General features: G+C 38.8%; 3 protein-coding genes and 1 pseudogene across 12 annotated transcripts; all 4 read left to right on the top strand.

The window, feature by feature from the left end:
* Positions 1-4,381: 4,381 nt before the first annotated feature.
* LOC109451748 (protocadherin alpha-1) lies at positions 4,382-8,274 on the top strand (annotated as a pseudogene).
* A 27,604-nt stretch (positions 8,275-35,878) lies between these two features.
* Positions 35,879-170,004, top strand: LOC109451776 (protocadherin alpha-C2). 10 transcript variants are annotated; one of them, XM_019740256.2, is made up of 5 exons: positions 128,046-131,016; positions 139,412-139,470; positions 142,434-142,522; positions 167,275-167,376; positions 167,805-170,004. In XM_019740256.2, exons 1-5 carry the CDS (start codon positions 128,449-128,451, stop codon positions 167,873-167,875), a joined length of 2,889 nt encoding a protein of 962 aa, XP_019595815.2. In that variant the 5' UTR covers positions 128,046-128,448; the 3' UTR covers positions 167,876-170,004. The 10 variants fall into 10 exon arrangements, with proteins under 10 accessions (XP_074169760.1, XP_074169757.1, XP_019595816.2 ...); XM_074313659.1 differs by lacking the exon at positions 128,046-131,016 and adding an exon at positions 35,879-38,350 and having other exon boundaries at positions 167,275-170,004; XM_074313656.1 differs by lacking the exon at positions 128,046-131,016 and adding an exon at positions 42,042-44,585 and having other exon boundaries at positions 167,275-170,004.
* A 33,142-nt stretch (positions 170,005-203,146) lies between these two features.
* Positions 203,147-207,049, top strand: PCDHB1 (protocadherin beta 1). The gene has a single exon (XM_019740213.2). It carries the CDS (start codon positions 203,306-203,308, stop codon positions 205,751-205,753), a length of 2,448 nt encoding a protein of 815 aa, XP_019595772.2. The 5' UTR covers positions 203,147-203,305; the 3' UTR covers positions 205,754-207,049.
* Positions 207,050-236,600: 29,551 nt separating this feature from the next.
* On the top strand, positions 236,601-241,248 carry PCDHB2 (protocadherin beta 2). The gene has a single exon (XM_074313664.1). It carries the CDS (start codon positions 236,857-236,859, stop codon positions 239,251-239,253), a length of 2,397 nt encoding a protein of 798 aa, XP_074169765.1. The 5' UTR covers positions 236,601-236,856; the 3' UTR covers positions 239,254-241,248.
* The last annotated feature ends 1,622 nt before the right edge of the window (positions 241,249-242,870 follow it).

Here is a 242,870-nt window from a genome sequence, read left to right on the forward strand (position 1 = left end):
GTATTCCCACAGTCCTTGGATATTCTGATCTGATTTTTCAGTTTTTACTCTCCTTATTTTTTGGTTTTTGAGGAGTTGATTGATATATCCTCTAGCTCAGGGATTCTTCCCTTATCCACACCCAGTCTACTACTAATGAGCCCATCAAAGGCACCCTTCATCTCTGTTTACATTGCCCATCTGTTCTTGCATTCTGTTTACTCTATCCATTAGTGCCCCTAGCATATTAGTTATAGTTGTTTTAAATTCTTGTCTGATAATTCCAACATTTTTGTCATGTCTTATTCTGGTGTATGTTCTGTCTTTTCAAATTGTTGGGTTTTGTTTTGCTTTTTGGGATGACTCATAATTTTTTCTTGATCATTGGATCATTGGACATGATGTACATGGTACAAGGAACTTCTGTAACTAGGCCTGTAATAATGTGGTGGTGAGGTGGGAGGAAGGGAAAGCATTCTATAGTCCTATGATTGATTAAGTCTCAGTCTTTTAGTGAGCCTATGCTTTTGGACTGTGAATTTCACAGGTGTTTCTCAGTTTTTTTCTCCTCCACTAGGGGGACAGGATGTCTAGAATGCACTGGAGCTGGGTTTTTATTTTTTATTTTTTTCCCATCACGGGAGGCCAGAGCCTGCTGCTGGAGTTTGATATTTCTTTTCCTTCAAGTCAGTTAGGCTCTGATAATAACCCAACCTGTTTCTCATTAATTAGTTTCTTCTAAGGGAAAGCCTTGTCAAGAACAGAGAGTTTTGAGTATTTCAAAATGGTTTCTTTTCCCCTCCCACTGCCAGAAGCATGAAGTGATTTTTCTCTGGCATTTACTGTGGGAATCTAGTCAAGCTCCTAGAGTTAAATCTCAGTATATTGTGCCCCTCCTCCCCATAACTGCTTCTTCCTGAAGTCTTCAAGTTTCAGACTTATCCATACGGAGCCTCAAGAATTTGTCAACTACAGTTCAGATTTTATTACTCCAGCACTGGTTCCACAGTGCTTTCTGCTCTTGAATCTCTGCATTGGCAACCTGTGACTTTCTGTATTTTCCTGGCTGCCTCTTTAATATTGGGTGGAGTCTTTGCCTTGTGTCCTTTCCTCTCTTACACATCCAAGAAGAATTGTTGATTCTTCAGTCTGTTCAGCTTTACTTTTGTTAAGATGAAGTAGTTATTTCCATACTCCTTACATTTGGAAGTGAAACTGGAAATTCTTGATAGTTTCTTTTGATGGAAAAAAATTTCAATTTTTATGAAGTCTAATTTGTCTATTTTTTTTCTTTTGTTGCCAGTGCCTTTGGTATCATATTCAGAGAATCATTGCCAAACCCACATCATGAATGTTTTCTTCTAAGAATTTTATAGTTTTAGGTCTTACATATAGGCAATGGATCCATTTTGAGTTAATTTTTATATGTGGCATTAGGTAAGGGTATGACTTATTTTTTTTGCGTGTGGACATCCTGTTTTCCCAACACCATTTGTTGAAAAGACTATATTTCCCCCCATTAAATGGTCTTGGCACACTTGTTGAAAATTATTTGACTATATATGTGAAGATTTATTTCTGGAGCCTCTATTCAATTCCATTGGCCTATCTGCCTGTCTTTGTGCCAGTACCATACTGTTTGGATTACTGTAGCTTTGTAGTAAGTTTTGAAATTATGAAGTGTGAGTCCTCCAACTTTGTTCTTCTTTTTCAGGATTGTGTCAGCTATTTAGGTTCCCTTGAGGTTCCATTTGGATTTTATAATGGATTCTTCTATTTCTACAAAAAAACTATTGTGGTAGGGATTACATTGAATCAGTAGATCAATTCGGGTATTATTGACATCATAACAATAATAAGTCTTCTAATCCATGAACATGAGATGTATTTCCACTTATTTATGTGTTCTTTAATTTCTTTCAGAAATGTTTTTGTATTTTTCTCAGTTAATTAATTCCCAAGTATTTTAATGATATTGTATATAGAATTATTTTCTTAATTTCCTGTTCAGATTGTTTATGCTTAGTGTATAGTAATGCAACTGATTTTTATGTGCTGACTTTGTTTCCTGATATTTTGTTGAATTCATTTATTAATTTTTAAATGTAATCTTTAGGGTTTTCTACATATAGGATCATGTCATCTGTGAACAGAGATCATTTTACTTCTTTCTTCTCAGTTCAGGTGCCTTTTATTTATTTTTCTTGTCTAATTGCTCCAGCTACAACTTTAATTATTATGATGAATAGAAGAGGTGAAAGCAGGCATCCTTGCCTTGTTCCTGATCTTAGAGGAAAAGCTTTCAGTTTTTCACCATTGAATATGATGTTTGCTCTGGGTTTTTCATATATGGCATTTTATGATGTTGAGGTAATTTCCTTCTATTCCTAGGATTTTTAGTGTTTTTTTTTAATCACAAAGGAGTATTGAATATTGTCAAATGCTTTCTGAGCATCTATTAATATGATCATATGGGTTTCTGTTCATTCATTCTGTTAATGTAGTGTATTACATTGATTGAATTATTTGTGTTGAAACATTCTTGCATTCCAGGAATAACTCTCACTGGCTCATGGTACATAAGCCTTTAAACATGCTGCTGAACCCTGTTTTCTAATATTTGGGGGGGATTTTTAGCATCAATGCTCATAAGGGATATTGATCTGTAGTTTTATTTTCTTGTAGTGTCTTTGTCTGGCTTTGGTATCAGGGAATGCTGGCCTCACAGATTGAGTTAGAAAGTGTCCCTTCCTTTACAGTTTTTTGAAAATGTTTAAGAAGAATTGGTATTATTTGTTCTTTAAATGTTTGATAGAATTCACTAGTGAAGCCATTGGGTCAAGGACTTTGTCAGATTTATAAAATTGCTGATTTAATTTTCTTAATGGTTATAAGTGTATTTAGAGTCCATAGTTAATTTCTTTGTGGTTACCATGGAGATTACATTTAATATCTTAAGTTACAACACTCTATAATTTGGGTTTATACCAGCTTAAGTTCAATAACATACAAACATTCCTAGGATTTTATAATACTTCTTTTTCAGTATTTGATAATACTTCTTTTTCAAGGCATTATACTCTCATTTGTTTTTTTCCTTGAGGATAGTATTGTGTAGCTTTTTATCTTCATGATCACTACCATGTTAATGAAGTCCATGGTTAACTATTGTTTTGTTTCAATTAAGAGTTATCTGATCATTGTAATGAAATTTTTCTAATACTGAAAATATCTTGAAATTGAGCAATTTTCATCAAAAGAAAGACAGATGATGAAACATTATACTATGGTTTATGGTTGAATTATATTTAAAGATCATTGTAGTTCTCAATATTAATACATGATAATTATATAATTTTCAGTTAAATATAGATATGTTTTAAAGGTAAAGTAAGCTTTTAACTGTAGAAAATAAAGTATATTTCATCCAGCAGTTTTATGTTTGAAATATTTGAATGCCAGTGGATTCTGGTTAGCATTTAGTCTATATTTTCTTCATAGTAATAAAATGTATCCCAAGGAAATTTATAACATATTAAGGTACCTTGAACATTCAAATATTGACAGTATTGTTAAATCTACTGACATTTAGAAAAGTTCCAAGTTCTGAATTAGCTTCATTTTGAGAATAAGAGAATATTGATGTATCTTATATTGCTGTACCTTTTGTAATAAAGTAACTACATAAGGGGAAGGTGAGAGGTTTTGGGAACGTACAGAGGGATAGTGGATGGGGGAAGGGGGGTTCACACAGTGTGAGGGATATAAATGATAAACGTCTAATTTTTGCTTTGTCTTGTGCACCTGAAACTAATTAAAAAACAAAAAAAAATTAAAAAAAATAATAAAAAAAAGAACTGTATTATACGGCCAACCAAGATTATACATATTAAAATACTTCTTTTTCCTGGCAAAACAAAAAACAAAAAACACACACAAATAAAACACTCATAGACGGTTATCAGAGGGTAAGGGGGGTAGAGGGTGGAAGATGAGGGTAAGGGGGATCAAATGTATGGTGATGGAAGGAGAACTGACTCTGGGTGGTGAACACACAATGGGATTTATAGACGATGTAATACAGAATTGTACACCTGAAATCTATGTAATTTTACTAACAATTGTCACCCCAATAAATTTAGAAAACAACAACAACAAACTCATAGACACAAACAATTGTTTAGTGGTTACCAGAGGGTAAGAGGGGTGGGGGTGGTGGTAGATGAGGGTAAACAGGGTCAAATATATGGTGATGGAAGGAGAACTGACTCTGGGTGGTGAACACAATGTGATATATAGATGATGTATTATAGAATTGTACACCTGAAACGTATGTAACTTTACTAATCATTGTCACCCCAATAAACTTTAAAAAATAAAAAATAAAATAAAAAAAGAAGAATGCACTGATATTAAAAAAAAAATAAAGTAACTACAACACTGAACTATTTAAATTATAATCTGGTTTTTGAAAAATAAAATAGCATTATATTTCCCCCATATATTAGTTATCAATTTAAACAATGATTTAGGCTTTATGATTAGGATGACATAATAGATTAATCCTTATTAATATTAATAGGAGCCAACCCAGGGGCTCAGGTGGTTGGAGCTCCGGGCTCCTAACTCCGAAGGTTGCCAGTTCGATTCCCACATGGGCCAGTGGGCTCTCAACCACAAGGTTGCCAGTGCAACTCCTCGAGTCCTACAGGGGATGCTGGGCTGCACCCCCTGCAACTAGCAACGGCAACTGGACCTGGAGCTGAGCTGTGCCCTCCACAACTTACTAATATTAATATTCTTAATATCCATAGTACTTAAAAAAGAAATGTTAAAGACATTCCTTTACAAATTAACTAGTGATAATTTATTAAGACCACATAGTCAAATTTTGATGTAGCTATGGGTTTCTGATTATGAATTGGACTAAAGTTGAAGAAGTTTATTAATATGTTATTCCCAAATAGTTTCTTCTGAAAACCTAATCACATTAAATTTATATTTAAAATGTTGACTATGGATTATTATCAAATTTTCAGACATGTGTACTTGATATTGATACAGTATTCCTATTATTTTAAATGCAGCATGGTTTGTCTTAATAAGAAAAAATGATATAGCTGGAAAAATAAAGATCCAATGGATACTAAATTCAGTTTGGAATAATGACTGTTGAAGGTCAAAAGTCATAAGGTCATCACTTAGATGTTATATAACAAGGAACAAAGGGAAACGTCCCAAATATCACTATTCTAAGAGTTAAAGTATCAGAAAATGATGTCGTTGTTCATACAACATTGAAGGAATCTTAAATATATTTCATGAACATTTCATGTGTAAGTAACCGATGACATATCATTTAAAAAACAAACACTCAAACTATCCTAGAATAAGGTAATTTTAGTGGTCAAAGTGCCTTATTTTAAAACTCCAGTATTCAGTTACAAGTATTTAGTAATAAAAATATATGAGCTGATAGATTGTTTGAAATAAAAAGATGTAAGGTTATTTCTGCATATCTTGATTTCCCCAAAATCCAATTGTAATATCTTTGTGAAAACATGTAAAGGAAAATACTGAATTACATACTCTCAAGTGATATTTGAATTGTCTGAGTCGTTAACAGGACCTAAAATTGAAAATGATTGCATTGAGTAAAATTGCAAATGAATATAGAGACTTTTGGAAATCAATGAATGGATCTTACACCATCAGCCACATGATGTCGCTGTACACCACAAAGTCTTGTGAATGGAAATGTACTGATCACCAAAACTAAAGGAGGGAGCTTCATTTTGTCACCGCCCCAGAGAAGACAAAAACGCTAAGGAGATAAATGATTGGAAATAGAGTTAAAAAGTATGATTTTGAAGTAAGGTGAGAGAGGTAGGATAGGTGTAGTGCTCTTGCGATGCTGTTTCCCAGGCGAGGAGGCAAGGGATCCCGGCGCCTGCTACTCCCGCTTCTGCTCTTCGCAGCCTGGGAGGCTGGGAGCGGCCAGGTCCACTACTCGGTCCCTGAAGAGGCCAAACACGGCACCTTCGTGGGCCGCATCGCCCAGGACCTGGGACTGGAGCTGGCGGAGCTGGTACCGCGCCTGTTCCGGGTGTCATCCAAAGGCCGCGGGGACCTTCTGGAGGTAAATTTGCAGAATGGCATTTTGTTTGTGAATTCTCGGATCGACCGCGAGGAGCTGTGCGGGCGGAGCCTGGAGTGCAGCATCCACCTGGAGGTGATCGTGGAGAGGCCGCCCCAGGTTTTCCATGTGGAGGTGGAGGTGAAGGACATTAACGATAATCCACCAGTCTTCAGAGAGAGAGAACAAAGGTTATTTATTCCTGAATCTAGACTGCTGGATTCGCATTTTCCGGTAGAGGGCGCTGCTGATGCGGACATCGGTACCAACGCTCTTCTAACATACACCCTTAACCCCAGTGATTATTTCTCTTTGGATGTACAGGCAAGTGATGAATTGAGTAAGTCACTTTCGCTTGAATTGAGGAAATCTTTGGATAGAGAAGAAACACCAGAACATCGTTTATTACTGACAGCCACTGATGGGGGCAAACCAGAGCTGGAAGGTACAGTTCAACTTCTGATTACGGTGCTCGACGTTAATGATAACGCCCCATTGTTTGCCCAGGCTGTGTATAGAGTCCACTTATTAGAAACTATGGCTAATGGAACATTAGTGGTCACAGTAAATGCCTCTGACGCTGATGAAGGTGTAAATGGAGAAATTATCTTTTTCTTTGGCAGTGATGTTCCTCTTAACATTAAAAAGAACTTCAAAATTGACTCCAACTCAGGAGAAATTAGGCTAATTGGTAGACTGGATTATGAAGAAACAAAATCCTACGAGATTCAGGTAAAAGCAGTTGATAAAGGAAGTCCTCCAATGTCAAATCACTGCAAGGTCTTAGTGAAAATTCTGGATGTAAATGATAACGCTCCGGAACTGGCGGTCACGTCACTGTCATTGCCGGTGAGAGAGGACGCGCCACTCAGCACCGTCATCGCCTTCATTTCCGTGTCCGACCGCGACTCGGGTGTCAACGGGCAGGTGACCTGCTCACTAACACCTCATGTCCCATTCAAGCTCGTGTCCACCTTCAAGAATTACTATTCGCTGGTGCTGGACAGCGCCCTGGACCGCGAGAGCGTGTCGGACTACGCTGTAGTAGTGACCGCGCGGGACGGGGCTCGCCGCTGTCGGCCACCGCCAGCGTGTCCGTGGAGGTGGCCGACGTGAACGACAACGCGCCGGCGTTCGCGCAGCCCGAGTACACGGTGTTCGTGAAGGAGAACAACCCGCCCGGCTGCCACATCTTCACGGTGTCTGCGCGGGATGCGGACGCGCAGGAGAACGCGCTGGTGTCCTACTCGCTGGTGGAGCGGCGGGTGGGCGAGCGTGCGCTGTCGAGCTACGTGTCTGTGCACGCGGAAAGCGGCCAGGTGTACGCGCTGCAGCCGCTGGACCACGAGGAGCTGGAGCTGCTGCAGTTCCAGGTGAGCGCGCGCGACGCGGGCGTGCCGCCTCTGGGCAGCAACGTGACGCTGCAGGTGTTCGTGCTGGACGAGAACGACAACGCGCCGGCGCTGCTGCCGCCTGGGGCGAGCGGCGTGAGCGGCGCCATGAGCCAGCTGGTGTCGCGGTCCGTGGGTGCGGGCCACGTGGTGGCGAAGGTGCGCGCGGTGGACGCGGACTCGGGCTACAACGCGTGGCTGTCTTATGAGCTGCAGCCGTCGGTGGGGAGCGCGCGCAGCCTGTTCCGCGTGGGGCTGTACACGGGCGAGATCAGCACGACTCGTGCCCTGGACGAGGCAGACGCGCCGCACCAGCGCCTGCTGGTGCTGGTGAAGGACCACGGTGAACCTGTGTTGGTGGCCACGGCCACCGTGCTGCTGTCGCTGGTGGACAGCGGCCAGGCGCCGAAGACCCCCTTGCGGATGTCTCCGGGGACCACAAGCGTGGACACGGCTCTAGTGGACGTGAACGTGTACCTGATCATCGCCATCTGCGCGGTGTCCAGCCTGTTGGTGCTCACGCTGCTGCTGTACACAGCGCTGCGGTGCTCGGCGCCGCCCACCCAGGGCGTGTGCGGGCCCGGGAAGCCCACGCTGGTGTGCTCCAGCGCTGTGGGGAGCTGGTCGTACTCGCAGCAGAGGCGGCAGAGGGTGTGCTCTGGGGAGGGCCCGCCCAAGGCCGACCTCATGGCCTTCAGTCCTAGTGTTCCTTCCGGTCCCAACATGTCAGAAGGAAACGAACATCCAGAAACAAAGTCGGACCTTTCCGGTAATGTAAGTTCAACTTTCAAGCTTTGGCTTTAATTTTTTTAAAATTTAACTTGCATAACCATCTTTTCAAATATGACTTTTAAAAACGTATTCAAAGTGTTGACTAAAATTGCAACAAATCTTACCATTTCATGTTAGTATTTATTATTTGCAGCTGCATCTTGAATAGAACATGGAAACAAACAAAAAACAAATGTGGGGACTAATTGTCGTATTCCTTGATTGAAAAAGTAGAATATTTTTTAAAAATATTGAAACACTGAGTAGTCTTAATTATATTTAACCCAGGATCTCAACGTAGTCAAATACAGTGACATTTTCAGTTTATTTATTACCTTAATCTTGTAGTGAAATGTCAAGCCCTTGACAAAAAATTACAGGCAAAGTTACAGAAACCATCTGCCTTTTTTTTTTTTAAGGTTTTAAGTTTCAAAGTGGCCAATAAAAATCATTTTAAGCAAATGTAATTTAAAACATATTTATTGGGTTATATTTTAATTCTTATGTTTAAAACATACAACCATTACTTCATTGTCATTATGGACAATATCCTGATGCCAATGGTCTAGAGTTCTCTTGGGTCTGGAGGGCTTAATGTAGAATGAATTTGTTAGAGAATCTGGTTAGGAAATATTTAGTGAGCTCTTTTCATTTACTTACTAATGTTCTAAAACTATATTGTTTCATCTCAACCTTTTCAATAACTTTGTGAAGTGAATACTTTAGTCTCACTTTCTTGATGAAGGTGCTGAGGCTCAGAAAAACTAAGTTCAGTACTTTTACTAAGTTTTCTCCAAATTTCCCAAGGATATCCAAAGCTTACTTGTTCTAATGCACTTTATTGCCTTTCATAAAAACATTTAAAATAGTTTACCATGGAAGAAATTTATTTGCAAGAGCAAATTTTTAAAAATCTGTTTAAAAGCCAAAGTAAAAGATCAACAGAAGGGTGGGAATAATTTATACAAAAGTAAAGCATAGGTTCAGTGCTAATCCTAATAAATACCTTCCTGAAATGAATGCAGAAATTTGAAAAATAACAATAAAAGGAAATTCTCTAAACTAATTATTCAGGAAAGAAAAAAATTCTCTTCCTGCTGTAAATTCAAGGACGATTTGATTACTGATTATTCTGTAAGGGTTTAGCAATACACTGAACAGTATATTCGATAGCAGTTTTGTAAAACCAACTGAAGCATATTTAATACAGGTATTATTGTATTTGTTAGTCATTCAGTCAAGAGCATAATGTTAAACTTTATTGCTTATGTTTAATCCTGAAGTTACATAAATATTAAAGGAATGTTTGTAAACATTCAAATAAATATACAGAAAAAGTCCCATGAAAGTCCCCTTGTGAAGACATTCCATAAAAAAGTAGTATACTTTGGTAGTTTTTTCCAGAGATTTGAATTGACACAGAGCTGTTGCTTAGTGCATTATAAGAAATAAACTGTAAGCTATTCTGTAACTTTTCAAATATTAATGATCATACCTAAACTTTTGGCAACAACCAGCAGAAAAATAATTTTAAAGTCGGGTTGCCAAGGAAACTTCCTGGTTTCTTTAATATGAGATAAACTTTTTCAGGATTATAAAATTGGGAAAGATAGATTAGGGAGTCACAAAATAATTTTTCTTGCCCAAGTCACATTACTATGTACTCACAGTTACATTTGCTAATTATATTAATGTCCAGGCTTAGGATTTCCTCTAGAGACATTCAATATTTACTTATGGATCCACTCTACAAGTACATATGGAGAGCTTTCTATATACTAAGGCCTTCTATATACCTAGGGACACAGCAACAAAATAGGCAACGTCCCTGGCTTCAAGGGGACCACCTTTTAACCTATTTAAAATAACAATGGGTTATGAAAAGTCATAACCCAATTGGATTTGGTATAACATTGCTTTTTCCATTTTCGTTGTCTAATCAGGGTATCTAGAAAGGAAGATCTTATTCTATTCATGATTTTTTAAAAAGAGGCAATAAAATGCTGACTGTGACTAGCAAGTTTTCTAGAAACAAAGCAGATGAAGGTTTTCACTCTATATGGTACTCAGAAAACTACCATGTTCCCCCAAATAAGACCTAGCAGGACCATCAGCTCTAATGTGTCTTTTGGACTAAAAATTAATACAAGACCAAGTCTTATATTATATAACACCCGGTCCTATGTTACATTAAAATAAGACTGGTCTTATATTATTAATTTTTGCTCCAAAAGACGCATTAGAGCTGATGGTCCGACTAGGTCTTATTTTCAGGGAAACACGGTATGTGCATTTCTCGTTTCCTCAGCTAAAGAAAATATAATCAACCAGAGGGAAATGCCCTGCAAAGGGGAATTAAAATGAACAAACAATTGGGATGGGGAGAGAAAACTATATTTTGAGGCCAAATTAAAAATAATAAATAGCATGGGAAAGGTAAATATATGTTTTCTTCTATCAAGCCAAACAAACTTGAATTAGAGGCTGCCAATTGAAGTTAAAATGATACAACTTGTTTCTTCAAGAATTATATAGATTGAAAAAGCAATTATTGGAGTGGCCATTAGCTCAGTTGGTTAGAGTGTCGTGCTGATAACACCAAGGTTGCCTGTTTGATCCATACATGCACTGTGAGCTGTGCCCTCCTTAAAATAAAAATAAATAAATAAATAAATAAACAAACAAACAAATAAATAGCAATTATCTAACAGTACTTTACTGAGAAGTTAACAATAAGATTATCAATACAATCGAGCATCATTTGATGAATGCCAATAGCCTCTTAAATTTGGCGTGAAGACATTCAAGCATCCCTTCGCACTACATTGGTATCACTGTCAAAACAGAGTTTTAGATTGATGCATTATGCATCTAAGAACAACCAAACAATTCTTTCTGTATTATGATTATTGTTGTAAAGGTGAAAAATTTTCTGGGTTAGTTGAAAGTATTAACTTGGAGGTGAATCTCAAATATTAGTTAATGATCACTAAACCAAAAGAAGTGGGCTTAGGACTACAAAGTTTGAAAATAGATTTTTTATGAAAAGGTAATTCTGGAGTGGATGAAAAGATTATTGTGGAGGGTATTGTTACTTAGTATTTATTTTAATATAAATATGAATGGATTTCCCATTGGTAGTTAATATTTTTGTCTCATTCAGAATCTTCGTATAGTCAACACAACTTTCAATAGTTTTGTTTTCCTTTATAAGATTTCTTCCAGGAAATGTATTGTATTACTTCCTCTCTTTATAAAGATGAACCAGTTGTTTTATTATCCTACTTTTCCACCTGTTCTTTCCTATGGTTAATATGTTATTTATTGAATATTTTAGTATTAACAAAAGCATAGAATAATATAGATTTATGGCAAAATTTATTCATTAGTATTTATTTCATGGTATGTTTATAATTCAAATTAGTCATTCACTTAGGAAATTCATTGATTAAAAAGTGGTCATATCCTCACAAAAGGAAGATATATATGCTGAGATCTTTTAACAGATTATAATTATTATTATGCAGTTGGATTAATTTTGGTTAATATTTATTATCCATTAATGTTAGTAGCTTCACGTCTTTGTTGTCTATCTGAAAATGCTAGGCAAAGATCATCATGCTGTGCATACTGAGAATAACAGAGTTATTCTCATTTTTCTACAGAAGCTCCAATTTTCTAGCACCCCAGTGGAAACAAAAACTGTCTCTGCTTTCGGTAAAATCTTGGTAAAACATATATTATTTTTCGATTATTCAATTTCAGTTAATAGTTTCCATTTCATGACTATGATTTTAGGAATTGTAATTTTATTTTCAAGTTAACTTGGTATGATACCAATGTAGTTTAATTTGCAGGGAAATAGTATTTTTATACCCCATAAAATACAAGACAGAACACTTGGGAATACTATTTCTTGATATGTTCCTTCTCTTTCAAAAGACTTCCTTTCTAAGATTAGAATTGTAATTCTATTTTCTGGTATTAAAATAAGTAACTAGAAAAGTAAGCCATCCCTTGAGGCACCTTTGAGACTTATGGTCAGTCAAGAATACAAATAGATAAGCATTAGAAATAGTTGTTTATTTTGGTAACAATATCTCTTTTCTCCTCCTGAGACTACTGGAAGATATCACTTCCCTGTTAACTTGAGGTGTGATTTTCTTTGACCAACATAATGTGAATGATGTGTGTCACTTCCAAGCAGAAGTATATAATTTCCAGTGCTGCTTTTGCTGACTTCTGCTGTCTTTTGCTATTGCAGCAATTATGAAAGCACAGGTTGATGTTGAGGTGCTATAATATCAAAGCAGTCTGGGATGCTGAGCCAACATGTGGAGAAAAACTGACCTAGGCAGTCTCGCATAACCATAGAAGACTTTGAAGGAGCCAGAAATAAAACTGTTTATTTTAGAAGGAAAATTTAAATAGTCAATGTACAGCAACATATTCATTGGGATTCCACTGCCAAGTCACATTGGGATTCAATGTGAACAGAATGAATTTTAAGAGGAGAGTATTACAAGAGATAATATAACTGATAGAACATTATTATTGACCTTTTCACTAAGGCATCTGACCATTAAGCAGATTAATAACTTGGATCTCATGGGAAAATATATTGTGTTGTGATTTCTTTTTCTTACATATAAAAAGTAGGAGAAGAAAAACAGTAAACTGAATTAAAATGTTTTAGGCACCTCTTCTCTTTTTGTCTTGCCTAGTATTCATTCCCCCTGCTTTTTTTTTCTCCCCTTCTAGGACATTGTTGTAGTTTTGTGAAGGACTGGGATGAAGACTTTGCAAGAATAAATGCTCAGACACATAAACTTTAGGGAATTAACAGTTTGCTTTGATAAGTACGAAGGGTATAATTTCAGCAATGCATACTATATTAGTTTCATAGGGCTGCTGTAACATATTATCACAAACTTGCTGGCTTAAAACAACAGAAATTTATTCTCTCACAGTTCTAGAGGCCAGACATCCAATATCAAGGTGTTGTCGGGGCCACATTCCCTCTGAAGACTCGAGGAAAGAATTCTTCCTTGCCTCTTCCAGTTTCTGGTGATTCCTGGCAATTCTTGGCTTACGGCAACATAACTCCAATTTCTGCCTCAGTCATCACATTTCTTTGCTGTGTCTCTGTGTACCTTCTCTTTTTCTGTCTCTTCTAAGGACATCTGTCATTGGATTTATGGCCAAGCCTAATCTAGGATGACGTTAGGGTTAAGGTTACCTTAACTATATCTGTAAAGATCTTTATTCCAAATAAACTCACATTCTGGGGTTCTGGGTGGATATATCTTTTCAACCCACTACAGATACCCACTACAGATACTATTCATCTCACTACAGATACCAGGAGATGTCGAATTTGGTGGTATCTGTTGAGCATGGCTTCTCAGTTTCCTTTCCCCATTGGGGAAATGTGCTTGGATTTCTGGCAGTGGCACTCTCTCTCTCTGAGGGAAGGAGTGAGATATTCTTGGTCCTCAGAAACCCTGAATCACAGCAGAATATGCCTCGTACCCTCAGACATGTCCTTCTGAAAATCCAGCAAAATTACCTCATAGGATTGCAAAAATTGCCTTAGGCAAGCTATGTTTCCTAGAGCCAATACCTGAATTCTAGGTATTGCCAGTTGCCAACATGTTAGCTACTAATTAGTATATCAAAATTACTGGGTATTGTAAATGTGCAGTTTCATTGCAACTACGTCATGATGTAATGCCCAGTCTGTAGCTATGTGATGAATCAGTTTAAGCTTCCGGAGAAGTTGGTCACATGAGGCCTTATACTGGCCTTCACTTCACAAGAACCAACCTCCTCATTTTCAGTCTACATAATTTAGTTATGGCTGATTTCATGTCCTGGCTTCAACAATAAATAAGCGACCTGTATCAGGCCAAGTAAGAACCATCACAACTATTGACTAAAGGAAAGATATGTCATCTAAACTGGGTCAAAAGAAGTGATATTCTAGGATTTTTGCTGGGGCTGTTAGAAAAGGGCATTTTCTTTCTGTTGAGAGTTTCTAAATGTAGCCTAAAAATATGTAGCCTAAAAGCTACTTTGGCCATTTTGCCATGACATGGGGAAAGCCCACCTGAGAAGAAGGTAAGCAGAGGAAAATAAACCATAAATGTGGAAATATTTTCCTTATGGTATTATTGAAGTGTGTATACACATCTCTGCCTGAAACCAGTAAATACTTATCCATTTCAATGTATAAGACAATAAATGATGCTCTGCTTTCTTGATTAAGTCAGTTCACTAGGAGTTCATTGTTAGAGTATGATTAATATAAATATACATTTCCATAAGTGGTGTGAATAAGTATTGTAAGATATTGGACTCAAGGGAGAAATTAGTATTGGTTTTCAGTACTAGGAAAAGCTAGTTTTTCTTTAGCAAGAATTTTTCTTTTCTTTCTTGGAGACTGTAAATTTTGCAATTAATTTTGTTTTCCTCTTTGCTAACAAAAAGATTTGTGACCTCTTTAGAGTAACTGAAAATTACTATTATGTATTTTGAACACTGACCCATTCCTCAGTTCATTTTATTTCATCCATATGTTTATCTTATTTTCATATTGTTTGTGTGTTGAAAGGGCCAGCTAAGAACTACTAAAAGAAGATATCTCAAATAATTAACACTAAAAAAAGAGATAACTTGTACTATTCAACTATCCAAATGTAGTAGAAAACAGAATATTCCTAAATTAAGAACATATTATCCAAGTGAGAAACAAATTATTAACTTTCAAACATTGGCAAACAGTTCAGAAAACAAAATTAAATGAAAAACCCAACAATGGAATAAATAAATGTATTTCCAATTAACTAAAATAACCTTTGAGTCCTATTTGTTTCATTTGAAGAAATGGTAAAAAAAAAAAGAGGTGATGAAGCCAAAATAATTGAAAGCAGGATCTCACAGAGATATTTTCATAGTAACATTGTTCACCTATGTTCATAGTAACATTGTTCACAATAGCCAAGAGGTGGAAACAATCCAAATGTCCATAGACAGATGGATGAATAGATACATAAAATGTGGTATATACATATGTTAGAATATAATTCAGCCTTAAAAAGGAAGGAAAGCCAGTCACATGCTACAACATGGGTGAAACTTGAGGACGTTATACTCAGTGAAATAAGCCAATCACAGACAAAATAGTATATGATTCCATTTATATGAGGTATCTAACGTGGTTAAATTTATAGAAACAGAAGGCATAATGGTGGTTGGGGGTTGTGGTGTGGTGGTAGAAAAGCAGGAGTTGTCTAATGAGTATAGAGTTTCAAATTCACAAGATGAAAATTCTGGGTATCTGTTTCACAACAATGTGAATATACTTCACACTTCTTAACTGTATATTTAAAAATGGTTGCGATGGTAAATTTTATTATGTGTTTTTTTTTAACACAACAAGAAGGGGAAAATGATATATTTTAGAGTTTAAAAATAGGTATTTTTCCAAGATGAAAGTTATGAGTAAACTCAGGCCAGACAAATCTAGTTTTAAATCTACAGGATAAAGAGTAGAGCCTACAATTTGGCCACATGATGTCGCTGTCTACCACAGAGTGTTCTCTAAGAAGAAAACCACCCAGAGCCCCATTGTCACGCTAGAGAAGCAGAACAAATAAGAGAAGCAGCAGGACTTGAGCAGAGACAAAAGAAGAGTATTTTAAATTTTGCAAAACATGATTTTCTAATTGGATCAACTCACTGAGGATTGGTAATGGTGTCTTCTATGAGAAGGGACGGGGAGGTTGGGCGCCTGCTTCTCTCCTTTCTGTTCCTGGTAGCCTGGGAGGCCGGGAGCGGCCAGGTCCATTACACGGTCCCCGAGGAGGCCAAACACGGCACCTTCGTGGGCCGCATCGCCCAGGACCTGGGGCTGGAGCTGGCGGAATTGGTGCCGCGCCTGTTCCGGGTGGCGTCCAAAGGCCGCAGGGACCTTCTGGAGGTAAATCTGCAGAATGGCATTTTGTTTGTGAATTCTCGGATCGACCGCGAGGAGCTGTGCGGGCGGAGCCTGGAGTGCAGCATCCACCTGGAGGTGATCGTGGAGAGGCCGCTGCAGGTTTTCCATGTGGATGTGGAGGTGAAGGACATTAACGACAACCCTCCCTTATTTCCAATGGCTGTAAAGTATATCCGGTTTCACGAATCGAGGCTGCTTGATTCGCGGTTTCCTCTAGAGGGAGCATCTGATGCAGATATCGGAGTAAACGCCCTTCTCTCCTACAAGCTCAGCTCCAGTGAGTTTTTCTTTCTAGATACACAGACAAGTGACGAACTAAGCCAGTCTTTGTCTCTTGTGCTTAGGAAATCTCTGGATAGAGAGGAAACTGCTGAGGTTAATTTGTTACTGGTGGCTACTGATGGGGGCAAACCTGAGCTCACCGGCACTGTTCAATTGCTTATTAAGGTATTAGATGTGAATGACAATGAACCTACCTTTGACCAAGCAGTGTACAAAGTACAATTGTTAGAGAACACCGCAAATGGAACATTAGTGGTTAAACTAAACTCTTCTGATGCAGATGAAGGATCAAACAGCGAGATTGTGTATTCATTTAGTAGTGATGTGCCCTCCACTACAAAAACCAAATTCAAAATAAATCCCAGCACAGGGGAAATCAGAACTAATGGACAATTAGATTATGAAGAAACAAAATCCTACGAGATTCAAGTCACTGCATATGACAATGGAAGTCCGTCAATGTCTGGGCACTGTAAAATTTCAGTAAAACTTGTAGACGTCAATGATAACATACCAGAAGTCTCAATAACATCTCTCTCACTTCCGATCCGAGAGGACGCTCCGTTGGGCACAGTACTCGCCCTCATCATGGTGTCTGACCGCGACTCCGGTGCCAACGGGCGGGTGATCTGCTCACTAACACCTCATGTCCCCTTCAAACTGGTGTCCACTTTCAAGAATTACTATTCGCTGGTGCTGGACAGCGCCCTGGACCGCGAGAGCGTGTCGGACTACGCTGTAGTAGTGACCGCGCGGGACGGGGGTTCGCCTTCGCTGTCGGCCACCGCCAGCGTGTCCGTGGAGGTGGCCGACGTGAACGACAACGCGCCGGCTTTCGCGCAGCCCGAGTACACGGTGTTCGTGAAGGAGAACAACCCGCCCGGCTGCCACATCTTCACGGTGTCTGCGCGGGATGCGGACGCGCAGGAGAACGCGCTGGTGTCCTACTCGCTGGTGGAGCGGCGGGTGGGCGAGCGTGCGCTGTCGAGCTACGTGTCGGTGCACGCGGAGAGCGGCAAGGTGTACGCGCTGCAGCCGCTGGACCACGAGGAGCTGGAGCTGCTGCAGTTCCAGGTGAGCGCGCGCGACGCGGGCGTGCCGCCTCTGGGCAGCAACGTGACTCTGCAGGTGTTCGTGCTGGACGAGAACGACAACGCGCCGGCGCTGCTGCCGCCTGGGGCGGGCGGCGTGGGCGGCGCGATGAGCCAGCTGGTGTCGCGGTCCGTGGGTGCGGGCCACGTGGTGGCGAAGGTGCGCGCGGTGGACGCGGACTCGGGCTACAACGCGTGGCTGTCTTATGAGCTGCAGCCGTCGGTGGGGAGCGCGCGCAGCCTGTTCCGCGTGGGGCTGTACACGGGCGAGATCAGCACGACGCGCACCCTGGACGAGGCGGACGCGCCGCGCCAGCGCCTGCTGGTGCTGGTGAAGGACCACGGCGAGCCGGCGCTGGTGTCTACAGCCACCGTGCTGCTGTCGCTGGTGGACAGCGGCCAGGCGCCGAAGACCCCCTTGCGGATGTCGGTTGGCGCCGCGAGCGTGGACACGGCTCTAGTGGACGTGAACGTGTACCTGATCATCGCCATCTGCGCGGTGTCCAGCCTGTTGGTGCTCACGCTGCTGCTGTACACGGCGCTGCGGTGCTCGGCGCCGCCCACCCAGGGCGTGTGCGAGCCCGGGAAGCCCACGCTGGTGTGCTCCAGCGCCGTGGGGAGCTGGTCGTACTCGCAGCAGAGGCGGCAGAGGGTGTGCTCTGGGGAGGGCCCGCCCAAGGCCGACCTCATGGCCTTCAGCCCCAGTCTTCCTCAAGGTCCAGGGTTATCAGAAGAACGACAACCCTCAGAATCAGAACACTTAGGAAAGGTGAGTCTTTTAATTTTTTTCCTGTCAATTTTAGAATTGTTCTATTTCCTTTACTTACGATTCTATTAGTTATTTTGATTCAAATCTCTGCCGTTATTTTATATCATTATCCTATTGTGCAATGTTTCAGGAATGGGTTGCAGAGCAATTCCTTGAATTGAGAACAATTTCCTTAAACGATTAAAAAATTTTTTTACATTTTGGCTTTTCCATAATTAAATCTTTCCATGAATAATAGGACCTTTAAGGATTGAAAAACACTCAAGCAAAATTTGAAAACTAAGTATTACCTACAAATGTTTCTTCTCAAAATTAAAAAAAATTACAAATGCTAAAATTTATAGAGTATGATTATATAATACTTATTTTCCATTTACACCATCCTTACATTCTGTCAGAGTATTTGAAATAAGACTATATTATGTATCTGAACATGTCCTAAATTATTCTTTCATTCAAGAATTCATTATCTGTTTATACAACAGTTAAAAAGTTCATTTTCCTTTTCTTTGTGTTTGAAAGCAGCCTTAATGGATCTTTTAATGAATGCCAGGACCTCTAAAATTATCTATCACTGTGTTTCCCTGAAAATAAGACCTAGCCAGACCATCAGCTCTAATGCATTTTTTTGGAGGAAAAAATAATATAAGACCGGGTCTTATATAATATGATGTTATATAAGACCCGGTCATATATTAAAAATTGCTCCAAAAGACGCATTAGAGCTGATGGTCTGGCTAGGTCTTATTTTCGGGGAAACACAGCATATAGGTCATTACCACACATGACATCACTTTGGAATAATTGCTCATTTTAGATATGACTTTCAGTAGTAAAATAACTTATTTTAGATAGAGATTTCACACTTGCAAAATCCTAGGAATTTTAAGGCATAGTAGAGAGTTAATTGAGAAAAGAGCCCTCTCTATGTTTTGTTTAATTAAAGCATCTTAACATTTAAAAAAATCACATAGTGGGGTGGCCAGATGGTGGGACTTTTTCTTCATATAAGTGAGAGTACTATAACCCAGTGTTTATGTTAGCTGGTTGCTGAGTCATCCTTCCAGTATCAGTATTACTGGGCTAATGTATGCAGGCCTTCCACTGTGCAGAGATTGACAGCCTTCCTCTGGCACCACACTCTATACCTAGATAACCTTTTCCGTGATGTGACTGTGAGCTCACTCAATTTCACCTGGCAACACCCATATTCCTAATGAAGTTGAGTTTTTTCAAAAGTTAAGGACTGGTATTGGATGACTACATTTTCATTGGAAATTCCCGTGTTAGATAAGTAAAACACTAAACTTGGCAAGTAAATGTTATACTTGGAAAGAAAATTAAAAAAAAAAAAATTCAACCAAAAGAAGATGTCGTGGGGTGAAATAACTGTCTAAAACTGTCTTCTACTATTTGGTTCTTAGTTACTTGCTTTTTTCTGCTAAATGTATTTGGATATCGAGGAATCATAGAAATAGTTTCTACTAAGTGATCCTAGCCATGGCCATTTCACAGATAGGCTAGAATATCAACTTCATCTGGGATCTTCTTTTACAGGAATTGAGTTTGGTTGGGAAATCTTGAGTCCATTTAAGGGTAGTCTGTTCCTATGGGAAACTTACTAGCTCCTTAGCATTGATAAGCCTCAAAATTCAGAGTATGTATTTCCTGGGAATCAGAAAAGTTCATCTGAGGCCTTATATCTTTATAGAGAAAGACAAATAGCTTGAACAAATGCGGAATAAGCTTTTTCTTTGGAGGAGTCGTCCCAAAGAAATCATAGAGTATCATAGCTATTCACCACCTTCTTGAGACTTGTGTGCAGAATGATGAGTGGTCAGGTGAAATCCTTCACACTCGAAGTCTGGCCATTGTGTTTTTGCTGTGGTAAATGGTAAGCTTTTAAAACTATATACCCGTGTGCCTAAGTATCTTCAGGAATCACAATCTATTGCTATATAAGTTCCTAGGTTTTCTTATTCCTTATTTACATTTTTCTTATGTTGCCTTAGTACACTCTTAAATGTCATAAAATGTATAGTATTACAGTAAGTTGTCAAAGGTATGTCATTAATATGAAGTCCATGCTGTTTTAAAAATCTGTTTGTCTCTCATTTTAATACTAGCTATTACCTTTCAAGATGCATCAAAGCACTAACTAGCATATTGATCTCTATAATTATTTTCTAGATCCATGCTTTTCTAAAATAATTCAAAAGTGTTTACTTACTACTTCATGAACTAGTACAATAAAATCCGTTTGAAATTATGTAAATTTGATATTAACAAATATCATGAATATAACTTACCTGTTTACTTATTACTTGAGAAAATTTATTTAAAATATTTATTCATTAAAAATTGATAATTCATTCTATTCTAAATATAAATGATAAAATATGAGTAAGTTGCAATCCCAGCTTTCATTCAATGCATACACAGAAAAAGAAACTGGCATGAAAACTTTTCTCCTAATACTTAAATCATGTATTTGATTTCATTTAAAAGAGGTCTGACTATAAGTAAAAATGTGAACATTCTCTTACCTCTTCAAATTCAACCTCTTCCCATGGATTTTCTCTGGTTAACTTCCAAATGCTCAGAGAACTCATGCCTCACTGAATTCACTGAGATCTTTAGAATATTTTACTGCCTCGTCTTACATATGTTGAATAGTGAAGAATGTGCTAAAGATACTTTTTCCCTCTACTGATTGATTAAATAACCAATTCTTTCAAGTAACAACTTTTTAAGAAACCAGAATCCAGAAATTCATCCAGAGAGGAGATGATTAAATACACAGTTATTTCATGTTGTGAACATTTTAGGATACACAGATAAATTAAAATGTATAAATGGCATGGATATGTTAAAAACAAATATACTCTTACTTGGTGTGATGTATGTAACAAAAATCCAAACCATATAGTATTGTCATGCAGCAAATAACAAATTTACAAAAGAACTGCACTTGCACTGTAAAAGACTGACTTTGGTATCCTTATATAAATAACAGTTAAGACAGCTAACAGGGATATAGTCGTTGGATAAAGGACATAAGACATACTACAAATAAATAAATAATAAAGTGAACATATTTTACAAATTAACAATTGCCAAAATAATATAGAATATATGGATATATATTCATACGTATTTTCAATGTTTCGATGTATTGATGGCCACAAATATCAAAGGCATGCTTTTTCTATAAAATGTAGATTTCGAGGCCAAGTGGTTCAAGTTTTGGCTCTTGAATCGGATTGAGATCCCATCTAACCACCGCCAGTTAATATAGTTTTTAAGTTATTTAACCTGTATATGCTTCTACTTCCTTGTTTGCAAAAAGCGAAACATTAATACTCACCTCAGAGAGTTGTGAGAATTTAATGAGGTAACCCTATTAAAACAAATAGAACTATGCTTGTCTCATGGGAAATATATCCAATAGATATCCACTGCTGTTATAACAGTAATCACTATTTTACTATATTTTACTGCATGTCATGGATTGGCAGAATTGAAAGTGATGAATTAGTATAAAAGTTTTAAAGATACATTTTGATAAAATATAAAGACTTTGAGGCGTGCTTGAAGGAAATTACAATGAAAATAGAAATTTGGGAAAGTTCAAAGTATAAGGAAAAGAAGATAATACATTTAGTACTTACACATTTAGCCACATGATGTCGCTGTCCTCCACAAGGTCTTTCACCACAAAAGAAATACAGCGTGCATTACGTACTCAGATGCTGCTTTTCCTCACCATCTCTGAATGTGGGGAAGGTAAGGTTATTTAAGAAATGAAGAATAAGGAATTTAGATTATTTTTAAAATTTTGGACCAATGCAAGAGCGACCCAATATTTGGAAAAGGTTTGCAATGGTGTTTTCCTGGAGAGAAGGTCTAGGAGCCGGGCGTCTGCTGCTCTTGCTTCTTCTGCTCCTCACAATCTGGGAAGCTGGGAGCGGCCACGTCCGCTACTCGGTCCCTGAGGAGGCCAAACACGGCACCTTCGTGGGCCGCATCGCCCAGGATCTAGGGCTGGAGCTGGCGGAGCTGGTGCCGCGCCTGTTCCGGGTGGCGTCCAAAGGCCGCAGGGATCTTCTGGAGGTAAACCTGCAGAATGGCATTTTGTTTGTGAATTCTCGGATCGACCGCGAGGAGCTGTGCGGGCGGAGCCTGGAGTGCAGCATCCACCTGGAGGTGATCGTGGAGAGGCCGCTGCAGGTTTTCCATGTGGATGTGGAGGTGAAGGACATTAACGACAACCCGCCGGTTTTTCCAATGGCAGTGAAAAAATTGTTTATTTACGAATCCCGGCCGCCTGGTTCTCGGTTTCCGCTAGAGGGCGCATCAGATGCAGATATAGGAACCAATTCGCAGTTGACTTACACTCTTAATTCCCATGAATATTTTACCTTGGATGTTAAAAGAAATGATGAGGAAATTAAATCTCTTGGACTCGTGTTGAAAAAACTTTTAAATAGAGAGGACACTCCTGAATATCACTTACTAATAATGGCAGTTGATGGTGGGAAACCAGAGCTCACTGGCACTACTCAACTGAAGATCACCATTTTGGATGTAAACGACAACCCCCCAGAGTTTGAGAGGACGGTCTACAAAGTGAGATTATTCGAAAATGCAGCAAATGGTACCCTAGTAGTGATTGTTAACGCCTCTGATTTGGATGAAGGAGTAAATAAGGACATTGTATATTCTTTCAATACAGACACCTCAGCAGATACTCTGTCAAAATTCCACTTAGACCCGGTTAATGGATACATCAGTGTAAAGGGTGACATAGATTTCGAAGAAACTAAGTTGTATGAAATCCAGGTAGAAGCGACAGATAAAGGAACTCCTCCAATGGCAGGTCACTGCACTGTTTTAATAGAAATTTTGGACACCAATGATAATGTACCTGAGTTGGTAATCAAATCACTATCGTTACCTGTATTAGAAGACGCTCCACTTGGCACGGTCATCGCCCTGATTAGCGTGTCCGACCTCGACTCCGGTGCCAACGGGCAGGTGACCTGCACCCTGACGCCCAATGCCCCATTCAAGCTGTTATCCACTTTCAGAAATTACTATTCACTGGTGCTGGACAGCGCCTTGGACCGCGAGAGCGTGTCGGACTACGCTGTAGTAGTGACCGCGCGGGACGGGGGCTCGCCTTCACTATTGGCCACCGCCAGCGTGTCCGTGGAGGTGGCCGACGTGAACGACAACGCGCCGGCGTTCGCGCAGCCCGAGTACACCGTGTTTGTGAAGGAGAACAACCCACCCGGCTGCCACATCTTCACGGTGTCTGCGCGGGATGCAGACGCGCAGGAGAACGCGCTGGTGTCCTACTCGCTGGTGGAGCGGCGGGTGGGCGAGCGTGCGCTGTCGAGCTACGTGTCTGTGCACGCGGAGAGCGGCAAGGTGTACGCGCTGCAGCCGCTGGACCACGAGGAGCTGGAGCTGCTGCAGTTCCAGGTGAGCGCGCGCGACGCGGGCGTGCCGCCTCTGGGCAGCAACGTGACGCTGCAGGTGTTCGTGCTGGACGAGAACGACAACGCGCCAGCGCTGCTGCCGCCTGGGGTGGGCGGCGTGGGCGGCGCGATGAGCCAGCTGGTGTCGCGGTCGGTGGGCGCGGGCCACGTGGTGGCGAAGGTGCGCGCGGTGGACGCGGACTCGGGCTACAACGCGTGGCTGTCTTACGAGTTGCAGCTGGCGGCGGGGGGTGACCGCAGCCCGTTCCGCGTGGGGCTGTACACGGGCGAGATCAGCACGACGCGCACCCTGGACGAGGCGGACGCGCCGCGCCAGCGCCTGCTGGTGCTGGTGAAGGACCACGGCGAGCCAGCGCTGGTGTCAACCGCCACCGTGCTGCTGTCGCTGGTGGACAGCGGCCAGGCGCCGAAGACCCCCTTGCGGATGTCGGTCGGCGCCGCGAGCGTGGACACGGCTTTGGTGGATGTGAACGTGTACCTGATCATCGCCATCTGCGCGGTGTCCAGCCTGTTGGTGCTCACGCTGCTGCTGTACACGGCGCTGCGGTGCTCGGCGCCGCCCACCCAGGGCGTGTGCGGGCCCGGGAAGCCCACGCTGGTGTGCTCCAGCGCCGTGGGGAGCTGGTCGTACTCGCAGCAGAGGCGGCAGAGGGTGTGCTCTGGGGAGGGCCCGCCCAAGGCCGACCTCATGGCCTTCAGCCCCAGCCTTCCACCTGGTCCGTTTAGCCGGGATAGAGAAGAGCAACTGGATGTGGATGTTGATCTTTCTGCCAAAGTAAGTAATTTTTAAAATCTTTTCAGTGTCTTTGTTTTTTATCCCTCCATATTTCTACTGCTTTGGAAACATTTTAACAGTTAATTACTCTGTTTTTGGTAATTAGAATTTTCCAGGTCCTGGTTTTATGGTTAAAATGTTTGAAAATCTTGTGACTAATGTTTTTAAACCGAATCAGCAATAAGTAGTGTCAACCAAACTTACTGTTGTTGTTGTTGTTCTTAGATGGAGTAATAGAATTATTTTATCGCTAAGGTCTGGATAGGAACGAAACATATTTTCCTGGATGAATCCACTGTTTAGAATATTGACTCCAACTGTGGTGTACTAATCCCTGCACAATGTTTTAATAGCTTTTGCCACTTTTCATTTAGTGTTCTTACTGGATTTTAGTGCAAATGTCACTGGCCCATTTTATGAATTCACCCTAGATGAATTCTTTTTTTTTTTTTGCTATTATATCTTCAATTTCAAATATTAGTTTTTCAAACCTGTTATCTATAATGTAGTCTGTATTACTCACTGATTCATTTATCTGGAGTCTCAGTTTTTCTCTCTACTTACACATGATTTGTTTCAGTCCTTGTGCTCACATTTGGCAATATGTGTATTGCTGATAATTTCCCAACTGGGTAAAAAATATAAACAGAAAAATTTTATTGCTTTTAGAATTGTATCTTTGTCCATCTTCAGTTTCTCAGTATTTCTATTAGTAAGCATTAAAAAAATCAATAGGAAGTGAAATTTTAATACTCTCTTTATACCATGATTTAGAAAATACTCCTTTTGAAAGAATATTATTAATCTTAACGATTATTATTTTCCATCTGAACAATTTGTTGAAAGTAATACTTATACCTAATTTAAAAATTATTCTATCAAAACTTATTAATCATTAATGTCTTTTGCATACAGTATTAAGGATGCTAATGTCCAAAAAGTTCAATAAGTCAAGGTCATTACTGCTAGTCTTCCTCTGAATACCAAGCTGTTTATTAATGTGCCATGTAGTAAGTACAAAGATCTAAATAGCTTCCCCAAATAAAATTGAAGTGAGATTGTTTTTTTCAGTCAATTGCCTATTTGGTATTTGATCATTTCTCCTAGCAAGTAGTTGGGCTCCCATTCAAGTTTCCTTGCCACTGGAAACCAAAGCTTGGGCATATTAAAGACTGCAGAACAGTCAAGTATTTCTAAACCATAAGAGAAAATGAAAATATCAGCCTTGCTCACGGGAGGTATATGGGTCCCAGTTTACGTAATTAAATGGAATGCTTTTCCACACAAGTTATAAACTATAACTTTCTACTTCCTTGTTCAAGCTTCCTTACTCAAACATGGTTAATACTCAATGACATTGTGGGGAGGCTAACATAAAAAATAGCAAGATAGTCTCCCTTTTTCCCATTTTCCTTTCCTTTTTCTGGCACCATCCTTTGCTGCTTCCTGTCTAGACAGTATTAGCCACAGCATTTCCAACCTCAGTTTACTATTTATTTTATTAGACCTCATTTTCATCCTATTGTAAATAATAGGGTCATGCAAAGTTCTTGTCTCCAAGATAAGGGACTTCAGTCTAAAAATTCCAATTTTCCTCTTCAAATTCTTGACTGAGATGATTCTGAGCTGATTCTGATATGAAATTTTAAAGACTTTTGAGTTTTTCTCTTGGAGGTGTATTGCTGCTATACCAGATGAGTGCTGAATAGTTCCCAAATATATATCCTTTTTATTCTTTGCATTCCTCATCTGTGTTTTTAATTATTTTACAGAACAAAGTAAATGGATAGAGTCCTTTTCACTTTCTTCCAGTGTGTTTGACACCTATGATCACTTTGTACAAATCTACAGTTTGGGTCCTCAAACAGTGAAGCTGCTCTGATTTATGTTTTAATTCAGAAAAAAGCACCTGATTGTGGTTCTTCATAGAATGGAACCCTAAAGCTATTTTCACTACACTGATTTCTTTTTTGTCCTAGACAACCATGGGGGAAAGAGGTTTATGGACATAATAGGCAAAGAAAATCTGAAAATGGCTACCATCATGTCCTTCTATATTAAGTTTCTTTATGTCAGAAAAATATATCATGCTCTATTTTTTGGGACTTATTCATTACCTATTAAAACTCAGATGTCTCAAAGATCATGACTGACAAGAACTGGAATGAAAACTAAGCTAAAAATCCAGGTTTTCAAGATGGAAATTGAAATACATATTAATTAGGGCAATATCTAAGGATAATGTTTTTGTATCTCTGGAAAATTATAGAGGCTGCTGAGATATCATATTTTCCTGACTAGTTATGTGATCACCTTAATTTAATGTGTTTTATTAGTCAGTTGGAGGGAACCAAACTATTCTATTAGGTACCTATTCAGCGAATACTAGTTAAGTGTTCTGAGCTATTAAACTATTAACACAAACTATTCTTTTTAAAGTTATACATACATACCAAAATACCTACAAAAGAGACATTAATATAATAAATGGCCTAAGTGATTCATCTGGATTCATAGTATATAAAAGAAAGTAAAGATACCTGCCTAATTGGTTTAATCATGAAAGTCATCATTAGTCAAGGAAGTTTAAATGGTTATGAAATGGGGGAAATTGCTTTGTGAAGCATTTGGAAATTATGGATATTTTTCAGGTAGGGGACAAAATGAGTATGTTTGTTTAGTGATAGTTTTTGTTTGATACAGCAAATTGTCCACTTTGACTAAAATATATGAGCAACATAGGAGAAAATAAAGTTTAGGCATATTAGACACGAGAATGGGCAAGTATTCATAAATCACAAGAGACAAAATGAGAATATCAATGTTGATGAAATGAAATGAATATGTTCCAGTGAATAAAATTATTTGGAATAATTTTCCACACAAATTAAATACCACAACATCCTACTTCCCCGTTAAAGCTTCCTTGCACCTTCTGCCCATAGATGATCTAAGGAAGACTTTCAACTAAATGCTGATGGTCTGTGTTTCCTTTTTCGAACATTTTCAAAATTCCCTTTCAATGGCTTATTCTTGGAATCAGAGGTTCCCAAGAGATGGGTTCTCTGAAGTCTTCAACACCTGGAATATGAAATCCAAAGAGGAACAGTGTCTCCCCATTAATAACAACCTTCCCACATTCTTGGGAATACATGAATTTTCCTAACCATCACTTTAAAATTGTAGGTTTACAAAGTGTATATTAACTACAATTGGGTCTCTGTAAATACTTAAAAACCTGTATGAAAAAAAGGATTTCCACTGGAGTAAAAACTGCCCTTGTGGTGAAACTAAGGATCACATTCAATCAGTAGTACAAAATGTGTACCCCAGTAGTACAAAATGTGATTCTATTCTCCCAACGGCATTAAAGTATGTGGAATGGCTGAAAGAATAAATGAGAGGTAGCAGTTAAGAGCATGGATTTCCAGAATCGATTACTTACTGTTTGGAGCCACATGATGTCGCTCTGTACCATAGAATGATCTGACAGAGAAAAGAAGAAAAAAACTTTTCTGTTCTTACTGTAAAGAAGCGGCATCCACCATTCAGATGCAGAAAAATGGAGGATGCAGAGGCACTGAACTGAATTGTCACAAGATATCTCTTGATTTTGAAATAAGATTCCTTAATGAGAATAAAGCACTGCAGGCTTGCAATGGTGTTTTCCTGGAGAGAAGGTCTAGGAGCCCAGCAACTACTGCTTTCACTTCTGTTCCTCATAATCTGGGAGGCTGGGAGCGGCCACGTCCACTACACGGTCCCCGAGGAGGCCAAACACGGCACCTTCGTGGGCCGCATCTCCCAGGACCTGGGACTGGAGCTTGCGGAGCTGGTCCCGCGCCTGTTCCGGGTGTCATCCAAAGGCCACGGGGACCTTCTGGAGGTAAATCTGCAGAATGGCATTTTGTTTGTGAATTCTCGGATCGACCGCGAAGAGCTGTGCGGGCGGAGCCTGGAGTGCAGCATCCACCTGGAGGTGATCGTGGAGAGACCGCTGCAGGTTTTCCATGTGGATGTGGAGGTGAAGGACATTAACGACAATCCGCCTGTGTTTCCTGGAACACAAAAGAATCTGTTTATGGCGGAATCCAGGCCGCTTGACTCTCGGTTTCCACTAGAGGGCGCATCCGATGCAGATATAGGGGCCAACGCTATCTTGTCTTACAGACTGAGCCCTAGTGAATATTTCTCGCTGGAAAAACCATCTGATGATGAGCGGGTAAAACGTCTTGGGCTAATATTAAGGAAACCTTTAGACAGGGAACAAGCTCCGGAGATTTTTTTAGTGCTCACGGCCACTGATGGAGGCAAACCTGAGCTGACTGGCACCGTTCAGTTACTCATCACAGTGCTGGACGCCAATGACAATGCCCCAACTTTCGATAGAACACTCTATGAGGTGAAATTACCGGAAAATGTTCCTAATGGAACGTTGGTAATTAAACTTAATGCCTCAGATTTAGATGAAGGTTCGAATGGGGACATTATTTATTCATTTTCCACTGATATTTTACCAAATGTGAAATCCAAGTTCCACATAGATCCGGTTACTGGAGAAATTACGTTAAAGGGATATATTGATTTTGAAGAAAGCAAATCCTATGAAATTCTTGTAGAGGGTATTGATAAGGGACAGCTTCCACTCTCTGGCCATTGTACAGTTATGGTGGAAGTTGAAGACACCAACGATAATGTTCCAATAATGCAATTCAAGTCCATGTCTCTCCCAATCAGAGAAGACGCTCCACTGGGCACCGTCATCGCCCTGATAAGCGTGTCCGATCTCGACTCTGGTGTCAACGGGCAGGTGACTTGCACCTTGTCACCCCATGTTCCCTTCAAGCTGGTGTCCACATTCAAGAACTATTATTCGCTGGTGCTGGACAGCGCCTTAGACCGCGAGAGCGTGTCGGACTATGCTGTAGTAGTGACCGCGCGGGATGGGGGCTCGCCTTCGCTGTCGGCCACCGCCTGCGTGTCCGTGGAAGTGGCCGACGTGAACGACAACTCGCCAGCGTTTGCGCAGCACGAGTACACGGTGTTTGTGAAGGAGAACAACCCGCCCGGCTGCCACATCTTCACGGTGTCTGCGCGGGACGCCGACGCGCAGGAGAACGCGCTGGTGTCCTACTCGCTGGTGGAGCGGCGGGTGGGCGAGCGTGCGCTGTCGAGCTACGTGTCTGTGCACGCGGAGAGCGGCAAGGTGTACGCGCTGCAGCCGCTGGACCACGAGGAGCTGGAGCTGCTGCAGTTCCAGGTGAGCGCGCGCGACGCGGGCGTGCCGCCTCTGGGCAGCAACGTGACGCTGCAGGTGTTCGTGCTGGACGAGAACGACAACGCGCCCGCGCTGCTGCCGCCTGGGGCGGGCGGCGTGGGCGGCGCGATGAGCCAGCCGGTGTCGCGGTCCGTGGGTGCGGGCCACGTGGTGGCGAAGGTGCGCGCGGTGGACGCGGATTCGGGCTACAACGCGTGGCTGTCTTATGAGCTGCAGCCGTCGGTGGGGAGCGCGCGCAGCCTTTTCCGCGTGGGATTGTACACGGGCGAGATCAGCACAACGCGTGCCCTGGACGAGGCGGACACGCCGCGCCAGCGCCTGCTGGTGCTGGTGAAGGACCACGGTGAGCCTGCGCTGGTGGCCACGGCCACCGTGCTGCTGTCGCTGGTGGACAGCGGCCAGGCGCCGAAGACCTCCTTGCGGATGTCGTCGGGGGCCACGGGCCCAGAAGTGGCGCTGGTGGACGTGAACGTGTACCTGATCATCGCCATCTGCGCTGTGTCCAGCCTGTTGGTGCTCACGCTGCTGCTTTACACGGCGCTGCGGTGCTCGGCGCCGCCCACCCAAGGCGTGTGCGAGCCCGGGAAGCCCACGCTGGTGTGCTCCAGCGCCGTGGGGAGCTGGTCGTACTCGCAGCAGAGGCGGCAGAAAGTGTGCTCTGGGGAGGGCCCGCCCAAGACCGACCTCATGGCTTTTAGTCCCAGTCTACCTGACTCTGGGGACAGACAGGATCAGCAGCCAGCAACTAGGGATTCTCTTTCAAAGGTTAGTTTACGTACATGCCTTATTTAATCTGAACATTTAATCTGAAGTTTTATTTTCTTTTATTCTCTTAATGTCTTCTTATTTTAAAAGATTTCTCAGAGTGAAATTTTCTGACATATTCATTTACTCTTCTTAGCCATTTTAAGTAAAATATTTTAGAATTACCGCACACCCAGGTAGTATATGTTTTGTTTTAAATCTTCATTATTAAATGCATACTTATAAGTATAATTATAAATTTTGAGTCTACTATATTCACCTATTTATTATCAATTGTAATAAACTTTTTAGAGAGCATTTGCTTGTTATTTGCCTATAATTGAAAAGTGCACAGACAGAATAATATAGATCAATCAATTATTTGAAAGTAAAAACCTCCATACCAGAAGCCACTTAAAGGAACCTGTCAAAACACTTTCCTTTTTTTCTCCTCCAAATATAGCTACAGTTTTAGCTTTATAACTATGGTAAATTTTGACCTTTTTCTTGAACTTTATATAAATGGAATTTCAAGAAATGTGTTATGTGTGTGCATGTGTTTTGTATTCCTCTTATTTATCATTCATCATTCTATAGTATCATCCATAGTGCCATGTTAGAATTCACTTATTTTATCTCTAATAGTTTATTTTATGAATAGAGCATGAGTTATTTATTCCACTGTTGAGGACTTCTCATTGTTTCTCCTTATGCCTATTTTAAATAATGCTACCATAAATATGTTTGTAGAATTTTCAGTGCCGTGTGCACACTTTGCTCTATTATTTAACTAGGAATGAGATTAGTGGAACATAGAATATGGACATGTCTTCATTGTTAGTAGATATTGCCAAACAGTTCTCACAAATGCATTTACCTGTTTATATAATACTTGTGCTGGAGTGTATGAGATTTCCTATTGCTCTACATATCTCCAAATTATTTACATGGTTGCCATTTAGCTAGGTGTCTTTAGTATTCCCATTTTATGTTTCCTGATTTATAAATGAGGTTGAGCCCGTTTCTGTATTATTATTGACCATTTTTATATCCTATCTGTGCAATAGTTACGCAAGCCTCCTTCCTATTTTTCCATTCTGTTGTATTTTTTCTATTACTTTTTACAATTTTCTTATGTTTTGTACATAAACCTTTTCTACTTTGTGGCTTGGGATCAAGATTGATTTTCCACCAAGGACATTCAGTTGAACCAAGACCATTCCTTAAAAATGAATTCCACATATTTTTACAAAACAACTATCCATTATGTAGGCATGGTGTTTTTATATTCTAATCTATGAGTATTTAACTTATTTTTTGTTTGTTTTTGCATTGATGCCATGTTGCTTCTTTCATTTTCACCTAAATTTGTATATAAACTTCATAAAGACAAGTTGGTGAGGTTTTTATTTGGATTGCATTGAATGTAGGATTGAGGAATGTGAACCTAGTTGATATCTTTACAATAATGAGTCATTCAACTTTGGAGCATGTGCTTTTTATCTAAATAATCTTCAATGTTTCTTAATATTTTAGAATTTTCTGTGTAGAGGTTCTACACATCTTTCTTTAGATTTAGTCTTATGTATTTGCCATTTGTAATTATAAATATCAACTTTAAGTTAAAATTCATTTCTGTTTAATCATGACAATATGAATATATGTTGTATTTTTGTATTGACATGTTAGTAATTCTAGTAATTTATCTATACGTGCTTTGTATTTTTCCATATAAGCAATCATCCGATCAGCAAATAATGTGGTTGTATTTTTTTTCTTTCAAATTCTTAATACCTTTTATATCCTTTGTGTCTTATGGCATTGGGTAGAACCACTAGTACTATGTTAAATAGAATATTAATGATATTAATATTTCTGGTGGTAAAGAATTCTGTTTGTATGTCAGAAATATACTTATTTCAACATCACTTTTGAAAAATAGTTTTGCTGAGTATTAAATTCTGGTTGGAAGTTATTTTTTCCCCAGCACTTTCAAGATGACATTGCTTAGCCTTCTTTTGAGAAGATGGCTGTCAAGTTTATTGTTCAGATATTGTGCGTTTTTTTCATCCGGCTGCTTTTTATAATGGTTTTTGATTTTCAATAGCTTTATTATATGCTTAGTTTAATTTTCTTTGGCTTTTATCTTGCAGTTTTTAAAGTTTCTTGAATATGTCAATTGATGTCTTTCATCAGTGTAGGAAAAGTTTCAGCGGTCTGCCTTGAAATATTGCTTCTGCCTCATGTTTTTCCTATTCTGTAACTCAAGGGATATGTGTATTAAATTTTTTCACCATGCCTCTTATATCTTCTGTGCCCTGTCTTTTATTTTAAATCACTTTTGATCCTTTTATTACATGCTGGATTTTTATTCTGACCAATCTTCTGCTTAACCAATTTTCTCTTCTTCTTAGTTCAATCTACTATTAAAATCATCAATTGAAGTTAAACTTCAATCATAACACTTTTTAGCTTTAGAATTATAATTTCCTTTTGAAATAGATTACAGTTTTCTGGTGAAATTCTTTATTATGTATTTATTTCTATACATTAATCACTATTTATTTGTGATCTGCTGGATTACTGTAATAATTGGATTATCTGCATGTCTTTTTTATTTTTCATTTTTTCTCTTGCTTGGTAAACCTGATAATGTGTTGAATTCTCGATATTATGCATGGGAAGTTGCAGTTGTTCTGTATGTAGTTATATTCCACTAGAGACGGATAAGGAACTTTTAAATATCTGACATATATAGATTTAGGGCATTTATGGAAAGACATGAATTGAGATAAATTTGTTTATCTTTTCATTTTTTTAACTAGTACAATGATGTCTGACATTAAAAAATCTTCTGAACTTTTTCAATCTCTTCTCAGCCCCCCCCAGTTCTATTTTGTAGTCTCACATAAAGTTAGTACAATACAGATTTTTAACTTACTTTAAAACCTTCTTCTTCCCCACCACTGAATGATAAGAACCAAGATTTTTGAAGTTGATTGCTGTCTAATTACCCTTTTTTCTTTTTTCCCCTGGATACTGGCTAATACTATGAGAATCCTATATACCTCACCAAGTTTCCACTCACCTGATCTCGGATTTTAAAACTGATAAAATACCTACAAGATTGTCATTTCTCTCAATTTAATGATAAGTAAACTGTGCCTCAGAGACATAAAAAACTTGCCTATGGTCACATGGATATTAATGTGAATACAAAGAATAAACCCAAAGGTTCTGGATTTAGAACTTGTCCCTTTCTACCATTAAGTGAGCTCATTTGGCACTAATGAAGGCAATGGGATTCCGAATACAAACTAAACTTAATTTACTCTCAGGTACTTTAAAATTTCTCTTAGATTTTCTCTCGAGAATGCAGTATAATATGAATATTTTAGCTCAATATTTTACAGGTAAGTTGAACGTTTATAAAAGTAATGTAAATATGTGTACCATATGCACACAGTGTACTTTCATAGGATAAAGTATTTTCCATACATAATCAAATTTTTTGGTCAAATTTGGTGCAACTGCATACATTGTTTATAAATCTTTAAAACATTGCTTCAAGTTCATCTGTTATTTCTCAGCAGTGGGGTAGACCTATGTAATTTTCTGCAGATAGAGGAGAAATATAACTTATTAAAATTTTAGTCTAGTTTTGTAGGAAATAAAGTACATCTAGACTCTAAGGCAAAATTAAATTTTCTAGTGTAAATCTTCCAGAGTGCTTCCCAATAAATTAATAAAGACACCTCAAAACACTGTCTGGTTTCCTTAACCTAAATACATTGTCAAGAAGAGAGTTTTATTTCTGCAATGGGAGTTAAATTTATAACTGAAATTTCCAGGGAAACTAGCTAATAAAAAGATCAATCGATAAGGTAATCTGTAATATTTGATTGAAAGAATGGTTTAGAAAAAGGTTTAAAGAATTTTCTCTACCTATGGAGTCATCTATGGAATTAAGACTAGAGAGTCTATAGTTGTTGAGAAGGTAACCTCCAAAAGAAGAGTTCAGCATTGAAATACAAGTGCAGGTGGTAATTTAAAAACTTAATATAATCTAACAGATATGAAGATGGGTCAAATGTCAAGAGTCTTGTTTTTTCCAAAATACCTTTATATTTACATGATGTGTCTCTATATTTACAAGTGCTATACAGCAAATCAACTGGAGTATTGAAAGAGATAAAATTCACATAGAATTAGCCTGGTTAATAATGTGATTTATTTTCAATGTTTTAATTTTTACTGGAACCCAAGCATTTTATGGAGTAGTATAGTATATCTACAGACAGCATTAGGATTTTGATTTGCTGCATAAAAGCAAAGATATGTACTTTCACAATTTATATCAACCCTGACTTATCAATAATAACAACTTGAAGAAATGCTGTCTAGATCCATCTAATTTGCAAATAGTGCCAAGATGCTCACCAAAATTGATTGACTATGATTTTGGCTTTTAGGAAATTTAAATCTCCACATTATGATTTTTCAGTCAATACTAAAGTAGGTAGGTGATATAGAGAGAAATGAAATGGATTTTCAGCAATTTGAAAATCAGACTTCCAAAATGGAACTCAGTCAAGAATGTTTTTCAAATAGTTTTACTTTGAAAATAACATCAACAAAAGCTAATATTAAATGCTGCAAATAGGAATATAAATTTGTTTTATGAGTAATGTAAAAGTACTATACAAACATACCATCAAAATAATAGAGAAAAACTCAAGAATCTTAATGATACATATTTAAATATGGAAAGAAATGAAAAACGAAAACTTTTAAAGTCAGTAGGGAATATATAAAGCCTCTCCCTAAATGGAATAGACCAATACAAATCACTCTAGTAAAGATTGGTGTGGCATGATTTCAGTACTATTGATTTTGTAGTATTTAATGAAAATTGATACCTTTTATTAAAATTTTAATGGTATTTTTGATTAGAGATAAGGGAAATGAAGAATACATGAGTCACTGAAATAGGGAAATATTTAAGGAATGTAAGGTAAATAAAGCATAACAAAGTAAAATACTTACCCTTTCAGCCACATGATGGCGCTGGAAACCGCGTTTGTATTTTTTATTTAACAACAAAGGAATACAGTGAGTTTGTATTTCTTTGAAAAGAAAAAGGCCACTCCATTCTTTACTCTGATGCTGAAGCTTGAAAGGTCAGGATATTAAAAATTATAGCAAATTGGGAATTAAATTCCCCAAAGCTGTTGTGAGGTAGTGCAAAGCCATTTGCAAATTGCACCAAATTTGCGATGGTATATTCCCAGAGAAGTCTGGCAGCCCGGCGTCTGCTGCTCTCGCATCTGCTCCTCGCAATTTGGGAGGCTGGAAGCGGCCAAGTTCACTACTCAGTCCCCGAGGAGGCCAAACACGGCACCTTCGTGGGCCGCATCGCGCAGGACCTGGGACTGGAGCTGGCGGAGCTGGTCCCGCGCCTGTTCCGGGTGGCGTCCAAAGGCCGCAGGGACCTTCTGGAGGTAAATCTGCAGAATGGCATTTTGTTTGTGAATTCTCGGATCGACCGCGAAGAGCTGTGCGGGCGGAGCCTGGAGTGCAGCATCCACCTGGAGGTGATCGTGGAGGGACCGCTGCAGGTTTTCCATGTGGATGTGGAGGTGAAGGACATTAACGACAATCCGCCAAGGTTCTTCCGACAAGAACAAAAATTATTTATTTTAGAGTCAAGAATAGTTGATTCCCGATTTCCGCTAGAGGGCGCATCTGATATGGATATTGGAGCAAATGCAGAATTGAGATACAAGTTAAATTCTAATGGATATTTTGATTTGGATGTTAAAAGAAATGAAGAAGAAACAAACTTTTTAGAGCTAGTATTGAAGAAGCCAGTAGATAGAGAAGAAACCCAAGAACATCATTTATTATTGATTGCAATTGATGGAGGAAAACCTGAACTAACAGGTACAGTTCAGTTATTGATCAATGTATTGGATGCAAATGATAATGCCCCGGAATTTGATAAATCAATTTACAATGTTAGATTACTGGAAAATACACCGAACGGGACGTTAGTTATTAAATTGAACGCTTCAGATGCAGATGAAGGCATTAATAAGGAAATAGTGTACCTCTTTAGTAATCTTGTTCTTGACAACGTAAAATCCAAATTTATAATCGATTCTAACAGTGGGGAAATAACAGTTAAGGGAGAACTGGATTACGAAGACTGTAATTTATATGAAATTAATGTTGATGCTGTAGATAAAAGTACATTCCCATTAACTGGACACTGCAAAGTAATAGTGAAACTCTTGGATGAGAACGATAATACTCCGGAGATGGTCATAACCTCTCTATCTCTGCCTGTCCAAGAGGATGCTCAAGTGGGCACTGTCATTGCCCTGATCAGTCTGTCCGACCGCGACTCCGGTGCCAACGGGCAGGTGACATGCACTCTGTCAGCGTCGCACATTCCCTTCAAGCTGGTGTCCACCTTCAAGAATTACTATTCGCTGGTGCTGGACAGCGCCCTGGACCGCGAGAGCGTGTCGGACTACGCTGTAGTAGTGACCGTGCGGGACGGGGGCTCGCCTTCGCTGTCCGCCACTGCCAGCGTGTCCGTGGAGGTGGCCGACGTGAACGACAACGCGCCGGCGTTCGCGCAGCCCGAGTACACGGTGTTCGTGAAGGAGAACAACCCGCCCGGCTGCCACATCTTCACGGTGTCTGCGCGGGATGCGGACGCGCAGGAGAACGCGCTGGTGTCCTACTCGCTGGTGGAGCGGCGGGTGGGCGAGCGTGCGCTGTCGAGCTACGTGTCTGTGCACGCGGAGAGCGGCAAGGTGTACGCGCTGCAGCCGCTGGACCACGAGGAGCTGGAGCTGCTGCAGTTCCAGGTGAGCGCGCGCGACGCGGGCGTGCCGCCTCTGGGCAGCAACGTGACGCTGCAGGTGTTCGTGCTGGACGAGAACGACAACGCGCCCGCGCTGCTGCCGCCTGGGGCGGGCGGCGTGGGCGGCGCGATGAGCCAGCCGGTGTCGCGGTCCGTGGGTGCGGGCCACGTGGTGGCGAAGGTGCGCGCGGTGGACGCGGACTCGGGCTACAACGCGTGGTTGTCTTATGAGCTGCAGCCGTCGGTGGGGAGCGCGCGCAGCCCGTTCCGCGTGGGATTGTACACGGGCGAGATCAGCACAACGCGTGCCCTGGACGAGGCGGACGCGCCGCGCCAGCGCCTGCTGGTGCTGGTGAAGGACCACGGCGAGCCGTCGCTGGTGTCTACCGCCACCGTGCTGCTGTCGCTGGTGGACAGCGGCCAGGCGCCGAAGACCCCCTTGCGGATGTCTCCGGGGACCACAAGCGTGGACACGGCTCTAGTGGACGTGAACGTGTACCTGATCATCGCCATCTGCGCGGTGTCCAGCCTGTTGGTGCTCACGCTGCTGCTGTACACGGCGCTGCGGTGCTCGGCGCCGCCCACCCAGGGCGTGTGCGAGCCCGGGAAGCCCACGCTGGTGTGCTCCAGCGCTGTGGGGAGCTGGTCGTACTCGCAGCAGAGGCGGCAGAGGGTGTGCTCTGGGGAGGGCCCTCCCAAGGCCGACCTCATGGCCTTCAGCCCCAGTCTTCCTCAGGCTCCCAGCTCATCAGACAATGTGAGTTTCAAAAATTTTATTCATAGCAATTTTTCATCATAAGTCTTTAATATTACATACTTAATATTTCCTTCCATCTCTCTTTTTACTTTGAATTCTGGCTTTATACTTAATAACTGCAGCATTCTTTTAGATGTAAATTTTCTGTTGGTAGTAATTCATTGACTTAAAATTATGCTTGAAATTCATTAGTTTGTTAGAGACAATTGCTTTACACTATAGAGTTTATTTCAGTAACATTCCCCCTTTTTATAAGGTTTTTAATATGGAATTAATGGATTTGTGCTTTCCACGATAGAAAGTGTTTTCAAAATTAAATTTTAATAAGTATTTTAATTTTCAATCTTGAGGAAATGTAGGAAGGTACTTGTAAGACATATATTTAAAGTTATTAGTTATTCTCAAAGTCTCATATTATGGTACATCAAAATGTTTTTATATTATTGAATCAGTTTGCCTTTTGTTCTTTATTGAATATAAAATATTTTAGTGTTGTTTTACACCAGTTTATTTCTTCAGTAATATTTGTGCACTGAATGATTATTTTCAAGTTAGTCTAAATTGTTAGTCTTTGCATACTTGTGATGAATTTAACATGAGTAGTTAAAATTTTTAGCTTGAAAGCCTTCATTTTATTCATTTTTGAATAGGAAACACATTTACATGGTTTAAAATGTTTCCCTTCTACCTCCAATAACAAGCCACTTAGTACACCTTCTTGGTTATTTCAAACGTTACAGTATCTTGGTTATCTTTCTGAAGATATTTTCTTCATCTAAAAATCAACTGCCCTTTCCTATTTTAATGCATAATATTTGTATTTCCTTTCCTCTTGTTTTCCTTGGTCAATATATCATAACATCATTACCTAAGATTTCTCATTGTTTTCTCCAGATCTATGGTGTCCCATTTTGCAGATATATTATGATCCCACCCCTTAATGTCAACATTTAGTGGAAGAATGATTAGGTTTTGTATAATTTGCATTTTTCAATTTTCAAATTATTATGTTGGTGAGAAAAATTGTGAACTCCTACATTTTAGAAAATCCTAACATTTTCAAATTAGAAAATTTTGGATTTATTGTTGCTTTTTGGTTTTCAGAATAAAAAAATAAGTATCATGATACAAACTCCACTCTTGAGTTTGTTGTTTACCAATACAATTGTGTGTAAGAAAGCTATACAATTGAATCTACCATAGGCAAGGGTACTCTCCATCTCAAATATTACAAAGAATTGTTTTTCTGTACTTCTTGAAAAAACAGTGGTGGGTTCAGCAGGTAATAAATATTTCACATTTCATATGATAAAATATCAATTCTCCCTTTTATTGCTTTGCCTTATTTTATTGCTTTATTTTCTTGCATTCTCATATACATTTAATTTCATAAGTACACTTATATCATACTATTCAAATATTTCTAATACCCCATTACTTTGGGAGAAGTCCTAGACATTGAGAAAGGAGTTCTCACCATTGTGAAAATTATAGTTAACTGTTGTCAGATTTTAAAAATCAAGTTAATTTAGTTTTAAAATATAAACTCTTTGATTTATATTATAACTGAAATCTTTCCATGCTGGGGAAGTTGTTCATAGACTGACTAAACCTTTTTTCTCTACATATATTCTCCCTTGACCAGAATGAATTGTTTTTTGCAAATAAATGAACAAAAGTATAAGCTGTTTCTCATGAGAAGACTAATATTTTCCTTTTCCATGTTAATTTATTTTACATGAAGTATTTCAGTAACATTGTATAATTTTCTACTGGAGCCAATAAACAGAATTATTACAACTTTCCAATAAATTGGATTATTATATTACAAACCTTCTGGAAATTTCTAGGAACTGCAATGGAGTGATAGATTTGATACTTAACTTTAATTAACTAATTTGAAAGTTGAAAATTGAAGACTCTTCACTTAGGGCAAATTTTTTGAAAAACCTTAACCACTACCAGAAAATCTTCAACAATAAGACTGCAGGTCAATACATCTTTTTTCAAGGCTAATCTTCCCTCAAGCAAAGGAACCTGTTTGTTTTAGGGATTATTATTGGTTAGCAAAAGAACTCTTTGCTTACGAAAAAAACAAACCTGCAATGATAAGGACTACTACATCCTCATAGATCTAGGTTAATTAGTTTAAGCTGGAACTTTTGGGGGAAGCTTTGTATTACAGTTGTCTGTGAGGATTTTACAAGTATATCCGAATTTTGAAAGAAGGTGGTGTTGACATGTGTCCATTTGAAAGTCTTTTGTGTGATTCTTATTTTCCCCTTTTGAGAAAGAGTTTAATCACCTCCAGGTGATGATGTTAAGGATGAGTTCATAGTGAAATTGACATTTTGGCTTTACTTTAATATGAGGGTAACATTTTTACAGGTAAAGATGGAGGTAATTTTATAAAACAGCTTGACCAAAAATTGTATTGAGGAAGAAGACAAGCAAGTGATGTATATTATCTGCAAAACATAATTCACACTGGAGAGTAGTTGAAAATAACACTCGAATTGTTGGCTTGTGATCACATATCAGGTCACATAGAAGTGATACTAATGTCTTAGAATTTCTGTGTTTAGTGAAATTCAGTGAAAACTAGCCATGAAGATAAATACGGTGGTGTGTGAAAAGACACATGGACTGTAGGCACACTTTGAATAGGACAGGTGAGGAAAAGGGGTATTAAAAATTCATATTGGTGACATGTAGAATGTTCATGCCATTAAAAGAAAATGAGAATTTCAAGGGTTTGAATTTGGGGGTTATTAATGATTTCTCTTCATAATCTTAAAATTGTAATTAAATTATTTTCTAGGAATCACCAACATGTATGGGTGAAAATGACAGTTATAACCATAGAAAGAAGGGAGAAGCTATAAGTTTGGGAATACTTTCAATAAAACTTATTTGAAATGTTGGAAGTGATGAGAACACTTAAAGGAAAGCATGTAAAAGGTTGAGATTAAGAGAAAAGGATGAGGTCATTCAGGAACAGCTGAAAGATCAGAGCAACAAAGAACAATGGGTAGAAACTCCACTAGAATTTGCAATGATGGAGAGGTATGTGAAGGGAAATGTTTTGAGGGGGAGGCCTAATATAAACTGCAGGGAAATTAAATGTAAAGAATATACACTAAAATTTTTATTTTCCATTATTAAATAGAAGAAACATCTGTAGGAGTATTTGATATTCATTGAACAAGAAAGAGTGGACTTCAATAATCTATAAGGTTTTTAAATTTTGGATAAAATTTGTTAATTTAAAATTACATTCTTTCCCCAGAGCAAAATATAACAGCATGTCCTGTGACAGAAATATATGTGCATGTTTTTTCTCTACATAAAGTGTGTAGGGTAGTTTGTATTTCTAATTCCCACACCTACTTCCAATCACACTTAAATTCTTTAAACTGCTCGATAACTGTTTAAATTATTGAGAGGAAAGTTGTTTCATTATGAATAATTTGATCTCTTATCCTACTCTAATAAAAGACGTCAAAAGATATTAAACTGACTCTGCAAATTACAAACATGAGTAGATTTACTATTAAAATACGGCAAAAGAATTTTTTTTTACTTTGAAGAACTACATAGCACAGCACGGTTTTGAGAATCATTTCTTGCTTACCCTTTGAAGCCGCATGATGTCGCTGTTTACCATGAAGTTACATCTAGCTGTTATCCAAACACATTCCTCCCATTACTTACTGCATCCTTCCACGAGTGCTGAATGATGGCGGGCGCAGAAGAATTGGATTAACAGACTCGGATCATACAGTATGTCATCTTAATGCCGAGAGAAGGTATTCTTATGGAAATAAAACAAGTATTTGACATGGTTATTAACCCGGAAGGCCGACTGGGATCACGGTGTTTGCTGCTCTCGCTTCTGCTCCTTGAAGTCTGGGAGGCTGGGAGCGGCCACGTCCACTACTCGGTCCCCGAGGAAGCCAAACACGGCACCTTCGTTGGCCGCATCGTCCAGGACCTGGGGCTGGAGCTGGCGGAGCTGGTGCCGCGCCTGTTCCGGGTGGCGTCCAAAGGCCACGGGGACCTTCTGGAGATAAATCTGCAGAATGGCATTTTGTTTGTGAATTCTCGGATCGACCGTGAGGACTTGTGCGGGCGGAGCCTGGAGTGCAGCATCCACCTGGAGGTGATCGTGGAGAGGCCGCTGCAGATTTTCCATGTGGAGGTAGAAGTGAAAGATATTAATGACAATCCACCTGTGTTCCTGGTGAAGGAACAAAGAGTGCTGATTTACGAATCAAGGCTGCCAGATTCTCTGTTTCCACTAGAGGGCGCGACGGATGAGGATGTTGGCTCAAATTCCATTTTAACCTATGAATTGAGTTCCAGTGAATACTTCGTACTAGATGTGAAAACAAACAGTGATGACAGTACACAAATTGGACTCGTGTTAAGGAAGTCTTTGGACCGAGAGGAAACTCCTGAACATAATTTAGTCTTGACGGCTATTGACGGAGGCAAACCTGAGCTCACTGGCACAGTTCAGCTGCTGGTCACTGTGCTGGACGTAAATGACAATGCTCCCAGTTTCGAACAGCCTGAATACGAAGTAAGAATATTCGAAAACTCAGACAACGGAACAATAGTTATCAGATTGAATGCTTCTGATCCCGACGAAGGAGATAATCAGAAGATTTCTTACTCTTTTAATAGACTTGTTCCACCAATGGTTATTGACCAGTTTAGCATAGATACAAATAGTGGAGAAATAACAATTCGAAAGAATCTGGATTTTGAAAAAGTGAATTCCTATAAAATCCGTATTGACGCCACGGACAGAGGCCACCCACCGATGGCAGGTCATTGTACAATTTTGGTAAAAGTGTTAGATATTAATGATAATGTCCCTCAGATTTCCTTGACTTCGTTGTCCCTTCCAGTCAAGGAGGACGCTCCACTCGGTACCGTGATTGCCTTAATCAGCGTGTCCGACCAAGATGCTGGTGTCAACGGGCAGGTGACCTGCTACCTGATGCCCCACGGCCCCTTCAGGCTGGTGTCCACCTTCAAGAATTACTATTCGCTGGTGCTGGACAGCGCCCTGGACCGCGAGAGCGTGTCGGACTACGCTGTAGTAGTGACCGCAAGGGACGGGGGCTCGCCTTCGCTGTCGGCCACCGCCAGCGTGTCCGTGGAGGTGGCCGACGTGAACGACAACGCGCCGGCGTTCGCGCAGCACGAGTACACGGTGTTCGTGAAGGAGAACAACCCGCCCGGCTGCCACATCTTCACGGTGTCTGCGCGGGATGCAGACGCGCAGGAGAACGCGCTGGTGTCCTACTCGCTGGTGGAGCGGCGGGTGGGCGAGCGTGCGCTGTCGAGCTACGTGTCTGTGCACGCGGAGAGCGGCAAGGTGTACGCGCTGCAGCCGCTGGACCACGAGGAGCTGGAGCTGCTGCAGTTCCAGGTGAGCGCGCGCGACGCGGGCGTGCCGCCTCTGGGCAGCAACGTGACGCTGCAGGTGTTCGTGCTGGACGAGAACGACAACGCGCCGGCGCTGCTGCCGCCTGGGGCGGGCGGCGTGGGCGGCGCCGTGAGCCAGCTGGTGTCGCGGTCGGTGGGCGCGGGCCACGTGGTGGCGAAGGTGCGCGCGGTGGACGCGGACTCGGGCTACAACGCGTGGCTGTCTTATGAGCTGCAGCCGTTAGCGGGGGGCGCGCGCAGCCCGTTCCGCGTGGGGCTGTACACGGGCGAGATCAGCACGACGCGCACCCTGGACGAGGCGGACACGCCGCGCCAGCGCCTGCTGGTGCTGGTGAAGGACCACGGCGAACCTGCGCTGGTGTCTACCGCCACCGTGCTGCTGTCGCTGGTGGACAGCGGCCAGGCGCCGAAGATCCCCTCGCGAATGTCGGTCGGCGTCGCGAGCGTGGACACGGCTCTAGTGGATGTGAACGTGTACCTCATCATCGCCATCTGCGCGGTGTCCAGCCTGTTGGTGCTCACGCTGCTGCTGTACACGGCGCTGCGGTGCTCGGCGCCGCCCACCCAGGGCGTGTGCGGGCCCGGGAAGCCCACGCTGGTGTGCTCCAGCGCCGTGGGGAGCTGGTCGTACTCGCAGCAGAGGCGGCAGAGGGTGTGCTCTGGGGAGGGCCCGCCCAAGGTCGACCTCATGGCCTTCAGCCCCAGTCTACCTCCCTGTCCAGTAGTGGCGGATTTGGGCGAACATCATGATTTAAATGACGATCATTATGCCAAAGTAAGTCTGAATTTTCATAATTAACAGTTATTAGTTATTTTGAAATATTATAGTTGTTTTCCAGTGTTTCTCTTTACAGTTTCCTTCTTAAATATTTGAATATTTCCACATTATATACATCTTTTTCTTTTAATTATCTTTTTGTTATTAATCTTTTTTTAAAAATTATTATTTATATTAATTTCCGGTTGGTTTGTTATCTGTCTTAGTTTATAGTAGAATTAGACATTATTAACATCATTCTACACCTTAAGATTTTTTGTCTTCAAACTCAAAATACTTGAATATATCTATTTCTTGTCTATTTTTTAATTGGCATAAATAGTATTTTTTCCAATTAATTCTGTAGAATTACAGCTTTCCATCTGAACTTCAGGAGAGTTGTCTCTCATTTTGTCATTTAAAAATAATATATTGACATTTTAACACTTTTACTTATTCTTTTACCCTTTCTATTTTTCTTTTCTTCTTTTTGGCTGGTAAATTTTACTTAGCCAACACTTCAAGTTATCCATTTTGTGTAAGGACTCTGTCCATCTTATTTTATTCTCTAGATTCCCCTTTGGACCCGGTGATTCCAAAGGCTGTAGTGGTCATTTATTGTTGGGCCTTTAAACCATTTGGGAAAAAATGACAGACATTAGTTATCAGACTGAGTACTTTTGATCTGGATGAAGGTGTGAAAGGGGAGATTTAATACTCTTAGTTACCATGTGACACCCATGTTATTGCTCAGTTTGTCAGGCATCCAAACATGGGAGAAATAGTAATTTAAGGGAATTTGGACTTTGATCAAATAAATCCACATAAAATCTGTGTTCCTGAGACACTGCAAATTTGTTGTTTGTGTTTGAGTTTTATTTGGATTTCTTTTTACGGAGAGCTATATCTTCTAACTTAATACTTTCACTTGTTCTTTCCATATTATGATTTTAACTAGTCACTATTTCTCTACACAAAAGCAGCAGATCCTAGTGTTAAGTGTCATGAGTTTTGAAGCCATCCTTCCTTGCCTAAATTCCATCCCTACCAATTTGTTTTGTGCAGCATGGATAATTGTTTAACCTCTCAGTTGGAATTGTTTAATTCCAACTTTTCTACCTGTAAAGTTGGAATGATTGACAGTAGTATCTATCACAAAGAATTGTAAGTATTTAGTAAATTGATACTTATAAGGTACCATAATAGTATTAGCTAAATAGTAAATGCTGAGTAAAATTACGTATTATTTTCTGAAGAGGTATAGTAAAATCTAAAATGTCAAAGTTGTCAGTGTGGCTTCCTATTATTTTAATTTTATGTAAACATTACATGTTTTGTTATTCATAGGGAGATCATAATTACCAAATTAATCCAAGATGACTCTAACGTTTTGAATGCCGAGTACTACACTGAAAAAATAATTTAAAATCGGTTTTTTAAAGTTGAAAATTGAATTAAGACTTTGGCAATGGAAAAGATGCTTGGATTCAAAAAAGACTATGTTTAATTGGAATGGTGTAGTTTCCCGCATTTAAAAGTTGCCCAAGGTCCGACATCTGAGGACTTACTTGGGGTTTATGCTCCCCAATGTGCTCATTTTCCATTCTTGAAATTGCAAAAACCATTAACAATATTTTCTGTTTTTTAAAAATATGTAAGCATACAATAATTTTAAAACACATACTTAAAAGTGACAAAATAGGCTATGGTTATCAATAAAGAGTGTCATTTGTATAGCTAGTTAGATATAACAACCTTAAAAACCAAATGCTGTTTTAGGAAATAGCAAAGAACCATAACCATCACTCTTGAGTAACCATTTTTAAAAGGTTCTAGGTGGGTCTCTAAGAGCATGATAATGAGCCAAGTCTCATTGAATTAACAAGACCCATTGCCTGGCTTCAAGAAGTTTGTCAAAAATTAAAGATACACATCACACATAAATATGACCATTTTAGAAGGCAGAATATTACAAGAGGTGCAAGAAATGTGAATCACTGGATTGGAAATGAAAAGAAAGATATACCTATTTCCTTTGTTGAAGGAGCCTTTCAAAAGTTATGATGTTTTTAGTGGTATTAAAATGGAGAAGTTTCCCCTGGGAGAGTATTGAGTGTCATAAGTATTCTTGAGAACAATGGAATTAAGTGAATGAGTACACAGAAAATACCACATGTGCCTGGAAACAGAGAATAGTTTGCTTTCGTCAAAACATGGTTATCATAGGAAAGAGTATGAGATAAGGCAGGAAAAAACAATATGAGAAAAATATCTTGGGTAACGTTGAGTACTACCGTAAGAAAGTTTAATTCATCTCTAATGCCCATTGAAAACTTGTATCAAAAAGTGTTAAGCAATAGGAATAAAAGGTGTTTTTCAGGAAGATGACTGTCAGGATTAAGTGAAGAATAAATGAGGTTGTGACAAGATGACACAGTTAGAAGCAATTTCAATAATCCAAGATAGCAGCAATATTTAAAACTCCTTTAGTCAGGTGTCAAACTTGGAAAGCATTTGAATGCAGATGTAATTATTTTACTTACAGTTAGGAACATGAGAGTGAAACATTTTTTTAAAAAACTTGCTCTGTTAAGTACTAGAACTAAAAAGGATAAAACACCCCAGTCTTGATTAAATACTGCTCTGAGTATGACAGATGAGTACCAACATTTATCTAATGAAATAAAGTTATATTGTAAAATAAATAATCTAAATGGTATTGGAGATTGTAAAAACCGTGATTATTCATAAAAACATGAGGCTTAGAAAGGATGGAAAGAATAAAGAGATATAAGGACCATAAACTCCTGAAAAAGAATACATAAATTCTGATGAAAAGAGACTCAGAATACTTTCTGATTCTCTGAATAGTCTCTGATGAAAAGAGACTCAGAAACTCAGAATACTTTCTTCTCACAAAATTCAGTTAATATAAATTACACCTCTACAAATATCCCCAAGCCTATCATTGTGTTTTCTTAAGAAAAATAAATGAATGAATTGCTTATATTCCTTGCTTCCTAAAAACAAACAACCTTTTAAAGTTTTTCTTCCATTAGTAGATTTTTGAATCCTGGATCCCAAGAGAGACCATGAGTTTTCTTAACAGAAATCTAAGAAAATACAGTTTCCTGAATCTGAACACAGGATTTTAAAACTTAGTGTTACTAACACAATTTGCTTTATTGTCACTTAAATTTTAATCTTTATTTTAAAACTTTGTGGAAAAACATAATCAAGGCATAAGGAAACCACAATTATGGTCACACTAAACATTCAGAAGTTTCCTATGAATGCCTTCAGCAAGAATGAGAATGTTCCCTTTAACAAAAATAAAGGAAAAAATTCAGAGGTTGAAATAAAACTTTGTATCTTAATATAAAGTTGATTTTTGTACTTCGTACTTACTATTTGGGCCACATGATGTCGCTCTTTACCGCGAAATTCTCTCATCTTCAAGACAAAACTAAGTCATCCCTTTCACATTGGAACAACTCTCCACGCTGTTACACTATCCGGAAGTTTAACAATGGAGAGCAAATCAGGATGGTAAAGAAGGGATAAGAAGATTCCTATAAATTTTGAGAGAAACCATTCTGCTTAGAGTTAAAAAAAACACAAAAATTTGAAATGGTGGACTCCAATCGAGGTGACCAGGGGGACCGGCATCTACTGCTGCTGTTTACTATAATTCTCACAGCCTGGGAGGCTGGGAGCGGCCAGGTCCACTACTCGGTCCCGGAGGAAGCCAAACACGGCACCTTCGTGGGCCACATCGCCCAGGACCTGGGGCTGGAGTTGGCGGAGCTGGTGCCGCGCCTGTTCCGGGTGGCGTCCAAAGGTCGCGGGGACCTCCTGGAGGTAAATCTGAAGAATGGCATGTTGTTTGTGAATTCTCGGATCGACCGCGAGGAGCTGTGCGGGCGGAGCACGGTGTGTAGCATCCACCTGGAGGTGATCGTGGAGAGACCGCTGCAGGTTTTCCATGTGGATGTGGAAGTGAAGGACATTAACGACAATCCGCCTATGTTCCCGGGAACGCAAAAGAATCTGTTCATTGCGGAATCCAGGCCGCTTGACTCTCGGTTTCCACTAGAGGGCGCATCCGATGCAGATATCGGGGAGAATGCTTTGCTGACTTACAGACTGAGCTCCAATGAGCATTTCTCTTTGGACGTTCCGACTACCGACGAACAGGTAAAACCTCTTGGACTTGTATTACGGAAACATTTAGATAGGGAAGAAGCTCCGGAGATTTTTTTACTGCTCATAGCCACTGACAGAGGCAAACCTGAGCTGACTGGCACCGTTCAGTTGCTCGTCACTGTGCTAGATGCCAATGACAACGCCCCTGCTTTCGATAGAACATTCTATGCGGTGAAATTACCAGAAAATGTTCCTAATGGAACGTTGGTAATTAAACTTAATGCCTCGGATTTAGATGAAGACTTGAATGGGGACATTATTTACTCATTTTCCAGTGATGTTTCCCCAGGTGTAAAGTCTAAGTTCTACATAGACCCCTTAAGTGGAGAAATTCTAGCAATTGGACATATCGATTTTGAAGAAAACGATGCCTACAAAATTCGAGTAGAGGCGATTGATAAAGGCTTCCCACCCTTGGCTGGTCACTGTACAGTTCTTGTGGAAGTTGTGGACGCTAATGACAATGCCCCACAGTTGACTGTCTCTTCCCTGTCTCTAGCTATATCAGAGGATGCTCAGCCGGGCACAGTCATAACCTTGATTAACGTGTCTGACAGAGATTCTGGAGCGAACGGACAGGTGACCTGCTCACTAATACCCCATGTTCCCTTCAAACTGGTATCCACCTTCAAGAATTACTATTCGCTGGTGCTGGACAGCGCCCTGGACCGCGAGAGCGTGTCGGTCTATGAACTGGTGGTGACCGCGCGGGACGGGGGCTCGCCTTCGCTGTTGGCCACCGCCAGCGTGTCCGTGGAGGTGGCCGACGTGAACGACAACGCGCCGGCGTTCGCGCAAACCGAGTACACCGTGTTCGTGAAGGAGAACAACCCGCCCGGCTGCCACATCTTCACGGTGTCTGCGCGGGATGCGGACGCGCAGGAGAACGCGCTGGTGTCCTACTCGCTGGTGGAGCGGCGGGTGGGCGAGCGTGCGCTGTCGAGCTACGTGTCTGTGCACGCGGAGAGCGGCCAGGTGTACGCGCTGCAGCCGCTGGACCACGAGGAGCTGGAGCTGCTGCAGTTCCAGGTGAGCGCGCGCGACGCGGGCGTGCCGCCTCTGGGCAGCAACGTGACGCTGCAGGTGTTCGTGCTGGACGAGAACGACAACGCGCCGGCGCTGCTGCCGCCTGGGGCGGGCGGCGTGGGCGGCGCGATGAGCCAGCTGGTGTCGCGGTCCGTGGGTGCGGGCCACGTGGTGGCGAAGGTGCGCGCGGTGGACGCGGACTCGGGCTACAACGCGTGGCTGTCTTACGAGCTGCAGCGGTTAGCGGGGGGCGCGCTCAGTCCGTTCCGCGTGGGGCTGTACACGGGCGAGATCAGCACGACACGCGCCCTGGATGAGGCGGACGCGCCGCGCCAGCGCCTGCTGGTGCTGGTGAAGGACCACGGTGAGCCTGCGCTGGTGTCTACAGCCACCGTGCTGCTGTCGCTGGTGGACAGCGGCCAGGCGCCGAAGACCCCCTCGCGGATGTCAGTTGGCGCTGCGAGCGTGGACACGGCTCTGGTGGATGTGAACGTGTACCTGATCATCGCTATCTGCGCGGTGTCCAGCCTGTTGGTGCTCACGCTGCTGCTGTACACGGCGCTGCGGTGCTCGGCGCCGCCCACCCAGGGCGTGTGCGGGCCCGGGAAGCCCACGCTGGTGTGCTCCAGCGCCGTGGGGAGCTGGTCGTACTCGCAGCAGAGGCGGCAGAGGGTGTGCTCTGGGGAGGGCCCGCCCAAGGCCGACCTCATGGCCTTCAGCCCCAGCCTTCCTCCCTGTCCTGGATCTATAGATGGAACGGGAGATCCACATGCTTCTTTGGAATCCTCTGGGAAGGTGGGTTGTTCCTATAGTTTATTTATTATTATACTTATTTATTTAGTCTTGAAAATATTCTTATTACCCATATGGGTATATATTAAATTATATACCCATAGGAGTTTAATTAAAATAGTTTTTATTTTAGAGATATGCCAGAATTTAAAATTGTATTACCAGAAAGTGAATCTTAAGTTTATAGCTAATTTTGTGTTTCCACTTCCAAATGAGAATCATGATAAACCATACGTTGAATGGGTATTTGTTGGGTACTGAATCAACTTATTTAAAACCTGTTATGGGAGTCATGTTGAATTACTAAAGCAATGCTTTCACTGTACCTGAGAACTATTTGGTGAAAATAAATTTAGTTGTTACACATTAAGTAAACCTCAACACCATTTTATTATTTATTCATTTCTAAAGTGTGCATACTATTTTAGTCTAATTCCACTGTTTATAAGAAACCTCATAGCAGAAATAAGTCGTAACTGTTACCTTGTCAACTCTGTAGTTTTCTACTTTTCTCTGGATGGAGATGGTCTAGAGATATGGTTGGCCAGCACTACTCAGTGTCTATAACTTCAGTGACTAACTTCCAGTATACCCCAGAATACACGTGCTTTAACTTTAGGAATCTAGTTCTGACAATAAATATTACAAATATAACTCTCATTCAAACTTGTGTAAAATATGTTTTTATATGTCTGACAATGTAGATCTTAAGAAAATGTTGATTTAGAATCTTTTTACACTTAGAAAATGTCTTGAAATTAATATTTCAGGAAATATATTGGAAAAATATATTTTGGAAAAAATACTGATATTGGAAAAAATACTTGCTGACCTGTACTTTCTTTCCTCAAGAAGACTTTTTTCTTTTCATTGAAATTTTCTGTTAGTGACATAATGCTTGGGCATTAAAGATCTGCCTACATTCTACCCGTTGAATTCTCTTGAAATTCATCCTCTGGAACTTAAAAAAATTACCTCTACCAGTTTAGATGAGGATGTTAAACTTATTATTTCCTGAATTGTGATTTGGGACTTTCAAGTTGCTGGTTCTCCACACTCTTATAATTAGTTCATGCTTTTATTTTATTTTCTAATTTATATTTTATAAGCTTCCTTAGTCCTTATGTTGAGTTTTTGTGATATGATTTGTATTTCTATTCATGTGTTTTATTTTTTATTGTGTTAGGTATTTTACAAGGTCAGAGTGGCATTGAGAATAAAGCCACAATATAAGCATAAAATGTAAGCAAAATTCACTTAAAATATTTCAGTAATTTTTTATTTCACCCTATAGGACACATGTTTGGTATATGCTACAAAACAATATCTTTTTTCATTTTATTTCTTTCAAAACTTGAATATTTTCTGAACTTCTGTGGTCAAACCTGTCTATGTCTGTCAGCACAACTCACCTTAAATCAATGACTAAATCCAGACATACTTTCAAATATCTCTGTCCTTGCACTTTGGTCAGATTCCATATGCCAGGTAAACTCGGGCCAAGGTATTTAGTTATGTTATATTGATGAAGGACTGCTAGAAATGTCATTTCCCCCCTAAACCCCACCTCTAATCTCTTAGAGTTAGTATTATTTAAGTACTTACTATGTCTTCTATAATTATAAATTGTATTCTTTATTATTGATGGCTATATTGATATAATTGGTTATTTAGTCTTTTATATTAATCTTTATTATCTCCCAGATATGGGCTGTCATCATAGGCAAATTTTCAAAAGATCAGTGTACATCTTAGTAATGAATTTATTTTTGGGGTCATCAGGAAGTATGAGCACACTGGGATTCAGGGAGGTTAGGACTGAAAAAGCTGGGAAGTTCAAAATGAAGTGGTGAAAGTATGGAAGACACTTAATTACTGTGCCTAATAGCTGTCCCTCTGTGCTTCAGTAGGTAACAGTCTTCAATTCAAGCCAGAATAATGAAACCAATAATGAAGCCCCTCTATGAGTATGCCAGTCTCTAAATTGTAGTTTCTAAATAGGGCTAGCTATCTAAGTTATAAGCCAATCTCAGACACATTTGCAAGTAAAACAGGCACTATAAATAAGTATACAAGACTACAGCATTAATAGAGCATATCTCAGGCAAATTGGGGTCAGCCTGTTCTTAGATCTGATAATGCCAACTGCATTAGCAATACCTCAAGTCCTGGTTCCCTGACTCCATCTCAGAATTTCTAAAATAAGTGGGACTGGCAAATTTACATATTTACAACACTCCAGGTGATTCTTATCCAACTGAAGTTTTAGTTCCAATAGCCCTATGGAGATGCTTGGCAAAGCAAATGCCTACTATACGACGGGATGTAGTTTAGCTACATCCTATTTTTTATTCAGTATTGGAGATTTACATGGGGACAGTATTCATCCGTATTTTTTATTCAGTATTGGAGATTTACATGGGGACATTTATGTTATTACCTGGTATAAAATGCACATTAACAGGAATGAAGTTTCATTTATATCATTATCTTGTGTTGAGATGATAAATCATTGATAAACTTATTTTAAGATTCCAGATAGTAGCTCAAAATGAACATTGGTATTGTGGGTAGATAGATAGCTCATTACATTTTAGTTTATGCTTATTAGAAAAGTAACCGTTAAAATCAACATTTGAATGGACTTTGACCCCAATCATTCTAAAGGAGTAGAGATGTATAAAAACAAAATTTAGTAGCACACATAAGTTAATGAACCCAGTGACCCTCATTTCTGTAAATTTTCTTCTTCATAAATGTTGCTCTAGTTTCAGCTCAAATAACAACTAAAAGAGTTCAAAAATTTCCATCTCTTAAAACTAGCTCTTTTATAAATCACAATATCATTAAAGTAAAGAAATTAACCTTTGGATAAGACCAAAGGTCCTATTAAGTTTTCCTGTTTTGGAAAAAGAGAAATTTCATGTTATTCAGTAGTATACATATATTCATGGCAAGTTTCAGTTATTGAATATTTTATTCCATGTTTTGAGAGCAAGAGAAAATATTTTTATGGGAGGTGGTGATGAAAAACTTTATTGACACTGATAAAACTATTAGATGATTCCAAAACTGCATTGGTATATTTGAAAAGCTTAAATATAACAAAGATGAAGGCAGTTGTTTCTGAAAGTGGAAATCGTGCGTTTTTGAATTAATTTATTTAGAATCATAATTAAGGTTTTTTTTGCCCATGTAAGATGTATATAAAAAAGTAAACTTCTCCCTGTATAACTGATTTTTCAATAAAAGCACCTTTCTGTTTTCTTGAAGACAGGAACCACCACTGAGCCTAAGCAGTAGCAGTAATGAAGGCATTGTAAAGTGACAATATTCTATTGGTAGTAATTTTGCTAAAGGAACCAATTTTGGTCTTGAGCATTGTGAAAATGAATGTGGCTTCATTGAGTCTTGAGAATAATTGCCATTTATGAAGCATTCACTTTCCTTAAGATGCTATCCTAAGCACTTGATTCACACAACCACCATATTATTATTATTATTATTATTATTATTATATGAAAGTTATGAAAGTGGAAACTGAGACTGAGAGAGGTTAAATTATATCCCCTAAGTCACACAACTTGTAAGTTGGAGAATAGGAATATGAATGGAGAAATTTCTGATGTTTAAGCTAGAGATCTCTTTTAGAAGTTGCAAACACCTCACAGAGAATTGATGCTTGAGATTTGTGTCTAAATAATGTTTATTTAATCTCAAAATAATGACAAAGAGGAGTTAATTAATTGTGAGAACTTGAAGATACCTAAATTTGTTACCAATGAAATACAAGTACACTCAGTATTATATAAATATTAAGGGTATTTTCAAATTTAGCTAATTAAATGATAACATAGTTAGGGGAAGAATTACTCCTCTGAGATTCTGCATTCACTAGGGATCTGCTTTAGGGATCAACTGTGATTGTTATTATTTACAAAAGAGACACGATGTGAGGCTTTGAGAGTCCATAGAGATACAAACACATAAAAATAGAATTAAAAGATATGAATAAAAGGAAAGTTGTTAAACTCATGGAATTGTACTTACACATTTAAGCCACGGGATGTCGCGGTCTTCCACAAAATAGCTTTTAGAACAAAGGCATAATCCTGGGTTTCTCAAGGAGTAGAAAGGAGCTACATTCTGAGATCTCAGGCATTTCGATAAAACTGGATGTAAGAAATCGAATAGGAAAATTCGGAGCGTGTGTGTCTTCTAGACCGCTGATTCATAGATTTGTAAAACAGGAGAAAGGTATGTATGATGTTGGTCTACAGACCCAGCGGCCTGAAAGCTGGGCACCTGCTGCTTTCTCTTCTGCTCCTCCTAACCTGGGAGACCGGGACCTGCCAGGTCCACTACTCGGTCCCCGAGGAGGCCAAACACGGCACCTTCGTGGGCCGCATCGCCCAGGACCTGGGGCTGGAGTTGGCGGAGCTGGTACCGCGCCTGTTCCGGGTGGCGTCCAAAGGCCGCGGGACCTTCTGGAGGTAAATCTGCAGAATGGCATTTTGTTTGTGAATTCTCGGATCGACCGCGAGGAGCTGTGCGGGCGGAGCGCGGACTGTAGCATCCACCTGGAGGTGATCGTGGAGAGGCCGCTGCAGGTTTTCCACGTGGAGGTGGAGGTGAAGGACATTAACGACAATCCGCCGGTGTTCTCTGTCTCAGAACAAAAGCTCTCAATACCCGAATCTCGACTGCTTGATTCTAGATTTCCGCTAGAAGGCGCATCGGATGTGGATGTTGGAGAGAATGCAGTGCTTACTTACAGACTCACTCCAAATGAGTTTTTCATTCTTGATATTACAAACAAAAAAGACAAAGGCAAATTCCCAGTGCTTGTTCTACGAAAACTGCTGGATCGTGAAGAAACTCCTCAATTTCAGTTGTTATTAACGGCAACTGATGGAGGGAAACCCGAACTTACCGGATCTGTTTCTCTGCTGATCTTGGTGTTGGATGCCAATGATAATGCCCCTGTATTTGACCGACCCATTTATGAAGTTAAGATGTATGAAAATTCAGCGAACCAAACGTTAGTAATATGGCTAAATGCTTCTGATGCAGATGAAGAGATAAACAAAGAAATGATATATTCATTTAGCTCTTTGGTTTCACCTAGCATAAGAAGGAAATTTCAGATAAATGAAAGGACGGGAGAAATAAGAATAAATGATGCTATTGACTTTGAGGATAGTAACACTTACGAAATTCATGTAGATGTTACAGATAAAGGAAACCCACCTATGGTTGGTCACTGCACTGTCCTAGTGGAAATCATGGATGAAAATGATAATTCACCGGAGGTGGTTGTCACTTCGCTGTCTCTCCCTGTGCGTGAGGATGCTCAGGTGGGCAGTGTCATCGCCTTGGTCAGCGTGTCCGACCGTGACTCTGGCGCGAACGGACAGGTGACCTGCTCACTAACACCTCATGTCCCATTCAAGCTCGTGTCCACCTTCAAGAATTACTATTCGCTGGTGCTGGACAGCGCCCTGGACCGCGAGAGCGTGTCGGACTACGCTGTAGTAGTGACCGCGCGGGACGGGGGTTCGCCTTCGCTGTCGGCCACCGCCAGCGTGTCCGTGGAGGTGGCCGACGTGAACGACAACGCGCCGGCGTTCGCGCAGCACGAGTACACGGTGTTCGTGAAGGAGAACAACCCGCCCGGCTGCCACATCTTCACGGTGTCTGCGCGGGATGCGGACGCGCAGGAGAACGCGCTGGTGTCCTACTCGCTGGTGGAGCGGCGGGTGGGCGAGCGTGCGCTGTCGAGCTACGTGTCTGTGCACGCGGAGAGCGGCCAGGTGTACGCGCTGCAGCCGCTGGACCACGAGGAGCTGGAGCTGCTGCAGTTCCAGGTGAGCGCGCGCGACGCGGGCGTGCCGCCTCTGGGCAGCAACGTGACTCTGCAGGTGTTCGTGCTGGACGAGAACGACAACGCGCCAGCGCTGCTGCCGCCTGGGGCGGGCGGCGTGGGCGGGGCGATGAGCCAGCCGGTGTCGCGGTCGATGGGCGCGGGCCACGTGGTGGCGAAGGTGCGCGCGGTGGACGCGGACTCGGGCTACAACGCGTGGCTGTCTTATGAGCTGCAGCCGGCGGCGGGGAGCACGCTCAGCCTGTTCCGCGTGGGGCTGTACACGGGCGAGATCAGCACGACACGCGCCCTGGACGAGGCGGACGCGCCGCTTCAGCCCCTGTTGGTGCTGGTGAAGGACCACGGCGAGCCGGCGCTGGTGTCTACAGCCACCGTGCTGCTGTCGCTGGTGGACAGCGGCCAGGCGCCAAAGACCCCCTTGCGGATGTCGTCGGGGGCCACGGGCCCAGAGGTGGCGCTGGTGGATGTGAACGTGTACCTGATCATCGCCATCTGCGCGGTGTCCAGCCTGTTGGTGCTCACGCTGCTGCTGTACACGGCGCTGCGGTGCTCGGCGCCGCCTACCCAGGGCGTGTGCGGGCCCGGGAAGCCCACGCTGGTGTGCTCCAGCGCCGTGGGGAGCTGGTCGTACTCGCAGCAGAGGCGGCAGAGGGTATGCTCTGGGGAGGGCCCGCCCAAGGCCGACCTCATGGCCTTCAGTCCTAGTGTTCCTCCTTGCTCGAGTTGTGGAGATAATGGAAAACAACAGGAGATTTGCGAGAATGTAAGTACAGCACTCTGGGATGTATTGCATGCCTTTAATGTCAATCGCATAGTAATTCACCAACATATTGGTTTTTGCCTTTTTTTTTTTTTTTTTTTTTTTTGCGATAGCTTATTTTAAAGCATACTGGAAGCACACTATTACTTTTCACACAGTCTTTATGAATACACCAGGAATATTATTTAGTTGGTAGAAATAATAATTGTAGTAATAGCAGTAATGAAATAGATGGCTAAAGCCTCCTGTAGATGTGGACGGTTAAGTGAGACCGGAAGGAGGCAAGGATCACTGATGAGAAATGGAGGGTGTGGGCAGGGCTTAATTCTTCTACTTCTCAATTTTTACCGCAAGTTCATTCTTCTTATTCATTTTCTTACTCTAAGTGGTATCCTCCATTTATTATATTTACATATTCAAAGTTATAATAATGCATAACTTCATAATTTAGTTAATTTGAGTTCAAACATGTTTAAGTTCTTAATTTCCTATAATCTGTAAATTTACCTGTTACTAATGGGCATGGGCGGTTGAGGTGGCCTCATTTTATAAATCACTTTGTTTATAATCGGTGGCATGTCTTTGAAATAGCGGGTGAAGTTTTACCCTATTTTTAGGGATAGCTTCACTGTCTTTTGTCTTTAATTCTCATAATTTCAAGCTCATTTTCTTCATAGTCTTCAGCTACTTCAGATAGACTTTTTTCCTTTATTCCCCAATATAAAGGAAAGTTTTGCTAATTGCCTGTTGAACCCATTGCTGCTCTCCAGATTAATTTGTTGAACTCTATTTTATTTGGAAGATTTATTTGAGCATTGATCATACTTATATTTCTTTCATTCACCGCACCTGTCATGAGGCTGTATGGAAATGATTTAGGGCAGGAAAATTCATACTTTTTTTGTGCTTTGAGTTTAAGAGAGTCTTCCCATGTATGAGGAAGTGTGATAACTGCTGCCAGTGTTCACCGAGTTGCTTGGACTTCAAAATAACATTTCTTCAAATAACTTAAGCATAACAACCACAGAGCTTCCACTTGACACTTCCACTTAGCATTAGCATTTGACAATGGTGTTGTTTATTGCATTTCAGAATTTAACCTTGTATACTTTAGATACATTTGATGCAAACAATTTTTTTGTCACAAAGTTATATTTGTGTGAATTGTTTAAAAAGGTCACAGAGAACTTGTATTTAGGGCTGTAAGGGTGTGACTCAAGTAACATGGAAGTTAATTTTTTTCTTTTTGGCTCCAGTATAAAATTAAAGACCACTTTAATTGGATTGTGTGGAGAAATAAATTATATATGATAATTTACATGTGGGAGGAGAACCATGTTATAATAGATAGGGGGAAGTTAATAGGAATGCTGAGAAGGCATTAGCAGTTATTTTCTTTAAGAATGATTTCCATGAAGATGAACATTAGGAAATCTTCAGTAAAGGAAAAGCCATACCCTAGTTATTGTACTGGAATTCTCTTCATCCTTAGCTATGGAATAACAAGAACAAACATTGGTTACTAACTGTAATAAACCACCATGATACGAGCTATTTCTATTTGTTAGACATGGTGTTAGAGGGCTTAAAATACATAATTTCATTTAATTCTTATAACAACTTGTAAATTACATGTGACTATTCAAATTTTAAAGATGAGATAAGAGACAGTACGATGTCTGTCTTGTCCACTGCCATCCAGCTAGCACATAATAGAGATGATATTCAAATGCATATCGTTTAGATTCCAGACCCATTCTTTTTATTCACTGTAGAGCTTTCTATAGTAAATCTTTTCTCTGATCAGGCATAGTTCTGGCTAGGAAAACCAAGTACAAGCTGTATATAGGTGAATCCTCCTTTCTGATTTGCTTGGAATAAAAACCTTCATGATTATCTTCATTATTAATTTTGTACAATGCCATAACTGAGATAGGAATTAAGATTTTTGTTGCTAAGTGATTTTTTTCATGAAGAGTTCATGATCATCATTATCATTTGTGTTAATGCCACATTGGAATAGATATTTGTATTATTCAGTTGGTAAATATTTAAGAGTTGTCTTATAAGGACTGTGGATCAGTTGTTTGAAAGTGATATAAATAAGAATCATTTAATATATGAGAAAATTTAGAAGACTGGGGTTTGTAATGTTCTTGCAGAACACCAAAGTCAAATGACACATACAAAAATGACCCTGTCCTTTTAATACTGTGAATAAGGATAATGTTTTGGACAAACATAAGTGGTAATATGATTATTTCTGGGATCCTGAACATCAACAAAGGATTCAATATGTGTTTGCAAAATTGCATACTTCAATACAGCTTTAATAGTATATTTTTCCCATGAAAATTTTTGCATGTGTTTAGGTCTTTTAAGATTCAGTCTTCTTCAGTCTTATTGTTGTCTGAGAGATGTGTGCCAACTGAACAAATGATCTGTGATCAAATAACTGTGTACTTGAATAAGTCATGATAGAGCAGAGTGAACATCACTGAGTATATCCTATAATTTTGTTAATGCAGTGTTGAATAATACTTCTAATCTACTGATTTTGGAGAACCTCCTGGGTTTCCAAGAATGATTTCAAGATTTATTTCTCTGTTTTATGTTTTCAATAAGTAATAGTACCAGACCTATTATGGAATATTCGTGGATGATGAGGACTAGTAGAACATTAAACCATGCACTATAATACATGACTAGCAGGACATACAGTTGGAACTTAAGAATAACCAAATTGGTTTAGTAAAGATCAGGCACAAAGTTGCTCAGTCTTTTTAATTGAGTTTACAAAATCAATGTTAACAATGATATTGATGTGACTTCTTGGCATTCGCGTATTGCCAGCTCTCAGGTCCATCACCAAAGATGAGTTCAAAAATAGCATAATCTCTTCTAAAGGGGCTAGCTGAGATGGTGAAATCTGAAACATCACAGCCAAAATGCAAAAGATGAGTCATTGTTTCATACAATATATAAAACTCTTTTAAGATTTGGTGTTTGTCCAGTGTCACTCCATTTACTCACAAAATAACCACATTACTGAAAAATAATTCTTAAATTAACATCTGATTTTAATTCAGACATGTAATATGATCATCTCTCTTGGGTAAACGCTCATGTCCATCTCTCTATCTACCTTTGAAAATTCCACATTGCATGTCACACCTCAATCCTAATTTCCATAATGAAGTGGTTGGAGGTCTGTTGCTTCCCTTTTCTCCAAAATAAATATGACAGGCTTCAAATATGTTAAATCTACTGTTATCTAGTGTAATGTTATATTTTGATTAGAGGCCCATATGACTGATTGTTTTATGTGTAACAGAATTCAGTGTCATAAAAGGTGATGAGTCTGCTTTACAAGTTTTTAAAGAAAGAATCTTGCATTTATTTTAAGAATTCTAGAAGAACAATAATATCAGTAAAAGAATAAGTTTGAAAAAAGTGGACAAGATATGAAATGAGCAATAGAATATATACATATAAGTATGTGTATATTCAAGATAAAGAAAATATTAACATAAATATACTAGTATTTTTTGCGTATGTCATTACAGTATTTTATATTGGAGATGAACCATCAAAACTATACAACAAAATACTCAAGCTAGAGTGCTATTTATTCTGAATCACTTTCTGCTCCAGTATTTCCAGTGCATTCTCTTCCCCCTCCCCCTTAAATCCCAAGGCCATATGAAAATACAAAGGACATGCAACCAAATTACAACTTCAGGCAATAAAAACTCAACAATTTCCACTTTCTACTTAGTATTTTATGAGATTGAACTTCCACAAACACTAAGGTCATTTGCCATTTGATTATTTGATTATTTTCTATGTGTTTTTTAGTGCATTATTAGGCAGAGGAGATATAATTAGAAATCATTTCCCTTGTTTTGGATAAATTATGATCTTAAACCCAAAAATTCTTTCAAAAAGAAACAGTTCAGCTATATCTTGACTAGATAAACAAAAAGCAGTGTTTGTGACTTGGAAATACCAATATGGTACAGACATTTTCATGGTGATTTTTATTTATTTCATAGTGATAATAAATTCATTTTATAATTTAAAGATAGTTATCTTTGATAGTTTAAAGATAGATATCTTTCATATCATTGACCCCATTACGTAAAGTATCATTTTAATACCTCATGCTATACTTTTAGCAATGCAACTTACATGAGAATATGAAATTTACATAAAGTAAAAATTTCCTCTACATCAGTGGATTTTTCCCTTGTGATTTCTATGTTCTAAACTACTAAATTCAAAAATATATTTTTGTTTTTCTTATTGTTTTTCAATGGATATAAAGTTGTTTGCAACAAGAACACAACTAAATGTAAATAACAATAAGGAATCAGAACTAAGGGAAATAGGAGTAGAAGGAGAGCACAAACAGATAAGAACACAATATGCAGGACTTTAAAACTAAATAGTTATTAAGACTTCAAATTTATCTTTGAGTTTCCTAGCAGCCAAAGTAACAAGAGAGACTAGAATAAAACAATTCAAATTTGGTAATATTTTATCTGAGGAACAATATCTTTAATATATGTATGTAGATAAGATAAAAATTGTATAACTAAATTGAACATAGGAACAAAAATTTAAATTTGATGCTAGTCAAGAATAAAATGACATTTCCCAAGTACCATCAGTTCTAATATGGCTTAAAATCTGAATATTCCATAAATAAGCACTTTTGAAATAATATCTTGGGGTTAAAATAGCATGAAACACGGGAAATTATTTTTTTCTCTTTAAAATTCTATGGTATTGGATGTAGTGTACAGTACTCACAATTTCAGGCACAAGGTGTCGCTCTTTGCTCGGTGGAAATAGTTTATTCAAGGGTTGGTCTGAACATCCAGGAAATCACCACAGAACGATTCCATCATGCCGGACGCTACTGTTAACGGATCCTTTGAAACTTATAAAATATTCAGCGAGATTTTAAACCCGAAACAGGAGTCTGTGGTACAGTAAGTGTAAAGACCCTTATTTTGCAAGTCAATGTCGTATGCGATGTTCCGGTCTCTAAAAGGAGGATTGAGCACTAAGCGACTGCTGCTGTCGCTTCTGCTCTTAGCATTCTGGGAAGCTGGGAGCGGCCAGGTCCACTACTCGGTCCCCGAGGAGGTCAAACACGGCACCTTCGTGGGCCGCATTGCCCAGGACCTGGGGCTAGAGCTGGCGGAGCTGGTACCGCGCCTGTTCCGGGTGTCATCCAAAGGCCACGGGGACCTTCTGGAGGTAAATCTGCAGAATGGCATTTTGTTTGTGAATTCTCGGATCGACCGCGAGGAGCTGTGCGGGCGGAGCGCGGAGTGTAGCATCCACCTGGAGGTGATCGTGGAGAGACCGCTGCAGGTTTTCCATGTGGAGGTGGAAGTAAAGGATATTAATGACAATCCACCGGTGTTCTCTCTCAGAGAACAAAAGCTGCTGATTTCTGAATCTAAGCAACCTGACTCACATTTTCCTCTAGAGGGCGCTTCTGATGCGGATATAGGAGAGAATGCTCTATTGACCTACAGACTAAGTAAGAATGAGTATTTTTCTTTAGAATTACCAGCAAATAGTAAGCCGACTAACAGACTGTCACTTGCATTAAAGAAGCCTCTGGATAGAGAGAAAACTCCGGAAGTTAGTTTGCTACTGACAGCTGTAGACAGGGGGAAACCGGAGCTCACCGGCACGGTTCAGCTTTTCATCCGCGTCTTGGATATTAACGACAATGATCCAGAATTTGAGCAATCAGAATACAAGGTGAGATTAATGGAAAATGCAGCTAAAGAAACTTTTGTGATAAAGTTAAACGCTACAGATCGCGATGAAGGAGTCAATGGGGAGGTAACATACTCCTTGATGTCGATTAAGCCCAATGGAAAATCCTTATTTACAATAGATGAAAATAATGGAGAGGTGAGAGTCAATGGAACTTTAGATTATGAAGAAAACAAGTTTTATGAAATTGAAGTACGGGCCACAGATAAGGGAAATCCCCTGATGGCAGGTCATTGTACAGTCTGGGTAGAAATCTTAGATGCCAATGATAACGCTCCTGAGATCACGGTGACTTCCCTGTCTCTCACAGTAAGAGAAGACACTCAGACTAGCACGGTCATTGCGTTGATTAGTGTATCCGACCGCGACTCCGGTGCCAATGGACAGGTGACCTGTTCTCTAACGCCCAGTGTTCCCTTCAAGATCACGTCCACATTCAAGAACTATTATTCGCTGGTGCTGGACAGCGCCCTGGACCGCGAGAGCGTGTCCGTCTATGAATTGGTGGTGACCGCGCGGGACGGGGGCTCGCCTTCGCTGTCGGCCACCGCCAGCGTGTCCGTGGAGGTGGCCGACGTGAACGACAACGCGCCCGCGTTTGCACAACCCGAGTACACGGTGTTCGTGAAGGAGAACAACCCGCCCGGCTGCCACATCTTCACGGTGTCTGCGCGGGATGCGGACGCGCAGGAGAACGCGCTGGTGTCCTACTCGCTGGTGGAGCGGCGGGTGGGCGAGCGTGCGCTGTCGAGCTACGTGTCTGTGCACGCGGAGAGCGGCAAGGTGTACGCGCTGCAGCCGCTGGACCACGAGGAGCTGGAGCTGCTGCAGTTCCAGGTGAGCGCGCGCGACGCGGGCGTGCCGCCTCTGGGCAGCAACGTGACGCTGCAGGTGTTCGTGCTGGACGAAAACGACAACGCGCCAGCGCTGCTGCCGCCTGGGGCGGGCGGCGTGGGCGGCGCGATGAGCCAGCTGGTGTCGCGGTCCGTGGGCGCGGGCCACGTGGTGGCGAAGGTGCGCGCGGTGGACGCGGACTCGGGCTACAACGCGTGGCTGTCTTATGAGCTGCAGCCGTCGGTGGGGAGCGCGCGCTGCCCGTTCCGCGTGGGATTGTACACGGGCGAGATCAGCACGACACGCGCCCTGGACGAGGCGGATCCGCCGCGCCAGCGCCTGCTGGTGCTGGTGAAAGACCACGGCGAGCCGGCGCTGCTGTCAACCGCCACCGTGCTGCTGTCGCTGATGGACAACGGCCAGGCGCCGAAGACCCCCTTGCGGATGTCGTCGGGGGCCACGGGCCCAGAGGTGGCGCTGGTGGACGTGAACGTGTACCTGATCATCGCCATCTGCGCTGTGTCCAGCCTGTTGGTGCTCACGCTGCTGCTGTACATGGCGCTGCGGTGCTCGGCGCCGCCCACCCAGGGCGTGTGCGGGCCCGGGAAGCCCACGCTGGTGTGCTCCAGCGCCGTGGGGAGCTGGTCGTACTCGCATCAGAGGCGGCAGAGGGTGTGCTCTGGGGAGGGCCCGCCCAAGGCCGACCTCATGGCCTTCAGCCCCAGTCTTCCTCCGGGCCTTGATAGAGAAGATGGTGGGGAAAGGCAGGAGGCAGGATCAAATCACCCTGGGCAGGTGAGTTCTATGGATTCCCTCTCTTTTGAAGTGTAAGTTTAAAATTTTTAAATCCAGTTTATTTTACTGAAAAATCTATTGAATACTATGTATTTTGAGTATTCTTTTAAAGAACAATGTCTCTTAGTGAAATGCCATATGATGCACATATCCAGTTTGGATCATATGAAGAATCAGTTATTTTTTTTTTAGCCAATAAATGTCTTATTTCTCCTAATGTTTTTTAAGAAAATGTTAAAAGAAGATGCAAGATTGACTTTCCTGTTATCACTTAATTAGAAATAACTTCTAATCATCACTGATATACTTAAGTCAGTCACTTCATTTCATCTCTAATCCTCAGGAATATTATCACTATGGATTATCTCATCCTCTTTGTCTTTTAACAGCCGTTTGCCTTGATGTTTTCATGTTATTAGATCACTTGACTTTTCTCACTTCAGACTTTTATCAAAGATAGAACACTGTCTTCATTAGGTTTGAAAGGATTTACCTTTTTTTTTCTTGTGGTGTTAAACATTCATCATACATTTATTGTCCATTAGGTAATCTTTAGTTTTGCCTCCACTGATAAGATAAAACCTGCTTTCATATTATTTGCAGTAAAAATGGAGTTTTGCATTCTAGTATGCTGCTTACATTGAAATCATATAACTAAAAGTTCTGTTTATTTTTATTTTGTTCCATGAAGTGGGTAGAGATTTATTCGTATATACTCCATAGTCAAACTGAACTCCCATATTTATGCTTCCAAAGTAAACTAGGCAAATAAAGTTATTTATATTAATCAAGTAATTCAAACTTGCTAAAGGCATGGGTATAGGCTTATATGCTATTATCTGCAACATATGCTATTTGGCATTTTTCTTAAGTGTTTTGGATTCATCTAGAAATGAAAATGATAACTACATGAAAGTGAAGCCTATTAACAAGGATCAGTTCACCCATCTCACCTTTTAAATTTCTTAAATGCTTTATCTCTAATGTTTGTGAAATTTTCTTTTCATGCTTTTAAATTACATCTGAAGATTCTAGCAAAGGTCATTTACATCCAGGTCAGTCAGTTTTCTAATGCAGTGACTCTTAACTACAGGTAGGGTGGTGGAATCACTGACTTCTTTGAGAGTCTGAGAAAAGTCATATGTAGCCATTCTCCCCTTAAACTTACACAGAATGCCTTTTGGCATATTCCAGGACCTCATTTTTGACCTCTGGTCATGAAATTATGTATCTCAATATTAATTGGCTAAAAACATTCTGTATTTCAAAGTAAGCAATCAGATTAAAATAAATATTTCAGACTCAAAAGTGATTAAACCATCACTCATATCATTTATGAAACTGTAAACACAATAAATGTAATGTTAGGTAGGGCACGCATTATTACCTCTCTCCAAATGAAGTTCTTGGAATGTCATTTAAATTTAGTAAACAAAGATATTGGAATGTTTTAAGAAGTTTAAAATTTTGCAAATCATATTTACAGTACATATGTAATCAATGCACACTTTCAATAATTTTAAACTACATGGATTAATTTCTACAAATTTAGTGTCTTTTATACTTATTGTATTTCAGGATTATAGTCTATGTTGTAAAATTATAATTTCAATCTATTTTCTAGTTTGATTGTTTAGGTGTTAAGCTAAATTTAGATGTTCCTGTGTTTAATAATTTAATTCTGCTTAACAGTGTATGAGGACTACATAACACACTACTTTTTCAGTAAAGTTCCTTAGCAATTATGGTACATTGACTAATTTTGAAAATGGAAGATAGAAAATGAAGCGTGGTCTGATTGCATCGAATTCAAAATTAATCAATGTTTTTGATTAATTAAGAGTCAGTTTTATATTTAAGTTATCTTATATTTGTAGAATCATTCTTGGTTATTATTTTCTGGTTCTGTAAATATTTTATATCTCAGTCCCCTTTATGATTATATGTGGAAGGAATGGTGACAAAGTATTGGTTTAAAGATTTTTGACTTGAATTTTAGTGAGTTTATAAAATCTGTATTTACTTGTTCACAACTAGCTATGGGATGTTATTTGTGTTTAATTTTTCCTTAAAGCTGATCTTGAATTAATGAATAAAATTATGAAAAGTTCTTTGATTTTTCCTTGCATCATAGTCACCATTCTAATTTTCTGAAGAGAGGAATTTTCTGAGTAACTATGAACTGCCCTGAAGGGAAAAATTTAGAGGGAAACCTAAAGGCCATGATGAAATTCATATTATTTTGACTTTACTCAGTGAGTTGGGGTCCGAAACATTTTATGAGATCTTTCTCATATTAGTGCTTTAGTGCTACTAGAATATTGTGAAATTTGGAGGCTTTGACTTAATATTTACATGAAAATTCTACACTTTCTAGAATAAAACTTTTCAGAACCCAAGCCTTATTTTATCTTAATATGTTATGGAAATGAGAGCAGTTGTATAAAAAGTCATCACATTTGAGCATCAAAGAACCAAAAACAATGGCATCTTCCATATTTATGATGAATTCTAATATTCATCCGGTTTTATGAATAAAATAATTTATATGAATGAACTATTTACTTTCTTTTCCTTTACTAAACGATGAAATTCTTTACTTTCTCCTAAAGTTCTGCACTGAAGTGCTTCTGTAGGATAAAAGTCATTATACGTGTGAATTGTAAGCAATATAGAGGCAGCAGTGATGTATATTATTTATTTTATTATTCATGATAGCTAAACAATAGCTTCTGACATACTGTATTTCATTATTATTTTATGATAGACTTTGAAGCAGAATGTTTTTACAAGCTGCAGTATAATAGAAGTATGTGTCCTTTGTCACTAATATATATTTAAAAATAGGCATTTACAAATAACCCATGAAAGTATTCAAAAGTCGAAACAGTTTAAAGTGACCTGGGAAGTGGTTAAACAAAAAAGAACCTCAGGATCTTTCTTGTACATACACAGTCAGTCACATGATGTCGCTGTACGCTCAAAAGGTGAAAAAGGAATCCGCGCCCAGATTCTAACAATTCACAGAATAGGGTTGACTCCATATCAACTGGAATTCTGGGTAAAATTTACTAAACATACTTACAGTAAAGGGAGACTGCTCATAAATGTTCACAGGCAACCGATCCCTTAAAACTGACAATCCCATCTCAGAGATCTCCTTATCTGCAATGGTGTTTTCCTTGCAAGGAAAACCAGGAGCACGGCGCCTGCTGCTCTCGCTTCTGCTTTTCTCAGCCTGGGAAGCTGAGAGCGGCCAGGTCCACTACTCGGTCCCAGAGGAGGCCAAACACGGCACCTTCGTGGGCCGCATCGCGCAGGACCTGGGGCTGGAGCTGGCGGAGCTGGTGCCGCGCCTGTTCCGGGTGTCATCCAAAGGCCGCGCGGACCTTCTGGAGGTAAATCTGCAGAATGGCATTTTGTTTGTGAATTCTCGGATCGACCGCGAGGAGCTGTGCGGGCGGAGCCTGGAGTGCAGCATCCACCTGGAGGTGATCGTGGAGGGACCGCTGCAGGTTTTCCATGTGGATGTGGAGGTGAAGGACATAAACGACAACTGGCCGGTATTCAGAAAAGAACAAAAGGTACCTATTTCTGAATCTGCACCTCTGGACTCTCAGTTTCCTCTAGAGGGCGCTTCTGATGCGGATATCGGCGTAAACTCTCAGCTGACTTACAGATTAAGTCTAAATGAGTATTTCACTCTTAAAATAATAACGAAAAACGATAAAAGTATATTGCCTGAACTGGTTCTTCAAAAGTCCTTGGATAGAGAGGAAACGCCAGAACTTAATGTATTGCTAACCGCCCTCGATGGTGGTAAACCCCAGCTAACAGCCTCTGTTCAGATTCAAATAACCATCCTGGATGTGAATGATAATGCTCCAGAGTTCGATAAACCTGTCTATAAAGTCGTGCTGTTTGAAAATGTCCCAAACGACACGAGAGTGATTCAACTGAACGCTTCTGATCCAGACGAAGGACTGAATAAAGAAATTTCCTATGGAATCAGAATGGTTTTGCCAGCGAGTGAGAAATGCATGTTTTCAATAAATCCAGAAACCGGTGAAATCAGAATTTATGGGAAACTGGATTTTGAAGAGAATAATGAGTATGAAATTCATGTCAACGCCATTGATAAAGGGACTCCTTCCATGGCAGGTCACTGCATGGTCCTGGTGGAAGTTCTAGACGTGAATGACAATACACCCAAGGTAATGGTCACTTCGCTGTCCCTCCCGGTGCTAGAGGATGCTCAAGTGGGCACTGTCATTGCCGTGATCAGCGTGTCCGACCTCGACTCTGGTGTCAACGGGCAGGTGACTTGCACCTTGTCACCCGACGTTCCCTTCAAACTGGTGTCCACCTTCAAGAACTATTATTCGCTGGTGCTGGACAGCGCCCTGGACCGCGAGAGCGTGTCGGACTACGCTGTAGTAGTGACTGCGCGGGACGGGGGCTCGCCTTCGCTGTCGGCCACCGCCAGCCTGTCCGTGGAGGTGGCCGACGTGAACGACAACGCGCCGGCGTTCGCGCAGCCCGAGTACACGGTGTTCGTGAAGGAGAACAACCCGCCCGGCTGCCACATCTTCACGGTGTCTGCGCGGGATGCGGACGCGCAGGAGAACGCGCTGGTGTCCTACTCGCTGGTGGAGCGGCGGGTGGGCGAGCGTGCGCTGTCGAGCTACGTGTCTGTGCACGCGGAGAGCGGCAAGGTGTACGCGCTGCAGCCGCTGGACCACGAGGAGCTGGAGCTGCTGCAGTTCCAGGTGAGCGCGCGCGACGCGGGCGTGCCGCCTCTGGGCAGCAACGTGACGCTGCAGGTGTTCGTGCTGGACGAGAACGACAACGCGCCGGCGCTGCTGCCGCCTGGGGCGGGCGGCGTGGGCGGCGCGATGAGCCAGCTGGTGTCGCGGTCCGTGGGCGCGGGCCACGTGGTGGCGAAGGTGCGCGCGGTGGACGCGGACTCGGGCTACAACGCGTGGCTGTCTTATGAGCTGCAGCCGTCGGTGGGAAGCGCGCGCAGCCCGTTCCGCGTGGGGCTGTACACGGGCGAGATCAGCACGACACGCGCCCTGGACGAGGCGGACGCATCGCGCCAGCGCCTGCTGGTGCTGGTGAAGGACCACGGTGAGCCTGCGCTGGTGGCCACGGCTACCGCGCTGCTGTCGCTGGTGGACAGCGGCCAGGCGCCGAAGACCCCCTTGCGGATGTCTCCAGGGGCCACGAGCGTGGACACGGCTCTAGTGGATGTGAACGTGTACCTGATCATTGCCATCTGCGCGGTGTCCAGCCTGTTGGTGCTCACGCTGCTGCTGTACATGGCGCTGCGGTGCTCGGCGCCGCCCACTCAGGGCGTGTGCGGGCCCGGGAAGCCCACGCTGGTGTGCTCCAGCGCCGTGGGGAGCTGGTCGTACTCGCAGCAGAGGCAGCAGAGGGTGTGCTCTGGGGAGGGCCCGCCCAAGGCCGACCTCATGGCCTTCAGCCCCAGCCTTCCTCAGTCACGAGAAGATTGTTTAAATACATCCAGTGAAGTAAGTCATGCATATCTATTTGTTCCCTTTAAGAACTTTCTGTTAAGGTATAAATACATCCTCTTTTTTTTTTTTCCTTCACATTATCCTTTAAACCGTCCATATGTCCTCCTCTGTGGTAGACTCAATCATTCTTAGTCATTTTGACTTTTCATGTATTTGCCCCATTTTTCATGTATTAGCAAATGAGATTACACACACACACACACACATATATGAACTGCAGGCCATTGATCACCATGCTTTAAAGTTTTATAGTTCTATCATTTTCCCTATTATCTATGAATGATTAGCCTTGAAAAATATTAGTACTCCACAGTAAAATTGTATAGGTCTTTGGTAACTCTTAAATTTATTTTTAATTTCAACTTAATTTTATGATTACGGATATTTGCAAGATTAATACAAAGAGTTTCCAAATACCATTATCTGGATTCCTTTACTATTGTTTATGTGCATAGGCTTGTAAAATAGCCTCCGTGATCCCTGGTGTAATTTTAATACACTCTTCTTCCAGATATTATAACAAAATAATTGTATGTTATTAATTCTAAGATGAAATATTTTGTTGTTCATAGGCAGTGCCTTCTTTCTTTGAAGTGGGATTGACTACCACCCTTATTTACATAATATATAACAAAGTCATTTCATATTTAAAATGTTTTAATAACCACCCAAATTAGGATGCATCTTATAATTGATGGTTTGCAATAATTTACCTAGCTGTTTTCTTTCTTGGTAGCACATAAGTAATGGTGCACCTTACAATTAATAAGTTTTTTATTCAATAAAATATAAGAATAACTATTGATCCCCTATTAATTTCTAGGACCTGTGCTAAGATATTTATTATCTCATTTAATTATCAAGTCAGCCCTATATACAGGTACAATATTTATGATTGTCATTTTACTTATGAGAAACCTGAAGCTTAAGCCACATAGACAGTGAGAAGTAGCTTAAAGTCAGGTTTGGAGGATCTCAAACTCTTTATGGTGTATTAACTGCTCTGAGACTATTATCAGGTGAATGTTCTAAAGTGCATTTTACATGTTGTAATTTTCTTCCAAATATTCAGAGGCTTCTCTTTGACTGGAGTGTAAAGCCTTAAATTCCTCAGCCTGGGAGTGAAGGCATTACACTTTCCTGCCCTTTACCTACTACAGTCTCACATAGCTTTAGTTTAGGACATGGAATATAGCATATGTTCAATCAATAATTTTGAAATAAATATATTCTATTGAAATAAACTGACTGGGTGAGTCCCTCCATTGTAGAAGTTGGAGTGGGCTCCAGAGGTTAAGCAGTGTTTTAGTGAAGAGAGCTTGAAGGATAGAGAACATTTCAACAGGAAAGTATTACAGATGGACAGATAAGTGTGAATAAATGAGCACTTTGTTCTAGTGAATGTGTACTTGAAGGACTGGAGCAGGGGAGACTCTGAAGGTAGGAAAAGCTGGTAAAGATTCTTTGATAATACTTTAGGTATTAAGTAGAAGAATTAAATTATGACAGTCGAAATGGATTGAGAGAAACATATGCAAGCGGCATTGGCAAAGGGAAAGCAGCCAGATAATGACAGACTCAATATAATGACAAGAGAAATAAAAAGTGTAAGATGACACTAACTTTCTTAGTTCAGTTACCTGGGAGGATGAGATTGCCATTAATGAAGATGCAGAATAGAGTTGGAGAAACAGTTTGTGTGTGCTTGTGCAGCTAGGAGATGGAGAGGAACATATAAGAAAGTATTACTCTTAAGATTCTAGGAGAATACCATTGTGATTGGAATTGTGGATCTGGAACTCAGGGGAGATTACACATGTAGCTTTGTAATTCCCTTAGGGAAAAAAATAAATCCGTAAAAGTACAAAATTACCAAAGAGAGATTGAAAAATGAAAAGCAATGTGTCCAAATAAAGAATTTAGGTGGGTCAGTGTGTTAGTTCCTGGGGTTGCTGTAACAAATTATCAATAACTGGATGGCTTAAGACAACAAAAATTTATTCTCCCACAGTTCTGGAGACCAGAAGTCCAAAATTAAAGTGTTGGCAAGGCTGTACCCGCTCTGGAGATCCAAGGGAGAATCTCTTTTCTCTTCCACCTCTTGATGGCTGTCAGAGTTCCTTGGCTTGTGGCCGTACCACTCCAATCTCTGCCTCCATGGTCACATTGCCTCCTCTTGTGCTCCATATGTTTGTTTTATAAGGATACATGTGATTATACTTTAGGGCCCACGTGCATAACCCAGGATAATTGCCTCTTCTCAAGATCCTTAACTTAATCATATATTTCACCACAGAAAGTAATATTCACAGGTTTCAGGGATTAAGATGTGGGCATATCTTTATTTGGGGGCACCATTCAACCTACTATAGTACTTAAAATCGTAAGATAGTTAGACAACATACTGCTGAAATAAAACTTAAAGTGCAATGTATTGAGTAAATGTTAGATGTGAAGAGGAAGAGATAAAAGACTTTTTTTCAGAAGTAGTAAGTTTATATATTAATAGTTAAAGACACTTGACTGTTTTTGTAGTATGAGGGAAAGAAGCAAGTGAAGAAGAAGATATTGAAGATGAGACAAGCAGAGAAAGAATGAAAATGAAGATGAAAAGTATGAAGAATAAAACAGATAAAAATTTTTAAAGAGTGTAGGGTTGGCCTTAAATGTGGGGACCATTTTTCCTTAGTGGGGAATGAAAATAGAGACTAGAAAGAAAAAAGTTGATATAAGAAGAGAGTCATTATGTTCATATTGATGACTTATCTCTCTGGGTAAATCATCTGAGAACCAGGTGATTGGAATGAGGTTGGGAATTTGAGAAGAGAGGGGGAAAGAATATAGAAGACCCTCTGTAGGCATGAAGGAAAAGTTAATTATGAATTCATTTGAGGGCCCAATCAAGGTAAAGTTGAGAGTAAACTGTAGAGAATATAGTCATCAGGGTTAAGTGACTTTCTTATACTGAAGCTCAATAGGAGAAAAGAACAAAATGGATATTAGGCTGTGTGTTGGAAGCTAAAGTGTTAGAGGAGTAATATAAGGTGAGTGCTTCTAGGGTGTGTGGAAGGACATGTTTTAAATGATTGACTATGTAGTCTAGATTAGGTGGAGAGGTAAGTGAGACAAAGTAGAGCCTGATAAACAAGAACAATTAGAAAGAATCAAGGGACTATTTCCCTTATAAGAGTAAAACTATGTTAATAAAAGTAATGGAGCAGGACAGGAGGATGAGGGTAAGAATACCAAACACTCTACTCAAGTTTCAGAGCAGAGCAAAGATACATAAATGAACCCAAGTATTATTTACTGCAGAGTTGTGCACAGAACAGGCAAGCGAATTATTGGAACTATGCTATATGTTTCATGGCACTATTTGGCCTTGAACTTTGGGGCCTGATAAAGACAGTTATTGCAATAGATAAAAAAGTAAGATTCCCTTCCTCTCTTCCTTGTTAAAGATGTGTTAACATCTGTGTCAACATGATGTTGGTTGGAAAATCTGTCAATTTAAGTGATAGTAAGATTTTCTCCAGCGATGGTGTAAGATGGGGAAGGGAAGAGGGAAGTTTAACCTATTGTTTGTTGTTTAAATTCAAATACATAGGATGCTAATTCTTGGCATGTTTTATACAAAGAGAACCCAGAACTTTAAAGCATTGTTATATCTAAATGGTCTAAATTATTGTGTGTTTTTGAAAATTGTGTTTAGCACGCACACACTCAACACATAAATTCATACACACATTGACTGGACACTTACCTCAAATACAAATATTTGATCCTATTTTATCCACACTTCCCAATCATATTTGGGGGTATTTATAAACATGGTGTATTTATTTGAAAGCGGGTATATCACTTACCAATATTTTCCATGTTCATCATATTATGTAATTGGTTATGTTTCCATTTGGAATCAATGGCTGTTGTGTGAACAGGTCTCAAAAAATACCACAGGAAAAGGACATTCCCACCAAAACCAACAAAGCTTTGCAGAACTAGAGGCTGATTTCCAAAAGTGAACATAGAGTATTCCCCCTCTTGAAATTCTGCACGGAAGTTTTACACATGCAGACGTGTATTTGTGGAAAAATAGGACTCATCAACCAATTTTCAACTAGCATCCAATGCTGAGAAGAATACAGTGATTTACTGTTACTGGAAAGAAAAACATTTAATTTTCAATTACGTATTTGCAGTGAAAAACGTCACGAAAAGCAAGAAAATAAACCTACATCAACAGAAAATATGAAGACGGAATCATTTTTACACTTACACATTCATGCGCATGGTGTCGCTCTTGACTGAGAACGTTTCCCCAAAGAAAGCCTCCGCTTCTTCCTTCCTGCAGAAGATTTGGCATATAGTGGAAAACCTCTAGCGAATCCTCCCGCAATAGAAGGCCGTAAACTTGGACCTTGAGAGTCAGTTTGAGGTAAGGTATTCTATATAGTACGTTAGATATCTCTGAAATTTTTTGAGTGTACCATGCTGTTTTCCTGGAGAGGAGGACCAGGAGCCCGGCGTCTGCTGCTCTCGCTTCTGCTCTTCTCAGCCTGGGAGACTGTGAGCGGCCAGGTCACCTATTCGGTCCCCGAAGAGGCCAAACACGGCACCTTCGTGGGCCGCATCGCGCAGGACCTGGGGCTGGAGCTGGCGGAGCTGGTACCGCGCCTGTTCCGGGTGGCGTCCAAAGGCCGCCAGGACCTCCTGGAGGTAAATCTGCAGAATGGCATTTTGTTTGTGAATTCTCGGATCGACCGCGAGGAGCTGTGTGAGCGGAGTCTGGAGTGCAGCATCCACTTGGAGGTGATCGTGGAGAGACCGTTGCAGGTTTTCCATGTGGAGGTGGAGGTGAAAGATATTAACGACAACCCACCTGTGTTCCCAGAGAGTAAGAAAAGAATAATCATTGCAGAAACTAGACCTCCGGAAACTCGGTTTCCACTAGATGGCGCATCCGATGCAGATATTGGAGTAAACTCGGCCTTGACTTACCGAATCGATCCCAACGATTATTTCGCTTTGGACGCACAAAACAACCGTGAACAAACGTCTTCATTAGCACTTGTATTGAGGAAATCATTGGACAGAGAGGAAATTCAGGAACATAGTTTATTATTGACAGCCAATGATGGAGGTAAACCCCAGCTGACTGGCACAGTTCAACTGCTGATCACAATTCTGGATGTGAATGACAATGCCCCAGAATTTGACCAATCCATTTACAAGGTGAGCGTTATAGAGAACCCATTTAATGGAACATTAGTGATCAAGCTAAATGCCACAGATCCTGATGATGGTATAAATGGAGACATAATCTATTCATTCAGAAGGCCTGTATCTCCTGTAGTGTTAAATGCATTTATTATAAATCCCAATAGTGGAGAAATTAGGACAAAAGGTAACCTGGATTTCGAACAAAAGAAATTGTATGAAATATCCGTGGAGGCAATTGACAAGGGAAATATTCCAATGGCCGGTCATTGTACCATTTTGGTGAAAGTACTAGATATAAATGATAACGCCCCAGAAGTTACTATCACTTCTCTGTCTCTCCCTGTGCGTGAGGATGCTCAGGTGGGCACTGTCATCGCCTTGGTCAGCGTGTCCGACCGTGACTCTGGCGCGAACGGGCAGGTGACCTGCTCACTAACACCTCATGTCCCCTTCAAGCTCGTGTCCACCTTCAAAAATTACTATTCGCTGGTGCTGGACAGCGCCCTGGACCGCGAGAGTGTGTCGGCTTACGCTGTAGTAGTGACCGCGCGGGACGGGGGCTCGCCTTCGCTGTCCGCCACCGCCAGCCTGTCCGTGGAGGTGGCCGACGTGAACGACAACGCGCCGGCGTTCGCGCAGCCCGAGTACACGGTGTTCGTGAAGGAGAACAACCCGCCCGGCTGCCACATCTTCACGGTGTCTGCGCGGGATGCGGACGCGCAGGAGAACGCGCTGGTGTCCTACTCGCTGGTGGAGCGGCGGGTGGGCGAGCGTGCGCTGTCGAGCTACGTGTCTGTGCACGCGGAGAGCGGCAAGGTGTACGCGCTGCAGCCGCTGGACCACGAGGAGCTGGAGCTGCTGCAGTTCCAGGTGAGCGCGCGCGACGCGGGCGTGCCGCCTCTGGGCAGCAACGTGACGCTGCAGGTGTTCGTCCTGGACGAGAACGACAACGCGCCGGCGCTGCTGCCGCCTGGGGCGGGCGGCGTGGGCGGCGCGATGAGCCAGCTGGTGTCGCGGTCGGTGGGTGCGGGCCACGTGGTGGCGAAGGTGCGCGCGGTGGACGCGGATTCGGGCTACAACGCGTGGCTGTCTTATGAGCTGCAGCCGTCGGTGGGAAGCGCGCGCAGCCCGTTCCGCGTGGGGCTGTACACGGGCGAGATCAGCACGACACGCGCCCTGGACGAGGCGGATCCGCCGCGCCAGCGCCTGCTGGTGCTGGTGAAGGACCACGGCGAACCTGCGCTGGTGGCCACGGCTACCGCGCTGCTGTCGCTGGTGGACAGCGGCCAGGCGCCGAAGACCCCCTTGCGGATGTCTCCGGGGACCACAAGCGTGGACACGGCTCTAGTGGACGTGAACGTGTACCTGATCATCGCCATCTGCGCGGTGTCCAGCCTGTTGGTGCTGACGCTGCTGCTGTACACGGCGCTGCGGTGCTCGGCGCCGCCCTCCCAGGGCGTGTGCGGGCCCGGGAAGCCCACGCTGGTGTGCTCCAGCGCCGTGGGGAGCTGGTCGTACTCGCAGCAGAGGCGGCAGAGGGTGTGCTCTGGGGAGGGCCCTCCCAAGGCCGACCTCATGGCCTTCAGCCCCAGTCTTCCTCCATGTCTTAGTTCTGCAGAGGGAACAAGTGAAAGAGAAGCAAATTCAGAACTTTTGAAACAGGTGAGATCGCCTTTAAAGTTGTGTTTCTATTTTAATTTGTCTTTCTAATTTTGCTTGTAGTCGTTATGACATTTAATGAGTGTTCTGATATGAGTTTATTTTTCAGATTGAAATCTTAAGTAAAAAGTCAGTATAAATTGTCAATAACACTAATCCTTTGTTACTGTTGTATTTTTTTTTTTTTTTTTTAAGATTTTATTGGGGAAGGGGAACAGGACTTTATTGGGGAACAGTGTGTACTTCCAGGACTTTTTTTTCCAAGTCAAGTTGTTGTCCTTTCAGTGTTAGTTGTGGAGGGCGCAGCTCAGCTCCAGGTCCAGTTGCCGTTATTAGTTGCAGGGGGCGGAGCCCATGGTCATCCCTTGCAGGACTGGAGGAATTGAACTGGCAACCTTGTGGTTGAGAGCCCACTGGCCCATGTGGGAATCCAACCGGCATCCTTAGGTGTTAGGAGCATGGAGCTCTAACCGCCTGAGCCCTGTTAATAGTTTATAAGTATTTATTATGTATGTAAGAGTTTACAAGAAACCACACATTGTGAGTAGTTAAGCATTTAGAAAACGTTTGTTTCAATGAAGTTAACCATGATTTAAAAACTTTAAATCTTTTTATTTAAAAAAATTATAATATACCCACATACATGTTTTATTTTAATGAGCATCAAAGCTTTTAATATAAATGTCTATTTAAAGGTGCAATTTTCTTTATTAAAAAAAAAAGGTTGGTGCCTTCTGGTTTTTGTCAAGGTACATCAGCATTCCCCCTCTGGTATCAGATAGGAAAACCTCTTGTGATTTTCCTTTCACATTTTTTTTTTATTGGGGAATATTGGGGAACAGTGTGTTTCTCCAGGTGCTCATCAATCTTGTTGTGGAGGGCGCAGCTCAACTCAAAGTTCAGTCACTGTTTTCAGTCTTAGCCGCAAAGGGCTCAGCCCACCATCTCATGCGGGGAATCGAGCTGGCAACCTTGTTGTTGAGAGCTCACCCTCTAACCAACTGAGCCATCCGGCTGCCCCTTCTTTCACATTTTTATTTGCAGTCACATATACATGTATATACCTAGTGAGTTTTTGTTATTCTTTCTTTTTGAAAATTTATTAGCCTAGATAATGCATTTTACTTTCTTTTTAAATGGATTTCTGGGGGCAATTTTTTAAATTAAATTTATTGGAGTGACATTGGTTAGTAAAATTATATAGGTTTCAAATGTACAATTCTATAATACATCATTTATATATTGCAGTGTATTTATTGCAGTGTATTTACCAGCCAAAGTCAATTCTCCTTGAATCAGCATGTATGTGACCCCCTTTACCCTCTTCTACCACTTCCCCTCCTCCCTTACCCTCAGGTAACCACTAAACTGTTGTTTGTGTCTGTGAGTTTTTGTTTGTTTGTTTATCTTGTTTGTTTGTTGCTTTCAGTTTTATATCCCACAGGCTTTCTACCCAAAAAATATTGTGGAAATTCCTACAAATCTGTTACTTTTAATGGCCGTACAGTACTTTATAGTGTGGATGTATCATTTATATATTCAGTTATTAACCTGTTGGTGAGCACTTTTTCCAAGTGTTATTTTGCCCTGACAAACCATGCCGTGTTATAATTTACATATTCCTAAAATATTGGTGCTCTTATTTCTACAGAAATTATTTTCAGATGTGGAATTGATGCATCAAAGAGTAATAATTTAATTTTAAAATGTGTTGTTAGATTACTTTCCAAGTATTTTGTAGTACTTTTAATTTGCAGCAACAAGTTGTGAGCACTCTCCCTTTTATCTCCAAAAGAAATGGTGGTCTTGCATTCTGCCACTTTGATCTCTATAAAATGATATTTCATTATAACTTTAACTTTCACTCCTATCTACCATCAGTGAGTTTGCACATATTGTCATTTGTATTTGCTTTTCTTTGATTTATTAATTAAATTACCCATTTTTTAATTGAAAAAAGTTTTAGTTTTTCAATTTGGGAAAGTTTTCTGTAAAATGCAGGTATTAACTTTCACCTCCCACCTATATCACAATATATTTTGCCCCTATATAATTTATATTGATTTGTTTATAGTATATTTTGCCATTTAAAAGTATATTTAAATTTCTATATTAAAATATGTCTATTTTTGTCTTATGGATTTTAAGGTCTCCAGGTTTAGGGGAGATCTTCCCAACTCTTATATTGAACATTCATTAATGAAATTCATTTAATAAACATTTATTTTTAAAATTTAATTTAATTTTTAGATTGAGGTATAATTGATATATACCATTACTAGTTTCAGGTGTACAATGTAATGATTTGATATTTGTATATCTTCTGAAGTGATCTGTACATTAGTCTAGTTAACATCTATCACCATACATAGTTAACAATTTTTTTTCTTGTTGTGAGAACTTTTAACATCTACTCTTTTAGCAACTTTCAAATATACAGTATAATAATGTTAACTGTAACTATGATTGCCATGCTGTACATTACATCCCCATGACTTATTTATCTTAATAAGTGGAAAATTTTACCTTTTGAGCACCTTCACCCATCCCCCATCTCCTGCATCTGGCAACCACAAATCTGTTCCCTGTATCTATGAGATTTTTTGTTTGCTTGTTTTAGATTCCATGTAAGTGAGACCATTTTTCTTGTAGACATTTATCATTATAAACTTCCCTCTTAGAGTGGCTTTTGTTGAATTGCATAAGTTTCAGTATGTTGTGTTTCCATTTTCACTTGTTTCAAGTTTTTTTTTTAATTTCTCTTTGATTTCATCTTTGATTCATTGGTTTTTGGGAGTGTGTTGTTTAACTTACACATATTTGTAAAATTTCCAGTTTTTCTCCTGTTATTGATTTCTAGTTTTGTAGTCAGAAAAGATACTTCATATGATTTCAGTCTTGAAATTTACAAAGACTTGTTTTGTGACCTACATATGATCTATCCTGGAGGATGTGTATTCTGCTGCCTTTGGATGGAATATTCTGTATATATGTCTGTTAGGTCCATTTGGTCTAAAGTATAGTTCAAGTTCAGTGTTTCCTTACTGATTTTCTGTCTGGATGATCTACCCATTAATGAAAGTGGGGTTGAAGTCCCCCACTATTGTGCTAGTGTTGCTATTACTTCCATCAGATCTGTTAGTATTTGATTTTTATATTTATGTGCTCTGATGTTGGGTGCATATATATTTACAACTGTTATGTCCTCTTGATGAATTGATGAGTTGACCCCTTTTTCATGATAATGACCTTATTTTTCTCTTATTAAAGTTTTTTACTTAAAGTCCATTTTGTCTGATATAAGTGTAACTACCCTTGCTCTCTCTTTTGGTTTCCACTTGCATGAAATATGTATTTCTATCTCTTCACTTTGAGCCTATGTATGTTCTTGAAGCTGACATGAATGTCTCAGAGGCAGCATGTAGTTGGGTCTTTTTTTTTTTTAAATCTATTCAGTCACTCTATGCCTTTTGAATGAGAATTTAGTCCATTTACATTTAAAGTAATTACTGATTGGTAAGGACTTATTATTGCCATCTTGTTAATTATTTTCTGGCTCTTTTATAGATCCTTTGTTTCTTTCCTCCCTTCTTGCTATCTTCCTTTGTGAATTGATGATTTTCCCTAGTGGTGTACTTTGCTTCCCGTTTCTTTGTCTTGTGTGTCTCTACTATAGTTTTTGTTTGTTTGTTTGTTTGTTTGTTTTGTGGTTACCCTGTGGCTTACTTGAAACATCTTATAGATATAACAGTCTATTTTAAGCTGGTAACAGCTTGACTTTGATCACATACAAAATCTCTACTCTTTTATTCCCCCTCATTTTATACTTTTGTTGTCACAATTTACATCTTTTAATATTGTTATATTCATTAATAAATTATTGTAGCTATAGCTATTTTTAATATTTTTGTCCTTTAACTATAATAGAGTTAAGTGGTTATCACACCACCATATTACATTGTTAGTATACACCTTTACCAGTGTATTGTTTATTTTCATATGTTTTCATGTTACTAGTTAACATCCTTTCATTTCAACTTGAAGAACTGCTTTCAGCATTTCTTGTACTGCAGATCTAATGGTGATGAACTGCTTCAGCTTTTATTTGTTTGGTAAAGTCTGTATCTCACCTTCATTTCTGAAGGACAACTTTGCAGGATAAAGTATTCTTGTTTGGCAGTTATTTTCTTTCACTTCTTTGAATATATCACCCCACTCTCTCCTGGCCTGCAATGTTCCTACTGGGAGATTCACTGTTAGCTTTATAAGGGTGCTCTTGTATGAGATATTTTTTTCTCTTGTTGCTTTTAAAATTCTCTTTGTCTTTAATTTTTTACAGTTTTATTATAATTTGTCTTGGAGAAAATTGTTTTGCATTGAAATTTGTGGTGACCTCTTAGGTTCATGAACTTGGATGTCCAAATCTCTTCCCAGGTTTGGGAAGTTCTCAGTCATTATTTCTTTAAATAAGTTTTCTACCCTTTCCTGCCTGCTCTCTTCTCCTTCTGAAATTCCAATGATTGTTTCTTTTAATGATGTTCCATAAGTCCCATAGGCTTTCTTCATTCCTTTTCACTACTATTTTTTTTCTTTTGTTCCTCTTGACTGGATAATTTAAAATGATCTGTCTTGCTCCCTCTAGTGTCTGTCTGCAGCATTTTAATTTTCTGGTTCTATAGAGGCAACCTGCTCTCCCTTGTTCTCAGTGGCCACTAGGCATCCAAAGTATGCTGGTTCCCTGTCAGCATACCAAGTTATAAGTCAGCTGAGACAGATACCAGTCCCTTGAACAGCCCTCATGTAACCTGAAAGGCTGGATGCATACTCATTCCTCTTTCTCCTTTCTGAGGAAACAGGCTGCCCCCTGCTCTTCTTTTTTCGTCATGGCTTCCAGTCATCCATCAGTTCTCTGAATGAGAAGCTGAAACGTTGGACACATGCTCTACTCTCCTCTTTCTCCTTGAAGGTGAAGTAGCAAGCCAGGGTGTTTTTTCCTGCTGCTGAGCTGTGTCAGCTTGAAGGAGGGGCTGGTGTGAGTAAATTAAAATTACCCTTCTTATTTGTTTCAAAGTAGCTGTTTCCACTTTGTGCTTACCTGGGGTACTTCAACTTCTCAACTGGATTCTGAAATTCTCATAAAGGTATTTTGTCTATATGTCATCAATTGGTACATTTATGGGGGAATGAGGTCTGGGACTTCCTATTCTGAAATCTTGTTGGTGTCATTTTGATCCATTTTGATTTAATTTTGTATATGGTATGTGGTAGCCATCTAACTTCATTCTTTTGCAAGTGGATATCCAGATGCCCTGGCATCATTTATTGTAAAGAACTATTTTCTCCCCATTGAAATGTTTGGGAACCATTGTTGAAAATCAATTGACCAATAAATGTGGGAGTTTATTTCTGGATTCTAAATTCTATTCCATTGATCTATGTGTCTATCTTTATCCCAGCACCACATTCTTTTACTTATTGTAGCTTTGTGGTAAGATTTTAAATCAGGAAGTATCGTTACTTCAACTTTGTTCTTTTTTTCAAGATTGTTTTGGCTTTTCTGAGTGCCTTGCATTTCCACAGGAATTTTAGGATCAGTTTATTGATTTCTGCAAGGAAGCCAGCTTACTTTTGATAGTTTATTGAAGCTGTAGATCAGTTTGGGGGGTATTGACATCTTAACATTATAAAGTCATCTGATTCATGAACATGGGACTTTTCCCCCATTTATTTAGATCTTTAATTTCTTTCACAAATGTTTTGTAGCTTTCAGAGCATACATTTTATATTTATTTTGTTAAATTTATTCCTTAATATTTTTATCTTTTTGATGCTATTGTAAATGGAATTATTTTGTTGTTTCATTTTTTTGTCGGTTAATTTTACATTGGTTTGTGTATAAAATATAATTGATTTTTGTATATTAATCATTTATTCTATACCCATGCTGATGTCATTTATTAGTTTTGTAGTTTTTAGTGGATTCTTTAGGATTTTCAACATACAAGGTCATGTCATCTGTAAATAGAGATAGTTTTAATTTTCCTTTCCAATCAGAATGTCTTTGGTTTCATATTCTTGCCTAATTGCCCTGGCTAGAACCTCCAGTACAATGTTGAATAGAAGTGGTGAGAACATCCTTGACTTGTTTCTGATCTTAGAGCAAAAGCATACACTTTTTCACCTACAATGTTACGTGTCAGTAGGTCAGTAGTAATGTTCCCTCTTTCATTTCTGTTTTTAGTAATTTTAGCCTTGTGCCTTTTTCTCTTGGTCAGTCTAGCTAAAGGCTTGTCAGTTTTGTTGGTCTTTTCAAAGAATCCATTTTTGAATTCACTGTCTTTCTCTGCTGTTTTGCTTTCTTTATTTCATGAGTGCCCCTATCAGAATGAGGAAATTTCCTTCTGTTCCTACTTTGTTGGTTGATTTTATTATGAAATGGTGTTGGATCTTGTGAAATGATTTTTCTGCATCTATTGAGATAATCATGTGGTTTTTTGTATTTTAATCAATTGATATGTTATTATGGAGTGAATTATGCCCCCTCCCCCAATTTATATGTTGACACCCCCAGTACTTCAGTATAACCCCCAGTACTTCAGAATGTAATTATATTTGCAGATAAAATTCCCGAGTGCAATATTTTTGGTGTTCTTATAAGAAAAGGAAATTAGGACATCAACATACACAGAGGAAAGACCATGTGAAGACACAGGGAGAAGATGGCCATTTACAACCCAAGGAGAGAAGCCTCAGAAGAAACTAACTTTTTAGACACATTGATCATAGAATTCTAGCTTTCAGAATTATAAGAAAATAAATTCTGTTTTTCAAGTCACTTAGTCTGTGGTACTGTGTTATGGCAGTTCAGGCAAACTAATACATATGATGTATTACATTTATTGATTTTCTTATGTTATACCAACCTTGTATTTCTGGGATAACACCCTCTTGGTCATGGTGTATAATCCCTTTTAGATATTGCTGAATTTGGTTTTCTAGTGTTTTGTTGCATTATTTCTCTGTTTATATTCATAAGAGATATTCGTCTGCAGTTTCCTTTTCTTGTAATATCTTTGGCTTTGGTATCAAGGTAATATTGCCCTTAGAATGAGTTAGGAAGTGTTCACTCCTCTTCTGTTCTTTGGAAGAATTTGTAAAGAACTGATATTAATATTTATTTAAATGTCTGGTAGAATTCATTCATGATGCTTTTTGGTCTTGCTTTTTGTTGTTGTTGTTTTATATAGTTGTATTGTTACTAATTCAATCTCTTTACTTTTTATAGATCCATTCAGATTTTCTGTATCTTTTTGAATCAGTTTAGGTATTTGTGTATTCTAGGAATTTTATCATTTAATCTAAGCTACATTGGCATACAATTGTTTATAGTATTCTCTTATAATCCTTTTTATTTCTGTAAGGTCAGTAGTAGTGGCTCCTCTTTCATTTCTGGTTTTAGTAATTTTAGTCTTCTGGCTTTTTCTTTGGTCAATCTAGCTAAAGATTTGTCAGTTTTGTTGATCTTTTCAAAGAACCAATTTGTGGCTTAATTGTCTTTCTCTACTGTTTTTCCATTCTTTATTTCATTTACTTCTGCTCTAATCCTAATTATTTCCATCCTTCTGCTTATTTCCTTTTGGTTTGCTTTTATTTTTCCAGTGTTTTAAAGTGGAAGTTTAGGTTATTGATTTGAGATATTTCTTCTTTTTCAGTGTTAACATTTATGGCTATACATTTTCCTCTAAGCACTACTTTAGTGTATATGTTTAAGTTTTCATATGTTGTGTCTTCATTTTCTTTCATCGCTGAGTATTTTCTAATTTCCATTGTTGTTTCTTCTTTGACCCATTAGTTATTTCAGCATTATGTTATTTAATTTCCACATATTTGTGAATCCCCCAAATTTCTTTTTGTTATTGATTTCTAATTTCCTTTCATTGAGGTAAGAAAGCATACTTTGTTACCCTTGGTATTTCACTGGCTGAAGACAAACTAGACTTACATTGCTGAAAGCTGAAATCCGAAGTTTATTTGTATCTGAAAATTTTTTCTTGAGTGTCTGGATTTTTTTTGTTTTTGTTTTTTGTGTGTTTTTTTTTTAAGGATATCTATTAGGAGTATGCTAGATCTCCTTTTTCTGTGTTCCAAAGCTATATTTTCCCTTTTAATTATTTTAAATTACTTGTTTTTTCCATTTGTTTTTCTCAACCTTCTTAAATGTTTCCTCTTGTTCTGGACTGTGTACCAGGCAGAGCTTGTTCACCTTTTTTACTCTTTCCAATGTGGCTTTAATTTCTGTGATGATTTTACATTTCTCTTCCATTTATTTCATGAATTGTGCCAGTTCAGTTTTCATGGTCTTCTGTGGCCTTTTCATTTTCTCCTTGAAATTCTGTTTTTGGTTCTTAATTCTCTGAGACCCTTTGAAATTGTTTGTGAATCTTTTGACTAGAGCTCTCGTAAAAAATGTTATTTGCTTGGTAGTAAACATTTTCAGGTGTGCATTCCTATCTGTAGTTTTCATATTTATTTTCTTATTCTTTCTTATAATATTTATGTAGAGCCTATGTTGGCTCTTTTTAAAAACTTACTATTTATATATTTGAGAGGAATTCTTTCATGACCAGCTGTCTGCAAGTGGAGAATGTAAATGGATGGGTCAGTAGTGCTCTGGACTAATGTGAACATTTTCTTATTTTCCTTATTTAATGTGTACTTTAGCTTTTAAATATCTCCAACTGATGAGAACTGGCTGCTGCAGAGCAATTTGTCATCCAGTTGTCTCTTTAGCTTACCACATCCTTAGGTTGACTCTTGAAATGATAGTGCATCTGCTCACTATCACATTCAGTCCAGCTTTCTCTTTAGTTTTGTGCTGAGAAATAGGATTGTGGGGGAATCCTGCCTGGTTCAGCCTATGTACGTAGATCTTTTTGTTTCAAATCAGGAGTCATTGGTTTTGCATCTCAGTGTGAACCACTACTTTGGAAAACTTCAATCTACCAGCTCTTCCCAAGGTCTCCAGTGGCAGGAATCCTCTCTTAGCATTCTCTTTCATCTTGGTCCAATTTTCATGGTACTTGGGAACTTTTCTTCATATATGTTGTGGTGAAGTTCAGATGTTTTATGGAGTTTCATCAAAGATGTAATTTTATTTTATGTTGGCTGTACTTTTTGTTGTTTTGGGTAGGTTTTGTGGAGGAGAAGAGACATTAAAATGCCCATTTTCACTAATCTATAATTGGTTGAAATCCCACTTTTCGTCTAGTTATTGCAAGTATGTAGGAAAGCTGTGTTCTTTTTTTATTTTTAAGCTAATCATCTCACTGAACTCTTTTTAGTTCTAATTATTTTTTCTGTAATTCTCTGGGATTTCTTGAGTGGAAAATTATATTACTTATAAATTTTTCAGGTAGCATTTTATCCTCTTTTCTAGCACACACACATACACGCACACACACATACCTTTATCTTATCTAGAATATACAACTCAGTATTGAATAATAACTATGATGTGAAGTGTCCTGTGATGCTCATGATTTTTCATTGGAATAATTCTGGTGTTTTACTGTTTAAAATGAAGATGGCCATTGTTTTGTGATAGCTGCCAAATTTTTATCAAATTTCCTTTTAAGCAGCTATCACAATGATGATCTGGTAAGATTTAGTTTAGCATTTTTGGAAACTATAATATAATGTGAGATTTATGTAGTCTTTTTTGGAGACTGTTGATAGTACCTTTGTCAGATTTTTATTTCAGGTTAGACACTATCTGATGTCAGGTAGGGTGTTTGGTAGTAATTATAGGCCTTCCTTTTCAGCCCTACTCCATGAAAATTTTCATCTGTAGCTCAGAGGATCTAGTGTGACTGCTTACCAAATATGTAGGAATGTGCAATTTGAATGTAGGTAAAGTATTATGTGACTGAACCAGATAGATTAGCTCTTAACACAATGACATGCAGCAAATTTAAGTAAGCAAAAAAATGTAAGTATAAAAGTCTAGGCCTTTTTGATCTGTGGCTTAATAGCATCTAGGAAAAAATGGATGTGAATTTTAGTTTTCAATTCATCGTGAAAAAAGTATGTGATGTAGCTGTTAAAGAACCATATGTAATTTTAAACTCTTACTTGATATGTAGTATTAGAATCAAAGGACCAGATCTCCATTCCTTGGACCTGATTTGACCAACCTGGAATATGACTTTAAGTTCTGAGGGCTACACTTTGAAGATGAAATAGAAAGATATTTTTATAAAAGGTAATTTTTGAAAAATTGGCACACAATTATAAAAAGTAGTAAATAAATACAGCATAGAGTTAGAGTGAAGATTCATAAAAAAGAGGTCCAAAAAACTTTATATGGTATTATGTGATAGAGAAAACCTAGTTCCTTGGTACTAGATACTTGAAAAAGAAATTCTGTAGTAATGTGTTATTGGTAAAGGGTTCAAGTGAAAAATAAAAAGAGAATGACACAGTGATACAGATTTCTACTTGCAAAAAACTCCCACTCTGTTAGACTTGATTTGGATACTTTATTAAGCTACTTTACAGGATGAAAATTTGCTTAATGTAATTGTGATGTCCTGTCTTTTAATTTAGTTTCCTTAAGTACATAATATACTCTCAGGGAATAATCTTAAGCACTAAGAAAATCTTGTTTAAAGAACAATATTCTTTTGCTGACAAATTCTTTGGTGCGTATCAGATTTACTATTTTCCTGTTTGGCTTCAAGATCTCTAATAGGAGTTTATGCATTATGGCTAGAAATCTTTTGAATTTACAGCTTATGGCCAAGTTTGGTGAGAGAGCTTTGTAATACTCATGGCAATAGAACCCAGGCAGAAATCAAGACTATATTTTTGCATAGAGTCCACTTAAAGTTGCACTTGTACCTAATTAAAAGCCTGAAAATGCATGAATTAGGAGAAATTATGGAAAATGCCATAAAATGACAAAATGAAATATTAGAAAGGAATGGTTCTGCCAAATAAAAGTTTTAATTGATGATTTTAATGTGTACACAGTCATCTTATACAAAAGGAAAAGTTCTTGAGATTTTTCTCATCTTTGGGATAGCCAAATATCTCCTAAATATTGCCTTCCCACAAATCACAGTTATGTCTAAACATGTGGAGGCAGATGGTGAGCTAAAAGTCAGGGCATTCCAAAAGTTGAGTAAATTTCTCCAAGTGTATTTCATCTGCTGCTAATGGGAAAGTGAAAAGTATAACCTTTCACCCCCAAGCAGTTAGCTTGGTTAGCAGTATTAAAAAGAAATGCAAATTCTATTCTCTGGCACTAAAGTAGATACTTAGTTTTGGTTCTGAAATTTAGTGAAGAATAAATTTCATTTTTATGGGTCATTTCAATCCTAATGAAAATCCCCAAAGATGGCTATACTACCGATATGACTCTACTAACACTTTAGTTGGCTGATATGTTTCCTGCTTTACCTTTGTCCAAGACTTAGGGTCAGTGATTATTTTGTTCTTTAATTCAGAGAGACAAAATTAGGAACATTTACTACTTACATTGCCTTATGTTGCAGCCTGACCTACTTCCATGGAAGAGATATGGGAAGGGTTTGTGACATTCCTTGGAAGTGATTGGAGGTGATTGGTTCTTAGTGGCACACTGAAGTTACCAACCCCACTTTTAGTCTTAAAACCAGAATGCTGGAGCTGCCTGCTCCCCACTCCGTTTTAGTCAACAATTTAAAAAGTTACTATAGAAATATTCAAACATACACTAACTTTGAGAGAAGTGTGCAATTAACCCCCATGTATCCTACACTCAGCTTCCATAATTAACAATACTTTTAAGCAGAAAATAGAGTGCCCTGAAAGTTTCAATTCTTGATCTCTGGTCAGCTTTCATCTTTCAAATTTTGGGTTTTGGGGCTTTGAATACTGCAATTGTATTAAAAGAAGGATTTGAGTGTGAGGAATTTAGTGTTTAACAGTCATTTAAGCCCCTCTCTTTTTCAGCTCGCCTCCCTCAGGGAAAGCCACTGGTTGTAGGGTGGTAGGCGGAATTTGGAGGTATTTCTTGTAGCTCTGAGATGTTTTTCATAGAACTGATCACTGTCCAGATTTCCGTGCTGAATACAGGCTTAAAAACGACGTTGGAGAAGGTATGGGTATCTAGCCTGTTCTTACCCTGTCTCATTACTATTTTCTAAATATTTACAGAAAGTAAATTTGCAGGGTAGTTTCCTGGTCACACTCTGGAGAGTAGCTCAGTACTTTCTCTCCCCTCCACTTCGTACATCCTGTGGGGATGATGAGTTGTCAATCTTTTTGAGTTTCTGGTGCTTGGTATTGCTTGGTTCCTAACCTCCTACCTCACCCAGAGCGTTAAGGGCAGCTTGCAAAGCACACTTCCAGTAGGGCCTCCTGGGGAAAGAGAAACTGCTGACTTGCAAAAGGCGGAACGTAGGACCTTAAGTCTTGCTCTCGCTCACTTTATTACCTCGCAAAGCAAGAGTCCGGGGGAAACTTGAGAAGAATATTTCCCTCGCTAGCTGCCTCTACTGAAACCTTGGAGGCTCCTGGGATATAAGAAAGTGAAGGAGAGACTTTAAGCCGCAGCGGAGAGACTGGGAATCCAGCACCGAATGCACTACAGCACTAGGTGTGGGGGCAGCTGTTTCCTTAAGTCGCGAAGGCGTGGTCGTTCACGGTCACGGATCCGCCTCTCACAGCCTCCGCCCCGCGGTTCCTCTCGGAGTTCCGCCGCTCCGGCGGGCACTGTAGGAGGTCATTGGGTCCAAGCGCCCGAGATTCGACGCTCCGCTGTCCAACAGTTGACGAGAGAAGCCCAGTTAAACTCAGCCCCAGTTACAAGCCGTCTTCAGGCAGAGGTTGTGGAGGTTAAGATCGGGGCGGTCTCGGGGCGTTGTCCTAGGAAACGCCATTTAAGGGAAGATGCATTAGTTTCTCGGAGCGTGTTCTCTGCCCCGCTCCGCGTCCGCTGCCAGGGCTTGGGGCTAGATCCCAGCCGGCAAGGAACTGGGAGACCGCGCTTCCTGAACCCGGCCGTTTACCTAGTCTCTGCACCCCTAGGCGGCGCTGCGCTCCTCCGCACCCGGCCTCTCCGCTTTCCCAGACGGCTGCCAAGCCTCCAGTCTAGCAAGGTTGGTCCCCGCGGGCCAGCCCCGGGCAAACCCGGTATTCAGGAAGCGGAACGTCGGCGGTCTCTGCACCTCTAGCCGGCAGCGGCGGCTGGCCGACCCTTGCTTTTTTTTACCACGGCTCGTGCTCTCCGGGAATCCGGAGCATGGTCCCGGGACGCCGCTTGGTGGAGCGAGGATGCTGGCAGGGAGGATGGTTGGCTGGTGGGTGGCGGTTCTATGTTTGTGGGTCTCCTGCGGTTCTGCCGCCGGACAGCTCGAATACTCAGTGTTGGAGGAGACCCAGCGGGGTGTAGCCATAGGCAATGTTACCGCGGACTTGCAGCTGTCAATAGCAGCTCTGTCTTTGCGGAACTTTCGCTTACTTTCCAGCCACAACAAGCCTTACTTCGGGGTGGATCTGGCCAGCGGTAGCTTGATAGTCAGAGAGCCGGCAGACCGCGAATGGCTGTGTGGGGCCAAAGCTGCCTGCGTCTTGACCTATGAGCTGGTGCTGGAGGACCCTCTGGAGCTGCACAAGATGCTCGTTCACGTTCTGGATGCCAACGACAACTCACCTCTCTTCCCTGCCGGCGACGTGCAGCTGCACATCCCTGAGTTCCTGATGCCTGGGGCCCGCTTTACTCTCCCTAATGCCCAAGATGCCGACGAGGGAAGCAACGGGATGCTAAGCTACAGCTTGAACCCCAGTCAGCACTTTCGCCTGGACATGGGCTCGAGGGTCGACGGCAGCCAATACCCGGAGTTGGTATTGGAGAAAGCACTGGATCGGGAGGAGCGCGCCACCCACCGGCTGGTGCTCACTGCTCGGGACGGCGGGCAGCCTGCGCGCTCTGGAGACGCACAAGTCGCCATCATCGTAGTGGACACAAACGACAATGCTCCTGTATTTGAGCGCACAGTGTACCGTACCAAGGTGCCAGAGACGGCACCCAACGGGACTGTGTTATTCCGAGTTCAGGCCTCGGACCCCGATGAAGGCTCCAATGGGGAAATCCGGTACTCCTTAAGCAATAGCACACAAGCAAAGCTGCGACACCACTTTCACGTGCACCCTAGAAATGGGGAGGTGCGGGTAGCTGCTTCACTAGGTCCGCCTGAAACGCTGTTGGAGGCATATATCGAAGCGAGGGATGAAGGCACTTTCGCTCTAGCTAGCACCACCAAACTGCTGGTGGAAGTGACAGACGTGAATGACCATGCCCCCGAGGTGAACCTTCTGACTCTCTCCAGCCCAGTTTCTGAGGATGTCGCCCCTGGCACAGTGATTGCTCTCTTTAGTGTAAGGGATGAGGACCTCGGTCCCAATGGTAAGGTCATTTGTAGCATGTCCAGTAGAGGCCCTTTTAAGCTGAAGGCTTCCTTTGACAATTACTACAGTTTGCTGACTGATGGGCCCCTGGACCGGGAGCAGGTCAGCGAATACCAGATCCTGATCACCGCCTCAGATGGTGGCTCGCCCCCACTTAGCACCCGCAGGACACTGACTGTGTCAGTTGCTGATGTGAACGACAATGCACCAAGCTTTCCTCAACCACAACAGGAACTTGTTGTGGCTGAAAACAATGGCCCTGGAGCCTCCCTAGGCCGTGTGTTTGCCCAGGACCCTGACCTGGGGAAGAATGGCCTTGTCTGCTATGAACTGTTGGATATTATCGCTGAAGGGCAGACAGTATCTAGTTTGGTGGCTGTAGAAACATCAAGTGGGGCTATCACTGCCAAAATTTCCTTTGACTTTGAGCAGCTCAAGGGGTTTAGCTTTCAAGTGGAAGCCAGAGATGGTGGCATTCCTTCCAGAAGTGCAGCAGTGACTGTGAACTTGTTTGTGGTAGATAGGAACGACAATGCTCCAGTCATCTTGTTTCCCTTACCCAGAAATGGCTCTGTCCCAGTGGAAATTGTGCCCCGCTCTGCCAGAACTGGACACTTGATCACAAAAGTGGTAGCTGAGGATGCAGACAGTGGCTCCAATGCCTGGCTTTCCTACCACATCTCTCAGGCCTCTGACTCTAGCCTATTCAGAATCTCAGCCAATATGGGAGAGATCCGTACTGCTCGCTTAGTTCTTCCCACTGATGCCGTTAAACAAAGGGTGGTGGTAGTGGTTCGGGACCATGGAGACCCATCACTTTCCTCCTCTGTCACACTGTGTATGCTGTTGAGCAACTCTGTCCCTCAGGTCCTTCCAGACTTTGAAGATGCCTGGGAAATAGGGCACCTTTCCACCCAGAACCTGTATTTAGTAATTGCATTGGCTTGCATTTCCTTTTTATTTCTGGGGTGCCTACTTTTCTTTGTGTGTATCAAGTTGAGCCAGAGCCCAGGTTGTTGCTCTCAGAGCTGCTGTCGCTCTCCAGAGGAGCTGAGGTATGGAAGGAAAACAGCTTCGAATCCTTGCATGACATCAGCCACAATAGATGTCACTACGGTTGAGAGACTTTCTCAGACCTATTTCTATCGGGTCTCTCTGGGACTTGGTTCTGATAATAACAGTTTGCTGTTGTGTGGGGAATACAGTGCTGCTGACCTGAGAAATGTGACCACTGGGGTAGGAATGAATTTGCCAATATCCTGTATTCAGATTCGGAATAGGAAAGGAGATCACGCAAATGTCAATGTCATGGTAAGCAAATTTTTTGGGATTTGATTCCCTTGACCAGGAAATGGCCACCTGCTATGTTCTTTTCTTTTTCTTTTTCGATAAACAGTAGTATTTGTTATTATCAGTAAATAAAACAATGGGAAAGGGTATGGAAGTCTTCAGAAGCCTTGAGAGTAATGCTGAAAAAGTGGGGGGAAGAACGGGTTGGAATAAGAGACTTAGAAAATGGGTAGATCAGGCTAGGACACTAACCCAGAGTTTCCTCCAATTTGACTGCTCATGTGATTCAAATGCTTGTTAAAAATACAGATACTAGGCACCGATCCAATTCTTGAGTCAGAATCTCCAGGGGCAGGCCTGGGCAACTGCATTTTAAGAAGCCCCTCCAATAATCCTTTTCAAAAAGTTTTTATTTTTAATTACCATTGACATACAATATTACATTAGTTTCAGATGTACAATATAGTGACTAGACATTTATATACCTTATGAAGTCATCCCCAAAAGTCTAGTACCCAACTGGCACCATACATAGTTATTACAATATTATTGACTATACGCGTATTCACTGTGCTGTACTTTGCTTCCCTGTGTGACTGTTTTTAGAACTGGCAATTTGTACTTCTTAATTGCTTTTTTTAAAAAGGATTTTTATTAAAACATAGCTAACATACAATTAGTTTCAGGTGTACTTTATAGTTATTCAACAGTACCCACCAAGCACTATAAAGTATGTTCTAAAATGTTTCTTAGATGAGCCTTTGGCAACATTTAATCCTTTGAGTTGAACACTCATGCTTTTTATACCCCCTGTGCTAAGAATTCTGGGAGTATAGAAGTATTAAAAGACTGTTCTTGGCCTTAAGGAGATTATAGTTTATTTTTGAGAAACAAGGGTAAGAAATTCAAATGTATTAAAGAACAATAAATGTAATATAGCATAAATGTCTAAAATTAAAAATAATAAAGCACCAACGTTTCTGGCATGGATAATAAATGACCAGAAATGTCTTTAAATAATTCTTTTTAGGAATTCCTTTAAGGGATTTAAAGCAAATATCCCTTCATTCAAAAAAATAGTTTTGAGCAATGGATGTGTGTAAGGCATTCTGATACCTAGTGGGAATGAAAAATACATGAGTTTTGCATAATATATGCTTAATATCATGGAAGATGAGACATTTACTCAAACTTTACAACACATGATTTGAAATGATGATAACCTAAAACATGTAAAAATAAATTGGAATGGATATTTAAAGAAGGAAGAGAGAGGATATGTGGGCTTGGAGGAGGGAATCAGGGAAAGCTTTGTGGTAGAGATGGCATTTGAATTGGATCTTGAATGATAGACAATTTAATAAAATGCAGCATATTTTCTAGTCTATACTTTACATGAAAACCACTTGGCAAAAAAAGTCTGTTTTGAGACTAACACTTCACAACATAGCTAATAGCTCCATGCAGTGTTTGTAAGTACATCAAAACTATATGCATGTCTGAGAATACCTATTTGTACTCATAGACAATAACACTATTGTGTATAGGACTTGACAACCTTTAGTGTGTTTGAATTGTTTCACAAAGAAGAAAGATGACTAATTGTTATGTCAGAAACATGGGTGTGTGCGAAAGTGCACTTACTATTCAAAGTCCATTCAACTTGGATTTAATATTTTTATTATTTTAGAAGCCAATATACTTAGACATAATAAATACCATATTTGAGAGAAATGTGTCTAATAAAAGTTAAATTATTCAAATACTTCAGTTTAACCATAGTGGCTGTTGGCATTTCAAAACTTTTTTAATAGAATGGGAGCAACTGGGACAGCAATTTTACAATGTTACTTTTGGACTTTTCATAGCAATTGTGGATAGAAGGGAAGTAGATGTACAGAAATTAAGGAAGGCAATGGAAGATTCCCTGTTTTAGTATTCCAAGTAATAAGGGGACAAAGGGGTTATGTTATTTTTTCCAAATAATGATGTTAAAGAAGATTTACATCCATGATAATTTTGCATATTTAATATTCACACATGATGTAATAGAAACCAGTATATATGATATGATTAGTAAGTACTTGCTGAATGAATGAAATACATTTGTGCATATATGAATTGGAGGGTAACACTGTTCAACATAGAGGGAAAAACATTAACTTTTCTGTTTTTCATTTGTATATAAAGTTAACAGTTTAAGGGTCATTCTCTAATGCATTATTTCAGTGGTTATTTTCTTCTTCATGCTGTATAATAATGTAAACAACGTAACAGGGATTTTCTGGGCCTAGAGCTAGCATGAAAAACCTCAATGCTGTTCTGGGGCTAAAGATGAGTCTAGTTCCTGTGATAAAGTGATTAGTAGGGATGTACGCATATATCATTACATTGTGAAATTTGCAGTGAATACAAATTAAAATGCAGTTATTTTTCTAAGGGAGAAAATTGGTACACAAAATGTTAATATTTCAGGTATCAAAACAATGCATAAATTCTCTTCCTATCAAGAAAATTCACCATTTCTTCTATTTCATTGCTTTCAGTAACAAGGAGCAATGAGAATATGAATAACATCTATGAAGTTTGGGAGTCAGGAGTTGTTTGAGAAACACATTTTGACTAGGCTAGAAAGGAAATATAAGTAAGTGATAGGAAGAACAATGGATCTGGGAGTTGGAAGGAAAACTAGCTATTTAAAAGGAAAAATATAGCTAATAACAGAGAAAAATGTCCCCTGTGACCAAATTTCTAAAATTTATATGAGGGATAAATAAAGTAATGGAGCGATAAATAAAGTAACAGAGATACTCTGTTCATACATGCAGGAATATCGTACCCTCCCATTCCTCCAGTTGAGCGATCTTTTTCCATCATTGTTGATATTTCACTTTTTAGGTAGTTCATTGTCTGCTAATAATTTTTATGGGCTGCATATTTTCTTATAAAGAAAGTATGATGTATAAAAATGGGGTAAAGTAATTTTTATAAAGCTGGAATATTTGTAATTCACACAGGCATTTATTATTTATTTTTTCTATCCAATTGCACATTGATCCAATCTTGATTCTTTAGAAAAGAATGCTTGTCATAGTGCTCATTGAATGTCTTAATAACAACGATAGAATTCTAGAAATGAAATATTTATTACTTGAATTTTACAAAAGAAAAATCCTTTGAAAAGAATACAATTTTGTAATATTTTAACTGTATGCCTTGAATGATGCATAATCATCTTGATACATGTATTTATATTTTGTTCAAATTTTAAGCTCTTCTCTCTTAGTTTACAATGTATTTTACCATAATTTATAATACTAAAATCTGTCAGTTTAAGAATTCAGGAAAACATTCATATCTGTATCTCTCCTTTGATAATATTTAACAGATATAAACAAAATTGGCCCACTGTGCAACAAGCAGAAAACATGTGTCTCATGTGAATTTTTTGTTAGGATTCTTGATGGGCAATTTAATTTTTTTAGATTCATATCTAAGATGGTACCTCTGAGATATAAATTTCTACTTTGAATTGAAAATGAATTGCATTGGCAATTTTTCAGATAATAAATATTAATGTGGCAAAAATGCACAACAGCATACAACTGACTTTATTAAATATTCCACATGAAAATTATAGGTTGAACATACCAATGTTATATTAGTGTATTGTTCTTCTGGAATTAAAACAGTTTCTTTTGCCGGGATATATAGGGTATAAGATAGTTCCTCTTTGCAATGTCATTTATTAACAGAGTGGTGGAATGTTTTTGGCATTCTGAAGTAGATTTTTTTATCAGTTTCAGGTGTACAAAACAATGTGATAGTTAGACATTTACACCCCTCACAAAGTGATAAACCTCCCTTCCCCAATCTACTACCCCTCTGACATAATATATACCTGTTACAATTCTAGGTGTTTTTATTTGTTAACATATATTCCATAAGTAGACTTTTCTATAGCCTAATTAGAGGTTTCCTTATATCTATTTTGGCTTTGAAGCTGATAACCATGCTTTGAAAAACTTTAGAGTGCTGTAACTAAGGAAGTTTTCATGGCCAGTGAAATATATTCAGATTAAAAAAAACCATGTAGACAATACAATAGTATTTGATGTATAATATAATAGAGAAACCTCAAACTATTAAAAAGGAAGGAAAAGAACATCATAACTTGAGTGGACAGAAAGGAAAATGTATTTGTGGGAAAGATTTTTAACAACATGTCTGATAATGTTAATGGCCTATTGATTTTTGTTGCCTTCAGTATTTGCAGTTAGAGGAAACAATAATATTCCAGAGACTAAATACACTTAACTCTGTTGGGGTGAAGGTGGACTAAATTGCTAAAAAGGTTTTTACATTGCTCAAATGCATATGATATGAATATCAGAAATAACATTTGGCAGAACATCAAATGAATATAGATCCCAGTCTAGGATTCTGACTAAAGTATTATGGGAAACAAGGAATTAGTTGGTAAGGGTTATTCTTAAAAACCAAAACTAATAGCCATGGGGAAATGAAATACAGTTTGGGGAATATAATCAATAATGTTGTAAAGATTATGTAGGGTGCCAGATGGGCACTGGACTTAGTAGGGAAACCACTTCATAGACTGTGTAGATGCCTGACCACTGTACTATACACCTAAAGCTTAAGTTGAATAATATGGGATGTCAACTATAATTAAATATATGTATGTATATATATATACACATATATATATTTATATACATACATACATACATACATACATACATACTGGGGATACCCAAAAAAAGTATACTCGTGTGTGTGTATACATATAATAGATATATATGTGTATATATATCTATATATCTATATATCTGTATATAGATGTGTGTGTGTGTGTGTGTGTGTGTGTGTATACATATATATATATATATAGTCATGGGATGTGGAGTACAGCATAGGGAATATAGTCAATGGAATTGTAACAGATATATATATATATATATATAATATCAGAGAGGTAGTAGATTGGCGGGATTATCACAGTGTGGGGTGTAAATGTATAACTATTACATTGTTTTGTACACCTGAAACTAATTTAAAAACCCCAAAACTAAATGATAAAGATGGTTACTCATTTTGTTCCCAATTTTAATTTATGATACAAGAATGGTTCAAGATAGAAATAAATTACGTCTCTTTTTTAGTGCATTTATGAAAAAGAATTAGGATAATAATTTCTTCCTCAAGCTATAAACACGGAAGGTCATTATATACTCATCTGGAACTTGTCCTGGAATCTAGGAATGAATATGCAATCACATATTCTCCTGAGCTGCAGACAAAGAGAAACACCTTTGTGTACCATCCCAAATTCTTGGCTGTTCTTAGAACCATCTGGTTGCCATGTACATATATACTGTTTTAATAGCAGAATTCTAATGACATACCCTCAAAAATGTGCTCTCTGAATTCAGGCACATCATACTTATTCTTTTGAATCTTTGAACAAATATTACACCTGTTTTGTTTAGAGTCAAAATGATGTTCATACAAAATAAAACCAACCAATGAAGACCTCTTAATAGTGGGTTTTTGCATCTATATTAGTCACTTGAGATTAGCTTGTAATTTTCCTTTCTTATAAGGATTTGGTATCAAGGTTAGGCTGGCCCTATTAAACAAGTTAGAAGTTTTTTTCTCTCTTTTTTTCCTCTTCTCTAGAGGACATGTTTGCTAAGATTGATGATATTTCTTTCTTAAATATTTATTAGTATTCACAGTGATGCTCTCTGTTCCTTAAGTTTTCTTTGTGGAAAAGTTGTACATGATATCAAATTTCTTTGTTAGAAATAAAATTATTTATGTTTTTATTCTTGTTTCATTTCAGTAAATTGTGTTTTTTCCAGAAATGTGTTGATTTCCTCTAAATTTTCAAGTATTTTGGCATAAACTTATTTATACTGTCTGTCCTCTTGTGATCTTTTTAACATCTGCAGGATCTGTAGTGATATGCCCCTTTTCAATCCTGATGTTAATTATTATCACCTCTCATTTTTCCTGAATGGATTTGGAAGTAGTAGTTTACTAATTATATGACCCTTTCCAAGGACTAACTTTTGGTTTTTAGGGTTCTCTTTCTTGTATATTTGTTTTCTATTTTATTGATTTCTGCTCTTAACTTTATTTCCTTCCTCACTTTTTTTGGTTGTTTTTGTTTTCAATGTGCTATTTTTTTCTAGCTGTTTAGTTTAGTTTACTGATTTTCGGATTTTATTGTTTGTAATGCATGGATTTAAAACTGAAAGTTTTCCACTAAGTGTGATATTAGCTGCTTCACAAAATTTTTACTTTTTAAAACTTTAATTGAAGTATAACATACATAAAAGTTCATATATCATAAGTGTATGGTTTGATGAATAATTCAAAGCCAACACAATCATGTAACTACCACAGAGGTAAAGAAGTAGAGCGTTACCAGCACCTCCAAACTCCCCTCAACCTTCCCCTTTCATTACTCCCTTCTGAAATATAACCATTATCAGGAGTTCCAACACCATAAAAATAGTCATATGGTATGATTATGTTTTTCTATCTGGCTTCTTTCACTCAGTATTATACATTCATATAGGCTTCTGTGCATAGCAATAATTCATCCATTAAATTGCTGTATATTGCATATGTGAGAGCTGATATTTAGAGAGAAAATCTGGACAATAGTTGTGCTTATTGCTACAGGGTTTCTAGGTATTTTCAGTTTAGGAAATACTGGCTCACAGATTTGTAGGTATTTTCAGTTTGGGAAAATACCTAGTCTCTAGGTATTTTCAGTTTGGGAAATACTGGCTATACAGATCTTCCAAATGGAGACACATTTTATTATACAATAACAAAAAAATCACATTTGTCAATACCAACACTAATCTCATGAGACATTCTTTTAATGTTGGAAAGCAACAAGCTCACAGTGGTAGACACAAGTTTTCCCAAATTATAATTCTCATTCAAAATCTTAAATTTTATCATTTGCAGTAAATACTGTCAGTTGTTTCCCTTGCAGTGACAAACTCATTTAATTCATTTTTAAGAGAATGTCTGCTTTTTGGTATTACAAGTATCCAGGTTCATCTTCTAAATTTCCTGTCTCAGACCTGGAGTCAACTAACTATTCTCCAAGGATTCTTCAATTCTTTTTTGTGAGAGCTGATATTTAGAGATAAAATCTGGACAATAGTTGTGCTTATTGCTACAGGGTTTCTAGGTATTTTCAGTTACTGCGCATTTTAAAAAAGATAAAGTACATCACAAGTTCATCACTAATCTTTCCAAGTTCAACACTAGGTTTTTACTTAATTTCCTCAGTCTTACATTTGTATCTCCTTTCTTCTACAACAAAGATCCCAGTTTTTATTTACATCAACATAATTACTCATTTGTTACCTGACACTACTCAAAAAACAGACTTAGAAAACAATACCAGTACCACACCAACAATATGATTACAGTAACAGCTTAATATTGTTGGCATTCTTTTCATTTGTACGCCGTATCTCACTAAGCATGTATGGTAGAAATTATTGTATTTTGAAGTATCTTGGAATAGTTCGTCTTTGTGTAATTACATGCAAATTTGCATCAATTACATGCAAAGTTAGGTTCATTTGTTTCAAGTTCCTTTCAAATTTTGGGCTTGCTTTTTAAAATTTAATTTCCTTTTAGTTATATAAAATATTTACATAATTCCAAAATAAGTTTATCAAACAAAGTATATTTAGAGAAGTCTAGTATCTACTGTCCCTGTTCCCCCATTCTAGTCCTATTCTCCTCTTACAGGTAATAATATTTTATGGTTTATCCTTTCACTATTTTTCAGTGTTAGTATATATGAAATGTAAACAAATATGTGTGTCCACTGCTTTTTAAGATAAATTATAGCATACAATACACGTTCTTCTCTACTTTGATTTTTTTCACTTAAAAATATAAACTTGTCATCACTTCATAGTAGTACATTTTCTACATATACAGTGCCATTTAATAAAAAAGATCATCCTTCACTATTCTGCAGAGCTACCTGTGTCATAAACCAAGTGACTAAATTTGTGTCTATTTCTGGATTCTCTATTTTGTTTTATTGGTCTATTTATTTTGTGCCAATACCATTCTGTGTTAAACACAGTAGCTTTTAATACATATTAACATACAATTGTGTAAGTTTTTTCTCACTTTGTTCTTCTGCCTCAAGATTAATTTAGCTAGTATTTTTGGCCCTTTGCACTTCTATTTATATTGTAGAATCAGTTTTTCAATTTCTATATAAAAAGAACTGCTCTGATTTTAATGGTATTACATTAAATCTGTAGAAAATATGGGGCATTTGACATATTTTATTTGGATTTTTACTGACTCCATAAAAATATGGGTTTATCAACATAATGACAATGTATCCATAAACTTCTCTTCCATGAACATGGTTATATTCTTCTATTTATTTTCTTTCAGTGTTTATGTGTGTTTGCATGAGTGTGTGTATAAAGATATTGCACAAATTTCATTAGATATTTGTTATTTTGATGCTATTTTAAAATTTTGATTTTATAATTTGTTTTTGTTGTAGGAAATTGATATTTTTAAATTAAATGTATTGGGGTGACATTGATTAGTAAAATTATATAGGTGTCAAGTGTACAATTCTATACCATCTATATATTGCATTGTGTGTTGACCACCCAAAGTCAATTCTCCTTCCATTACCATGTTTACCCTTTACCCCCTTTAACCTCTTCTACCACCCCTCCCCCCTTACATATTAACTTTATATCCAATGTCCTTGCTAAATTTATTTTAAAATTGAACATTTTTATATTATTTTATATTTTCTGCATATGATGTCATTCCATCTCCACATAATGTTAGTTTTATTTATTCATTTTTAACTTTCTTTTTTTTAAAAGATTTTATTGGGGAAGGGGAACAGGACTTTATTGGGGAACAGTGTGTACTTCCAGGATTTTTATTTTCCAAGTCAAGTTGTTGTCCTTTCAGTCTTAGTTGTGGAGGGTGCTGTTCAGCTTCAAATTGTTGTCCTTTCAGTCTTAGTTGTGGAGGGCGCAGCTCAGCTCCAGGTCCAGTTGCTATTGCTAGTTGCAGGGGGTGCAGCCCACCATCCCATGAGGGAGTTGAACCGGCAACCTTGTGGTTGAGGGGACGTGCTCCAACCAACTGAGCCATCCGGGAGCTCAGCGGCAGCTCAGCTCAAAGTGCTGTGTTCAATCTTAGTTGCAGGGGGCACTGCCCACCATCCCTTGTGGGACTCGAGGAGTTGAACTGGCAACCTTGTGGTTGAGAGCCCACTGGCCCATGTGGGAATTGAACCGGCACCCTTCGGAGTTGGGAGCATGGAGCTCCAACCGCCTGAGCCACCGGGCTGGCCCCTGCTTAGACTTTTAAAAATGAGTTTATGATAGAAATTGCCTTGTAATTTTCCATTTTTGTAATGTTTTTGTCAAAGTTATGCTGGCCTTAATAGTAAGTTGAGAAGTATTACCTCTTTTTCAATTATTTTGAAAGTGTGTAAATTAGTGGTTTTTCTCCCATAAACATGTAGAAGAATTAAAAATGAAGTCTTATAGGACTAGAGTTATCTTCATGAAAATGTTTTTAATTATAAATTCAATATCCATAATAGTTATAGAAATATACAGATCTCTGTTTCTGGTCATATCAGTTTGGTTATTTGTGTTTTCCAATAAATTTGTGCATTTAATCTAAATTTTTTCATGTATGGGCTTATAATGTATGGGGTTTTTTTCCTCTTTTTTGGGATGTTTTGCCAGAGATTTGTAGATTTTTATTAGTTTTTCAATGAACTAACTGTCTTTTTACCACCAGAAAATAAAGGATATATTAGCTTTAAATTAGCAATGGTAAGGACTGACAACTAAGCTTTCAGTTAAAAAAAAAGGGAAACCAGAAAACAATGAAATGAGATCTTCAAAGGCTTCAAGAAAACATCTGCAAACCTAGAATTTTATACCCAGCAAAAATATCCTTCAAAAGGAGATAAATTAAAAAAAAAAAAAAAGGAAAGTAAAGAAAAATATTTTTAAATGAACCAAAACTAATGAAATGCATCCCAAGCAGATCTGCACTGAGGGAAATAGTAAGAGATTTCTTTAGGTATTTGGAAAATATTCCCGGGTAAAAGCATAGAAATAGAAAGGAAGGAAGGAAAGAAGGAAGAAAGGGAAGGGAGGAAGGAAGGCGGGGAGGGAAAGAGACAAAGAGGGAGGGGAGGAAAGAAAACAATGGTAAAAAGAAGGAAGCAGAGGAGGTAATATATTCACTGAATAAAACAACAATAATGCATAGTAGAATTTAAAATATAAAAAGAACTGAAATATATGAGAACAATAACAAAAAATATGGAGAGAGGTAAATAGAATTAAAAGATTTTAAAGCCATTGCATTGTTCTGAAAGTGATAAAAGTCAAAATTTATATTAGATTTTAATAGGTCAAGAATACATATTTTATCTTCTAGGGTAATCCATTTAAATATTAAAATAATGTGTAAACGATAAGTTAATAATGGGGAGACAATATCGTAAAAATATACTTAATCTAAAAGAAGGGAAAAAAGGCAAGTTAGAACAGACAGGATTAAAAAAATAGTTAGATGACAGATTTAAATCCAAGTATATCAGTAGTTACATTAATTATAAACAGACTAAACACTCCAATTAATAAAGATAGTCAGACTTGTTAGAAATTAAACAACCATATGTCATTTATTAGAGACATATCTTTATTAAAAGGATAAAGAAAGGTTGAAAGTAAAAGGATAGAAAGAGATACCATGCAAACACTTATCAAAAGAAAACTGTATAGGGGTAGCTGGTTAGCTCAGTTAGTTAGAGCATGGTGCTCTTAACAACAAGGTTGCTGGTTCGATCCCCCATGGGCCACTGTGAGCAGCGCCCTCCACAACTAGATTGAAACAGCTACTTGACTTGGAGCTGATGGGTCCTGGAAAAACACACTTAAAATAAATAAAAGGTTGTTGTTTTTTTTTTTTTTTAAAGAAACTGTATAGTTAGCTATACAAATATCATTAATAGTAGACCTTATGATAAGAAACCTTATGTATGTAAATAGGACATTACATAATGATAAAAGGGTCAATCCACCAGGAATATAAAACAATCGTAAATTTCAGTGCAATAATATTATGTTTAATTACATTAAGCAAAAATGACTGAACTCCAAGGAGAAATAGAGAAATTCATAACCAGAATGGGAAATTTTAACATATTTTGTTCAGAAAGAGAACAAGGAGACAAAAGAAAATCAACAAGGATATAGAACTTTTGAATAATAGGAATAACAACTGTGTGTGCGTGTATTAAAAAAAAATCACCCAACAACTGCAGAATACAACTCTTTAAAAATGCCTATAATACATTAACCAAAATTAAACATAGTCTGAGCCATAAAGAAAATCTCAATAATTCCATCACAAATTTTCATATGTAATATTTTCTTTATCGAGCATTCAATATATTTTCTAATTTCTTTTGTGATATCTTTGACCCATTGGTTATTCAGATTTTTTTTTTCAGTATCCAAGCATAGAGATACTCTACACATAGAGATAATCTACAATCTTTTAGTTATAGATTTCCATTAGGTTGGTGCAAAAGTAATTGCAGTTTGTGTAACTTTTTAACCTTTAAAACCGCAATTACTTTTGCACCAACCTAATAGTTACATCCCACTGTCATCAAATCATGTCCAGTGTTTTCAATTTTTTGATATTGTTGAAATTCTCTTTGCAGCCCATCATATAGTCATTTTTTTTGAAAAACTTGTTGTTTGTTCAAGTATTATATATATATATATATATATATATATATATATATATATATATATATAAAAGCTCACACATCATAAATGTACAGGTGGGCAAATGTTCACCAATTGAACATACCTATATAACTAGTAGACAGATGTAGACACAGACATTGTCAGCACTCCAGAAGCTCCAGTCATAATCCTCCAAGGGTAATCACTATTCCGACTTATAATGGCTTTGATTAGTTTTGCTGTTTTTATACTTTATATATATGGAATTACACAGTATATACTCTTTTGTTTTGCCATAGTTTTCTAAATATGATTACTTGTGAGATTCATCCATATTGTTGTGGGTAGCTGCATATCATTCATTTTCGTTGTATAGTATTTCAGGCTGTCAATTTTTGTAAATGTTCTGCATGTTCATGGAAAGGCAATATTCTGAAATTGCCTGTAGTAGTATTCTGTATTGTTTGTTGTTTTTGCTAATTGTGTTGTTCAAATATTCCGTATTCTTTTTTATTCTTTTTATTTGCTCATTTTCTGTGACTCAGAAATTTATGTTAAAGTGTCATGCTATGAATGGTGAATTGTTCACTTCTCCTTGGATTTCTGTCACTTTTTTGCTTCATATATTTTGAGGCTATTTTATTTTATTTAGATACTTAACCAAATTTAAATTTGTAATATCTTCCTGCTAAATTGAAACTTAACATTATGAAATGACTCTCTTTATCTCTACCTTACCTAGTGATGAGCTATTTTAGTTTTTGTTTGCCTGAAATATCACTATTAATAGATATTTTCCCCTGGATGTAGATTTCTAGGTTGGCATTTATTTATTTTGGGCACATTCAAGTTATCTCCTCAGTATCTTTTGGGTTCCACTGTTGTCTCATTGTGCTGTTTTATGAGTAGTTTCTTATTATATTTCTTTCAGTTTTACTAATTTTGTCCTCTTGTATGTCTAGTATGCTACTAAAAGTATCTCTTGAGTGTTTTAGTTTAGTTATAATGTTTTTTATTTTAAAATTGTAATTGTTCAAATCTGCTGTGACTTTTTATCATTTTTTTGTTTGCTGTAAGCTTGCTTTTTATTTCCTTAAATATATTAAATCCCCGTCTGATAATTCTAGTTTAAAGTCTCCAGGTATGTTTTTGCTGTGTGTCGCTTCAGCTAGTTTTTGATCACAGCTGCATATTTCTGTGTGTGCCAGATTTTTTTGACTTGCGATGGTAATTACCCTGCAAATAATATTTGTCAGGATATCCTGAGATCTTGGATAAAAGTGCCTTCCTTCAGGATACATTTTTAGTTATATCTGCCAGTTTCTGAATACTACTAGTTGTAAACCACTTTAAACCAAGCTCAAGACTTGAAGGTCCTTGACTACTTAGACCACCCAGTATACCCAGCTAAAAATCTTCAGGATGTCCAGTATCGAACCACAAGTTTATAGGATTTTTTCCTTTCCTGTTTTCCTTCTGTCCTGGTTGGTGCCAAGTCAAACTCCCCAGCAGTTCTCTGGACTGGAGGATAGGTAGGTTTAGCTTTGCTACACCATCACCTGGAGAGAATAGTCCCTGGGGTTCCTGATTAATGTAGATACTATAAGACTTTCATCTTAATGTACATCCTGGTCCTTAATTTCTGTCTTCCTCACCCCACAAGTTATCTGAATTTGTGCCCAAGTTTGTGTTGGCAAATGCTTTTAGAACCAAAAGAAAGTTCAATATTCTGCTCACCTCTCTGGGTTTAAGTTTCCTCCAGAATTTGTCCTCACAGTTCCTCGTTATCTTGTCAGATTTTCATTGCTTTTAGGTAATTGTTTTTAATATTTTATCCAGAATATTTAGTTGCTGTCAGTAGGATGGCTGCTCTGAATAATTTAGGCTGCCATTACATGAAATTCCCTATCATACAGTTTTATCACAAGCAGATTATGTCTAAGTAATATTAAAATGCTTTTATATGTGTCTTAAAATATTTGAATTACTTTTCCTTTGAAAACAGCAGTATCTTAAAATTTCCCCCCAAATCCTGATAGGGAGATTTAATTCCCTCATTATTAATTTTGGGAAAAACATAATTCATAGATCAGATCTACTATGAAAGACTTGGTAACTGAACCAAGAGAGCACATGGTTTCACTTAAAACATTTATGTAATCAACTTTTTTTGAACATGAGACATTCAAAATGTGGAGACAAATAATATATAATCCATAACATTAAAAGATAGCTCAACAATAAACAAGTAAACCATCAATTATAATACAATCAGTTTTGAGCGATAATTGAAACAAATACATGTAACCTAGGAAACCTAGGAAGCATAGAGGGGAAGCAACTAACTCAGTATGGTGTTTGACGGAGGGTATGGACAGGCAGGGAAATCTTCCCATGTAAGACGTCTCTTTAGCAGAATATTAATGGATGATTTGGGAAGCAAGGAGGTAGAGTGGAGAATGAGAATTTCAGGCAGAACAAAAACCATAAAGGCCTAGAGGAATGATGAGAAAGCACAAGAGAAGCTGAAAATAGTTTGATTTGGCCAGAGCCTATTGTACATGTGTAAGCATGGAAGAAGTTGAAGCTAGAAAGGTAAATAAGAATCAGATTAAGAAGATCCATTAATGCAGTGCTTAGGATTTTAGACCCTGCTATGAGGAGATAGGGAGCCAGTAAGGATGAAAAAAGATCTAAAAATAAACTTCCCATTAAAGAGTACCACATGATCATTGCAGACATTTTAGGAAAAGAAGAAATCACCTGTAATCCCAATATCCAAGTACAGTCACAATTATACTGTGTTTCTGTAGCTTCTGTAAAACAGTATGTTCCATGAATATTTTACAAAATAGTTGTAATAATATGTACATATATGGTGTTTTATTATAAAGTTAATGTATCATTTTTTTACATTTTATTTATTTATTTATTTACTTTAACAACAAAACCACTAGTTTAATTTTTTTCTTTTTCTTTTTTTTATTAAAATTTATTGGGGTGACAATGGTTAGTAAAATTACATAATTTTCAAGTGTATAATTCTGTAATACATCATCTATATATCACATTGTATCTTTATTATAGAATATAGTGAAATTTAAGAAAGCATATACATTTTAAATTCATGCTTTTCCTCACTAAATATTGTTACATAGGGTCTTACGTTATTATGAACTCTTTCTCAGCATAATTTTAATGACCGTATACATTCTACTAACAGAATGTATTATAATTTGGATTATTTCCAGATTTAAAAATATGACTATATAAATTATTTTTACATTAATATATATGTACATTAAGAATGGTGAACTGTGTACTTAGGAAATCAAAGTAAGTTGATTAAAATTATTTGAGTTATCTTGCATCAAGTCATATAGCGGTACCAAGGTAGATGATGTGTGTCCAAATAATTATAGTGTTTATATTTGGCAATGGTAGAAAATAAAATGGCAGAGATCTCACTCAGAAGAGCCATAAACACAAAATACCTAGGAATGACTTTAATGAGAAATGTGAAGGAATAGTATAAAATTTGTTGGAAAATATTTTAAAATGTTATATAACTAGAGTGGTCTACTGTATTCTTAGATGGAATACACAAAAGTGTATTTTCCCCAAATTAGTTGGCTTTGGCCCTATGTCAATAAAAATTCCACTGGGATTATTATTTTATCTTAACATGACAACATTTGTTTTCCTCTAAAATTTACCTCTAAGAATAGCAGCACACAGGAAAAAAATTGGAAGAGTTTAAGATGTAGAAGTTCCATGATCACAGTTAAATTTTGGTTAGACATTATTAGTTATATTATGTAGTATCCCTTGGACAGGGCTACAGTGAAGGAAGGGAGTTTAAACTACTGCTAAGATACCCAGGTAAGAAATGATGATTTAAACTGAGGCTAGAGGGAAGAAATTTAATCTAAGGAGTAGACTTGATAAAGATTGATTACTAAATGTGAGGGATATAGTAAAATAATAAATAGATGCTATCAAGGTCCATGGAAATGATGAGTTCAGTCGGGAAATGTCATCTAGGTAGAGGTAGACAGTAGTGATTGAATTTGTTGAGCATACGGAGGTCAGAATTCTAAGTACCGATTTTGAGACATCTGTGTGAATGAAACTATCTATGAACAATGTATAAAGTGAAAAGAAAAAAAAGAGAGACAGGTCATAATTTTGTGGACCACATTTAAAATTCTGAGAGAATGAAAGTCCATGACCTAATGGAGAAGAAGCAATAGGAGATGTAGGGGAAAAAATCCAGGAAGTGGTGCTTTATCCAAATCAAAAGAGGAAAGTTTCAAGAAAAAGCGGTTGGTTGCAGTTGTAGGAAGTCACAGGAAAGACAAGTTAGAGGTTGCTAGAGTGTTTACTGGGTTGGTAATTATGATGCCAGTAAACACTTTAGCAAAAGCAGTTTCAGAACTGTTGTTGGAAGCAGTGAATTAAAGAATGAAGGGAGTTAAGAAGACATGGAACTACTGAGTACCCTTGAAAACAATTACCTTCAAAAGGGGGAGCCATCAGATTGGGATGTTAGAGGGGCTTCTGGTTAAAGGTAAAGGAGACCTGAATGAGTTTATATAGAGAGAACAGAAGACTAATAGAAAAGAGAAGGTCAACAATTAGAAGAGTTGCTAATTAAAGGACTGATGTCAGGTTGTGGGAAGAAATGTATTTCCGCTTTAAATGATTTAATCAATTGTTTGGGCATTTGGGGAATCACAATTTTTCTGACATCTATAGAGATCACTTCAGAATTTTCCTAGTAGAAGGTAACAGAAGTATATTCTAGTGTTCTCATGGAGTGTGGATTGGGATCCATCCTCCTTAATTTATGCACTCTATACATTCTCACAGTAATTATCAGATTATCTGGCCTTAGAACACCCGAGGAAGTTGAGTGTTTAAAAGGAAAAATATCTCATTCTCTTCCTGTAAATGCAAAGTACTTTTGTATTTTACAAGTCTGTTGAAGCTCTAGAGTGATTTTTGTCTATTTCCTCATAGATGTGAAATGAGACATTAGAACCGTCTCTACGCATATTTCTCTTTGCCATCTATTCCGCTGTATAGTTCTTACCGTGTTTCCCCGGAAATGAGACCTAGCCAGACAATCAGCTCTAATGCGTCTTTTGGAGCAAACATTAATATAAGACTGGATCTTATAGTGAAATAATATAAATAATAAATAATATAAATAAATAAATATAGATAATATAAATAATATCATGTAAATAAGAATAATAACATAGTAAAATAAGACCAGGCCTTATATTAATTTTTGCTCCAAAAGACACATTAGAGTTGACTGTCTGGCAAGGTCTTATTTTCAGGGAAACATGGTATCGCTCCAGAAACATCTGTTTGTGCTCTTAGCTCCTAATATTGGTTCATTTCTTCTGTAGATGATTGTGAATAAGAGCACGAGTATTGTCTTCACCTCTCTGCTGGATCTGCTTCTGTAAAAGCTGTAGATCATGAATTATTCTCTCAGATATACTTTTCTCTTTGGTCCCTTTTTCTAGCCACATTTGAGACTATTTTGGAAAATACTCAAAATACTATTCAATCAGTTCCAATAATTAATTGCAAGTTACCCAGCTGTGCCAGATTGTCGCTAGTCTCCAACTTGGTACCTAGAAGTAGCATAAACATCCAGGAAGGTAATAACAGAACATCGTTTCTCATTCCTGATCTTTTGAGTTGGAAAATGTCATGTACATGTAATAGGAAAGAGATTTTACATTTGGCTCCTTCTCTTAAAAGGAGGGCATAGTCTACATTTTCAGCAAAGCCTTTGAAGGATACCTTCCTAAGGTTAATGATAGACTGAGAAGGAGTTAATTACTGATGTGTTTAAGATTAAATGCAGCTCCCAAGCAACTTTCCACTACCACCAAGGATTAATTTAAGTATTGGGAAGATTGTAGCCATGCTATGCATTCTGGTGCATTGTGAATCAGAGCTGGTGACCTGTGATACCTCTCAACTTCCATTCAACTAAAAATCAAATAGGTCTAAATGGTCACGGTGCTCCGTGTAGCTCTGTGGAAAGCAAAGAGACTTATAACTTTGAAAGCATAAGCACTAGCCTTTGCTTCTTACATGGACTATTTAAATTGTTTGCCCTCGCCCTTTTTATTGATTTGAGTGTCTCATTGTTATTGAGTTGTAAAAGTCTCTAGACAAGTCCTGTATCAGATACGTATACTACAGATTTTTCTCCTGTTCTGTGGTTTTTCCATTCATTACCTTAATAGTGTCCTTTGAAGACCAAAGTTTACATTTTGATAGTAAATTTTTGTTTTATGGTTGTCTTTTGTATTCTAATTAAGAAACTTTTGCTTACCCCAACTTCACAGAGTTTTCTCTGTTTTCTCCTAGAAGTTTTAATTTAGCTTTTAGATTTAGTTCTATGATTCATTCAAGTCAATTTTTGTGAATGGTGTGAGGTAAGTGTCTAGGTTTATTTTTCTCTATTTGAATATCCAATATATCAAATATCCAATATAAAGACTTACCCTTCTTATTGAATTATATTGGAATCTTTGTCAAAAATCAATGGACCATATACCGGGAATACCAAAAAAATGTATACACATGACTTGTATTCATCTTTTGTTATAGGTATATGTTGAGTACATATTACAATTTTAATGCAGTTTTTTTCATTTATTAAAAGGTGTATACATTTTTTTTGGCACCCTCTGTATATGTGGGCCTCATTCTGGATTCTGTTTCCTTCCTTTGATCTATATGTCCATCCTTTTACCAATACTAGCTTGTCTTGATACTGTAGGTTTATAGGTTGGAAATTAACTGTGTAAGATTCCCAGGATTTTCTATATAAACAATCATATCACCTGGAAATAGAGACTCTTTACTTTTTTCTTCCAATCTTTATACTTAATATTTCTTCTTATTGCATTATTGCAATGGCTAGATCTACAGTACAATATTGAGTACAAGTGGTGAGAGCAGGTATCTTTGTCTTATATCCAGTTTTAAGAGGCAAGTGTTTAATATTTCACCATTATGTATTAAGGTAGCCATAGATTTTTCATAAATGCTTTATCAAATTGAGGAAATTTCATTCTCTTTCTAGTTTGCTCATAATTTTATCATGAGTAGTTGTTGAATTTTGTCAAATACTTTTTTTCCTCCCATCTAATGAAATGAAAAGAAGATTTTCTCCTTATTACATTGTGAATTACATTGAATAATTTTTGAATGTTGAAACAACCTTCTGTTCTTGGGATAAACCTCACTTAGACAGGATTATTATCTTTTTATATATTGTTGGATTTGATTTGTTAGTATTTTGTTAAAGATTTTTACATGTGGTCATATAGGACATCTAGATGTAATTTTCTCATCTTTTTTTCTTTTTGTAGTTTTTATTAGGTTTTGGTATTATCTAACCCAGTAAAATGACAGGAGCTGTTCCTTCCTCCTCTGTTTTGTGAAAGGTTGTGTGTAATATTGGTGTAATTTTTTTCATTGAATGAAACCTTCTGTAGCTAGAGTTTTCTTTTTGGGGAGGTTTGTGAGAATAAATTCAGTTTCTTTAATATATTTTTTATTAAAAGTGGAAACACTTCATATTTTTTGTTTCTTCTTGTGTTAATTTTAAATTGTATTTTCCCAAGGATTTGTCCATTTCATCCAATTTGTCATATATGTTGGCACAAAGCTGTTAGTAATATTTTCTCATGCTTTAATGTCTGTATAATCTGTAGTGGTAATATCTCTTTCATTCCTGATATTGTTGATTTGTGTTCTGTCTCTTTTTCTTATCAATCTAGCTAGGAATTTATCAATTTTGTTGATCTTTTTAAAGAGACAGCTTTTGGTTTTATTGATATATTCTCTATTGTTTTTCTATTTTCTATTTCATTGATCTCTGCTTTTATCTTTATTACTTTCTTCTATGACTTTGGGTTTACTTTGCTCTTTTTTACATTCTTTAGGTTGATTCGTACATAGCTAATTTTAGACATTTTTTTCTAATATAAAATTTAAAGTGATACATTTTCCTCTAAGTACTGTTTATCTGCATTCAACAATTTTTGGTATGTTGTGTTTTTATTTTCATTAATTTTAAAACATTCTAATTTCCCTTATGATTTACTCTTTCACCCATTGATTTCTTAGGAATATATCAAAATTTACAAATATTTATAGTTTTCCTAGATATCTTATTGCTTTTGATTTCTGTTTAATTCTGTTTTGGTCAGAGAAGATACTCTGCATGTTTTCAATCTTTTTCAATTTACTGAGACTTGTTTTATGACCCAGCATAAGTCTATCTTGGTGAATGTACCAAATGTACTTGAGAAAAATGTGTATTCTGCAGTTGTCAGGTGTCATGATTTATAATATAAATAATTATTATTTGACTTGTCTACGTCTTTAATGATTTTTTGTCTAGTTGGTCTATCAGTTGCTCAGAGAACAGTATTGAAATCTTTATTATAATTATGTTTCTCTGTAATTGTGTCTACTTTTGCTTCATGCATTTTGAGACTATTGTTAGACATACACACATATATGATTATTACAAACTTCCTGATACTGATCCTTTTATCATTATGAAATATCTCTTTGTTGCTGGTAATACCCTTTTCTTAAAAAAAGTATATTTTATCTGATATTAAAGTGGCCAGTCCAGTCTTATGTTTACTGTTTGCATAGCATATCCGTTTTTTGTGTGTCCATTTACTTTGTTTCTCTAAATTTAAAATGTGCCCTTGTAGACTTCAAATTTTTGAATCTTCTTTCATCTGTTTTGATATTCTATGTCTTTTAATTGAAGTGTTTAGTTCAGTAACATTAGCCTAATTATCGATATGTTTGAATTTGTGTCCTCCAATAGATTACCTTCTATTTGGCCCCTCTGATTTTGTTCCTCTGTTCCCCTTTCAAATATTCAATTATTTGAATATTGTTTATAATCCCTTTAGATATACCTATCTTTAGATGTACCCATTTGCATTTTTAGTGGTTGTTCTAAGGATTATAGCATACATCCTAACTTTTCTCATTCTACTTAGAGTTACCGGAGTACCACTTTCATAAAATGGAGTAACCTTGCAATCATATAAGGCCATTTAGCTCCTCCTGTACCATTGCTTATGCTAACGTGGTCATTTGTGTTAAATCTCATACAATATTAACCCCACAAGACAAAGTTATAATTTTTGTTTAATCCGTCATTATGTATTTTAGAGAAATTAGAAAGAAAAAAAGTAGTCATTTACATTTACCCAGACATGTACCATTTTTGGTGCTATTAATCCGTTCCTAAATAGTTGAGTTTCCCATATATTTTCAGTTCAACCTGAAAAAACTTCATTTAGCAGTTCTTGTAATGCATATCTGGTATAACAATTTCTCTTAGTTTTCCTTTATTTGAAAATGTATTTCTTTCTCTTGCATTTTTGAATGATACAGAATTCTGGGGTTGATAGACTTTCTTTTTCTTTCAGCATTTTAAAGCTTTTTATTCCACAGTCTTCTAACCTCCATGGTTTCTGATGAGAAGTCTACAATCATTTGAGTCATGTTCCTTTTCTGTAATATGGATGTTTTGTTGCTCTTTGGGGGGGCAGGAGTCGGTCTTGGTGAGGGGCACTGATTTCATGGCTTTCTACTTATCTTTGGTTCAGAGGTTTGACTATGATGTGTTTATTTGTGGTTTTCTTCATATTTATCTTGTTTGGAGTGTGTTTGGGCTATGTTTATTGAATCTGTAAATTTATGTGTCTTTCACCAGATTTTTGGTCCTTATTTCCTCAAATATTTTTGGTTCTATTCATTTGCTCACCTCTCTTTCTGGACTCCAGTGACCAATATACAAGACTTTCTGATATTGCCTGCTTTCATTCTAGTAGAGTTGAAGCTTGGGCCTTTAGGAATATTCATTCCTTATATTCATATATTGTCCCATAGGTCTCTCAAGCTGTTTATTTTATTTCGATTCTTTTTTTTCTCACTTCTTCTGATTTGATCATTTCTATTGCTTTATTTTCAAGTTCACTGACTTTTGCCTCTATTATCTCCATTCTTCTATTAAGCCCACCAGTGAATTTTTATTTCATATATTATATTTTTTAGTACTAAAATGTCCATTTAGCTCTTCTTTATTTTTCTATTTCTCTGCTTAGATTTCCTTTCTTTTTATTCATTACCAATGTGTTTTTCTAACCTTATTAAATATAGTTTATAGTAGTTACTTTAAAGTCATCGTCTGCCAACCCCCGTATCTACATCATCTCAGGTTTGGCTTCTTGGTGATCTTTATTTACCCTTGAGAATACATCACATTTTTCTGGTTCCTTTTATGTTAAGTAACTTTGAATTATATCCTCGATATTATAAATGTTTTGTTGTGGAGATACTGCATTTTGTTATATTCCTCCGAAGGGTGTTGATGTTTTTTGTCGTAGTAGAGGATAAACTTGGTTAGACTAAAAACACAAAATTCTCTTTTACTTGTGATGGGCAATAGTTCAAATTTCAGTTCAGCTCTTTTAGCCTTAGCTCCCTATATGTGGTTTAGGGGTCTGCAAAAATGTGTGAAAAATTCAAGTACAGAATGTAGAGATAGAGCCCTTTCTCTGGCTCTCTCCCCTCAGGGATTCCCCCCACCCCTCCTCCCCTCCCCTGCAACCTCCAATGGTTATGATTGCTGCTGGCTCTCCCACTGTTCCTCATGCCAGGGAAACTGAGGACTATCTATCGGAACTTTAGCTCTCATGCTGTGCCACATACATGATCTGTCCTCAGGCCAAGCTACAGAAACAGCCAACCTACTAATCCACACTAATTCCTTTCTCCAAATTTTGGCTCCCCCTCAAAATCTGCCTACTTTCGTTTACTCTCAAGAGCTCTTGGAGAATTGCTTTATGTATTTGGCCAGAGGCTACACTTGTTATCTTCGGAAAGGCCTCTCTGTTGTGAGCTTACTTAGATATACTGGAATCAGCTTCAGGCCTCATGTTTTAAGTTTTTCCTTATATATAACATACCCAAGAATTAAGTTTAATAGTTTTTAAAATTCTGGGTAATGGGTTCAATGAATATTTAGAGAGTTGGATATCAAGAAATGCATATTCTTAAAGGAACATACTTTAACCCTGATGGATATAGGGTAAAGATGATATAAAAACACAATGATAAAACCAGTCTATTTAAGTGAAATAAATTTAGAGATGTGAGATGACTTTGTCAGTGAGTATTTAGGCATTTATGGGGGTCATATGAAACACAGTCATATGAAGTATTAAGGAAAACAAAATATTGCTGTGAACATGATTCTATGTTTTTTTTTACTACATTATTAATTAAGAATTTTGGAGACAAATCAGAAGCAAATGAATTAGCTCATTTACCATTTATTGAGAATATAAATTGACACAAAAATTTGGGGAGGCATTTTGGTATGTCTAATCAAAATTAAAATGTGCATGCTTTTAATAAGCACCTCTCAGAATAAACACACAGGCATTACATGCACATACTTTTGGAAATGAACCTAAATATTCAATCATGGAATAAAAATAAATTATGAAATATCCATATAATTAATATTATGCAGCCATTACTAAGAATGAAACAGAATTATATGTACTGACACAGAAGGATGTCCATCATATGTGTTAAATAAAAATAAAAAAGCAAAGTTGCACGATAGTGTGTAGAGTGTGGTTACATTTTGGTAAAGTATATAAATGTTTACCTTTTGCATAGGTAAAAGTCTGGAGGGATATGCAATTATCTGTTAATGGTGTAGTCTGTGGGAGAATGGGATTAGAAAGGGCTTTCACTTCTTTTTGCATTTTACAATTTTGGAAGAATTGAATTTTGTACAAGCAGCGTATATTTGTAATATTGTTGAACCTAAATAAAATGAATAGAAGACCAAGGAAATATAAAAATAAATCACACAGGAGGTGTAAATTTATATCTTTTATAAACCTAAAGTATATGCTATATTGTATTCACTTATTCAAAAATATATGTACAACAGAAGCTTTATTTTACAGCAGTACAAGCAAGTATACTTTTACTGGCTAGTGGTCACCAGATGTTTTTACCTTCATTAGTTGCTTCTAGGACTATCCAAAGCACCAAGTCCCCATTGCTTTGGGTAGGTCATTGATTCTGCACAGCTTTGTAACCACTTCAGGATGGGAACTATGTATAATAAATAAGGAACGTCACTGCAGTAGAAAAGATGAGTGAGGCCAGTACAAAAAGTGCTATTAAAGGATAAAGGATAACTTCTGCCACTTTGCCCAGTGTCTACATTCATTCAGAAAATATTTATTCATTTGTCATTTTAGATGCTTCAGCCCAGACCTTTCTGCTGAGTTCCAACTCTCATGTACCTAACATCTCTGCTTGGCTTTCTCTCAGGCAATTCACACATGTCTAACATTGAACTGTTGGTTTCCAGACCTGTTCAGACCATCTCTTCCCACAGTCTTTTTAGAAACTGATACCACTGTCTACCCAGTTCTTCGTTCCAGGAACTGGGAAGTCATTCTTGACAGCTTCATTTCTCAAGGGGAGTTTGTCCTCTCATCAATCAGTCCTGTAAATTCTGTCTTTGAAATTTAGCTTACAGGTGTCCATCCTCAAATGACAACCAGTACCTTGGTCCACGTTACCATCTTATCTCCCCTGGATGCATGCAATAGCCTTGTAACTGGTTTTCCTGCACCCCTACCCCCACCCCTGCTCTCCACGGGCCATTCTCTATGCAGTAGTTATGATAATATTTAAAAATATACATTGGATCACCTCACACCCCTGTTTAAAACCTACAATAGCTAACCTTGGAATATACGGAATAAAATCCAAACTCTTTATGGTCATGTACAATACCATGAAATCTGGCCCCTGGTTGTTTCTCACCCATCTCTGACACTCTCTGATTGCTTCCTATGCTTTATCACACTGGCTGTCTTTCTAATCTTCAAAGTGTACCCTGGCTTTTCCTAGGTTAGTGCCCTCACACTTGCTGTTCCCTCAGCAGGGAATGCTCTCCCACTATTGTTTCCATGGCTAGCCTCTTCTTCCTCTTCAGGTCACAATTTAAATGTCACCTCCCAGAAAAGTCTTCCCTGATGTCCATATCTAAGTATAGTTCCTTCAGGTACCTTTATCATTATTTCTTGCTTGTTTCTTTTATGACATTCATCACTCTTCTTGCCTACTTTAAAGTTATTTATTCACTTGTTGGTCATCCACCTCCCTCATTGCAGTAGTTTGTGATGATCAATATCATGCCTGTGTCTTTGCCGTGGTGTCTCCAATAGCCGTCAGAATGTCTGACACATAGTAGTCATTCAATCAACATTTATAGAATGAGTGCGCCAACCCTGTCCTTAAGCATGTTGGGCAGGGGAGATAAGTTATATACACACCTCACTCTAATAAAATATATAAATTGAAACTATACATAAGAGGTACTAGGAAAGTGTTACAAATGTTTAGGGTTTAATTAACTTTGTCACAAAGTTAATGGTCAACAATGTTGACTGAATGAAAAGATCACCAGCATCAGAAAGTGGACATGTTTTCTTTTAATAAGAGTGTAGTAAGATTGTTTGGTTCTGGTTTATCTCTGAAATTAAGATTCTGACACTCTAACTTAAGGCAATATTTTTTATATAAATTCTGAGTTTTAAAAATAAAAAGAGAAGGTGAAAATACAGTGCAATAACATATTACTCAAGGTTAGTTTCCAAAGTGTGTATGGTGAATATTATGTTTAAGTAAAATTAAGCTTGAAAACTCACATAAATCTTTCCCAGTGCAGTTTCCTGGTTGCATTGGTACCACCCTACCAGGAAATTCTCATGTACATTAAAGCTTGAAAACAACTAAACTCATCCTACTCAAGGAACAAAATAAATGTCTATATTTAAACACTTAAACTTTTCTGCTTTTAAGATAAATGAAGAATGGGGATTGTTGGAGAATTATAAAGTGCTCTTGCTTGCCTACAGGGTTTACTCCATTCACTTTTTTTCATGAGATACAATTGATATATAATGTTAATTTCAGGTGTACAGCATAATGATTCAATATCTATATATATTGCAAAATTATCATCACAATCAGTTTAGTTAGTATTTATCACCACATGTAGTTACATTTTTTTTCTTGTGATGAGAATTTTAAAGATCTACTCTTCTTAGCAACTTTCAAAAACATAATACTACAGTATTATTAACTATAGTCACCATGCTGGACATTATATCCCCTTGACTTATTTATTTTATAATTGGAAGTTTGTACCTTTTGACCACATTTCACCCATTTTGACCATTCCCCACCCTCCACATCCTGCTTCTGGCAACCACCATTCTGTTCTTTGTGTCTATGAGTTCATTTATTTCCATTGACTTTTGATGTTGACTCAATAACCTTTGATGCATATTAGAGTATTTCTTTCATGAGAATTACATTTGGTGATATACTTGAAAACCCTTAGCTCTGGGACTGTCACATACTAGATACTAAATGAATGCTTGATGAATTTGAATTTAAATCTTGCTTCATTAGACCAACATACAAGAGTTTTTAAAAGAGTTATTATGGAGACAAATGTGATTATCTGCTTCCTGTATTTCCAAGGTGGAATTTCCTGTTGTAACACTGTTGAATCCCTTTGTGAATTTTTTCAAAATGTATTGGGGTGGGGGCATAAGAATAGGGAGTAATCAGTGCTGTGCCTACTCCCAACATACAATTGCCAACTTTCCAGAATTATATTATAGCTGGCTTTTTCATCCAGGGACGCAACATTCATCCATGTATCCAGGATACTCACAGCCTGACTTTATCAGGGTAGTTGCTACTTTCTTAGTACATCATTATTGACTTGCAAAGCATGACTTTTGGTAAATTGAAAATCCCCTTTATTCCTCAACTCCTGCTAGCTTACGTCACACTAAATCCACATGTCCTAGGAGGCATAGCTGTCCAGTATATTCTATGTATACATTGATTTATGAACTAATAAATGTTTCATGTACAGTTGAGATTTTAAATGAGCTTCTCATAATTGGATCAAAGGAATACTAGTCTAGCTTGAGAGTACTGCAGAAAACCAATCATGGGAGGCTATTATGAAATTTTAATTATAAAGGATATTGAATATCCTAGGGTGTCAACTCTGTTATAATAGATGTAACATTGAATTAGAAAGAAAGTGAGATTTTTACCCAGTTCTGCTTGAAATGAACTCTGTATTTCTAGTAAATTATTGAATCATTCTATGCTTCAATTTTATATCTTCATTCAAGTTACTACCCCATTGTCTTTGGTTAACTGGATTTATTAGAGAATTGCCCAGGAGATTTAGATAAAGAAAAGTCACAAGTTAACATCTTGTTTGGGGAATTTTGTGTACTTTTCCCCCCATTCAGTACTGCAAAGCTGAAGTTGGCATCAACCAATCTCAAGTTGTAGATGCATCAAGTTAAATGATTTTAAGATCTTGGAAACCATTAGTTCAGAGATGCTGTGTAAACAGAACCAGTACTAGATTTTCTTTCTCAATTCCGTCAGTCGAGTGGAATATGCTTCATTTGTTTGTGGTAGAAAAAAAGAGAATGTGCAGAAGCTTGGATTTTCCATTTCTTTTGACTCATCCCTCTTTTCTCCTCAGGTTATTTGGATAATTTCATGAGACTTCTACCCCCATACCGCCCCCTCTTTTTTTCTGGCCAATAATCATTGAGAATTTATATAATGCAATTTTTATATGCTTCATCTCAATAAATGTCTAGCTGTAACTATTTGTAGTAAGTACTATGTTTTCCTTATTTTACTAAGCTTGTTGTAAATACTATGTTTTTCTTAATTTACTTTTAATTACTAGAGAAATTAAACAACTTTCTCAAGGACACATAATTAATAAACACTAGAGCCTGATCGTGAATATTCGAGTCTGGTTTTACATCAAGCAGGAGTCCCATAAAAAGGCTCTACCTGGGTTCGTGATCTAAGCATACAATGTGATTAAAAACCTTGAAGTGGGATTGTGGTCCGTAATTGCTAGTGGAATTTAATTCTAGCTCTTACTACCTAAAAAAATGCTTTGTAAAAAATCCTGAGGTTATCAGAAAATTGAAGACTCTATAAGTCCTTTCTAAATAACTTTAATAAAATGAGCTTTGATAAAGAAAGCTTTAGGTAACATTAATTATCTCATCAGAATGCCTTAAAGGATCTTTTAATAGTCACAGACAACACAGTATATCTCCATTTGTCTAATTTTTAGAGGATTTATATTTTATCCATTTTATGTGTTGTATACATAACTGCTGAAGGAATTATGTAACAAAATCTATCATAAAGAAAAACATGAGTGGGATTTATATCAGGAAAGTTCAAGTCATATGTAAAACCCCATTATTCAGGCAGAATATTGTAGGTGGGAAGATGGTACTGAAAGAAGAGATTGGGAAATGAAATACAAATCTATTTAGCATCATGATTTTGCTAAGGCCAGCCATTTAAGAAACATACGCAGAAGATCCAGTTGAAATCTCTAAAAGAAAAAGAAATTTGTAGTTGTGAAAATACTTGAATAGGATCCCATATAAAATACTTGGAAATTAATAGCTTGAGACCAATAATACAATTCTTTTTATTTAAATTGAGGTATAATCAACATATAACATTGTATTAGTTTCAGGTGTACAGCATAATGATTCAGTATTTGAATAGTATGATTTTTTAAATTAAAATTTATTGGGGTGACAATGGTTAGTAAAATTACATAGGTTTCAAGTATACAATTCTGTAATACATCATCATGTATATATCATTTTGTATGTTTACCCAGAGTCAGTTCTCCTTCCATCACCATATATTTGATCCCCTTTACCCTCATCTACTACTCCCCTCCCCCCTTACCCTCTGGTAACTGCTAAACTATTGTCTGTGTCTATGAGTTTTTGTTTCTTTCTTTGTTTGTCTTATTCCTTTGTTGCTTTGTTTTATATCCCACATATCAGTGAAATTATATGGTTCTTGACTTTTTCTGTGTGACTTATTTCGCTTAGCATAACGATCTCAAGATCCATCAATTTTGTCGCAAATGGCACTAACATAAGACCTGAAACAATAAACTGCATAAAAGAAAACAGGTACTAAACTTATGGACCTTGGGTTCAAAGAGGATTTTATTAATTTGACCTCAAAGGCAAGGGAAGTAAAAGCTAAAATAAACAAATGGGACTATCTCAAACTTAAAAGCTTCTGCACAGCAAAACAAACCATTGACAAAATAAAGAGGCGACCAACCTAATGGGAGAAGATATTTACAAGCAACACCTCAGATAAGGGGCTAATATCCAACTATATAAGGAACTCATACAACTCAACAACAAAAAAACAAATAATCCAATTAAAGAATAATATGATTCTAATTAGGAGTGCATGTGTAGTGGTCAGATGTTGTATTATAATCTCAAGAAATGGGCATGAAAAAAAGCTTTCTGGAGATTCTAATAAATTCCCTCACCTTTTGAGGATCCAGTTTCTTCATCAATACCAACCTCATGGGGCTTTTGTGAGGATTACATGAAACAATATGTACAGAAATAATATGTTAACTGTTAGTGCTAAGGCATCAGGATGTAAAGTGGACCCAAAAAGCCAACAATTACTTGATACGCATAGGCAGAGGTATAGGTTGGTTTAGTTTTTTCCATGCAGCAAACACAATACTGTGTTTCCCCGAAAATAAGACCAGGTCTTACATTAATTTTTGCTTCAAAAGACGCATTAGGGCTTATGTTCAGGGGATGTCCTCCTGAAAAATCATGCTAGGGCTTATTTTCCAGGAAACATGGTAGTTATAGAAAGGAGAAACTGAGGCCTTCATTTAGACTGACCTTTCGTCATATCTTGGAAAACAGTTCAAATTCAAGGTACTTCAACATATCTACAGTTCTTAAAATAGAAAAAAAATGTATCCAAATCAATGAATGCTTTGGCTAAAACCCACTTGGGAACAAAGATGTACTTGAGTGCCAAACTACCATCTTATTTTATTCTATGGCTGAAATCCCAAGAATTGCAGGGGAGAAATAGGGCCAAACAAGGTTTTCTATTAAAATAAAAGGGCCTGAATGATGAATGGAAACTTGGAACAGGTTTTAATGGTAATACCAGAAGCCAGAAATTAGCTTAAATACAACTTACAAATTTCTGGCATGTATGAAGCCTCAAATAGAATATTGGTAGTAATTTTAGTGAATTAGAAATATGGCTTACTTGAGGCAGTTGCTACTCTTATTCCAAAGAGCTCAACTTGCTGCTAAATTGGCTTGGAAATTTGATGCTTCCTTGTCTTGAGTCATTGATAAAAAGTAGAATGGTGGGTGGATATCTGCAGTCACCCACTAGACTTCTTTTTCCAGATTGAAGCATTCCATTTATGGATGCTCTTTGGCACTGTTATTCAAACAATTATAAAACTACCTAACTATAGTGTCTTGCAGCCTTTCTTCATTGTGTCTGCAAGGGTATTGGGGAAATTCTTTAACAGCTCCATGAATTCTACATAGATTGTGCCTGTAGCATTTCCCTTATCAATGATTCCAGCAACTGAAAATCTTAAATGCCTATGTAAATTTTTTTCTCTAGTCACATCTGTAAGGTCGTTATCTTGCTACATACACTTGACTTCATTATAGCACGTTTATGTTTCTTATCTCCTCACTGATCGTGAGGTTCAAGTTCTACTTAAACGTTTTCTTCAGTGAAAATAAAGAGGTTGGGTGAGATACTTTCTAAATATCTCTCACCCTTTAACATTCTATGATTCTTGTTAGGCTATCTCAATTGAGAATACTGATAGAGAAGCAAAATCCCAAAATAATTGAATAGTTCGATTTTGTCTATGAATATTGCACAATCTGTCCCAAGCCTTTAATCTACTCTCCCTTTTTATTGTTACTTTTCCAAAGATAGTTGGAGTCCCTTTGTTTATTCTGAGCAATTTTCCAATGCATCAGTCAAGAATCAACAGTATATTAGTTTTGCAGAACTAAACATTTAGAGGATCGTTCCCTAAAAGTTAATATGTTCCCTCTTCAGGGAAGGGAATGTGAAAAAAATTTTAGCTATCATGTTATATGAAAAATCTTTTTTTTTTTAATCTCCCCATCCACTGGATGCTATACCTGTAAAGAATACTGTGGTCATATTGGAAAGTATTTTCCTTCTGGGGTTGCATAAAGATCAGAAGTCCTGTTCCTTCCTAACAAGATGGAGTTTTTTAACTACCTTGGACCACACTAGACACTGGGATGATGAAAAGTAAGGTTTTTCCCTGTTTGGCAGATATTCTCATAATGGTCAACCCAAAGCTTTATCAAACTAATGAGTATGTCTTCTTGCCCTGTGGCCAAAAGACTCCAGATTGTTTGGTTCCCCAACATAAAATGATTTTTGATGCTAATGATAGAGAAAGGAAAATTTATGTGAATTAGGAAAGTTCATGAGGTACCAGTATTTTTCTTGTAGGCTTAATACAGATGTGTTGTGATTGGTTTTGCTCCTTTGCCCAGTGACCTCAGGGTAGATGCATTTTACAAATACAACTAAGGGATACTATCAAAGTTCATGTCTAGCATGGGGTAAACAAAAACCATGTCTTACGGCACTTCTCTTATCATGTCATTTTTCCTGTTAGTTATGAGCAAAAAATAGCTGTTTTATAATTTATAATTATGAAGTAGAGTGATAACATAATACTTTTGGGTAGACCCTTTTTTAGAATAATTTATTTCTAATCTGGAGAACTGAATCCCACTGATAAAGGTGCTCAATTCTAAGAAAGGGTCTACCCAAAAGTATCATGTTATCACTCTATTTTGTATTTCAAAATTTAAAGGAAGAAAACTATAGTAAAATCATTGCAGGCTCTTGAGCCCTCTCTCCGTTAGACACAGTCTGTCTATACACAACAAAGGGAAGTGCCTGAATTGTCGCAGTTCTTCTTGAATTTGCTAAAAACAAATCTGAAGAAAATGAACCAATCATCACTTATTATTGAGAGTTTATGAGGCTTCCCACACTGTGAAGAATACACAAAAATATAAGAGTTTGCAGGTTGCTTATTGAGGTAAAGAAATAATATTAAAGCATTTTGATGAATTAAAGAATGACACTCTTAGCATTCAGAGATATGTGGTAAACTGTGAAAGAGAAAAAAAAGACCATTATATTTAGAACACGATGTTTCGTGGATTAGATGGGTTTTAAGATGGACCTTGAAATATATATAAGATTTAGAAAGGGGGAGGGAAAGGAAGGAGCTATTTCTATTTGAGAGAATTACATAAGCAAAGTTGTAAATTTAGTTTTGTTCAAAAAACATTAAGTACCTCTGTGCCAAGTCTATACTGGGTGCTGGAGATGACGGCATGTTTGGGAATTCTTCTGTACTTTGTGCAAAAGTATTTTCACATCTCCCAAAAAGGTGAATCTCTTATGAGGAAATAAATCTCCTGAAGGAATCCTTATGACAGAAGTCCCTTTTCCTTGGTGACCTAGAAAGGGACTGGTTTTTGTTTTCAAAATATAGGCTAAACTCTAGAAATAATTGGGAAAGCATAACTTTGGTGCCCCCTCATCTTCCCTCATCATCACCTTCTGTCTGGCATCGTTACGGGGACTATGCTGTATGTAGACTGTCAACTAAGGGGTTATCTGATAATAATAGTTGCAGTTTAATAATAATAGTAATAATGTACTTATCAGTCACTATGCACATTGTTTTATATACATCATCTCATGTAATCATAATGACCCTATGAGTTTTCCTTAATATTATCTTCCCCAAAGAAAATGAGTAAATGAAAGTTTAGGTTAAGTAATGTGTCCAAGGCCACACAGGTAGTCATTGCCAGGGGCGTGACTGACTCCAGAGTCTATGTTCCTAATCACTGTGATATCCTGCTTTTTATTTATTTCAATGTTTTTTCTATCCTGCTTTTTAATTGTGTTCAGGGAAAGGGAATACATGGTGCTGCAGTTGAGGCATTAGCATAAATATGTGTAGACGGGGTCCTTACCAGCAGTGCAAGCAATCCCATTACACCAACTAGTAAGGTTGGCAAGAGTCTAAGTACAATAGCGTGAGGAACTAAATCACTATACTGCCAAATATAGAGTACACCATCTCTTCAGTACAGTGTCTTTGAGGTGGCTGATTTGTGTTGGCTCTATGTTTGCCTTCTCAGTCACTGAGGGAGTAAATACTAATTGAAATAAATCCCTTGACACATCAAAATGGACAACCTGGAAGGTGTTCTTGCTGGAAGATGACAAGATTACTAAAAGACAAGTCCGGGGTTTTCTCCCAAGATGTGACACTTGGGGGCTTCCATTAAAAACATCACCAAGCCTCTGTCACTTTAATCTCTTCCTTAAGTGCCTGTGATCTTTTCAGGGGCACAGGTCCGTGCATGGTCAATACCCAGTGGCCAGGTTTCTGAGCTGTGGGCAGTGGAGGCAGCAACTGTGAGGGCCTGGGAGGAGATGAGGGAAGAAAAGGTCACTCTTCCTGACAACTTATAACTTGATTCCACTTATAAGCCATTTATTTTCAGAAATAAGTAATGGGTGAAGACAAAGGCCAGGCCTACAATTCATGCACTTGCGAATTTAAGGCTTTCTGAGATCAAATTACCACAGCAGAGACAAAGTTACTGTAGGGACATTTTGGAAGTAAGCAGACAGAAAGGGAGAAGCCAGAGACCTAAGAAAGGAGACAGGAATAGAATGTGATGGAAATTGCTTCCCACTCTGCACCCTTGAGAGAACAAAGAGGACAAATAAGCAGCAGTGACAGTAGGAAGCTGGGCGCGTCTGTGGAATACAATGGTTAGGTTGGGGAGTGTTGTCAGTGAGTGCACTTGGTGGGTAGAAGGAAGGGATGTGTTAGTCCAGGCCTTTGAAATCTGGGTGTCAGGATCATTGCCTTGGCCCCTTCAACTCTCCTCTCAAGAAGGGAAGCATGCCAAATGTCGGGTCTTAGTTGGGCTATGTTCCAGTTCATAGCTAGAAAATGACCCACAGAGGAAAAGCTAGGAGTACGAGGCTGCTAGGAGATAAAGAAGAGAAAGGACATCTTAGTGAGTGCTTTTTGCATGTGGGGCAATGGATTTTAAACTGTGGAAGAGATGAGAGGGCCTGGGAAGAGTGGATGTTCAGGAAAGAGAAACAGAGGCAATGACACAGCACGGAAAGGCTTCCTCTGATCCTTCTCCCTTCTTGCTCATTGAAAAAAAGTGGTTGGCTTTTTGTTGCCTCTGCAGCAATGCAATGTGGAGTCTTGGGGGAACCCAGCCCAGAGATGTAAAGGAGCCTTACATTTATGAAAGATGACCTGCAGCCATTGACATTGTTGGCGATTGTAAGAAAAATCCCAGCCTCCCACATTTCACTTCATAACAGCAGACTTTTCACTGTAAGGCATTAATGGAGTCCGGATTCCAGCCAGGCTTGGGAGCTCAAGAGTAACGCTCTTGATTGAATGGTTTTGCCGGTTCTTGAAGACATTGTCATCTTTTAGAGAAAAAAAAAATTAAATAATTCTTGAAAGAACAAAGAAAATGTCTTGGGTGATAAATGAAAAAGATCTGAAGTAAAATAAGGAAAAGCTTGAGGGAAGGATCTCTTTAAAATCTTACCAGATTTCCCCCACTATGATCAAAAGGGGTCAAATAAGAGCTTTGCCTGCAGCTTCATGGAGCCAATTTTTAAAAAGAGAGAATTAAAAAACCTGAAGTATTGGTTATTTGCCAAAGCACACACTGAAAGGAAGGGCCACTTGGCTAGAGCAGAATTGAGTTGGATCTCAGGATATTAGTTTTAGACTTGCTCAGAAAGAAGATGGCACTTGCCACCCCCTCCCTTTGCACGAGGAGTCGAACACTTTTTACAGTACTTACGAGTATTCCAGAGAAAATGTTGGAGGTCAGGTGAATAAATAATGAATCCCCATCATCAATAACCCCAGAGAGCTTCCCCTCCGTTTGTTTCCTTTGAACGTGGAGCCTCCGCCTCAGGTGCCCCTTCTCAGCTAAGGCCTTCAGTTTATTTTATTGAATTGCGCTTGGAAATCTTTTCCTGGGGAGCTGTTAGCCTGAGTCCTAGAGACAACGGCTTTTCCCACAATAATCTCCTTACAGGACCCGTTAAGCAGCCGAGGGACCATGGAGACTGGAAGAACAGGACGGTGGGGGCAGGGAGAAAGGGAGTGGCCCGTATTCCTGCGGTCTGCTGGGATCCGGTGGGTCTAGGGTGAAGGAGTTGGGGCTGGAGTGGCAGGAGCGACTGAGAGAGCAGTCCGGGATGCAGTCGGCTGCCTCCGTGCGGAATCCGAGCCGGACCCGCTGAGCACTGCTCCCCCTCCCCTTCTGGTTCCTATTCCCTCCCCCTGGAGCAGCAGCAGCTGCGGCGGCAGCGGCGGCAGGAAGCGAAGCCAGGTTGAGCTACTCGCACGCGAGCCGAGGAGCTGGGTGATGGGGAGTCAGCGGGGCAGCGGGGCCAGGAGCCCTACGGAGGGCCTACGAGGGAAGCGGTCCCCGGTGTTGGCTAGCGCGTGAGCCGTGGGGAGCGGGCGCAGGGCGGCAGGAGCGGAGGCGGGGCCCGGGCGTGGAGCACGGCTGGGGAAGCTGCTGCCTCCGGCCCTGCCCCGCTGCCTCCGCCGCGGCCGGTGGCTATGGAGCTGGCGGGCACCAGACCTGGGGCGACAGACCATCCACGACTCCGGCCGCCCATGTCCTGGCTGCTACTGCTGCTGCTGCCTCTCCTGCTGCTGCTGCTGCTGTTTCCCGGTCCAGCAGCCTCCCAGCTGCGATACTCGGTGCCGGAGGAGCAGGCGCCCGGCGCGATCGTGGGCAACGTGGCTAACGCGCTGGGGCTGGAGCTGCGGCGCTTGGGGCCCGGCTGCCTGCGCATCAACCATCTGGGTGCACCCAGCCCGCGCTATCTGGAGCTGGACCTGACAAGTGGAGCGCTCTTCGTTAACGAGCGCATTGACCGGGAGGCGCTGTGTGAGCAGCGGCCTCGCTGCCTGCTCAGCTTGGAAGTGCTGGCGCACAGCCCCGTGGCTGTGAGCGCCGTGGAGGTGGAGGTACTGGACATCAACGACAACTCGCCGCGGTTCCCGCGGCCCGACTACCAGCTTCAGGTAAGCGAATCCGTGGCGCCTGGAGCGCGCTTTCACATAGAGAGCGCGCAGGACCCTGACGTGGGCGCCAACTCAGTGCAGACCTACGAGCTCAGCCCCAGCGAGCACTTCGAGCTGGACCTGAAACCCCTGCAGGAGAACAGTAAGGTGCTGGAGCTGGTGCTGCGTAAGGGCCTAGACCGCGAGCAGGCAGTCTGGCACCACCTGGTTCTCACAGCTGTGGATGGGGGCAGCCCAGCCCGCTCCGGCACGGCACAGATCTCTGTGCGTGTCCTGGACACTAACGACAATTCTCCCGCCTTCGACCAGTCCACGTACCGCGTCCAGCTTCGGGAGGACGCGCCCCCAGGCACCTTGGTGGTGAAGCTGAATGCCTCAGATCCGGATGAGGGCTCCAACGGCGAGCTCAGGTATTCCTTGAGCAGCTACACGTCGGACAGGGAGAGGCAGCTCTTCAGCATTGATGCCAGTACGGGGGAAGTGCGCGTCAGTGGGGCGCTGGATTATGAAGAAGCCTCTTCCTATCAGATCTATGTGCAGGCGACTGACAGGGGACCAGTGCCCATGGTGGGTCACTGCAAGGTGCTGGTGGACATCGTGGACGTGAATGATAATGCACCAGAGGTGGTGCTCACGGACCTGTATAGCCCAGTGCCTGAGGATGCTGCACCCAACACAGTGGTGGCCCTTCTCAGTGTCAATGACCAAGACTCAGGCCGCAACCGGAAAGTGAGCCTGAACCTGGAGGCCACCCTGCCTTTCCGACTGAATGGCTTTGGAAACTCCTATACGCTTGTGGTGAGTGGCCCACTGGACAGGGAGCGGGTGGCAGCCTACAACATCACAGTGACAGCCATTGATGGGGGAGTACCACAGCTCACATCCCAGCGGACTCTGCAGGTTGAGATCTCTGACATCAATGACAATCCACCGAGCTTCCTGAAGGACGCCTACTCCATCTATGTCCAAGAGAACAACTTGCCAGGGGTCTTGCTCTGCACTGTGCAAGCCACAGACCCGGATGAAAAGGAGAATGCAGAGGTGACCTACTCCCTCCTGGAGAGGGAGATTCAAGGGCTGCCAGTCACCTCCTATGTCTCCATAGACAGTGCCAGTGGCAGCCTTTATGCTGTCAACTCCTTTGACTATGAGAAGTTTCGGGAGTTCTTTGTGACTGTGGAGGCCCAGGACAAGGGGAGCCCCCCGCTGAGCAGCACTGTGACCGCCAATGTGTATGTGGTGGACATGAATGACCACGCCCCTTACATCCTGTACCCTACCTCAACCAATTCCTCAGCAGCCATTGAGCTGGTGCCTCGAACTGCCCCTGCTGGCTACCTGGTCACCAAAGTCATAGCCATGGACTCAGACTCTGGGCAAAATGCTTGGCTCTTTTACCATCTGGCCCAGACTTCTGACCTGGACCTCTTTAAAGTAGAGCTGCACACAGGAGAAATTAGGACTACCAGGAAGATGGGAGATGAGAGTGGAACCACTTTCAACCTGACTGTGGTGGTCCGAGACAATGGCGAGCCATCGCTCTCAGCCTCTGTGGCCATTACAGTAGCTGTGGTGGATAGAGTGTCCAGAATCCTCCCTGATACTCAGAGACATGTTAAGAGTCCTCGGACATACTCTGAAATTACACTTTATCTAATAATAGCATTAAGCACAGTGTCTTTTATATTTCTTTTGACAATCATTGTTTTGAGCATCATCAAGTGCTACCGCTATACTGCATATGGCACTGCGTGCTGTGGAGGCTTCTGTGGCGTGAGGGAGCGGTGCCCTGCAGAACTGTACAAACAGGCCAATAACAATATTGATGCCAGGATACCACATGGCCTCAAAGTGCAGCCTCACTTCATTGAAGTGCGAGGGAATGGCTCCCTCACCAAGACCTACTGCTACAAGGCCTGTCTGACAGCAGGCTCAGGGAGTGACACTTTCATGTTTTACAACACAGGGGCACAGACAGGACCTGGGCCTGGGGGAGCCCAAGCAGCAGCAAGTGACAGCAGGCACCTCACAGGCCAAAGTGGACAGAGTGCCGGGAACCTGATTATTCTAAAAAATGAGGCTGTTTCTCAAAATGAGGTGAGCTAGTAGTCAGGGGGTCTTCCACAAAGTCACGCATTTTTCGCATTCCTCAGTCCCCAGTATCATGTGTTTGGCGTTACTGAGTTATTAACAGTGACGGGGGTTATCTGGTTAACTTCGTATGTATAGTACCTGTGATTTGATTATACTCTACTATGTGCCCTCTCTAGAAAAACGGTACTAGAGAATTGTTTTACTTCCCATTTTCTTTTCAGATATATGAAGTCTTGACCATAAAATTGTTTGAGATATGAGGATAAGTCTTAAATACTTGATGTTAGAGCACAGCTCTGTAGAGAAATAGTATAGGCTTGAAAACAAGATGATGCTAGTATAGGGCATAATGTTATGAGATTCAAGGAGAAATGGCCTCTGCTGTGTCATAGACAGGAAAGTTCTCTTTTGAGATGCTGTGAGTGCTATTTTTAAAAAAGCTCTGAGACCTCTAGGGGCAGTGGTGGTCACCTCTATATGCTGTCCCTGTTTATACCTTGAACTGTCTACACTGAAAATTATCCAGTTAATATTTCCAGTAATTGCACTGACCTAATGGGATAGGATCTTCTGGAAATTCATGGCAGAGCTAATAAAGCCATAGAATGTGGACCTCACCCTGAAGCCAAAGTTTGCTTTGGCTGTTTGATGTGGTAACTCTTCTGTCGGGGGCTGTCAGAGAAAATGAATGATGGTAAACAGATAGACCAAGAAACAGTTCGTGTCTGGTTGAGCCAGGGAGGTATTAGAATACTGTGAAGACCACAACAAGCTGGGGTTGGGGAGAAAGAGAAGGGAAAAGAACTCTTACTAATCACCTTTCTTGGCATAGTGTGAATTCATTGTAAGAGGATTTCCATGCATTTAGCTTAGATGCAATCTGTAATCTTCTGATTTCCTGTTGATAGCGCCTAAGGTTTTGATGAGATGTGAAGCAGCCTATTTAAGCCCCGCATATCTTTAAGTTAAAGGACAATACTTCAAACAATACTTCAACATGTTCCAAAGCACACATTCATTTTCTGGATCTAAAATTTAGTGTGCAATAGCTACAAAAGTCTTGGAAAGGGGATGGCTTACTGTACACGAAAGATAGTATTAGTAAATACCCTGGTTTTAAGTCGGCATAAGGCCAGCTTGCTCATTATTATGAGGAATGTCTATAAATTATTGGACAGTGCATGAATGTCTGGATATGTTTGTATAGTGTATTTGTCTCCATATGCATGCTTGAAATAATAGAGATTTGCTTTGTGATTCTTTAAACTTGGATTCATCCCATAAATTTTATCCCATAAATAGTGATGAATTGTTATCTTCCCACACAACTACTTTGTAGTTAGGACTTTTAGAGCTACTACAAAATGAGTTACTAATAATTGCCCCTGCTATATTTTGGTGATATATTTTCAATGACATATTGCTGTGTTTTTATGAATGTCCATAGTTTCACATTCTAAATTCATGCTAAGCTTGAGGAAAGTAATGCATACACACAGAAAAAAACAGAGATGGATTGAGAGAATTTCCCATGTACACTGTTGGCAGATTTATCAGAAGAGCTTGATGCTGGTCAGTGCTGAGGAGCCATGGGAGGCAGATAGCAGATTAAGAAGAACAGGGTAGGAAATCAAGGAGCTTCTAGAATTCTTTAGATCATAGCTTTTGGAAGCATGTCAAAGGGCTTAGCTTTAAATAAGAATGTTGTAGACATTTGCTTAACAAATTCCTGTGAAGCCCTTTTGGGCCTGGGGTGGACTGCAGATGGTGATGAGGCATGGAGAGCAGGCCAGACAAGCTTTGCCATCAGCTGTGAGCTGGAAGCTCAGGGGAATGACATGCCTACCCTCCCTCTCCTAGCTCAAAGCTTGGGGCAATTTGATACATGAACTATTTCTGTTTTACATTGACCTGTGTGTTAATTTGTACTTTGGTACACAAACCTTTAATCTAAGGAGAAAATTATGTCAGAAAAGTGCTTTCTCTTATGGGATTTTGCCAGGAGAGTACATGATTTTAATAAAGGCAAATTTCTGCCCAACAATTTCAGAAATCTAGTGAAGGGCCCTAAGACCTCCAGCTCCTGAAATTATTACAGTGATGGGAAGAGAGTGTCGCGTTGTCATAGCATGGCAAAATGGGAACAAAAATCACTCAACTCTGAAAGTCATCACTGCTAGATCAACCTGCTCAATTCCCATGTTAGGCTTTCTCTTTTCCATACCTAGTTACTGCAGATGGCAGGAGAGTCCTGGGGTGCAATTAATGCCATGTGCCTACATTAAAATTAGATTGGGGTTGGAGAGGATGAATAAGGAAATCTGCAGTCACTGCTATATAAAAATGTTCTGCTTTGCAAGAGAGGTATGGTTTCATTACATGTAAGTCACACATTAAACAAACACTTACCAACATCTAGCACATGAGGAAACACTTAACCTCAGGGAGGTTAAGTGACATACATAGTCACTCTGCTAATGGTATTTTAAGTCGTGTCTAACTCCAAAGACTGCTTTTGAAATAACATTATAGATAAAAATCCCAATGTTTCTATTCCTTTTGATATGGGATCTTCAGGAATTTAGGCTACCACTAGTTCACCTCATAGTGTAAATTAACTGCATTGGGAAAAAGAGAATTCCTTGCAGAGAACTAGGTCACAAATGGGAGGCTCAATGAATAAAAACGTTACTACCAAGCTAATATATTTTTATTTGTTTTACTTTTGGCATAGCCTGTTAAGATCTTTTTTATCTGTTCTTTCTCTGATTTCTCTCTTATTGCTTATCAAACATCAGCGTTTAACACAAGACTCTAATCCTTTGGTGGATTTTACCCCCAGTGAGCTTATTTCACGATCCACTTGTGCAATGAAGTTTTTGAAGTAACTGTTTGGCAATAGGGCAGAATTTCTCTTTGGAGATTTCTGAAAACCCAGTACTGAATGTGGTTGGCACTGCTTTCAGAATCTCCAGGAAGAGGAACCGAATCTTAAGGTGAATTCTGTGCATTTGTGGTCCTGTGACTGCTAATGAGTCACTTTGAGTGCTCTGGGCAGATTTGTCTAACTGTGCCTCAGTGGGACCAGTTGGCACAAGATGTGGAAATCCCAAATGAGTTAAGTTTGCATTTACTTTCACTTATTTTAAACCCATTTGTAGTCACCAAATCTTCAGACATTTCTGTCATTGTATGTACCTACTTACCCTAATTCCAGGTACAGGGACCTGAAAGAGTTAATCCTTCTCTTTAAGTGGCATTTAATTTGTTTTCCCCAGGACTGACTTTTCTCCCTGATGACTCTGTCCTGGATTAGAATTTACACTTCATGTAAAGAGACATGGTGGTAAATTTACAAAAAGTGCACAATGGCCAGAATAGGCAAAAAAATTGTGTCTGTGAACTTTTATTCTACTGTTTCACCCTCTGATAGACACTTTTGAATGGGTGGGGCTGTTTGTTTTGCCATTTCCATATTGGTCCTAGGACTGTTCTTCTGAGAAAAGGTTTATTTTCTTTGGTCTGGTAATATAATCATTTCTTTAAATTACCTCCTTCCTCCCTTTTTCTACAGATCTGCTGAACCAGATGGAATTATGGCAGAGCTCTTCTCTGTCTCTTTATCTTGTACATATTCTGACTGATGAAGAAATCTGTTTACTGTAGCTTGAATGTCATTGGCCTACCCTTTCCTCTGACCCAGGAGTGAGCCGTCATATGGGCATCTGGTCTACCTCAGAACACTCTGCAGGGACACAGCCTGGCATATTATAAATTGTCTATTGGCATGCTGTTTGCTTGACAGAAGAGCAGAGTCAGTTCTGGATACTTGCCTTGATTGGCCACCAATGTTTGCTCTCAATGAGAGGTTAGGATGATGTTCGTCTGCAAATGTTTGAGGAAGAATTGCCATCACCAAGCCCAGAAGTTTAGCTAAATTTAATGGGGACTGAAGGTGTCTTTGAATCTGACTTTTGTAGGACTTCACTAGGCTCAGTATTCCTGTGTGTATTATCATGTGAATATAAATTTAGCTTATTCATATCATAATATTTGAGCATTATAATCTTTAATCATGATTTCGAAAATCAAAGGTCAAGAGAATTCCTTAGCAGTGTTTTAAATCTGCTAGCCTAAATATTATACAAATTTTCTTCTTTCAAGAATTTGAACTTGAGAAATGCAAAGAATGATCTGACATTGCAAAAAGGGAAGAGAAATGTTAGTTCCTTGGCACATAAGCAACATCAGTTCCTTTCTGGACTTGCAGGGTCAGAACTCTGGGCTCCAGGGAAGTGAAACTGTGAGTGAGAGAGTAACTGCTGTGTTAGCAGGCTGTGCATCCAGAATTAAGCAAACCTAGCATTTTCTGTTGTACTAAAACCTGTTAGGTATGTTTTAAAGTCATATTTATTTTAATTTCATGCTCTGTGGATTAGGGGTTGTAAATGATTTCAGAGGGAAATATTTAACCTAGAATTCTCAGATTTATCATCTTTTCAATTTGCTTTACTTGAAGACTAATAGGTAACATAACAATGATTATTTTAAATGTTATGTTCCTTTTTGCTTTAATAACCAACAGTTTATATATTCATTTTCTATTGGTTTGTAACAAATTACCACCAATTAGTGGTTAAAAACAACACTCATTTATTATCTCAGAGTCCTGTATGATATGACTGGATTTTCTGCTCAGGTTTTTACAAGGCTGAAATCAACATGGCAACTGCTCTGAGTTCTCTGCTGGAGGCTTTGGGGAAGAATCTGCTTTCAAGCTTATTCAGGTAGTTGGCAGAATTCAGTTCCTTGAGGGCTAAGATCCCCATTTTCTTTCTTACTGTTGGCTGGAGGTCACCCTCTGTTCCTGGAGGTTGCTCTCAGGTCCTTGCTCCATGGCTTCCTGCATCTTCAGAGGTAACAGTGGAGGATCTTCTCTCATGTGAAATTCCTCTCATGCTTCAAATCTGATATCTATCTCTAATCTCGAGACCCAGATTTAAAGGGCTCATGTGATTAGGTTGATCCCACCTGGTTGATCTCCCTTTCTTAAATCCAATTTACCTAATCATGGAGGAAGAGCCATCATGTGCAGTCTTGGAGATTATCCAGGGCATATATACTAGGGTGTAGGGGATTTGGGGGCCATCTTAGGATTCTGCCTGTCATCGTTTATATCAATGTTCACAGAATATCATTGTGAAAAACCAACAGCGGATACATCCTTAATAGAGTCCTATTAGGAAGGAAAAGGAGCTGCTCCACCTCGTCGCATGTCTCAGGGGGCCATTTATTGATAGCTTCAACATGGTAGTGTATTATTTTCTGAGTAGTCCTATGAGTGTATGAATAGCGTAGGGTTTTCTTAACCTATTTTATGTTAAATCTGTCTTGGAAGAGGTGAATCACCTCAAATATTCTATGGTATAATTAATAAAATGTTACAGAATATATTAAATCTTTGCAATAATTTTGATAGAAACTTAAATGGGTTCTTGTTCTTCAGTAATACTGCATCACCCATATGCACTATGTAATTCACTTTCTCCACATCTGGAGTTTAGTAGCTATTATTCTACTAATAGTTACTACTGTAACAACAGAACATTCTGGGGCTTTTCACCAATAGAAATTAAGCATAGTACTGGGATGTATCTTCCAAGTATTGGGTAAGTCTCCATTGTGTCGGGTGTATCAGAAGTCAGCCTTTCAACTTGCATTTTTCCAAGTTTAATCAAATTTTGGATGAAACCCATGTACATTTTATTATTTTTAATTTTGTATCATTTAAAAATAAAGCACTATCTGGGAAACTCAAAAGGAAAAAAGAAAAATATATGTCATTCCACGTAAATTTATTTAAAACACAGACTTTCACATTAGGGAAACATGACTATCACTCAAGTCCACCAATCAGGCAAGTAACTTAATCTCTCTAAAGCTCATATTTCTCATTTTTACAATTTAAGTACAGTAATGTTGCCCTTGCATGATAGTTCATTTATTCAAAAACATTATAAAAACCTACCAATAACCTGAACCCTGCTAGGCTCTGAGGACATAGCTATGTATTGTGAATATCTGAGGATATACATATGTTTTATGAATAAAACAGATATCCCTTTTATAGAATTTATAGTCTGACAAAGAACGTGTTAGGATAAATGCAGTACAATATATAAAGTGTTGTGTGGATACTTAAAACATTAATTACTTTCTTCTTTACCTTTCCCGTGCCTGATCTTATTGCCATAAGATGTCTCATAACTATGATTCTGGCAAATGAATCTCAGAAGCATCTTATTGCTGATGGACTATTCTAGAAAATAGAAGCATGATAAGTTAAATGTTACTGAGGAAGTGAGTTTACGTAATGAACTGAATTTCCTGGTCAGTCCTGCCAGAACTGTACCATTCAGCAAAATGAGGTTGATGATTTCATTCCAAAGATCAAGTTGCAGCAATTTTCATCATGAATGTTACCCAATCATTGAAAAATTGGCAACATTGACTCAACAGATGTCAACGTCTTTCTTGAAGGAAGGTTCTTCAGCTGACAAGCTGAAACTACTGCTGCTAATGGGAAGGGGAGAGATGGTGATGATATGATTTATAAAAAGTATTTCAGTCATATTTTCACGTTTACAAAATGATTTGCAAATATGTTCTCTTCTGTTCCCTCTAACACAACTGGTAGAAAATGGGAACCCATTCATTTTGTTTGTAGTTTTATGCTACTTTATATGGAATATCCATAGTATTTTGTGAATTTAAAAACCAAGGATGGAACAACTTGAATATTCAGATCTTGCCAACAGAGTGGAAGGGGACCAAAGAGGGCAGTTAGTGTATGGGGACATTTGAAGGAAAGTATCCTAGAGTTGTAACTTTTTGTGGGCCTTGACTTTGGCTAAGTCTTTAAATACCATTTAGCCGTTCCAGAGTCTGTCTGGAGAGGTGCTGATCACTTCTTCTTTGGATGATATGAAGAAGCGTGTTTATGAAATATTGTGCATCCCATGAATGAACTATAAGAATAAGAATTATTGACTTTTGAAATAGTTTATTGGTATTATGGTTGCTTTGTGTCTGCCCAATATGATAGTTATAATCCAGAGGGAAATATAGAACACAAGCTGTTTCCTCATCTTTCCACTCAAATAGACCTCAGCTTTTTTGTGACAGGACCACTTTAATCTCTGCCCATGAAAACACATCAAGAGGAACATCTATCACAGGTTTTTCATAATAAAATTTTTGCTACTTGATACACGATAGTGATGGTCATTGATTTTTGTCCCCATTGATTCCTGAGTAGCTTCTACTCAGCACATAACTCCCCAAGCAATCTTTAGGTGCCCATAGTTTCCTCTTTGTTCCCTCCACTTTAGCTTGACTGTAACGGATCTTTTCAACACATATGTGGTGCAGAGTGAGTCAGGTTCCTTTTGGGTATCAGCTATTCCCTATGAAGCAATCAGAGCTTAGTGAACAATAACTGAGTGAGGAGGCAAAGCACTCAGAAGAGCAAAGAACAAATACAATTTTATGAAGAGGATTATGTAGCAAAACAAGGTCAAACTCCATCGTGCTTTGTTTTCTTCTCTGTAGCATTCATTCCTCTTCAATCAGCAGAAGAGATGGTTATCAGTTGCTGGCATTATGACTGGGCACATCCATCCTGGGTCAAACATGCTGCAGTCTGCAAAGACAGCAGCAGATTGCAGTCTTCTGCAGTCCAGCCAGACCAGCAGAACTCGTATAGCTGTGTGCCTTGTTATAGCTAGAATACCAAATTGGGATGTCCCTTAGGGCATGTGAGGGCAAAAACAATGAAAGCTTTTCCTGTCTCAAAACAGACAGCCCTTCCCCAGTGCTGCTTTCAGAACATAGACCTGTTTGGGGCAAGGCGAAGCCCAAGCTGGTCCTCACAGCATCATTAAATTTGGTTTTCCATGATATTTTGCTTGTGCAAGGGTGCTGATAAGCTAATTTAGTGTTCTGAAGTGCAATATGTATGGTTTACCATATCAACCCTTTCCCAGTTGAATTAGTGCTTTACTTGAAAAGTACCAAAGTGATGAGATGTACTTTTAAAACGACATTTAAATTAAAATACTAAAACATGTCACTTCCTTATCCCATTTTCAAATAAGAAAAAAAGGACGAATGTGCTCCTATTCAGGTTTTAATTAAGATATTGTAAGATTTCAATAGGATAAGAAATGAAATAAAAATTGAAACTAAGTGTAATTTATTAGAGTTGCACATAAAATGGCTCCTTGAATACTTTTTTAAAATGCATGGAAATACTTAAGAAACAAGTAATCAATTAACATCATCACTGGGAGCTCATTGTTTGGCCATAGTAACAAAAACTCCCTTTGTGATTTTGCAGCCACGACAGCCCAACCCTGACTGGCGTTACTCTGCCTCCCTGAGAGCAGGAATGCACAGGTATGTATTTCTCTCCTTCCTTCACTCAGAAGTATCTTGAACTTTGTATGGCTCAGATAAGCTATGTTTCTGTAGGCCGGAAGCAGCTGTCAAAACTAAGAAGCTTTAGACACTTTGCCAAGGGAATGCAATTATTTTTGTCCCTGTGTCTATTCCTTGAAACATTGGAAGTGGTCAGTGCCAAATGCTTATCAAGTGCTGCCAAATAAGAGTCCTTTAAAATCACAGAGACAGGCTGCTATGTACTTTCTCAATCAGAATTTCTATAAGGAAGTAATTCTAAGTTCCTTCATCTCTTCTCTATCTATAATTTCTGTCCCTCCCTTAAAAATTATAATTAATACTGATGCTTTTGGACTTGAGTACATTGTGTATATGTATGTGTTGTCTACCTTGGTTTTCTGTCAAACTTTGACTGTTATAGCCTATCAACCAGTATAATTACAATTATTCTTGTTCATGTTCACCCCTATTAGAGTCTCCTTATATCTTCCATCTTGTTGTTATCATATGGCCATCAATGGCATGGGCTCTTCAGAGGATGAGTCACGTGAAGGGCCTTTATTAAATATCTGGAGACCAAATCTAGCTTACTTTAAATTAACCTAGAGTAATAGCATTACTCTAAGACTCAGATTAAATATAATTTTGCTTTCTCTACTTTGCCTCTTTGACAGTAATTGATTAACTACCATTATTCCCAGAGCTGATCTAGCATCCATCCCATGGGGTCAAATAAAAGATTCATTATTTGTGAATGTCTTTGGAAACCAAATGGAGAAGGCTAAGAAATTAATGATCACTACCACCAAAGGATTTAGTTTTAAAGAAGAAATAAACTTCCAACTTAAGCGCCTCAAAATAGCTGGACAACTCTTAAGTTGATCTTCACAAAACCTAGATCAAGTTCTGAAGAGAGAGCTTACAAAATATGTGTTGAGTAAATGAAAAATTAGTTTTAGTCCAATAAAAATGCATTCAATTAAAATAAATTAACATGTTTTCAAGTATTACATTACAAATTGAGCAGAAATCATTATAACAGCTGCTATTTCTGAATGAGAAGTAACAAGGGAAGAGCTGAAGATCATAGTTGACTTGGTGGGATGTCACATAGGAACCTGGGTCATAATTTTAGGCCAGAAACATTTATGCAGATGACAGAATACTAGGCATCAGAAAGATTTTTTATGTATGTTAGAGACCAACTATGCTTTTTCCGACATCTGAGCTACTGGGGCAGAGCCACGCAATAGGAAAAAGTGTGGTTTACCGTACCAAATCTTTCCCAGTTGAATTAGTACTTTACTTGAAAAGTAGCAAAGTGATGAGATATCTCTTAAAAGCGACATTTAAAATAAAGTGCTAAAACATATCACTTCCTTATCCCATTTTCAAATGGGGAAAAAAAAGACAAATGTGCTCCTAATTCAGGTTTTAAATAAGATACTACGAGATTTAAGTAGGATAAGAAATGAAATAAAAATTGAAGCTAGATGTAATTTATTCTTTAAAATGTAATACATTGATTATATACTGGTATTAGAGTTGTGAACTTAAATAATACTCATCTTTTTCATGCATGTGCTTGGCTTCTTGGCCTTTCCAGCCTTAAACATCATGTAACTGTTCCTTTGAAAATTCTGTTTTGAGTTGAGCTGGTTCAAGGGTAGTTACTCTTCAAAATTAATCTGATTGAACCCATATAATTTGCTGATGGGATCCAGGAACATGTGAAGCATATTAATATTTGGAAAAAAGAGGAGATTCTAGGGTATACAAGAAGGGAAGAATAGCAATAGGGCAGAGCTTAATGACTGAATTTCCAAAGAGTAAGAGAATACTGAACTTATAGATGGCCCTCCCCCACAATAATTCAATTTTGCCTGCTCTGTTTCCTCATATAACCCCATTCAGATGGTAGTATACGTTTTACATTAGTAACTTAATTTGCAAGATGAACCAATGTCTAGAGTCCTCTAATTTTGGTGAAGGTTTCCTTGGATGATATTTACTCTTAAAGTCTCATTTCTTCCTTCCTTCCTTAATTAATCCAATAGATATTTGAGGGTCTAATATGTGCTAGCATAAGATATACACAAATGACTATGATGTTCTCTCCACCCTTGAGTAGTTTATGTTCTAGCTCTACTTGCCTCTAACGGTCTCCCAGTTTACGTCTCACTCTCTGCCATATTTCATGCTGAATTGATGTCTTCTGAACTGGAGTCCATGCGTGGTGGTGTTAAGCTTCCTCTAGTCCCAGAAAATGTAGGGTGGGTCAAAAATAAGGTTAAAATTAATTGAGTAGCCAAACCAGAATAATACTACAGTTATCAGCAGATAATTTTTGTGTGTTTTCTCCTTTGCTATAGAGCAGGGGTGTCCAAACTGCGGCCCGCAATCCATTTTTAATTGGCCTGCAGCAAATTCCAAAAGTATATTAGTTTACTTAAATAAACCAGATGAGGCAATACGTACTTTACCTCGAGTGAGTGGCCCGGCTGTTTGTGTATTTTACCGCATATGGCCCTTGGTGAAAAACGTTGAAAAAGTTTGGATACCCTTACTATAGAGGATCCAGAAATAAGAGATCCAGCAAGAGAGACTTGGGGCTTTTGAGAATAAGTTCTCCTCATTTGCTTCAGCACTGAGATGTTAAAATGGCATTAGCCCTCTGATGGGCTTCCAGTTAGATTAAATGAATACCACAGCATTAATGAAAACCAAAGTTGCCATAAAGATAAAACATGTTTATTGCCTGAAAGGTACAGCAGGCAGTGAGTCTGTTTTTGCAGTTTATGCAAGGTGACGGCTCAGCAGTAATTGCTTCTGTTCAAGCATGAGTAGAATGTGTTAGCTGCAGCCCTTCCTCCAGAGATGTAAACATTTTCTAAGGGTGGAAGGAGATCTGGAAAGGCATTTATGGTCTGACCATTGTTTGGGTCTATGTGTTTACTCAGCTCTGTGCACCTGGAGGAGGCTGGCATTCTACGGGCTGGTCCAGGAGGGCCTGATCAGCAGTGGCCAACAGTATCCAGTGCAACACCAGGTAAAGACCCAGGGTCTCTCCCTTCTTGCTTGGGCTCAGGAAAACAATCAGATGACCTGTTTTTGTAAGATCAGGAATGTTAACAGCTCTCTTTTTATCCTTTCTTCTTTTCCTTGCATGCATGACTTCCTTACATACGTGGTTATTTTGATTTTCTACTTAATGTCCTTCAAGAGTTCAAAACAGATAATATAAGTGTGTGTGTGTGTGTGTGTGTAAAGTTATATTCTAAAATAACTAGGTAACTTTCAAGTGCTTAGGTTCTCCAAGTTTCACAGAAAAGATTTTGTGGCCTCATGCAGAGAGATAACACTGTTAGCAAAGATCTTTTGGTTAAAGACAATGGAAATCCTCTCAAAGTAGTGAACAAAAGGGAGATAGGTAGGTAGGTAGATAGATAGATAGATAGATAGATAGATAGATAGATAGATAGATAGATAGAATGGTGTTTCTCATGGAAGTGGAAAGTTATCAGAACCAAGGCGCCACCCTCTTTGACTTTTTTTTTTTAACATTTCCCTCTTTGACTTCTGACAGTCAAAGTCAGATCTGCTTCCTTCGCACTCCACATCATTCTGCAGACTGACCTCTTTATTGCCTTGACATGCATGTTGCCCAACATGACCGCCTCACAGTTTCTTAGTTCAGAAGACCAATTCCTAACCCAAACTTTCAGGAAAAAGAATCTGCCAGGTTGAATCAAGAATCCAGTGGCTGGGTGAGCACAGAAAAATTGCTTCAAGTCACATTTCCTGAGTTTCTTATTCTTGCCCAATCACTAAAGCAGTGTCATATCGAAAAATACAGCTTCGGAGGCTCATCCCTGTGGCAGTTTTCAGAAAGGAAGGATTGTGGAGGCTGAAAATGGTGTCTACCATAATCCTCCATGAATAGAACATTATGATGATGATAATAGTTAGGAATTATTGAGCCATGACATACCCACTGTGCCAAGCACCTTACATGTGTGATCTCATTTGTTCCTCATGACAATCTTGCAAGGAATTTATTATATCTATTTTATAGATGAGAAACTAGAGACACAGAGAAGTTAAGAAACATACCCAGGTTCATATAGTTTTCAAGTAGCAGAAGTAGGATTCAAACCCAAGTGTGTCTAGCACTTATATTCAAAGCATGGCTGGCTTGCACGAATCCATCCAAATTTAAATACATACACACATACATAACAGAGGACATAAGTGTGTGTGTGTGTAAAAAGTACTTTCCAAAAATAATCAGGTGCCTTTCAAATGATTAGGCTCTCCAAGTAACATGTGCAGCTAAGGGCCCATTTTTGCTGGCAACTCTAAGGGCTTTCGTTGATTCTAATCAGCCAGCATTTGCTATTTATGAATGTTGCATAATTCAACTAAAAGTTACATTTGTCAAAAAACAAATGCACAAGTTAAAGCAATTCATTAGAGGACTAATATTGCCAGATGGCAAGGGGAAGAACATAAATTAGTTCATTGACAAATCTGCAGCCCCAATGCCAATGATGGAGTGACGAAGTGATGGAGGAGTAAGTGGGTTTAGACTGCCAAGCATGCAGGATGGGGAGGCATCTGGAAAGGTGAGAAGTATCCAATCAAAGCAGCCACATAAAATCATGCCCTGCTATCCTGCCTTCATGTCAGGGTTTTTCTTGTTCTCCTAGAGGCTTTGTAGGTCAGTCTGGTAAGCCAAGAACTCACTTTGAATACATTCTCCCTTTCATTGATGATGCTGATTGGTGTATATTCCTAGGAACTGTCTACTGATTATTTCATTTGCAGCTGGCCCAGGTCTCTCCTTCAGATTCAAAAGAATGTTAGGAACCCATCTTTTTGACAAAAGATAGGGAAGGAGTCTCCATTGCTCCCCTTTCCTACTGTCTAAACCCCTCTTCTATAATCCCTTCCCTCCAGGACTGTGCCTCGCTGATGACTCATGAGTCAACAGTCCTTATGGACTGAGGTGGACAGAGCTTACATCTGCCAATTACTCCATGGGTGACCCAACCATACTTTTCAACATACCTCCGTACCAATGATAGGAAGTTAAAGGGATGCTCCTCTGCCTTCTGCTCTGTCTTTTTGGTACTTTTAGGTTTTAGGACTCAAAATATGTTCTGCACTGGAGGGAATATGCATAAAGATTAAGATTATGATTTGGAGTCAGATCTGAATTGAATTACAATTCCAAACTTACTTGCTGGGTTAAGCAAATTGCTTAAATTCATATTTTATCAATTGCACCATTTGTAAATTGGGTATAATAATAACATCTGTCTTATCGAGTTGCCATGATAACTAAAGCAGAAAGAGCTGAATATAGTGCTTGACATATAATATTAATAAATGTCTGATCATTTTACTCCTTTTTTGCTGGGATACTTTTGTATGATCTGTGAGGTGGTCTTGGCTGATAACCTGGTGGCCAGGATTCAGTAACCCTTACTTCTAAGCCCAGATACAGACCCTCTAAGGTTTTCTGGATCATCTGGACATCTATACAGTCCAGTCATCTCTCAGCTGCCCTCTTAGAGATGAAAAGTGGAGGATTTATTAGTTCTGCCTAAAGAAAAGGAAAATACTTCAGAAAACTTGGTTGTTTCCAGTCCCAAGTAGAGCCTGCCTTTCATTGATTCTGTTCCCTTAGTGCTTCATGATGAAGGTGCAGTTGCTTCCAAAAGGCTTCCTCTTGGTGCCCAAGTCTTCTTACACTTGTGTCTGAGTCCTTCTCATGAACCAGTACCTTCTCATACCAACCCTACAATAGCTGCAGTCGTGGGCATAAAGGAAGAGAGGCCTGTTGTGCAGTATCCTCATTCATAAGTGTCCCTTGCAGTTGTTTTTCCTCTGAAGATGAATTCTTTGCTTTGTCCCTAAACTTCATTTATTTTCACAGCTCACAAAAGCCTAGGATAAGATGCCATGCTCTGAAGGGATTAATGGGGACATCACCAGGTGATGTTTCCTGCAAGATAAATAAGTTAGGCATTAAATCCGTTAATCCTGATTACTGGCCTCTTTCTCCAGCCTCGCTTCTGTGTAAGCAGACCTGGACTACCAGCTTCTTGCTTTTTTGACAGCTTCCTGTGAGACTGAGCAGAGAAAGAAAATGAGCTAAATAGTAAATGCAGGACATACAGTTAACAGCCTCTTCTCCGGATGGAGGAATGTGTTTTGGGAAGAAGGGCATTAAAGGGCCAGTCCTTCACATTTACAACTCTACCTTGCTCCATATGAATGTTCTGAAGAGGTTTTAATGAGTGCCCTCTTGTGCCCGTTCCTAGAGGGAATTCTGAGAGGTTATAAAAGGCTGCTGGACTTCAGGACACCAGGCTGCTTTGCTATCTTCCACTGGTTCATCCAGGCTCCTCTTTCTACATTTCATGGGATCTCAGGACTTACTGAAGGCAACAGTCAAATTATTTTTGGAGTGAGACCTATTCACTATTTTCAGAAGAGCTCAGGGAATTCCCAAATACACAGACAGCACTGCCAAAAATAACTTTACAGCTTGTCAAGCAACACCCCTGGGGATCCGGGACTGGACAGTGAAAGATTAATTAGGTAGGTAAGGCAACTAAGGCGCTGAGGCTTAGTTAGTGAACCTTAGTGGGGAGTGACTAGGCAGTGGTCCTCTAAGGCTGGTGTCCAGAGCAGTGGCACTAACCATACCTACTGAACCAGAAATTCTCAGGGTGGGCCCGGACATCTGTGCTTTAACCAGCCCTGCCTGTGATCCTGGTGTACCCTAAAGTTTAAGAACTGGTCTAGGGAGTCAGGAGTAGATATTCCTAAGGTTGCTATCTTTGGAGGCTCAGAAACCATGCAAAGAAGCATCTGCTATGGTTCTTGCAAGAAGCAGGAAGCCTTTCCCCATGTCAAGGAGGAAATCACTAAGAGCTCAGGCTTTGGGTCAGATCAGCTCTTTGGATTCTAGCTCTGCCACTCAGCAGGTGTATATCCCTGGGACCATTACGCAGCTTTTCTGATTCCCAGTTTCTTTCCCTGTAAAATGGAGATAAAAGCAGTGTCTACCTTATAAGGTTGTTGCAAGAATTAAATGAGATAGTACACACATATTACAAAGCCTGGAGAACCATGTTTACTAAATGGTAGCTATTTTTATGATTTTTCAAGGTATGAGTCTATCCTTCAGCTTCAGAATATAGGTCTGAATTGTTCTGAGTAGTCTCTGTGGAAAGGCTTTATTATACAGATTTTTTTTTTTTTTAAGTACCTGTCTTTTTGTGTCCTTGGGGACTGTTTTTGCCCTGGTTTGTCATATCTCTTTGCTCTGTGGAAAATGGACACAGTTCATGTATCCCGGTTTTAAAGAGGGGTTTGGGCTCTTATTTGTCTTAGGGATTCTTACCCCTGTGACAAAATCAACTCCCCATGGAGGGCCTCCATGGAAACTCCCATCTCTGACTCTTCCCCAGAAAGAAGCCATGATCCTTAAGTTTTTTGGAATCCATTTAGGAGAACTGCCAACAAGAATTTTTCCACTTCATGAGTGAGTGCAGCCTCAGGCGTTGTTCGAGAATTTAGAAAGCATGCCGTTCCACTAACCCGCTCACCCTCAATGTCAGCTGTTGTCATGGCAATGATAGTCCTGGGAGGTATGTGCGTATCCTTATTAGGAAAAAAAATGAGATCAGCGGTCTCTGTGGGTGGGGCAGCTCCCTCTGGTCAGCATCCTCCATTCTCACCTTGCATCTCAGCCCAGGAGAGCCAGCTTGGCTCAGAGGTCTCTGGATGAGGAAAGTGAGTCCTTCAAGATGCACTTTTACTTTCTGGGGGTGTGGAGCTCATCATGTCTTTCAGAGTTCTCTCCGTAGCTCATGTTATGTGTTCTGACCTAGAAGGAGGAGGGAACAAGATGAAGTGGAAGGGGAATTAGAATCCTCCACGTAGCCATGAAGCTCAAGTGTTCGCTCATCCATCCATCCATCCATCTGTGACTTTCTTCATATCCTAGAAGAACACTCTGCATCTCCTATTTTTAATGGGATGGAAATAAACAACTAGAGTGAAGACTTACTGGTTTTTCTGAAATGAAACATGTCTGTGTGCTATAAAGATTCTGATGTAGTTCTTTCCCTCCATCCTTTAGTTCGTGTTTTTCCTACACCAAATCTCCCAGAAGTGGTAGCGCTGGGCAGAAAGAATGCCGTCAGGGCTGGGACCATGATACATAATAAATGCATTTCTTCTCTAACAGTGCCCCAAAACAGAGATCATATGTCTCTTGAAAATCCGAGCCCATGTGCACCCAGATGTGTGCTCCTGGACAGGCTACCTAGAGACTGCAGTTCCCTCCAAAGCCCATAGATGCAGAGAAACCACTAAGGCAGGGTCAGGAAATGGAGACTTGGTTTACTGTTCCTTCGATTATCACTGATCCCTGTAATGTGCTGCTAGAGCAGTGCAGTCTGGCCCCTGAAAACGTCATCATTTGAATATGCCTTAGGAAACTAATACACCTTATCCTTCTTTTTTTAAGAGTGTTGCATGGGCCAGGTGAGTTTCTGAATTACCCTCCCTCCTAGCTTTCTCTATACCCCATCCTTTGTAGCTGGCTGTTTAAGCCCCTTATCAAAAGGGAAATTCAAGTTTCTACTGGGGAGATCCTCGTGTCAGAAAGGGCCAAAGAAGGGGGGTCACCAGTTCTGCCACCTGGCTCAGCTCAAAGATGACAGGCTACCTATGTATTTGAGAGCTTTGTGGGGAAGAAGTGGGAAACATTGCTTGCAGTGCTGGAATTGGTGGGCTTGGAGCTCTTCCTGGGAGGGGCTTAGACAAGAAGGACCTACTTAGGACCTGGGCTGAGGGCAGGGGAGTAGTGATAGCTTGTAATTCGTTTAAGTTTTCCAGTTCCAGCAAGCTTTGCCCTCAGCCTCACTGATTCTAGTAAACTAGAAATGAAAGCATGTCCCCAGAAACAGCAAGGATCTTTAATGACAAATATTTTCAGAGGAACTCAGAAATGAACTTGAAAGGTCATTTTCACAGAGATAGTCAACTTTGCAGTTGAGAAGGTCATTGCCTAATCTGGAGAAACATATTCAGGTCAAGCACTGCTAGAGACTAGGGGCCTCTAGGGAAGGGTCATAGAAGAGATCTAGTGCATTGCCAGGAAGCCAGAAAATGAGCATGTGGATTAGAGAGGAGCCTCTGTCTGCCTCAGCACTTGGAGCTTGTTACTCACAGTCAGAAAAAAGAGAGGGAGCAGAGATCGATGCTCTTCCACTCATGTCTCAGTGAGACTAAGAGCTTGCTCAGCTGCAGCCCTGCCTAGAATGGTCTATCTCCAAAGGAGTGGGCTAGGTGAAGGATGGGAGAAGGTAGTCCTGAGGATGGTGATACCAAAGGAAATCAGAGACAAAAGGATGTCTGTGCTGGTATTAAAACAGGAAATTGAGAGTTTTGTGGAAGTCATACTCAAAAGGTATAACTCTAGAAGGTTAGGATATGAAAAGGTAACTTTTAGGAACCAAATTTGGATCCACAAGAGAACAGGGATGATGAGAAGTTTATTGTTACTAGAGTTGTGTTCCTTGATTGCTGAATCCCAAACAGGGTACCCTGGGCCTCCAGATTAAAGCTACCATTGAATGTAAAAAAGCAACCAAACAAACTTAAAAAATAAGTAAAGCCTGTTCTGTACAGAAGAAGGTCTGAGCAAACAAATTTGTTGTTGATAGTCCAAGAAAGTCCACCAGCTTCAGCTTGCTTCCATCATTGGGTCAATCCTGTGTCCATAGATGTTGCTGTAGGTAACATCATGGGCCAAGGTGAGTAGTAAGGCCTGAGGATGTACTTCTCGCATCTTTTTGACCTGCATCATAGATACTGTCTTACCCAAGAACACATGTGTCACATCTCAGTTCCAATAGTCATCTGGCGTCACCTAAAGGTCTTGCAAGACTGGAAGCCTCAGCCAGTGTGAATGCTGCATGTCAGAGGGTTTGGGGGGGAGAATAGCATCACCAGGTATGCAATCATCGCAGAGCTGGACACCTTTGAGCCTGTGAGCTTGGCTCTGGGTTTGATGATAAGCCATGGAATACAGAGTTCCCTTCTCTTAGCCAACGTCTATTAGCAAGGACGTGTGCGTATTTGTATCAGTAGGATGGTCTTTGTTGTTGAAGTTTCACAGTCTTTACATCATGTGCTGTTGCCCCTAGGTTGTAGAAATAGTCTTTTAGAACAAGAGGACGGAAGACTTAATAATAGCTACTATTTAATGAGAACTGTGATACGTACTTTACATGCATTGCCTACTTAAGCAAGAGAGAAGTATATTATTATTATTCATGTTTTAGATAAGTGAGACTCAGGAATCAAGTGACTTCTTTTCAATCCAACAGTGTTTTTTGGTCACCATTATATTCCGAGTGTCTAGCACACAATGGTGCTTAGTCAATACTTTGTTGAATTCATTAATGAATACAATGGAAAAGGCAATATTTGAACCCCTGTCTGCCTGCCATTGAACCCTGTGCACTTAACTAACCCACTACTGTTACTTTATGCCAATGGCAGGTGAAGGGAATAGTTTGGTAACTTGGAGCAGACTGTTCACTGAGTTCCAGGCTGACTGTAAGGTCTGTATTAGTTTCCCATTACTGCTGTAACAAATTACCACAAGCTACGTGGCTTAAAACAATATAAATTTATTATCTGACAGTTCTAGCAATCAAAAGTCCAAAATGGGTTTCAGGAGCCTAAAATCAAGGTGGAAGCAATGCTGCATTCCTTCTGGAGACCCGAGGAAATGGTCCCTTTCTTTGCTTTTTCCAGCGTTTAGAGGCTGCCTGCATTTCTGGGCCCCTGGATCCTTCCTTCATCTTCAAAGCCAGCAGCCCAGCATCGGCAAATCTCTGGTTCTCCTGCCTCCCCATTTTATGTATAAGGACCCTGTGGTTACATTGGGCCCACTTGGGTAATCCAGAATAATCTCTCTATCTCAGGATGTTTAAGTCAGTCACATCTGCAAAGTCCCTTTGTCATGTAACATCACATTTTCACAAGTTCCAGGAATTAGGACATGGGCATCTTTAGGGAACAGCTATCTGTCTACCACAGGGTCTTTCATGCTCAGGCAGAGATGGCTGTATGTGTCTCTATGTGTGTGTAAATTTCAGTAGAGGTGAAGGTAAAATAAGGTGCGTTTTGGGACCATGAAAAGGGTGTGGCAATGTAGACTAGACTTTAAATGCTTTTGAAAGCTGCTTATTGACAGAAGTATGGTGCAGATTAGTTAATCACTTTGCTTTCCCTCCAAATCTTTACAAATTAAGAATAGATGCAAGGGACTAAAGAATAAAAGTTTAGAATCAAGTTTATTATTGGTCTGGAGAATATGATCTCCAACCTCCAAAATGCAAGGGAAGAAAATGAATGACAGACCTATCCCTTGGTGAGGATGGGGAAGTGTCCTGGGTTGATTACCAAACAGAGAAAGAATTTGAGGTGAGGTATGTCAGAAAAGAATAAATAGTGACTGCTGATGCTAAATTTGTTCAATCAAGAAGCACAGTCCATTTAATGTATGATTTATAGTAATCTCCCCAATTAGATAAACAACTTTTCCTTCCTGGGAAGAGTAAATAAGGAAGTGGAGCTAAAGGTGAGAGCTCCCTCCCTCGGCTACTCCCCACAGGACAGAAATGTTGGTTTGGTGGGTGTTCCCTTCTCTGTGGGCAGAGGTGGAAATGTGGAGACAGGAGGAAAATGGTTCCTACTACATTATTAAGGGCTAAGAGATTGTGCTGTCCCGGGCTTAAGAGTATTTTTCCAAAAGTTGGGGAGCAGTCAGGAAAAGACAGTACTCTGGGTCATCCACAGGCTAATCTGGAAGGAGTCAATGAAAGGGAATGCATGGTAGCCAAAGGCAAAGTCTCTGTCCCTAGAGTGATGCCAGGAGACGGGCAATGCATATTGCCTGTCCTGTATGCATCTACATCTGTGTATAGGTGAAAGGCAGATTAAAATGTACATCCATGGACCTTGAAGAAGAAAGTGCGGAGCCTGATCAGTGTGTTGGGGGTTGTGAGCAGTGGGGCAGAGGAGGTATTTCAGTCAGTATTCCTAAATCTCACTTGCTTTTCTTCAACGATACATCCTGTGTCAGGGTCAGGGGTTTAGGGTGGTTATAGGCTGATTTTATGAATGCACATATACCAGGATTTGTTTGTTTTTTTTAGGTGCATTTTGCTTAACAAACCTGTTCTCATACTAGCTACCTCCTTGAGATCCAGACAGGTTAGGCACTTCCAAAGCCTGGAGCGTCTCAGCACCCTCAGCAGAGCAGCTCTGGTTGGAGACTTAATCACCCCTCATGCCTCTGACAGTGATTAGGCGTAAGACCCATGAAAGAGCTTCCTTGGAGGTCAGCATCCCCTGCAGATTTCTTGTGTCACCAACATGTCCATCCAACTGCTGTCCCTGTAGTCTGCAGTCAATGGGGTGGTATTTAGTCGATGATCAGTGTCATGTCCATTTTCCTCTATTGCGCCAAGTATAAATTGAGTCTAAATATCTGCCTTGGGGAAATTCCTTCAGGGAGGATAAGCTCTTAAATATGCTCCCTCTAAATCTAGGGATTTAGAGACATAAATTAGCTGCCTTGGTCTTTTCTCACTCAGGTCGCAACCTTGCCTCAAGGATGCTAGCCTTGTAAATGATCGTGATTTGAAGGGAACTAGGAAGATCCTTACAAAACCCACCTCACAGACAGGTCCCTAGAACTCCACTTTCAACCAGCACCACCAGCATTATTTTTAAAATCCTTTCATTTATATACTCATTCATTCATATTCTCTCTCTCTCTCTCTCTCTCTCTCTCTCTCTCTCTCTCTCTCTCTCACACACACACACACACACACACACAGATAAAGTAGTAAAATATTAGAACATCATGTCCAGGAAAGTACCTTGGCTTGGCTTTAATATAGAATTTGGTTGGAACCGTCTATATAGTCATTAAACAAATATTTATTAAGCACCTACTTCAGGCCAATCTCTATTCTAGGTGATGCAAATACAATATTGAATATAACATAGTACTGTCCTCATAATCTAGTAGGAGGGTGACAGAACTCTAAAGAAATAAGATAGAAATATTACAGTGTCATGTGATAAGGACCATAATAGTGCCATCATAAGCAGGGCCAATGAGAGGGAAGAAAGCTGGGACAAACCACTAGGGCCTGTCTGTCCAGAATGGGATCCAGAGTCTGTTCTATGTTGTAATCAATACAAACCCCGTGTAAATGTGGTATGCTGCTTCACCTTTCCTGAGAGGGCCCTCTAAATTGTTTTCATAGGGCCCAAACCTTCCCTCAGCAACCATGAATATCGGACATTGTGGGAGCCCAGAAGATTGAACTAGGAATTTAAGGAACCAGGTTAGATACTATGTGACATTTAATATTGTGTATTGAAGGATGGTAAGCAGAATGTGGGAAGGAAGAGAGTTCCATGCACAAGAAACAATACATGCATTTAAAAAAACACCATTAAGTGCATTATCTGGGTGAATAGAATGAGAGCATTTGATGGGCCGGGTGGGATGGAGCACTGCTGGGAAATGAGATCAGAAGGGGAGACTGGAGTCATTTTGTAGGGCCTTAAAAATCCTGCTAAAGAACTTGTAGTTTCTTTTGCTGGCAATGGAAAACCACCAGAAGATTTGTTTGTTTGTTTACTTGTTTTTAAGAAAGGAGGCTCTGTGAACCCCCTTTGCTCTCTGAGTCTTCAAAAATCATGAATAATCAATTTAGTGTTTTTCTCTACCTAAACCAAGCATTGGAAACTAAGTGTCTAGAAATTTGGGCCCAAAAGGGAGGTGGTGAATGCAGCATTTTTGTAAAAAAGACTGGTCTTGGAAATGTTCTTAGTAATTCTGTGAACTTGGTTGAGCATGTCTGAGAAAATGTGGAGACTGAAAGGCAGGTTTGTTTACATTTTGCCTTGTGTGAGCTTCTTAAGGAAGGCAGCATGGCATTGCACACTGCTTCATATCCCTGTTGTACCACTTAATCATTGTGCCTCCAATTTATTAATGTGTGGAAGAAGCGAGACTATAGGCTGCTATAAGGATTAAATGAGACAATGCATGCAAAAATGCTTGCACAGTGCTTAGCTCAGGAAGCATGCAAATATGTTAGGATTTACTAAATTTAATACTCCTGGCACTTAGCACAATACTTGCCACACAATAAATAGGATTCAAATGTTTTTGCTAAAATCGGTGGAATGGTTTTGAAGAGTGGGGGATAGTGGTGGTGGAGAGGGTTCTCCCCGACGCCACTCGTTCTCTTGCTCCCTCCCCTTCTACTGCAGTGTTCTGACAGCACCTCCATTTTATGCCCTCAATGCAGGGATGTCACTGCTTGTCTAGAAATGGCTGCTCAAGCCTGAGAAGTGACACAGCAACACAGTGCCTGGGGTTGCTGCCAAATTTAAGAAGCACAGATTGTAACAAAGTAAGGAGGGAGGATGGAGAAGAAAAGTTTGAAAACCCAATCAAAGCCAGAAGCAGTGTTATTGTTAGGTGAAATGATTATGCCTCACACAGTTTAGGATAGGACAGACAATGTGAAACCGCTGGGAAGAGTCTCTGTCAAGTTGTGGTGCTGAAGGAGGAACCCAGCAGTGGGCTCTGGGGTCCAGGCAAAGCTGCTTCCTAGGGCTCTACACTTAGAAAGGCCCTGATTGGTTTCATATGATGCTGTCACCATCTTGAAGTTCTTAATGATTTTTAAACTAGGGACCCCCACTTCTATTTTGCACTGGGCCCTGCAAATTATATAGTGGGTCCTGGGTGCAGGCTATCTGGGACAGTGAAATTTTGTTTCAGTTTTTGAGCTAGTTTTTTTAACCTGCAGCTGATTAAAGAAGTAATGGCTGGGCTCATATCTTTTTAATCTCTCTCTGATTTAATTACCAAAGGGCAAAAATCATAACAAATTAAATCTGTACAGAAATAAAATGAATAGTGCCTTAATCCCAGCTCCATTCATGCTTCCCAGAAGTAACCACTACAAATAGTTTAGCATATATCCCCCAGATTTGTTATAAGTATAAACTTTTAAATACTGTATTATAAAATAATATGCAATGACCTTGTTGATGTAAATATTAAACAACACAGCATCATTTGCAAGAAAATATTCAAGTTTCCCTTAATCCCACTCCCCGTCAGTGAGGCAACCACTGTTAACAGTTTGTATGTATCCTCCAAAATTTTTTAAAATTAAAATATCTTTTTTTATAGTAGTTTTAGGTTCAGGGCAAAATTGAGCAGAAAGTACAGATAGTTCCCTCTTCCCCCTGTCCCCACACCCACACAGCCTCTCCCACTATTGCTATTGAGCACCTGAGTGGGACATTTGCTACAATCATGAACACACATTGACACATCATTACCACCTGAAGTTCACAGTTTACACTAGGGTTCACGCTTCCAAATATTTTTCAAATTAATTTTTAATCACATGATTTATGTATGAATGTTCTTTCTATGTTTATTAACAAACATGTGGGCTTTCAAAAAGCAAAATGGGATAAAACGGAATGCAAATTAAACAAATAAATTGTGGGTTTTTTTTGTTTTTTTTTAACAAACACCTTTCCACGTCAGTACATGAAGACCTACCTCATTCTTCTTTAATAAGGGTATGGTATATTGTATGCCTACATTATAATTTATCCAGTTTCCTATTGGTCTTTAGTAGCTATATTTTTTAAACAATGCAATGCAATTTTTATACATGTATTTTATGCATTCCTATTATTATATAGGATAGATTTCCAGAAGTGGGATTACTGGGTTATAGGATATGAACACTCTTTTATCGGGGTTGGACTACACTTGTACACTTCCCTCTGACCCCAACCTCTAGCTACTGCTGTGTGTCCCTTAACTCAGTGACATCATCACCACGGGACTTAGCCCTCAGGGTTGAGAATACTGGAACCAAGAGAGAAGAGAAAGTACTTGTGAATAATAATCAAGTAACCTCTACTTAGCACTTAACACATGTTTTGTGTACTTAAGCCAGATGTTGTTCTAAGCACTTTACATTAACTCTTTAATCTGTATATGCTCCCCCAGAGAAGAGTCTATTATTGTACCCATTTTAATGCTTAGGAAACCCAGACACCTAGGGTTACGTAAGGGCACACGTATGTCTAGTAAGTGGTGGGGCTAGGATGTGAAGCAGCGCTTCAATTTCTGAGCCTGTGCTCGTAAGGTCTGCACACATTGTCTCTCCACAGTGTAATGCCATCTTTATGCCCCAGTTTCTCTGCCTTGTTTATTCCTTAAAACAATGTTGTATCTATTCATTTACTTATCTTATCTTTTTGAGGGCAGGGTACCTGTCCTAATGTTATTTGTATGCCTATACCTGATTCCTAGCACAATGTCTAATTTATTGTACATAACAAATAAATTTAGTTGAATGAATAACAATGCCTCTGGGAGGTAGCTACTATGTCCATGTTACAGCTCAAGCAGCTGCAAGTCAATGTCACCTAAATAGTGTAGGAGAAAGAGTAGAAAGCAGAATGGCGGAGCTATGATTTTGAACCCTAGGCTTGTGATACCTAGTCCAGTGTGCTGTCTGCCACGTCCAAGCTGCCTCTTCCTGCCTGCTTCTGATGGTTCTGGAGAATGGCTCCCCACTTAGCAACCAGTTCTAAGCTGGAAATTTTCCCAGCTACACATTTTTAATGATCCTGGGGAGGGGCAGAGTCCAAGGGGAGGAGGGCCCCTGGAAAAGAGAACTCCTGGAAGTAAGGCGTCCAGGAATAGGTTGTTAAAGGGGGAGTCAGGTTCCTCGGAGGAATTCGCCTTACGAGTAGTAATAACACTAATTCTTTATTTCAGTTTCTGCATGCCAGACATCTTTCCCTATGATTCATAAGCATTGTCTCTGTTTAATGCTCATAATCCCCTCAGATAGATATGGTTACCTTTGTTTTACATATAAAAGAATGGGGCTGAGAGGCCAAGTGACTTGGTTACACACAAATAAGTGGTATATCTGAGATCTAACTCAAATCTGTTTGACCTCAACGTTTCGTTTTAAGCATCAGCTGCCCCAGGATATAACCCTACCCCCAGGCTAGCCGCGCAGGCAGGAGGCATTGTGAGAAGAAGGCCATAAGGGGAAATTGCCCTTCCTAGACTCTGGAGGACTTTAGCAACCAGGAAATATTGTAGAGAAAAATGTACAGCCTAAACCCTGCTGGGTTAGAGGTCACAGAAAGAAGAAACGGGATTATTTTTATTTTTTTTAGCTGACTGTGGAGAGCTAGCAAGATTTGAGATCAGCCATTCTGACTTTTGAATCTGGCTTCCTAGCATGTGATGTCTTTATACTTTTAACCTAGAAATGGCAGAGTTATTTTGGGCACAAAGCAAGAGCTGTGGCTTTAAAAATATGCCACTGTATTTATCTCTTCCGCTCCAAGATTACTGAAAATTAGCCCAGCTGTGGCCTGAGGCACCAAGCAGCCACAGAATCTTCTTCCAGATCATTCAGCCCACCAAAGCAGGTGAAACCCAGGAATGGCAGCCTCTGGGGAGTGGGATCAGATCAGCTTCCCCATCACTAAACCACGCTTACCTTCTGATCACCCACACCGTCCGTTTCCAGCTACTCTAGGGATCAGAATGCCAGGCCTGTGAATCAACTCAACTCTTTCTCCTCCCCCCATCCTCAAAGCTTCGAGGAGTAAAAAAAAAAAAGCAATAATAATAATATTATTAAGCTGAGTAGTCAGTGTGAGAGAAATGTTTTAGCTTTATTACCAAAAATTTTATTACCAAATATTTAGCTGTATCCCTCTGTGATTCAGAGCAAATCATCTTGGCTGTGATTTAAGCCTTCGGTTTCCTTATCTATAAAATGGAAATCTTTGTATATATATATATATATATATATATATATATATATATATATATATAATTCTTAAATGCCTGACCCATAATAAGCAATCGATCAATATTCATTAAACAAATGAATAAATCTTCTGCTGCTCTGATCTTACTAAGGAGTAAACTGTACTGAGTTGTTACTTTGTGCCAGGCACTGCCTTATGTGCTCTGTAAGGATAATTACACTTAATCCTGTAACAACCCTATGAAGTGGGTGCTACTGTCTATTTTACACATGAAAACTGAGGCACAGAGATACTAAATAATTCGCTACCTAATTTACATGATGTAGCCAGGTTTAACTAGTGTTCTGATTGTAGAGCTTAAGGTCTTTCAGAAAACAGGGAGTGTATTTTTACATGGCTTGTTTCCATGGAAAATCCTTTCCACTGTCAATTGAAGGACTAAGAAGCAGTGGGGAATTGCTGGAGATGCTAGCCCAGGTGGTTTGAGTTTTCTCCCCTTCTCTCTGAGCCTGGACAGGATTTGGATTTCAGACATGGTTCTGCTGTGTTTGTGGGCTGTAATTACTCACATTAACGTTGCCCAATTCATTAAGGATTGAGGAAGGGAGAGGAGGCGGGGCTTGTCTAAGCAGTCCATAAACCCCACAGATGGCCGGATAGGGGGTGGGGAGGGAGCTAGAAATGTTTTACAACCTGGTCTTTCAGCGGGTTTGATGGCGGATGCTTTTTGCCTTTTGGTCAGGCTGAGCATGTATAATTCTACAATCTGCCAAATTCTGGTACACACACACACACACACACACACACACACACACACACACACGCTGAGGAAGAGAGACAGAGACAGGAGACACAGATATGAAAATAGTTGCGCAAAGCCAAAGAAGGCTCAAATGAAATCGGAGCTGCCTGAGAGACTGCAGTGGCTGGCTCGGGTGGGGAGAGGAGTCACGGATGGGGTTGCGGGGGGCGGGGGGTGTCCCTGTGCAGAAAGCCTGGATGTTCACTCGCAAACCCCAAATCTGCACAGCCTTCCAGGTCCCAACTCTTCCCAGCACAGCCAGAGGCGGGGCATTCGTGCGGGAGAAAGAGCAAGCGGTACAGGGCAGCTGTTTGGTTGGGCCGGAAACGGCTGTAATAATTTAATAGCCTTTGCTGGCTGCACTGACCTAGCAGAGTGGGCGGTAGGCAGGCTCCAGAGTGCTGTCTGCCAAGATTGTCCTTGGCTTTAATCAAAATGATGGCTTTTCTGGAAGCTCTTTATTAACCTTAGCACCAAAATCCCAGAGGTGGTAACAAAGGGATGAATGGGGAGCGAAGAGGAGGGGCTGAAACCTGCAGACTGGGCCCCTCCTCCGAAGCTTGTCACTCCCCCTCCCACGCCCCTTCCCCCACCTCCACTCCTTTCCACTGATTCTATTATAACTTCGAGTCTCCTGCCGGCATCTGTCTCCCAAATGGTGACAAAACAGATATAATTATAGTAATTGCTATATTTGTATAATGCTTCAGAGTTTTCAAAGGGCCTTCATATATATCTCAGGATGTGGGCCTCATAATTGGAGTAAGACTGCCTAGATTTGAGTCCCAGACGCCACTAGTTAGTAACCATGTGACCATTAGTCCTCAGTGTCTTCATTTATAAACGTATATCTATAAAACACGTGGATACTGGCAGTATCTACTTCATAGGGCTCTTGTGAGGAGCAAACATTTTACTGCATGCAGCTCTGCTTAGTCCAGTGCCAGGCACAGAGGAAGTAAATGTTGGCGCATCCTCAACCTTGATGTAGACAGCAAGGTGATCATCCCCATATTTTATGCGTGTGGAAACTGAGGCTCAGAGATATTTGTGTACGTTGCCCAGGACTGTGTACTATTAGGTGACAGCCAGGACAGGCCCTCAAGATCAGAGGAGCAAAGCAAGATGAAGAGAGGACTGAAACACCTCCAACCTCCTCCAGCTCGTGCCCCTCTACGAGCTTTCCTGAAAGTAACATCCTTGGCCGAAATGACTTTGTGTTGTTCTGCTAGAGGAAGTCAGTGTAAATCAGACAAACCTCTCGTGGCCTTAGTCGATTGTCCAGGGCAGTTCAGATTAGGGCTTGGGGGTGAGTTTACAAGTCTGGCATTTGCTTCACAATCTTCAGGACCTTCCCTGGCATCTGCATTGGCAAAGCGTCCAGCCCAATCATTCCTAGTCACGGAGGCTGAACTCCAGCCATTGTTGGTTTAGCATGAAAGAGCTAGGAGGACCCTGGAGAGTACCCGAGGGAAGTACCTAAACTGGGTTATAGGATTAAGTGAAGTGGTCAGCCACCTCCCGAGGGCAGTTTTTAAAGTTGCAGATCTTTAAAGTATGTCGTTCTGGTTTTTAAATGTATCTTTACCTGTTGTGGAGAAATCAGCCAATACAAAAAAAAAAAAGCAAAACCATTTACTATGATGATCATATTCCATCAAAATTTTCATATCCCATTGGGTGGTAATCTGAAAATCAGAGAAGGGCTCTGCCTAAGAATCCAGACCTCCATCTGCTTGATGTGTGTCTGAAATCTTCCTAGGCTCTAAGCGATCTATTCATTTGAGTCTTGACTGCATTTCAGTCTTGCCTTTGTCTGCTTGTGAGCTAGGTTCCTGGGAGCAGAGGGGCGGGGACTTGTGGGAGGTCCCCGGAGAGGGGGGAAGGGAGGCAGCACTGAAAGAAGAAACTCCCTTGAATGACCTTTTGCTGGGACTGGCCCTGGGCCTGGGCTAGGGGCAGAAAAGGTGTGTCTTCTTTTCTCATCTTCTTCAAAGGGGAGTATTTCTTTGATTTTGCCCCAAAGTCACAGCATTTTATAGGCAAAGCCTGCAAAGGGTTTCAGTGCTTTTGGCTAAAAGGGGCTTAGATTAGGAGGTCAGTACATGTTGTTTGTCAGATCGTTAAGCTATTATTTCACCTGAATGAGTCCTCAGAGGTGTTTGCTTACACATCAACCAGAATAGGTTGGGCACAACTGTCTGTGAAGGCCTGGGGAAAGCAGATCTTGTTCCACTCTGCAGGCGCTGAATAGAGAGAGGGTTGTCTCCTCAGCCTAGGAGGTTAGGCTGAGTCAGACCCAACCAATACCCAGCAAAGGCCAGAGAGGCTAAATGACATGTAAAAAAAAGCTCTTAACTCCTAGCAGCCCTGCTCTGCCCAGTTCCCTTGGCCAATAGGCAGGGCCATTAATGTTCTTCAACTCTGCGAAAGAAAGATGTGTCTGCGCTCTGCACCTCCCGGTGACAGTCCTGAAGGCCTCATGCAGAGTCCTGGCTGTGGTTGGAAAAAAAATTTCCATCCTAGGCTCTGTGAGATCAGTTAAAGGACTGAGGAGTGGTGTTGAAACCCAATTCTAGACGCCAAACCAGAGGCTTTTAAACGCATTACTCACTTTCATCTCCGTCTCTCACAGTCAGGGCCTGTATTTGAAAGGTAAACAAGCAGATTCTGGCTGAGCTCAATTACAGATTTGATTATCTTAGATGAATCAAAGAAAGTAGTCTCAGAGAAAAAAAAGTATCTATTGCCCTCTGTCCACAGGGCTGTAGTATCAGCTCTGCCAGGGGAAGCATGGTGTAGGGAAAGGGGTTTAGGGGAGAGCAGAAAGCTTCTCATGCCCTTTCCCGACTGCCTGCTGGTACCTGGACTAAATTTGCAACATCCTCACCCTTCGAAGAGCTGCACCATACATAGTTGCCCATGTGAGATTCCATTTATTGAGCTCTTACATTGTGCAGAGTCAGGCTTAGCACTTTACATGCATTACCTCAGTGTCTTCAGGGACTCCAAAAGTGCCATCAATTGGAAGTTGTTTGATCTGCTAAAGAGTGGGCACCACTGCGACTTCTCATATCAGTCTTTTCATTCAATCATCCAGCAAGTATTATTAAATACTTATTATGGGCCAAGAATTGTGCTAGATACTGTTTAGACACTGGTGAATAAAACAGATGCATTTTCTACCTCTGTGGACCCTACCTGGTTGGAGACAGAGGTACAGGGGGTGATGCTTGGCCAGGATGGTCATAGATGGCCTCTTCAAGGAGGTTACATTTAAGCACAGACTGGAAGAATGAGGAGTCATGCTAAGAATAGAGGGAGATCATTCTAGAACAAAGGGAAACCGTATGTGTACGGATCTGAAGGCAGAAACAATCCTAAGGGGTGTTTCGGGAACTGAAAGACGGCCTGTGTGGTCGGAGGATAGTGGTAAGATGGAGATTAGAGAATAAAAAATACCAGATTATTGAAGGGCCTTATATACCATGTTAAGGAGTTTGATTTTCTTTTTGTTTCTTCAAGGCAGTAGAAAGTCTGAATAATTTTAAGCAGAGGAGTGATAGAATCTGATTTCTGTTTTGTTTTTTAAGATTTTACTGTGAGGGTAAATGGGATCAAATATATGGTGATGGAAGGAGAACTGACTCTGGGTGGTGAACACACAGTGTAATATACGGATGATGTATTAGAGAATTATACACCTGAAATCTATGTAACTTTACTAACAATTGTCACCCCAATAAACTTGAATTAAACAAAAAAAGATTTTACTGTATTGCATTACTTCAGTTTTTTAAAAGGGAGAAAGACTAAGGAGCAAAGATGACTGTAGCTGTGGTGTGGAGGGTTAGAGAAAGGCAAAAGTAGAAACAGGTTGAACAAGGAAGGGGCTACTGTTGTAATTCACATGTAAGATAATGGTGCCCCGAAAAAAGGTAGTAGCACTGAAAATGGTCAGAAGAAGACAAAGTCAAGGTATGTTTAGGAGGCAGAACTGACAGGTCTTGTGAAGAATGAAGATTAAAGAAAAATGAAGAATGGCTCGGAAGTTTCTGGCTTGAGCGTCGGGGTGAATAGAGTGTCATTTATTGACTGCAGAAATTTAGAATGGAATAGCTGAGAGGAATCATGAGTTTGATTTCAGATTCCTTCAGTTTGAGATGCCCATGAGACCTCCAAGAGGAGACACCAGATAGGCAGTTGGATACATGAGATTGGAGCACAGAGTGATAGGGGCTTTAAATAGAAATTTGGGTCTCATCAGCCAATTTAGATAGTATGTGTACCCATGGACATGGCTGAGATCCCAAAAGGTGAGAGTAAAGAGAAAGAAGAAAAGAAAGTCTGGGGCCAAACCCAAGGACACTCCAACACATGGGTAAGAAGGATCCTGCACGGAAACTTGACAAAGAACAGCCAGAGGGAAAGGTCAGGAGAATGGACAAGGACCTGATAAAAAAAATAAGTGCTTCAAGAAGGGGCCGACAAATGCTGCAGAGAGGTTCAATAAGAGGAAGACTAAATGTGACCATTGGCTTTGGAAATAATATAACTAGTGAGCTTGACGTGAGCAATGTTAGAAAAGTAGTGCTCAAGGATGCCAAATTCAGGGAGATTGAGAAGTGATAGGACGAATAGCAGGTGTAGAGAATCCAAAACTGCACTCAAATATAAATGATTTATCTGGTGGAAGTTTCACGACTCCACGAAAGGAGCAGAATACTGCTGTGATGTCAAAGGTGCCAATATCACGGCCACTGGGATTACTTGGCCCAGACAGACCATTACTTTTCTCTTTAGCTCTGACCTCTACTCTTCTAGAAGTCATTAATATACTTTATGGTGTGTCTTCCAACTAGACTCTTGGGGAAGTCATACATTGAAAATCCTTGTGGTGCAGATTTTCCAAATATCAGTGCAAATATCATCTCTCCTCTGGAATCTCCTTTGACTTTCTCAAGTATAATTAATAACTTTCTCTTCTGGAGTCCCATAATGCTTTACATGTACCTTGGTTATTGCAGTTATCAAATTGGTGTATAATTGCTTGAGTGTAAATCCCAACTAGACTGTGAGCACGCTAAGGGAGGGGACTGGGTTTGGAAAGTATAGTTGGCCCCCAGTGCTTTATGCAAACAAATAGGTCCAATTTACAACAGGATTCCATCCTCTTATGCTGTGTAGTATCCCTCTATACCTGCACTTCTTCTCATCTCTTCTCTGCTTCATCCCACCACCTTTCAAGGTTGTTACAATAGAATTAGTTTCAAGTACAGTTGACCTTTGAACAGTACGGTTTGAACTGCAAGGGTCCACTTATATGTAGATTTTTTTCAATAAATACATACAGCACTGTAAATGTATTTTCTCTTCCGTATGATTTTCTTAATAATTTTCTTTTCTCTAGCTTACTTTATTATAACAATACAGTATATAATACATACAACATACAAAATATGTGTTAATTAACTGTTTATGTTATTGATAAGGCTTCCAGTCAACAATAGGAGGTTAGTAGTTAAATTTTGGGGGAGTCAACAATTATATGCGGATTTCTGACTGTGGGGAGTGGGGGGTTTTGGCACCTCTAACCCCTGAGTTGTTCAAGGGTCAACTGTAATTAATTCAGCTAATTTATCTTTTGTTTTAGAGTAGGTGTCAAAATACATTTGTAGCCAAAGTTTTCTCTAATTCATACACTAAAAGCAGCATTTGCTTTTTTTTACATCTTACACTGCATCATGTATCTCTAGTTTAGGGGTTTTATTTTGCCCATCACCCAAAGCTAATTAAGTATTTGGAGTACAATTGAAGGTGAGAGTTCTGAAATCTCCCAGCAGTCCTTAGTTTGGGGCATGCCACCCAGATGATGGAGCATATTCTACGTCAGCTGCCTTTTATGTTACCATCATTATTGAAACCTCTATTTAAAAAATCCTAACAGAACTTGGAAACCTCAGAGGTTTTGATCAACAGTAGTGTAGTACATGCCATCAGATGGATTCAGGTATTTCAGTCTGTGAATACAATTTTAAAAGTCCCGGGGTGTCTCATTGTAGAAAGAAGCTAACAGCACTGATTGCTCCAGGGAATGCCCCATTTACAGTAGCTCCTAGGACCTCAGGTTGTTTTGGTTTGTTTTCTTATTTTTCTGAAAAAGATTCTCTTTAAATATATATATATATATATATATATATATATATATACACACACACACACACACACACATATATGCACATACATATGCACATATATACACACACACATACATACATACACACACACATACACACACGGTGCCAAAAAAATGTATACACATTTTACACATTTAAGAAATGAAAACTGTATGAAAATTGTAATACTCAATATATACCGATAACAAAAGATGAATACAAGTCACGTTTGACTTCTGCAATTACAAGAGGTGCTCAAAGTGGTTACCATCAGTGTCCAGACACTCTGATGATGGCAAACTACTGCTTGAGCAATGTTGACCAAAGTGTCCACTTGTATATATATTTTTGGCACCCGTGTTTGTGTGTGTGTGTGTGTGTGTGTTTATAAATAAGGTATAACTGACATATTTTATTTATTTATTTATTAAATTTTATTTTATTAAATTTATTTGGGTGACAATTGTTAGTAAAGTTACATAGATTTCAGGTGTACAATTCTGTATTACATCATCTATAAATCCCATTGTGTGTTCATCACCCAGAGTCAGTTCTCCTTCCATCACCATATATTCGATCCCCCTTACCCTCATCTCCCACCCCCCACCTCCCGCCCCCCTTACCCTCTGGCAACCACTAAACTATTGTCTGTGTCTGTGAGTTTCTGTTTCTCATTTGTTTGTCTTGTTCTTTTGTTGTTTTTGGTTTATATTCCACATATCAGTGAAATCACATGGTTCTCTGCTTTTTCTGTCTGACTTGTTTCGCTCAGCATTACTCTCTCAAGATCCATCCATGTTGTCACAAATGTTCCTATATCATCTTTTCTTACTGCCGAATAGTATTCCATTGTGTATATATACCACAACTTCTTTATCCATTCATCTATCGAAGGATATTTTGGTTGTTTCCATGTCTTGGCCACCGTAAACAAAGCTGCAATGAACATTGGAGCACACGTGTCTTTATCTCTAAATGTTTTCAGATTTTTTGGGTAGATACCCAGGAGAGGGATTGCTGGGTCATATGGCATATTTTTTTATTTTTAAAGATTTTATTGGGGAAGGGGAACAGGACTTTATTGGGGAACAGTGTGTACTTCCAGGACTTTTTTTTCCAAGTCAAGTTGTCCTTTCCGTCTTAGTTGTGGAGGGCGCAGCTCAGCTCCAGGTCCAGTTGCCGTTGCCGTTGCTAGTTGCAGGGGGCACAGCCCACCATCCCTGCACAGCCCACCATCCCTTGCGGGAGTCGAAACCGGCAACCTTGTGGTTCAGAGGAGGCGCTCCAACCAACTGAGCCATCCGGGAGCTCAGCGGCAGCTGGGTTCAAAGTGCCGTGTTCAATCTTAGTTGCAGGGTGAACTGGCAACCTTGTGGTTGACAGCCCACTGGCCCATGTGGGAATCGAACCGGCAGCCTTCGGAGTTAGAAGCATGGAGCTCTAACTGCCTGAGCCACTGGGCTGGCCCCTATTTTTTGTCTTTTTGATAGTAGCCATTCTGACTGGAGTAAGGTGGAATCTCAATGTGGTTTTGATTTGCATTTATCTAGTGATTACTGATTTTAAGCACCGTTCCACATACTTGTTGGCTATCTGTATGTCTTCTTTGTAAAACTGTTCAGATCTTTTGCTCATTTTTTAATTGATTGCATTGTTTTTTGCTATTGAGTTGGATGAGTTCTTTACTTATTTTAGCTATTAACTCCTTATCAGATATATGATTTACAAATATTTTCTCTCATTTAATAGGTTGCCTTTTCATTTTGTGGATGAGTCTTTTTTCTGTATAGATGTAGTCCCATTAGTTTCATGTATTATAGTTCCATTGGTTTATTTTTCCTTTTCTTGCTGTTGCTTTTGGTGTGAAATTAAAAAATAATAATAATTGCCAAAATTGAGGTCAAGCAACTTATCCCTATGCTTTCTTCTAGGAGTTTTATGGTTTCAGGTCTTATATTCATGTCTTTAATCCTTTTTGAGTTAATTTTGTGTATGGTATAAGATAGTGGTCCAGTGTCATTCTTTTGCATGTGGCTGTTCAATTTTCCCAACACCATTTATTGAAGAATCTGTCCTTTCCCTATTGTATATTCTTGGCTACTTTGTCGTAAATTAATTGGCCATAAATGTGCGGGTTTATTTCTGGCCTCTCCATTCTGTTCCATTGGTCTTTGTGTGTTTTATGCCAATACCATACTGTTTTGATTACTATAACCTTGTAATATAATTTGAAATCAGGGAGCATGATGTCTCTGGCTTTGTTCTTCTTTCTCAAGATTTCTTTGGCTATTTGGAATCTTTTATGACTCCATACAAATTTTAGGATTGTTTGATCTATTTCTGTGAAACACTGGCATTGGAATTTTGATAGGGATTGCACTGAATTGATAGATTACCTTGGGTAGTATGAACACTTTAACAATATTAATTCTTCCAATCCATGAGCATGGATTATCCATTTATTTGTGTCTTCTTCAATTTCTTTTATTTTCAATTTCTTCTTACAATTTTCAGCATATAGGTCTTTCACTTTCTTGGTTAAAGTGATTCCCAGGTGTTTTATTGCATATTCTGCTTTAATCCAGTACACTTTCCAGGCAAGATAATCACAAACATGTCCTTTAGGAAATTCTTTGCAAAGAACCAAAATATTTTACTAGAAAATTAGATTTGTGGACCCTCTGGTGCGAAAATCTGCCTTCCTGCTTGTTTTCAAACATTGCCCTTGTCCTCGGGCTTGAAGAATGACCCACGATTTCTTGGGGCCCAGGCCTGTGTAACTTTTCTGTATTCTACCCACGTATGTGGCGTGGAAGGCATGTGCTGACTGTTACTGACTTTTGATGTTTTGTCTTTCAGAACCAGAGGCAGGAGAGGTGTCCCCTCCAGTCGGTGCTGGTGTCAATAGCAACAGCTGGACCTTTAAATACGGACCAGGCAACCCCAAACAATCTGGTCCCGGTGAGTTGCCAGACAAATTCATTATCCCAGGATCTCCTGCAATCATCTCCATCCGGCAGGAGCCTACTAACAGCCAAATTGACAAAAGTGACTTCATAACCTTCGGCAAAAAGGAGGAGACCAAGAAAAAGAAGAAAAAGAAGAAGGGTAACAAGACCCAAGAGAAAAAAGAGAAAGGGAACAGCACGACTGACAACAGTGACCAGTGAGGTCATGTAATGGAAACAAGCCACTTAGCCAGTTTTTGTAATAATGGCAAATCTCTCCCATGTAGCAACTCCCTACTCTTTTCTCCTAGCCCTCTCATAGACCTCAGAAATCTGCAGAAAGTTCCCTGTGTCTGTCTAGATCTCATTTAACAGGTTTTGTCTTAAAAGCTTTACTAAGTCTGGTGTTAACTCTTTCTCTCCACTCTGGCTTGTTTTCAGAACCTAAAAAGCAGACCCAAGTTTCCTTTCTCCTCCGCCGCAAAGGAGAGGCTTCCCAGCCCCGCCAGTGAGAGGTTGGACTCTCTGCCCTGTGCTCCGGGGATCCTGTCTTGATGACACTTGCAGGGCAGGCTGAAAGGTTTTGAGATTGAGCAGCTTGAGTATCTGTGGCCACTGGGTATGTGTGGCCACCGGGGGTGTGTGAGTACCAGACATTGGCTGGGATGGGCCAGATTAGACCAGTTGGTTCAAGGAGGGCTGGGAAACAAGGGCAAATAAACAGTGGGAGGAGTTACCAGTACGGAGGGGAAATGCAAAACGTAAAACGGACCAGACTTTCTAAATCTTACAACTCAAGAGGTGGTGGCCACCCTTTAGCAGACAAAACTGCCCTTACTAATAAGGCTCCAGGAGTCCCTTAAGTCTGTTGGCTATGATGTCATTATACCCTAAGCCTGCATTGTATCTACAAGCCAATAGTTCAGTGTTTAACAGGGGGCCAGCCAGGGCAACTGAAGCAGATCTGATGTGTTTCCTGTACATGTCCTTTGTGCTCACGTTATTAAAAATTCTTTTGCACACAATGCTTATGAAAAAGCCAGATCCCTTTCTAATAACACATATGCAAAAGCAAAAGAGAAAAAGAAAACCCCAGCACCTCACTTATGCTGTTTGTTGTTTGATAGATTTATTTAAAAAAGAGAAAATCTATAACTCTAAATCTTTAAAGAGAAATATGATGAAGACAATTCCCCTAAACTCCCCTCAAAAGAGAATTCAGCCTACAGCCATTTAAATGATCATTGCTGCTACAGAAGTGCTTTAAGAGAATTGTCTGAAACATCTGTATTATACCGGCCACCTGCCAATCACAGCTTTACTCTTTCAGGTCACTCGGGGGCTGCCTCTTGCATGTATTAATTACTAAATAAAAGAATCTTTCTCTCTCTCTTTTCTAAGAAACAATTATGTGCACTTTGAATACATAACCTTCTCTAGCCAACTATGTCAAGACCCAGAAATTGAAGAAAAATATTGTTTTCTCATACATACAGTGAGCGGACTTTTCAATCCTCTAATTCTGTGATTTGTCTTGGTGTGCTAGCCTACACCTTCCCTCTGGTTTTGTTTAACTTTTCTATAACACTCTGAATTGCTAATCTTGCTGACACCTATGATGTTACCTGAAATCAATCTCCCATATGTATGCTGTATGCTATTATAAGACTCCTGAACTATACTTACTCTGTGCTTGTGTATGTGAATGTTTATGCAACTATTACCTAGAGTGAAATTTAAGCTTTATTGTTGAATGTAATTCCATTATATTTCCTTTTGTACACCTGTGAAAAAGTGGAGTAGTGTTTTTTTAACCATTGTTAATCAATCAGCTTTTGTGTATGTAAGACACAGTAAAATTTCTTTCTTAAATCAAGATACTGGTGATTCAAAGAATTTTATTTATGGTCAGCCAAGAGCTGTCTCTTGCCAAGACTCCTATTGGCAAGGGAATGGATAAAGCTGTTTTTTTCTAGTAACAATTCTGGAATGAATATTGAGGATATTCCCTGAGGGTGTGCAAGCACAAAATTTACCAATCTGACCTCTTTGAAGTTGCAGAATGCTTTGAAATTCTAATGATACCTGGAATATCAGCTCATAGAGAATAATAAAATTTACTGTCACCTTAAATAAGAAATTTTAACTTTGTTAAAATGTACAATTTAGAAGTTTGAGTAATTATATTATCTTTTAAAAGTGAACGTAAAAGAGGTAGGAGTCTGTTGTTAAAACAAAAGCATGAAATCTCAACAACAAAAAAAATCTGTTTTCTACTTTTAGCTTCATTCTCCCATATTTTGAAGGGTGTGTAACTCAGCTCTGCAGGATTGCATGGGGTAAAACTTGTTGCCAACACATGTGAACCATTGCTACATTGTAGATTGTGATCATTTTGCCCCACTGAAGCCCATGTATCTGACCTTACGTGCCTTTTGAATACTAGGAGAATCGGGCTAATTTATTAATGATGATAATTATAATGTATCTGTACAGCACTTTTTACCTTTGCAAAGTGCTTTCCAATCCATGTTAGTTACTAGTTATTACAGCTGTAAGGATAAAACACGTCATGTGGATTCATTTTTAATTGGTGCTATTGGTATTGCCTCTGTTATTGCTAATAAATGGAAAATGGTGGTATGAAAGAAATGGTGGTCATTTCTAAGTATAAGAGTAGGAGAAAACAGAATAATGATTATCCTTAGCTATTATTATTGAAAAAAGTTTTAGAATGAAACTTACTGTGTCACTCTCTGGCTATCTCCCTGGCTTTTACGACCATTACAAAGGCAAAACACCCAACGGAATCAAGAACCAAACGCCACAATATCACTAGAATGGGCAGCCAGGAGGTTTCTGGGTCACTTCCCAGTACACTATTTCAGTCTTCTCTAATAAGACAAACCAATTTTTATCACTAGAGCCCTCCAGTCATCTTGTTCATTATTTGTTTAGCCCTTGTACTTCTGTACAGTTGGGAAGTCAAATATGCCCCCAAGAAATTAACTTTTATTGAGTACAGGGTTTCTGCCAGCCACTGCAATAGGTAGATTCAGTCCATGGTACATGTTCTGTAACAAATAGACTATATTTTCCTTCTGTAGTTAAATTGTTATGAGCATAGGCTTTTGATGCAGTGATTCTCAACTGGGAACAGTTTTGCCCCTCAGGGGACAACATCTGGAGACATCTTTGGTTTTTGTTACTTGGGTGAGGGGTGCTACTGGCATCTAGTGGGTCAAGGTCAAAGATGCTACTAAACACCCTGCAATGCACAGGACAGCCCCCCACAACAAAGAATTTTCCAGCCCAGAATGTCAGTACCAAGAATGAGAAACCTTCAGATAGAGTGACCATTTAATTTGTTATCGAGTCCATTTTTGAGATAGAAAGGAGATACCATTAATAATTATTCAGGATATAAGATGTAGGCTGGGACTATCCCAGGCAAACTGGGATGTGTGGTGGCTACTTACAGAAAGAAATAAACTGGTACAGCTCTGCAGCTTCCTAGCTGGGGAACCTTGGGCAAGCCACTACTCTTAGTTTTTCAACCTCAATTTTACCATCTATAAAATAAGAAAAATTACAGTACAGACCTTATAAATTTGTGGGGAAGATATAGAAAGATCTTTAAAAGGTTTTAGATGGCTGGCGCACCATAATGCTCAATAGATAGTTGTTGTTTTTATTATGATGATGATGATGATGATGATGATGATGATGATGATGATGATGAATCATTTTCTTCTATCTCCTTACCCCTTTTTCACAGATTTAGCTATTACACTCAGGACACTTTCCCTACTGATTAAAAATGTGAATGAGTGATGGTAAAATAAATCAGCATAGACTTTGCAATAAAAATATTTTATTCCTTCACTTTTTTACTCACCCTTGAAGGAAAAGAAGTCAGTTTCCTACCTCTTTACTTACTTCCATTATGAAGAATAATCAGGTCTCTAAGTGGTCAAGTGACCAGTCTCTTTATAGCTGTTACATATACATCAATGGTCAGTGAGCTGAAAGGCAGGGACCAAAAGACTCTGCATGTTCAAATAAATAAATTCCAAGTGAGCCTAAGTACAACAGCTTGAGAAGAGTCACCTCCAAGAACTTCTGACAGATGGGCAACACACCGAAAGATCTCCAAATCTGCCTAGTGTCCTATCACTCATCAGAAACAACCCAAATTCAGTCTCTTCTAAGGGCCAGGCTACTTGATATGGATCTCACGTATACAGAGTGCAGGATTCACTTTATAAAGAATTGCAAGTCATCTAATTTTAAAGGGTGAGGCTACCCAGTGTGTGTTCAGAGCTTTGGCTGTTGGCTTTTAGGCTGCTAAGTAAGATTCTAAGTTTCAGGATCTCGTATTCGTGTATTTTATGTTTTATAAATTCAAAACTCAATCCTAAATCACAAATATAATTAACCAAACATTAATGCAATTCTAGTGTTAAATCTAGATTTTAAAACCACCAAAATATCAAGAGGTACACTAAAACACACAAGAAACTACAGATATACTTCCCTGGGACTTGAAAGCCCCAAGAGCTCCCATAAGAAATGGCAAGTTGGCTACTCCTTGACCCCATTTCATCATCTTTTCATGTGCTTCCTCTCCTTGTGGAAGGAGCTGATCACATAATTTCTCCCAGAATTAGCTTGGCTATTGGCTAGCAGGACATATAACTTGCAATCTGAGAAATCCCTTTGGGTTTTATGTACACACACACACACACACACACACACACACACACACACTTCTATTATTAGTAAATGAGCCTGGCACTAGTCTCCCTTTGAAGCTATCCTAAGAGTGGTATAGAGTAACCCTAATGTCTAGAACTAGTTAGGTAACATGTATATTGGTTCCCATTTTCTCTTGGGGTTGATTCATGGGGAAATGCCTGCAAAAATATTAAATCTTAAAAGTCTTTTGTCTCAAAAACAAAACAAAACAAAACAAAAAAAAACGTCTGTGAGTTTGTCTGTGAGCTTAAGCTCCGATAGACACCGGGGATAGATTTAGTTCCACAGCATGGAGTCTAGTCTGCATAAAGAAATGAGGAAGAGTGGGTTGTGAAAAACACAAAGCCCAGCAATTTGTTAGGTTATCGATGTGACCTGGGAATCATAAACCCACGAAGAACATGAACGATTCAGACAAGCATTCAGTAAGTTGCTAGTCTTAGAGCAGAGCTAAAAGAAATTGACAACCAAGGCATAAACATACAGGAGATTGATTGAATAGTTCCTGTTTTCAATCCTTGCTTTCACTAGCCTAACTTTATTTAATTTTATGTGACATTGCAGTTTTAGTATAAAAGTAACACATGTTCTTTTTTAATAAATCAAAGAATCCAAAGGCATAGAAAGAAAAATTATTAATTGGCTCACCAGTTTCTTTCAATTCTCCCTCACGCAGGTATCCAGTGTTAACACTTTAGGTGTATTTTTCCACACTTTTCTCTCTCTACACACACACACACGCACACACACACACTCACACGCCTATTATAATTAGGATGGAGACTTCAGTCAATGAGCCTGGTGCTCGTCTCCCTTTGAAGTTGTGCCTACTAGTGTTATATAGCAACCCTATTGTCATAACCATTTAGGTAAAATGAGTGAGATCTCTCTCACGTAAGCTCAATTGCTTTCTTTTTAAAATAAAACCAAGATTATACCATGCTCACTACCCTGAAGCTTTTTTTTTTTTTTTAAACTTACAATAGCATGCAGATTTCTCCAGGTCAATTATAAATCATTCTTGTTAATTCCTGGACAAATTCCACGGAATGGCTAGCTCATAATGTCATAATGCATTTAGCGTTAATGGACAATTGGGTTGTATCCAGATTTTTGCCACTAGAAACAAAAAATAGCTCTTGTGTGCAATGATAAATTCAGTACCTGAGCTTTATAAAACTTGGGTTAGGTGTATCCCAAAGAGGAAATTTGGAAGGCCTGTGTAAAAGATAATACTAGTCTTACTTTCTGCAACATGCTTTTCTCCATATAAATATAAATCTTTTCAGTTATTTGCATATATTCCATGATATGGTTATACTATAATTTATTTAACCAGACCCTGTTAATAGATATTAAAGGTTTTTCAAAATTTTACTACCGTAAACAGTGCTACAGTGAACACTCTTTTACCACATTTGGCATATTAGTCCAATATTCCTTCAGGATAAGCTCCAAAAAGTGGAATCACTAAGTAACAAAATATGCACATTAAACTTTTTATACATACTACAAAATTGTCCCCTGGAAACACATATACTCCTACCAACAGTTTATGAGAATTTCTACACTTTGCCTAATATTTAGATATTATCATTCTCATCTTTGAAAATATGATAAGCAAAGCACTGTGGTTTAATTTGTATTTCTTTGATTAGCATAAAATTGCACATTTCTTTCCATCTCTTCTATCAGAAGATTGTGATGTGACTGGTCTGATTGATGGTTGTAGTGTAAGCCCTGACAGTAATGCAAGTGCCTAATTTAAGGTTTGATTGGTGAGGCATCCACTTCAAAGATGTGTATTTTGAATAAACACGTTGCCAGCCACTTGACTGGATGAAAAGCTAGGCTACGCCCCCATTCCTCCCCAGACTCCTTTGTTTCAGAGATCTTGGTTGATTTTGATAACTGACCATTTGGGTCACTTGTTTTTTCCTCTTCATTGTGCTTTAAATTCCCATTTTATATTTTATTTTTTCCAGTTTATTTTATTTTATTTTTTAAGATTTTTATTAAAATATAGCTAATATACAATACTGTATTCATTTCAGGTGTAGCCATAATTATTCAACATTTATATAACTAAAGAAGTGATCACCCATCATAAGTTCAGCAACCATCTGACAACGTACTATGCTATCACAATATTATTGACTATATTCCCCATGCTGTACATTACATCCCCATGACTTATTTGTTTTATACCTGCAAAGTTTCTGTTGAGAAATCAGCTGACAGTCTTATGGGAACTCACTGGTACATAACTAACTGCTTTTCTCTTGATGCTTTTAAGATGATCCCTGTCTTTAACCTTTAGCATTTTAATTATGATGTGTCTTGGGGTGGCCTCTTTGGGTTTATATTGTTTGGGATTCTCTAGGCTTCCTGGGCTTGTATGTCTATTTCCTTCACCAGGTTAGGAAAGTTTTCAGTCATTATTTCTTCAAATAGGTTCTCAATCTCTTACTGTCTCTTTTCTCCTTCTGGTACCCCTATGATGCAAATGTTGTTATGCTTGATGTTGTCCCAGAGGTCTCTTAAACTATCCTCATTATTTTTTAATTCTTTTTCCTTTTTGCTGTCCCAATTGGGTGTTTTCTGCTACCTTCTCTTCCAAATCACTGATTCAATCCTCTACTTCATCTAGTCTGCTGGTGATTCCATCTAGTGCATTATTCATTTCAATTATTGTATTCTTCACTTTGATTGGTTCTTTTTTATGGTTTCTATGTCCTTTTTTAGGCTTGCTATCTCTTTGTTGAAGTTTTCACTAAGTTTCTTTCCTTCCCCTCCACCCCCCAAGTCTCTTGAGCATCCTTATAACCATTGTCTTGAACTCTGTATCTGGTAGGTTGCTTGCCTCCATTTTGTTCAGTTCTGTTTCTGGAGTTTTCTCCTATTCTTCATTTGGGACATATTTCTTTGTTTCCTCATTCTGGCTGCCTCTCTGTTTGTTTCTATGTATTAGGTAGGTCTGCTATGTCTCCCAGTCTTGGCCAGGTGGCCTTATGTAGTAGGTGCCCTGTGGGGCCCTGGCACAGTCTCCCTGGTCACCTGCTTCAGGTGCTCCAGGAGTGTCCCTTGTGTGGGTTGTATGTGCTTTCCTGTTATAGTTGAGCCTTGATTGCTATTGGCACATCAGTGGGTAGGATTGACCCTCAAGCTGATTGGCTATGGGGTTTGGCCATATCCACAGCTTATGGACTGCTGTGCTGGGGAGCTTATCACATAGAGCAGGATTTGTCCCAGCAGGCTCTGGTGCCTGTTGAGACCATCCTTTGGGTGTGCCACTTGTGGGGCTAATTGGGTGGTGCTCTGCTGTGGTCTGAAGCCAATTTCCAAGTATGTTGGTTCTGGGGCTTCTTGCAAGGGGCTTCAGTGCAGGCCCAGGTCACCCACTGCCTGTGACTGGCCAGGGACTACCTGGTAAGAGCTACAAAGCAATCCACAGTTGTTTATTGCCTTTGCTAACCCTGCAGGCATATGGAAGAGGCCACGCAGCGAATTGAGGAAGGCTGCTACCAGTACCAGGCTTAGGGTAACTCCACAAAAAGCCAGGACACCCCAAGGCCTGCTGTCACCTTCCAGTTCCCTTAAGGTTCAACCCCTGATAAAGCCTTGTGCAGTACATGAGTTAGGTGGGGCAGGGTCTCAGAGAGTCACTAGAGTGGGAAGAGTTGTGGTCAACAGGTTAGTGTAGACTCTGGTTTGGTGTCAATGCTGAGCCTGGATTTACTCAATGAAAATCTCAGGGCACACTGAGGTCAGCTGCTGCCCACCTGGCTCCTGCAGACACTGATAGTTTTTCAAGAAATTGTGCTATGCGGGCAGGGCTGGATGCCCTCAGAGAAGGTGCCTTTGGTGTTGGGCCAGTTGGGTGGAGCCAGGTCTTAGGGAGTCAGCAGGGTGGAGCAGCAGAGCTCACTAAACCAATCAGATTCAGATTTGGCCTGTGCAGGGGAGGGCTCAACACAGGAAACATGGAGCCCGCCTGCTGTCTGCCCGGGAAGAGGACCTCACACAGTAGTTATTTTAACGAGTGTCCTTCAGCCCTCACTTTGAGCCACACACCTCAGTCTGCCCCTGGGATGCCTCCGATGGCCCCCGAGTTACTGTCCTTCTACTAGAACCCAAGGTGAGTGCCTTTGAGTGAGAGAGTCTGTGCACTGGCTGTTTAAGAGGATGCCTGGGTTTCCCGCAGTTTTCCGCCCCACCCGATGGTCAGAATCCCTACTGTTTTTCACAGCCAAATGTTGTGGGGGCTCCTTTTCCTGGCACCAGTACTCCGGGCGGGGGAGGCTGGTGTTGGGCTGAGGTCTCTTGCTTCTCCAGGGGGAAATTCCATGGCCTAGATTTCCCTCCCAGTTCTCAACTGTCACACGGAGGTTTGGGGCCAGCCTGTTTTGCATCTCCACTCCCCCTACCAGTCTTTACGTGGCTTTTTCTTTATATCTTTAGTTATAAAACTGTGGGGACAGAGCCAGGAAAGCAGTTTCCAGGTTCTCGGCCTCACGTGGAAAGGTGCTGGCTCAGGTAGTAAATGGCCATCAACTGTGACTGGGTGGCCATCAGCTGTGGCTAGTTGGGCATCAGCTGTAACCAGTGAGCCATTGGGCACTAAAATAACTGCTGTGGCTACGCTAACAGAAAATGGGGGTTAGCAAGAAGATGGTGGCTGAGCTAGCAAGTGCGGATTGCAGTTAGCACGGCGGATTGCAGCTAGCGAGGGGAGTCGGTCAGTTGGCAGAAAAGCGGACAGCAGGTCACATGTCGTGTGAATCCAGCCTCCAGTGAGACTATAGTGGTGTGACTCCCCTACCTATGGCTCCGTGGGTGTTCCTCTTTGGCCTTACCATGTCCTGCATTCTTATATGGGAAGCGGGACCAGAGACCCCGCATCACACCCTGCATGACAAAAACTTTTGTTCAGCCAGACTTCAGATGGTTCTCCAGGTTGGTTGTTGTATAATTTAGTTGTAATTTTAATGTGTTCACGGAAGGAAGCAGGCATAGTGTTTATCTGCTCCACCATTTTGGATCTCCTCTCCTCTCTTATGTTTCAAATTCACCAATAGAGACTAAGCCCATGAAACCCTAGGCCCCCATCCTGAAGCCCAATAAAAGCAGAAGCCCAGGACTGTGCTCTCACACATGTCCTCTTTCTCTCCCTGAGACCTCACTGTGTCGCCCCAGGTGTACTGTGTAATTTCCAGGATCTGTAAGTAATCGTTCCTGCCTGCCCCCATCCCCCCCAAAAAAAGTTTCCTGATGGTTATTGCTGAGGGTGTGTTTCTGTCATAATAACCACAAGGGCCTGTCCAACCACAATATTGGTTATGGATAAGCTAAGACCGGCACAAAACAGGTGTCAACTATTTACCAGAATACAAGATGCCTTTAAGTATCTGAGTAGCAAAATTGGCTTTAAACATCAATTTAAAATTGATGGTGTTATTTGGCTCAGTAGATATATTAGATAGATTACAGTGTGTGATCTCAGAATCAATGATCAGTCCATATATTCGTGCAATGGATAATTACTGTAATAAATGCAGACTTGACATTTCAGTGGAAGGAACATAGTGCATTAGGCCTGTGTCCCAGAGGGCTTGCTGGATCAGGAGCTGAAAAACCATCGAGTATAGTGGGCCAATTACCTTGTTTCTGGAGCTCTACCCTTCAGTCTTAATAGTGACTCGAGATCAAACCAGGGCATGCAACACACTGTCTTCCATTTTCCTGAAAATGAGCCCACATATCATTGTTCAGAAGTTTCATTGACTCCCCAAGTAGCAGACCTGGAGGTTGTTCTGTGTGGGTCTTAGATTTATTAAAAGAGTTGGTAATGTGTGTTAACTATACCAACAAAGTGAATTTTGACGCTAATATCTGATCATACACCAGGAGAGATAACTGGGTTAAAAGAATTAATGTAAAGATCTTAGAACAGGGTCAGGCACAGAGGAAGCACTTAATAAACATGAGTTATTTTTTTAAAGTTAACAACATGGCACCTGAGCCCAATTTGGATGACTGGGAATCAATTTCTGTTTCTTTCTCTTCCTTCCTTTCTTTCCCCCTTCTTCCAATTTTCCAATTCATTCTCTTTCCCATAGGCTTTCCCTCCCCCCTGATTTATTTCTGTTCCTCCTCACCATTTCTTCCTTTCCTCCTTATCTTTGCTCTTTTCTTCTCCCTCCTTTCCATACTAACTTTATTAAACCCCTTTCTCATCTTCTCATCTCCAGTGAGAATCAGGTTATGGTTGAACCTTTCAATAATTACTCAGAAAGTCAACACACTGCAAAAAATCCATTTACATAAAGTAAATCTACCTAATGTTTAATTGGGTTAAAATTTAATTTCTCCAATTCAATGCATTTTGTATGGGACACGCGGAGTATACTCTTTTCTCATATTTACATGCTTTAACAGTAAGTTGACATTTTCTCCTTTACATTTCAAGAGTTTCTATTGGATACTTTAGTACTTTTATTTCCATTTCGAGAAAACATGCACATTGTAGGCTACTAGGCAGAAAGGGGAAGTGTCCAGAAAAAGTTGGTCACTATTCCCTTCTGATTATGAAAACAAAAGTCACATCATTTTGTATTTCTTTTTCACGTTGTTCCCTCACTCTTTGCTTACCTATGTGTGAAGTGAGAAAGCAGAGGGCTAAGAGAAGGAAACTTGAAGATATAGGTGGGCTGCAGGCAGACAAAAAGGGTTTTCATCCATACCACACAATAAAACATAAATGCCATTTGGATTAAAGGGTTAAATATAAATTAAACCATAGAAGAACTGGAGTAAAACAAAAGTGCATGTCTGTCAACACCTGTCAGGGTAAGAACCTTCTAAGCTTAAAGGCAATAGATGGAAGTACAAAAAAGTAGAATTAATTTTATTACACAAATTCATTTTATGTCCCTAAGTTAAAATGTAAATAGACTTGCAAAAGTATTAACAGAAAATAAAGGATAATTTTTATTGTATAAAGTAATTGTACAAACTGATAAGAAAAATGCTCAGGCTCCCAGAGATATGAACAGACCAGGGAATTTTAATGTATTTTGGAAAATGCTCAACTGTTCAACATCATTAATAATCAAAGATAAAAAATGAAACAATTAGATACCATTTGTCACCTATTAAATTATTATATATTTGTTAAGAATCATAATTTCTGATCTTTACAAAGATGTGATGTACTTCTCCATTTCTTTGTCTATTCTGGGGGAGCTCTCATGACTTGGTCTTTCCAGTCTCTACTGGATCACTCACTCCTTCTTAGGGGAAAAGACTTATCTGATAGGAGGAGTTGAAAGGATAAATTGGTATGCACAGACCATCCTTGCTCTTTCTTCTTCCTCTTGGATCAAACTCCTCACCCAGAGCCCATGTTCTACTTCAGTCCTGCTCGTGTGAGGCAGAGGCTTACCCTGGGTTTCATTCTAGAGATCAGTACCTGTTTCCCCGAAAATAAGACTGGGTCTTATATTAATATTTGCTCCAAAAGACACATGAGGGCTTATGTTCAGGGGATGTCATCCTGAAAAATCATGCTAGGGCTTTTTTTCCGGATAGGTCTTATTTTCGGGGAAACAGTATAAGAGGCATATTTTTCTGAATATATAAGCACATTCCCCAATATCAGATTTATCAATGATAAAGGTGCTATTTTGGTCTCCATTTATTATTTTTTGTTTTATATCTGTATTGCTTTAGATATTGGCCACAAAGAGGGGTACTACTTATTGGGGCCTGTCAAAATCCAACACTTTATCACTGTGCACCCAAAGCTTTAAAGATATTCAAAGGCTTTTATCCATTTCTGGAAATTACGTTTAGACAAACCTTTACGTGCTATGATCTTCATTATGTTTTTATTATTAACGATACAATAATGGTTAATGAACCTATGATGTGTCCACTAACAAAGTTGTCACTAAACAGCAAAAATTAAGATGCAAAAAAATATACATCATTCACTGAACCAATATTTTTTAGCTTGTACTATGAGCCAAGAACTTTGCCATGTAAAGTAAATTACAAAGAAAGAAGACTAGAAGGAAATATATCAAAAATCTTTACAATGTTTATTTTTAAGTAGTAAGACATGCTTTTTTGTGTCTTTTAAAATTATCCTGTGCTACCTTTCTGACTTTATAAAAGTATATACACCAGAAGAAATGTAAAAGCAAATGTGATACATCAGTTAGAATTAGTTCAGGTTAATATATTTTTAAAAGACTCAAAATAAAAGTGATGGAAATTACATCCCCCTCATAAAAATAAGTCTGGAGGTAGAGAGTCAAAGCTGATAGGGTAGATTTACCTGTGTCATTAGGGACATATGGTCATATCTTCTGCTCTGCCATCCTTGGCATGAGACTTCTTCATTGTCAAGGTCTTCCTAATTTAATATGACTACTAGATCTGCAGCCATTTCAGGAACAGGAAGGAGGAAGGGAAGTCTTTTAAGAAAGTTTCCCATAAGTCCCACCTAACATTTCTGTTTACATCTCACTGAAAAAAAAAAAAAATTCACATTGTCAAAGCTAGATGCAAGGATGTGACCAACTAAAAAAGAAGAGTTCTCTATCTAAAGAGAAGATAGAATATTGGGGCTATAGCCTCTACCACAAAAGGGATGAATTTTAAAAAATAATCTCAAAGTGGGGAAAGATTTTATAAATATGACAGAATACTAAAAAGACATAAAAGAGAAAATATTTTGTATAAACAGTTTTTAAAAAATCGTATTGCAAAAACCACCATGAACAAAATCAAAATATAAAATATCTTTCTATTAATATCATAGATAAGGGCTAATTTCTACACACATAAATAACTCCTACAAATTAATAAGTAAAAGCCCTCAAAACCAACAGAAAAATGTGCAAAGGACATTTTACAGAAAAGGAAAATACAGATGTTTAGAACATATGGTTCAAATAAATTCAAAATAAAAACTCCAGTGAGACAAAACTCCATTTTTTTCACCTATTGATTTAAAATGGTCAAGAAGTTTAACAACTGTGTTTTAGGGTGCAAGTCAACAGGTACCTTCGTATGCCATGTATCTGATACTTCTTGTGCCTCACCTCATATTTTCTAAACTTCACCTCTGATTTCAGCTGTTGCTGTGTTAAAAAAAAAAAAAATCCTCTGTGGGCTTAGACTGATTTCCTCTAAGTCTTTTGCTTTCTTTCCTGGAGCTTTTCTGATGTCTCCTCACAGGACACTGGTGGTTAAAGATACAAGTTTACTATAGAAGTGTAGGACTTAAGACTTCTGGGTCAATCTTCAACCAATGAGGAATGATGGACAAATTTTTCTTCTCCCTGTTGATCCTTGGGTGAACAATATCAAAGGGCATCCTACATCCTCCGCTGAGGTTCCTGGCTGGCTGGAGCCCCAGCTGCCCACAGTGGTGATCTTAATAATGCACCCTTGTATTGGCTTTTCTCTGTTTCGCTTTTCCTAGTAGTTCACTTTTCCTTTGGATCACCTCCCAAACTGATTACCTGTGTACAACCCTTGCTTCAGGCTTTACTTTTGAGAGTAATCTGAGCTCAGACATATGGCTAATGGGATATAAATTGATAAGAGTAATTTGACAGTATTTACTACCTTTTAAAATATTGACCTAACACTTTAGGAATTTATTTTAAAGATATATACCAATATTTTAGCATAGGAGAAATGATGGTTGTAAAATAACATGCACTGCAGCATTGTATAATAGCCAGGAATTTTTTTTAAAAACCCACTGAATTCCCCCAAAATAAGAGATTGCTTAAATAAATGCCAATATATCTGTACAATGGAATAAATAGTAAGCAGGTGTAGCTTTATATGGTAAGACCTTTAAATAATGATGTAGATTTATATGGTAAGAGCTTTAAAAATTGACACAGAGCAGTAAATATTGTTATCATTACACACACACACACACACACACACACGCACAGAGGGTGCCAAAAAAAGTATACACATTTTAAGAAAGGAAAAAACTGTATTAAAATTGTAATACAATGAATGAATGACACCAGCATTCATTTGATTAACTCCATCTTTTGAGCAAATGTCATACTGCATATTGCTACAGTAATTCAATTCAACTTCAGAAAGTAATACATAGATAACATCTTTTAAAATGTGTACATTTTTTTTTTGGCACCCCTGGTATATTCATTTCCTGGAAAGAGACACACGGATATGACATCAGTGGGTTATCTCTGAGGAGAACTTGGTGGCTGCAGGTAAATGTGAAAGAGAGACTCGTTTTTATTTTATATAATTTTGTATTTTTAAAATATTGTGCCATGTGAATGTACTACTTATTCAACTTATATGTCAAGCAAAAATTTTTTTTGGTTACTAATATGTCATGATTTAGTATTACTTTGCCATTTAGAACACTGGACCTGCCTGAATGCCTGTCTGAAAGGTCTATTACATCCGCTGATTTTTTAATGGGAAACCTGTATCAAAAGTTACAAGTGCATAAATTAGAACGAATAGTACAATGAACCCTATGTGCCCATCATCTTCTTTGAACACTTATCACCATTTGGCCAATTTTTTCATTTATCTCCACACTTTTCCCCCAGAGTGTTAAAGCCAAATTTAGATATTTATCATTTCACCTGTAAAAATCTACCGTTACTTTCAAAGCTTCAATGCTTAACTAACTGAGCATGACATAATGTTTTAAAATTCTATTAAATGCACAAAGGAATACAAAACAATATCAGCAAATAGCAAAAAGGAAGTAAATACTCAAAAGGGTTAAATTGGATGAATCACATGTTTGAAATATTTATTAGAAATATAAAATTATAGATATTTTAATAGAAACTAACAGGCTAAAAATGAATTTTTGAACTGCCTAGAAATGGGAAAAATATACTTTTAAAACCTGCAAAGTTATTCAGAAAACTTTTTAAATCGACCAGGTCCAGTCTGTATGATTGACACACACAAGAGCAGTAGTTGTTAATCCTGGTCAAACCTGGAGTTTCAGGTAGAGTTGCCAAATTTCGCAAATAAAAATATAGGAAAGCCAGTTACATTTGAATTTCAGATAAATACTCGTAGCAAATAATTTTTCAGTTTAACTATGTCTCATGCAATAGGTTTCATGCAATATTTGGGACATATTTATACTAAAATATTATTCTTCGTTTTATCTGTATTGTCTGTTTATCTGATAATGCCACAGGCTAAATGAATCAGAATCTCTGCGGTTGTGACCTGGACATTAGTATTTTAAAAAATTCCCCAGGGCAGAATCACCTAATTCACAGCTGGGATTAAGAACCACTGCTTTAAAAAATGCTAATTTTAGCTGAATTAATTGGGTAAATTGGCATTAGGAGAATTGACTTTAGGTGAAATGGTATCAGGTAAGCTAAACCCCCATCACCACCTTAGCATGCTACTTACAAAAGGTTGCTGGTTCCTCTCAGTGCATTGTGTCATCTAAAAACTTAATTCATTTTGTAGGCGTTACTTGCAAGAACCCACTTTGATTTTTGCATCCGCCTCTGGCTGTCCTCTTTGCATAAGTGAGGTCTCTTCTGAGAGGAGCAGTTTGTGTTTCTTGTCTATTAACTAAGAGGCCTGGAACTGAAAATGTGGACATTCCTTCCATCTTGGAGGTTGAAACACCCTGGTCTCAAGTCAGCAATGGCTCAGAAATCCCCTTTGACACTCATGGGCACTTTTATTTTTCACTTGCATAGATGGAGAGACTGTAAGAGTAAGTGGGTGACTTGTAAGTGTCAGGGACAGAACCAGGGGCAAACTCAAGTATCCTAACTCCTACTTAAGTTGATTTAAGAAAAGAGGTCATGGTCAGAGCCTCCAATATTGCTTAGTGTTGCTCAGAAAAATAGATCAGACTTTTACATTTGCAGACATTTTCCAAAACAAAATGTCACCTGAAAGCACGTCTTTCTCCTTCTCTGTAGCTAAGGTGCTATCTGCCTCCTCATCAGCTCCCAATGACCAGGGTGGCAGAGAAGAATAGGCTGTTATTTGATGCCAAATTGGATCTGCAGAGATTCAGTAAACTAAGACTAGAGAATTATTACAGTGACTCAGTATGTGTGTGTCTATTTGTGATTTTTAGCAGCGATAGCAAGCAAGACTTACTTTTAATTTCCTTTTAAATATTAGGATGTTTCAAAATGTTCACAGTTACTGATTAGGGCATTGTGTTTCTGATCTTGGTGATAGAAAGTAGCCAACTTTTAAACTAAAAAGAAATTAATCTTGGAGGCTCTAACTGAACTTTTCATATTTCAAGAGCACCCTTCCTAGTCATGGGGAAAACATGAGTACTCTTCAGCTCAGGGCTACTTTTAAGACACCCTTGTCCTTTGGTTGTCAAAGGCCATTGCTCCATGTGAGAAGAACTGACAGCACGACTATCATTGCCATGTTCTGATCTCCTGAGAATCATTGGCTTCAGGAGTGGATTTGTCTTCAAAATGCATAGAAAGCCGGAGGTAAGTGGTCTCTAACCTCCAAACCTGCCTTGGCAGGGGTCACAGGGGTCTCTATGTGGCCCTGTGCTTACAGGAAGAGTCCCCGAATTCTGAATGTTTCTGACAAGATCCCTACCCTTCACTCCCAAGTCCTAGCCTTACCAATACTATCTGCCCTGGGGACTAGCAGAATCATCCTTACAGTTTATGTCAGCTTCCAAAAGGTCAGAACTCCCCAGTAACTCTTTGCCTCCAGAGAGTAACTCCCATGTTGTTCCATGGATTTCTTTGTCTTGTGCTATTTCCACCCTCTTCACCCCTGAAACCCTTCCACTGTGCCCCGTGGTCAGTCAGAAAAATCTCCTATATCCTCAGTCTCTTTTTTGAAAATTCCACCTTCTTACCAAAACCTGGCTCTGCCTGAGGACATTCCTTCTGTTTATGTTTCTCAAAATGTAGCTGTGGTTTCTCCTTAGCCCTCATACTGCTGGGCCTAGAGAGAAGAAATTCTCTTCTTTGCTGTCATCACCACTTCCAGATCACTCTCCCGCCCTTCTGCCTAACACCATTCAGCTTAGAATCTCATGTCATCAAATTTTACTACCCACTACCTCTCCTTGTGGCAGTCGTCTACTGACCCATGCCACGCTTCCTCATTTCTTGAAGATTTTAACTGCTGGTTCTTCATGGTCCTCTCCAGTGCTATTCCATCACAATTCTTGGTGATATCGATAGCCACATAGATGTTTCTTCTAATAACCTAGTCTCACCATTCCTTGACCTTCTTTCTTTCAATTAGCCAACACTCTACCCACCTCCGCCACTTACTCCCGTCCAAAGTCAGACACAGACTTCATGTTGTCGATACCTGCAACGCTTTCCTGATGTCAATTTCAAGCATCCCACTGTCTGTCTACCCCTTCCAATTTGAAAGTGAGTTTTTAAAATCATGACACATTACTGCTAAATAATGTAGTAGGCACCTCCTAAATGTAAGGACATTCTCCTACATAATCATGATGATACTTTCACACATACAAGGAAATTAATATTATTTCGATGATTCTACCTTATACACTGTCAGTATTCAAGTTTCATCAGTTGTCCCGAGAATGTAGTTTTCTTTCAGTTCATGATCCAATTGTGTTTCACTCATTGCATTTAGTTACTATTGATGTTCATAGTCTCTTTCAAGTTAGACTACTTTCCCTACCTTATTCGTTTTTCATATAATTGATGTAAAAAAATTTTAAAGTCCTTGTTAGTTATCCTGTAGAATGTTCCACAATCTGACCTTGTCTGATTCTGTCCTCTCATGATCAGACTGAGGTTAAACACTTTTTGCCAAAAATACTACGTATGTATAATATATAGTGTGTATATATAGTATCCCTACACATACATTGCTTCTTATCAGGAAGTATATAGTATCAGGTTGTTCCACTATTGGTGATGATATTAAATTTGGTCACTTGGTTAAAACAATGACCACCACATCTCTCCTTTGTAGAGATATATTTTCACCTTGAAATTAGTAGGTAATTTGTGGGGTGATAGTTTGAGAACTTGTGATTATCATGCTCCCTAAATGATTTCCTCCAATTGTTTTAACATCCACTTACATTGTTCATTGATATCTATTATGTTGGGGGTTACCAAATGTTAATTTTCTAATTCTATCCTTTCTTCTTCATTTATCAGCTGTTGTTGTTTTTTTATTTTTTTTTTATTTTTTGTATAGAAGAATTTTCCCTATTCCCCTTCCTCTCTCTCTCTTAAGTATGAATATGGAATAACAGACTTATTTTCATTCAAGGTGTTATAATATATTACCATCATTATTATTTTTGGTGTTCAACATCTCTTCAGTTTGGCCAGCGATATCCCTTTCAAGTAAACTCTGTGTCCTTTTGACATGACCTCCTTATTCTTTGAGAATAAATAATAAATCAGGCTATGCCTGACATTCATTCTTATAATTCTCCATTAGCTACATTTCATGCATGACTACATAAAACAGTCACTATTTGTAGGCATCAGTAATCAGATGAACCTGAGTTATTGCAAATATGTTTTACACCACCTTCTGAATTCTTGCTTTCTGGAAATATAATGCTTCAGACTCATTTTATACTTATCTTGCTCCAAAACTGGAAGCAGGTCTTTCTCCAAGGATCTCTGATTCCTTTTGGTGGGAGATAGTATTTAGAAACCCAAATCTAGGTGATACATGTGTTCATTGCTCTTAGGCATCTGTGTTTCTGGGTTCTTTTAGTGGACTTGCATTCATGAGTTAATTCTAATATTTCCAGTTAAAATGCAATGGCTTATGGTTCTTATATTTCCCTTCTCTTTCAGTGACAACTTTGGTTCCAAACAGCACTTACATATTTACTCATTTCTTTCTATTTTACAATACACACAAAATAGTTTCAGAACTATACTACCAATATCACTGGCAACAACAACAAACCTCCCAAGTAAATATTCCATCCTCTCTTGAGCCCACTCTAATCAGGTTTCACCAATTCTCAATTCTCATCTTACTTGACCTTTCTATAGCACTTACCATAGTTATCCCCTCTCCCTCCTTGAAACACTTTCTTTACATGGTTGTTACTGGTTTTCCTCTTATATCACTGGTTCTCCTCAGTCTTCTCTGTTAGTCCCTCATCCACACCACAACTTCATGTTGGAGGGCTGCAAGGATTGGTTCTTACACCTCTTATCTCTTTTAGCTCCCTTCACTTCCTTGGTTATTTAATCCAGTCCCATAGATTTATAAACCCTTTATTCACTGACTACTTCCCATTTTACTCAACATCTCTATATGACTGGCTAAAAGGTATATCATATTTAACATTTCCAATGCAAATTATTGCTATTTCTTCCCCAAATCTCCTCTTCCCTATGGCAGTTAATGGCAACTCATCCTTCCAGATGCTTAGGCCAAATTCCAGAGTTATCTGGAATTAGATGTCTCTATTTTTTTTTTTTTTTTTTTTTTATCACATTCAATTCAACAGCAAATCCTATTGTCGTCATCTTCAAAATTTACTAAGAATCCAACCAATTCTAATTATACCACTTTTATCACCCCGGTAATCTTTCACAGATTGTATTTATTACAATAGCCTCCAAAGTGGGTCTCCATGCCTTTTCTCTTGCTCTCTTCAGTCGATTTTTAGCACAGTAGTCCTAGTGCTCAGGTTAAAACATCAGTCAGTTTTGATGATTCCTCTAAAATCTTTCCATCTCTCCCAAGTAAAATCCTAAGATATAATAATCACCTACAAGGCTCTCCATGAGCTACTCCTTTCTAACGTCTCATCTCCTATTATTCTACCTTTCACTTTGATACAGCTACTCTGCTCATTTACCTGGAATGTTCTTACATGTCCACACATCTTGCTCCTTCTTCACTTGTTCTGGTTGTTACTTAAATGTTACCCCCGCCCCCCTTTACTGTACTCCTTATGCTCCTTCCCTATCTTATTTTCCTTTATAGAGCTGTTCACCATCTAACTAATATATTATTTACTTTGTTTTTTTCCTCTCCTCCCATCCCACCCCAAGAATATAAACTCTGTGAAAGCAGGATTTTTGTTGCCACTCAGCTTTTTATTCTATTTGGTGCCAGAGAGCTGTTTTCTGGAAGGTAGAGATGTTATCTGTTATTTTTTTTAGTAGCAATAGCCCTCTGCTATTGCCATGGGGTATAATAGCTAAGCTCACTCCACCTAAGTGCATTCTAATGTAAGACATTTCTATTTTTCAAACATTTGGGAAGATACTCTCAAATTTTCAGTTGAAGACTTCTATGTTGATAAAGTAATTAATAAATTTCTATCGAAGAGTTCTGTGGTTAATAAAGTAAATGAATGATTTTTCATCTGTTGTGAAATCAATCCAGCATGCCTAGAAAGGAAAATGTGGTCAATCAAAGATTATAAGTAGTAAGTAACCATATCTACATGCAATTTACTAATTAACAGTATTCAAAGAATTAGAATAGTATACCACTAAACTAGACCAACCATGACTGAATCTCTCTGAGGTGATTCAAAAGGTGGTGTAAAACATATTTGCAACCATTCAGGTTCATCTGTATGCAAATAATGATTGTTTTATGTAATCGTGCATAAAATGTGGCTAATGGGGAATTATAAGAATGAATGTCAGACATAGCCTGATTTATTATTTATTTTAAAATTGTAACTATGATATCTAATAACCTATTTTCATTTACCTCTTTCACACCCAGAAGTCCAGAAATAATAAGAGGATGAATCATCAGATATGTGTTATTTTGAATTTATTAAATTTTAGAAATAAATTGCATTTCTTTCAGTGTCATATTCAGAGCATATTAAAAATGAGGCCTCATTTAATACATATTTATTAATAAATTATTATACTTATCATGGCTCTTATTGTGGAATTGAGATAAGGGGAAGTGCTTAATATGTACAAATATTCCCCAGAGCCTCATGAGAGTGAATTAATGAACAATTAGGTTGGTTAGGAAATCTTGTAAGAGTTAGAGAATAATACTTTTAAAATATTCCTAAAATTATCTTTAAAAACTTCAAAATATTAATAAAATTTGTGCTTATCTGTATTAGGTATTGTGTATCAACAAATGAATATTGATTACTGCATAAAAACACATATCCTTTAAAGATAAAAAATAAATTTTAATTATCCATAATATGGATAATTCAGATTTTTCATATGTATCCATGTATTATTAATGATGATAATAATAATAATAATAAATTTTAAGGTAGTTTAAAAGTCACTAAGAAGTATTGAGGCAGGTCACCCTAAAGGAGAGAAAAATCATGATAAAATGCATTCCCTTTTTCATAGTGTTCTTCAAATGCACTATTCTTCCATTCTTCCATTGCCTCCAAACCTGTGTATATGCTTTTCCCTATTACTAGGTCCCTGTTTACCTTCCTGGATAACTCTTCATCTTTCAGAGCCCAGCTTTTCCTAACCTTCAACCCCACACCTTCAGTTCTGAGTTCTTCTATTGCCCTATACGCTTCTAATGGTAGTCTGTAACACATTGATTGTAACAATCTAATTGCCTATGGTACCTGTATCATCCAAGTTGTGTGAAGCTGGAATGGTGCTCATTTCATTCAGCATATTTCCTGATTCTAGGATAGGGCAAACACATAGAAGGTGCTTAATAATGTTTAGTAACTGAAGACTATAATGCAGATTGTGAGGTGAAATGAAACAATCTTTAGAAGAGAAGTCCCCTGATTTAACACTTCTGTGAGAGCTGGCACAGGTTTCTTAGCGATCGCATTCCTAAACTTCTTTCCTGGACTCATGAGAAGGACTTAAGAACTCTGTGTAAAAGTGGGTGGGTGTGGGGTGGCAATAGAGAACTGTTTTAGCTACAACAAGCGGAGGGGAAACCATAAACTACCTGTCCATTATGTAATAGACGATTTCTGTAATGTCCCCTTTTATCTAGATTCTCCTGCTGTAGGAATTAGACTTACAGTTTCATAATGTACAACAGTTTTTAAATGCCTCTCCTTTAGAATATTAAATATTGTACCATTGAAAAAAAGAGCTTTATGGAACGGATAATTTGCAAGATTAGGAGGCCTGGTGATCACAACGGCAAATGTTGGAAACAGCCTCATCATGGTGTAAACACAAGTAATACAAAGAACTAGTTTGCAAACATCAATGTGTCATATGGAGGTCTTGGAAAATGCTTTGAAAGCTATTAGTTTGGATAAATAGAAAATTCAACAAAGACCTCTCCACAAGGAAGTTTATTTCTCTATTTTGAGGCACAGAGTAGGTATCTGTAACAACTTCAGAAGAAGGAGAGAATTTAAAATTATGATTTCCATGATTACAAATCATAGGTAGAGAATAAAGTAGTATTTTCAGAGCTATGAATAAACTGCCTCAGTATTTCCCTCAGGCAGCCACCATTACAGTGAAGCAATCTATATACATGTATTTTGATCCAACATCAATGAATTGTGAATTCAGAAGTTAACTAATTTATTACATGTATATATATATACCATCAACCTTGGCAATTCATATAATCTCTACTTCAAGTGGCATTATTTAGAAGGAATCTAAGCTGTATAATATTTCCATAATGGATTATCACATCAGATCAGATTTTTTATTTTATCACTTCATTGAATCTGCTTTACCAAGGTCACAAGGGACCACCATTTTTTCATCTCAAGTTTCATTTCCTAAACTCCCAGCAGCATTCCCTTCCACCTTTTTACAACCATTTCTCCACATGACTTTCAGGGCACGTTGTCTCCCAAATTTCCTCCTACCACATTGACTAGTCCCGGTCAATTTCCTTTGCTGGCTTCTCCCTATTTTCTAGACCTCTAAATATTAATACACCCTAGGATTGGCCATCTGCTCTATCTTCACTAATTCCCTAGATGATCATTTCTTTTCATTGTGGTTTTCCTAATCTTTAAAATTCATGTTTCTAGATGTGACATCTCTCCTAAGTCCTCAGACCCAAATATTCAATTGCCCAATCAACATAATTTAGATAGTTAACATGCATTTCAAATTTAACATGTCCAAAATTCTTAATTCTCCACCCCAAAACTGACCCGACTTTCCCCATATCAGTAAATGGCACCACCGATCACTAAGATACACCAAAGAAACTAAGGGCTATTCTTTCTTTTGTTATTTAACATTCTACATCTAAATCCATCATCAGATTATATCCATTTTATCTTTAAAATGTGTACCAAATCCAACCATTTTTAAAATTAACTCCAGCCCTATCACCCTAGTTCAAACTACCTTTATCTTTTGCCCATATTACTTCAATGGCCTTCTAACTGGCCATTCTTCCACTCATACAACAACCAGACTTATCTTTTTATAACATAAATCAAATCTCCATTTAAAACTCTCTGCTGGTTTCTCACTGTGCTCTTTCTACTTTATAACACTTGCCATAGCTCACGTAATATTATGTATCTATTTATAAGTTCTCTAAAGGCGGGGACGTATTATTCATACTGTGTACCCAGAGCCTAGAAGAGTGCCTGATGCTTAATAGATGATAAATAAATATTTGCTGACTAAATGAATAAATCACCAAGTATTTTTTTAAACTTTGGTGTCAATATTATAGCCTGGTAAAACAGAGACAAGCAATGATCACACTTGTCTTTGTAGCCACTTCCTAGGATCATACTTAGAGCCCCATTCACCACATTTTTTCTCACATAACTGTAAAAAGAATTCCAACTCTTCATCACAGATTATCTTTTCTTCAGCAGCATGAACCCTGTGACATGCGATTTCCTAGTGGAAGGTAACTATTTTCTAGGAGGGGGTAGGTATCCTTCTAAATGCAATACAAAGATGAAGATATCTATGTGACTTATATGGGCCTCTATCTGTAGGCATGATTTTTTTTTTTTTACAGTGAGTGAATATGATGGAGAACTTGAAAAATCTATGCTGTGATTCCTTCAGAAATTCCCCTCCTGCCAAAACGACAATATGTATTTTTACATAAGAGGGAAAGATAAAAATGAAACAGAGCTGTCAAGTGTCAAAACATAGACTTAAACTCATAATCATTTATTTATCTCTTCCACAAATACTTATTGAACTACAGTGTGCTAGGCAATATGCTGAGCACTGAGGAAACACAGAGAACAGACAGATTCTGTGCTCTCACACAATTTACATTTGAGTGGGGGCATTTAAACAGTGAACAAGTAAACGAATATATAAAAGGACTGAAAGTTGTGATTAGTACTCTTAACTCTTTACATAACAAGGGGCAATTAATGTTGTTTATCAGCTGACTTTGAGATCAGGAAATTATCCTGGATTATCTTGGTGAACCCAACATTATGATAAAGGTGGACAAACAGAGGCAGTGAGTGGACAGAGTGTCAGAATCAGAGAGGGATTTGAAGATGCTGCACTGTTGACTTTGAAGATGGAAGAAGAGGCCAGAAACAGCTGGAAAAACAAAACAAAAGGGGAAAAAACCCCAAACAAATAGGGTATGGATTCTCCCCTGGAGCCTCCAGAAGGAAAACACTCCTGCTGGTATCTTGGTTTTAGCCCAGTGAAACCTATTTCGGACTTCTGACCTTCAGAAGGCTAAGATGATAAATGTGTGTTGTTTAAAGCCACTAAATTTGTGGTAATTTGCTACAACAACAAATAGAAAAATAACACAGAGATATTAGATAGGAAAGTCCAAGAAAACTTCTCTAAAGAGGTGTCATTAATCTGAGAGTTAGGATTTAATGAAGGATTAAAAAGAGCATATCGTGAAAAGAGCATTCCAGGCAGAGAAAACAGCCAGTCCAAGGGCCCAAGATTGAAAAGAAATTGATATGTTCTAGAAACTGATGAAAGGTCAGAGTACTTCAAGTGTGGTCACTGAAAGAGAAAGTGGTTAATGAGAGACTGGAAATTTAGATACAATTAGTTCAGGCAGGGCCTTGTAGGCTATATTAAGGTATTTAGAGTGTACTGTCCATGTAAAGGGAAGACATTGAATGGTTTCAAACATGAGTATGACATGGTCTGTCTTGTGTCTTTTTAAAACTATGCTTTTTTATTGCAGTATATTCTACATAACATGTACAAATCACACTGTGTAGCTCAATAGATTTTAGAGTGAGCACACCTGTGTAACCACCACATAGATCATAATATAGAATATTATAAATACCACTAAAGCCTCCCAGTGCCCCCTTCTAATCTTTGTCTCCATCAAAGGTAACCACCATTCTGACTTTTATCATCTTAGAGTAGCTTTTCCAATTGTTGAGCTTTATATAAATAGAATCATGCAAAAATTTTTTATTCGTGATTTTTTCTGCTGATTATTACATTTGTGAGATTTATACATATTGTTGCATATAGTAGTAGCTTCAAAAATTATCATTGCTGTGTATATTTCTGTATATGGCAATAATAATGTACTTATCCATTCTATTGAGGTATATTTGAATGGCTTCCAAGTTTGAGCTATAATAAACATTCTTGTATGTGTCTATTTGTACACACATATGAGCATTTCTATTGAGTATGTATATATACCTAAGGATGCAATTACTGAGTCATAGGGTATGCATATATTGGACTTTAGTAAATGCTCCCAGTCTTCCAGAGTGAATGTACCAATTTACACTCTACCGGCAATGTGTGACAGTTGAAGTTGCCTCATCATTTCAATACTTGAACAATGTCAGCACTTATTATTAATTAATTAAGTCATTCTCTTGGGTAGGAAAAGGCATTTTGTTTTTGATGTGGTAAAAGTCCATTTCTTTGATAATTAATAATGTTGAAAACCTTTTCATATGCTTATTGGATATTTGGATATTCTCTTTCATAAAGTTCTGGTTCACTAATTTAGTATTTTGGTTTTTGAAAGATAATTCTGGCTTCATGAGGAGATTATATTGGTCAATTGTAAGCACTTGTTTGGATCTTGGTGCAACATAAATGAAGTTTGGTATATGCATAGAAAATTTATTTTACAAGTGCTTGTGTACAGAGGGAATGCTACAGAAACAGGTGTGCAACACAATACTGTCAAAGTGCAATTTATCTGTAAGGTTAATCAAGAAACTGTGAATCCAAAGTGCTTTCTGAAGTGTTGATCTATCCTGTTAAGACACCTTACTCTTGTCCTTCCTATTACCAACTTTATGAGAGAATCATGCCCTCTCATGAGTTCAATTTATTAATGAAATGGTGTCCTTTAAACACAAGCTTTACAGAAATTTAATGATTGAGGGAGAGAAAATGTAATCAATGCTGCATACAACTTAATGGCCTCCAGAAAAAAAACTAATTTTACTTGTATGAAACCAAGTTAGATGAATTCTGAGACATAAATATACGAAGAAGAAAGGGTATGTGCAATTAATGGGATTTCTGGCTGCCTGGCGAAGGAGATTCTGCAAAATCTTACAATACAAGGGAGAAACCCTCTGGAGCAAATAGTATGCCTGAACAGAATGCAGGGGGCTCCACCCTACAATAAATTAACTTTGTACAGCATGCTTTATTTCTGGGCCCTACATTCTGGCAGGCTTTCTCTCTCATTGTCTCTCCCCTGGAGTGGCTTGCTTTACTTGTTCTGTTTTAAAGATGACTCAGCCTGACTCTTACTCTTTCCTCTCATCTCCCCCCCCCCCCCCAATTTTCATTCCTAGAGTAGCAGAGCCAGAGCAGAGCCTTTTTTTGTGGATGTTCCAGCATACTGAACTACTGGCCCTGAGAAGTAAACTGCTCTTTTTCTATTTTGAACCGTCATAGGTTACAGTCTTTGTCTAACTAGGCTACCTCTGGTCCTCTCAATTCTCTGAAGCTTAATGATCCCAAATATCCACGGCTCCTGCGGGTGGGGCTGCTTTTCATCCCTGCCCCCTCTTGGGACAACCACTGCAATTCCCTCAGCAGCCCCAAGCAAAGAGACACACCAGCAGCCACAGATCTGAGGCTGACAGGGCGGGCACTCTGCCAAGTTCTGTGTGCTGCTCTCCTTCCACCACACCTTTCCAGGGCTGGTCTGTGTTTGAACAGCCTCGTAAATTAATTTCCCCGGGGCAAGGGATGGGCGGGGGACTGTGGTGGGGGGAGGGAGTGTCTTAGATTCGAAAAATACAGTCGACTCGCCCTCTGCTGGTTAAAGATCTGAATTATCACCGCCAAAACAAAGTAGGGAGAAAGCAATCCGTATAACACGGATAAATTACAGCTGCAACTCGGCTTAATTTAGCCTATTTGTCCATCTTAAATAGCCTCTTGTTTCCCTATAGCACTATCTGCTGCCCCAGCACTGAGATTTAATTAGATTCTGGTTCTAAGCCTTACTCCCACTTAATGTGATGCAGTTCTGAGCCCATTTTCATTTACTCCTGTTTTTTTGCCGTTCTAAGACAAGAATTAAAACCTGCAAACGTACTTTGTGTAATTTGTTGCTAGGCAACTGGAAAGTGACCTAAACCATCACTTCTAAGAGCACATTTGTGCTTCAGCCCAATCAATCTTTCCCTAAAATAGTAATTTCATGCGAACAAAAACAGCTGTTGTTTGTATTTTCAAGAGTAATTAATTGAAAAACTGCAGCAAAAGCAGTCCGTCTCCATGCTGATATCTTAGGAAAGCTGACTGGCAGCTTTGTGCAAAACGAGGGACTGGCCGCCATAACTCACACAGACTTTTGTACCGCCTTTGCTGTCTTACGCATTTTGTCAGAATAAACCAACACACCGGGGTTGGTTAATCTACTGTCCGTCGCACAGCAAGACAGCATTTACAAGAATGCACTTAGAATCCGGCAGGTAAGGAGAGAAAAAAAAATTAGGATTTTGCAATATGGGATATTATTTAATATCACCTGGTTCCCCTACTAATCTAAATGTCCCAAATCAAGGGGTCCTTACCCCCCTCCATTTTCGGCATTATAAATTAGTCGGTCATGCGGCCCTTGGAACCAGTTGTTATTGGCCAGTTCCTTTGTCAGGTGAAAGTCTCTGCAGCGAGTCATGGGACTAAACTAGGCGGTGTCGCTGTCCGCATCTAGGGTGCTGAACTCTGGGCGTGGCCAGAGAGGTTTTCGTTACATGACAACTTCCGGTAGGGCGGGGTCGGGGTGGTGCTCCAAAATGTGGATCCACCTGCCACCTGGTGGTAGATGAGGAAAATGCTTTTGATAAAATTCAAAAAGGACTTAAAGACTAAACTCTGAAGAAGCAAATAAAAGGGGTTTGGAATCTTGGACCTCAGGAGATGGTTTTGGGGAGATCTGCTTATTTTTAAAAACCATACAGAGGTATAGGAAAAATTTAGAATTTTCAGAGCGATCTCTCACTTCTAAGAAAATAATTTACAAATATGTTTAAATTTTCCCAAGCATTTCTTCCAACACATCTTGTTACCAGATAAGTATTTGAAAAGTATTTGTATATATAGGCATTTAGAAATAGTTACTAAAATATTAACAGGGTACATTTTACTAAAAGAAATGCTATTGAAGTTCTATTACTAGTCAAATACATTCAAGGAAGCTTAGTTGAAAGTATTGCTCTGATTTCAGCTTTTGGAAAGAAAAATAAAGTGTAATTACATTTGGGAAGTGGTAAGAGGTAACAGGAATTCTAGGAGGAAAACTCATATTTCTTTTTCTTCTAGGACTAGTATATAAACTATCAGAGTGTTGAAAATGATATGCTTGTTATTTTTACCTTGTGTATTTTTACAATTTTACTCTGTATACTGTTACACAGTGGTGATTAAGTCACTGTGAAATATTAAGTTCAAGTTCAAATGAGGAGACCCTTAGGCTGCTAAGTTAGGAGAGATTCTTTGATAGATAACAAGAAAAAAAACAGGAGCAAGAAGTAATGAAATGCTCCATTTAAATGTTGTTGTTTTTATAAAAAATACTATGGAAAGGTAGGTACACTTGTTTTAAGCTATGAAGTCAAAATTCCAACTGACCATACATTTTTCTATGTCTCTCATGGTAACCTCTTCTTCCTAATTAGTTTAATATCATTCTCCCCATCTTTTGAAACAAGTAACTGCTATATAGCCAGAGTCTTACTGTATGTTCAGATGTATGAGTTACACAGTATAAAACCAAGTCTAGCAAACTAAGTGTAAAGTAAATTTCTTTCACAAACTTATCAATTGCAGAAAAACAATAGACCTATCCAGGAAACACACTTGGCTTTGTCAGCGAATTCAGTTAGTATTTAGTATTCTTACAGATATTTTCTCATTTACTGTTCTATGGATCTTAAGACAGAAAATATAGTTATCATTTCTGTGTTAAGGTATAAAACATTATTTTTAGAATAATTTCAATAAAAATTTAGGTACTGAATTTGGGGTTGTCATTTGAATCGTCTTTAATTATAAAAGGAAGAAATTGATCAGATTGTAATGAGAAAAGCTATCACTCTAACCTCAGTTTCATTTTATTAAATTGGGAAGTTTCCTAAACACTTGTCAGAGTTCATGGAAAGACACCTATAATCTATGCTACCAGACAACATGGAAAACAAATAAGCATGAATAAGGGCATGAAAGCCATCTGTTTAAAATAAGAGTGTAATATAAATCTGGCCTATAAATGGTATTGGTTTATATTATGGCTTCTTATGTTACTGTGGGAGACAGAAACCTAATAGGCACATGCACATGGTGAACAATAAGAGGCATTGTCATTTAAAGCAACAGATGGTAGGTCCAAAGCACCTAATAAATTGAGCTGCCTAAGACTTCTGGACCCCTAAAACCTTGTGTTCCTGCTAAAATGAATAAGAACCTAAAATGCATGAAAAGACAATGGAAGAATAGAATTCTAAAATAGTAGGAAGGTCTAAAACTGCAGGTGTCTACTCAATGTTTTAAAATACATCTGCTCCTAAAAATAGACAGCTTTTTAAAGACTTACAGAGTATATATGAAAGAAAATGGGAGGGAATTCCAGATATTATTACACTTATAAATATGGCTATAACAATAAATATTAAAACTCTACTTGAAATTTGGATACAATAATAGAAACAACAATTGGGGAGATTCTCCAATAGTTGATTAGGGTTTTTTTCTTCTGAAAGAAGTTGAAAATAGTGACAAAATTCTTAGCATTTCAGAAGCATTTAAATCTGTGATGTAAAGGTAAATAAATAAACACAAATGACATATTTTATATAAATGTTAGAATAGATTTTAGTTCAATGTCATTTCATTATAACATTGATAAGATACCATAGGAATTTAATTCTTGTTTATATCAATTAGCCTGTGGTAAAATTGATTTTAAACATAAGAAGCCATAATATAAACCAATACCATTTTGCTTAAAGTCACAGAACCTATCAGTGATGTTAAGTGAGGACTTACTGTATAAATTAACATTTATTATTCAAAAATAGCCACTCTCCCCTTGAATGTCTATGTGAGTATACCTCTCTGCCCCTTTGATTTTCAGTTTGGTCAATGATATACTTTGACCTCACATTGGATTTAGTATACTTCCCCATGCCTTGACTTTGTGCTTCTCCATGTGAGTTGCTTTGGCTAATAGGACATTAGCAGAGTGGATGGAAGTGTGTTCCCCAGAAAGATATGTCGAAGTCTTAACCTCTCTATAGATAATGTATAATATTATACGTGTGTGTGTAAAAAAGAAAGAGGAAGAGTATACAAATGTAGCAAAATTGGTGAATCTAGGTGAAGAGTTATATGGTCATTTACTATTATTTATTATGTCAAATATAAGCAAATCCAGATCTAGGAAAGGAAAGCACTGTTCAAAAAGACTACTGAAATAGCAGAACTCTCTGACCACAAAATCTGCAAATGCCTCAAAATCAAACAGAAAAAAAAGTTTTGTTCTTTTTTTAAATAGGGAGAGGTAAACAGGAGGACTAGCAGGAACTTTGGGAGTAGAGCAAGGGGGATAGAATGAGCAAATGGAATAATAGGGCTGCTTTCACAGGAAATGGGTTTTCCCCCCTGGGATCGGCCAGTTCTCAGAATGAACCATCAAGTGGGGATGTTCTGCAGTTTAGGGCTTAAGTTTTGGGGCAAAGTAAACTTCAGGGCGTTTGGGGAGAAGAGAAGCCTGACTAAAGTTTTGGTCAAGCCAAATCAATGCATAAAATAATGGGCCGTTGTAAGCATTCCTGTACCTTTAAATTATTTCAAAATAAGATTTTTAAAAGCTTAGAAGTTAGTACTTAGATATAGTTTGGGGATGGATATTTGTTCTCCCAAAACCTTATGATATGCTACCAGCACCTCTTCCCAATATCTAGATTTTGAGTAAAGACCCTGACATCACAACCTAAAAAGATTATAGATTTATTCTGTGGGCCCTTAGTTCTACCTTCAAAGGAAAGAATGAAGACTTTTCAAAAATACCACCATGTTGAAGGTTTGCAAGGTTTTCAGAGGGAAAAAAATATTTTGGAATTTAATCCCATCAAGCAGATATTACTACATACCCTGGGGACTAATCAAACAGATTAAGAGTCAATCCAATTGAAGAGCAGTGTTTCTTGTATTTCAACTCAAAAGAATGTATTTTGTTCTTTCAATCTTAGTTGTGGAGGGCACAGCTCAGCTCTAGGTCCAGTTGCCATTGCTACTTGCATGGGGCACAGCCCACCATCCCTTGCAGGAGTCGAACCGGCAACCTTGTGGTTGAGAGGACACGCTCCAACCAACTGAGCCATCCGGGAGCTCAACAGCAGCTCAGCTCAAGGTGCCCTGTTCAATTTTAGTTGCAGGGGGCGCTGCCCACCATCCCTTGCGGGACTCAAGGAATTGAACTGGCAACCTTGTGGTTGAGAGCCCACTGGCCCATGTGGGAATGGAACCGGCAGCCTTCAGAGTTAGGAGCACAGAGCTCTAACCGCCTGAGCCACTGGGCCGGCCCAAGAATGTAGTTTTTAATTTTTAGGTTTTGAATGAGTTATTTGGAAATTGATTATATTAAGACTTCCTAAGTGGTGACTATAGTTAGTAAAACTATATTATATATTGCAAATTACTAAGAGAGTAGATATATTTTTTTAATTAAAGTTTATTGGGGTGACAATCGTTAGTAAAGTTACATAGATTTCAGGTGTACAATTTCAGGAGAGTACATCTTAAAAGTTCTCATCACAAGAAAAAATTATAACTATGTATGATGATAGATGGTAACTTGACTTATTGTGGTGATCACTTCACAATATATGCAAATATCAAATCATTATGTCGTACATCTGAAACTAATATAATGTCAATTATATCTCAATTTAAAAAAGACTTTCTAGGATGCCACAAGCTTCTGCATAATGTGTGAATCACTAGAAGAAATATCTCCTTTTTAAAAAACAAAAACTGTAAGATATATATTGACTAAGAATAAACATGTCTCTTTTTCTTATATATAAAGAGTATTCAGGACTCATATTCAGAATATATGAAGAACTACTACAAATCAATAGGAAAAAGACAAACAACCAAGTGTAAAAAATAGGCAAGAATTGAACAACCCTCCCCCTACCCAAAGGATAGCCAGATGACTAAAAATATAAAAATAGTGCCTATCTCATCAGTAATTAATAATCAGAGAAATGCAAATTAAAAAATAGCAACAATGGTTAAAACTTTGAAAGACTAGTAATGCTAGGTATTGGATAGAATTTGAACAACTGGAAGTTACACTGCTGATGAGAATGTAAATTGGTACAACCTCTTAGAAAGCAATTTGGCAATATCAGGTAAAAAGAACATAACTTATGACACCAATGCCACTTCTAGGTGTGTGCCCTCACCCCCCAAATGTACACACATGTGCACAAAGTGATGTATACAATAACATACTGCTACATACAGTAGAACAATAGAATGAATAAGTGCGTTTTGCTGTATTCATACAGCTAGGAGCTGGCCTGATACTCAGAGCTGGCTATGGTGTTCTCCTGTGAAATAAAAACAATTTCATAGAAGAACATGTAACTCTGATGGATCAAGAGAAAAACAATAGCATGCCATAATCATGTCTGAACACAGACAAAAAAGAATATTTTCCAACCCACAAAAATGACCAAATATCTCTCTATCCTCGCTAACATTAATTAGCAATCACAGTTTGTTTACCAATCACAGCTTGAGCTTCCCCCTGTTCATCTCACCTTTTACATAGATTTATTCATATACCCCATCACAGAATTAACTGTTTCTGATAGCTTCTAATCCAGAGCAAAGTCCTGCTTCAAACCACCCCCAAATCACCTTGACCAAGACTAAGTACCATAAGTCTTTTCTAACACCTTCTTACTGAAATGTCCCATGATTCTCTGTGGTGCAGCTTCCCTTGTTGTAATAAGTCAGAAAATACAACTTTGTTCAACAGCAGGTGTGTGTTTGCTCCTAATAGTCTATGGCCAAAGGCCATTGACAATAACTGGAATTCTATACAGCAATGGAAATGAATGAACTATAGCTAACACAACAACATCAATCTCACATTGTGCTAAATAATGAAGGAAAGAAATCAGATTCAAATGATTACCTACCGTAAGCATTATTTTTTTGCCATAATTAAAAAATGTTACCTTCTGTACACTTTACATACAGTGTTTTTTAAAGAGGCAAAATTAAACTGCTTAGGGATGCACACGTCAGCCAGATGTTAAGAGCTAATGGAGTTTGAGGGATCTGTTAACTCCTTCATGTCAGGATGTCATTAATGTTATATACACTACTTTCATTCACTTTTATCTCACTTGGAAAATACGGTTTAGACTTGTCTTAAGTCTATTTCCATCGCATCTAGCACATAAAATGCTGAGCACAAATGCTTTTGATAATGAGCATGAGACAGAGTGTTAGAAGACAGGTTCTAGTTCTTATACTGCCATGAGTAGCTGTGTGAACTTTCATCATTTGGGCCTTAGTTTCTTTATTAAATAAGGGAGGGGGAGATTGGCTCTCATATTTCTGAGGTGCTTTATCATTATTAAACATTCTATGATCCTATGATTGCAAAGAAACTCGCAACAAACATTTCCCATATTTCTATCAGGACATTTTCAATATATGTAAATAGTTTATTATTTCATTTACTTTAAAATCCAAAGACAAATATTTGCCTTCATTTAACTTATCCACTATATTTTCTGGCAAGCAGAGTAGTATACTGATTAAGAGCATTAAGAAAGGTTTTTTAGTCAAACAATATTAAATTGAGTTACTTCTTTAACATTTACTAGGTAGGGGACATTGAAGTGACAAAATCTCTCCAGTCTGTTTCTTTGTCTGTAAAAAAGAAATAATAATGTGTACCTCATAGAATTGTATTATAGCAAGGATTAAATTAGATAATGCATGTAAATCACTCAACACACTACCAGTATATAGAAATCATACCCAATAAATATTACTGCCATCATAATCATTTAATCGCCAAGCCAGCTGCTTCCTAACCGTTTGAGTGTTCTGGGAGAGAAAAAAATGGATTTATGCATCTAGTGGTTAGTTGACCAATTCCCCTATCCGTGTACCTACTGGACCCCGGGGTCCTGGAAGATAACGTCTGCCTGTCCCCTTTTCTTTTCCTACCGATCACTTCCTCCAAGCCCCTCTCCCAAACCCCCACCCACTCAGTTGAAGCTCCAGAAGACACTGCACTTTTTTTTTCTTGTCTCTCCCTTGGTCTCTGGGCGTGCGGAGTAACTTTCTCCGCGCTGTTAGTGGGTTGCTGCAGCGGCCTCCGCGGTCTCGCAGTTACTGTGACTTCTGCGTGAGCGAGTATCCTCATTGGCTTCTCAATTCCCAAGGAAATTTTTTTCTGAAATGGAGGTACAATGCGAGTCTCTCGTTGCTTTGGCAACAAACTTTCAACCTCTACCTAGCTCTCCGGAATGAGGACATATCTATTAATACATTCGTTAGCTAGGGAGTTGAGTTACTCAATGCAAATTTTCTTCCAAGTGCAAAACAGCTTACCGGGCTCGGCTGGCCATTGGCAGCTCTGCGGTTAGAGGCTAGTAAAGCCGACAGCAGCAGTTGCAGGAACCTGTTGCTGGAAAAGAGAAAGTATCTCCGCAACAGGTGGCGGCCGCTGCACAGAGAGTGAGCTAGTAGGGACGGATGGCGGTTGCGCGCAGAAAACTCTTGCAAAGCAGGCAAGTGGGGTCTCTTCTCCTTTTTCTGTGCGTTTCTCTGGCGGGTGCCGCAACCATCCGCTATTCGGTGGCGGAGGAGATGGAGAGCGGTTCGTTTGTGGCTAATGTGGCTAAGGACCTGGGGCTGGAGGTAGGGAAGCTGGCTGCGCGCGGGGCGCGGCTCGTTTCCGAGGGCAACAAACTGCACTTCCGGCTCCACCGCAAGACTGGGGATCTGTTCGTGAAGGAGAAACTGGATCGGGAGTCACTTTGTGGCAAAGCCGACCCGTGTGTTCTGCACTTTGAAATAGTCCTGGTGGAGCCGCTGCAGTCCTTCCGTGCTGAGGTCAGGGTATTTGATATCAATGACAATGCCCCGATTTTCCCAAACAAGGAGCCACTTTTGAAGATTCCGGAGAGCACCCCATTGGGTTCACGGTTTCCTCTACAGAGCGCCCAGGATCTGGACGTGGGTCTCAACGGTCTCCAAAACTACACCTTGAGTGCCAACACCTATTTCCACCTGCACACCCGCTTCCGCAGCCACGGGCCCAAATATGCTGAGCTGGTGCTGGATAAACCCCTGGACAGAGAGGAGCAGCCTGAAGTCAACTTGACCATTATGGCGGTGGACGGCGGGTCGCCGCCCAAGTCTGGCACTGCCCACATCCGCGTGGAGGTCCTGGACGTGAATGACCACGTGCCCCAGTTCTCCCGCCTGGTGTACCGTGCTCAGGTACCAGAAGATAGTGCCAATGGTTCTTTGGTGGCCACAGTGACTGCCACCGACCTAGACGAGGGCTCCAACAAGGAGGTAACTTACTCTTTAGCTCAAAACCCAGAAGCAATTCTCCAGACATTTCAGATTGACTCTGAAACTGGAGAGATTCGACTCAGAGGGCCCCTAGATTTTGAAGCTATTGAAACGTACGACATTGACATTCAAGCTACAGATGGAGGAGGCCTCACTGCCCACAGCAAAGTCCTGGTGGAAGTGGTGGATGTGAATGACAATCCTCCTGAAGTGATGGTCTCCTCTGTGTCCAGCCCTCTTCCTGAGGATGCCCCACTACAGACGGTAGTGGCCCTTTTCTCTATCCGAGACAGGGACATTCGGGTGGGAGGAAAAATCACCTGCTTCCTCAAAGAAGACCTTCCCTTTGCAGTCAAACCTACATTCCAGAATTCTTACTCGCTGGTCACTGACAGAGGCTTGGATCGAGAGGAGGTTTCAGGCTATAATATCACCCTTGTTGCCATGGATACTGGGCCACCCAATCTCTCCACAGAGACTGTGATAGAGGTGCTAATATCTGACATTAATGACAATCCCCCATTATTTCAGGAAGACTCCTACATCTTGACAGTTCGAGAAAACAACAGCCCTGCAGTTTTTATTGGCAAAGTCCATGCTGAGGATCTAGATTTGGGTGAGAATGCCCAAGTAACATATTCTCTGCTGCCTCCAAAAAGTGGAGATCTGTCGGTCTTTGCTTATATCTCCATAAATTCAGACAATGGGAAGCTTTATGCATTGAGAACCATGGATTATGAAGCCATTCAAGATTTTCAGTTTGTGATAAAGGCAACTGATGGGGGCTTCCCGTCACTGAGTAGCCAGGTTACTGTCAGAGTGGTTGTTTTGGATGACAATGACAACCGCCCAATGATCTTGTACCCACTGCAGAATGGCACATTGCCCTGCAATGATCTGGTGCCCAGGTCTGCAGAGGCAGGCTACTTGGTGACCAAAGTAGTGGCTGTGGATGGTGACTCAGGTCAGAATTCTTGGCTTTCATATCATCTACTTAAGGCCACTGACTCTGGGTTACTCTCTGTTCAACAACAAAATGGAGAAATTCGTACATTGCGGCAGATATCTGAGAGAGACCCCATGGTGCAGAAACTGATCATTCTCGTTCAGGATCATGGCCAACCAGCTCTTTCCACTACTGCCTCACTCAACATTCTGCTGGTAGATGGCTTTTCTGAGCCCTTTCTGCGGTTCCAGGATCCATCCAAACATCCTACAAGGGTAAATCCATCCACTAAATATTTGGTCATTGCTCTGGCTGTGCTTTCCTTTCTCTTTCTCCTCTCTGTCACAATGATCTCCATTATACACATCTACCAGAAAATTAAATACAGAGAAAAGATCACAGTCCAAGAGCATTTCTATGATGACTGTAATTTTCCTAACCATCGGGTACAAGGAGGAGCCAAAGGAACTTTATCCCAGCCTTGTCCCTATGAAATGTGCTCCGCCACAGGCACTGGTACTAGTGAGTTCCGGTTTCTTAAGCGCTTTATGCCCAACTTCCCCTTCCCCCCTGGCACTGGGGAGGTAAAAACAGAGGCTGGGTCCAGTTTACCCCTCAGGAATAGGTCTCAGGGGCTAGAGGGCCATGCCCGAGCATCTGATGACTATATGTAGCTCATATCCATGGGCCTCATGTCATCCTTGTTCATGTCTCCCTTCCAAGTTCATTAGTCCTGGAAATGCTTTGTTCAAGGGAGATATCCTTTTATTTTGCCTTTAAACTATTTTCCAATAGAAAGGTATGCGTGTATAGGGAAGAGAACGAGCTACTAGTTTTGATATAGTATCAGAAAGCAATTAGGTTTGAGAAACAGGAATGTAGTTTATTATTATTCAGAACTTTCTAGATTTTTTTTGTCCCTTAATGAGTGGAGATCATTTTTGAATCAACATCTTGCATGCCACCATTCGTAATCATGCAAATGCCTGGTGAATGGATGGTGGCCGTCACAGATAATCAGGTGGGAGGAAGCGTAAAGGAAAGTAAAAGGATTTGCCTTAATTTACAAATGTGAGTAAGAGCAGATATAAGACTGAAGACATTCAGTTCAGGAATGTCCTCCAAAATTAAGTTACATGTAGATTTCTTAATTGTTGTTTGGAGTCTTAGGCAAGTTCGAAATCTCTGTATACATACATGGCTATCCCATTCTTATCAGAGAGCAGTTATTTGAATGTGGGGGATGAAAAGTGGATGAGAAAACAATATATTAGGCCTGGTAACAAGTGTCATTGATCAACTACAAAATAAAAAGATACAAAAGGAAAAAGAGTTCATTAACATCAACTAAGTGGCTTTAAGAAAAGATACATTTTCAGGTATTACCAGATTCGATTTTAAGCCACTTTCCCTGGTGAGCATTCTGAAGTGATACCACGGAAACTGAGAAAAAGAGGTATTTCCTGGTAAATCATTTGTAAAATGAAACAGAGTAGGGAAACAAGTTAGGTTTCTTTTTGATCAGCACTGTTTGCCTTCATAAACTATTTTAAGTTCTTTCATTCTAAAATTAAAGAAACCAATATTAAAACATTAACATATTTCAAGGATGCTATCAATACTAATACTGTGCCTTAAATGTTAAAAAAAAGTCTGCTTTAATTAAGTGCCTTTTAAAATACAAATGTGTGTAAATTTAGACCCATAAGGATAGATCCTGCACAGAAGGGCACAATATTTGTTCCTGGAATTCCAAGGATAGAGCAGTACCTCTTAAAATATTTCTCAAATATACCAGATCACATTTATTGATATAGCATTATTCTTGGAATTATGCCTGATAACTAATGGCACCACCCGGCTGTCTGTCTACGTGGTGGCCAGGATATACTAAAAATTAGTGCTAAGTTATTTTTTAAATGTTGGAGCTGCCTAGGGCAGAACTAGTGTAACCTATGGCTGACTTCAATATTTTCCTTAATATTTTGAGAATAGATGAAGCAAGTGCAGAATACGAATAAATTGTCTTTCTGATTAAAATGAAATATTTTCTACAAATTGAGTTATAATCCTGCTCATTTGGAGTAAAGGTCTTTCTTGCACAAAACATACAATAGTGTTCCAGTGTATTTGGATTAGGATTAGTTAAGGCGTGCTGAAATCAGAGGTTTTAAGAAAGTAAAGGACATAGAATTAACTTTTATGGGTAAGGAGTAGTTAGTTAAAACATTATTAACTAAAAGCCACTGGATTAACTGCATTTGATTACATAATTGTGTTTGATTACATTTGATGATGTGAGCATAATTAATGGAGCCTATCTTGATGTCAAGGCTAAGGAAAGAAAATGATGTAGATCAGTGACTATAAGACTGAATTTCAAACAGCAGTAAAATTAATACACACACACATATTTATACAAAATCAATAGGAGATGTAGATCTGTCAACTTTTGATTTTTCCATGTATGCACATTAAATTAAAATGAAACAAAACCTATCATTTTATACCATTATTTCATAAATGAAATGACATTTTTATATAAAATAGACAGCCTCATAAAGGAACTATCCTTTAAATTAAAAAAAACACATAGTTCTGTGTAAAATGTATTTTGCCCTTATTTTTTCATTTTTGCCTAGACCAGTGAAAATTTTGCCACTGACTTCAGATTGGGAACTACGGGGATAAATGATGATCTAATCTCATTTTTATTCAGGCTTAAACTTCCCAAGAAAATTCCAGTTGTACCTGATGATTAAAAACTAAGAACATCTCTGTATCAATTTGCTGAATATGATGTGAGCCATTTGTATTTGGAGAGACCTATTAATATATACCAGCTGAGATTAAGTCCAGGTTTCCATTCAGCAAATTAACACAAAGAATGGAAATAATTCGGACAGTTACTCTCCCTCAAATGTCAAGCGACATTAGAACTATCTGTATTTATTCAAAACTATAACCCAAGTGCCTTGAAGTACTCTTGTATAAAAAGGCCCTGATAAATATTTAATTAAAAATATCTAACTAGTTTGGGCAAATTGTTTCCATTACTGATTTAACTTTAAAATGTATATAGATCTATATTTCTACTGGAAGTTTGTTTGTTTTATTAGTTTCAGGTGTAAAAAACAATAGAAATAGTTACATTTACCTCCCTCACAAAGTGATAATCCCCCTCCCCCAATCTACTACCCCTCTGACATCATATTCTCTGTTACAATTCTATTGGCTATATTCCCTATGCTGTGCTCTACATCTGTGTGTATATATATATATATATATATATATATATATATGTAATTATAGTTCATATTCAATATTATTCAACTTCAGCTACAGGTGTTTAGTGCAGTAGTCAGGCATCTACACAGTCTATGAAGAGATCTCCCTAATAATTCCAGTGCCCATCTGGCACCCTATGTAATCTTTACAATATTATTGATTATATACCCCAAACTATATTCCATATCCCTGTGCCTATATTGTGACTACTTATTTGTATTTTCTAATCCCTTTACCTTTTCCCCCTTCCCACCTCCTCCCGTCTAGCAACCATCAGTTTTCCCCCTATATCTCTGAATCTATTTCCGTTTTATTCATTTATTCCATTCTTTAGATTCCACATATAAATGAGGTCATATGGTATTTGTTTTTCTCTGTCTGACTTATTTCACTTAGCATAATATTCTCTAGTCTATCCATGTCGTTGCAAACAGTAAGATTTCATTCTTCCTTATGGCCGAGTAATACTCCATTGTATAAATGTACCACAGTTTCTTTATCCAGTCATCTATCGATGGACATTTCAGTCGTTTCCATGTCTTGGCTATTGTGAATAGTGCTGCAATAAACAGGGATGTATATGTTTTTTCAAATTAGTGTTTTGGATTTCTTTGGCTAGATACCCAAGAATGGAATTGCTGGGTCATAAGGCAGTTCCATTTTCAATTTTTTGAGATACCTCCATGCTGATTTCCATAGTGGCTGCACCAATCCACAATAGCACCAACAGTGAACAGGGGTTCCCTTTTCTCCACATCCTCGCCAGCACTTGTTGTTTGTTGATTTATTGATGATAGCCATTCTGACCAGAGTGGAGTGCTATCTCATTGTGGTTTTTATTTGCATTTTTCTAATGATTAGTGACATTGAGCATTTTTTCATGTCTGTTGGCCATCTGTATGTCCCCTTTAGAGAAATGTCTCTTTATGTCCTCTGCCCATTTTAAATTTGGTTGTTTGTTTTTTTGGTGTTGAGTTGTATGAGTTTTTAAAATAAATTTTGGATATTAACCCCTTATCAGATGTATAGTTGGCAAATATCTTCTCCCATTCAGTAGGATGCCTTTTTGTTTTATTGATGGTTTCCTTTGCTGTGAAATACCTTTTAGTTTGATGTAATCCCATATGTTTATTTTTTCTTTTGCTTCCCTTGACCAAGGGGCTATATCAGTAAAAATATTACTAAGGGTAATGTCTGAAAATTTACTTCCTATATTTTCTTCTAGGAGTTTTATGATTGCAGGTCTTACATTTAAATCTTTAATCCACTTTGAGTTTATTCTTATATGTGGTGTAAGAAGGTGGCCCAGCTTTGTTTTTTTGCATGTGTCTGTCCAGTTTTCCCAGCACCATTTATTGAATAGACTGTATTTACCCCAGTGTAAATTCTTGCTTCCATTGTCATAGATTAAATGACCACATAGGGATGGATCTATTTCTAGGCTCTCTATTCTCTTCCATTGATCTATGTGTCTGTTTTTATGCCAATACCATGCTGTTTTGATTACTATAGCCTTTTAGTTTGATCTACTGGAAGTTTTAAGTTATAAAGAATTTAAACTCTTTTGAAAACTTTTTATTATGAGATAATTTTAGGCACAAAACTGCATGAATAGTATAGAGTTCCTGAATACCCTTCACCTAGATTTCCTTAATGTTAACATCTTACATAACCCTAGCACAGTTACCCAAATTGAGAAATTAACTTTGGTACACTTCTATTAACTAAACTACAGATTTTACCAGTTTTTTCATCACTGTCCTTTTTCTTTTCAAGGACCGAGTCCAGGATCCCACAGTGCATTTAGTTATGTCCTACCACCCATCATAGTTCCTTAACCTTTCCTTGTCTTTCATGACCTTGAGACTTTTGAAGAGTACTAGTCAGCTATCTGTAAAATGTCCTTCAATTTTTTTCAGTTTTATTGAGATATAATTGACATATAGCACTATATAAGCTTAAGGTGTACTGCATAACGACTTGACTTATATACATATATTGTGAAATGATTACCACAATAAGTTTAGTTAACAAACATGACCCTCAATTTGAGATTATCTGATGTTTTCTCATGATTAGATTGATGTTATATATTATTGGGAAACATACCCCAGAAATGCTATTGTGTCCTTCTCAATGCATCATATTGGGGGTGCATGATGTCAATATACCATGTTAACTGGCGATGTTAACTCTTTTTATTGTAGTAAAAAACATAACAGAATTTACCATGTTGACCATTTTTAACTGTAAGTTCCGTAGTGTTAATCACTTGGTTAAGATAATATCTGCCAAGTTTCTTCACTATAAAATTACTGTTTTTCCCCTTGTAATTAATAAATACTTGGAAAAAGAAAATTTGAAACTATGTAAATATGCTTCTGTTTAAACTTTTGCCCACTAATTTTAGTATCTATTACCAGATATTTCCTGTGGCAATTAATACCGTGGCAAATGAATGGTGATTTTCTGTTTTCCTGATTCCTTTTACATTAATTAATTTAAATTCTTCTATAAGAAATACTTGCTACTTCTCCCCAATTTTTTATTTATTCGGTTATTTCTTTATATATGGATTCATTGATATATTATTTGGGTTATAATTGAATGCTATCATTTATTTTGTTGTTCAGCAAACCCTTTTATCTAGGATGAAGAGCATATTTTTAAGACTTGAATTATTTACATAGAATAGATTTTGATCAAAATTAGTATTTCGTTGTAACACTATATTTTAGATTATATTAAACAAGCATACATTTCTTTAATCTTAAAGTTGATTTATGATGATGTTTTAACTTTAAGTGAAAATTACATTAGGTTGATTTTAAATTTCCATTACAGTTATAAAATGATTAAATAGATATTAAACTATGAAAATTTTAAATGTTATTATGTAGACATGTTTATATATTTATAAGCGATGTATAATAGAGATGGTATTTAAAATAGATTTATATGCTGAAATTAGATATACAGGTATACAAGAAATGGAACTGGTCTGTCTGGTTTTATTGAATTCTCCTAAAAATAAATAAATATTTTTTTCTCTGTAATGTCCATGTATTTTGTTGTGGTGGTTGTTTTCTATTTAAAGATGAATTTGTCTCATTCTTGGAAGCCAAATTCATCCATATAATTCTCCCACATAAAGGTCTATTTTCTATAGAGTTGAATATTATTAAAATATCAACCAAAAATTTGACTTCATTTCCAAATCTATGTGACATTTTTGAATATTATTAAAACATTGGTTTTGTTTATGTAACAATGAAAAGTAATGTTAAAAGTCAAAATAACAAGGGTTTTCTGGTGAAGCTGGTAAAGCAAGCTTACACTCCTATGCACCTTGCTGGCCCCTAAACATAGAAATTATAGATAACAATTAAAAATAGAAAATTAAAAAAAAACAGAAATGAAACAAACATAAATAGTGAGCGTGGATAAAACCCTTGCATTTCTGAGCTCCATGATGGGAAGCTGCCATTAGTTACTATTAGTTTGACTCTTATGGACTATGAGGAGTAAAATGTTCTCCATGAAAGATGGAGAATAAAAGTTGGCATCTCTGCTCAGAGCCACAAGCTAGGATAGGACTGTCTTGTTCATGAAAAAAGGTTGAAAAATCACTGCCAAAAGATTCATGAAGTTATACATTATAGTATGTTTCAGACCTATGGAGGCTGGAGGACACAGACTATGTACAGAACCTTATAGCCAACAGGCTGAATGAAGTCAGCTGTACTATTTTTAGTAGGTTAGGCCAGAAGCCCATAATCACTATTATAAGACCTGATTCTAGACCGTATCTGAGTGGTCTAGGAGATGAGCATAGGTGGGGAGAGCAAGTAAAGAGAAGACAACATTTTAAAAACAGTACTATTCAAAATAAAACTTAAAATTTTTTTCAAATTACAGTTGACATTCAATATTGTATTAGTTTCAGGTGTACAGCATAGTGGTTAGGCATTTGTATAATTTATGAAATGATCCCCCCAATAAGTCTAGTACCCACCTGGCACCATATATAGTTATTACAATATTGACTGTATTCCCTGTGCTATACTTTATATCCCCATAACAATTTTGTAACTAACAATCTGTACTTCTTAATCCCTTCACCTTTTTCACCCAGCCCCCCAACCCCCCTCCCATATAGCAACCATACAGAGGTATCTATGAATCTGTCTCTGTTTTGTTTATTCATTTATTGTGGTCTTCAGATTCCAACTATAAGTGAAATCATATGGTATATGTCTTTCTCTGTCTGACATATTTCACTTAGCTTAATACCCTCTAGGTCCATCCATGTTGTTGCAAATGGTGAGATTTTTTTTTTTTAGATGTCTTGCTAGTAGTGGCGGCTTCATGTTCTCATTAATTATCATAGCACGACATATATTTAGGACTATGTCAGTTTTGGTAGTGGACATAAATCTATATATATTCTTGATAGAATACTTTTCTTTTTTTTAAAGATTTTTCTTTTTTATTATTGGGGAAGGGGAACAGGACTTTATTGGGGAACAGTGTGTACTTCCAGACCTTTTTTCCAAGTCAAGTTGTTGTCCTTTCAGTCTTAGTTGTGGAGGGCGCAGCTCAGCTCCAGGTCCAGTTGCCATTTCTAGTTGCAGTGGGCACAGCCCACCATCCCTTGCGGGGCTGTGGGAGGAGTCGAACTGGCAACCTTGTGGTTGAGAGGACACGCTCCAACCCACTGAGCTATTAGGGAGCTCAGCGGCAGCTCAGCGGCAGCTCAGCTCAAGGTGCCATGTTCAATCTTAGTTGCAGGGGGCGGAGCCCACCATCCCTTGCAGGACTCGAGGAGTTGAACTGGCAACCTTGTTGAGAGCCCACTGGCCCATGTGGGAATCGAACCGGCAGCCATTGGAGTTAGGAGCATGGAGCTCTAACCTCCTGAGCCACCGGGCCGGCCCCGCAAATGGTAAGATTTCATTCTTTTTTGTATGGCGAAGTAATAGTCCTTTGTATATATGCACCACATCTCCTTTATCCAGTCATCCATTGATGGGCACTTAGGTTGCTTCCATATCTTGGCTGTTGTAAATAATGCTGCAGTGAACATAGAGGTACACATATCTTTTCGAATTAGTGTTTTGGATTTCCTTCAATAAATACCGAGAAGAGGAATTGCTAGGTCATGAGGTAGTTCTATTTTTAATTTTTTTGAGGAGCCCCTATACCATTTTCCATAGTGGCTGCACCAATTTGCAATCCCATCAATAGTGCATGAGGGTTCCCCTTTTGCCACATCCTTGCCAACACTTATTGTTTGTTGACTTATTGATTATAGACATTCCGACAGGTGTGAGGTGATACCTCATTGTGGTTTTAATTTGCATTTTTCTGATGATGATCTTGAGCATTTTTCATGTGTCTATTGGCCATTTGTATGTCTTCTTTGGAGAAATGTCTATTCAGGTCTTCTGCCCATTTTTTAATTGGATTGTTTGGGTTTTTTTTTTAAGTGTTCAGCTGCATGAGTCCTTTATAAATTTTGGATATTAACCCTTTATGGGATGTATCATTGGCAAATGTCTTCTCCCATTCAATAGGCTGTCTTTTCATTTTGTTGATGATTTCCTTTGCTGTGCAAAAACTTTTTAGTTTGATGTAATCCCATTTGTTTATTTTTCTTTTGTTTCCCTTGCCTGAGGAGATATATCAGAAAAAAATATTACTACTGTGTTTCCCTAGAATAAGACCTACCCCTAAAATGAGCCCCAGTTAAGATCGTCAGCTAGATGGACACATTTAGTATGTTATGACAATATTCCAGAAGTTGACATGACTGTATTTGAATAAATGTAGAATGTTGTACATGAAAAAATAAGACATCCCCTGCAAATATGCCCTAAGGCATCTTTTGGAGCAAAAATTAATATGAGACCCAGTCTTATTTTCAGGGAAACACAGTAAGAGCAATGTCAGACAATATACTGCCTATGTTTTCTTCTAGGAGTTTTATGGTTTCGGGTCTTACATTTAAGTCTTTAATCCACTTTGAGTTTATTCTTATATATGGTGTAAGAAGGTAGTATAGTTTCATTTTTTTGCATGTACCTGTCTAGTTTTCCCAACACCATTTATTAAATAGACTGTTTTTTCCCTTTGTGTATTCTTGCCTCCTTTATCATAGTTAATAGGCCATACAGGTGTGGGTTTAGTTCTGGGCTCTCTATTCTGTTCCATTGATCTATGTGTCTGTTTTTATGCCAGTACCATGCTGTTTTGATTACTATAGCCTTGTAGTATACCGTATTTTGCTGTGTATAATGTGCATCCCCATTTTTGGCCCAAACTTTCAGGGGAAAAAAATCTTTCATTTTAATTTTTTAATTCAAATTTTTATTTGGTTACATTTAGAACTTGTTTTTTGTATTATAAAGGAATTTTAGCATTTATGTTTTTTAACATATTATGGTACAATAAATTTTATGTAACAAATAATTACAAAACAGAAGAACAGATACAAGGTGCAAGAAATTTTATGTACCGGTAACAAATTTACGATCTTTACCCATTATAGAAGGCCAAGAACTCTTCGTTGTTGCAAGTTCTTCATTGCAAGTTCTTTGTGAGTTCAACAAAACCGAATATCGTATTCCAGGGTATTATTTTGCATATGTATATCGTTATTGATTTCTAGAGTTACACTCTTAACTTATAAGCACAAGTAAAATAATTAAAAACATTGATATAGATACAGAATTATTATTGCCCATGTATAATGCACATCCTTATTTTTCCCTCACAAATTTGGGCAAAAAAGTGTACATTATACATGGCAAAATACCATAGTCTGATATCAGGTAGCATGATAACTCCAACTTGTTCTTTTTCTTAATTAAAGTTTATTGGGGTGACAATTGTTAGTAAAGTTATATAGATTTCAGGTGTACAATTCTGTAATACATCATCTATGTGTCACATTGTGCGTTCACTACCCAGAGTCAGATCCCCTTTATCCTCATCTACCACATCCCTCCCCCTTTACCCTCTGCTAACCACTAAACTATTGTCTGTGTTGATGAGTTTTTGTTTCTTCATTTGTTTGTCTTGTTCTTTTGTTGTTTTCAGTTTTATATACCACATATCAGTGAAATCATATGGTTCTCGACGTTTTCTGTCTGATTTGTTTCGCTCAGCACAATAGTCTCAAGATCCATCCATGTTGTCACAAATGGTACTATTTCATCTTTTCTTATGGCAGAATAGTATTCCATGGTGTATATATACCACAACTTCGTTATCCAATAATCTATCGAAGGATGCTTTGGTTGTTTCCATGTCTTGGCCACCGTAAATAGAGCTGCAATGAACATCGGAGCACATGTATCTTTACAGATAAATGTTTTCAGATTTTTTTGGCAGATATCCAGGAGAGGGATTGCTGGTCATATGGTAATTCTATTCTTAATTTTTTGAGGAACTTCTACACTGCCTTCCATATGGCTGCACCAATCTGCATTCCCACCAGCAGTGTATGAGGGTTCCCTTTTCTCCACAGCCTCTCCAACACTTGTTATTATTTGTCTTGTTGATGACAGCCATTCTAACTGGTGTGAGGTGATATCTCATTTGTAGTTTTTATTTGCATTTCTCTGATGTTTAGTGATGTTGAACATTTTTTCATATGTGTATTGGCCATTTGTATGTCTTCTTTGCAGAAATATCTATTTAGGTACTCTGCCCATTTTTTAATTGGATTGTTTGTTTTTTTGCTGTTGTTGAGTTGTATGAGTTCCTTATATATTTTGGATATTAATCCCTTATCAGAAACATTGTTTGCAAAAATCTTCTCCCGTTCAGTTGGTTGCCTCTTTATTTTGTTGATGGTTTCTTTTGCTGTGCAGAAGCTTTTTAGTTTTATATAGTCCCATTCATTTATTTTAGCTTTTATTTTCCTTGCCTCTGGGGTCAAATTCATAAAATGCTCTTTGAACCCAAGGTCCATAAGTTTAGTACCTATGTTTTCTTCTATGGATTTTATTGTTTCAGGTCTTATGTTTAGGTCTTTGATCCATTTTGAGTTAATCTTGGTACACAATGACAGATAGCAGTCTAGTTTCATTCTTTTGCATGTGGCTTTCCAATTCTCCAAGCGCCATTTATTGAAGAGGCTGTCTTTTCTCTATTGTATGCTTTTGGCTTCTTTGTTAAAAATTAGCTGTCCATATTTATGTGGGTTTATTTCTGGGTTCTCAATTCTATTCCATGGGTCTGTGTGTCTGTTTTTCTGCCAATACCATGCTGTTTTGATTATTGTTGCCCTGTAGTACAAGCTGAAGTCAAGGAATGTGATACCTCCAGCATTGTTCTTTTTTCTTAGGATCACTTTGGCTATTCAGGGTCTTTTGCGGTTCCATACAAATTTGACACTTTTTTGTTCTATTTCTTTAAAAAAATGCCATTGGGATTTTGATGGTGATTGCATTAAATCTGTATATTTTTGGGGGTAATGTGGCCATTTTAACTATGTTGATTCTTCCAATCCATGAACATGGAATGTCTTTCCATTTCTTTGTATCTTTTTCAATTTCTTTTAAAAATGTCTTATACTTTTCAGTATATAAGTCTTTCACATCCTAGGTTAAGTTTATTCCTAGGTATTTTATTCTCTTTATTGCAATTGCATAAGAAATTGTTTTTCTTTTATTTCTTTTTCTGAGATTTTGTTGTTAGTATATAGGAATGTAATGGACTTTTGTACATTTATTTTGTAGCCAACAACTTTACTGTATTTGTTTATTGTTTCTAATAACTTTTTGGTGGAATCTTCAGGATTTTCTATATATAGCATCATGTCATCTGCAAAAAGTGACAATTTAACTTCTTCATTCCCAATTTGGATGCCTTTTATTTCTTTCTCTTGCCTGATTGCTCTGGCGAGGACTTCCAATACTATGTTGAAAAGCAGAGGTGATAGGGGACAGTCCTGTTGTGTTCCTGAACGTAGAGCAAAGGACTTCAGTTTTTCATCATTAATTATGATATTAGCTGAGGGTTTGTCATATATGGTCTTTATTATGTTAAGGTATTGTCCTTCTATACCCATTTTATTAAGTGTTTTAATCATAAATGGATGTTGCATCTTGTCAGACACTTTCGCTGCATCTATTGATATAATCATATAATTATTGTCCTTTATTTTGTTTATGTGGTGTATCACATTGATTGATTTGCATATGTTGAACCATCCTTGTTCCCCTTGGATGAACCCTACTTGGTGGTGATTTCAAATCTTTTTAATGCATTGTTGCATTTGACTTGCTAGAATTTTGTTTAGGAGTTTTACGTCTGTATTCATCAGAGATATTGGTCTGTAATTTTCTTTTTTTATGTTATCCTTATCAGGTTTTGGTATCAGGGTAATGTTGGCCTCATAAAATGAGTTAAGGAGTATTGTCTCTTCTTCAATTTTTTGGAAGAGTTTGAATAGGACAGGTATTAAATCCTCTTTGAATGTCGAGTAGAATTCACTAGTGAAGACACCTGGTCCCGGATTTTTGCATTTGGAAAGGTTTCGGATGACTGATTCAATTTCCTTACTGTTGATCGGTCTGGTTAGATTTTCCAATTCTTCGTGATTCAGCCTAGGAAGGCTATATGTTTCTAAGAACATGTCCATTTCTTATAGGTTATTGAATTTGGTGGCATATAGTCTGTCATATTATTCTTGGATGATACTTTGTATTTCTGTGGCATCCATGATAACTTCCCCTCTTTCATTTCTGATTTTGTTTATTTGTGTCTTTTCTGTTTTTATCTTATTGAGTCTAGCCAAGGGTTTCTCAATTTTATTAGTCTTTTCAAAGAACCAACTCTTTGTCACATTAATTTTTTCGATTGTCTTTTTGTTCTCTATTTCATTTAGTTCTGCTCTGATTTTTATTGTTTCCTTCCTTCTGCTGACTTTGGGTTACATTTGTTCTTCTTTTTCTAATTCTTTAAGGTGAAATGTGAGGTTATTTACCTGGGATTTTTCTTCTTTCTTGTGATAGACTTATAATGATATAAATTTTTCTCTGAAAACTGCTTTTGCTGCATCCCAAAAATTTTGGTAGGATGTATTTTCATTGTCATTTGTATCTTTTGATCTCTACTCTTATTTCTTCTTTGACCTGGTCATTCTTTAAAAGTATGTTGTTTAATCTCCACATATTTGTGGTTTTTCCTGCTTTCTTTTTGCAGTTGATATCCAATTTCAAAGCCTCGTGATCAGAGAATATGCTTGGGATGATTTCAGTCTTCTTAAATTTGCTGAGGCTAATTTTATTTCCCAGTATATGGTCTATCCTTGAGAATGTTCCATGTACACTAGAAAAGAATGTATAGTCTGATGTTTTAGGATGAAATGCTCTATAAATGTCACTTATATCCATTTAATCTAATGTATCATTTAGGGCTGCTATTTCATTATTTATTTTCTGTTTGAATGAACTATCCATAGCTGTCAATGATGTATTTAGGTCCCTTATTATAATTGTGTTTTGGTCAATTTCTCCCTTTAGTTCTGTTACTAGTTGCTTAGTATATTTCAGTGCTCCCTGATTGGGGGCATAAATATTGATGACTATTATGTCTTCTCATTGTATAGTCCCCTTTTGTCGTGTCCAGCATGACATGGGCAGTGAGAGAACGAGAAGGGGTGGCAAAGGGTTAAGAAAGAAACAGAAGTCAAGAAAATTATGCACTAGGGGCCAGGGGTCTCACAGCCTCAAAGGACTGGGAGCCCTGAATTGGGCCACCATGTGGCTTTTGTTGATGTACACACAAGGAAGTAGCATTGTTTTTTCCACGGTCTGTGAGTCTCATACATCATACCAGAAAACTGATTCAAACCAGTCACCCTTGCCTGCAAGCCTCCGGTACTGAAAGTTCCATGATGTATTAGTAATTGCTGTATGTACCTCCCCAAGGGATAAAACCTTTATGCTGAAACTTACTAATAAGAATAGGTGGAGAACTGATGTTATCACATCATTGAATCACTTTGCTAGCAGGTTGTGGGAAGGAATACAGCCACAGAGGCAGAAGCTCTCCTTAGACAGGGGAAGGTGGGGGTCTATGCCCACCTCTATCAATCCCATGAGTTCTCCTGATGGCCCCTATGCGACTGTGCCTGTCTTAGGTTGTTCCTTCCTTGAGGAACCTTACCCGTCATTGACTAACCAGCCATCCTTTGGGGCCAAACAGGGAGACATAAGGTGTAAGCACAAAGGTGAAGCAAAGTTCCTGAAAGGATCAGTCTCACAGACTCTTCTTTCTTTAGGGGTAGGCACGAGGGGACAGACGGGTAGGCTGCTGCGTGACAGCACCCTTTATCATTATGAAATGTCCATCTTTGTCTCTTGTTACCTTTTTTATCCTGAAGTCTGTTTCATCTGATATCAGTATGGTACACCTGCTTTTCTCTGGATGCCATTTTCTTGGAGTGTCAGTTTCCACCCTTTCACTTGAATCTATATTTGTCCTTGTAGCTGAGATGTGTCTCTTGGAGGCAGTATATGGTTGGGTTTAGTTTTTTGATCCAATCTGCTACTCAGTGCCTTTTTATTGGTGAGTTTAGTCCATTTACATTTAGGGTGATTTTTGATATATGTGGATTTCCTATCATTTTATCTTTGGTTTTCTGGTAAGACTGTGTCTCCATTGTTTCATTGCCTTTTTTGTTTTTGTCTATTCTATTCAGTGTGGTGGTGTTTCCCTCTATTTCTTCTTTTTTTGTTATGTATTTCAGTTCTGGATTTTTTTTGAGTGGTTACCATTAAGTTTATATAAAAGAATGTTTCATATTTAGAGTATGCCATTTTCTTCAGTATGCTTACTTTCTCCATTCCCTTGTGCCTGTTCAGAACTTTACTCTCTCCCCTTTTATGTTTTTTTCTGTTTGTTTGTTTTTGTTTGTTTGTTTTTAATGGTTTTGTGGTCAAACAAGCAAGGGAGCTCTGTATACTATATATTTTTTTTAATTGGGGCAGGGGAATAGGACTTTTATTGGGTAACAGTGTGCACCTCCAGGTCTTTTTTTTTCCCAAGTCATTGTTGTCCTTTCAATCCTAGCCACGGAGGGCACTGTCCAGCCTCAAGTTGTGGTCCTCTCAGTCCCAGCTGTGGAGGGCGCAGCTCAGCTCCAAGTCCAGTTGCGGTCTCCAGTTGCAGGGCGCACAGCCCACCATCCCCCGCGGGAGTCGAACCAGCAACATTGTGGCTGAGAGGATGCGCTCCAACCAACTGAGCCATCTGGGAGCTCAGCAGCAGCTCAGCACAAGGTGCTGTGTTCAATCTTAGTTGCAGGGGGCGGAGCCCACCATCCCTTGTGGGACTCGAGGAGTTGAACAGGCAACCTTGTCGTTGAGAGCCCACTGGCCCATGTGGGAATCGAACCCACAGCCCTCAGAGTCAGGAGCATGGAGCTCCAACCATCTGAGCCACCGGCCAGCCCCTCCCCTTTTATGTTTTTGTTGTCACAATTATCCCTATTTATGCTGTGAGTTGATTTCTGTTCCAGTAGCAAGTTGTCTTTTTCCTCTTTTTTTAAGTGTTTTTTTTTTCTTTACCCTGTATGTTATGTTTAAGTATATAGTGTCCTATTTGGTGTAGGGGTTGCCATTTCCTGCTTCTGTCTGTTTGTAATACTACTCATGGTTTTGTATTCTTTTGCTTTTTAGTTTCAGGTCGAATAGCCTCCTTCAGTATTTCTTATAGTGCAGGTCGTGTGTTAGAAAATTCCCTCAGCTTCTGTATGTCTGGAAAGGTCTTTATTCCTCCTTCATATCTAAAGGATACCTTTGCGGGATATATTATTTTTGGCTCATAATTTCTCTCTTTCAATAGTTTGAATATTTGATTGCACTCCCTCCTGGCTTGTAGACTTTCTGCTGAAAAATCTGATGGTAATCTAATGAGCTTTCCTTTGTAGGTTATCATTTTCTTTCCCTGGCTGCCTTGAGGATTCTTTTTTTGTCATTAATTTTTGGCAGCTTCAATACAATGTGCCTTGGAGAAGGCCTCTTGGGATTGAGGTAATTATGTGTACTATTTGCTTCTTGGATTTGAGGATCCAGTTCTTTCCACAAGTTTGGGAAGAAACTGTTCCCTTCTCCCTTTTTTCTCTGTTCCCTTCTCCCTTTCTTCTCCTTCTGCTATGCACACTAATCTTATATTGCTCTTTCTGATGGAGTCAGAAAGTTCTTGTAGAGTTCTTTCATTTCTTTTAACTCTCAAGTCTCTCTCTTCTTCCATCTGTGTCAATTCCAGATTTCTCTCTTCGATGCCACTGATTCTTTCCTCCATCTGGTCAACTCTATTACCTAAGCTGGTGATTTCATTCTTCATTTCTTTTATTGAGTTCTTAATCTCCAGAAATTCTATTTGTTTGTTTGTTTTTTAATTTCAATTTCTTTGCTAAAATGTTCATTTTGTTCTTTGATTGTGTTTCTGAGTTCATTAAACTGCCTATCTGTGTTTTCTTGAATCTCGTTGAGTTTTTAAAGAACTGCAATCTTGAATTCTCTGTCATTTAAGTTGCATATTTCCATGTCTTTAAGTTCATTTGCTAGAGACTTTTCATTTTCTTTCTGAGCTGTCTTGTTACCTTGGTTATTCATGGCAATTAATGAATTATTATTTCTCTTCCTAGGCATCTGCAGGAGTGGCTTCTGCAACAGGTTGATAGGAGGAGGTCTTTCTTTTGTTTTCCTATAGGTGTTGGTAGAATGTTTTATTTTCTCTCTGGCTGCAGCCTTTTATTCTCTCTCACGCTGTAGTGTTATATTTTCTCTGCATTGTTCCAGCTTCTTACACAATGGGGGTATTCCCTGGAAGGTGGCTTCTCCTCTGTGAACAGGTCACCTGGGTCACAGGGTACCACCTCTGTGGGGCAGTGTGTAGAGCTTCTGAAGTTCCAAAGCTCTTCCTGCACCAGTTTCAGAGCCTGTGTATTTCAGCAGCTCTGTTTACTCCTGCAGAGATCTGCCCCGATAGGTGTGGACAGGGGCAGGGTGGGTTATGCAACGTGGCCCAGAGCAATGGCAGCGACCTACCAGCACAGGCAATACTAAACCCAAGGCTCCCTCCTCTTCGCAGGAACTAGTTGGGCTGCAAGTCCATAGCTGTGGGCTGCAGTTCTCAGAACTGCAAATATTCTGTTCTTTTGATCTGACACTGCTACCATTCCACTTCTAGCATTGGGAGGGTTGGTTTAGGGCAAGCTCTGGGATGGTGCAGAGGGGGCTGCCAGGCTCCGGGCCTAAACCTTCCATCCTTTGCTTGGCAGTGAGGGCTTAAGCTGCCATTTTCACCCTTCTTCTCTCAGTCTTTGCTCCGAGGTCTCTGCCGTGAGCGTTGGGTTCAGCCGTGTTATGTGCTGATCCCTCAGGTAGGACTGTGGGCCGTAAGTGGAGCACTAGCAGTCCCAGTTTTTCCCTCTCCCACTATGGCAGTAGCTCCGGAATGCAGGGAGCTTGGAGCTCCGAGCTCCAGTCTGCTCCTGCACCCATGTGGCCCATGTCTACACATTTCCCCTGCCCTTCCCCACTCATCCAATTTGCTCACCTTTGGATGATTTCAGTTGTGTGCCTCTAAGTTTTGCCTGTCTGCTGCTCAGGGAGTCCTTTATGGAATTATAGTTGTTCAATTTGTTGTAAATTCCAGGGGAGATTTCAAGAGGCTCATCTCGCTCCGCCATATTTATCACCAAAAGGTCCAACTTGTTCTTCTTTCTCAATACTGTTATGGCTATTCAGGGTATTTTGTGGTTCCATATAAATTTTAGGATTATTTGTTCTAGTTCTGTGATAAATGCCATTGGTATTTTGGTGGGGATTGCACTGAATCTATAGATTGCTTTGGGAAGTATGGACATTTTAATGACGTAATTCTTCCTATCCATGACCATGATGTATGCTTCTGTTTATTTTCATCTTCTTCGATTTCTTTCTTCAACATCTTATAATTTTCCAAGGACAGACTTTTGCCTCCTTGGTTAAATTTATTCTTAGTTTTTTTGTTCTGTTTTTTTTTTTTTTTTTTTTAATGCAATTATAAATGGGATTGTTTTCTTAATATCTTTTTCAGATCATTTTTTATTGATGTATAAAAATGCAACTGATTTCTGAATATTAATTTTGTGTCCTGCTACTTTATTTAATTCATTTATCAGTTCTAATAGGTTTCTTTTTGGTGGACTCTTTAGAGTTCTCTATATATAGTATCATGTCATCTGCAAATAATGACAGTTTTACTTCTTCCTTTCCAATCAAATTAAAACTTTCAAAGATACTTATAGAGATGAATTCAGGAGTTATACCCACAAAATGGACAATATATTATGAAAGAAACAAAAAAATAAGGGACTGAAATAAATAGATGGCTATAATGAATATAGCCTATTAGAAATTTTAAAAATGATGCATAGGTACATATATACAATGGACTGTTACCCAGCCATAAGAAAAGATGAAATACTGCCATTTGCAACAAGATGGATGAATCTTGAGAATATCGTGCTAAGTGAAATAAAGTCAGATGAAAAAAGTTGAGAACCATATGATTTCACTCATATGTGGGATATAAAACTGAAAGCAATAAACAAACAATATAAACAAACAAAAATTCATAGACACAGACAACAGTTTAGTGGTTACCACAGGGAAAGGGGGTAGGAGGGGAGGTAGAAAAGAGTAAAGGGGATCAAGTACATGGTGACAGAAGGAGATTTGACTTTGGGTGGTGAACACACAATGCAATATACAGATGATGTATTATAGAAATGTTCACTTGAAACCTATATAATTTTATTAACCAATGTCATCCCAATAAATTTAATAAAAATAAAAATAAATAAATAAAAATGAAACATAGCCATGTAATAAAACTTCTGCAGATGGGATAAAATTTAGCATGGGAGCCATTGAAGAACAAATTAGTAAATTGGTATATAATTAAGAAATTCATCAATAGCACAGGACAAAAAATAAAACTTATGAAAGAGTAGTAAGAGATGTTACAGTTATCAATTGTTATGTGACAAACCACCCCAAAACTTAGTGGCATAAAACAGTCATTTTATTATGCTCATGGACTCTGCAGGTCAAGGATTCACTGGGGGCCCAATGGGGATGGATTGTATGCTCCATGATGTCTGAGGCCTCAGGTGGAAAGGCTCTAAGACTAGAAGTGACATGGTTGCTATGAGCTAGTATCATTTGGTGGTAACTTCCCTTACATGATGGATGCTGGCAGTCAGCCAGAATACTTGCATGTGGCCTGTCTATACAGTCTGTGCATCTTTACAATATTGTGGCTGGAGACCAAGAGAAAAATATCACTTCCACATTCTTTCTTAAATTTGGTCAAGCAGTCAGAGACCATATTCCAGGGGAGGAGACATAGGTCCTACTTCTTGAATAGAAGAATGTAAAAAAATATTGGAACCAGGTTTTAAAACTGCTACAAAAGACATGGAAGATAGGTTATAAAACCGTAACATAGACCCAACAGAAGTTCCAGAAGAAGAGAATGGAGAGGAAGGCAGAAAAGAGAAAAATAACATTGATTCTGATTCTTGCCGAGATGACAAATTAGCATGGGCTACAGATACCATAGTCTTTGAAAAATCATTGGTCAAAACATCATGGGCCTTCCAACAAAGAAAAGCCCAGGACCAGATGGTTTCACAGGTGAATTCTACCAAACATTTAAAGAATTAATACCAACCCTTCTTAAACTCTTCCAAAAAATAGGAGAGAACATTTCCAAACTCATTTTATGAGGCCAGCATTACCCTGATACTGAAAGCAAGACAAAGACACCACAAGGAAAGAAAACCACAAGTCAATATAGATGCAAAAATCCTCAACAAAATACTAGCAACCAAGTTTAACAGCATATTAAAAGAATCATACACCATGACCAAATGGGATTTATCTCTAGGATACAAGCATGGTTCAACATATGCAAATAAATGTGATACACTCCATTAATAGAATGAAGGATAAAAATTATACAATCATCCTAACAATGTAGAAAAAGCATTTGACAAAATTCAACACCCTTTCATGTAAAAACTCTCAACAAATTAGGTGTATAATAAATTGACCTTAACACAATGAAAGTTGTATAATCCTGTAGCTAACATCATACAAAATGATGAAAAACTGAAAGCTTTTCCTTTAAGATCTGGAACAAGGCAGGGATACCTATTCTTGCCACTTCTATTCAACATAGTACTAGACATCCTAGCCAGGGCAATTAGGTAAGAAAAAGAAATAAAAGGCATCCAAGTTCGAAAGAACGTAAGATTGAAAAAGCACCCAAAGAAAAAATGACTGAGAACTCCCCAAAGTCAGCAAAAGAGATAAACCTGGATATTCTAGAAGCTGAGCAAATCCCAAATAGGATAAACCAAAGAAATCCACACCAAGACACATTGTAGTCAAACTTCTGAAAATTAAGACAAAGTCCTGGTACCAGCTAGAGAAAAACGACACCTTATCTATAGGGGGAAAAAACATTCAAATTATGGGAGATTTCTCATCAGAAACTATGGAGGCCAAAAAAATTGGTACAATATTTTTATTGACTGAAAGAAAAGAACTGTCAGCTCAGAATCCCATATGCAGTGAAAATATCCTTCAGGAATGAAGGGAACATCAAGGCATTCTCAGATGAAGGAAAACTAAAAGATTTTGTTATCAGCAGACTTACCCTAAAAGAATGGCTATAGGAAGTTCTTGAAACAAAATAAATGATTGAAAAGGTAACCTTGGAACATCATAGAGGAAGAAAGAACACAGTAAGCAAAAAATGGTGAATACAATAGGCTTTCTTCTCCTCTTGGGTTTTCTAAATTACGTTGAAACAAAAATCGTAACACTGTCTGATGTGGTAATGAAAATATATACAGGGAGTAATTAAAACAATGATATTATAAGTAAGAGAGAGTCAAGAGACATAAAAGGAGGTAATATTTCTGTATTTCAATGATGACACCAGTAGACTATGGTGTTATCTATATATAATGTAATACCTAGAGCAGCCACTAACAAAATACTATATAATGTGATGTACTAAAAAACACTGTAGATAAATCAAAATAGAATTTTAAGAAATGTTCAAGTAACCACAAAGGAAGTTAGGGGGAACAAAAAGAAAAACAGAACAAACATAAAAAAATAATATGGCAGAATTAAGCCCTAATGTGAATAATTACATTAAGTGTAATACACCAGTTAAAAGACAGGTTGGCAGAATAGATTACAAAACATGACTCAAATACATAATGTCTATAATAAACTCACTTAAAACATAACAGGCAAGTTGAAAAAGGAAAAGGATGGGAAATGATATATTATGCAAACATTAACCAAAAGAAAGCAGGGGCCGGCCCGGTGGCTCAGGCTGTTAGAGCTCCATGCTCCTAACTCCGAACGCTGTCGGTTCGATTCCCACATGGGCCAGTGGGCTCTCAACCACAAGGTTGCCGGTTTGACTCCCGCAAGGGATGCTGGGCTTTGCCCCCTGCAACTAGAAAATGGCAACTAGACCTGGAGCTGAGCTGCGCCCTCCACAACTAAGATTGAAAGGACAACAACTTGACTTGGAAAAAAAAAAGGCCTGGAAATACACACTGTTCCCCAATAAAGTCCTGTTCCCCTTCCCCAATAAAAAAAAAAAAAATCTTTAAAAAAAAAGAAAGCAGGAGTGGCCATATTAATATCAGATAATGTAAACTTGACAGAAAAATTACCAGAGATAGAGAGGAACATTGTATAATTATGATAAAATAGTCAATGCACTGAGAAGACATAGCAATTCTAAATGTATATGCATAAACAACAAAGCTGTAAAATGTGTCAAGCTAAAATTGATAGAACTGAAAGGAGACATAGACAAATCCACTAGTTTGTAGAATTTACCACATCTCTCTCAACAGCTGACAGAACAACTAGACAGAAACTCAGCAAGAACTCAACAATGCCAACAACCAATATGATCTAATAGGCACTTATAAAACACTCCATCTAACGAAAACAGAATTAGACTCATTTCAAATGATCACAGAACATAACCAAGACAGATTGTATCCTGGGCCACGCAACAAACCTCAATAAATTTAAAAGAATTAAAATGACACAGAAGGTGCTCTGCAACTGCAATGTAAGCAAACTAGAAATCAATAATGGAAGGATAAGATGAAAAATCTCCAAAACATTTGGAAACTAAATAATGCACATCTAAATAATCCATGGGTCAAGAAGAGAGTCTCAAGCGAAATTTAAAAATGCACTGAATTGAATGAAAATGAAAATACAACATATCCAAATTTGTGGGACACAGCTGAAACCATGCTAGGAGGGAAATTTATAGTACTAAATGTATACATTAGGATAGAGAAAAAGTCTCAAATCAATAATCTAAGCTCCAGTTCAAGAACCTAGATAAAGAAGAACAAAATCCAAAACAAGAAGAAGTGAAACTTTCATAATTTACTATACGCTTAAAATTTTTAGATTTTTACATAAATAAGAATGTGCTGTATTTCCAGTGAGTTAAGGGTGGGGTGGGGATGATTGAGTGTAATACAGGAGTCATTTACTTATTTTTATAATGCAAAACATTTATATTGACGAAGCACTATAGCCAAAGATTTACACACATGAATAAGCATATGTAAACATATTGGGATGTTTTCTAAAATATGCTAAGATTTATGAAGTCTGGCAATAATCCTTTTGCATTTTCATATAAAAACAGCTGCTCATTCTCTCTGTGACTTCTAATAGCCCAATTTACTGAAAGTTGCATCAATATAAATGTAGAAGACACTCCATTCCAAGAAATAAAATTCAAAAATGGAATCATCGTTGGATTAAATCTGTGCAGGCCAGAAAGTTGTCCTTCTGTTTCTGTTCCTTTTGCATCCCTTCCAGATACAGAGAATCATGAGTCCATTCAGGGTTTTAGCCTCAGCTCTGAAATAACCTCCAGTGTGAACTAAGGCAAGCTATTCCCCTTTTAAGCTCTCAAATTCCTCAAAATGGGTATTCAGGATTAGATGATTTCTAAAGTTCAACCCAATGTTGCCATTATTTATTCTACAGTTCTAATGTTTAATAATTACCTAAGGCTATGAATTTACACAATTCTTCAAAATAAATGAAGGAGCCAGAAAGCCACTTTTGTTTCCTCATGGACTTTTAGTTGAAAAGGACTTGAAAGACATTGTAACAGAAGTAAATAATATCTCTCCTGCCCCTTTCCCTGTCAAAGTCTGATTGAAATAACTGAAATGATTGTTTTCATATAATTATCTGTTTTTTGGTGTGGTGAAACATTTAAGATCTATTTTCTTAGCAACTTTCAAGTATATATACAGTATTGTTAGCTATAGTCATCATACATTAGATCCCCAGGTTTTATTTATCTTATAACTTGAAGTTTATATCATACAGTATTTGTCTTTCTCTGTCTGAGTCATTTCACTTAGCATAACGCCCTCAAGTTCCATCCATGTTGTCACAAATGGCAGGATTTCCTTCTTTTTATGGCTGAGTAATATTCCATTATATATATATATATATATATATATATATATATATATATATATATATATATGAACATTTTCTTTATCCATCCATCCATCGGTGGACACTTAGGTTTTTCTGTCTTGACTATTGTGAATAATGCTTCAATGAACATGAGGGTGCAGATATCTCTTCGTAATAGTGATTTCATTTCCTTTGAATATATACCTAGACGTGGGATTGCTAGTAGATCATATGCTAGTTCTATTTTTAATTTTTTGAGGAACCTCCATACTGTTTTCCACAGTGGCTCTACCTATTTACAGTCTCACCAACAGTGCACGAGTTTCCCCTTTTAGAACTTATTTAAACTTACATTTGTTTGTAGGAGTTAACAGGGCTATGTAGATAAGTTCCTGTTTTCATAGCATTATCATAGTATTATAATAGTTAGAATTTATGAAGCACTATAATGTTTCAGGCACTAGGCTGAACATTTCATTGTTTCACTTAATCCTCACAACTTCATGAATAAGATAACATCATTATATCCATTTTTTTCAGATGAGAAAACTAAAGTTGGAAGAGATTAAGTAACTTTTTAAATACAACATATATGAAGTAGCAGAGTCAAAACTTGAATATGAGTCTTCCTGACATAAAAGTCTATGTTCTTAATCACCATTTTAATTTATCTCCTAAAGATATTGTTAACAAACCACTCACAGATACACATACTCAAGCTGCAGGACTCTCCTTTAAATTGAGTATTAGATATATGAGTCAAATTCAAACTGGAAAAAAATGACCTATCTCTGGTCTTTAATTGTCACCTCATTCATACAGGGTTGTGTGCTGTTTGACTTGAGAGACTGCCTTCCACATACGCCATAATGTTCCCATCTTTTGAGAAAATCTTATTTCCTGAAAAATCAGAAATACTTTATCTGCAGCAGAAAATAATTTTAATAGATATGTATTTAAGTTGGTACCATAAAATGTAACTTTGCTCAAACCTTCCCTGGTAATCTTTCCCGATACCCCATTTCTGTTCTAACTTTTAATATCCCTTTTGAGTGCCTCACAGTGCCTGTGAAACTCCCTATCTTAGCACTTAGCACACTCACTACAGTAATTGTCAATTTACTTGTATCACACTGCTAAGCTGTAACCTCTTGGCGTGTAGGCACCAGGCTTTAATAAATTTTTTAGCTTCAATGCCTTTCAACAGTGCCTGATAATAATCTCAAATAAACATCTGCCGATGAATTAATAAATTCAATGAATGCAGAACCAATGACTGGCCTACCTGAAACGGAAGAAATCCAATTTAAGTTACTCTCAAAGGAAATTGTACAGCTATGATACTATGATAGTAAAATAATTGATATATGATAATAAAACCGTACACTAATTAACAATTGTTTTGTTCACATTGGCGAAACCAAAACCCGGAGGAATAATTTAACCTATCAGGAGTAAGAATTGTGCCACTAGGCGACCTAACTATGACCAGACTTTGACAGTTTCTGAGCGAAAAGTGCTGTAGATACCAGGTTTTCAGTTCCGTCGCCTGGTGGTGCTATAGGCTAAAAAGTAGGAGGAGGAGGAGCCGGGCGTTTGTCTCAGACTCTCCATCTTAGAAAAGACAAAATCTGAAAGGTGCTACTTATGGACGCGGCTTGGGAAACGTCGGTAGCGAGCCCAGATTTTAAACCTTTCCTTCAATGAATGGGGTCTAGGCATAAATTGGTGTCCCTCTTACAAGACTTCCGAAGGCTTCTTTTATTGAAGACAACGCACTCAGAAGATATGTAGGAAATCACGCGAGAGAAAAATCTGTCAGAAAAGGCAAGTGGTGAGTTTTCCATTTCTTCCTGGGCGTAGCGCAGGCGGCCCAGGAAGAAGAAAGCTGCTATTTATCGCCAGAGTTTCTGGAGGTTTGGTGCTGGCAGCCGACAGGGGAGCGTCCGCGCAGCAGCAGGAGGACAAGCGAAAGACGCAGGGTTGTTTCCAAAGAGATCAAAGAATGTTTTAGATTCAGCCACAAAAGAGCCTTTGCTTCCTAGTAGGACACCACACCTAGAAGAGCTCTGCATTGCCAAGTACCAAGTACTTCTTTTTGGTTCTCTGAGAAAAATCCATGAGTCTGAAATGTTCCACCTTGGAAAAATTCTTCTGAATGTTCTAGAACGTACACTGGGAACATGCGTGAGATTTTGGTGAATTTTTCATCATTGAAAACTACACAGTTTAATTTCCATTTTCACAATAATGTGCGCTGTAAGGGTAAGTAATTTGCCCATTCCTGAGGGAAAATCGCTGAATTAAGGTAAGTTTGACTCTCACAGAAAGGAATGGTAGGTGTCAACACTCCTCTGGCATCTCCCAAGGTCCAAATTGCAACAATCAGTGACAACCCGTGAGATGCATGCCCCTCAGCAATCGAGTTGTTGAAGTTTCAGTTGAAGACATAGTCTCAGTTAATAATTAAGAAATGGCTGGGTGAATTCTCCAGGCTCACTGAATTCTCTAACTTCTGGAGAATACTCACCAAACATTTTAAATACCACTCATACCTGTGCATTATAAACATCCACTGCAAGAAAATTATCAAGAATTTCATGGCTATGTGGCAAATACTGAGGCAAGTCACAGCGGAAATAGTTTCAGAAATATCTTTATGTGAAGGATGTTGGGTGATAATTCCACAGAACTGGGCATGTTGATATGTATCTGCTCGTCCTAGAATCTTCACCTCTTTAAGGATTATAATTTCAGGACTCAGGAATAAAAAGAAAATGCTTTGACCCTTTCTTCCAGAGTTTCCTTTTCATTGAATGTTAAACATATTCTGCCAATCTAACGCAGGACAGAGAGAAGAGATATACATGCAACGTCACTTTATCGCCAATGAAATTAGGTTCCTAGAAGCTGAAAACAAGACAATAGGTAGAGACAACTATCATCCTTTGCATTCTTGCTTTTGGGCTCTAGGTAAGAAGTAGAAGAAAACATCTCCTTTCTAAATAACATTATAGTTCTTGTTTTATGGCTCTAACTTCAGTAGTGTTTTCTTCTGAAACATAAATAATTGTTAATTTATAGTCAACAAATACTGATGCCTTAGCTATTTTCCTTTTATTTACTTCACAAAGTTCATTGTTTAGAAAGGCAGCAGCCTCTTTATTGTTAAGTACAGAAAAGAAATGCAATTTTTTCTGCTCATACCTAATTTTCTTTGATCTTCCTTTGATCTACCAAAGGTAAGTTACCTCTAAGACTTTGTGTAGACTATCCTAGTAGATATCCTGAAGCGTAACAAGAAAAAACTCATCCTAGATCTATAGATAAAATGATAGTCTTTATAACTTCCCAGGGAAGGTCAGACTATGAGTATTTATTTTGAAGTCATCTTTTGCTTTTCTTGAACTTCATAGATGATGACTGATAAATTATGATAGTCTACTTTTCAGCAGGATTGGTCTCCATCAATTAAATTCAAGTAACTATTTATTTGATTAATATTATGTAGTTGGTTTTTATTTGAAAAGAACTTGTGATGATTTTTGATGACACAAAATCAAATACAGATATAAAACTACAGTTGTCCCTTGAACAATGCAGGGGTTAGAGGCATTGACCCCCGTGCAGTCAAAAATCCCTTTGTAACTTTTGACTCCCCCAAAACTTAAGCTGTCCCTTGTTATCCATGGGGGATTGGTTCTAGGACCCCAGAAGATACCAAAATCTGTGGATGCTCAAGTCCCCTGTATAAAATAGTGTAGATCAATGCATACAGTTGGCCCTCCATATCTGTGGACTCCCAACCATGGATCAAAAACAGTATAGGTATTTATTGGAAAAAAGTCCTCATGTAAGTAGACCCACTCAGTTTAAATCTACATTGTTCAAGGGTCGTCTGTACAGGGGAAAAAGTCATTGGTAGAAATAAATGTCTCTTACATTTTTAAGGCGTAATCTACTGAGTTGCTATGTAGCTCATTTATTGCAATGCTAAATTTGTATTTTCTGATTTTTAGTGCATTTTCTTATTTATTAAACATCAAAAATGATTCTTTCTTTAACAATTAATTCTCCAATATAGTCAAAGGAAATGTCATGTAATATGGATTGGCAAAACAATTTATATATACTCAGATCAGGCTAGAACCATGGCAATGTCTGGTCAAGACTTTTTTTTCAAGGAAACAGTTTGTACTAATAGGCTATGATGATACTCCTTAAACAAAAAATGCCAAGATTCTTATGCAAGTGTCTCTTTCAAAACTATTAGTTGCTTGTTTGTACTGGGGGAAGAGAATAAACAACACCTTTATTTCCCCTGCTTGAATTACCTATATTTTGGAATCTAGCTTGCTTGAGCTTTGTGGAATGTATATCTTGATAGATTATGGAAAATTTATTTATTTGTATCCTTAGTAAGGCAAAAAAGGCAAATTGAGTGTTACCACAGGTCCACAATTTCCACCCTAAGATTAAAAATTACTAGAACACTCCCTTCCTATGCTAGAATATTTCTCATTATTTCCTGCAGGGTTTCAGTGGAAGGTCACTGAAAAACCCCTCTTTCTTTTGCCCTCTGATTGCTCAGTGAGTAAAGCTAGTTTGTGGGCTGAAGGCCAGTGGAGGACCGAAGATTTCTTTTTTGAAAAAGGGTCAGTAGTGTGGATGATATCTCTACAATTACTTATAAATACATAATATAAATATTTTATTTATATTTTAATATGGTATATTCTAATTCTAATATATATGATTACTTATTAAAGGAGATTAAGGAAATAAGAGCATGTAAAGGGTACTCAGGAAGGAATGTGAACTCTCATCAAGGTTTAAGAGCTTAAATGATTTAAAATAACATAGTAGATATAATGCACTGAAATCTGGTAACCATCTAAAAATATAAAGTATTGGTACTTGTTCTATAATCTCTGAAAAAAGAGAGCTTATATTAATTTCTAAATGTATGAAAAGCATTGAATCTGAAAGAAGGGTGAAATCTAATGAATTGTGAGAACACTTATGACTCAGCATGAGAGGTTTAAAAATTCTTTTGCACAACAAAACCTAATGTGTTCTTGAGTATTTTTTCCCCCTAAAATGTCTTAAATATTAAGTTTTCAATTCTTAAACTTGTGATAGGTGCTAGTTTTTGTAATTTTCTTCGTATTTTATACTTTCCTCTCCTTTATGTTATCCCCAAATTCACATAACTGCTTTAATTCAGAGAATCTGTCAAAGGAAATAATCGTATTTACATATTAACAATATTAGTTAAATGTAAAATCTCAAGTGATCTACCAGTCATTATTTACCTTTATGATGTAAGTGATTGTCACTACATCTATTTCTGACTTTAATTAAGTTTTGCAGCATGTATAAAGAGCTGTTTTTAAAGACTTGGGTCTTTGGTCTTATTCACCTGGATGAATTGTTTTAAATGCTCAATATCAATGAATTAAAATATTTTTACTTGTTATAATATTAATATGAAAGTAATAATTATGAAAAACAAAAATAATACCAATACAAGTAGGCATTTATTTTCAAAGTGTTAAGAAAGGGAACCTGTGACTGCCCGATTTTTTTTAACCCAATTACAAAAAGTAAATGAGAGGTTTAAAAGTGTTATATCATTGTTACACTTAATAAATCATCCATTCCAGTTTTCTGGAAATACAGGGGATAGAGGAACAGGTTAAAAGACACCATGAGGAAACAATCAGACAAATTCAGAATGTAGAACATCCTACAAGACAAGTGGTCTGGATACTTCAAAAAATTCAATATAAAAGATGGGGGCCTTTTCTAGAATACATAGATGTATCACCCAATAAAATCATGAAACTTAGTTAAAAAAATTTTTTCTAATACATTTCTTATAACAGGTAGTTAAGAAAGTAAGTGCATTTGTAAAAGGAACTCAAGAGTGAATATGGGGGAGGGGGGTTATCACTTTGTAAGGGGTGTAAATGTCTAACCATTACATTGTTTTGTACACCTGAAACTAATAAAAAAAGAATGAATATTCTTATCAAAGTTGAAAATTAGGGAAGGATAATGGAAAGATAATTAAAGAGATTTCATAGGGACTGGATTTTAGATAATATTGTGGAATTATTGTTAATTTTGTTAAGTGTGATAGCAGCATTATGATTATGTGGGATAAAGTCCTTATACTTGAGAAATGCCTGATGAAATATTTAGATGTGAAGTATGATGTCTTCAAGTGATTTTCAAGTGGGTCAGCAAAAAAAAGGGATATGTGTGTGTAGAATAAAATATACAGGTAGATCAAATCTGTATGACAAATATGACAAAACATAAATAATTTTTAAATTTTCAACTAGGATAGAATTATGTTTGTATAGTTCTTTTTAAATTTTCCATACAGTATATTGAAACATTTCTCAATACATATATTTAATTAATAGACTTTATTTTTTGGAGCAGTTTTAGGTTTTACAGAAAATTGAGCAAATAGTACAGAAAGTTCCCATATACCCACTTTCTCCCATTCATGGTTTCCCCTAGTATTAGCATCTTGCATTAATGTGGTATATTTATTACAATTGATGAATCTATATTGATCCACTATTATTAACTAAAGACTGTAGTTTACATTAGGGTTTACTCTTTGGGTTGTACATTCTATGGGTTTTGACAAATGCATAGTAATGTATCTACCATTTCAGTATCATAAAGAAAAGTTTTAGTGTTCCCCAAATCCCCCGTTTCACCTCTTGATTTTCTTCCCTCTTCCCCTTAGCAACCACTGATAATTTTAATGTGTCTGTACTTTTGCCTTTTCCAGAATGTCAGGCTTCTTTCACTAAGCAATATGCATTTAAGTTTCCACTATGACTTTTTTGCTTAACTCATTTATTTTTATCAAATATTTTTTAAAAACACAAACGACAGAAACTTTAAAAACCTAACAACAAACCGCAACATACTTTGGCACGGATTTAACAAATTATCTCTAAAAAGACATTTAAGAAATAATTGAAAAAATTTCAATATTTACTGGATATCTGATATTATGAAATTATTGACATTGGCCATTTAGATGCGATAACTGAAGTTATGTAAAAAATGTTCTTATCTGTTAGAAAGGAAAATAAAAATATTGACATATTCACAAGAAGAATTATCCAAATATGTTTGGATATTTTCATATGGCTCAAATGCATCAGATTCCAGGAAAATGTGAAGTGGGAGCAGTGCGAGAGAGAAATATGAGTGAGGAGAATATTTCAGTGGCCATGAGAATGTTTTCATGAATTTTGTGCTTTTCCTGGGTCTCTCTACTTTTCCGTTAACTTGAATGTGAGGATGGTAACCTAACTACCACGGAGATACGCGATTGCCTGAGCTCTGGATAAAAGCTGGGAACTGCCTAGTCAAAGCCGCTTTTCATGCTAGGACTGAAGTTACTCCCTTCCAGTTTCTGAAGTTGGTTTTTTTCCAGTTTCAAAAGAACTGCCTAGGACTGTGAGGGAACTGGAACGGAAATTAGTCTATGTTTGCCTTGTCGTTGTGGATACAATGAAAAAGCCCTTCGAAACGCAGTTAAGCCTTGAGAGATACTTCTCGAAAATACTCCATTTAGATTTCCATCACTCAGAAAGGATTGGGATTTTCTGTTTTGGAGAAAGTAAACACTCGGAAAGGACGCAGGGTGGCGCTGCAGCATTAGAAGTAGAAGGAAGAAAGCCACCAGTCCGTCCTTCTTGAACCAGATGCTCATATAGAGAAGCAAGCAGGAAGGGGAGGCTTTCGAAGGCGGTGGCTCCGGGAAATCTGGGCCCTAGGCGTCTCCACTTATCCCAGGATTTGGGAGACACTGGGAAACAGAGTCAGCGACAACGGGAGCCGGAGCTGGGTCAGGTTTGCTGGGAGACAAGAAGGCGATGGAGGCCGGAGAAGGAAAGGAACGCTTTCAGAAACAAAGGCAAGTCTTAATATTCTTTGTTTTGCTAGGCATAGCTCGAGCTGGTTCCGCGCCTAGGCACTATCCAGTGGCAGAGGAAATGGAGAGTGGCTCCTTTGTGGCCAATTTGTTAAAAGACCTGGGGCTGGAGGTAGATGAGTTAGCTGCGCGGGGGCCCCAGGTCGTTTCCAAAGGGAAAAAAGTGCTTTTGCACTTCGATAGGCAGACCGGGGATTTGTTGTTAAATGAGAAACTGGACCGGGAGGAGCTGTGCGGTCCTACCGAGCCCTGTGTGCTACCTTTCCAGGTTTTATTGGAAAATCCCCTGGAGTTTTTTCAGGCCGAGCTACGGATTAGGGACATAAATGATCATTCCCCGGTTTTCCTAGACAAAGAAATAATTTTGAAAATTTCTGAAAGTATCACCCCCGGAACTGCTTTCCTAATAGAACGTGCCCAGGACTTAGATGTAGGAAGCAACAGTCTCCAAAGTTACACAGTCAGTCCCAATTCCCATTTCCATCTTAAATTACAAGACAGTCCCGACGGCATAATATTACCACAGCTGGTGCTGGACAAAGCGCTGGATCGCGAGAAACAGCCTGAGATCAGGTTAACCCTCACAGCGCTGGATGGCGGGACTCCACCCAGGTCTGGCACCGCCCTGGTCCGCGTTGAAGTCTTGGATATCAATGATAACGCCCCCGAGTTTGCGAAGTTGCTCTATGAGGTGCAGGTCCCGGAAAACAGCCCCATTGGATCCCAGGTTGCCATTGTCTCTGCTAGAGATTTAGACATTGGAGCCTATGGAGAAATATCTTACGTATTTTCCCAAGCCTCTGAAGATATTCGCAAAACTTTTCAAATAAATGCAAAATCGGGAGAACTCCTTTTAAGACAGAAACTGGATTTCGAATCCATTCAGACTTATACATTAAATATTCAGGCGACAGATGGTGGGGGTCTTTCTGGAAGTTGTGTGGTGTTTGTCCAAGTGATGGATTTGAATGACAACCCTCCGGAACTGATCATGTCAACACTTACCAATGAAATCCCAGAAAACTTGCAGGAGACCATAATCGCTGTATTCAGAGTTTCAGATCCTGACTCAGGAGACAATGGAAGGATGGTTTGCTCCATCCAAGATGATCTTCCTTTCTTCCTTAAACCTTCTGTTGAGAATTTTTACACGCTCGTGACAAACACAGTCCTGGACAGAGAGAGCCAGGCCGAGTACAACATCACCATCACCGTCACCGACTTGGGGACCCCCAGGTTGAAAACCCAGCACAACATAACAGTGTTGGTCTCCGACGTCAACGACAACGCCCCGGCCTTCACCCAAACCTCCTACACCCTGTTCGTCCGCGAGAACAACAGCCCCGCCCTGCACATAGGCAGCGTCAGCGCCACCGACAGAGACGCGGGCGCCAACGCCCAGGTCACCTACTCGCTGCTGCCGCCACAGGACCCGCACCTGCCCCTGGCCGCCCTGGTGTCCATCAACGCCGACAACGGGCAGCTGTTCGCGCTGAGGGCGCTGGATTACGAGGCCCTGCAGGCCTTGGAGTTCCGCGTGGGCGCCACGGACCGCGGCTCCCCTGCGCTGAGCAGCCAGGCGCTGGTGCGCGTGCTGGTGCTGGACGCCAACGACAACTCGCCCTTCGTGCTGTACCCGCTGCAGAACGGCTCTGCGCCCTGCACCGAGCTGGTGCCCAGGGCGGCCGAGCCGGGCTACCTGGTGAGCAAGGTGGTGGCGGTGGACGGAGACTCGGGCCAGAACGCCTGGCTGTCGTACCAGCTGCTCAAGGCCACGGAGCCCGGGCTGTTCGGCGTGTGGGCGCACAACGGCGAGGTGCGCACGGCGCGGCTGCTGAGCGAGCGCGACGCGGCCAAGCACAGGCTGGTGGTGCTGGTCAAGGACAATGGCGAGCCGCCGCTGTCGGCCAGCGTCACGCTGCACGTGCTGCTGGTGGACGGCTTCTCGCAGCCCTACCTGCCGCTCCCGGAAGCGGCGGCCGACCCGGCCCAGGCCGACCCGCTCACGGTCTACCTGGTCATCGCGTTGGCGTCGGTGTCGTCGCTCTTCCTGTTCTCGGTGCTGGCGTTCATCGCGGTGCGGCTGTGCAGGAGGGGTAGGGCCGCCGCATTGGGTGGCTGCTCGATGCCCGAGGGCCACTTTCCGGGCCACCTGGTGGACGTCGCCGGCACCGGGACCTTGTCCCAGAGCTACCAGTATGAGGTGTGTCTGATGGGAGGCTCAGGTACCAACGAGTTCAAGTTCCTCAAACCGATTGTCCCCAACTTCCTTGTTCAGGGTGAGGAGAGGGTTAGTGAAGCAAACCCCAGTTTCAGGGATTGCTTTGAATTCAGTTAAGAATCAGTAAGGGTCTAATGAGCCCAGTCTGTTAATTTGTGGGAAATCCTTTTTAACTGTTTCGCTTAGGGTGGTTGCTTCTTTTTATTTGAAATGTAAATATCTCTTTTCAATTCAGTGCATGGTGTTTCCAAATGTGTTGCTTTGTGGTATAATGAATGCAAATTATCTTTGTATTCTTATTGGTGATTAGTGTCCCTGTACTTTAATTCGATTTAAAGTATGAAGAAAATTTTGGTTTTCCAAAAGTCTAAATTTTTGAATTAGCATACCCTTTTCCAAATTCACCTTCCCCAGTACCTAGGTAATTTTGCAGTCCTACATTTTTTAATGTTTATTATCACTACATGTGGTTATTCTCTTTTTTCTGCCCAGAATATTTGTGTTTGTATAGTATAACTTTAATCTGTGAAGTCACATTGGGTAAAATCAACATAGGTATATTAATGAAAAAACAAAGCACTCTCACATTTTTCTAAATATATACTTCCAAAAATTATGATTCTTTAGAGATTGTGAGTGAGAACCTAGACTGTTAGATTCCACAAACCGTCCACATTAGGTTTTCAATAAACCAATCACTAATATTCTAAAATATACTTAAAAATACACAGCATATGTCCAGGCATTTTCAAAGACATACTAATTCTTCATATTTTCTGTTTCAAAAAAATGTAAACCTCTTTTTATTTCAATCTACCCTTTAAAAAAATCTGGTTTCATTATTCGAAACTATTAACTTTGAGCATTTAATTAAAATCCAAAAGATTTTAGGGAATATATGTTTTTATCCTTGACCACATTTAAGAAACTTCAAATGTAGTTTGGTATTGCATTTTCCAAAATTTTCTGAAGTATGAATGATTCCATTGGAAATAAGCCTGTGGGGAAAATATTTATCTTGGTCTGTTTGATCATTCCTTTTTTTTTTTTGCACTACTTTTTTTAAAAATGTAGCTTCAGGTGTACAAAACAATGCAATAGACATTTCACCCCTCACAAAGTGATAACCCCTCCCCCAATCTATTGCCCTCTGACATCGTATATAGCTGTTACAATTCCATTGACTCTATTCCTTATGCTGTACTCCATATCCTGTGACTATATATATATAAAATTATAGTTGACATATAATATTATTCAACTTCAGCTTCAGGTGTACAGTGCAGTGGTCAAGCATTTACACCATTCATGAAGTGGTCTCCCTAATAAGACACGTTCCCATCTGACACCCTACAAAATCTTTACAACATTATTGATTATATTCCCTAAACTATCTTTCATATCCCTGTGCCAATATTGTAGTTACCAATTTACACTGTCTAGTCCCTTCCCTTTCTTCCTCATCCCCACCCCCCCTTCTAGCAACCATCAGTTTTTCCTCTATATCTCTGAGACTATTTCTGTTTACTTTGCTCATTTGTTCAGATCTTTAGTTTCCACATATAAATGAGATCATATGGTATTTGTCTTTCTCTGACTGATTTATTTCACTAAGCATAATGTTCTCTAGGTCTATCTATCTAATTGCAAATAGTAAGATTTCATTCTTTATAGCCGAGTAATACTCCATTGTATAAGTGTACCACAGTTTCTTAATCTAGTCGTCTACCGATGGGCATTTCGGTTGTTTCCAAGTTTTGGCTATTGTAAATAGCACTGTAATAAACATAGGGGTGCACGTATTTTTTCAAATTAGCATCTTGGATTTCTCTGGATAGATACCTAAGAGTGGAATTGCTGGGTCATAAGGTAGTTCCATTTCCAGTTTTCTGAGATACCTCCATACTGACTTCCATAGTGGCTGCACCAATCTGCAATCCCACCAACAGTTACACTGACTACTTCTATTTTCCCCTTTCAGTTTCTTACTTTTCAATGCTTTTTTCTTTTTAGGTACTTGAGTTATGTTTCTAAATAGATCCCCATTTATTGCATGATTAGCACAATGACTTGAATATTATAGGGTTCTTAATAAAAATTTTGAATGACTGATTGAAAGAGAGAAGTGTCTTTATTTCACCTGTGAGATATATATATATATTTAAATACATTAAAATACTTAGAGGACAAAATTTTGCTGGAAGTAGGTGCTCTTTGATGTATAATGAATGATATATAATTCTTGATTATTAATAGAACTTATCACTGCTGTTCAAACTGTGCAGTTATCAATCTCTGATGTCTCTTTCCTTCAACATATTTTTCCTTTTTCTCTTCCTGTTTAGTTTGAATCTCCTCTCCTGCCCACTAGCTTAAGGAATACAAATAGGGAAGTTGTGTTTTCAATTTTGTAACTTAAATTTCCTTTTGTAATTCCCTAAATGATTCATCCAAGTTTATTTCTTGCATCTCAATTTCTGGTCCATACATTAAAACAATTTTAATTCTTAATGTTCTTCAGCCTATCTTTAAAATTTTATGTCATTTAATGTATATTTGAATGAGCTATGCTATTAAAATTATAATACAAATTTAAAAGGTATGATTTTGAGATTAGCAGTGGTATAGAGCACCGCATGGTATAGTGCACTCTGATTAACTAACTTATTACCTGTAAGATCTTGGATAAGTCACATAATTTCTTTCCCCACAAAATAATAACAGCTATTTCAATAGCTTGCAATTCTGATCAAATAAGATAATATATAGAAGTGTAATTGCTATTCTTTTAAGTATCACTAATATTAAGAGTAAAGTTAATAGATGAGCCTTTGTGTAACATTCCTGATAATTTTGAAGACGCTAGATTGAACACGATATTTGTGTTGTTTCATTTCTGTGCTTAAAACCTTGCAATAGCTTCCTTTTATTCTTAGACTAAAATCCAAGCACCATTATTTGGCCCCAGTTTACCACTCTTCCCACTTACTCTTGAGACACTAAGTTTTGAGTACACTGCCCTTCCTTCACTACCTAGAATAGCTATGCTTCACTGTCTTAGGGCCTTTACATATCAGTTTCTCATATATGGAATTCTACAGTCTTAGGCTGCCAAATTTCTCATCCTTCATGTTTCAGATTAAATGGCACATCTTTGGGAACACTTTCTCACCTACCATTAAGTTAGGCCCCCCTATCTCATACTTTCAAGTGCACTCAGTAAATTTCCTATATAGCATTTTTACAGTGTTTGTTTGAACACCTGTTTAAAATCTGTGCACCCCATTAGATGGAAAACAGTATAAGGTATATATTTCTGTCTTGTTACCACTATATGCCTAACTTCTACAAACTCAACAAACATCTGTTTCCACAGATGAAATGCAGTTATGCTGATGAAATAGTTAATACAGTTAACACAGTTGAAACTAATAATTGTAAAATTACTGTGAAATAAGAGGAGAAAGCTCTGTATTCCTTGAGTGAGTGTGAAAATGTGGAAGGAATGAGGCATTTGTGATCTCTAGATATACCCCCTGTCATGATCTATTATAATTTTTATCACCTTGCACGAGGTCGTTTTTTCATAGTATTTTTTCCTTACTATAAAAGCAACTCATGAACATTTTACAAAATCTAGAAAATAATAAATAGGATAATTAAGCACGTCACCATTTAGAGCAAAATCTTTTAAAATTTATGTGTAATAATTATAGATGGGAGAAGTAGCCCTA

Source organism: Rhinolophus sinicus, linkage group LG10 (assembly GCF_036562045.2).
Source record: "Rhinolophus sinicus isolate RSC01 linkage group LG10, ASM3656204v1, whole genome shotgun sequence".
Classification (NCBI taxonomy): domain Eukaryota; kingdom Metazoa; phylum Chordata; class Mammalia; order Chiroptera; family Rhinolophidae; genus Rhinolophus; species Rhinolophus sinicus.

Excerpts from the sequence above, each read along its gene's own strand:
- LOC109451776 (XM_019740254.2), top strand. The coding sequence starts at position 128,449 with ATGGAGCTGGCGGGCACCAGACCTGGGGCGACAGACCATCCACGACTC. Across the intron at positions 131,017-139,411 it reads AGGCTGTTTCTCAAAATGAG|CCACGACAGCCCAACCCTGA; the intron begins GTGAGCTAGTAG and ends GTGATTTTGCAG. Across the intron at positions 139,471-142,433 it reads CTGAGAGCAGGAATGCACAG|CTCTGTGCACCTGGAGGAGG; the intron begins GTATGTATTTCT and ends GTGTTTACTCAG.
- PCDHB1 (XM_019740213.2), top strand. The coding sequence starts at position 203,306 with ATGGCGGTTGCGCGCAGAAAACTCTTGCAAAGCAGGCAAGTGGGGTCT.
- PCDHB2 (XM_074313664.1), top strand. The coding sequence starts at position 236,857 with ATGGAGGCCGGAGAAGGAAAGGAACGCTTTCAGAAACAAAGGCAAGTC.